Source organism: Antechinus flavipes, chromosome 2 (genome assembly GCF_016432865.1).
Source record: "Antechinus flavipes isolate AdamAnt ecotype Samford, QLD, Australia chromosome 2, AdamAnt_v2, whole genome shotgun sequence".
In the NCBI taxonomy this organism is placed as follows: Eukaryota; Metazoa; Chordata; class Mammalia; order Dasyuromorphia; family Dasyuridae; genus Antechinus; species Antechinus flavipes.
Genome location: NC_067399.1, coordinates 389,255,273 through 389,510,016, shown reverse-complemented (window position 1 = coordinate 389,510,016; position 254,744 = coordinate 389,255,273). Strand labels below are relative to the sequence as shown.

General features: G+C 36.5%; 4 protein-coding genes and 1 long non-coding RNA gene across 9 annotated transcripts in view; 3 read left to right on the top strand and 2 right to left on the bottom strand.

The window, feature by feature from the left end:
- Positions 1–3,552, bottom strand: part of SLC4A9 (solute carrier family 4 member 9) — a 17,644-nt gene extending 14,092 nt beyond the window's left edge. Inside the window, exons 1-6 of the mRNA XM_051978545.1 lie at positions 3,334–3,552; positions 2,881–3,041; positions 2,298–2,435; positions 1,411–1,466; positions 975–1,132; positions 465–552 (exon numbers count right to left, since the gene is read on the bottom strand). Coding sequence (XP_051834505.1) covers positions 465–552; positions 975–1,132; positions 1,411–1,466; positions 2,298–2,435; positions 2,881–3,041; positions 3,334–3,536 — 804 coding nt within the window. The 5' untranslated portion in view covers positions 3,537–3,552. The remainder of the gene's footprint in view (positions 1–464; positions 553–974; positions 1,133–1,410; positions 1,467–2,297; positions 2,436–2,880; positions 3,042–3,333) is intronic.
- Positions 3,553–21,575: 18,023 nt separating this feature from the next.
- On the top strand, positions 21,576–37,117 carry HBEGF (heparin binding EGF like growth factor). Its single transcript, XM_051978544.1, has 6 exons — positions 21,576–21,950; positions 22,591–22,773; positions 26,070–26,247; positions 32,390–32,545; positions 34,200–34,293; positions 35,652–37,117. The coding sequence occupies exons 1-5, from the start codon at positions 21,908–21,910 to the stop codon at positions 34,270–34,272; spliced, it is 633 nt and encodes a 210-aa protein (XP_051834504.1). The 5' UTR covers positions 21,576–21,907; the 3' UTR covers positions 34,273–34,293; positions 35,652–37,117.
- A 43,927-nt stretch (positions 37,118–81,044) lies between these two features.
- PFDN1 (prefoldin subunit 1) lies at positions 81,045–145,452 on the top strand. Its single transcript, XM_051978543.1, has 4 exons — positions 81,045–81,148; positions 84,180–84,346; positions 102,642–102,726; positions 145,032–145,452. Exons 1-4 carry the CDS (start codon positions 81,116–81,118, stop codon positions 145,113–145,115), a joined length of 369 nt encoding a protein of 122 aa, XP_051834503.1. The 5' UTR covers positions 81,045–81,115; the 3' UTR covers positions 145,116–145,452.
- A 1,621-nt stretch (positions 145,453–147,073) lies between these two features.
- Positions 147,074–254,478, bottom strand: CYSTM1 (cysteine rich transmembrane module containing 1). 5 transcript variants are annotated; one of them, XM_051978540.1, is made up of 3 exons: positions 254,349–254,478; positions 186,953–187,194; positions 147,074–147,586 (listed from the first exon to the last, which is right to left on the bottom strand). In XM_051978540.1, the coding sequence occupies exons 2-3, from the start codon at positions 187,173–187,175 to the stop codon at positions 147,480–147,482; spliced, it is 330 nt and encodes a 109-aa protein (XP_051834500.1). In that variant the 5' UTR covers positions 187,176–187,194; positions 254,349–254,478; the 3' UTR covers positions 147,074–147,479. The 5 variants fall into 5 exon arrangements, with proteins under 5 accessions (XP_051834500.1, XP_051834501.1, XP_051834498.1 ...); XM_051978541.1 differs by lacking the exon at positions 254,349–254,478 and adding an exon at positions 249,758–249,778; XM_051978538.1 differs by lacking the exon at positions 254,349–254,478 and adding an exon at positions 245,132–245,265.
- LOC127549992 (uncharacterized) lies at positions 216,757–226,269 on the top strand. Its single transcript, XR_007950762.1, has 2 exons — positions 216,757–221,542; positions 222,394–226,269. It is a non-coding gene; the product is annotated as an uncharacterized LOC127549992 (long non-coding RNA).
- Positions 254,479–254,744: the final 266 nt, after the last annotated feature.

The window sequence follows — 254,744 nt, the reverse complement described above, 5'->3', positions numbered from 1 at the left end:
GATGCAAAGGCAGAGTTTAAAAAGAGGTAGCCACAAATACATTCTTATTATTGATTTGTTTAAATTTATCTGTTATTCTTTTTCTATATAAAAAAAAAAGCGCACATGCATTGATTGGAAATTCAGGATCCTTAAAAATATCCTTCTGTAAATTAAGATAGCATTGATTTAGTCCTATATTGCTACCATGAACCCTTATATTTAGCTTATATTTAATACCTAGTTCTTATTAATTTCTTAATTTAAAGTTCAAAATCTCTATTTTATGGTACATTTATACTTATCAATGTCAAATGACGTTTTTATGCCATTTTGCACATATTTACAAAATAAAGAAGCCATTTATATGGAAAGATATATATCTTTCAATGGTGTGATAAAGCTTTATATTATTCATGCATTAAAAAAAGCCCAAACTTTTGGGGGGGGTTTGTTGGTTTGTGGTTTGTTGACCTATAGCTCACCGGATCACTCAAGAGTACAGCTGCAGCTCTTCCCATCTCATGATAACCTTTACCCAGGACTGGGGGACCAAGGATAATGCAGATAAATCTAGGACAGAACAAAGGAACATAGTGTGAGGAGTCAAAAACCCAGTTTTCCTTACTACACAAATCTGACTTCTCTTCCCAAGTACATGTATCAGTTTATCAATTCTGAGTTTAGTCACCTGGGAATCTGAATTGGGCAGCAATAACCACAACGGCCAGTGCTACAGACCTTTAAGATTCGTAAAACACTTTCCTCCCAACAACCCCATGAGGACACAATTACAAATATTATGATTCCTCATTTAACAGTTTGAGAAACTGAGGCTCAGAGAGATCAAGTGACTTATCCATAGTCATACAGCTAGGATATATCCAAACCAGGATTTGATATATATTTTCCTGGTTCTTGATTGCCATCCCTCTGACTCATTCCTTATGATTCCACCAAAGATCTACTTCCCAGCCCTAATGTCCAACCTATACCTGATGGGTAGGGGCACTTCTGTTAAAGTCCCCAGTACCACCGGCTCCAAAAAATGCACAAAGACTCCCAGTCTCTGGGTCAGGAAGTCCAGCTCTCCAACCAGCACAGCCGCAGCCTCAGTCCCAGGGGGCAGCTTCTGCCACAGAGGGCTCTGTAGCTAGTGAATTGGGTGGAGCACAAAGGGTGAGGGGCTGTCTGGAAGGGAGACTCATGGGAGGCATTAAGTTGGGGATGGAAGAATGAAGAGAATCATTGCTGGTGAGAATCATGTGGTCTTAGTGGAGGACTATGAGATCTTCCCTTTCTCACAGAAAGAACTCTTTCTTCCTACTCACTTATGCTCAGGCCTTGTTTGCACATATGGGGAGAGAGGTAAATGGGCATCCCTATAACCATCCCCTCAAGTACTGCCTAAAGGTAGGAAGTTACACAAACCTGGTCCTTTAGGTGTGGCTCCACAGCAGAAGAAAGAGTCTCAGTAGGATGTCCACCTATAAGGGATGGTATAAAAAGAGTTCCTTTATGGGATGGGAGGTTGGGTTTGATGACCTTTATGGTTCCTTCCAATTTTAAGTTTCTGTGATTCTCTAATTGATGACTGCAAATGCAGGAACAGATTTCAGTTGTATGTAAGAAAAAACTTGGGAGGAATTGGAACTGTCCAGCAATAGAATACATTGTTACATAAAATAATGGACTTCTTATCACCAGATATATAAAAGCAAAGGACAAACAAATGAACACTTGCCATAGGTGTCATAGAACTGAGATTCTTAGTCTGCTTTGTTTGTAAACTACTTTTTTTAAATTGATAATTGTATTTTGGTATAATTAATTTCCTTTGTACGCACTAAATTCATTAAATTTTTATTTTGTGCTTTAAAAAACATTTTCTGAGGAGTATATAGGTTTTATCAGACTGACAACAAGTCTAAAAATAGGGTAGTATTCGTAGGGGGTATTTCTGTTTTAAAGCAATGGGGCTAAATGACTTGTCCAGAGTCAAAAGCTCATAAGTGTCTAAGATCAAATTTGAATTCAGGTCCTCTTGACTCCACAATCAGTACACCATCCACTCAGATACCTAGCTATCCCAGGAGTATTTCTTTATTGGGTGAGAGGTTAAATTAAATATTTTTAAGGTCTCTTCCAATCAAATAATTCTAAGACCTCCTGAATTTGTAGAGGGAAAGGGCAAAAGAAACTCATTATACATACTCCCTACCCTTAAAACATAGTATTATTTTTGTTATCAGGAATATTTTTTCTAGGAATTCACTTGAAGGAATTGCCCTCTAAGATTTTGGGGAGAGGTCTCTTACCCCTGCAGAGTCTTGTACCAAGTCTCCCGACAGCTGACCAACACATGGGCTGGATGTGATGCTGAGGTCTCTGGAGCAGGACTGATTTCAGCCTCTCTCTCCCTTCTGGGTTCAATGATTCCAGCCTGCTTACCTGTTCTGGGGACAAGAGACACAAAACTGCTCCCTCCTCTAATTATTTCTCCTCCAGCTAAATTTATCATGGAATCATATTCTAATTCTGGGAAAAATTGAGAAGGGGCTAATAATGGTGGTCATCTCTCTATTCTCTTAAATTCTGGGACTACCCAGCCCTTTCCTCCAATCAGTGACCTCCCTATGTCTGAGTCTTAGGGAAAGTTGAACCCATATAGAAGATTAAAGTGACTATAAGAAAGATGGCAAAATCTAGCCGTAGCTGTGCTGAAGGGGTAAGAAAGTGGTGATGGGGGAAGTTCCATGTTGTGACACTCCCAGTATTTATGGGTCTCAAAGAAATACTCTAAATCTAGAGAAGTTAGGGGACCCCTCTGGAGTGGGAAGCTATAGGGTTTGTAGCTACATCCCTGCTTAGGGGCCATCACTTCTTATCTTCCCTGGATACCTGTAAGCTCAGAGAGACTTTGAACAGAACAGTCTAAGAGCACTAGCCCTGTGGTCAACAGGGCTCGAAGCTCCCAGATGCTTGACAGGGACAAGGTGGGTACATGGGGGCTGCTCCAGTGCTTGGCCTCTAGGTCGAGCTTTTCTTCAAACAATATCCATCTGGATGTGTGCAGAAGAGAATAGTGTCAGGCTGCATGGAGCCAAATACCCAACCCCTCTTCCTCTCCTCCTCCCCATTACTTCTCACTGCCCTGAAGCAAAAGAACCCCCCCCCGCAATTTCCTATTAAAGATCTGGTGAGGATAAGAGGGGAGAGAATGGAGGATGGGGGAAGTATCAGTGGCAGTATTTCCTCCACAAAAAAGGGAACACACCTTTTTTGACTTTTAGGGTTGTATCTCATCTTTCAAAATAGAATAGGAGTTTTAAAAAAAGTCTTTAAACCACTCACCTGCCTGTTTCCCTCCATTCCTGGTTTTCAGGGCTTCCCAGGAGCTCATTCATTTGAATGAAGAGGTAGGGACTCCCCACCCCTCTTTGCTTCCTCCATTCTTCTGAGGGGCCTGGATAGGTAGGGTTACAGCTGCCTGAGTTCCTCAGTGGGGCAGTCTCAGGATCCCCAAGGTTTTCAAGCTCCTGTTCTGGTGGCCTCATCTATCCAACAGGTCAGAAAGACACAAAACTATTAAGTCTTAAGTGTCTATCTCATCTAGAGTCCCTAAGCTCGGACTGACTTGGGAGAGCCAAACAGCTTACCTTAAAAAGAGGGCCCCTCCAAGGTCCCAGCTGAATGGGTCACCACCCCTTCACACCACCTACATCCCATCCTACACATACCCATAATACATGTGTATTATACACAATACACATACACAAACAAAAACACATCAGTCTTGTGGACTCTGGATCAGTCCAGCTCAAACTATTCCATTATCCACATTGCTAATCACTCTTTCCTCACCCTAACAGTGAGTGTTTGTGTGTGACCATCACTGGTATTCCTGCCTTAGGGAATACACTTGTCTAAGAGACTTTTCAGAGGTTCAGCTTTTCTCCCTTCCCCCAGGAGGAGATAGGGGAGGAATGGGAATAGGGGCTTTTGGGCAGGTTGTTTGTATATAGACAATAGGAGGTAGCTGGCTTGGAAAAGCCAACAAATAATATCTTCCTTCCCCTCTGGGCACATTGCATTATTTTGTGTCAAGAGCAAACAATAAATATCCAAGACTGTTTTCAGTGTCATCAACTCAGTGGGGGTGGGAAATAGTCACATTTAGGGAGGGAACCAACATGAGAGTTCATTGGGTAACCGAGCTCATAAATAGTAAGGCCAAGGTTTCTGGAGCAGGAATTAGGAAAGATAGAAGACTCAAAGGAGTTGGGAGCAATCACTGAATTTTTTTTCATTTTTTTTCCTCAATAATATTTTATTTTTCCAATACATGTAAAGATGGTTCTCAACATTCTTTTTTTTTTAACCTGAGACAATTGGGTTTAAGTGACTTGCCCAGGGTCACACAGCTAGGATGTGTTAAGTGTCTGAGGTCAGATTTAAACTCAGGTCCTCTGACTTCAGGGCTAGTACTCTATCCACTGCTCCACCTAGCTGTCCCCTCAACATTCATTTTTGCAAGATTTTGTATGCCAAATGATCCTTACTCTTTTCTTTTTTTTTCATTTTCTTTTTTTCTATCTTATTCCTTCCCCATTAGAGAAAAAAATGAAGACCTTGTACCAGATATGCAGAGTAAGGCAAAACAAATTCCTATTTTGACTGTGTCCCAAAAATGTCCATTATTTCTCTGTCAAAAGATGGGTAAATATGTTTCATTATTAATACTCTAGAATCACAATTGGCCATTACATTGATCAGAGTTCCTAATTCTTTCAAAATTGTTTTTCTTTATAATGTTATATAAATTACTCTTTGTTATTTTATACATGTCTTTCCAAGTTTCTCTGAACCCTTCCATTTCCTCATTTCCTGTGATGTAATAATATCTCATAATGTTTAACCATTCTCCAGTAGTTCGGCACTCTTTTAGTTTCAAATTCTTTGTTATTAAAAAAAAAACCTGGGCTTTAATAATTTCATACATATGAACTTTTTTCCTTTTCCTTTGATATTGGGACACAGTAGTATCACTAATAAAAGGTATGCACAGTTTAATGGTTTTTGGAGCACAGTTCTAGATGAGCAATCATTGTTAATAAGTAGGCTATAGTCAGTGCTGGAGAGATTTCAGGAAAACAGATCTACAAATACACTATTGGTAAAGCTGTGGATTAGTACAACTATTCTAAAAAGGAATTTGGAATTATACCAAGAAAATGACTAAAATTTCCCTTCTGCTTGATATATCATGACTAGGCATATACCCCTACTAGGCCAAAGACAGAAATAAAAGCCTCATATAAATCTAAATATTCTTAATAGCATTGAAATGAAAACAAAATAGATGTGTGTTGCTTGGGAAAAGGTTCAACAAATCATGGTACATGAATGTAATGGAATATTAGTCTGCTGTAAGAAAGGATGACTATTAAGATTACAGAGATGTATAGAAGACATACATTTAAAAAAACAAGTATAACTGGGAAAACAATATAACTTTAACTCCAACAATGTAACTAGAAAGAAAAGCTCCCCAAATGAACACTATATAATCAAACTTGGCCCCAGAGATGAAAGGAGAAAATGTGCTACCCTCCCTTCTTTGCAGAGATGAATAACCATAAATGTGGACAACTAGATAACTATTAAATTGAGTTGATATGTTGGTGAGTTTTAGTGAATTGCTTTTTCTCCTTTCTCTTTTTAAAAATTTTCTATTAAGGGTTCATAGCTTTCTCTATAAGAGAGTTAAGATGATATGAAAGCAAAATTAGCAATGAAAATGTGAATTTTTTTATTTTTATAATGAACTCAGCAATGAAAATTAAAAATTGACTCAGGTTCAACCCAATTCACCCTATTCCAGTATATCATCACCAACTCCCCTTCCCACCACTGTTCCTTTCATCCTCATGTGTGTTTATATATGATGAGTGTTGGAATTCCTCCTTCAAAGAACTCACTTGTCTAGATCTGAGACATATTGTAATCCTCTTAACACTGACCAAGAAGAACTACTTTTCTTCAGCCAAAAAATCCATCATCTTGTGACCACTTTGGTGATAAGACTTTTCTCCTCCTCCTCCTCCTCCTCTTCCTCCTTATGCTTCTTTTCCTCCTCCTCCTCCTGCTCTCCCTCCTCTTTCTCCTTCTCCTCCTCCACCTTCTCCTCCTTTCTTGTCCTCCTCCTTCTCCTTTTCCTCCCCCTCCCTCCTCCTCCTTCTCCTCCTCTTGCTCTTTTTCCTCCTTCTATTCCTCTTCCTCTTCCTCCTTCTCCTTCTTTTCTTCCTCTTCCTCCTCCTCCTCTTTCTCTTTTTCCTTCCTTTCTTCTTCACAAATGTTTATAAGTTTCTCTTAAAAATGCAGGTTAGGGAGACTAAAGGTCACTTAAATTGGTAACACATTTGCACTGTTTGTGAGACAAGGAGCAAAATCCCTGGATGCCAAACAGATATTACCCTTTCCACAGTAAACCCTCCTCTTAAAAGATAGGAGCAGTTAGATGGTACAGTAGATAGAGCACTGGCCTTGAAGTCAGGAGGACTGAGTTCAAATCTGGCCTTAGATACTTAACACTTCCTAGCTATGTGACACTGGGCAGTCATTTAACTCCAATTGCCTCACCAAAAAAAAAAAAAAAAAGAAAAGAAAAGAAAAGAAAAGAAAAGAAAAGAAAGAAAGAAAGAAAGTAAAAATATGAATATAAATTGATCCCATTTCAACAAATGTTCCAATGCCTCAAAGAGGTAAAACTGCTTCTAGAGAAATAAACCTTTTATGACAAAATTAAGAGAATTATTAGTTATTCTTCCTTAACTTTGAAAAACGAAGAGAGATGTCAGAAAGTAATTTAATTTACAAGGTTTTGCTCTTTATTTTAACTACAGTAGAGATTTGGAAGATTTTTCCCCCAATCAAGTTTGTTTAGCTTGACAATGTGAAGAGACATATTGGTACTAGCTATATAGGAGAATCACCAGACCAGAACAGTAAGAAGAATTGATTTTGAGGCTTTATCACTGGTCCTGTCTCAATTATCATTCCAGTTTCCTTCCCATAAACCCATTGAAACCAAAGATTCTTTTGATCTTGGTCAAGATCTGGTTATTAGGAATGGTCTATCCGTATTCATCATCTGTAATAACGAGGCTTTTCATTGGTTTTTATGATCAGATCCTCCTGGGTCAGTCCCTTGTTCTGTTGGTTCTGTTGGATCACTTTATCCATTTCTAGGGCAACTCTTGTCATGGTAAAGTTCTTCAGTTTCTCAGACCAGCTTGGCTGCATTCTTCATGATAAATTCCTGTTTGTTCTGGCCAGCAGTCCATTTCTTGGAAGTTTTCACATATTTTCTTCTTCTCTTAACTGCTTAGGTGGCCTTCTTAATCTTACCCTGAGTCACTGTGGAGCTTCTTTTGAGCAATATTATCATTGTGTTTCTCTTGGTCATGGCTAGGGCATTTGGTGATGAGATTACTTGAACTTCTCTATACCGGTTTTTAGTTGAAAAGTATATGAAATGTCACAAGCTCATATTGGAAACTCTTCAAAATGCATGAGGCCTAATGGAGTTTCCAGGTACTTATCCCGGTTTGTCTCCATGACTTGATGAAGCATCAGTGGAGAATTTCATCAGAAGTTAGCAGGTTAATTAAAGGAAACTTAGGAAAAGTCAGCTCCTGGCAACCAGATCTCATGATTTCCTTATCGGCAGTTCTCTATGTCATTTTTCATTCATTTATTTATTTTCCTCTCCTATTTTAAAAATAGCATTTTATTTTTTTAAATACACGCAAGGATAATTTTCGGCATTCTCATTCACCTTTGTAAAACCTTGTATTCCAATTTTTTCTCTCTCCTCCCTTACTTCCCTCCCCCCAAGACATCAAGCAATTTGATATAGGTTAAAGGTGTGCAATTCTTCTAAAACTATTTCCATATTCATCAGGCTGTGCAAAAATATCAGATCAAAAGGGAAAAATCATGAGGAAAAAAAACCCAAGCACACAAATACAACAAAAAGTTGAGAATACTATGTTTTGATCTATATTCAGTTTCCATAGTTCTCTCTCTGTAGACAACTGGTACCTTCCCATTCCAAGTTTATTGGAATTGCCTTGAATCACTTCATTGTTGAAAAGAGCTAAGTCCATCACAGCTGATCATCACATAATCTTGTTGTTACTGTGTACAATGTTCTCTTGATTCTGCTCATTTTGCTTAGCATCAATTCATGTAAGTTTTTCTTGTATGCTATTAAAAAAAGATTGTTTGCACTATCCTTAAATTGGATCAGATTGCCATAAGAACTGGAAGGAAAGTATTTGTGTGTGTGGTGGAGGGCTTGTTTTCTTTGTCGAATGAAGGAATCAAACAAGATGGCCTCTAAGGTCATTTTCTGCTTTAAATCTGTGATTTGGTGATAAAGTAAATGCTTTTTTGAAGTCCCATCTACTTGCCTACAGAAGCTGAAGTGCATCATATGTGTTTTTCTTGATGGCCACCGGAGGGCACTTTCTCCCTACAGCCACTCTTGCTTTAGTTTCACGACTAAGCAGGCAAGTCCCCACCCACATCCTAACTCAAGGTCCCTCTTTCCCCAGCAAGCAGTCCCATGCCAGTGAGAGGACAGAGAAATCTGTTGAATGGTGAGATGGAGGTAGAGACAGCAGAATCGGACTGTTTATTTCTGAGAGGGCAAGTTAGAACAGAAGAGAGAATGACGAAAGGAAGAAGGATTAGGATGTGAATAAACAACTGTGGGATACAGATCTCTTTTCTCCCAGGGCTCTTCCCATCCTTTAAAATCTGCAATTATCTTTCCTGATTCTGAGATCAGTTCTCAATCTGTGGATAAATAATTAGAGCCAAGGGCAGTCAGGTGGTACAGTGGATAGAGCACCAGTCCTGAAGTCAGGAGGACCTGAATTCAAATATGGTCTAAGACACTTAACACTTCCTGGCTCTGTGATCCTGGGCAAGTCACTTAACCCCAATTGTCTCAGAAAAAAAAAAAAAAACCAAACAGATAAATAAAATTTTAAAAATAAATAATTAGAGCCAGGATCACAGGATTATGGAGAATTGAGTTGAATGGGACCTTAAGAAATCAACTCATCTGACCTTCTTATTTTACAGATAAAAGAAAAGTGAGCCCCAAAAAGCTTCTATTTTTCCAAGAACACATGGGTAGTAAAAAATGTGGGTTAGCATCCTAACCCTTTAGCTGGAAAGTCATCTTTTCAAAAGAACCAAGCTATAAGATTGAACCCCTTTTGCCTCCACTCACCAATTGCTGAGAACTTCAACCCCAAAGTGTGGAAGAGGCCCCTAGGGATTAGGGTCAGAGTGAGTCACCAGACCACCAAATAGTTGGGGAAGGGAGAGCTGAGAGCATGGATAGTGGCTAATTCACTGGTTTCAGTCTGGAAGAGGGATAGGAAATGAAGGCACAAGCCTCTGACCAGTGTCCTTAAGAATGTGCCCAAACATCTCAAGGACTATAGTCACTCAAGTCAGCAACAGATTTAACAAAGCCCAGACTTGCCTGAAGGTCTGAGGTAGGGGTGGGGGTGAGGGAAAGAATGAACTTTTACCTCCCAGGGACTAGGGCTAAACTAGTCTCTGATGCTTCCTCCTCTGACTGCTGCACACTCATTCTCTTCACACCCTTTTCTTAGGAAGACAGGAGAGGGAGGTCAAGTAATATGGGGGAGAAGAAGACAGATGTTTGGGACAGAGCCTGAAGAAAGTGAAACAGAAAAACTTCTCTCTGTTTTTCCCTGACCTTATACATTGGTACAGTGCTTGCCAGTACATGGTTACACTTCCTAAGACATCAACCTCTGAAGCAAACTACAAGAGCAGCAATAAGAAGTATCAGTTAAAAAAAAAAAAAGTGAACCAAAAAGAAATGACGAAAACTTAACTCAGTCAGACAGACAGGAATCTCAACTCGGAGAAAATCAGCTGCTTAGCATGATAAATGTGGAAATATGTTTAGAAATATGTTCACGTTTAATTTATATTGGATTACTTGCTGTCTAGGGGAGAGGGAAAAGGGAGGGAGAAAAATTTGGAACACGTGGTTTTGTAAGGGTGAATGTTGAAAGCATGTATTTTGAAAATTAATAAAACAGAAAAGAAAATCAGCTACCTATGTTCTCTTCATCCTGATTTTATGCTCTAGGATCTCAACAGAGTTCTAAATATCCTCCCCAACTCCTCCTTCACCTCCTTCTGTTTGCCATAAGCTCCTTTCTTGTCTTTCTCTCCTCCCATGCCCTCTCTTTCCCCACCACCCCCAGCAATCACTTTGGAAATGCCTGTATCCTGCCAATATATGACCTGAGTTGGGAAAGACTAAGTATTCATAGCCAGACCATAGGCAATGGAAAGTTGTTTTACTTGGACCCATCTGCTCAGGCCTCCATTATATCTCTTACAGTGTGAGCCACAGAAAGCCAACTAGAAGCATGGTCTAGTGGCTAGAGAGCTGAATTTTGAGTCAGGAGACTTGGATTCAAATTCTGCCTCAGAAGCTTACTAGTTTTGTAACTTACGGCAAATCACTTAACTTTTTTGAACCTCAGTTTTCTGCTCTATATATTGAAGATGATGATAATCTACCTCACAGGGCTTGCTCTAAAGATCAATTGAGATAATGTATGTAAAGGATTTAGCAAACCTTAAAGGTATAAAAAGTAACCTTTTACTCTAATCAATACAATGATCCAAATAATTCCAAAGGACCCATAAAAAAATACTATCCTTCAGAGAGAAATCTGTTGAATTCTGAGTGTAAATCAAAGCACACTTTTTTCATTTTTTTAGTTTTCTTACTTTAAAAAATTGCAATATAACTAATATAGAAATGTTTTACATAATATCATATGTATGTTCAGTCATTTCAGTACTGGGAATGCTTTGCCCTTTCTTTCTTCAGTTTATTTTACAGATGAGGAAACTGAGGCAAATAGGGTTAAGTGACTTGCTCAGGGTCACATAGCTAGGAAGTATTGGAGGCTGTTTTGAAGTCAGGAAGATGAAGCTTATCTATTGCACTACTTAGCTGCCCTATAGGGATCCTAAAAAACAGAAGGGAACTTCTGGATCATGGGGATCAAAAATAAAATAAAATAGCTTTTCATTATGATTATGATTGTCAGAGCCTCAATTGCCATCACCATCTGACTTTTAGTCCTGGATTCTATTCATGAGCTGTGATCTAGAACCCCATTCACTTCTAGAGAAAAAAACTGATGGAATCTGGAGATCAAATAATACTTTTTTTTCTTTCTTTTTCTTGGAGCTTTTTTTGTGAGGGGCATGAGTTAATATGAACATATTTTGTTGGACTGCACATGTATTGTCTATATCAAAGTGTTTGCTTTGTCAAGAAGGGAAAAGGGGAATTTGGAGCTTAAAAAATATTTTTAAAAATGAATGTTAAAAAATTTTCATGTAACTGAAGAAAAAATAAACATTCTTTAAGCATTTTGAAAATATGTGTGAAGAAAAAATAATTCTATTGAGAAAGATTATGCAGGAAAGAGATCTACCTGGATTAATAAGACCCTTAATTAATAATTAATAAGATTAGTAAGTCCATCTTTGAGTATCAGTTTAGGGTTCATAAAGACCCCAGGCTCCCCTGGCCTCAGCCTCAGCCTCAGCCTTGCATTATCCTGTGTACAATTTAGATGAGACTTTGGGCTCAAACAATTAGCAATTCAGTCCTTCTAAGGACCACCACTTTGCTTCTGTTCCATTCAGTGAAGGGAAGTAGGACTTTGCCCTGCTCTATCAGAGCCCACTTCCAGTACCTAAAGGCCTCATACTTTTAAAAGTCAGGCTCTAGACAGTTTTTCCAGAAAGAAAAAAGTGGAGCAGAGAGGGAGAGGATCAGTGCCAAAGTTATGAAAGGATATTTTTCCCTCTTGATAGGTATTTAAGAAAGGAAATAGAGATGATAAAAATAACTAATATTTATATGTATAAGAGCATAGATTTAGGATTAGGCAAAAGGGAGCTGGTGATGTTTGTGGAGTAGGGTAATGACATGATTGGACCTGTGCCAATTTTAGCGATTGAATGAATGGAGAATGGATTAGATTGGGGAGAAACCAGAGAAAGGCAGATTCACTAGCAGCCTATTGCAATAGTCCAAGTATGAGGTAGAGAGGGTCTGTACTGGAGTTCATCAAGAGAGAAGATGGCATCTTGGAGAAATGTTTCAAAAATGAAATCCACAGATTTTGGCAACAGCTTGACTGTGAGGGAAGAGAAATGTGAGGAATCCAAGATAACTTAATAAACACTTATTAAATTGAAAAATTTTACCTACTGTAGGAAACCTTTTCCAACCTCTCTTAATTCTAGTGCCTTCTCTCTTCTAATGATTGCATAGTTATCTATAGATAGCTTGTTTGTACATATTTTTACTTGTTTGTTGTCCTTGGTTTTCAAATACGTCAGAGAGATGATGCTATGACTTACAAGTGAATGAGACTTAAGTAAGAAAGGGCTGAGCAAAGTTATCAGTCTCTCTTTCTCGTTTAGAGCCATCTAAGTCCATCCTTAAGACAGATCAGGATGAGTGGAGGTAGCTCTCGATGAAATGGGAATCCTTGACTTTTTTAAGCTAAAGTTTTTTCCAGGTCTTAGTTTAACTGAGGAAACACCCTATCTGTGATTGAAGCTAATTAAGAATTGAGACTGAGCATGATTTCTTTTATCTAGAGGAAAAGAAAAAAGAAAAAATCAATCCAGGAATGGAAGTCCTTCAGGGTTTTTGGTTAAAACAGAAACAATCCCTATGTATGGTCACTCTGAGCAAATTATTAGATCTCGAACTGCTTGAAGTCAGGGACTGTCTCAAACGACAGCCTTCTTTTTGTTCCCCAATGCTTAGCGTAGTGCCCAGCACAGAATAAACAATTAATAATTAATGTTTACTATTTGACTGACAGATTGAACTGAATTGACCAAGACTTTAGTGCAAAGAATAGGACTTGGGGAAAAAGATTCCTAGTGTCCAAGTTATGTTAATTACATTATAAAGGCTTCCTAAAATAGGTGAAGATGAATTTCTCTCTCTGTCTCTGTCTCTCTCTTTTTCTGCAATTGGAGTAAATGACTTGCCAAGGGTCACACAGCTAGTAAGTATTAAGTCTGAGACTGGATTTGAACTCAGATCCTCCAGACTCCAGATTTCTCTGTTTATTTAAGTCTTCCTGCCCATGCTCATCACAATCATTCTCATTTTGTACCTGTTCTCCATCTTTCCATCCCCTGACACCCCCCCACACACACCCACACACCCACACCCTCACTCACCCCCCCTTCCCTCCCCACACCCTCCAACATACTTGTGGTATCTCCTCCTGGGTCTGTTCTCCCCTGGGATGGGGGTGGTTGAGTGTGTGCAACAACATCTCTTACCCTGATTTCAGCAAAGACTCACCCATCTCAGTATTCAATCATCAACTGGACCCAGTCATCCTGTGGCCTGACCCACCACATTATAATGTCTTAGCCTGGCAGTTTTAGCAAGTGTTTCTAGAAGCAGATTCTCAGCCTGTTACCTTCATATCTCCAATCTAAGGCACTGGGGAACCTTTATCACCTCTTTTAATAACCCTGAACACTCCTTCCTCCATTTACATGCTCAGTTATAGCTCCCTTTATCACAGTTATCTCACCTATCTCACCCATGCCTGCTTCTTGTCCCATGGGTTCTCCATTCCAAGCAAATTAGACATCACTTACTCTTTTCTCCAAGCACATCCTGTACTCTATCTCCTCTATGTTCTTGTCATTCACTGAGAATACCCTCTTTCCTTTCTTTACTGCCCTAATCATTCAGTTTAAACATGTTCTTTTTTAATTAATAGCTTTTTATTTACAACATATATGCATGGATAATTTTACAGCATTGACAATTGCCAAACCTTTTGTTCCAATTTTTCCCCTCCTTTCCCCCCTCCCCTCCCCCAGATGGCAGATTGACCAATGCATGTTAAATATGTTAAAGTATAAATTAAATTCAAAATAAGTATACATGTCCAAACTGTTATTTTGCTGTACAAAAAGAATCAGACTCTGAAATAGTGTACAATTAGCCTGTGAAGGAAATAAAAAATGCAGGCAGGCAAAAATATAGGGATTGGGAATTCTATGTAGTGATTCATAGTCATCTCCCAGAGTTCTTTCGCTAGGTGTAGCTGGTTCTGTTCATTACTGCTCCATTGGAACTGATTTGGTTCATCTCATTGCTGAAGAGGGCCAGATCCATCAGAATTGATCATCATATAGTATTGTTATTGAAGTATATAATGATCTCCTGGTCCTGCTCACTTCACTCAGCATCAGTTCATGTAAGTCTCTCCAGGGCTTTCTGAAATCATCCTGCTGGTCATTTCTTACAGAACAATAATATTCCATAATATCCATAAACCACAATTTATTCAGCCATTCTCCAATTGATAGGCATCTACTCAGTTTCCACTTTCTGGACACTACTAAGAGGGCTGCTACACAGTTTAAACACTTTCAAATATCACTTTCCCTATAAAGCTTTTCCTGATCTCATGCCCACCACAATAAAAATGACTTCCCACTCAAACTTCACATTAAATATAAAAGAATCAGCTAAATTACATCAAACTAAGATAAGACCAAAGTAAAAAACAGTAATACTCTGCATTTAGAGAACATTTAACTTTATATAATTTCATCTGAGTCATACAGAAATCTGTGAGGTAATTATTATTCCCATTTTATAGATGAGAAAACAGACTGAAATCTGTTGAGTGATTTGTGCATGGTAACATATTGTTTTATATGTCAGAAGGGAGAGTGGAGCTGAGATCGGTGTTCCTTGGGCCTTATTGGCATTCTATAGAAACTTGTTGAATTTATTTGATAATCTCTAAGCTCCCTACCATAGTCAGCAGACAACAATCAGTAGTTTCTAGCTCTATGCTAAGAAAAGTAAGAAGTAGACATAGTTTTTTTCTTATTAGTTCAGCTCTTATGATGAGGGTGCTGTTATTTAAATGTGATTTTGTAGATTTTGCCCAGGTATTATCTTTTTTGAGAGGACAGGCCTCCACCCAAGATCTTAGAGGAGACAAGACCGGATCTTGGGATCATAGACTCATAGTCCCACAATTTCCTCAGGTGCATATTCTATTGGGCTTATTAGGTGTTTTTAGAGCAAAATGCAGCCTTAAAGGATCCCATGCCTAGGCCAGGTTTGCACAAAATTTTTGGTTGGCTGCAGCCACAGCATTAATTTTATTTAAGGATCAATATCAAGAGAGTCATAAACCATCAAACATAGCAACCAATTTATGTCTCCATTCTGTGCGAAATTAAATGGAAAAAAGATTCCTTATGGATGGTAAGATCTTGAAGTTGCTGTTGTTTGGGGATGAAATAGACTTGACTACATCAACTCACAGAGTTCTATAGTGCCTCCTAAATGATTTCACTCAAAAAAGTGTCTCACAACTAATATAGGAATCAAATGGATAGATTGCCTGTTGTCCAAACTATCTCATGGAGCTAAATAGGAAGTTCGTCCAGTTGTTTTATGAACTTGATTATCTTGATGCTTTGAGAAAAGAAATAGAAACCACCAGGTATACACATTCCTGGTCTCAGTTCTTCCTCTTCCCTTCCACTTACATCTGAGCTCCATGTCTTCCCAAAACAGGAGTCCTATTTCAGTTCATTTCAAAGGAGAGATTCAGACAAAATATTCCAGAAAATTTTGAGGAAAGATCATTTTTCATCTGAGGGGTAAAGGGGTAAAATGAGAGAAGACTTCACAGAGGAAGTAGCACCAGAGCATTGAAGGAAAAAAAAGTCCCTTAACAGGTAATGCTGAGGAGGGAATGCATTCCAAGCAATGGGGGATAGCGTGAGTGAGTGCATAGAGTTAGTTATTAAAACCTGCCAGGTACTTTGTGAGTCATAGATTCTCAGAGATGGTGAGGTGGTGACCTTTCCCAAGAGACCTTGGGAACCAAACCCAAGGCTGGGAATCTGGTCCCTACAGTTTCTGTCCGGGATCTACCTCTTCTGACTCATTGTGTAACCTAGGGCAAGTCAATTATTCAAGACCTAACTAACCTAATCTGTCAAATAGACTAACTGAAAGCTATAACTTCCAGGCTGGAGTTTTGACTCTTGGTGGTCTGAGGAGTCAATAAGGCCTAGTGTGGCTATCGATAAGGAAGCTGTCCAGATTGCAGGTTGGGGGAAGGAAGAGAGAGGAAGGAAAAGACTCAGAGATGCAGGTTGCTCTGGGGTGGGGCAGGGTAGGAATGATGAAAGTCTGGAGTTGCCGAATCCTGCCAGCCCTGATGTGTGACTGAGAAGCGGAAGGGGCCTGAGGCTGGGAAGGGAGTGGCAAGCTGAGGTAAGAAGCCCGGGGTGTGAACCGGAATCCAGGTGAGGTGACTTGGCAATTGGTCAGAAGTGCTTCCTCTCATCCTCTCTTGTAGGGGAGAATCCCAACCTCCAGGTGGCTCTGTGGCTTTGGGATGTCGGACTCAATCAGAGGTGGGGCCTGGAAGAAGGAAGGAAAGGGCCCACCCCTGGCCTGGCAACATCAAAAGGCTAGAGATATTAATGGCCAGCAGGCTGCTGTTCCAACTGGAATTGGGCCAAAGAAATGACAGGTAAGATTCCTCTCCAGAATCACGGTGGTAGCTCATGAGGAACTCACACAACAAGGGAGAGCTTGAAAGAATGGGGAAGAGAAGGAAAAGGGAATACTAACTCAAAACGGGGTTCAAGTCTGAGCCTAGGGGAATGGGGCAGGCAGCCAAAGAGAAACTCAGTAATACATGTGATAACCCAGAAATTTAGACGTCAAGGCCTATGGGATGGGGAGGATTCAAGAGTAAGAAAGGCTAAAAAAAATTCTTTTTATTTTTGTTTTTACCAATTCAGCAAGCATTTATTGAAGGAAAAATAGAATAGAAAAAGGAAAACTGAACTAGGCATCTGGAATTAGTGATATGTTGGTTGTTGTTTGTTATGACAGAGGACATGATATCAGAGGAATGAAGCCATGACATGCAAGTGACTTTGATTTGAGTGAGAGCTGTGCAAGGTCACCTACCTCACTTTCCCTCCAAAGCCATCTGGGTCCAGTGACCAGATATAGATCCGGATTCCTGGATGCAATGGGAGATCTGGCCTTTTTAAGCTAAGGTCTTCAATAGGACTTAGTTTGACTGAGGATGCACCAATTCACTGATTAAGGGTAGGTAGCAATTGAGACAAAAGTCCTAATTCTATACTTCCATTTCTTTGACACTTAAAGACATGGAACAATGGGGGAAGGAAGAGAGGAGAATATGGAGAACAGGGATAAGGCATAAAGACCAGGAAGTAGAAGGCTGCTTCAGCATGGAGCTAATGCTGTTTTTCATTTTAGATGAGGGTCTGAGAATTTTATATGGTGAATGAGCATTCAGCTGGTGTAAGCTTGTTAAACCCTCTTATCATCCATAATCTTAAATGTGTTGATAAATTTTTAACAACCAGCTCTCCAGAAAACATATTTTTAAGTTTTATCTGCATTATTAACATTTTCTCTATCGTGGCTTATGTATAGACAATCAACTAAACAATAAATCAAGCCCTGCTTTGTAGCATTTGTTGATTTCCCAAGTGAAAATACTCACTTTAAATTGAAAATTTAACAATCAGCTGTTTGGAGCTAGTCTAAATCAGCTCCACCACATCCCTAGGAAGGGTCCTGTATTTTATTTCTAGCCTCACTAATAAATGACTGTGTGACCTGAGACAAAAAACAAAAGTTCACATTTATATAGGCTTTCAAAAGCACTTTGCATATATTAATAATAATAGAGTTCATTTATATAGTACTATATGCCAGATCTTGTGCTAAGCACCTTAAAATTATTATCATATTTATTACTATTTTCCCAGTTACATGAAAACAATTTTTAACATTTATTCTTAAAACTTGGAGTTTGGATTCTCTCTCTTCCTCCCTCTCTCCCCCACTCTCCACTGAGAAAGCACATGTGTAATTATGCAAAACATTTGCATAAAAGTCAAGTTTTTGAAAGAAAACGTAGATCTTACCCCCCACAAAAAATAGAAAGTAGAAAAAAATTGGAATATGAAGTTTTGTAAGAATGAGTGTTAAAAACTATCCTTGCATATATTTTGAAAAGTAAAAATCTATTATTATAAAAAATAAAAATTTTAAAAAATAACCAAAAAAAAATCATGTTGTAAAAGAAAGCATAGATCTCCCCTCCAAAAAAAAATCCTCAAGAAAAATACAATCTAAAAAAATTGTGCTTCAATCTGTATTCAGATACAATCAGTTCTTTCTTTGGGTATGGATAGCATTTTTCATCATAAGTTCTTCAGAGTCCTTGTGGATCATTGTATTGCTGAGAATAGCAAAGACATTCACAGCTGATCATCCCACAACATTGCTATTACTTTGTACACAATACAATTCATTTCATCCATCTAGCTAACTCATTTTGTCTTTGAATTTATGGAAAAGCATCCTAAATTTTGAATTGGAGAACCTGAGTTCAAATTGTTGTTCTTAAAAGGACATAGTGTACAGTACCAAGATTATGTGGACTTAGTTCTTTTTCAACAATGTGATCCAAGACAATTCCAATTGACTTGGGATGGAAAGAGCCATACATACCTCCAGAAAGAGAACTATGGAGACTGAATGTGGATCAAAGCATAGTATTTTCACTTTGTTGTTTTTGCTTGTTTGTTGTTGTTTTTCTCTCATGTTTTTTTCCCTTTTGCTCTAATTTTTCTTGTTTAGCATGATGAATATGAAAATAAGTTTACAAGAATTGCACATGTTTAATTTATGTTGGATTGCTTGCTATCGAAGGGAGGGGAGGGAGAAAAATTTGGAACACAAGTTTTTGCAAAAGTGAATGTTGTGAACTGATGCTGAGTGAAATGAGCAGAACCAGTAGATCATTATATACTTCAACAACAATACTATATGATGATCAATTTTGATGGACTTGGTCACCTTCAGCAATGAGATGAACTAAATCAGTTCCAATGGAGCAAGAATGAATTGAACCAGCATCACCCATGGAAAGAACTCTGGGAGATGACTAAGAACCACTACATAGAATTCCCAATCCCTCTACTTTTGTCCACCTGCATTTTTTCTTTCGTTCACAGGCTAATTGTACACTATTTCAGAGTCCAATTCTTTTTGTACAGCAAAATAACTGTTTGGACATGTATACTTTTTTGTATTTAATTTATACTTTAACATATTTAATATGTATTGGTCAATCTGCCATCTGGGGGAGGGGTAGGGGAAAGAAGGGGAAAAATTGGAACAAAAGGTTTGGCAATTGTTAATGCTATAAAATTACCCATGCATATAACTTCTAAATAAAAAGCTATTTTTTAAAAAGTGAATGTTGAAAACTATTTGCATGTATTTGGGAAAAAAACCTATCAAAAAAAATCCTTGTTCTGACATTCACTACCTGTGTGACCTTGGGCAGATAACATAAATTCTCTGGGTCTGTTTCCTCATTGGTAAAACAAAAGGATTGAACTAGATGACCTCCAATGTGTCTTCCATCTCTAAGTATATATTCTTTGATGCTCATAATAACTGTGCAAGACAGATGCCTATATTACAAAAGAGAAAACAAAGGCAGAGTGGTCCACCAACTTACCCAGGATTACACAAGGGCAAAGTCTCTGAAAGACTCTCCCCCAAACTTCTCTTTGAGCATACGTCACCTGGAATTGAAATTCCCAACATAGGAGGCATAGCTTGCCCCTGCAAATATGCAGTTTTACTACCTGGGTGGGGTGACACATTAGCTCATTGATATGGGATGGATGAGTTTCTCACCTGAACCTTTAAAGTAGCTGGTCTAGAGGCATCTAGAATTCATCTTCCTTATAACTACCAAATAGATATTACTAAAGCAAGTCTGGCCATATCAGTCCCCTGTTCAAAAAGTTGTAATAACTTCTAACTACCATGAAGACAAATCAGTCAACAAGCATTTATTAAGCACCTATTATACAAACCCCTATTTGATATTTAATGCACTTCACAAATTGACTTCAACCTATCTTTCCAGATCGATTTCACTTTATTCCCCTCCTGACATAGCAGAACTGGTCGGTGCTATGCAAAAATATATGTCATTCCATCTCCTGTCTCTGCTCCTTAGCACAAGCTGTCCCCCCAAGCCTAGAATATCCTCCCTCCTTATCTCTAACTCCCTAATTTAATACTCCCCTTAAGTACCTACCCTACATGAGACCTTATTTGATTGTTCCCTTCTTCATGGTGTATTTATTTGTTAATAAATTGTTGTATGTTATTTGTTCCACTCCTCTTCTTCCTCCTTCCTCCTCCCCAACTCTCCTACTCTTCATTTTAATTTTGTATTCCCATCATCTGGTATTGTGATTCACAAATTATTGGTTGTGGTGATCCCATTTGGGGTACTTCTTGGCGGAGTAACTGCAGTGATTTGCTCTATCATTTTACAGATGAGGAAACTGAGGCAACCAGGGTTAAATGAGTTGCCGAGGTCACACAGCTAATAAGTAAGTCTTCCTGACTGTAAGGCCCAGTACACTAAGCACTGAATTACCTAACTGCCACTAGTTCATAAATAGTAGGGAATTAATAAATGCTTGTGAAATTAAATTATATTTGTCAAATATTAAAGCAAGGGGTCAGTCTGGGGAAGGGGAAGCACTTTCCAGAACTGGCAACCCTGGAGAAAAGATTCAGAATAGAATAATCTGGGCTGCCAGAGCAACAAGAAGAAAAAAAGCTGGAGGGTGGGGCATGAAAAAAAATCGTGCGTTTACTACTTTGCATTTACAGCTTTACCAGCGCTAGCCTTATTGAATTTTTTGATTTTCCTTGGCGGAATTAAGGCTAGAAAACTGACGTTGGGGGGAAAAGCGGGGAGGAGATGCGGAGAGGGGAGGATTGGGAAGACGCGGCGCTAACTGGCGTGGTCTACAAGATCTTGAGCAAGTCACTTGCCAAACATGGATCTGTTTCCAGCGCTCAGCACAATGCATCCGCATGGTAAACACTTTCATAAATGGTAGTTGATTGACTGATGACTGTGTCCTTATCTGTAAAATGAGACCGGCTCGAGGACCAGACGCTCGCTAAGGTCCCTTTCCAAGCTCCTCCATTCTAAGTCTCTGTCTACAATTCTAAGTCTAGAGCTGGAAAAGGGAGATGGGGAAGGAAGGAGGCCGGATTCTGCCGCCTGCTGGTCAGCGTCCTTGGCCACTCCGGCGACCTCTTCCTTGGCGTGGACCCCAAAACGATTCCCCCAGCATTTCTGCGGAGGGGTGGGGGTCGGCGCCAGATGATTCCGACTCTCGCACACTCCCCGGCCGCCAGGCTCCCTCCTCCCGTGTATTGAGTTACTCCGGGCAGGGGGCGGGGTAGGCGGGGACGGGAGGGGCGGGGTGGCGGAGACTTAGTTCAGGCTCCGACTCCAGGCAGCTCAGACTGCTGGAAGGAACCGAGCCTGCTTGACGTTGCTGCTTCTGCTGCTGTGCTGCTACTGTTGCTTCTTCTTTTGCTGCTCCCGATAGAGGCAGGCAGGCTTTGGGACTGAGAGAGACAGAATCCTCGGAAAGAGGGATTGACAGACTGACAAATAGAGTGATTGACGGAGGAGGAATTGGAGTGAAAGAGGACCCAGAGCTGCCACCGCCGCTGCCAACAGCAGACGCTCCGACCCTGGCCCAGTGAGCGGGCGCCCCTTACTCTGCTCTTCCGCCGGATCCCCGCACCCTCGCGGGGCGATCGTCAGTGGATTATTGGCCCCCGGTGTTCTCAGTTCTCGGAAACATGAAGCTGCCATCACTTGTTCTTAAGCTGCTTCTGGCTGCAGGTGAGGAAGCTGGGAAGCAGCTTGCGTTGTCCAGGTTATTTAGGATGCAGACCCAGGATTAGGGGAGGTAATGGGGGTGGGGAGTAGAGGAGGCAAAAGACAAGGTGCGGCCAGAGGACACGATTAGGGGCAAGGACGCGGGAAGGGGCTCGGTATGAGCATCAGAGATTTAGAGACGGAAGGAACCCCAGAAGTCATCTAGCACAACCCCCTCATTTTTGCTTATGAAAAATCTAAGGCCCAGAGAGATGAAGATTTGTTCAAAGTTACGCAGGTAAATGTCAAAGGCACGACTAAAGCCTGGATTCTGAGACTCGAGAGCTCTTCCAACGAAAGACACGGTGGTGGGGCCAGAGGTGCACAAGGAATAGATAGGGTAAGATAGAGCAGTCCTAGTGGGTAGAGAAACTGAGTCTGAAGTGATCTCTGAGCACAGGGTACCATGTCTTGTCCTTTCATTCATTCTTTCCCTGGGACACATGGTCCCGTCATATCCTTTCCCACGATCTCAGGGCACACCTTCTGGTAGGGATTGGGTACATGTGTAAGGAGGTTGTGCTTGTCCGAGATGGGTTGGATTCCATGGGGCAGATGAATGACTGCTCTCTCTTTCCCCTGCCTTTCCTTCCCTGGCTTATAGTGCTCTCTGCATTGGTGAGTGGAGAAAGCCTAGAGAGAGTTCAGAGCCGGCTATCAGAAAACCAGAGGACAGAGAAAGAGAATCCTGACTCATCCACTGGATCGTCAAGCCAGCTGCTTCATTCACGGGTTAGCAGAACAGAAGTCCTCGACCTACAGGCCGATGAACGTGACCTTGTTAGAGGTAAGTGTGTCAGCCCCAAGCATCAGACCAAGGCAGCCGACAAAAAGTTTAAGTGCATCTCAATGGGCATTTTTCATTGAATCTGCTCCGGGCTAAAGTCCAGCCTGGTCCTTACTGATTCCCTATCCAATGGCTGGGTAGAGAGAGCAAGAGAACTGGAGATGTTCACCAGCCTTGGGATAGTAGAATGGTACTTCCTGGGAGATTGCTAGGAGCTGCTTTGTACAATCTATAGTAAGGAGAGAATAGGTTGGAGCTTCCTAGACCTGTCTCTTTCTTTTTCTTATGTTTGAATCAGTCCAATTACAACCTCCTTTTGCAACTGAGGATAGCTGAATTAGTCAGTCTACTCGAAGAATGGACAGATCAATGGAGTTTTCCTTTCTGATCAGTCTTTGTGGTTGGGTTAGTCATTTATTTGAGGTTCTCCTCGAGTTGTTTTTCTAACTTTTGGGCATGATGAAGAGTTCTAGGCAGAATATTTGAGCACCATATGGGGAAGTCAGGACCCTAGACAAGATGGAAGATGAGCATCAATTTTTTCTGTAAGCTTCCTGAGGGCCAGAACATTATCATTTTTCATTTTTGTTCAGTGTCTACCATGATCCCTTTCCCATAGCAGTCCTTATTAAATGTTTGTTGAATTGAATATCCCCAGGAGGCAATGGTGAAGACAGCTTAAAAATAGCCATTGTATGTCTAGGAATCTTTCTTGTGGTTGTTGTGGTCACTGGACACCTTGGGGCTCCATAAAATATGCCAGTATGCTCATCCTGACCACATGTCCCAAGGGGTCAAATTAAAATCGACTGTCCAGGCCAGGATTGATGTTCAGACATCCCTGCTCTACTCTCCCAGAGTATCCACAAACTGAGACCCTGCTTTCTGTATTAGGGGTTAGATCTAGTGGGGTCTAGTTTCCTTTAGATAAGAAGAGTTCTTAACCTTTGGTCTGTGAACTTGTTTTTTAAAATGCTTTGACAGTGTTATTTTTACATAATTGATCTCCATTCAAATGTTATATTCTATTTTATGCATTTTTAAAACATGGGTTTTACTAGATTGCCAGAGGACCTCATGACACAAAAAAAGATTCAGAACCCCTGCCCTAGATGCCGATCATTACTAGCTAGTACCTGGTGCAGAGTCCAGAAGCCAGGGCATTATACTGCTCCCTCCTTTACAAATATAATTCCGTAGGTGGAGCAAGACTGGATTCCTGGGGAGGAGGGGGGAAAAGGGAAAGAGAGGGGGAGGGGGCTGGGGTTGGGCGTGGTTTGTCGTAATCACTTCATAATCTGGTTAGGAAAATAGTAACCTGGAGTATAGCAGCAGCCAGAAGGCCTGGCAGACCCACAGTCTACAGCTTTCTCCCTTCTTCCCTCTCCCCTGTGATGCTGCCTTGCATTTGTTTTCTCTATCTCTTGGATAAACCAAGTCTGGCTGCAGTATCCAGGCCTGTGCTCCCACCCTTCCTCTAGAATTTTGCTTTCCACACCCCCCCTTACACACAGGGGGAGGTGGGGCTCTCCTGGTGTACCCCCACTAGGGTAGGGCTTGGACTGTGACTCACTCTCTCCACCCACACAAGCTGCTCCTCATACCTTCATAGGCTTGAGTCACCGTTTCTCTCTTCCCTGGGGCAGGGACTCTGTCACCTTGTCACTTTCTCCCTCCATGCTTGGGTTTTCCTTACCCTGTCTTTCCACACACTAAAAGCCATTTTTATTCCCTTTGCAGGAATCACCAGTCTCTCTGACTGGGCTCTAGATCAGGAGTTCTTAACCTGGGATTCAAGAACTTTCTTTAAAAACATATTTTGATAAATGAATATCAAAGTAGCTGGTTTCCTTTGTAATCTTATATATTTTATGCACTTAAAAGCATTCTGAGAACGGGTCCATAGACTTCATTGGAGTGCCCAACAAATATATGCCACAAAAAAAGGTTAAGAATTCTTGCTCTAGAGGGAAGCAGAGAATAGGGGACAGAGGAAATATAAGAGGTGGAGCTTGGTGCTAGCTGTGGTTACTTCTCTCTGCTACCTCCACTCATCCCCATTTCTCAGCTCTTAATTTGGTTTTTGTGCTGAGACTCCTCATTTCTGGGAACTTTTTGACCTTTGGCTTCCCCATCTTAAGCCTTTCTATCACTAGGCTTAGCGAAACTGACTCTTCCACTTAACATTTGTGTGTGTGTGAGATGGGAGATCCATGTGGCAGGCCACTCTTTCCAGAGCTGGGAGTGGATGAAGGATGTAGGTCAGACTCCTGAACTAATAATCAAAGGGGAGTGCCTTGCCAGCCCCAGCTGGAAGCATGGAGCAAGGCTGATTTTCCTCATTGCTTCTTTTGCTGCTGTTTCAACCTTAAAAACACCCCCAGCCTCTTTTGGTCATTTCCTCCACTTTCCATCTCTCTGCCTCTGATATATATATTTTTTCCTCACAGGCCTGAGAGAGCTATAAATAGGAGCATTTAAGAAGGAATGAGAATGACTCTTTGAGCCTTGCTAATAAACAAGAGAGGAGAAGGAAGGGAAGGGCTGGAGAAGAGCAAATACAGGGTATCCCAAAAGTGCATTTTTAAGCCATTAAAAGCTTAAAACTGCACTAAGACCTTTGAGACATCCTTTTATCTTATTGTCTGATCTGGACAGCTCATGTACTGACTTTGACCACAGTGCCGAAGTCCCTGCTTTGCTTTTTAGAACCAACATAAGCTGTGGAAACAAGTCTACTCATGGTACTAAAGAGCTGATTGTCATCTGAGGCTGAGCAGTTTAAAGACAGTAGCCATTATTTTTTTTTTAAACTCCCCATTCTCTTCCTCAAGTACCCTCCCAGGAAAAAGCAGCTTCCTTCTCTGACGCTGTTCCCCTGGAAGTAGGTCATCACGTTTGCTTCGGGAAATGAGGCTAATATAGGACAAAATAGAATCAATTGCAATTCTGAGTTCCCCAGAGATGAGGGGGGAGGGGGAGGGAAACAAGGTTGGCAGAATTGCCCAATCTGTTGGATGGAATCGCTGGATGGAAGCCTATATGCTTGAAGTGTGATCCCCGAAGGGGTTTGTGAAATACATTGGTTCTATCTTCCCGTCTCTATTTCCCTTTTAGTTTTTTTGTCCCCAAAATTAGGATCATTTTTTCTGACATCCCTGGAGAGTAACTTATGAACTAAAGGTCTGGGAGCCCAGCTAGGAGAAGTAATTTTTTTCAACTGTTTCCAATATTCCTTGTTCTGGAAAATCAGCTACTCCTTCAGGGTCAGCATTCTCTTTCTTTTGTCCTTCTAGTTGCATTCTCTTCCAAACCACAAGCTTTGGTCACTCCAAGCAAAGAAGAAAATGGAAAGAAGAGAAGAAAAGGCAAGGGAATGGGGAGGAAGAGAGACCCCTGTTTGCGGAAGTATAAGGACTATTGCATCCATGGAGCATGCAAATATGTGAAAGAACTTCGGATGCCGTCATGCATGTAAGTGTTAACCCGTGACTCCTGGGAAACTTTTCAGCTATATTTCTTCTCTGTTCTGTTCCTCGAATTCACAATTTTTCATAGAACGGAAATAAGGAGGAGGGGAGTATTTTTAGTTAACGGAAGGGCCCCCTATTTGGATACAATTTCCTGGACTGTTGGTTTTTGTGACATTCTTGCATTCTTTTGGATGCTTCATACTTACCCAGAAATGAGCCTTCTGGCTTACAGAGCTAACACTTTGAAACCTGGCTGTCCTTTCCAGGACAACCCTTTTCTCCCTTTATCCTTTCATAATAGAAGAAGGCTATGTGACAATGAAAGTTCTGCCCCAGCTCGCTTCTTGGTTCTCATATGTATCTTTGTGAATATATATATGTATGTATTATTTATACATATGATTCTAAGTGTATTGGGGTAAAGAAACGAAAGTTTTATAAACAGAGGAGCAGGATTCCAAACTGTATGATTTTGGGCAAATTGTTTCACTTCTCTGGGCTTCAATTTCCTCCACCTATAAGAAGGAATTGGACTGGATAACTATGAAAGTCCTTTCCAGATCTAAATCAACAATCCTAGGTAACTGGACATTCTGCAGGGATAGATGGAATACTCTCCTTCAGACTGAGACTGGGAGTTAAAGGAGAAGAGGGGAACTTGGGGCCACTGGGAAGACAAGGGCCCATTTGTCTTTGGGACTAAGTGGGGTGGGAAAGTTCCTGTGTGCAGGATTAAAAGAAAATATAAACTAATTCTAAAGGTACCTCATCCTAAATCATCAAAGCATTTGGATTCTTCCTTTTGTCATCCTGAAGGGGTAATCTGAGATTTGGACTCGGAAACAAAATGTGGGGCTGAGGGAGATCCAGTACACAGATGGATCACACTCTATTCCCTGAGAATAATGTCTATAGTGTCCTAGATGAAAACACAGTCAGGGGAAGACTTTTCTTTTTCATTTCATGAAAGACTTTGAAACAAAGCCAGGAGAATGCTATGGGGAATGCTAATCCCACAGTGGATATTCAACTGATTTGATAGAATTAATACAATTCTATTTGCTTTTTAAAACTACCACATTTCCTTTGCCTTGCAGCGAGCAAGAGGGACCCTAGATCTCTGCTTTTCTTTTGCAGTTTTGTAGCTGTGAATATTAGATAGGTGCCTTTTAGGTCTCTACTAACAGTGTAGTGTGTATGGGGCTCAGGAATAGCCAGGAAAATATTTGTTTTCTCACTTAATTTAAACCTGGAAACTGCAGAGAGGTTTAGAATCTTTAGAGAATACAAAACAAAATTTGGCACTACCCACTCAGGGTGAAGGCAGTGCACAGAACTGGTCTCTGTCCAGGAATTTGACCATGCCTTTCCCCAAGCTAAACTGGTCCCTTACTCTCATTTCCACCCCAATTCCCAGGCTGTGATTGCAAGTAACCTGCCTTAGGTCAGAAGTAGTTGGCAATTTCAGGTTTCCCACAATCCTCTCATCTGACTTCATTGTCTCACCCTGCATTTCTTTCTCTCCTGCCTCTTCAAGGAGGTCACTTTGAAGGAGAGAGGAAGCAAGCGTTGGTGGATCCCCAGAAAATCTGGACACAGCCCAAGGGATTATTGGTTTTTCCCTCTGATTAATTCTGATTTACTGGGCACATGATGTGGGCACAGAGGGTCTGAGGCTGGTGGGAGATCAGTGTCCAGGACCAATATGGCTGACTGCCCTTTGGGCCCTCAGAAGCCTTTTGTCCCCTGGCCAGTGTGGCTGCCGGGAAGAGTATGTCTAGACTGATGTGGGGAGCATGTGGATAGCTGACATCCTAAGCCAGATCCACAGCCGCCAGTGACAGGAAATGCTGACTACGTCGGAGTCCTGATTCTGCCTTCAAGGGGGCAAGAGTGGAGCAGTTCCCAAGAACCCACAGACATTACTAGATACAGGAATTAGTAGTAAAGGCCTTTTCATCCCCATCATCAAAGAGAGTCTGTGACCCCAGATAGGATAATGAGGATTTCTAACAGTCTTGGTAGAGTTGGGTCCTGAATTTTTCTACAGCTCAGTCTAACTTTTGTTTGTGATCCTTTAACACAATTATTGTGTAGGTACTGGTATCATGAGAGGTGTCTGACTGATTATCAGGCTTTACCTGAACTCACTCTGACTTGACCTGGCTTTGATGATCTTTTTGCCACTTCCCCAGGAGGTCTGGATTTTGACTCACAGAGGGTGGAAGATGCAGCTCTCAGACCCCGAGTGGCTCTTGCCTTTACTGTAAGATGAGCTCTGAAATGGGACATAGCACAGGAGGAATGTGCAGAGTTTGAGTGGCTGGCTCGGGGCAGGATACTTGATCCCGCCCCCAGATGCTTAGAATGGACCCACATGTTTGGAGATATGCTCATCCCCTCCAATGTGTGAGCCAAGAGTCAGGAGGGGAGGTGTCTGTAAAGGAGGGGGAGTGGGTATATTAGGGTGTTTACATTATTATCCTTTTGACTCAGGATGGGGGCAGAGAAGGATTATGTAACAGAATCTCATGGCTCTGATGCAGATTTTTATTTCTATCATCTGAGTAAGTTACCTGAGAGGGTTAGGTAAAGCACTGGGAAGTCCAGAGAGCTCATTTTCCTCCCCTAGGAAGAGGGGAGGAATAATAGGGCAGTAGTGGAAAGCCAGCAGAGAGCAAGATCAGACTGCCCACATGACATAAGGAGTCATTCGCCAGGGACCAGGGAGCAATTTGCATTGCTCATACTTTTTCTGGGAGAATAAATCCCTGGACCACTGCCCAGTGTCTCCCATGATGGGAGACAGCACCAGTCTGTTTTGCGAAGGTTGGCAGGAGGGCACCCGAAGGGGAATAGGACAGAAATTTATGCTATGCTTATCCCATCATCTCGCTGACCTTCACTCCATAAATACATGCAGGCTGGATGTATGCATAGTTATCTGCCCTGTTGTCCCTTTTCCCAGGAAGAGCCCAGCCTGAAAACCCTGTAGCTGTATATTTTCTGCTACTTGGGGGCCTCTATCCATCAGGTATCCAAGAGTTCTCATACAGGAGATGGAGAGGACCTTGCCTGTGTGATACCAAGCTGTGTCTCTAGCTGACAGAGCTAGGAGGCAGAAATCAAGTTCCCTCACCACAGCCTCAGAAGAGATAGGTTCTAAGTTGTCTCCTTTGTGCCTTTTCCTCACGCCACCCTGAAGAAATCCCTGAGTAGGGAGGAATCCCTATCTCCGGCAGCCTGAGTGGGAAATGGCCTTCTTCCCAGAGAGCAGTTGTCAGCAAGTGTGGTAGGAACTCTAGCTAGAGCTAGAAAATCAGCCAGCCTAGGAAAGGGAGCTTGTCACAATCCATGTGCCTACTAGGGTTGTCTTAACAGCCTAAGCTCTGCCTGCTGTTTTCCTCTCCCTCCCGAGTTCTAACCTGATACATTCATGTGATGGGGAAAGAGAATGAATGGAAGGGAATATGCATTTATGTAGTGCCTACTATATACTTTACAATATTATCTCATTTGATTGGAGTTAGGGTTAACGCTTCAAGAAAGAAGGGAAGAAGCCCCAGCATGAGTTTTGTGCCTCTTACTTCATTTTCACTGGTCCAGGTGAACTAGGCGGTATCGCAATCATTTCTGTGTGAACAGGCTAGGGAAGGAAAATGTTGCCTTGGTCTGTTTTGTTCAGTGGGACTCCTTGGCTACCAGAGCTGATCAGATGCATGAAACCAGACAGAGTGCTCCGTTTCTTTATGTACCAAGGCTGAAGGCCAAGTCTTCATCTAGGTCTGAAACACTCTGGCTCAGGTCTCTACCAAGGGGAAACCGGGAGAACTCCAACAAAACTGCTTCTGGCAAAGTAATAAACCTAATAATAGTCTGGGGAGTGGTGGAGGAGGAGCAAGGGGAGGGGTTGGAAGTTGAAAGTATAATGAGCTGAGAAGAGGGTTGAGTTTATTTCTGGGTGAGGGTACGGAGAGGCCTGATTCGGGGTAGACAGGTGGGGTTCAGATAAATCAGGCAAGGTTAATTACTCCCTACCAGAGGGACATGATAACTGTCTTCTGTATTTAAAGGGCTGTTGTATAAAAGAAGGAATGGACTAGCTTTCTTCTGAGAGCCCAAGCCAACCAAACCAGAAGTAATGAACAGAAGTTGCAGAGGGAGCAGACTTGGGGAATTTCCTAAAGCTCAGAGCAATTTGGGTAGGAATGAACTGTCTCAGAGGATAGTGAATTCCTCAGACCAGGAGGTCTTCTCCAAGAAGGTGGATGACTATGAGTCAGGGTCTTTGTTGAAGTGACTTCCTATGCAGGCATAGAAAACCTTTTGTAACTGAGATTCCCATCGTCATGGAATGTAAGCTCTCATCTCAGAATTCATCATAGAGAACAGGCAAAAAACCACCTCAGGGCATGAAGTCAGACCCCACTGGTTACTGGTGCTATCTTGGAGGAAAAGAACTTATTCAAGCCAGGTGGAGTCATAAAGTCACTCCTAAACACCTGTCACAACACCCCCTTCTCGATTATTTACATGATGTTTGTAGTTAAGAGGATCACAAACAGAAGTCACATTGAGCCAGAGAAAAACCCAGAACCTATTTCTCCTGGGACTGCTTAATCACCCAGCTAGGAATCCTTATAATCCTGGCTGGGTCACAGGCAGAATTCCTCTGGCCACAAGGATGCAGGAGCCTTTGCTCCTAATTCCTGTGTCTGCAGCCAGGACTGCGGCTGTGGGTTCTTGGGAGCTGCTTCCCCCACCCTCCATTGCCCCTTGAAGGCAGAAGTCTTAGGGCCAACCTCAGGATTCTGACGTAGTCGGCATTTCCTGTCACTGGCATCTCTGAGGAGCTGGCTTAGGACGTCAGTTATCCACATGCTCTCCACATCAGCCTAGACACACCCACTCAGCAGCCACATTGACCAGGGTCCAGAGGCCTTCTAAAGGCCCAAGGAGAAGTCAGCCATGTGTTCTTGGACCTTAATCTATCACAAACCTAGGGATCTCTGCTTTCACATTGCCCAATAAATTAAAACCCAGGTGCTAGAAGGAAAAACCAATAGCCTCTGGGACAACATACAAAGCTTTTCATCTCAGTGGCTTTTCTTCTCTAAATCTTATCTGGCAAAAGAGGGGAAAATAAGGGATAAGCCCTGATAAGGACAAGAGATTAAGGACAGGTGACAAATCTACAAATGGAGGCCATGAAACACCAAATATCCAGGAGCAGAAATCTTGTCTACAGAACCACAGAATTTAGAACTTGAAGGGCCGTTTGTCATAGCCTAACTTCTTCATTTTACAGATGAAGTACAATGCCTTTTAAGGTCACAAAAATAGTAAGTAGCAGTTACACTAGGATTCAAACTGAGGTCTCTGAATATAAATCTTGAAATGCGAACAATGCTGGTTCCAGTCTGAACACCTTGGTTCAAATCCTGTCTCTGACACTTAACACCTTAAAGAAGACACTCTTCATCTATAAAATGTGGGAGTTGGGAAGACCAGAGTTCCAATGTGACCTAGTTGGGTGACCCTGCACAAGCTACTTACTATCTGCCTCAATTTCCTCAATTGTTAAATGGGAATAATAATAGCACCAACTTTTTTAATATTTTATTTTATTTTATTATTATTTATTTGTTTTTTAAATAACTTTTTATTGACAGAACCCATGCCAGGGTAATTTTTTTACATTATCCTTTGCACTCATTTCTGTTATGATTTTTCCCCTTCCTCCACTCCCTCTCCTAGATGGCAAGCAGTCCTATATATGTTAAATGTCACAGTATAGCCTAGGTACAATATATGTGTGCAGAATCAAACAGATTTCCTGTTTAATAGCACCAACTTTGCAGGATTGTTGTGAGACTTAACCTGGGGCTGTCACATACTAGGTACTATATAAATGCTGATTCCCTATTAATTTCCTATTAATGGTCCTAATGCATGAATACATGCATTACAGTACAATAACATTATTCTTCAATGATTCCCTGAGTCCTTAAGGAAAATTCTGAAGTTTGGGGACATTTAGCCCTTAGTCTCCAGAGTCCAGCCCTTCCTTCTGGGAGAGAACTAACTCAAGCAATTGGACTAAGTAACTAATCACGCCAAACTTTTGTTTTCTTCTTCCATAGCTGCCAAACAGGATATCATGGAGAACGGTGCCACGGACTGAGTCTCCCCGTGGAGAACCCCTTATATGGTTATGACCACACGACAATTTTGGCGGTGGTGGCAGTAGTGCTCTCTTCGGTCTGTCTCCTCATCATTGCTGGGCTGCTCATGTTCAGGTAAGAAGTCTTGGTGGTATTTTAGAGTTTAAAGGTGTCCATAAGCCATCTAGGGGAAGTAACCAACCCAAATAATCCCCTCACATTCCCAGTAAGTGGTCATCCAGCCTTTCTTCAGCTAGGTGGTATTGTGGGTTTGGCTCTAGTTCAAATCTGGTTGTGTGACCCTGGGCAAATCATTTAACCTCTATTTGCTTCAGTTTCCTCATCTGTAAAATAGGGATAACAATAGCACCTGCCTCCCAGGGCTGTTGTGAAGAACAAATGAACTAACTTTTTTTTTTTTAAATAATAGCTTTTTATTTACAAGTTATATGCATGGGTAATTTTACAGCATTGACAATTGCCAAACCTTTTGTTCCAATTTTTCCTCTCCTTCCCCCCACCCCCTCCCCTAGATGGCAGAATGACCAGTAGATGTTAAATATATTTAAGTATAAATTAGATACACAATAAGTATACATGATCAAACTGTTATTTTGCTGTACAAAAAGAATTGGACTCTGAAATATTGTACAATTAGCCTGTGAAGGAAATCCAAAATGTGGGCAGGCAAAAATATAGGGATTGGGAATTCAATGTAATGGTTCTTATGAACTAACATTTGTAAAAAGCACTTAGTGAAATATCTGGCCCATGATAGATGCTATATAAATCTTACTCTCTCCCTCCCTCCCTTGTTTGAAGACTTCCAGTAAGGTGGAGCTCCTTGCTATCAGATGCAGATCGTTCTAACTTTAGAAAGCTTAAATTTGCCTTTAAAACTTCCATTCCTTGCTCTTGGCTCTGTCCTTTGGGGTCAAACAAAACAAAACTAGGTCTTTTCCCACACTTGAAGATGGCTATCATATTCCCTTTGTGTCCTCTTTTCCCAGTTAAACATCCTTTACAGTCTCTCTAAGGATGGGAAAGCATGGAAAATCATTGGCAGATTGTAGGAAGTGGGTCATTTGCCTCCTACCATGAATATCTGCAAGTGCTGAAGGGGTGAGAGTGAATAAAAATCCTATCTGATTTGAGCCACCCTGTTCCCTACCCACAGACTTTAGCTTATTGTTTTATTGTCTTTATAAGTTAAATCAGAACTTTTCCCCCCCTAGGGTGAGATGAATTTATTGGAACACAAGCTAAACCAAATGGCTTAGAACCTACCCCTCTCTCTCCTCCAGGGGATTTTCCTCTATTCTTATGTGCTTTTTCAATCCATTTTCCTATCCTTGTAAATTCTACCCCTATTTCTCCTTGTCTCCTTTTCCTCCCAAGTTTTGACCCTAGTAAGCAGTCAAGGTATCAGTTAGAGAAATTTAGCCTGATTCCAAAAATTCTCTTCTAGTCAATGCTAGCTTCTTTTCAAAGGCAAGTGAAATCTCGAGTTCCTTTGGATAATCTGTGAATATTTGTACTTTTCTGGGAGACAAAGAGTAATAGCAGATTCTGCTTAATAGTTTAGTATCTTGAAGATGTACCCAATACACCTTCTAGGCCAAGTTATTTCTATTCCCTGAGTGCCAGTGTCCCTCTTGCCATGAGAATAAAAACATTAGGAAGAAATTGAATGAAATAAGAAGGTCCTAGGTTTTTTTCTCCTCCTAGATATTGATGATTGCTTTGCCCCAGGGGGGTATTGCTCATGAAGTTTGTTTTTCTTCCTTAGGTACCATAAGAGAGGAGTTTATGATGTAGAAAGTGAAGAGAAAGTTAAGCTGGGAACTCCTATAGCCCACTGATGGAAATCCTGAGTGTTTAAGGTAATAATCTTAGCATCTGTCTTGGGGACAGAGTTAGATTCCTTTTTGTGCCTTTTAAGACAATGCCTGGCTCACAGATTCTCTGGGTTGCTCTAGGACTAAGGTTCTTAACTTTTTTTAATGTCGTGGACTCCTTTAGTAATCTGGTAAAGTTTGTGGACCCAATCTCTAAGTCATGTTCTGCTTAAAAATTTCATACTTGAAGGAAATGCTTAGTAGAAATAAAGATGCATTTGATTTCCCCTCCAAGTTCATAGGCCCCTTGATATCTCTCCATAAATTCCTGGGGACTCCAGATGAGGAATTCTTGATCTAGGAGCCTTTGCGTGTCTGTCTCATCTATTTACTAGTTGTCAGAAATGTTGTTTCTTTTCTGACTTTAGTTGCTTCATGTTTCATTTACCCCTTGGAAAATGCTCTCATCCTCAAATAAGCTTTCTCCAGTTCTTGTCATTTGGCTCCTGTTCCTTTTCATTTTTCTGATATCCTTATTTCCCTTCCCCACTGTAACCTGTTTCAACTCTACCTGAAATTTTCCTTTTGGGGGAAAAATTGTAGAGCAGCAGAGCTGCTGTGTTGAAAGGAAGGGATCTTAACAGACATCTAAACCAAGCCCCTCATTTTATGCATAAAGAAACTGAGGCAGAGAGCCAGATTATGTGACTTGTCCAAGATTACACAAATAGATATGACATGGGAGATAAGCCATTTATTTAGAATTTACTTTGTACCAAATGGCAGAGTTAAAATTCAAACCCAGGTCCTCTGAATTCAAAAAGAGTTCTTTCCACTGAAACATAGTTCTCTTCTCTTTTCATATTTGAATGGGAAATTGTAGTTCCAAGGGGCTTTTACAAATATTATATCTCATTTTACCTGCTCAATAATTTTATGAGACAGATAGGACAAGCATTATTCCCATTTTATAGATTAGGAAACTGAAGCTTATAGAGATTTACCTAAGGTCATGTAGCTAATAAGTGGCCAAGTGGTGATTTGAGCACTAATCAGGGTTTTCTTTCTACCAAATGGGATTACTTCCCAGAATAGAACTGATCTATTAGTACAGAAGAATAGATGCTTTGGAGTTGTTTCAGGTGAAATTTGATAGACATGCAACAATAGGAATGCTGTAACCTATGGGCCTCAGTTTTTTTTAAAATATATTTTTCTTTCTTTTTTTTTTTTTCTTTTTACATTTTGACATCTAAAATCCTATTTCTTCTTTTTGTCACTCTCACCAAGAGAATTTTTAGTGGAACTGTTCTGTCACCCCCGACAAAAATAAAACAATAGCCAAAACCAATAGATTATTATACCAAACTCAAGAAAATTAATTCTTTTTTGTTGGGCTGCAGGTATCAGCTGGGATGTGCTACCTCCTGAGAAGACACAAAAGCACAGCTGCAAACTCTGCCAACTGGAGGCATTTCCCCAATGTTCATGAAGATGAAGATTCCTTTGTTCCAAGCTGATGTATCAATTGGGCCTCTACAACTACTTCATCAAAATGCCAGAGCCTCCAAGTGCCAAGCAGATTTATGTCAAAGGGAATCTGGAAAGGAAAAAGGCTCAAGAAAGAGACAATGATGTCTCTTCTTCCCTCCTTCCCCCCCCCCAAGTTTATTTATACATTTATCTTTTGGATTTAAAATGCCAGTAAAATTCCATATGCTCTAAAAGTCTTTGACTGAAGAAGGAGAGATTTGTGGGCTTTAGAATGAAGGAAAATGAAAGGAAAAAAAAAAAAAAGACTGATAAGCCAAGTACTCCAGTAGTCACTGAGAAATCTGCTTTTTGGACTCTCCAGCTGTATGTTTGATGAGCTAACTGTGAAAGACTGCAAGCCCCAGAACAATGAACTTTGGGACTTTACCTACATAGAAAAATAATTTAACAGATATTTTTGTTTGTAAAAAAAATGCTTTTTAAATTATGTATTTATTTTATTCTATATATGTTAATTTATTTAGTTTTTAACAATCTAACAATAATATTTCAAGTGCCTAGACTGTTACTTCAGCAGCATTTTCATACCCCACCATCTGGGTGAAAGAAAAACCTCCTGTATCTGAGCTTGTTCTTAGACAGCCGTATTACTTGTCTGTGATTATAATGTATTATTGTCTGTGAACATTTCTGATGATATTGCATGGGCAGGATGCCGCAGAGGGGACAGAATTCTGCACTGTCAGGGTCTATATTTCGGGGCTCTAAAAATGCTCGATCCACTCTATGAGTTGGACGGCGGTTTTGCCTAATGCTTTTTATATTGCTGTTTGTTTCAAATACTGGATGTGCTGATGTTGCAATGTAACAGACTTCAGCCTTGCTCTTGTTTTCTCCCTCTGAAATCTCATGAAAGGCACAGGCTCACGGGCTGGCCTGGTTAGCACAACTCGGTGTTTGCCCGGTGAGATGAAGAGAGTGGGAAATCACTTTTGTGTCAATACATTTCTACTATTCCAACACTTCACCTGGTGCTACTCCACATATCCAGAGGTGCGGCCCTGAAAACTAGGTGCTGGATGGGTTAACAAAATGAAGGGGCAAAGAGAGAATTGGGATGGAAGACAAACAGAAAAATCTGAATCTATAGGTCTCTGTTGTTTAAAACAGATGCTTTGTCTGTGAGAAGGAAGGGTGGATTACTTTCTAAGCATATCCCACCCATCAAAATTCCAAAACAAGAACAAAACATTTCTGCCATTGTTAATTAACTCCAAGTTTCTAGCAACTTTACTGAACTGTTACATTCTATACTTCCAAATCTGGTTCATATTTACACTCTACAACCCAAATAAAAATAACCTTTACTCGATAACACCGTGTTTTGTGTAAGTGGGCTTTGGGGCTACAGTTAAGGGAGGTTCTCTCTCCTTTGATAACAGGGAAGGAGTATATACACAGCTATGCACAGTGGTGGAACAGGTCCTGCCCTAAAACTAATTGTCATTTAGTCTGGGGGAAAAAAAGAAAAACGGGACAAAATTAGAGAACAATAGTAATGGACAGAACAATGTCCCTGGCATCAGGAGACCTGGGTTTAAATCTCAGCTTTGTTACTGAGCAACAAAGTTCATTGTAGGGTGGGATAGGAGAAGTCAGGTGGATCATTTAGGTGGTGGTGGTGATAGGAAGCTGATGACTGAAGGGGAAGCACCTTGGACAAAAGCATGAGGGAAGACTTGGCTCTTCAGGTGTGGGACACAATAGCAGCCTGATTGAAGAGGAGGCTTTGTGTTGGGGAGTGGCTAAAGATGAAGCTGATTGGGGCTGAAGTGTGGAAAACCTTAAATGCTCTGGTAAAGATTTTGAGATTAAATGGATAAGCAAAAGGAAGACATGCTTTCCAAATCATGCAGTAACATAATCAAAAGCAATGTTATAGAAAGATTAATCTGGCAGTGGTACAAAGGATGAATTAACTAGAGGAGGGACAGAGTGGATTTATGGAGACCAGTTGGGAAATTAATGCAGTAATTCAGGCCTGAGGGGTGGAGGCCCTGTTATTAGGGTGGTTAAGGGTGGGGGTGCAATGAAAGGGATGAATCCAAGAGACACTGTAAACCAGTGGGACCAATAGGATATGATTACTGATGGGCTATAAGGAGTAATGATTCTAGCTGTAGACTGGGAAAATGTTGTTACAGGAATGGAGAAATTGAGGAGAAACAGTCTGGTGGAAAAAAACGATGAGTGTAGAGTTAGACATGTTGACTTAGAAGTAATGGCAGGACATTCAAATGAAAATGTCTAGCAGGTAGCTAGAAATACAGACTCGGGTCCTAGCTGACACATAATATGGCTTGGGAATACAGATTTGTTTTATGTTCCTTATAGAAATCACTTGACAGTTGAAGCCAAAAGAATAGATGAATTCTCTGAGGAAATTAGATGGGGAGGAAAGCAGAGGGCAAGGATTGAGACTTTGAAAATGAGAAGGATAGAAAAGAGAAGAGTTGGTATGGTGCAAGGAAAAAAGTGTTACTGACAAAAGAGAGACCTAGACCAAATGTTTTAAGACTATTTGAGGGGGGAGTGATCATTTTCAGTGAAAAGGGATGCATCACCATGTCAAAGAAGTGAAAGTCTTTCAAGTAACTTATGTGATTTTAAATTGTCATTTTAAAATTTTAAACTGTTATTTCAGTGAATTCCATCAAGGGACTTTTTTCCATGAGAAGGATGATATATTTTGGGCTATAATTTCACCAGATGAATAAGCTCTGGAAATGTTTCTGCTGTTCCAGGCCAATGATTTCATTGGTGTGGAGAACTCCCAGTGAGGAGATTTCCTCTTCCCTTATAGATGGACATTTCTTCTATAACTTACTGTTTTATGGAGTTGCCTGTGGGATACTGAGCACCTAACTGATTTTCCCATGACCACTTAGCTAATAAGTTGGAATCCAAGGCTACTTGACTCTGAGGCTGGTGTTCCAGCTCCTACTCCATTGCTGCCTTTGGTTCTATGACATAACCCCAGAAACTCAGGCACATCTTTGTTTTTTTGAAAGTACAGTTTACATGTTTTGGGATTATACTTTAAAATGTAATGATTCTCTAAAAGTCATGCTTGGCCTGGCTGTGTAGTTGTACAACTCAGATCATTTAATCAGAATTTGCTGGACCCAGGCTTACGTCTGTGGTATACAAACTGGTAGTGAGAGTGAGAAGAACCATACTCCTTGTGTGGTATGGTCCAACAGGTGGTCTGATGGGACATATCCTCCCTGTGGGGGAAAGTTGTACCCTTATGAAATCATGGATTTATGTCCAAAGAGTCCTGGCCTTTACTTTCTTAATTCACAGGACTGGAGTGGAGGGGAATTTCAAACAGGACATGGGTCATCCCTCTGCTGGTTTCCCAGATGCGTGGCTAATGTAGGTGGAAGGCTCCCCAGCTCATCTGTTGTTCATATTGTGCTTTTCTTCTCCTGTTCCACTCAGTTTCCTTACACTGCTATTTCCTGCTTGTATTGTGCTTCCTCCACTGCAAGCTGTTCTTTTCTCATAACCTTAGTAGTTCTCCACAATGTCTCAGTAATTATATGTGGCCCCTGGGGGATCGATGACCCTTGAGTTACTTCATGAGGCTAGGCCCAAATAAGAAATGTTGTCATCCTGGATTTCATTTCTCGAAGAGAGGCCTGCCAGAAGTGATATGTTATTTCTGCAGGGGGTAGCTGTCTCTTTTCAGATATCTTTGAGTCATCTGCTTTTGCTATTTTCTCCCCTAAAGAAGTCTTTTATTGTAGCTTTCTTTCTTTCTCCTCCTATACTGCCTGGAATCCCAGTTGAGTCAAACTGATTCAATTCGATACCATATGCTCAGCATGCTGAACGTTGGAAAGTGACAGTCTTCATTCTCAAGAATGAAGCTTATAGTCTAATGGAGGTGGTAGTAGTGGACATGAGACATTCATAAATAGTATGATGTAAGGGAAAAAGTGCTATTGGCAAAAGAGAGCAGTTGGGTGGTCTAATGGATAGGGTTCCAGGCTTGTAGTCAGGAAGCTCTGAGTTAAAATCTGAACTCAGACACTAGTAATGTGACCTTGAGCAAGTCATTTGACTCTGCTTCCATTTCCTCATCTGTTAAATGAGCTGGAGAAGGAAATGGCAAACCCCTCCAGTGTCTTTGCCAAGAGAATCCAAAATTGAGGTCACAAAGAATCAGACATAACTGAAAAACAAGTAATTCCAAATAGGGAAAGGGGATTGGTGGTGGTGGTGGAGAGGATGAGAAGATGGATCTGTGGCAAGAAAAGCATGCTTGGGAATGGATAAAAATAATAGAATGTTTGAAGCATTCATCAGTCAGGAGAGAAGCACTAGAAGGAATTCCCCAAAAGGCTATGGCACCATTAGCAGGCCAGTCTTGTTTTGCAAAGGTCCATGCTTGCTTCTTCCTTCACTCTCCATCAACCCTATCAAGATTTCCCATTACCATTTGGGAAGAGATCTGATTAAACTAATTCACTTGAAAGATAAGCGCTGAGTATGTTAACCCTCTCAGGAGTAATTGTGCCTTTTAAAATAGGATACTTGTTAACCCCAAGGAAAGAAACTAATTTTTTTTTTTTTTGAAAGACACTATTGATAGTGTCTCAGGTATATCCATTTAACAAAATGAAGAGGTGAGATGGTGTGATCAGCTAGTCAGCTAGCATTTATTCAGAGGCTACTGAGGGTCAGGTACCGTGCTAAGCTCTTGGGGATACCAAGAAAGGCAAAAAACCAAGGCTTGTAATCAAGGAGTTACTAAAAATATATTTTAGGACTTGGGGAGCCTTTCTTGGACATTTTATATGCAAAGTTGCCTATTTAACTGTCTCAGCTATGGATCCTCCCTGACTTTCTGTATTAAAAGTTTCAAGGTCAAATAATTATCACTACCTTGAGACTTTTTTTTTTAAATAGAATTTTATTTTTCCAAATACATGCAGACAGTTTTCAACATTCATTTCTGCAAAACCTGGTGTTCCAAATTTTTCTCCCTTTCTCCTTTATTTCCCCTATCTTGGAGACAGCAAGCAATGTGATATAAGTTAAATATGTACAGTCCCTTTAAACATGTTTCCATATTTATTATGTTGTGTGAGAAAAATCAGACCAAAAGGAAAAAAAAAGCCCATGAGTAAAAAAAAGCAAGCAAACAAAAAGGTGAAAATACTGTTTCAATCCACACTCAGTCTCCATAGTTCTCTCCTTGAATGTGAGTGATATTTTCCATCCCAAGTCTATTGGAATTGCCTGTAATTACTGCATTGCTGAGAAAATCCAAGTCCATTACAATTGATCACATAATCTTGTTATTACTGTGTACAATGTTCTCCTTTTTCTGCTCATTTCACTTAGCATCAGTTCATGTAAGTCTTTCCAGGCTTTTCTGAAATCAGCTTGCTCATCATTTCTTATAGAATTCCATATATTATAATTTATTCAACCATTTCCCAACTGATTCCCTTGAGTCTTTAGAGTCACTTCTTCATTTCTCAGCTAATGCTGTCTATTATTGCTTCTGAAAGAGGATATCAGTCAACTTCCCTACTATTCCACTCAGTATTCCTGTGACTTCCATAAGTAAAATATACCTCCTTGGTCACCACTTTCCTAACTGTGTTGTCCAGAGTTGTCCAGTTTAAACTATTGTTAAATTTTCAGTGTGAGCATTTCTACTTTGGAAATCAGCAAATGCTACAAATTGGTTTGATTTATTGTTTTGTAATATCTAAACTTAAGAAAATAATGAAAAAAAGTTAATGAAAATTAAATAAAAAAGTGTGTCATACTTACATTTTTTTCCTTTCTTTCCTTTTAGAGCTAGTTTTTTAAAACCAGTTCATCTGTGGTTCTTTCCCTTCATTAGAACATCTTGCTTTTGTATTTGTATCCTCAGCACTTAGCATAACATGTGGAACAAAGCAAGAGTTAGATAAATGCTTTTGTCATTTATTCATTCACAGAAGACTCTGGTCAGCAATAGTCTAGAGTGAAGTCATTGGGTGCCTGGGAGACAGATTTAGAGGAGATGCCAGGAGGTGGGAGAGTGTGGCAAAAAAATACGCAAGGATAAGCTTCAATGACTTCACATTTTTCCTTCATCCCATTCCTGGCTGGGTGACTCCCAAAACTGTAACTAGATCAGGGCAGCTGGGGCTTTGTCTCATGTGCCAACATGGAGGGGTTTCCTTCCTCCCTGGGGCAGTTTGCCACGGCCAGTGTCCACTTGGCTGGGGGTGGGGGAGAGAGGCAGTAGTTCGGGAAGGAGTGAAGAGTTAGGAGGGAGCATATACAGACTGTTTCTTCTAAAGCTTTCTTACACTTCTTCTCCCTGTCTCCCCCATTAAATTTGCCCCAGATCCTGGAATTCCTTGTTATAATTCTGGTGATTCCAGCATGAGTTAGTGCCCTCACTTCAAGTCCTGTAGGACAACTTTCTTGCTAATCCAAAGATTCACTTCCACCTGCTATTGTCTAAAGAAAGGCTATGAAGTCAAGACCTGGAGTCTCTTTTGGCAAAAACAGACTCTGTGGTCATAGCAGAGGCACCCAGTCAGTAGGCAGGAGGAGGAAGTTTGAATTTAAATTCCAATTTATAAAGCAAGTACAACCTTAATGTAATTAATAAGAGTGTGCTTTAAATATAATTGGCTGGTTTTCTCTTGACTTCTCCTTTTAGGGAGATTATGTTGATTGGAGAGCGAAGACCCTTTAGTCCTGCTGAAAATCGAAACCTTGGTGCTGTTCTGGATAGCTAACTCCTTTTTTGTGCTTACTGCAGTAACAGGGTAGTCTGAAGAAGGGGGATCATTTCAGAGTCTATTTACTAGTTCATATCCTTGTGGGTGTGTGGGAGGTTTCCTTAAGACAGATGGTATGGGTGTAGGACTCAGACAGACTGGAGAAATTAAGTCACTCTTCTAAGTTTTCTCCAAACCCAAATTTCTTTGCTTGATGCAAAAGTCACTGTTTTGTTTTCTCTAAGGCAAGACACTGATTTGATTGCTGCTGTCCACTAGCATCTAATTAAAAACAGCAAAAGGGTTTCAAAAGCAAATAAAAAACAGGAAAGAAGAGAAAGGCAGGGAGAGTAAGGAAAAAGAAAGGAAAAAATCAAGCAATTCAATTTCCTACTATATGCCAGGTACTGTTTGAAATAAATTCTAGAGGCTTAAAGACAAACTTGCTGCATAGAGTTTATATTCTACTGGGGGTAGAGGCAAGGGGAGGGAGATGGGGAAAGAACATGTATACAAACAAGTGAATAAGAAATATTCACAAAAGAAATGCAAAATAATTTTGGAGAAGGGGAGAAGAAAGAACTAACCCTGGGAGGATCAGGAAGAGGTAGCCCTAGAACTAAGAATTCCAAGAGATGGAGGGAAAAAAGAGCATTTCAGACTTTGGGGATAACTTGTACAAAGGAATGGAGGGGGGAGATGGAATGTTACATATGGGGAACAAGTAGGTTAGTTGACCTGGAATATTGTATATTAGTAATAATCAGCCAACCTGGAAAGATAAATTAGACACAGATTACAAGAAAGCAAGCAAGAAAAGAAACAGCATCAGAGAAAATAATTTTTTTTCTCCTTTGTCAGCAAAGATGGCTGGATGACTAAAGTAGAAGTGTATAAATAGGATCCTTGCAAGGTAGTAAAGACCTGTGATGTAACCTTCATTGACCAGTCTCATCCTCACTATGTTGTTGTTCAGTTGTTTTTTGGTTGTATCCGACTCTTTTGTGGCCCCGTTTGGGGTTTTCCTGGCAAAGATACTTGGGGGGTGGAGGGGTTACCATTTCCTTCTCCAGTTCATTTTACAGATGAGGAAACTGAAGCTTATAATCAACTTGCAAAACATCACCCATGGAGAACAAAAGTGACAGAGCTGGGATTTGAATCCAAGTCCTCTAACTTCAAAACCCACATCTCTGCTGTACCTCTTTGTGAATGGCTGATCTGCATCAGAGAAAGGATGGTATTCCATTATTTCCAAAAGGGCATTCCAATATTGACCCCTATGTATGAAATTATGGCTTTGGTCCCCTCAAATCTGCTAACCCATCTCGTCCTGCCTCCTTTGTGTTTCTGATATCTTGTGGACAATAGGGGCAGTTCCAGACTGTTCAGAGTACAGAGTGTGTGCTCTCTTATGACCCTGGACTGCTGACTAGAAGATGGGTTCTTTGGAAGTGGTGATGACGAAGAACCTCCTTGATGAGAATGGAACAGCAGTGGCAATGGGACTTGCTGGGGAAGGGCAAGCTTGGGGCAGCTCGCTCGTTAGAGGCCTCCTCTGGTGGACCTTTGTCCCCATGAAAATGAGAACAGTGTTGCATTTAAGGTGCCCAGATGACAGCCCCACCAGCTATGTGACCTTTTTCCTGGGCAGTCTGGTTTCCATGGTGAGTGGGCCCCATGATCTTTCCCAGGCCACGCTTGGCGGCTCTCAACCCCCACACTGGAATGTGATGGCACGAGTGCCAACTGTGGGATACTGAGACTACACGGAAGGGTCTCAGCTCTCCAGGCCCCTCAACGTTGTGAGCCAGATCCCTGCTCTCGGCAGCCTGAGAGTTAGAAGGGACCTTAGGGATCACCTTTAATTTCACAGCTTTGTCCCAGCCTGGTTAAGTGACTTGGCCAAAGTCCACAGCCAGCAAACAGATTTGAACGCAGGTTTTTGGAATCACCAGCTATTCTTCTCTCCCCTCTTTTAAGCTGTTCTCCCATTCCCTCCTGACTCCCGTCTGCCTCTTCAATATTGCTGAAAATAAACAAAGCTACTCAAACCGGCCTTTCCTCGGAGCTGCAGGGAAGGGAGGGAGCAGGATTTCCCTGAACGTTTTCACTTGAGAGGTGCGGATCCTTTCCCCTTCATCCAAATAGCTTGGGGTTACGAAAAGGAGCACTCTCTCCTCTGCTTTCCCAGCTCTTGTGTTCTGGTCTGGCCTCTGTGACACAAGCTTCGCTCTAGCATTACCAGAACAGGAGATGAATTCAGAGGCTGCCTTGCCAAAGCTTGCTAAGAGCTTACTTCTTAAGGGCTATACAAACGGAGGCCCCTGTGGAATGCACCCGCTAACCTCCCCATTGCCGCAGCCACCGCCGCCTCCTCCCGGGGGCCGCACTCCCTCCCTCCAGCTGGAGTCACATCAGAAGAATGCAAGGGAAGAAAGAAATCCCCCATGTGTCATGACATTTCCTCATGGAAATAAGAAACAAGTGAAGTGGGAGGAGCAGGAGAAAGAGGAGGAGGAGGAGGAGGAGGAGGGGGCTGATGCAGTCACCACTAGAGTACTGAACATTGATTGATTTGCTTTCTTGGGGCAAATCACCTATAACTTTATGCCTCAGTTTCTTTATAATCTTGGGGAAATAATCCTGACTCATCTCACAAAAGGGTTTTGGGGATGAAATATTTGATACTTTTTTTTTTGATACTTATTTTGCTATTTTGATACTTTGAAAGTCCTTTGAGAATCATAAGTAGCTTAAAAGAAATGTCACAAATTGGCCATTGCTGAATCAGTTTTTTCCCTTATGTTAAAATTCTCATCTAAGACCCTTGAAACAATTTCTCCCCACTTAAGCAAAGAAAACTTAAATTTGTTTCTCTTCTACAAGGTCAGAGCATATCTTCAATGTGGAATTACTTTGGCTGGTTTATAATAATCTTATTTCTTAAATTAGGGTGGCGGTTATGCTTTTCTTCCCCAATGCCATGAATTCTCCCTTTTTTTTTCAGAGAATGGCTATTATGTCATAAGAATAACAAAAAACCCCTTACATTTCTATTAAATTTGCCCCTTGATATTATAAAACACTTTCTTCACAATAACCCTGTGAGCTACTTTGTTTTTGGAGTTCAGACATTTTCCCCTCATTTTTGATTCTTCATGACCCCAGTTTGGATTTTCTTGGCAGAGATATTGGAGTGAATTGTCGTTTCCCTCTCCACCTCATTTTACAAATGAGGAAAAGGAGGCAAACAGTTAGTTAAGTGACTTGTCCAGGGTCACACAGCTTGCACGTGTCTGAGGTCAGATTTGAATTCTGATCCAGCTGCCTAACTTACTTCATATATTTTAAACATTTTTGCTTTTATGATTCTGGTTGTTTTCACCTATAGAATGCCTCTGGAAGGCAGGGACTGCTTCATTTTTGTCTTTATAACATCACAGTGCTGGCCATAGAGAAGGTACTTAAAAATCTATGTTGCTCAATTGAGGTAGGTGGCATATATATTATTTCTACTTTACAAAGGAGGAAACTGAGGTTTGGAGTAATTAAATGACCATCTACAATCATATAACTGGTAAAGTCAGAGCCAGGATTGAAAGAGCCAGGTCAAGCTCGGGATATTGCACTAAAACCATGGACAGGAAATCTGGAATGTATTACAGCTATCTGTATATGTGTCTTATCGTGATGCAGGAGCATAAGTTTTATGAAGGCTGAGACCCTGTATTTGCTGCTAATTTTACCTCTCCTCTTAGCATGAAGCACAATGCTTCATACACAAAAAGGGATTAATAAACATTGGCTGAATTGAATCGAATCATAGGAATATCATTACTTGGAAAACCCTGAGTGAATGTATAACTAACATCAGGTAGAAATATAACAGAGGTATAAGTTATGACCTTATTGATGCTTCTCTCCCCATCCTCCCCGCCCCCAGCCAATTTTCCAGCTTTTCTTCAACCTATGAATCATTTAATAGAGATTAAGAATAATTTATCTCAGTTGGGACTAAAGCATCCACCAGAATCAAGGTGTCTTTCCTCCTTGACCCACCTAATCAGCACTTAGATCTTTTTTCCTCACTGTAACTGGGCTGGCATTAGGTTTTTCACATTGCTGAAAACAGTAGGAATTTCTAGGAAGGCTCAATCCACATACTCATTGTGAATTCCAGGAAAACACTAGTTCTCACAGCTCTTCTTTTTTATTTTTATTTTTTAAAATGACTTCCCCCTCCCTGACATGGAATGAGTTTTTTTTTTTAAATGATATTTTATTTTTTCCAATTACATGTTAAGGCAATTTTAAACATTGGTTTTTTATAATATTTTGAGTTCCAAATTTTTCTCCCACCCTCTCTCCTTCTTAAATCTCATAGTTCTTTTTCTCTTTTAGTTTAGGAAGGAGCAGGTTTTTATTCAACATATAATATCCAATGGAATGATCAATCTTCAGCACCAATATTTAGCTCCCTTCCCCTTTTAGAACATTTCTTTTTATCTCAATTCTGTTATCCCTCCCACTTTTAAATTAATTAATTTAATATTTTTCCCCAGTTGCATTCAAAACAATTTTTCTTACATTTGTTTTTTAAGATTTTTGAGTTCTAGATTCTCTCCCTTATCCCCACCCACAATTAAGAAACCACATGTGAAATTATATAAAACATTTTTTAAAAAATCAAGTTGTGAAAAAAAAAACCATAGATCTCCCACCCTGATGAAAATAAAAACTCAAGAAAAATTAATTTGAGAGAGAGAGAGAAAGAGACAGAGACAGAGAGAGGGGGCGGGGAAGAGAGAGAAATAGAAAATGTTTTGATCTGTATTCAGATACAATCAATTTCTTCTCAGGATATGGACAGGATTTTTCATAGGAAGTCCTTTAGAGTAGCTGTGGATGGTTATACTACTGAGAATAACAACAGCTGGCCATCCCAGAACATTGCTATTGCTTTGAATACAATATATTTCACTTTGTTCATGGAAGACTTTCCAGGTTGTTGTTTTTTTTTCCCTGAGAGCATCGTGCTCATCATTTCTCAGAGAATAATAATATTCCATCAAAGAAAGTTGCTTCAAAATTTTCTTTTGCAATTACTGTTAATTGTATTCGGCCTCCCCCCCCCATTCTCTCTATCCTTTTTTTTTTTTTTTTTTTTGCTACTAAGCACTCCCTCCCTCCCCCAATATGCCCTCTTTTTTTATCACCCTTCCCCTTCTTATATCCCATTCCACTCCTATTTTCCTACAGGGTAAGATAAATTTTTATACCCATATTGAGTATGTATGCTATTTCCTATTTGAGCCAATTCTGATGAGAGAAAGTTCACTCATTCACCCTTTCTTCCTCTCTTCCCCTCCACTGTAAAGTTTTTTCTTGCCTCTTTTTAAAAATCTCATAATTCTCAATAGAAAAAGGTATTAATTCAGTTTTCATGCTATATCTTTATCTGAACATTATATCAAGGACCAAAAAATGGTGTGAGGTCCATTATAAGCATCACAGGGAGATCTGGTATAAAAGTTCCTTTTTTCCCCCTTCCAGATTTCCTGTCCATAGTTTTAGTTATATTTTTCAGACCAAATATGGGAGGGAATGGAGGATCCTGCATTTGTCAAAAACAAAACAAAACAAAAGAAAAATAAAGTGGTAATTACTTATTTTACTGTAGGATTCTTACTTTACTGTAAACTTTCTATATTTGAATCTCTCTGGTACATTGGTGTGTTAATAAATATTTAACACTAAAAAAAAGTTCCCATGACATTTTTTGAGTTTAATCTCCATTATTAGCATTTTTTTCATCACTTTCTTAAGTCTTAACAATCAACTAAACAATGAGTGCTGATTTGTAACATTTACAGTGAAAATGCTTATACTGGAAATTTAACAACCTACAGAGCCAGAACATTTTTGTTTTGAAATATGATTACATTTATAAAAAACTTGATTTATACACAAGTTTTCTGGGAACCCATTTTACATGGAAAGGTGTATGGGTTTGTTGTTGAATCATTTCTACTGTGTCTAATTCTTTGTGATCCCATTTGGGGTTTTCTTGGTCCAAATACTGGAATGGTTTGCCATTTTCTTTTCCAGTTCATAAAGCAGATGAGGAAAGCTCCTGCAAATACAACTCAGGGTCACATAGCTAGTTAATATCTGAGGTTGCATTTGAACTCACAAAGGAGAATTTCCTGATTTGAAGGCCAGTGCTCTACCTACTATGCTATCTAGCTAATTTAATGTTAATCAATGCCCCAAGAATATTATTAATGTGCTGGATCAACACCCTGTGATATCAAGTGTTAAAAATAAGATTCCTTTTCTATTCTGAAAACAATCTGCACGTGTGGTAGTATGTTTTGTTACTTTCATCATGTAAAAATTAGCAATATTCCACAAAATGCTTTTGGGCTAATGCCCTATGAAACTTGAAGACTTCTTCATGTCACCAGATAACATGCATGTTTCTGGATGCAGAAGCTAGTTTATGCTTCCAAAGTCCCACCTCTTTAGGAGTTACTCAATTCTGGAAATTTACAAAGCTTTCCACATCATCCCAGTCACCCTCACACCTTTTCCACTTTCTTCTGAATCAACTGAAACATCTTTAGAGCTTCAGAAGTATGTGGGAACAAAACTGCAAGGCATCCCAATAGACAGGTCAGGTCAGATGAATGAACAAGGATTTATTGAGGACTTAATATATAGCAAGCAACAGTCCAGTGAGTGAAAAGAATATAGCATTCAAAGTCTCAGACCCCGAGTTCAAATATCTGCTTTGCTACTTACTACCAATGAGATGGTGGACAAGTCCCTCACTGTCCTCATCTGTAAAATGGGAGCATTGACTAAGTGATCCACAGTGCTGTGCCTAGAGGCGGGAAGATCTAAGTTCAAATGTACACTTGGCATGTGTCACTTGGGCAAGTCACTTTATCTTTGAGCTTCTGTGATGGTAAAACAGGAATAATAACAATAGTAGCCTCTGTCTACCAGGATTGTTGTGAGGATCAAATAAAATTATATTTGTAAAATGCTAAGCCTAATACCTGGTATATAGGTATTTAATAAAATGTTTATTTTCTTCTTTCCAAATCTAATTTAAGATCTTCTTTAGGTTTCAGTTTCCTCAAATGGAAAATGAGGGGGCTATAAGGTTCCTCCTAGTTATAAATCTATGTTCCTATGGTCTCTATGTTTAACACTGTGTTAGACTGTTGAAGAAAATGAAATACAGTATATACAAGGCTTGGTTCTTAAGAGATAACATTGCTGTTCAGTTGTTTCAGGTCTGACTCTTTGTATTCCCATTTGATATTTGCTTGGCAAAGACACTGGAATCATTTGCCATTTTCTCCTCCAGTTCATTTTACAGATGAGGAAATTGAGGTTAAGGGTTAAGTGACTTGCCCAGGGTCACAGAGCTAAATGAATGTTTTGAATTCATATATGAATTCAGGTCTTCCTGATTCCAGGCCTGGCACTCTATTCTTTTTTTTTTTTTTTAATTTTTATTTTTAAATAACTTTTTATTGACAAAACCCATGCCAGGGTTTTGTTTTTTTTTAAACAACATTATTCCTTGCACTCACTTCTGTTCCGATTTTTCCCCTTCCTCCCTCCACCCCCTCCCCCAGATGGCAAGTAGTCCTTTACATGTTAAACAGGTTACAGTATAACCTAGATAAAATATATGTGTGCAGAACCGAACAGTTTTCTTGTTGCACAGGGAGAATTGAATTCAGAAGGTATAAATAATCCGGGAAGAAAAACAAAAATGCAAGCAGTTTATATTCATTTCCCAGTGTTCTTTCTTTGGGTGTAGCTGCTTCTGTCCATCCTTGATCAATTGAAACTGAATTAGATCTCTTTGTCAAAAAGATCTACTTCCATCAGAATACATCCTCATACAGTATCATTGTTGAGGTATATAATGATCTCCTGGTTCTGCTCATTTCACTTAGCATCAGTTCATATAAGTCTCCTGGCATTCTATTCACTATGCCACCTAGCTTTACCTAAGAGGTAACATGGGGTACTGGAAAGAGCATTGGACCAGAAGTCAGAAGTCCTGGATCTTTCCCTTGGCTCAAGTCTTAGATCTTCCTCTTACTATTTGTGTCACCATAAGTTTTATCTTTAAAATGGGATAATAATATTTGCCCTATGAAAGCACTCTGTAAAGTGTAAATCATTATAAAAATGTATCCTATTATTGTTAACTTGGATAGACATTCCTCTTGCCTTTTCAGTAGTATCTCCCTAAGAGCCAAGCTTCTTCCAAGTATGTTTTCAGTGGGGTCTAAAATTTTTATGGCTGGGAAAGAAAAATAAGTTTCAAAATCCCATCAGACTTCTTAAGTCTACTTGTGAAATTAATTCATCAACAACACTGTTACAGCCTTTTTCAGGTACTAGTGTTATGCCACAGTTCTCTTTTATTGTCCTGACTCAGTTTCCCTAATTATTCTGACTCAGTCCTGATTCAATTTCTCTTGTTCCAGATCTCAGCATCCAGACTCCGCCACTGCCTCAATCTACTCCCTGAGTCTAAGCCATGTGTATATAGGTCATTGAAAACTAAGATTGTTTGCTGGATTCTTGGAGACGATAGTCTCATTCAGCCCTGGGATCCATTTGGTCCCAGTAAATCTCTCCCTTTAAATAAATTATTAAATACTCTAATCTCTATCTTGCCTCAGTTTCTCCAGCATTACATTAGAAAACCATAAAGAAGTAATTATGTAGCCTAAACATGGATTTTTCAAACATACACTAGATTCAAAATCCATAAAATGTGTAGTCATTAAGTACACAAGAACAATGTTTTGGCTCAACAAGTTGTCTAAAGGACTAGCTTACTTAGGACATAAAATGTGTATCAAATGCAAAAAAAAAAAAAAAAAAGCAATTAGGATCCTCTAAATTTTAGTGCTTTCTAAATATTTGTTTTAACTTTCTTTACTTTCTAGGAATCTTTACACATTTTTTCCCCCTTGTGCTTCATAGGGCAATGTGGTTTCATTCTTGGAAAGAGTCTTGGATTTGTCAACCTTGAAGCAATATGTAAACATAATTATTATTAATGATTTGTATCTTCTTACACAACTGACCTGTTTTTCAGTTTCTCAAGCTGAAAAATAGGATTGTTAGAAATAGTCAGCTGGTTTTCTTCACTCCCTCAGATAACATCCCTGTATATCTTTTGACTCCATAGGATTGGAATTACTGAGTAAGCCTTGGGGAATGGAGCCTTTCACCTCTTGCCTCATCTTCTCTTTGTATTCTAGTATTCAGACCTTTTACAAGCCCCAGAGGCTTAAATTTAGTCGTAGGATTGTGGCTACAGAGTCCATTTTTATCACTTTTTGAGCCTGAGTCTAGAATTCCCAGCCTCAATATCCAAAGGCATCCCCCAATCACAACATTCCATATCTATCTCTTCGCTTTTCCACAGGCTGCTCTGCAAATGTGAAATACACTTCTGCCTTACCTCTACTTTTTAAAATTCCTGCCGTACTTTAGAACTCAGTTTATATGCCATCTCCTACTCAAAGCCTATTTCATCCCCCCATTCTATGTAACTTCCCTCTCAACCGACTCCAGTAGCTTCTTTCCTGTATGAAAAGTATAAATTTCTCTGTCCTCTTTTTAGCATTTAAAGTCTCATTTTACACTACTTCTGTACTTTGTGATCTTGCCAAAATGGGCTTTTTTTCTGTTCCTCCTGTATAATGCTCTATTGCCAATTTCAGGGTCTTTGTACAGACCACCTCCTATGTTTAAACTGCATGCAGTCTCTCTTTATCATTATCTCTTCAAATTCTTTTCTTACTCTTTTTTTCCTTTAGGGTGCATCTGATATATCTTCTTCTTCTTCTTTAAAGAAAGAAGGAAACAAGCATTAATCAAGTCCCTATGATGTATGTGACAGACTTTTTTTTTAAATAATAGCTTTTTATTTTCAAAATATATGCAAAGATAATTTTTAACATTCACCCTTGCAAAACCTTGTGTTCCAAAATTTTCTCTCTCCCTTCCCCTATCTCTTCCCCTAGACAGCAAGCAATCCAATATATGGTAAACATGCACAATTCTTCTATATATATTTCCACATTTATCATGCTTCACAAGAAAAAGCAGATCAAAAAGAGAAAAAAAGAGAGACAGAAAAAAACAAACAACAACAACAAAAAATGAAAATACTATGTTGTGATCCACATTTAGTCCCCAAGGTCTTTTCTCTGGATGCAGATGGCTCTCTCCATCACAAATCTATTGCAATTGGCCCAAATCACCTCATTATTGAAAAGAGCCAAGTCCATCGTAGTCCAACATAATCTTGCAGTTGCTGTGTACAATGTTCTCTTGGTTTTACTCATTTTACTTAACATCAGTTCATGTAAGTCTCTCAGGCCTCTCTGAAATCAATCTACTGATCATTTCTTATAGAACAATAATATTCCATAACATTCATATACTGTAACTTATTCAGCCATTCTCCAATTGATGGGCATCCACTCAGTTCCCAGCTTTGTGCCACTACAAAAAAGGGTTGTAACAAATATTTTTGCACATATGGGTCTTTTTCCTTTTTCATGATCTCTTTAGGATAATGACTCAGTTACATTGCTGGATCAAAGTATATGCAGAGTTGTGTAGCCCTTTGGGCATAATTCCAAATTGCTCTCCAGAATGGTTGGATCAGTTCACAATTCCACCAACAATGTATTAGTGTCCCAGTTTTCCCACATCCCCTCTAACATTCATCATTATCTTTTCCTGTCATTTTATCCAATCTGAAAGATGTATTATAGTACCTCAGAGTTGTCTTAATTTGCATTTCTCTGATCAATAGTGATTTAGAGCATTTTTTATATGACTTGAAATGGTTTTACTTTTTTCATCTGAAAATTGTCTATTCATATCCTTTGATTATTTCACAATTGGAGAATGGCTTGTATTCTTATAAATTTGAGTCAGTTCTCTATATATTTTATTTTTATTTTATTTTTTATTATAGCTTTTTATTTACAAGATATATGCATGGGTAATTTTTCAGCATTGACAATTGCAAAACCTTTTGTTCCAACTTTTCCTCTTCTTCCAACCACCCCTTCCCCAAGATGACAGACTGACCAATACATGTTAAATATGTTAAAGTATAAGTTAAATACAATATATGTATATATCTCCAAACAGTTATTTTGCTGTACAAAAAGAATCAGACTTTGAAATAGTGTACAATTAGCCTGGGAAGGAAATAAAAAATGCAGGTGGACAAAAATTTCTCTATATATTTTAGAAATGAGGCCTTTATGAGAAGCTTTGAATGTAAAATTTTTCCCCTAGTTTTCTGCTTCCTTTCTAATCTTGTCTGCATTGGTTTTGTTTGTACAAAAATCTTTAAATTTAATATAATCGAAATTATCCATTTTGCATTTCATAATGTTTTCTAGTTCTTTGGCCATAAATTCCTTCCTTCTTCACAGATCTGAGAGGTAGACTATTCCTTGTTCTCCTAATTTGCTTATAATGTTACCCTTTATATCTAAATCATGAACCCATTTTGATTTTATCTTGGTGTAGGGTGTTAGATGCTGGTCACTGTTTAGTTCCTGCCATATTATTTCCTAATTTTCCCTGCAATTTTTGTCAAATAGTGAGTTCTTATCTCAGATGCTGAAGTCTTTGGATTTATCAAACACTAGATTACTATAGTCATTGATTATTGTGTCTTGTGAGCTTAACCTTTTTCTTTTTGTTTGTTTTTAATAGGCATAGTGACAAGCCTTTTACAAATATATCTCTTTTGATCCTCAAAACAATCCTGGAAAGGAGGAGCTATTATTATCCATGTGTTATAATTGAGGATACTGAAATAGAGATTAAGTGATTTTGCTTAGTGACACAGTTAATATTTGAGTCTACATTTGAACTCAGGTCTTTCTGCTTCCACGTTCAGCTCTCTATCCACTTGGCTGGCCTCTACATGAGACTTTTTCTGTTTTCTCCAGTTGCCATAAAGTAATTTTATATTTCTATTTATACTTTATGGATTTTCTATGTAATTCTTGTCTTCCTAATTAGAAATTAAATTCACTACAGGTAGAAATTGTTTCATTCTTTGCACTAGTATCTCAGGTATCTAGCTTAATAGATGCTTAATAAAGACATATAATTGATTGTTACTTGGTACATATTTTGAATTCAGTTTGGATATATGTTGTTTTCTCCTCCAAAAACTACCACTTTCCTTCTCCCCACTGTCTCATCCCCATCCACTAGAATCTAAGTTTCTCAAAAATTGAAACTGTTTTCTTTTTGTCTTTGTATCCCCAGCACCTAATACAGTGCCTGGCACTTAGTGGACACTTAATAAATGACTGTTGAATGAATGAACAAGTCAAATGCAGCATGCTACCTACAATATTCTGCCCCCACATTCTTTCTGTATTGAGGTACTGGCATAATGCCAGAATCCAGTCAAAAGAGACAGTGTTCTAGAGTGGGGAGAAAAAAAAACAATCACTGGGCTAGACATCAGGAAACCTGGATTCTAGGACTGTTGTAACCACAGCAATAGGGCCTTAGGAAGATTACTTCTCCTTGGGCCTCTGTTTTATTATCTGTAAGTGAAAGAGATGAATTATTATTGAATTTTTTCATATTCTCTGTGACACCATTTGGGGTTTTCTTGTCAAAGATATTGGAGTGGTTTGCCATTTCCTTCTCCAGTTTATTTTAGAGATGAGGAAACTAAGGCAAAATAGGTTAAGTGACTTGCTCAGGGTCACCCATTTAGTGTCTGAGATCATATTTCAACTCAGGAAGATAAATCTTCCTGATTCCAAACTTGGTATTCTATCCTTCACCACCTAAGTGACAAACATGGCTTAAATGATCTCTAAAATACCATCCAATGGAAACTTTCAATGCAAGAGGAATAGACAGCAACTGTAATTTGATTATTAGAGGCTCTATTGGGTATCTACCCTACTGCACATGACCTCCTTCCCACCAACCACTTCCCTACTATTGGAGCTAGTAGGATGCAATCTTGTAACTGAGACACAGGTTAGAAAGGAGAAAGATCTATGAGGTCACTGAGGTTACCTGTTTCCAAATTGCAAAGAAAGTCCTCTAAATCCATATCCAAATTCAGCTAAAGGGACTAAGGGAAAGGGTGACTATTTCCCTACAATTATTTGTTGTCTCAATTTGGCTCTCTCCCCACCACATACAATTATTAAACTTTAGGATCAAATGCAAAATCTTATATTTGACACTCAAACCTTTATATCTTAGCCTCCCCTCCCAGGACCTTTTCCAGTCTTATCACATCTTTTACCCTCCCTACCATATACCCTCTCTACCACATACCTCCCCTATACTCTTTTGTTCAGTAACACAGGCCTCTTGTTCTGTTACCCAGACACTCCATCTCTCAGCTCTGAGCAATTTCTCTTGCTGTCTTCCATATTTGGAGTGTTCTCCCTGCTCATCTCTGCTTATTATTGGCTTCCTTCAAGTCCCAATTAAAATTTTACCTTTTACAGGAAGCCTTTCTTAATTCCTCTTAATGCTAGTTGTCATTGTTAAGTATTTTCTATTTATTGTGTAAATCTTGATTGTACATATTTATTTGCTTGTTGTTTCCTGAATTAGGTTGTGAGTTTCCTCTTTTTGTATCCTCAGCACTTAGCACAGCTCCTGGCACATAGTAAGTACTTAATAAATATTGACTATTTTTAGCATTTCTTCTACAGTGGGAGCCAAGTGAAAAATTCCAGGATTTTTGAAAAATCCCCTTCATTCCAATAAAAACTTAAGTGTCTTCTATGTGCAAGATACTGTTGCATATATGCACGGTGGCAACCAAAATAATGTTGACAGATTTTTTTTTTTTTTTTGTGCTTAAGGAGTTTACCTTCTGGAGGGAAGGGAGAGATGGAAATAGGGAGTGGATTAGGTAGAGGCTTAGAAAGATAGTGGGATAAAGAGAAACTGAAAGGTACATATAGAAAGAGAGGGGACAGAGAGACAAGTGAGAGAAAGGCAAAGGAGAAAAAGAGGATGAAAGAGAGAGGAAGAGAAGAGAAAGAAAAAGATGAATTTAAGGGGAAAATGGAAGAAAAGGCAAGAGGGAGAGAAAATAGTTATATTTACAGAGTATAAAGTAGAGAGTGATGGGGACAACAGAAATATTCAAAATGATTTAATAACATTTTAGCAAAGAGAAAACACTTTCAGCTAAGAGAATCTGAGAAGGGTACATAAAGAGGGTGATATTCAAGCTGTGCTCTTAAATGATTTTGATAGGTAGCTCTTATTATTATTATTATTAAGCTGCAAAAGAAGCTGAAAAAGTCTAGTGAAAGAATAAACAGGACAATGAGGCAAGCCTAGCCTTGGAAATAAGGGAAGGAGAGGATGCTCTACAGGGTCTGAAGTTATAGAAAGGCCATAGAATACAACAATTAAGAAATTATTGACAATCTTTGAAAGAGCCCTTTCAGTAAAATGGTGGAATCTGAAGCCAGGCTTCAAGAAGATGAGTGAACAAATAGAGAAAGAAGTTATAGATGATTTTTTTAAAGAGCTAAACAGTAAAAGGGACTAATCACAATGTAAAGTTGAATAACACAAAATAAGCACAATTTTACCCATATTTCAGACACTGTTGACTGCATCTAATTAAAACAAGAAGATAGAATTTAAAAAAACTTTGTATTCTATTCATATTCGCCAGATCTTAAGTGCACTAGTAAAATGAATCAAAACAATGATTTTTTTTAAAGATAGGGAAGAGGGACATAAGATGATAGCTTAAAGGAATGGTCAATGATTTTTTTTTTAACAACATAGGAGACTGAATATATTTTTTGTAGGGGATTAGAGAACTGAACCAATCTTGAAAAACCTATCAATATCATTGCCTCTTCTTCCTCTTCCCTGCTGAACTACTTCACTTTTAATGTATCCTCAGAGCCTGGTATATAGTGATCACTTAATAAATCCTCATTCATTAACTGATTTATTAGCATAAGAGTTAGAAAGACAGAAGATAAGAAAGAGTGAAGAAAGGAAGGAAATAGGCATTTATCAAACACTTATTATGTGCCAGACATGATGCTATGTGCTAGGGATACAAATATAAATAACAAAAAGACAGTTTTTACCTCAAGGAGTTTACATTCTGACAAAACTTAATATAATTGTTAATATAATAATAGAAAATTGTTAATACCAATTGTAACATAGACTGCTTAAATCTTAGTCATCATGACAATATCAGGATTCCAATAATGTTCTTATATTCCTACTACTTGATTAGGTTGAACCACACCCTCAACTCCCCTACCTAGGGATATTGCCTTTTGGGGGTACTCAGCTCTAGTGGGACATCCCAGCTGTTAGCATCTTTGTCTCCTTTCATTAGGATTCAGGACATGAAGGGCAAAACAGCCAGAATGAAGTAGCTTTCCTTGCCTGGATTGCCAAGGGCTATTGAGGTCTGATGATCAAGTCTTGCTATCTCATGCTATCTCTTTACCCTCTCATTCTAAAACAGAGAAAACTTTCATGAGTCTCTTTGATTGAGAAATCCACTGGACAATCCCTAGGGGTGGCAGGTTTGCTATCCTGTTATCTCAATTAAAGGTAATTTTTCCCCCTCAATTCATGGCAGTAATTTATTTCAGGATTTGACAATTCTAATTGGGCAAGATGACACAAAAAGAAACTTAAAAAGGGAGAGAAGGGAAAGGAGCTAAAAGTATATAGTCCAAAACAATAAACTTCCATATTAACCATGTCCAAAAAATATGCCTCTTTCTGAATTTTAAGTTTATCACCTCTCTGTCAAGAAGTTAGTAATACACAGTAACAGCAAGATTATGTGATGATCATCTGTGATGGACTTGGGCCTTTTCAACAGTGCAGTGATTCAGGGTTTGGGATGGAAAATGCCAATCACATCCAGAGTAAGAACTATGGAGACTGCATTGTGGATCAAAGCATAACATTTTCCCTTTTTTGTTTTGTTTTTCTTTTCTCATGGTTTTTTTTTCCTTTTGATATGATTTTCCTTGCACAATATGACAAACATGGAAATATCTTTAAAAGGATTGCACATATTTAATCTATATCAGATTTCTTGCTGTCTTGGGAAGGGGGAAGTAAGGAAGGAAGGTAGAAAAATTTAGAGTGCAAAGTTTTACAAAAGTGTATGTTGAAAATTATCTTTCCATGTATTTGGAAAAAATACTATTGAAGAAAAAAAGAAGTAATATGCTTTATCCTCATTCTTTTGGGCTTGTGGTTTATCATTGCATTGACTAGAGCTCTGAAGTCTCTTAAAGTTGTTTTTCTCTATAATGTTATCATCATATAAATTGTTTTCCTACTTCTGCTTACTTCATTCTACATCAGTTCATAAAGGTCTTCCCAGTTTCCTCTGACATTATCCTTTTCATCAATTTTTATCACACAATAATATTTGATTACATTCACAATTTTGTTTAATCATGTTCAGTAGGTGTACACTCTTAACTCTTGTCTTTTTAGAACATTGCCTTTTCTATTTTTGAAGTGATTGAGCTAATGACACAAAAAGCAGTCTCATTTTTTTAAATTCAATTTTATTTTGTTTAAAGTTCTGAATCCGTAGGAACTTTCTTTTCCACATCTTGCAAGAAGGCAAGAAAAACAAAAATCCATTAAAATATCTATAGCCAAGAAATTCATTTACCAAGTCAAGGAAAAAAAGGAAAGAAAAGAAAAAGGAAGTTAAGGAAAAGAAAGAAAGAAATAGAAGAAAATATGCTTTCATATTCATTCTGACTCTGTTAGCTCTCTATATGGAGATGGATAGCATGTTTCATCATAAGACCTCTAAAATTGTGATTGCTTATTATGTTGATCAGTTATTAAGTCTTTCATAGCTGATTATCTTTTTTACAGTGTTACTGTTATTGTACAGATTGTTCTCTTGATTCTATCACTTCACTTTGCATCAGTTCATACAAATCTTTCCAGGTTTTTCTGAAGCCATCCTCTCCATCACTTCTTACAGAAAAAGAGCATTTCATCTTATCCACATACCACAATTTGTGTATTTATCTCCAAGCTGATGGGCATCCCTTTGGTTTCCAGTTCTTTGCCTGATATCAGTATCTTTGTACATATAATTCCTTTTTCTTTTTCTTTAATATCTTTGGGGTATAGACCTAGTAATAGCATTTCTGGATCAAAGCATATTAACAGTTTAATAGCTTTAGGGGCATAGTTCTAAATTGTTTTCCAGAATGGTTTAAGTAGATTACAGCTAATAGTGCATTATATATATGTTTTCCCATAGTCCCTCCAACATTTGCCATTTTTTTTTTTTGTTATCTTAGCCAATCTGATGGGCTTGAGGTATCACTTCAGAGTTGTTTTAATTTAAAGCTTCCTAATTATCATTGATTTAGAGCATTTTCTTCATATGGTTAATTATAATAACTTATATTTCTTTTTCTGGAAACTATTCATATGCTTTGACCACTCAGCATTGGGAAATGACTCTTGTGCTTGCAAATTTGACTCAGTTGTCTATATATTTGAGAAATGGAACTTTTACTGGAAAAATTCCTGCAAAGATTTTCCTCAGGTTTTCTGCAATTCCATTCTACTTTGGACATCATTCAAACACAAGAGAATCATACAGAGGATCTCTTTCTTTTTTTTTTTTACATGTACAAATCACAGATATATTATACATATATATCACATATGTTATGTGTAAAAATTATATATAAATGTATATATCCATCTATATAACTTTAAAACCTTAAAGTACTCTATAACTGCTAGCTATTATTATTACTTTCTTTTTTTAAAATAACTTTTTATTGACAGAATCCATGCCAGGGTAATTTTTTTACAGCATTGTCCTTTGCACTCACTTCTGTTCTGATTTTTCCCCTCCCTCCTTCTACCCCCTCCCCCAGATGGCAAGCAGTCCTTTACATACTGAATAGGTTACAGTATATCCTAGATACAATATATGTGTGCAGAACCGAACAGTTTTCTTGTTGCACAGGGAGAATTGGATTCAGAAGGTATAAATAACCTGGGAAGAAAAACAAACATGCAAGCAGTTTATATTCATTTCCCAGTGTTCTTTCTTTAGGTGTAGCTGCTTCTGTCTATCCTTGATCAATTGAAACTGAATTAGCTCTCTTTATCGAAGAGATCCACTTTCATCAGAATACATAGAGGATCTTTTTCTAATTAAACTCCCTCTATGATCCTGAAGATGACAAAATTCTGAAGGGGTGTGTATGTATGTGTGTGGGGGGGGCAGGGAAAGAGGGAAGAAGGCAGGAAGGGAGGGAGAGATGTATGTAAGAAAGAGACTAGGTTAACCTTATTTAGTCCCTTATGATTTTTTCTCATTTTTACTTTTTTATGTTTGACGCCTATGTTTGCATATCTTAGCTCTAGTCTTTTCATCAGGGATATTGGAAAGTATTCTATTTCATTAAAAATCCATTTGTTGGATTATACTTTGTTTTGCTGAATAGTTTATTCTTCTTTGTAAACTGATCAATGGAACAGATTACATACATAAGATCTGTTCTTCAGGTAAGTGGGTCCAATCAGAGGGGTAGAGGTATATATATATATATATATATATATATATATATATATATATATATATACACACACATAAGGGATGAGTTTCTTGGAGAAGGAAAGCATGATGGAGCTGTTTGAAGAAGTTCAAAAGCAGTGGTGCTGGTAGGAAATGAGAGAAGACTGTGTCAAGTCCTGTTTTAAAATAGAGATCCTGGAGCCTGACTGGTTTCAGGCAGTTTTCAAAAGAAAAAAAGGTAGGCTTTCAACAACCATATGAAAAAAAAATGCTCTAATTATGCACTAATTATGAGAGAAATGCAAATTTGAAATCTGCTAGGTTCCACTTTACACCCACCAGGTTGTTAAAGATGATAAAAAAGAATAATGACAATTGTTGAAGGGGCTGTAGGAGGAGAGGTACACTAATATACTGTTGGCACAGGTATAAATTGAACCAGTGATGCTGGAAAGCAATTTGAAACTATACTCAAGAAGGCACTACACTGTGCATATTGATCCAACAGTACCAATTTAGGCTTTTACTCCAAAGAGGTTAAAGAAAGGATGGACTTATAAAGATAACTTTTTGTTGTTGCAAAGATCTATAAACAGAATGTGTGCCCTTTAATTGGGGAATGGCTGAATCAACATTTTCAATGTAATGGAATATTAGTGTGTTGTAAGAAATGATAAAAGGGACAGATTCAGAGAAATCTGGGAAGCATATATGAATTGATATAGAGTGAAATGAGTAAAACCTTGAAAACATAGCTACAATATTATAAAGGAAAATGCCTGTAAATAGCTTGAGAACTGTGACTGATGAAATAACCAAAAACAAACAAATACAGAATAATAATGATGAATTTGCTTCTCAATTCTTGGTTAAGAAATGATAGACTAGAGGTACAGAAAGCAATACACAATTTCAGACATAGCGTATGTGTGAATCTGCTTTGTTTGACCTTTTTCACCTATTAAAAGAGAAATCTTTTCTGGGGAGGGTTGGGAGGTGGGTAAGAATTATGGAGAAGGCTAACTTTTTAGGGTGCTAAATCCCTTTTAGGGTTAGCTCACTAATCAATGCAGGGGTCCTCAAACTATGGCCGGCAGGCCAGATGCAGCAGCTGAGAATGATTATCCCCTTCACCCAGAGCTATGAAGTTTCTTTATTTAAAGGCCCACAAAACAAAGTTTTTGTTTTTACTATAGTCTGGCCTTCCAACAGTCTGAGGGACAGTGAACTGGCCTCCTATTTAAAAAGTTTGAGGACCCATATGCAGGTATCTTCTTCCTAATTACTGCTAGGGAACTTATCTTCCCCCTTGCTAATTACTAAAATCTCTTTCTTTACTAAAACCCTTAAACATTTAGCTCATTATTAGCAGCGTAATCTTAATCTGGAGGATGTCTAAGCCTACACATTCTTTTGAGATGATTTGGGATACTAACCCATAATGCCAATATACTTTTGGGGTCTCATCCCATACTCCATCATTTTGGTGACCTGATACAGGAAGAGTCTAACTGTCCCCTCTAACCTCAACATTTTGGGGGCCCTATATGAGGAACCTCAAAATTTTGGTGACCCTCTCTGGGGATAGTATGATTTCACTGCCTCTATATCAAGGTAAACCCCTTTTTCTTTTTCTCTTGTAGCTGGTTCACCCTGAAGTTACTAGCTCTGTTGTTCTATCCTCTACCTTCTAATTGGAGATACCTGGTCTTGGGAACACTTGTGGGTTTTGGCATACTTTCTTTTGGAAACATTTGTCACTTTTCATCTTTCCAGAATATTTCCAGGGAAGAAGAATTTCTATAGTAATAGAAACTTTCAACTTTTTTATGGCTTGTGGCAAAAGTAAACACAATGGGTTTTTTGAGAAATGGGATTGGAAAGATGAAGGACAGGACAGAGAGTATCTATTACCTCCATAAAATAGAAAATCAAGTCATCTTCTTAAGGCATGGGGTCAGGTTACTAGTGAGGGTTTGAGAAGAGAAAATTTGGAATAACTATTGGTAAGCATGTGAGAGAAAACCAGGCAGAGATAAATAAAAGAATTTTTGTCCAGGCCAATCTGAGTTAGAAAATATGAATATGTAGTATACTAATTCCAGTAATTTTTCACCAGTAGCATCATAGAAATTAGGTTAAGAGTGGAAGAGGTCAACACAAATGACCTAGAATTTATGATTACTAGGGTGTATGAATTTCAGAAGGAGAAGAAAGCAAAGGATTCCAGCGAATTTTTGATTTGATTAACTATGTCAGAAGTCTATGATGAAAGGAAAATTAGGCCAGTGTGTAGATGATTGGGAGAATAAGAAGAGATTAAGAGAATGGTAGGAAGATAGGTAATTGTGATCAGAGATAGGAACTTCAGGGTTTTAGATTATGGAAAGAACTAAGTAACTGGGTATCATTAAGGCCTGGAAGGGAAGTAGATGATTGTTATAGAACAGAGATTGAGCTTGTGAGAGTAGAACAGTCCAGGGTATTCAAATAGATGATTAATACAAATAACAAAATGACCAAAGAGAGAAGAGAATAGTTTGAAGAGAATGAATATGAACCAAGTATTATAATTCTTTGAGAAGAACTTATGACAGGGTGGGCAAAGCCAGATCCCCAAAAAGCAAAATCTTCAGAAATAGAGCAGTATTGGGGGCCAGATATATATGTAGGGGTATGCTTCTTTCTCTCAAGGTCCTTACATGCAGTAGGACAACATATTTCTTCACAGTGACAGTCCTACTTTAATCCCTTTTTCATCTAATCTCTATTTCTGTCACCATTCTTTCAATATTGGCCCTTTGGAGCAAAATTCCAGTGATTCCATGTTAGTTACAACTTTGTCATGGATACTAGTAAGCAAAGGAATTGTCCTTTGTTCCAAAAGTACAGATTATTAAAGCACAGTATTCTAAGCAAACCTGTTTTCCTGAAGTTACATGTATCCAATCACTGATCTTTATGATCTGGGAACAAGAATTGATTACCATGAATTAATTACACGTAATAATTAATAATACAGTTTAGTGTATTATTTAGGGAGGAAAGATCAATAATGCATTTCTTATTGGTAAAGTTTATTTGTATTGCCTAGTATTTCTCTTAAATTCTGCTGATCTAAATTACTATGAAATTCTGCTTTTGAAGGTGAGTTGGGAGCACTGATTTATTAAGTAAGCACATGCTTCACTTTTTTTTTTTTTTTTTTTTTTTACTTACTAGATAATTCTTTTAGCCTTTGCTATTTTAGGTTTCCTCTCATTTCCTTTTTAACCTGTTTTAGTGTGGATTCTTCTGACCTTAGCCACCACTTCCTGCTGGCTCTGTGCCTTTGCTCTCCCTGGTGAGCAATGGGACAAATAACTCAACCTCTTTCTGGCCATACTCCATGTCTTACATGGTTTTAAATCATCAAGATCAATAGAGAATAGTCATTCTCCTTTGCCTTTTTGTAAACAGATTGAATCAGTTGTGGCTGTTTGCCTAGGAAAAGCTACCATCAGTTCCTGCTGGGGACGACTCATTTCCTTTCTTGGCATATTTTCCTATTAATATTTCATCTGGTGGTCACTTCTAAGGGCCCCTTTCTCTCAAAGGAAAGTTCAAATGCAAAACTTCATTTTCCTTAGATGTTTTTCTATTTGTCATCTTAAAAAACTGTTTTACCCAGATTCTTGATCAAATTATCACCTAAAAATTGATCCTCCTTAAGATCCCAAGATTCATCCTTGTACATACAAGTAGAAATTTCTAATGAATTTTAGTTTTAAAAAGAAAGAGGTAAAAATAGCTTAGACCTTTCTCTCCCCTACATATGTACTACCCTGCTAAACATAAAGTAATTTCTTTTTAACTAATTTTTACACACTTGCAATGGATTGTTTTACATTGTAATGTAGTGAATAAGGGGCTGGACTCAGCATTAGGAAGATATGAGTTCAAATTGATCCTCAGACATTTACTAGCTGCGTGATCCTGGATCACTTAACCTCTTTTTATCTTAGTTTCCTAATCTATAAAATGAGGATAGTAAAAGTATTTATCTTTCAAGGTTTTGGTGAAGATAAAATGAAAATTTTTGTAAAACACTGCAAAGCTACTTGTCCTTTTTCAGGCTCTTCCCAAATCATTTTCTGTGCTTTGTGTCTATGTGTGAGTGCAATTTAAGACTCTGTCTTGGGTTCTTTTTACTTATGTTGCTTAATATCTTTCTCTCTGTCTGTCTACTTCTCTCCTCCCTCCCACCCCCCAATCACTTAAGTCAATTTGCTTCAGTTTGATCATTTTACTCATTTACCAAGAACAATAAGATTCCTCTTTTAGGATAAAATACCACCTCCTCTGGCACTTAAGGTCCATCACAAACTGGATCACATCTACCTCTCCAGATTTATTATACATTACTTCCTTTCATGTACATTGGACTGTATAGTCCAAAATACTGACCACCTTTTTTTTTTTACCAAACATTTCCCTCTCCCATATCTATGCCTTTAAACAGGCCATCTTCCCTAGATGAAATGCTTTCTTACCTTCCCTCTCCTACTAATAATCTCTAGGAATCCCTCTTTCAAAATTTAGCTCAAATGATGAAAGGAAATAATATAAAGCTCTTCCATCTCATTCTGTAATGGGCCTTATTATAGACTCAACATTGTAAGAACATGTCCGATGTATGACCCTCTTGTTATGAGAAAATAATATCTGTATCCTCATAGGTGAACAATACGATTCTGGTAGATGGCTCACTTCCAGTGAACAAAATACTATGAATAATCAGGATATGTTTGTCAGGTGATCACACACTTAATTTGAGGGAAAAAAAGATCTCTTTTTAAACTGTATAAAAAGCGTAGCCTTCCCCTTTACTCTCTGGAGTCTCACCAGTAGAATGGATGCATTGCCTGGGACTTTCCCAATCAGTACTCTGGAAGCTTAACTGAGACTCCTCAGCCTTGTGTGATCCAGAAGTAGGTGTTCCATCTAATCTGGTTGAATATCTTTCTATCTTTCATTCTTTCTTTCTTTTATTACAACAAACCTTGTTTCTTAATTAGTGTAGGAGTATTTTTATTCAGTGTGATCCGAATTGAAACAACTCCTTGCTGTAGTACATTGCAATTTAGCAATACAAATGCCACCTTCAACCTGAAGCTTTTTTTGATTCCCCCAAATGCTAGTATCCACCCCCCTCCCCCATACACTCTTTACCTTAAATTTATTTTGCATACAGGTAAGAAAAGTAATGGTACCCTTAATCAATTGATTTCTCCCAAACTAGTAGATGAAATCATGGAAGGGGTGGAAACAGACAAAGAGGTGTTAATGTATAAAACAAAGTATAAAGTGTTTTTCCTGATGGAATTGGAGGACAGCTTGCCAATGGGTATATGAAGCTTGGTCTTACCCCAAAAGGGAAGACAGGGATTTTAAGATATAGAGGGATGAGGAAGTAAATTGCAAGCATGGAGTATAGAAAGGTCGTGTAAAGCAGCTTCAAGGAATGTGACTTCTGGCAATCTAGAGAAAAGACAACTATGGAAGAAAAGTCTTTTGATTTTGAATGGGGATCACTTTTGCTTTTTGCCTTGAGTCCCTATGATATGAGAGAGTAGAGTGGAGATTTCTCTCTTCCTGCCAACACTGGCCATGAGTTCTTTTTTTTTTTTTTTAATTTTTATTTAATAATTACTTTATATTGACAGAATCCATGCCAGGGTAATTTTTTTTTTTTTACAACATTATCCCTTGCACTCGTTTCTGTTCCGATTTTTCCCCTCCCTCCCTTCACCCCCTCCCCTAGATGGCAAGCAGTCCTATATATGTTAGATATGTTGCAGTATATTGTAGATACAATATATGTTTGCAGAACCGAGCAGTTCTCTTGTTGCACAGGGAGAATTGGATTCAGAAGGTAAAAATAACCCGGGAAGAAAAACAAAAATGCAGATAGTTCACATTCGTTTCCCAGTGTTCTTTCTTTGGGTGTAGCTGCTTCTGTCCTTCATTTATCAACTGAAACTCAGTTAGGTCTCTTTGTCAAAGAAATCCACTTCCATCAAAATATGTCCTCATACAATATCGTTGTTGAAGTGTATAATGATCTCCTGGTTCTGCTCATTTCACTTAGCATCAGTTCATGTAAGTCTCGACTGGCCATGAGTTCTTGCAGTAGAAGTATCATATAAGAAGGAACAAAGTGAATCAGTGGAGATAGCTGTCAGAAGTGTGATTTTGGGAAGTAGAAAAGAGTGACAGAATTAGGTCATCAAAACAATCTAGTACTGGATAAGAAATAGAGTGGTTGAGCAATGGAATAGACTAGTCTCTCAATATAAACTAATAAATGTCCAAAGTAATTTACTGTTGATAAATCAAAAAATCCCAGATATTGGGGCAAGAACTCACTATTTGGCAGAAATTGCCCCAAACTGGAAAATAGTCTAGCAGAAGTTAGGCATAGACCGACATCTTATAGTGTATACAAAGATTAGTTCAAAATGTATCTATGATCTAAACATTAAAATGAGTTATCATAAGCAAGTTAGGGGAATATGGGGGGAAATTACCTGTCAAATCTATGACTAAGGGAAGAATTCATGATCAAACAAAAAATAGAGGCTCTCAGAAGGTAAAATGGATAATTTTAATTACTTTAAATTAAAAATTAGAAAAAAATGAAAAATTAAAAAGGTTTTGCACAAAAAAATCAATGTAGTCAAAATTGGGAGGAAAATAAGGAAACTGGGGGGGGGAGTGGATTTTACAGCAAATTTCTCTGATAGAGGCTTCATTTATGAAATATATAGGAAACTGAACCACATTTATAAAAATAAGAGCTATTCCCCATCTTACAGTCAAAGGATATGAACAGCTAGTTTCAGAAAAAGAAATCAGAGCTTTCAATAATCACATGAAAAAAGGCTCTAAATCACTAGTAATTAAAGAAATGCAAATTAAGACAACTCTGAGTTACTACTTCAAACCCATCAGTTTGGTTAACATGACAGAAAAGAAAAATTTCAGAGGGGATGTGGAAAAATAGATGTACTAATGCATTGTTGGTGGAATTGTAAACTGGTCCAGTCACCTGGAGAATAATTTGGAACTATGCTTAAAGGATGGCAGCTAAATGGCACAGTGGTTAGTGTGATAGTCCTCAGTCAAGAAGACTCATTTTCCTGAGTTCAAATTTGGCCTCAGACTCTTCCTGTTTGTGTGACCTTAGGCATATCACTTAATCCAGTTTGTCTTAGTTTCCTTATTTGTAAAAAGAGATAGAGAAAGAAATGACAAGCCTCTCCAGTGTCTTTGCCAAGAAAATCTTAAATAGGGTCATGAGGAATTGAGTTGGACATGTCTAAAACAACTGAATAACAACAATGCCCAGAAATACAATGATCCAAGACAATTCCAAAGGACTCATGATGAAAAAAGGATGTCTAGCTCCAGAGAGCTGATGGACCCTGAGTACAGATTGAAGCATATTTTTTCCTGTGTTTATTTTTCTTCCTTTTTTTTTCTTTTCACAATTTAGCTATTGTGGAAATTTTTTTGCATATTATTATGTATAATGGATATTGTAGTTCTGGCCTTTTCACTGGATGGAGAAAGGTAAAGAGAGGAAGAGAATTTAGAAATAAAAATAATTAGAATAAAATAAACAAGCAGCATACACATACACACACACACAGAGAATTGGGCCTACCAATTGGCAGTTGGATATCATATGGTGAAAGAAGGAACAAGTCCATTGGGCCAAACCAAATCACTTTTACAGCAAAGGTCATGTGCCCAGGTGGCATAGATGGTCTTTGCACTTCATTTAGTATATTAACAGGTGGTTGTCTCTGTTACTTGAGGAGGAAATTAGTAGATCAAGGGTTTTCTGAACAATTCACTGACACGCCCAAATATATTTTGCCCTAAGAATTGCTTTGGCTGCATTCCAAAAGTTTTGGTATATTGTCTTATTTTTGTCATTCTCTTGGATGAAATTATTGATTCAGTGATTTGTTGTTTGAGTCATTTATTATTTAGCATTAGATTACCTAATTTCCAATTGGTTTTTAGTCTATCTTTCCCTGGCCTTTTATTGAATGTAATTTTTATTGTATTATGGTCTTAAAAGAAAGAATTTACTATTTCTGGCTTTCTGCATTTGATTTGTGAGGTTTTTATGCCCTAATATATGGTTAATTTTTGTGTAGGTGCCATGTACTGCTAAGAGAAAGATGTATTCTTTTCTGTCCCTATTCAATTTTCTCCAGAGATCTTTCATATCTAAGTTTTCTAGGATTCTATTAACCTCCCTAGTTTTTTTCTTGTTTAGTTTATGGTTAGATGTGTCTAATTCTGAGAGAGAAATTCCCCTATTAATATAGTTTTGCTGTCTATTTCTTCCTGTAATTGGCTTAATATCTTATCTTTTATTTGGATGTTCTATCATTTGGTTCATATACATTCAATATCGATACTTCTTCATTGTTTATTATATCCTTTAACAAGATGTAGTTTCCTTCCTTTTCTCTTTTAATTAGATCTATTTTTACTTTTGTTTTATCTGAGACTAGAATTACCAACCCTGCATTTTTTGCTTCAGGTGAAGGATAATAAATTCTGTTCCAGCCTTCTACCCTTACTCTGTATGTATCTCTCTGTTTCAAATGTGTTTCTTGTAAACAACATGTTGTAGGATTGTGTATTTTTTTTTTTTTTTGGCTGAGGCAATTGGGGTTAAGTCACTTGCCCAGGATCATACAGCTAGGAAGTGTTAAGCATCTGAGGGCAAATTTGAACTCAGGTCCTCCTGACTTCAAGGCTGGTGCTCTATCCATTGTGTCACCTAGCTGCCCCAGGATTTTAATCCACTTGGCTATTTGTCTCTGTTTTATGGGAGATCTAATCCCATTCACATTCACATTCACACTTATGATTATCAACTCTGTGTTTCCCACCATCCTATTTTCTCCTCTGTATTTGCTTTTGTTCTCTTTCCACCTTCTACCTCCTTAGTAGTGTTGTGTTTCTAACTTATCCTGCCCTCTACATGTCCTACCTTCTATCACCCCTCCTCCCTTCTCTTACCCTTTTCTTCTAATGTTTTTGCTCTCCTTTCTATCCATCCCCTCCCTTTGCTTTCCCCTTTCTCCTTCTATTTCTTTATAGAGTAAGATAAATTTCTATACCCAACTGAGTGACTAAATTTATTTCTTCTTTGAGCTAAAACTGGTGAGATCTTCAATGTTCACCCTCCTCTCTTCTTTCCCTCTATTGTAAGGTATTTTGTGCCTCTTCATGTAATCTAATTTTTCTAACTATACCTCCCTTTTCTTCTTCTTTCAGTAGAATCCTTTTTCTACTCCTTAATGTCTTTTTTGATATTGTCACATCAGAATCCATTCACAACCACATACTCTGTCCATATATATCTTCTCTAACTGCCCCAATAACAGATACTGTTCTCAAGAATTACAAATATCATTTTCCCATCTAGGGATGTAAACAGTTTAATCTTTAAATTATATATATTTCCTCATTTACCTTTCTATGTTTCTCTTGAGATCTGTGTTTGAAGATCAGATTTTCTATTTAGTTCTGTATTTTTCAATAGAAATGATTGAAAGTCTCTTATTTCATTGAAGATTCATCTCCTCCCCTGAAATATTATGCTCAGTCTTACTGGGTAATTAATTCTTGGTTGTAATCCCAACCTTTGCTTTCTAAAATATGGTATTTCAGGCCCTCTAATCCTTAATTGTAGACCTTGCCAGATCGTGTGTAATTTTGACTGTTGCTCCTTGACACTTGAATTGTTTTTGTCTGGCAAATTGACATATTTTTGTTTTGAGATTATAGTTCTAGAGGTTTGTAACAATGTTTCTTAAAGTTTTCCTTTTAGGATCACTTTCTGGAGGGCTGAATGGATTTTTTCAAGGACTGTTTCATCCTCTGTTTCTAGTATATCAGGGCAATTTTCCTTGATGATCTCGTGAAGAATGCTATCCCGACTCTTTTTTTGGTCATGACCTTCAAGTAGACAATTTTTAAATTGTCTCTCCTGGGTCTCTTTCCCAGGTCAGCTGTTTTTCCAATGAGGTATTTTATATTTTCTTCCATTTTTTCATCCTTTTTAGTTTGTTTGATTGATTCTTGATGTCTTATAAAGTTATTAGTTTCCATTTGCCCATTTCTAATTTTTAATATGTGATTTTCTTCTATTAGCTTTTGTATCTCTTTTTCCATTTGAATAATTCTAATTTTCAAGGTGCTGTTTCCTTCAGTGATTTTTTTTTTTTTTGCATTTAGTCAATTGTATTTTTTAAGGAATTGTTTTCTTCAGTCAATTTCCCCCCTCCTTTTTCAAGATGTTTACTCTCTTTTGTGTCCAATTATTTCTCTCATTTCTTCTCCATTTCTTATTTGTCTTTTAAAATCTTTTATGAGCACTTCCAAGAAGCCTTTTGAACTTGAGATTTCTTCTGTGGAAATTTTGCCCTGATCTGAGTTGGTGTTTTGGTCTTCCCTATCACCATACTAGCTTTTTATGGTAAGGTTCTTTTCTGTTTCCTGATCATTTTCTTTTTCTCTTTTTGTATTTTCTCTTTTGTAACTTTTATGGTCAATCTCTACTCCTGAGGTAAAGGGGGTGCTGTTCTAAGCTTCCTGTGCAGCTCTGAGCCTCAACTTTGATAATAGGAGCCCCTTATGTTTGATATCTTCCTCACAACAGGGAGTAACCTTACCTGTTCTTTCCAGGAAACAACCTGATTTCTCAGAATTTGCCTTCTGAACTGGGACTGGAGGCTGCTCCACTGGTTTCTTCCACTACTGAGCCAGGACTCAAGGGTCTCAGTTGCTGATCTACTGTGATTAAGATCCTCTCACTGACTTTCCCAGACTCTCTCCGAGCTGAACTGAACTCTTCTTTCATCCCAGTGAGGCTGACCTTTCTTGAAATCCTTCCAATCTATCTTGATCTGGAGAATGATTTCATTTGGTCAGACTCTGTTCAGAGGCTTGGTTTCATGTGGTTTTTGAGGGAAAATGGAACAGCTCGAGCAGCTTCTTGACTTTACTCTGCCATCTTGGCTCCACTCTGCAACTCCTCCAAATGTAGTTTGAATGCACTTATATTTATAATTTTCTCCCCTGAAACAACAACTCCTGAGGACAGATATTGTTTTATTTTTGTATTTTTATTCCTGGCACTTAGAAATGTCTGATATGTAATAAATATTCAATATATATTTAGACACTTCCTAGATGAAAAAGGAAAAAAAAATGAGAAAAATGCAAACAACAACAAAAAGACTGAAAATGCTATGTTGTGATCCATACTCAGTTCCCACAGTCCCCTCTCTGGATGTAGATGGCTCTCTTCATCACAAGATCATTGGAACTGGCCTGAATTATCTCATTGTTGAAAAGAGCATGTCCATCAGAATTGATCATCATATAATCTTGTTGTTACCATATACAATGATTTCTTGGTTCTGCTCATTTCACTTAGCATCAGTTCATGTAAATTTCTCTAGGCTTTTTTGAAATCATCCTGCTAAATCAAATAGTTTTAAAAGCACTTTATCACTTCTTCAATATAAAAGTTGTACTATTCATTGGAGAGTAAGGGAGGGTAATAGTCAAGGTAAGATGATCATCTCCTGTTACCTGATCTAGCTTACAAAATGAATGGGGAAATTAATATTTATATTTATAGTAACATATTTTTGTAGCAGCAAAAAAATTTGAAGTAGATGTTCATTAACAGAGGAATGGTCAAGTATGTTGTTGTAAATGAATGTAACAGAATATTACTGAATCATGATACCAGCCACTTGATAAAATGAGAACTTTACTGAAGAACATGAAAAATTCAGAGAAGCATAAGAATATTTGTAGTCAATTGTCAAACATTTATTTAGTATCTGCTATCTGCCGCATTCTGGGGACATAAATATAAAAAAGTCCCTACCCTCAAGGAATTTACAATCTAATAATTTGAGGCAGAATAAAGTAAGCATGATCACATATAACTATGATAATTAAAAGAATGAACAAAAAGACAAATTAAATTTTGTATGATTATAATGAATTAAAGGATTAGTTCTGGAAAAAAATTGAGAAAGTATAACATATTTCATTCTTTTTTTCCCTTTTATTCTTTGTAGTGGTGGGGAGACATGAAAAAACTGCATATGTTATTAGAGTTGGTTGATATACTGCTCGGTTTCACTTTTTCTTTTTTATTTTTAAAAATTCATTGTTACATGTTATAAATTCATATGTTACACTCATATGTTTCAATAGTATAATATGCATAAAAAAGACATTTTTAAAAAGTGAAGAGAAAAAGAAGAATGAGGACCAATTGATTGAAATTTGATCTCCATACAACTTTTGTTTTTATAGCCATTCCAAGTCTTGAACAACTTTGATTAGGCAAATGTCTGTAACACCATAAAAAACTACTAGTGAAAAAAAATGTCTATTTGCTATAGTAGTTGTTGTTTTAAATTAAATATTAGGAAATATTTATGCAACATGACCCAGTTAAAAGAGGGCTAGCTTTGAAATTGGGCAGACCAGAATTGAAGTCCTGCCTCTAGCACATATTGACTGTAGATAGGTCAGTTAACTTTGAAGGAGCATTCCATGTAACTTTTTAAGACTTTAAGTGACAGAAGAATTGCTGGCGAAATGACTGATGGAGTGGATTTCCATTTCTGGAGTTCTCAATAATGATGAAATCATACGTATGGCCCCCATCCTCCTCTCAGCCTCACCAAAAAAAAAAAAAAAAAAAAGTCATTCCACAAACCAAAGTGTAAACTTTGTCTTACAAACACTTATATTCAAGAGGCCTTGTTGGATGACCATAAAGAAGAACCTGCCGGCTCATACTCTGAAAATTAGTGCTATGAGACAGATGTGAAATTGATATGGGAGAAAGTCTACAGGCTAAGATCTGTGGTTTTGAACACATTAAATAGATCCATTTTGTCAATATTTAAAAGGAGTGCCATAGGTGGGACTAGAAGGGCAACTAGGTGGTAGAATAGAAAGAGTGCTGGGCCTAGAATCAGGAAACCCTGAATTCAAATCCAGTTTCAGACACTAGCAGTGTGATCCAGGGCAAGTCACTTACCCCTATTTGCCACAATTTCTTCATGTAAAATGACCTGGAGAAGGAAATGACAAATCATTCCAGTACCAAGGCCCAGAAAACCCCAATGGGGTCATGAAGAATTAGGCATGACTGAACAACAACAAAAATCATGGATAGGGTTGTAAAGGTAGAGCAAAAGTCGATACTAGAATGTGGAGTAGCATCCTTAGTGTTCTACGTCTCTTTGGGACTGGTTCCCAAATGTTCTTCAAAGCTGTTCCTTGCCAGAGCTTCCCTAAATGGGAAATAGAGATTTCAAATCAGTTCCAGTTCTGAAAGAGAATATATGACTCAGAAGAGGGCGGGATGACTGAATACTGACAGGCAGCCCTGAACATGAACACAGACTGTGTCAATTAGGAGGAATGCTGACTGGCCGAAGGTGAGTAAGGTTGGGACATGAAAAAAGATTCCTTGCTTCCCTTAGATGCCACAAATCGGAAGCTAGTTAAACCTCAGAAGGAATCATATCCTTGAGTCAGGGCTGGCTGCCAATTAGGTTTCAGTTTGAGTCTCCAGCAGCCGGTTTCCCTGAGAGAACAATAGCAATAAGCACAGAGCACCCGATTCATTGGGCACGCTGCCCATGAGCTGCAAACTCTTCTGTTATCAGGGAGCAGTCTCTTCCTGTCACCCTGCAAGATTCAGAGAGGCTTATTTGTTTAAAGGCCCAAGAAAACATGAGTACAGCATTAGGAATAAATCTAGAATTGAAGAGACTTTAGATATCATATTTTCCTATCCCTTTCATTTTATAGATGAGAAAAAATGAATTCCAGAGAGGGGGAAGATGCTAGGATTGCCCACGTGGGGTCTTTACTTAGGGATTAGATGATCAATTGTTGGGTATTTAAGAACGGGGATTTCTTTTATATATAGATTGGATCTGATGAGGTTAGTTCCAACTCTCAAATCCTGTGATTTTGTGTCAAATTAGAGACCTGAACTCAGGATCTATGACCTTCCCATTCAGTGCTCTTTACATCATACTACATACACTGCCTCAGAATCTGAGTTTTGTGAGAGTCACAAGGCATAGACATAAGTAGCATGGGGCAGCAAGAATTTGCTCTAGAATTTTAGATAGAAAAACCCTCTACAACTTACTTTGTGAAGATCTAGAGACAAATGACACAACTACTCCTCTTTGCTAGCCTCAAGGTGTCAACATTGTGAAACCTCCCTCAGGACTCTATTTTCCCAGCATTCCTTAAGGACATTCTGAGCTACATCCATAGCTGGGATGTCCTTCTGCATTGTCATGATCCATCCACCTCTATACTCTTCTTTTCAGTTACACATTTGGTTATTCTCCTCCTGCCACATCCCCTCTCTCCTCCTCAAAGAATTTGTCCTAAGCAGAGTTATGAATTAGCATGGCAATCAGAAAGTTACTCCAAACTGTTTGCTTCAGACTGCACCTCTAGTATTATAGGTAATCAATTTCTCTGCCATGGACCAAGTATTTTGAGTATTGGTCTCATGGTCTTTCTGCTTGGGGGCTTAAAAATATGGAGTTAGTTATAGCTAACATGAATATAGTCAGTTAGTTAATAAATATTTAAAGTGCCTACTATGTGCCAGTCACTGTGCTAAGCATTGGGAGAAAAATCCTTCCAAAATAAGATATCCAAACCATACCCTGTTCTCAAAGAACTCAGTCTACTGGCAGAGACAACATGCAGACAACTATGTACAATCGGGCTGCATACAGGATAAATTGGAGATAATTAATAGAGAGAAGGTACTAAAATGAACGGAAACCAGGAAAGGCTTCTTGTGAAAGGTAGGATTTTACCTTGGATTTGCAGGAGTCATGAGGCAGGGATGAGGAGAGAAAAACTTCTAGGCATGAAGGACAGACAAGGAAAAGGCTCAAGAACATGCAATGTCTTGTTTGAAAAAAGCTAAGAAGACCAGCAGGGTAGCTATGTCGTGAAGTGGATAGAATCAGAAAAACCTCACATACCCATTAGCTGTGTGACCCTGGACAAGTCACTTAATCCTATTTGCATCAGTTTCCTCATCTGTCAAATAAATTGGAGAAGGAAATGGCAAAGCACTCCAGTATCTCTGCCAAGAAACCCTCAAATGGGGTCACAAAGAGTTGGACACAACTGAAGAAGAAGAAGGTCAATATCATTGAATGGCAGGGTACCTGGGGGTGGGTAAAGCGTAAGAAGACTAAAAAGATAGGAAAGGCCCAGGTTATGAATAACTTTGAATATCAAATAAAGGATTTTATAGTTGCTTTTGGACATGACAGGAAGTCACTGGAATTTATCAAGGAGTGGTATCACATGGTCAGACCCACTTTTTAGGAAGACCACCTTGCGAGCTTGTTGGAGAATGATCTAGAGTTGGATGAGACTTGAGGTAGGGAGAACTAATGAGAAGATTTTTGCAATAATTCAGGCATGAGAGGATGAGGATCTGGGGTTTGTTTGTTTGTTCTTCGTTCTTTTGGAGGCAATCAAAGTTAAATGATTTGCCCAGTATCACACAACTAGTAAGTGGTCTGAGACTGAATTTGAATTTAATTCTTCCTGACTCCAGGGCCAGTACTCTAGCCACTTCATCACCTAGTTGCCCCCTGGGATTTGTGTCAATGTTGTGACAGTGTTAGAGGAGAGAAAGAGGTGAATATAAGACATGTTCTAAAGTTACATTAGCAGGACTTGGTAATTGAATATGGTGGGGAGATGTAAAGGAGTTTCTATCTAAAATGCAGTGGAGCAACAGTGAAAAGTTGACAACATTGATATTGTGAACCTGGTTAATGGGGAGGATGATGGCACTCTCAATAGTAACAGAGACGTTAAAAAGAGGGGAGAATTTGCTGGGGGAAGGATAATGAATTCAATTTTGGACACATTTTGCTGAAGATGTGGGACAACTGGCTGAAATATCTAATAACTGATTGGAAATGAAATACTAGAGGTAAGTATAGAGGTTAGGGTTAGATAAATTGATCTGAGAATCATCAGCATAGAAATGATTAATGAATCTATAGGAACCAATAAGATCATCAAGTGAAGTAGGCTTAAACTTTTTCTGCTTGTGACCCCTTTTGCCCAAGAAATTTTTACATGATCCAGGTATATAAAATGGGTATACAAACCAAATATTTACTTAAAATAACAATAATTTTGCAACCCTTACATTCAGTTACCAGACCTAACAGTTTAAGAAGCTGGAGTAAAAAGAAAGAAAAGGACAGAGTCCTGTGGGACATCCATGTTTATTGGATACTGAGGATGAGTCAAAGAGGTAGTAGGGCAATCAGGAGAGAATAGTATCATGAAGACCTACAGGGAAGAGAATATTAAGGAGAAGAGACTGATCCATAGTGCCAAAGTCTAGAGAAAGGTCTAGAAAGATGAGGATTGAGAAGAGATCATTATATTTGTCAATGAAGAGATTACTGGTAATTTTGCCAAAAGCCGTTTCAGTTGAATAATAAGAGTAAGGCCAGATTGTAGAAAATAAAGAAGGGAACGAGAGGCAGGGAAGCGGATATCAACTGTAGATGGTCTTCTGAAGAAGTTCATCCAAAAAAAAGGAAGGAGTGATGTAGGGTGATAGCTGCCAGGGATGGATGAGTCAAATGAGGGTTTTTTTGTTTGTTTTTTAGGATGGAAGAGATATAATCATGTTTCTTGGTAATAGAAAAGTAATCAGTGGATACAGAAGATTGAAGATAAATGAATGGGGATGATAGTGGGGGCAATCTGCTCAAGAAGACAGGATGGAATGAGATCACTCATATAGGAGAAGGGATCTTTCCTGTGATACAGGAGTGAAGGCAGAGATAGTGGAAGAAAGAATCTAAAAGATCTAAAATGAGAAAAAGCAGAGAGGAGGGAGCTTTTGGTAAATGGCCTTAATATTTTCAGGGAACTATGAGATAAGATTCTCACCTGAGAGAGTGGGGAGAGGAAAAGTTATGGAAAATTTGAGAAGGGATGAAAAAGTTTGGAAAAGCTGCTGTGATAAGTTGTATAGTGAGTTAATTAGGGAGGTGTAAAAAGATTGCTTTGCTGTAGCAATGGACTATTGCTGTAGCAATAGTTGAGTTTATGCAATATAACTTAATTAATGGACCCAATCAGCACAGTCATCTGGTAGCACATGATAAGGAGCAATACATGGTAGGAATAATCCAAAACTGAAACCTAACAAGGTAAGACTGGTCATAGAATAAGAGAATAAGGGATATAGTGCTTTGGTGTTATAAACTGCTTTGTATGTTATCATGTTTGATTAACATGAGGTCCCAGGGGATTTGAAAAACTCTTATTCTGTCTAATATTTCTCAGATCAGTTAAAGTTTCCTTAGTTAGATATTTAATTTTCACTTGATAGTATTTCATTTTTTCCAATTACATGTAAAGTTAGTTTTTAACATTCACTTTTATAAGAATTTGAGTTTCAATTTTTTTTCCTTCCCTCTCTTTATCTCTCCCTAACAGCAAGCAATCAGATATAGGTTATATACATATAATCATGTTAAACATATTTCCACATTAGTCATGTTGTAAAAGAATAATCAGAACAAAAACCACAACAATGGGAAAAAAAAAGGTGAAAATAGTATGCTTCGATCTTTGGACTCTATAATTCTTTCTCTGGATGTAGAGATAGCACTTTCTACCATAAGTCTTTTGAAATTATCTTGGATCATTGTATCATATAGAAGAACTAAATAACTCATAGTTGACACTGTTCACAATGTTGCTGTTACTGTGCACAATCTTTTCCTAGTTCTTCTTACTTCACTCAGTATCAGTTCATGGAAGTCTTTCCAGTTTTTTCCCCTGAAATTTGCCTTATAGAACAATAGTATTCCATTATATTCATATATTATAAATTGTTGAGCCATGCCCTAATTGATTGGCATCCCCTCAATTTCCAATTCTTTGCCACCACAAAAAGAGTTGCTAAAATATATATGTGTGAGTCCTTTTCGCTTTATTGCATCTGTTGGAAAATGGAGTTTTGCACTGAGAGAATGCAGTTCTCAGTGGACAGAAGGTCCAGGCAGCTAATGGAGCTAGCAAGGTGCATTTGCAGAGACCTTAGTTGATGGAAGCTATTATATTGGGTCTCTTGGAGGGAACTGGGACAGCCTGAGCAGGTTAGATCAGGTGGGGGGAGGGAGGTGGGACAGCCCAGGTTCCCTGGCTTAGATTCTTATCAACCTGGATCTCCTCTTGAAACTAACAACACTTCAAAATGGATCATTTTTGACCAGGATTTCTAATTGCATCAAAGACTTTGTCATCCTAGAAAGATAACTTATCTAAGGGGATATGCATCCTCCAGGAGGAACTAAAAATCTGAAAGGGATCACAGATCAAAAGGAAATATTGTTTCTCAAAGGAACCACAACCTGTTTCAATACCAATTTGCATCTAAGATATAATGACTTGTTGAAGTTGGGTATGTGTGGGGTTTGCTCAGATTCTAATGGATTGCATTTAGACATAATAGGACTAAATGTGTCTTCAGAACCTGAAGACACTTGCCTCTTAGGTATCTGAGATTTCTTATTTTTTTTTTTTTTTTTTGATCTCATAGCACTTTTCACCCTTCTATTTACATTGTACTTATTTTTCTGGTGCTGGTACTATCTGTGGACAGTGAAAATGTTTCATGTCTTCACATTTTATGCAATTCTTGTTGGCAAGGCAAATCTACGACAAAGGAGAATAGAAGGTCAGGATTCTAATTATTTGATATTTTATTATTATTTATTATCTCCTTTCTTCAGGCTACATGAATGACCAGGCCACCTCTTTCTCAAGTTATACAAATCTTTGATCATGTATTTTATGGTTTTCACATAAAAGTAATTGTTAGTTATATGATGTAATAACTTACTTTATGATACAGATTTTTATGTTGCCTTTTTGTGTTATCTACGATTTTGATATTTATGAAATTATGGTGTTCAATGATTTATAGCCACACAGTGGCAACTTTTATTTGTACATAATGTGTTTTTTTTTTTTTTTCTTTTAAATGGTAATGAGCTTTAAAGCATTTGGCATAATTACATTTGGGTCTTGCAACAGCCTTATGAGATTATTATTTAACAGACGAGAAAAATGAGATTCAGGAAAATGAAGTGACTAGTCTTTCCTAAATGTTTGAAGGATGTCAAACTCAGCTTTTTCCTGATTCCAAGTCCAGGGAGGTTTCTATACCACACTTCCAAGATGGCATTTAACAGTACGGAACAATTTGAAATAATTAAGGTTTCCATATATAATAGAATTATAGTACTGGAATGTATCTCATAGACCATCAAGTCCAGCTCTTTGTCTGACAAATTCGGAAACTGAGGTCCAGAATCGGCAGATGAACCAGTTGGTATGGTTGGAAATTGTTGTCATGCTCCCAGACTAAGTGCTTTAAAATATTGTGGGGTTCCAAATATTATTTGTGAACTTGCTTTATCTCTCCTACTAGACTCTTAAGTTCCTTGGGGGAAAAGGCATGTTTATTTTTCCAGTTATTACAGAGCATAAAAGAGGTGTTTTAAAAGAAGAATGTGGAACAACGGTACAAATGGATGAAGCACGTCCCTAAAACGAGAACCTAAAGAGAAGTAACGTCCAAAAAAAACGCAATTCTTCTCCGCGCAGGCGCAGAAGGTAAGCGAGTTCTTCCGTTCCATTTGTTCTTTTGGTGTCGTACCTTGCTTCCGGCTGCTTAGTGCGCAGGCGCAGAGTTCGAATCAAGATGGCTGCCCCCGTGGATCTGGAGTTGAAGAAGGTAAAGGAGGGTCTTGAGTGGGAAGAGTGGTCTCAAAGAAGTCCGAGGAACCCATAAGCGAGAAATCCGAGAGAGATAGCTGGTATGAGGAGGGAAAGGGGGCTCCTGGGAGCCCATGCAAGGGTCAGACCTCCTCTTTGGAGCTGTGGGCCTCTTAAGTTCAGGCCGGGTCCATCGGGCTTCCCTTTCTCGGCCTATGGGCCGAGTGTTCGGGCTCCAGTACGCTTGTAGAGCCGCTGTGGCTTGGGGGTGGGTGGGGGAAGGAACTCAATTTTCCGGAATAGAAAGAGGTAGGAAACTGTTTTCAATCAAAAGTTGGGGAGATTCCAAGACTGTTCGTGTTTGAACCACGCCCCCTCCCCCCATTTTCCCCCAATCGCCAGTGCCTCTCCAAAAGACTTGTAGAGTCAGCATTATCCGTGTTTTCAAATATCTGGCCTTTCATTTAAAAAAAAAAAAAAAACGAATTATAAGTGAAAGGATGCTTAGAATTTATAGAGTTATTTAAAACACTGGAATTAGAGTCAGGATAGATTCGAGGATAAACGCTGTTTTGCCACATTATGTGATGCTGGGCTCCTGTTTCTTACGCTACAAAACGAGGGAGTTGTGATACAGAGAGGAGTGAGAGATAGGGGAGGACCGGGAGTTGGTTATCTTTCTTTTGGCACAAGGAGGAAGAATGTTGAATTCATTTGTCAGTTGAGGTTACTAGCCGTTGTTTTTACTTAACTTTTTTTTTTGGGGGGGCCATCAAGGAGGTTATACAAAGAGAATGTACTGTTAAAATAAAGGCATTTATAAAACTTAGTAAAAAAGAAGTTTAATAAAATTAGGGGGTTAGACTAAGTAAAGATTACTTTCGGCTCGGAGAGGTAGTACTGTATAATTATAAGAATTCTGGGCTTAGAGTTAGAATGCCTGGATTTGTATCCTGGGTTCTGAGTTCCTTGGAATTCTGACTATTACTAGCAGAGTAACTATGGTCCAATCAGTTCATTTTTCTGTTCCTTAGCTTTGTTATTTGTAAAAAGGTGATAATATTTATTCAGTCCAACTCACAAAGTTGTTCTGAAAAGAGCACTTTGTAAATCTCAAAGCATTATGTAAATAAGGAGTTATTAAATCCTACAAGTATTCTTGTTTTATCAATGGTACTCTTTCCCCAAACTGATTTTTTTTTTCTCCTCTAATTTTAGTAGGAAGTCTTGAACCACTTGATGTTCTTTCCATTTCATGCTTTCAAGGATTTTGTTTTTATTTGTTTTTAAAGACCACTTCTTGGTGTTGCTTACTTGGGGGAAAAATCTAAAAAAAATTTTCCCTATGAAGTAAAATGAGAAGATTAAGAATTTCTGTCTGAATCTTGGCTTCTATGTATGCACATTTTCCAAAATAATTTTAGGTTTTTAGAATACTTCAGAAGGACTATGATAGAAAGCTTGAAGGGATCTTAAAAGATCAGAGTCCAACCCTCTCTCTCTTATTTTTTTTTTTTTAAGGGTAGAAAGATACTATAAATCATCTGATGGGCCTTTATTTCTTAGAAGAAAAAACTTAGGCCCACTGAGTTTAAGTGATTTGGCCAGGGTTTCATAACTAGTAAGTAGGAAAGCCAAGATTGGGACCTAGTTTCCTAATAATTCTAGTGCTGATACACTATACTTAGAGAATATATTTAGCCTTGCTGTTTGCAAGGCCACATGGTCATACATTTCTTCTCTTAGAAAAAAAAAAATTGCTAAAATAAGTGTGTGCTTTTAAATTTAGTATGAGGTTATGCTTTAAGGGAAAGAGAAGACAGAGGTTACAATGAACAATATACCTCTTTCAATTTCTGGAATATTGAATTTTTTGATATTGTTGTTAAATAGGAAAAATTGCAATAGAAAATTTTAATCCTGAATGAAAATTAAAATTGGCTCACAGTTATTTTAACTAGGAGCTTAACAACAGTTAGATTTTAGTGAAAGGCAGTTAAGTGTTTTGGTTTTAAAGTAGGCTAAAGCTTTTATTTTTAAACTTTTCTCTCAGTCATTTTTTAGTTGGAGACAAATATGGAAAATTTCACGAATTAAATAATCTGAAACAGTCATGAGTGAGGGAAAACAGGGTGAGAGTGAAAGATGAGCTATGGTTTCACTATGCCTTAGTAATCACAAATGCTATTATTAAGGTATAAATTTGAGAGCCTGTGAAAATCATTCCAGGCACTTCAGCTAGAGTATATTCATGGACAGTGTTTATCCCTAGAATTGGGTATGTATAAACAGTAGTAGAATTTTGCTTGGTGTGGGAGAATTAGGATATGATTCCATAACTTTTCTTAGTTTTGTTGTTGTTGTTGTTGTTGTTGTTCTGTTATAGTAGTAATATTCTGAACCATTATTTTATACATATGGTTCACATTTTTGCATTTTCTCTCAATTTCTTCCTTGAGCTCCTGTATTTTGTCTAACCCATTTATGTGAAATTTATATACTTTGTTTTATTATCTTTTTAATGTGTTCTGTCTCAACTAGATTATAACTTCTTTGAAATCAAGGATTGTCTCTAAAACTCTTCCCCCTTAGATTTTTATGTAGTACTTTATACCTTTCTAATTTACTTGTCATTTATAGTATATATTATTACTTTTTGAGTGCCTCCTTTTAGGCACTTCATGAGGTTAAGGTTTATCCAAACTATACTTATGTAGACACCATGGTTTACATCAACTTTATTGTTGTTTCTTTCCCAGTGCTTCATTCACCATAGATACTTTGTGAATGTTTGTTGAATTTGTATTTCCAGTATTGAGAAGAGTTCTTTGCATATGATAAGTTCTCAATAAATATTGGTTGATAACTTATTCTACATTTATTGTCTTGATTTGTTAAATTGCTACAGTAATTCCTTGACTGTGTTGACAATTTGAAGTTAAACTGTTTTGAATTGTATTTTAGATTTGATTTATTAACTTGTTCTCAAATGTCTTATTTACTAAATCAGTGACTTGTGTTTCGTTTCTGTATTTTTTTTTTTTGGTCAGGCTTTCACAGAACTACAAGCCAAAGTTATTGATACTCAGCAGAAGGTGAAGCTTGCAGATATACAGATCGAACAACTAAATAGAACAAAAAAGCATGCACATCTTACAGATACAGAAATTATGACTTTGGTAGATGAGACTCACATGTATGAAGGTGTAGGGAGAATGTAAGTAAAATGCCTTTATTGGGACGGTTTGTGGCTGAATTAATTCTGTTAAAATTGTTTTATTGATGCTTGAAGTTTGTTTTTCATAAAGTTTCAATGTCATTTCTAGCATTTACTCCTTTTTCTCAACTCCAATAGAACTTCCCCTTGTGATAAAAAACAGTTGAGCAAAACAAACCGATGTTGACCATGTCAAACAATTTATTCTTGCTTCCGAACTCAGTGGGCCTCCTTTCTTCCTTGAAGTTATGGACCAAAAAGATTCAGCAGCAACAAAAGTCAAGTGAACATACAACTAACAAATTCCTTCCTAAGCTGTGGGACAAAAAGATTCAGCAGTAACAAAAGTCAAATGACCACACAACTAACATGAAAATCTAGTAGTTGCCAGTCTCAAGCATTATTCAAACATCAAGGATATCACTTTATCCAGGGAAATCATATAGGAAATCAATTCATCTTGTGCTGCTTTATTTTATAATCAATCATATAAATTGATTTCCATTTGTGTTATAGACCAAGTGCATTTTATCTTCTCTTAGTAGGAAAGAAGGTATAAAAACATGATTGCAAAATTCAAAATCCATTATAATTCAATTGGCATATGTCTTTTTATTATTATTTATCCTTGTATTAAAATTTTGCCTATTATTTCTATGAAGGGATCATTGCATGAGGCATAGCAATACTTTATACAGAAATTTTTATTTCTTAGATTTGGACCTCTCTCACTATATCTTGTTTGTTATTGATTTGTAATTAAGCTTAACATATGTGTCATAAAGACAGCTTGTAAGATGGCATTATGAAAACATATCTAGGTTCATGAATTCCTCTATTCTCCTTGAAAACAACATAAAATGAGAGTTAATCAGATTGTTAGTTTATCAGAATGTGTTATGTCACATATTAATTTGCAGCTGTCTAAAGTCTAACATTTTCTAGTTAAGTGTTTTGAGAGGAAGTAAATCCCTATTTGAGTTAGTTGTTGAGACATAGTAGAACCAGCAGAATTAAAACCCTTACTATGTGACTGGGCAGCACCAACTGCATACTTGGTATTCACTACATGATAATTTTATCTGTAGGTCTTGGAAGTCTTTATAATTTCTTTAAGACCAATGCCTGTTGATGTGATGCATTTGAGTTTCACATCCTTGTCCTTTGTTTGCAGCATCTGAGGAATTTCCAAAATTTCTTAATCACTTCTTTAACTTCTGGAGAGTTCTTTTTTTTTTACTTGAGTATTTTAATTTAATTTCTAATATATAGTAGCTAGGAACATGTTAGATAACTTCCATTAAAAGTAATTTGACTTATTTAACTTAAAAATAGAGATAGATAATTAGTTCACGATAGACCAGTGTTCCACCCAGAATATTTTAAGTAAATACTGTTTCTCTTTTAGAAAACCTAACATTTTATCTTCAGTGGTTTAAATCTTAACTTTTAATTTGGCCATAGTGTTTCCTATATCACACTGGCAGTGTGAGTTTAACCCTGCATTGTAGGGGGATGTAAGGTGAATGGAGTTTGTTTAGCTAGAATGAGAATGCATAAAGATTTGTGATTATCAGTCTAGTCACAAGGACATTCTCTTTCTTGATGTTAAGCCTGAATTATCTATTTATGAATTAATATTCTTGGTGCAGTATCTTTTTTTTTTAAATTTCTAGTTATCCTACTTAAGTTTGTCTCTCTTTGGGGGGATAAAAGATATATTAATACCCCTTTTTTGTGTGGTATTTAGGTTTCTGAGTTCAAGGATGATGGGTTTGAGTACTTCCTTGTTTTAATTCCCATTTTATTTGCACTTTAAAAAATCCTTTGGAAAAAAAGAACAGTAACTTAGGGTAGAATATTCATGCATTTTAATATATTGCTAGTGACCCAATCCAGAAGGAAAAAAAATCTGATATGAAGTATTAGAAAAATAAAAATTAGTAAGAAAATCACTTCATCAAAGGAATTTGTAAAACTGCTGTTAGATTATCTGCCCTTCAATTCTTATGTAGGAAAAATTTGATTATAATACTTAAGACTTATACAATGGTTTATTTTGGGGTTAGTACAACTAAAATCAAGCTTCATGTTAAAAGATGCTGGATTACTATATACTGTAAGTTGTGAGTATTCATTACTCAAAACTATATTCCTGCCCTGTGGCATGTTGCCAACACATTTTCATTCTCTTACTTCATATTCTTTGGAGAAGCTTGTTATGTAGCCTGATACTACTACCACCAATTTCTAGTTTTGCTACTTAAGCTGTTTGTGAACTGACCTCATTGTGCTACTTTGAGAATCATGATGAAAGTTACAACTATGGAATGATCTGTCTGAATATTTGGAGGCATTTGCCTTTGTATCCAGCCTACAAGTAGGCAGTGTAGCCCTTGCATTGTTTGTGATTGAAAAGAAAGAAAATTATAATGGTGTTTGTAATTTAGTGAGAGAAGTATTTTTTCTATTTTTGTAAGAATTGTATTCAAAAGTGCATATAAGAAATGCATCTTAAAAGTGATAAGGATTTGAAAATACCATGGTTAGGAAAAATAGAGCTGTGGATATTTTTCTAAGTAAAGATATGACTCTGTTTTGATGCCTTATGTATTTTTCTGATACTGTTTCTCAGTGGTTATTTTGGTTAAGCACTACATGAATAATTTTCATCCTTTCCAAAGAGAAATTAGATGTTTTTATGGGTGGAACTTGAGTAGATTAGCCTTTAAGAAGAATGGTTACTGCCCTTTTAAAGTTGAACAGAACTGTAAATAACTGGACTATTTTAAACCTAATTTAGAGGTGTGCCACATTTCTTTTTCTTTTTTTTAAATTTGTTTTTGTTTTTGTTTTTACATTTAAGGAACTAAGAATGAACAATGGTATAAATCTATCAGCTAGTTAAGTGTCTAGCAATGCAGAAATTGCTCTTTGGGAACTGTGCTTCTATTTCTATTTGGTTAAGTAATTTAATAGTCTGTAACTATTATCCAGAAGAGTAAAACTTAATTTGTACACAATACAGGTATATTTTTGACACAATTCAGATTTTTTGGGGAAAATTTTAAGTTTTTCCATTTTTACAGTTGTATAGGGATAGATTTAGAAATCTGGATTCATAGCATCTTAAATTTTTTATATAAAATAGTAACAATATTGGTTTTTGTCATAGATTGCTTGACTCTGAATAACATTATTATGAAAATCCAAGATAAAAATGTGATTTCCTGAATTTAAAACATAATAATAGTATCTTGCATTTTGCAACTATATTTTAGAATAAAATTGGTTCTCTTATTTTTTTTTTAAGATAAATTTAATCTTTACCTTAGTTTACTACTGAATGATTAGGAGCTAAAGATGGGAAAAAATTCGACATACGGGAATGCTGATTATTAATATTAACTTTTTGAATGATGTTAAGAGATTATGATGCAATCATATTACAGTGGTTGCAATATAATGTTATGAATTGCTTTGGTTTGCATGTACTTTTAATTTTTGAATCTTAGCTCCATTGATAAAATATAGTGTATGTGTATATATATTATATATGTATATCTATATATCTATATATATAATATAGAATCATAGGCAAAATTACTTCATAAGGTAGGAAAAACAGAGTGCTTGATTCTTGTCTTACTATAAGAATATTCTTGCCCTCTCCCTTGGTGGTTTTTTATAGAACATTTTAAAAGTCTTTGTTCTCATTCCTCAGGGTATTCTGTTTAAAGAAAAAAAATTTTCCTGTTATGCAGGGAACAATTGCTTCAGTTCTGTTGACACTAAATAACACACACAACCTCAAATGAATAGACTTCCAAAAGCTTTAGTCTTCTACAGATGTCATATTTATAGACATTGAGTCTTTTGAGTAATGTGTCCTTTCTTAAGTAACGTGTCTTTTGGTAGTAATTTTAAAAACTTGATGTTCATAATTGATACTCAGTTAAAAAACAAAGTTGCTTCCTAGAATGACATCACATCACTTTTTTCAAGACAGAGGATTTTAGGAAACACTTGTAGCAACTGCATAATTTTTTTCTCTGCAGAAGAATGTTTTCCATGATTCTTTCTCTTTTTCTCTAAATCCCTAAGACCACAGAGTTCACATTGGAAATCAGGAAATTGAGTTTTAAGATGTTGTTGATCATAAATTCATTATTTTGTAAAGTTTCCAGTTTGAATCCTTTTAAGTAAAAATGTGCAAAAGTCATGTTTTTTATGTAATGTATTTAGATGGTAGTTTTTGTTTACTTGAAGTTCAGGGTTCTTTAAAAAAAATGTGATATTGATGGTAGTTGCTTATGTTGATGATTTATCTTCTACATTTACCATATAGCAAGATAAATCCCTTTTTTTTTCAATAATATTTTATTTTTCCAAATACAAGATAAAGATAGTTTTTACCTTTTTTTAAAGCAAACAAAAGCAAGCAAACAAAAAAAAGGTGAAAATGTTATGCTTTGATCCACATTTAATCCCCATAGTCCTCTTTTTGAATGCAGATGACTCTATCACAAGTCTATTGAAATTGGCCTGCATCATCTCATTGTTGAAAAGAGCCAAGTAAGTCCATCACAATTGATCATTACATAATCTTGTGTACAGTGTTTTCTTGGTTCTGTTCAATCAGCATTAGTTCATGTAAGTCTTTCCAGGCTTTTCTGCTCAGTTATAGAATGACAATATTCCATTACATTCATATGCCATAAGTTATTTAGCTATTTCCCATCTGATGAACATCCACTCAATTTCCAGTTCTTTGCCTGTTACAAACATTTTTGCATATATGGATCCTTTTCCTTCTTCTAATTCATACCTTAAAGAATTAAATGATTTATGAAATTTCCTCAAAAGTAATTAAATAGAATAAAACCCAGAATAATTCAGTGAACCTCTGTGTGCATAAAAATGGAAAAAAAATGAAAAGCATTATTTTTTTGTAGCAGCTGGATGGTACTGTGGATAAAGCACTAGCCCTGGAATCAGGAGGATCTGTGTTCAAATTTGGCCTCTAGTAGTAGTTATGTGACCCTGAGCAAATTACTTAACCCTAATTGTCTCCTGCTCTAACTTTTCCCCCAAAGAAAAGTCTTACATTAATTATATTTGGGTAAATCAGCAAGTAGAAACTTTCCGAATTTTGTTACTTTGATAAGGAAGAATCGTGTTCCATGACAAGCTGAACTCTTAACAGGATTTCTGGTAGGAGAAAAACAAAGTAGCTATAGTCAAGAGTTTTCTGATTTTAGCTGTCACTTATCTCATAGTGGCAAATTTAGGAGCAGTGTGCTATTTAATCTGCTTGAGATGAGAAGACTCATGCTTCAGTTAGGGAACATAATCTGCTTAATGAAACATCCAAAAAAAAGTTGACAAGAAAATTGGTGACCTAAATGTTAATTAAGACTGTATAAATGAACAAAACTATAATAATGAATTACTAATACCCCTTTCTCAGTTTTTCTACTTATATTGGGACTTGGCTGTAAGGTTCATTCTGTTGTAGTAATTAGAAGTGTAGATTGTTGCATATATAATTAGTACTTGTGCTTTTGTAAAGAATGTATGCTCATGTTATTTTTAGAATTTAAGTTCAAATGGACTTGTCAGGAGGAATGTTTGCTTCATGATGGCCAAGAACTCTCATTGCCAGCTTCTTGTCTAAGGAAGATCACTTACTTTAGAAATTATATTGGCTTGTTTAGAAGACACTCTATTGGCATTAAAAAAAAACCCAAATGTTCCATCATCATACAGAGGAAAAGTTTGCAGAGCAATACAAATTCAGTATTAAAAAGCATAATTAGTTAAGTTTTTATTGATATCTTTTTTTTTTTACATCATCATAGTTTTCCTCAGTGACTATCCTTTCTCAGTCATTTTTCTTCTTCCCAGAGAGCCATCATATAACAAATCATATTTTTTAAAAGTATTTTTAAGTAAGAACATTACTGTGATAGGCCCTGTTCTTTATGTTGTTTGGCCTAGTGTAAAAAATTAGGACCAAAGTATATATCCTGTGTTAGTCTATGTTTAAACTGTATAGGATGGCTCCACAGGTTCTTTTTGGAAAGGCAAATAAAGGAATTAGAATTAATTTCATTGTGCCTCTAAGACAGCAAGAAACTTTATTTACTGGGACACCTGGTTATCTTGCATTGTAGTGTTCACATTGAGATAAATTACAATTATCATCATGTATTCTTTTTATTAATGCACCAACAACTTTTGAAGAGGTTCTCTGAACAACTTGCTTGATGTTGTCCTCCAAATCAAGTCAGTATTTTAACACTCATTGATTCTGGACTATAGTGAAAGTGGGTACAATGAAAATTACTTTGGAAAATTTAGTAGGGTTAAGAAATTGAAGAGGTCAAAGTATTGTAGACTACTCAAAGCCTCATGCCTGGATATAATGAATCTATTTAAGAAGAAAGTCAGAGGTCTTTGAACACAGCATCACAAAAAATTAAATAGAATATTATTTTCAAGTTATATACAGTCTATGTTGGAATGGTTATTGATAGAAAAGTCATTTGAGAATTAGCTGTCTTTACAGTCAGACCCACTAAGTCTTTTTTAAGTTGTGTATATTCTCTTGAATTTCTAAGTTCTGTTGTTCTTAAGAATAATTTTAATTTAATTGTTACTATTAGTACTAGAGTGTAGATATTGTCTTGTTACAGATATTTACAAAATTAAAAATGACAGAGATGGAGGTTTAAGAATGACTGCTTATTACTATGATTCTTTTTTGTGTGGATAAGTTAAGACTTTATTTTATTTTTTTCTTTTTGCTGAGGCAATTGGGGTTAAGTGACTTGCCCAGGGTCACACAGCTAGGAAGTGTTAAGTGTCTGAGGTCAGATTTGAACTCTGGTCTTCCTGACTTCAGGGCTGGTGTTCTATACACTGTGCCACCTAGTTGCCCCCTTTTGTTTTATTTATTTATTTTTTAACTATTCTTTATAAAATTCTTAGGAATAACTTTGGAAATATGAAGAAAAGTATTAGAATGCATTTTTTCTTTTCAACAGTTTAAAAAATATTTTCTTTTTTCCTAATTACATATAAAAACAATTTTAGCATTTTTTTTTTCAAATTTTGAGTTCCAATTGAGAGGATGTACATCAATTGGGAATGGCTTAATAAACTGTGGTATAATAAACTTAGTAATTATGTCCAAATTGTGATGAAATATTATTGTTCTATGGGAAATGAACAAGATGCTCTCAAGGAAAAAAACAAACAAGCCTGAAAAGTTCTCCATGAACTCAAGCAAAGTGAAATGTAGTGTATATAAAGTAATAGCAATGTTTTAGGATGACTATATAAAGTAATAGCAATGTTTTAGGATGACCAGCTGTAAATGACTTTGCTATTCTCAGTAGTACAATCATCTGTGATTACTCTGAGGGACATATGATGATTGTGTCTGAATACAAATTGAAAGCATTCTCTTTTTCTCTCTCTCTCTCTTTCTCTTTTTAACTTAATTTTTCTTGAGAATTTTTATTTTCATTAGGGTGGGATATTTGTGTTTTCTTTCACAACTGGACTTTTATGGAAATGTTTTACATACCTTTGCATGTGGTATCTTAATTGTGGATGGGGATAAGAGAGAAACCTAGAATTCAAAAAATTTAAAAACAAATGTTAAAAAATTGTTTTAAATATAATGAGGGAAATATTAAATAAATACAAAAATTTTTTTTATTTAAATTTTTGAGTTATAAATTCTTTTCCTCCATTCCCTCCCCTCGTTGATAAAGTAAGCAATTTGAGATGTTATACTGCATTGTCATGTAAAACACATTCCATGAATATATATTCCCCCCCCCCCAAAAAAAAACAAAAACAAAAACATATGCATAGATATTTTTCAACATTCAGCCTTGCAAAACCTTGGAACATGCATATTTCATTTATTTATTTATTTATTTTATTATAGGTTTTTATTTACAAGATATATGCATAGGTAATTTTTCAGCATTGACAGTTGCAACTCCTTTTGTTCCAACTTTTTCCCTCCTTCCCCCTACCCCTTCCTCCAGATGGCAGGTTGCCCAGTACATGTTAAATATGTTAAGGTATAAGTTAAATATAATATGTATATACATGTCCAAACAGTTATTTTGCTGTATAAAAAAAGTCAGACTTTGAAATAGTCTCCAATTAGCCTGTGAAGGAAATCAAAAATGCAGGTGGTCAAAAACAGAGGGATTGGGAATTCTATGTAGTGGTTCATAGTCATTTCCCAGAGTTCTTTCCCTGGGTGTAGCTGGTTCAGTTCATTACTGCTCTATTGGAACTGATTTCGTTCATCTCATTGTTGAAGAGGGCCACGTCCATCAGAATTGATCATCCTATAGTATTGTTGTTGAAGTATATAATGATCTAGTCCTGTTCATTTCACTCAGCATCAGTTCAGGAACATATATTTTCTAAGAAAGGTGTGTGTGTATGTGTGTGTGTGTGTGTGTGTGTGTGTGTGTGTGTGTATAAAAATAAATAACGTGACTGAAAGTTTATGTTGGATTCAAGAAGATAACTCAGAGCCTGAAGTAGGTCTCTTATTGCTGCGTAGAACTTTTGTTCTCTCATGGAAAATAGTTTTAAAACATTTTTTTCAGGTCAGAGATCAGAAGCATTTTGTAGATTGTGGGTTCTGCACTGTGCATTTTTAAGGTGTTTTTTATCTTTTCACATGGTTACATATATTACATATTAAGATTTAGGAAAAGTTAGGAAACATCTTTCAATGTCATCAATAAAACTGGGCTATGATAGTTTCTGGAGAGATTTGATTACTTCAGAAAGTTGACCAAAGGTCTAAAGCAAGATGACTTCATCAGTTTTCTTCACTGACCATTTGCTGTTGCCAATGGAATAAAGTATGATAAGCAAATTTTTATTCAATGTTTTTATATATCCATACATTACAGTGCAACATTGAGATCAAAATATTCTTTCAGACATCTACCAACTCTGCATTATCAAAAGTTAGGAGGATCTTTTCATTTGTAAAATTTGGAAATTTTGATAGTCATTTAGTAATTTCTATACACTATAAAAATAGGCAAAAAAAAAAAAAAGACATGCATTTGCTCATAGTGAAGAGCAGTACTTTGAACTAATGATGAGTTTTAAGAATGTTTTTAGGTGTCATTACACACCCAGTAGATCCAGTGTTTGGTTATGAATTTTTAGTAAATAGTATGGAACTGAAAACTGTTCTTTAATTATGCTATTTAGACAACACGATGTCCATAGAAGCGCTTCTATTAAAGGAATAATGAAAACAATCAAAAAAGTCTAGGACCAACATACATCAAAGTCAGGACCCAATTAAGTCTATAAACCAGTGGTTGTCTATAACTTCTTAAAGAATTAAGATACAGATACATGCATATATTGGATTTAATACATATTTTTACCATATTTAACATATATTGGATTACTTGCCAGCTAGGTAAGGGAATGGGAAAAGGGGAGAAAATTGGAACACAAGGTTTTTGTAAGGGTTAATATTGAAAAATTACCCATGCATATATTTTGAAAAGAAGAGTTAAGATACTTGAAATTAAGAATTGTGAGAGGAATGTACTGACAGGGAAAAGGAGAAGTGAAATGGTATAAATTATCTGCCTTTCAAAAGATGCAAGTAAAGCTTTTACAGTGGAGGGGAAGAAAGGGAGGGGAGAGTGAGAGAATAAACCTTACTTTCAACAGAATTGACCCAGAAAAGAAATAACATGTATACTCAATAGGGATATAGAAATTTATCTTACCCTGCAGGAAAATAGGAGGGGAATGGAATATGGGAAAGGGAGGAGGGTGACAAAAGAAAGGGCATGTTGGGAAAGGGAGTGGTCAGTACCAAAACACTTTTGAGGAGGGACAAGGTGAAAGGGGGAAAGAGAGTAAATGGGGGAAAATACAGTTACCAATAGTAATTGCAAAATGAATTTCTGAGCAAATTTCTCTGATAAGCCCTCATTTCTCAAACAGAGGGAACTGAGTCAGATTTATAAAAAATAAGAGCCATGCCCCAGTTGACAATGATTAAAAGATATGATCTGTGCCCAAGGGGCTATAAATTCATTCCTATCTTTTGACCTAACAACACTAGTGCTTGGCATGAATACCAAAAAAGATTTGGGGCAAAAAAAAGAAAAATGACCTATATATATATATATATACATATACATATATTAAAAAATATTCTTAGCAATTCTCAGAATTAAAAAAAGGAAATTAATGGGATGCTTTTCAATTGTGGAATGATTTAATAAACTATGGTATGTGTTTGTAATGGAATATTATTATTCTATGGGAAATAATAAGCAGGATGCTCTTTTAAAAAAAAACCCTGTAAAATTCTCTATGAACTCAAGCAAAGTGAAATGTACTGTGTACAAAGTAATAATACAATTTTGGGATGAGGGTTTTTATTTTAATTAGGTTGAGAGATCTTTTTTTTTTTTTTTAAACTACTTGACTCTTATGGAAATGTTTTGCATAACTTCACAAGTGATTGCTTAGTTGTGGGTGGGAATAAGGGAGAGAACCTAGAACTCAAAAATTTTAAAAACAAGTGTTTAAAAAATTTTTGTCTTGAATGTAATGGGAAAAATTAAATAAAATTTGAAAATTAAAATTAAAAAATTAAGATACTTGACTTTGGCACAGATGTTACATTTGGATTTTTAAGAAGTTTCATGAACACATTTTATAAGCTTATACTGGTCAATATTGATGTCCTTGTTTCCAGCCAGTCAGCCTGCCAGCAGTGAAGAGATGCTCATAATACAACATCTGTGGATATCTAGTGTAGAATACAGCAGGATACTCACATAGCTGTTAGGTGATGAACTGATGTGTAGTAATGAGCAGCAGAGATTTTTTTTTTTTAAGTGTTTTAGGGATTATGCATTGTGTTTAACTGTAGATGACTAAAACACTGTAGTAGAAGATAGGTAGATAGCTGTGAAAAGGAGAATTTCTCTTTTGAGTAAAGACTCTAGATCTGAAAGGTAGAATAGCAAACAGGCCTATGTTTACTAAGTGGAGGAAATAAAAATCAAATGACTATTGTGGTTTTTAAGGAGTCATACATAGGTTATAATCAGTTAGTAAATAGCATCATTTTAGAAAATGAAGTATATACTTTGCATTCACTAAATAAAGACATGAAAATGATATGGCATATTGTATAGAGAGCTGGCCCTAGGAACATGCAACTTCATGTTCTGCCTCTGACACATACTGCCTGTGTATGTGTCTTCTATACAAGTTACTTAACCTCAGCATTCCAGGCAAGTGTCCAAGACTATAAGTTGCTGAAAAGATACTGATTTGCATTGTTAGAGAAAGTTCTTTTACCAGTTATTTCTTGTACCAATGAAATCACAGGTCCTATCAAAGATAAAAATAAATGACCACTTTTTCCCCTCATGTTCTCAAAGTGGAAAGTGGATAAAATTTGGAAAAAAGATCTAAGGCATTTGTAAATGAATCTATTTTGAGACATAGAATGCTTTGTTATGTAAAGGTTGGGGACTTTTTGCCTTACAAAAAGGGATATGGTTTATATAAATTATTAGGTGCTATGTTTCATAGCACTATAATTCATAAAGTCTATCCATCTGCCCGTCAATTATGATATGTCTATAATACCAGAAGATGAGATATATTTTTAGCCTGATGATTTCTTAACTCATAGTGAATTTTAAGCTATAATAATCCAGCTGGGGCAATTTTCAGCATTTTTAGTGTCATCACTCAAAATTTCTTCCTGTAATGAATTTAGATTTAGTTTTCGTGAGTCTGAAATTACTCTGCCTAATTGCATGTTTATGGGTTAGTACTAATAATTATAGCACATAATTATTAGAAAAGAGGAATAAAGTTCTTATTTTCAAAAAAAAAACTTTTCAATATTACTTTTGCATTTATGGAGTGTTTTATGCTTTTTGTATTTATGATTATGTTTTTAAAGGAGGATATGTGTCCTGGGAGCTGTAATTTTAATTGACTTATAAGTTGTTCTTTGAGGAAGAATAACTAAACTAGATTAGGGGTACCTAGGGGATCTTTGTACTGAAGATGACATAATTTTGAGGACATTGAAGAATTTATTCTCATAAAAAGAAGGAAAGAGGGAAAGATACTGAATGTAATATAAAGATACTGAGTACAAAGTTTAATGTATGTAAAGATAGAAAAAAAAGACATATATGGTATTGCTACAAGAGGGAAAAAAAGCATTTGGGAAGATACCAGTAACTACTTACCTACAGAATTTCTCTGTATTATGAAAAAATATATGCATATCAAGGGCATCCTTACTGAAAACTTGAGACAGGACAGGATTGGTTTTGTAAATGACATTCTAAACCAGTTCACATCTCTGTAGTTAAATTTTTGACTAAAAGATACAACTAATACTTTTATTGTACTCTCCTTGCAGTTGCTGATTATAACAAACCTTTGATTTAATTGAAGACAGTGCAACCTTCAGGATTCTCCTCCAATATAGTGTTTTTCTTGTTAGAGGATTCCTTGTTAGATGAAAACTTTGAGAGAACTTTGTTTGATATTCTGATTTATATTAAGTTAAACAAAAAAATAGAAATACATGTTTATCAGGTATGTTTGCCACTATTATAGAAGATATAGTGCACTGTTTGAGTGGAAGAAAGATTGATTTCCTGTAGAGGACAATGTAACCATTGTATTGTTTTTCTCAAGCCCTGAAATATTTCATAGCCTCTTTTTTTTGGGGGGGGGGCTGGAGAGGGGAAGTGAATGGAGTTAAGCAAGTATTCAGAATGGCACAACTAGTAAGTGTGAGACTGAGACTGGACTTGAAATCAGATCTTCCTGAATCCAGGGACAGTGCTCTATCCATTGTGCCACCTTGCTATCCCACCTTCTAAAATCCATAATCACTCAAGTGTTCAGCCTGATTTTCCACAGAGGAAAAACGAAGAGGATGAATTAATATTGGCCAGGCTATGATACACATTTGGATGGAAAGCCCATTTGAGCTGGATTGTCAGTACATATGCTTTGGATAGACAAATTCTGCAGTTTACAACTAATTGGACCCAGAATTGACTAGGAGGAATAGAATAAGCATTAGGAAAACCACATAGCACTTTTGCTGGCCTCTTGCTTCTCTAAAATAAAATCTCATCTTTTTAATACTAGTTCTTCCTGTGATGGTTCTTATAGGGTTACAAATCATCATGGAATAATACTACATTCTGAAGAAACAAAATGGTCACCTCGTGAGTGACCTCATGAGTGATAGAAAGATGCATGGTGAACACAGATAGGCACCAGTAACATACTTCCAAAAAGTGGCAGAAGTAATAAAGTGATGTGTAATTGAAAGAGATTAGCAATTTTTATAGTGAGATGTCCTGGAATAGTATTATAGGATAACAAATAGACAGTTTATATGCTGCACTGGTACAAGAGATGCAGAAGAAAACCTCTAACATGTATTCCTATAGCGGAGTTATAGGAGAACATAGATAACTGTAGAGGAGTTATAGGAGAACATAGGTAAGAATGGCATAGGCCAAGAATGTATAATTGGATTGTGATCTCTGTTATTTGATAAAGTAGCTATACTAGTAAGATCGCAGATCCTGTGAAATAAATGTTCAAGTATATCTGGCATTACAGTGGTTTCTCACAGCATATAAACCTAAATTTCTTGCAGGCATCAGTTTTCTCTTTTTTTTTTTTAAATTTAAATTTTATTTTATTTAATAATAACTTTGTATTGACAAAATCCATGCCAGGGTAATTTTTTACAACATTATCCCTTGCACTCGCTTATGTTTCGTTTTTTCCCCTCCCTCCTCCACCCCCCCCCCCAAGATGGCAAGCAGTCCTATATATGTTAAATATGTTGCAGTATATCCTAGATACAATACATATTTGTAGAACCGAACAGTTTTCCTGTTGCACAGGGAGAATTGGATTCAGAAGGTAAAAATAACTCGGGAAGAAAATCAAAAATGCAAATAGTTCACATTCGTTTCCCAGTGTTCCTTCTTTGGGTGTAGCTGTTTCTGTCCATCATTTATCCATTGAAACTCAGTTAGGTCTCTTTGTCATAGAAATCCACTTCCATCAGAATACATCCTCATACAATATCGTTGTCGAAGTGTATAATGATCTCCTGGTTCTGCTCATCTCACTTAGCATCAGTCCATGTAAGTCTCTCCAAGCCTCTCTGTATTCATCCTGCTGGTCATTCCTTACAGAGCAATAATATTCCATAACATTCATATACCACAATTTACCCAGCCATTCTCCAATTGATGGGCATCCATTCATTTTCCAGTTTCTAGCCACTACAAACAGGGCTGCTACAAACATTTTGGCACATACAGGTCCCTTTCCCTTTTTTAGTATCTCTTTGGGGTATAAGCCCAATAGAAACACTGCTGGATCAAAGGGTATGCACATTTTGATAACTTTTTGGGCATAATTCCAGATTGCTCTCCAGAATGGTTGGATTCGTTCACAACTCCACCAACAATGCATCAGTGTCCCCGTTTTCCCGCATCCCCTCCAACATTCATCATTATTTTTTCCTGTCATCTTAGCCAATCTGACAGGTGTGTAGTGATATCTCAGAGTTGTCTTAATTTGCATTTCTCTAATCAATAGTGATTTGGAACACTCTTTCATGTGAGTGGTAATAGTTTCAATTTCATCATCTGAAAATTGTCTGTTCATATCCTTTGACCATTTATCAATTGGAGAATGGCTTGATTTTTTATAAATTTGAGTCAGTTCTCTATATATTTTGGAAATGAGGCCTTTATCAGAACCTTTAATTGTAAAGATGTTTTCCCAGTTTGTTGCTTCCCTACTAATCTTGTTTGCATTCGTTCTGTTTGTACAAAGGCTTTTTAATTTGATATAATCAAAATTTTCCATTTTGTGATCAGTAATGGTCTCTAGTTCATCTTTGGTCACAAATTTCTTTCTCCTCCACAAGTCTGAGAGATAAACTATCCTATGTTCCTCTAATTTATTTATAATCTCGTTCTTTAGGCATCAGTTCTCTTTGCTACTTTCAACTTGATAATTAAGCTTGACATCATCTAGCTATTGTGATAGATTTTTTTTTCTTTCCTTTTGTTTTGAGTCAGTATTCATTGAGACAAGCTTTTAGGAGTCTGTTAAATATATTTATTTCTAGCTTTGGTGAATTCTGTCTGACCTTTGAGGATGATACAGAAGAACACAGGCACTTGAAAGGCATGGAAATGTGGAAAGTATGTTTTGCTTGCTGAATGTGCTTGCTTTCTAGTAACTTTATTTTCTACTCAAGGAATTTAATATCTACTCAGATCCTTTCTTTTTAAAGGCTACATAAATAATGACTTGACCGCTAATCTTAGCTTTGAAAGTTTCCCAGACACTAATAAAGATGATGCATTGGTGACCTATTATTCAAATCTTCTTCATAGGCCAACAATCAAGGGCATTTTGAAAAATGAACATTTTACTGTGAAAGCATGTCTGGCTTAAGGGACTTTTGGATGTAATCTTGTTTTTGTCAGTCTAAGAATTTTGTGTCATGGATTTAATTGGCAGCTGTGTGACCTGTTGTTTTTCTGTATTTCACAAGGTGTCTGATCAAGTAGCATTCCAAACAGCTCTCTTTATCCTCTTAACAAACTGAAGTGTAGAACTTACTTATATTGTCAGTTTTAGCCTTAAAATCACAGAGCAAGTGTTCTTGGGATTAAATGAGAATTGTTAGATATGGTTATCAAGGCAAAATATCTCACGTAAAATTTTTATTCTGTATGAATATAAGAAGTCATTTAGGCCCATAGATGAGTAAGATTTTTTTAAAAAAGGATCAGAATTTTCATATAATTAAAAATAGCATCATCAATCATAATAACTGATTTCTTTACCTAAGGTACAAGCTTCAAACACTCAGGTTAAAAAGAAATTTATCAGGTCCCAGGATAGTACCATGGGATTGTCTTCTGGCAGTCTGTGTGTATGGTGAGTGGAGGGAGAAGGAGCTGGAAGAGAAGATACTGTATCCTGGGCATTTTCAAAAAATAATTGGCCCTTGATTTGTACTGATTTCACTTGATATATATATATATATATATATATATATATATATATATATATATATATATATATATATATATGTATGTATATAAAATCTTGTGTATGTAAAGTGTATGAATGGTTATTTTTAGGTTTTTCCACTTAAAAAATATGTATATTTCTATGAAATGAAAATACATAATCTTTTTGAGAGCATAAATTAAAATGGTGGTAACTCATTTTTCTTTGACACTTTTCATTTGCAAAGAAGCACTTTCCTTAGAGCAACCCTGCCAAGAAAAGTAATCTATATATTATTTAAAATTTTTATTTTATTGATATTTTTTGTCTTTATATCACATATTTTTCATTGTATCCTTTTCCTCTTTCCCCTTTTCCCTGAGAGTATCACTTGAAACAAAGAATAAAAAGGGGAAAAATTTTCAATTAAGTTTATCAAAGTATTAATGAAATGGTTGTATATGCAGTGTTCATACCTATGATTCCCTTTTTCAAAGAAGTTGGGGGGTGGAGTGCTTTCTCATAGCTCTTTTGGGCCAAGTTTGGTTATTATAATTTCCCAGTATTCAGTTTCTTTTGTTTTGTTTTTGTTCTTTCCTTTTATATTGTTATAAATTTTATGTATATTGTTTTCCTGGTTCTACTTCACTTTGATCAATTTACATTTCCTCTTGTGCTTCTCTATGTTCATTATAGTCCTCATATCTTAAAGTACAATAATTTCCATTTCATTTCTGTATCCATTCCCCAAACAGTGGGCATCCATTTTATTTAAAAATTTTTTACTCCATAAAGGTGACTGTTGTAGTAAATATTTTACCATTAATCCTTTCTTTCATCATAGCTGAGTCTCTAGTTTATAAATTGTTGGATTCAGTGTTCAAATCCAGTCTTAGACACATACTACTTTGTGAACCTGGGCAAGTCATTACCCTGTAAGCCTTAGTCGACGCATCTGTAAAAAGAATGGTTATGATCAGATAACATAATCCATGTAAAAGCACTTTGCAAATTTTAAAACTCTGTATACATGTTAGCTTAGTAATACTCTGTTACATTATAGCACAGTAATATTCTATTACATTCATATGCCCTGGTTTGCTTAGCTATTAAAAAATCAGGGCAGAAGTACTTTGTTTCCAACTCTTTGCTGCTACAAACTTGTTGCTAAAATTATATTTTATGTTGGTGCATATGGATTTTTTTTATTCTTGTGGTTTAAGCCTAGCAGTGAATTCTGTGGATCAAAGGGTGGTGTGTATATTTTACTCACTTCCTCAATATAATTCTAAATTTCTTTCCAGAAGGGTTGGAACAATTCATGATTTTACCAGCATTGCCTGTCTTTTCATAATCCTTCTATACATAGATTTTTTCCCATCTCTTGTTTTTTTGTAGTCCAGCTATTATTTTTTCCATTTTACAGATAAAAAAGCTTGAGGTTAAGAGAGATAATAAGGGGCCTGTACCTAGTAAGTTATATAACAAGAACTTTAATTCATATTTTCTTTCTTTTTTATCCTCCTATCCCCAGAATTGTTAAGTCAATGGTAGAATATAAAGAAAGTGAAACAGATAATTTGCATTTAAATTTTTTCCCATCTTTTTTTCTAACACTGAATCTGAATATAAAGAGGAAAAAAATGTATTTTCCTTGTTTGTATTTTTGGCCTTTTAAAAATAATAGAACTTATACACTGTCTTTTGTGTGAGGAATTCATATATACACTAAATGCATTGATCCTTACACAGTACTTGATTGTATGACTTTAAAAGGTCAAGGATTACTGTTGTTAGAAAAATGGGTGAGGGTGAACAGCAACTTATAGATATTGCTTTAAATATAGCTGGATAAAAGTAATTAGTGAGCTACAATAAAATACTAAATGTAGATTAAAGATGTCTAAACTATTACTTTTTGATAGCTTTTTTTGGGAGGTGGGTTGTTTTCCTCTTTCTTTAAACTTGTAACATAATTCTTTTTTCACCAAGAAGACTGAATTACTTTCCTCTGAGACATAATAGCACACAAACTATTTCCTTTGGTTTCACTAGTTAAACTTCCTTTCCTTTAATGAATTTTATTTGTGGATAATAGTTAATGATTTGTGGTGAACAAAACTTTCTTGCTTAATTTTCAACTTTTGTTTTCTAGGTTTATTCTTCAGTCCAAGGAGGTAATTCACAACCAGCTTTTAGAGAAACAGAAAATAGCAGAAGAAAAAATTAAGGAACTGGAAGTAAGTTTTAAGCAAATGATATCTGAAATAAAATTAAAAATGAGGGGCAAGGAGCAATCTGCATTTAACTTATATGGAAGTGAAAAGCAATAAAAGATCTTATGTCTGTATTCTTTCACCACTGAAATGTAAATTGGAAAAGGTTTGTGCTCTGTAAATGGATAGGATGGGGAATAAGGAGAACTTTATTTAAGAATTCAAAGAGCTTGCATAGATTTTGCCTACTGAATTAAATGAAAAAACCTCATTTCTTTGAGAGAGAGAGAGAGAGAGAGAGAGTGTGTGTGTGTGTGTGTGTGTGTGTGTGTGTGTGTGTGTGTGTGTGTGTGTGTTTTGGGAGGAAGTCAGACTTAAGACTTGCCCAGGGTTACACAAGCTAATGTCTGAAATCAGATTTGAACTCAGTTCCTCCTGACTTCAGGAACAATACTCTATGTATTGAATCACTCAGTTGCCCCTAAAAGTATAATAATGTCTTAAATGAGAACAAGTGGTAGTAGAGACCTTGGCATAGTCTGTTGTTAGTCAATCAAGTATTTATTAAACTCTTACTATGTGCCAGCTACTGTGCTGAGCACTAGGGATGCATATAAAGGCAAAACCTTTCTTCTCAAAATCAGTCTTTGGCTTTCAGATTGCTCCTAGGCAAATATGGGAGACAGCAAGCAAACTAATATGTTTAAACAAGGGTTTAAATCTGAGAGAGAAGGCACCAAAATTAAGGAGGACTGGAAAAGATTTCTTGTATAAGGTGGGACTTTAGTCAGCCAGGGAAGCTAGGAGATGGAGACAAGGAGAGAGAGAGATTTCCAGATATGAGGGACAGCCAATGAAAATATCTGAAGTAAGAGATGAAGTACCTTTTTCTAAAAACAGCAGGAAAGACAGAGAACATAGAGGGGAGAGTAAGGTACAAAAAGACGAGAAAGGTAAGAAGGGGCAAGATTATAAAGAACTTTAACATTCTTTAAAAAAAACTTTTAGTTCCATATTTTCTCTTCTCCTACTGTAAAGGTAAGAAATATCAGTTATACATTTGAAATTATGCAAAACATTTCTGTTTTAGCCTTTTTTTTAAAAACCAGAAAACAAAGTAAGGATATAAAGCACTTTAAAAGGCATATAGGTTTTTATATTTGATCCTGAAAGTAATAGAGATTCAAAATTGGACTTTTTTGAATGATGGGAGTATGTGACATGGTCAGACTTGCTCTTTAGATCAGTTTAACATGAATGAAAAACAGATCGGCGTGGGGAGAGAGTTGAGGCAGGAAGAATAGTTATAAGATTATTGTAGTCTTATTGTGAAGTGATGAGGACCTGCACTCAGGGTGCATGAGAAAAATGGTCATTCCTCTTATATTAGTAATTAATTATTGAATTAGAACCAGAATTTTTTTTTTTCAGAAGCCTGTAGATTGTTTATTCTCTGAAAGACAATGTTGATGGATGAGATTGCCCAAATCTCGGATACATTTCCTGGGTGGGAGACTCACTCAAATAGAAAAATTAAAAAAGACTTTAATCTAAAGTGAATTTGGGCTCATTGTGTTCTATTCAGTCAGGTTAGGATTGAGGCTGGGTTTGGTCTGGGAGCAAGAATAATATAAGGGAGCAACTAGATGGCACAGTGGTTAGAGCACTGGCTCTGAAGTCAGGAGGACCTAAGTTCAAATCCAGTCTCAGACACTTAAAACTTATCCATGTGGCCCTGGGCAAGTCACTTAACTCCAGTTGCCTTCATTTAAAAAAAAAAAAAAAAAAAAAAAAAAAGAGTCATCTCAGTCATGTCTTTCAGCCCCTCATTAATATGGGTCCCATCTCATAATAATATTCTTTCAATTGTTAAGGAATCAGTTTTCATTGTTATCCTTAGGAACACCTTCTCTTCAAAGAATATAGAACCATTAAATGGTTTCCATGAGGGATCTTGGGCATTCTAAAGTGCCACTGACCCTTTTTATTAATCATCTGCAAACATAATTAATAAAATGATTAAGTACTCAGAAACAATATCAGACTTGTTATATGTCACAGGAGAGAATGGAAAGTATATGAGAGATAATAAGTGGTAGAACTTGACATATGATTGGCTATTGGAGTGAGAGACAGAAAGAGAGTAGTTAAATATGTAAGGATGGGTGAGTGGGAATGTGATGATATCTTCAACATTAATAAGGAAAGGGAAAGATAATGTATTCAGTTTTAAACATATAGAGATGAAAATGTTTACACATCTAGCTTGAAGATATTCAGTAGACAGAAGCTGCAAGTTGGGAAAGAAGTTTGGACTGGACGAACAGAGAAGTATCTGCATAGAGATGATAATTTAGTTCATGTAGCTGATGAGACCACCAAGTAAAATAGTATTTAGGGAGAAGGGAAGAGGATCCAAGACAAAGTCCTGTGGAAGATCTAACAAAGGAGACTGAGGAGTTGTTTGACAGGTGGGAGGAGAACCCGGAGAGAACAATATCATCAAAATCTAGAGCGAAGAGAATAACAAGGAGAACAGTGTGATCAGCATTGTCAGTGGCTACACAGAATTCAAGAAGGATGAGGATTTTTAAAAAGCCATTAGATTTGACAACTAAGATTTTGTAGGTAATTATTTTATACTAGCAAGAAATATTTTTAAGGAGTGAGGGATTATTTTTTGTTTGTTAAGACACTTAACCAGTCTTTGCTTCTTAGTTTCTTCTGTTAAATCAAAGGGTTGTGATTAGATGGGATGTAAATTCAAGGGATGTTAAATTTGTTAGAGATTTTTCTTTTCCGATTAATAAATATGGTAGGTTAGTAGACATTTCATTGTTGTGATAATTGAAAGTCTGATAATGATGTTCTTATTTTTAAGTAGAAAAATATAAGGCAGAGATTTTAATATGTGGTATTAACCTTCCTTGTTGTTTGGGGAAGTGTTCAGAATTCATAGCAAACAACTTATTTTTTATTATTTTTTTTCCCTTCCTTAGAAAACTAAATCAGATCAAACCCATGTAACAAATAAATATAGTCAAGCAAAATACTTTCCCATATTTGTTATGTCCAAAAATGTGTTTTGTTCTTCATATTTATTACTTCTGTCAGGAGGTTAGTGCAGACAAATAACTTCTTTAAAAAGGGAAAGTTGAGTGTTAGCGGCCTCACGAAAAATTTTTGTTATTAGAAAAATATCTACTTATATAAATATGTTTCTAAAGTTTTAAAATATATATATTTATTTTTAATAAAGGGAATATGAACTGGCACTTTGAGTGAGATAAGAAGTTATAGAATCTGACTTCTTGTATCTAATTTTGTAGCAATGGACAAATTCATTTTATCATGAAACTGCCTGCATGATTGGTACCTCCAGTAAGTGGTAAACCAGATTCAAATTTTAGCTTAGTCTGATACTTCTCCATCAAGCCCTATGGTTTTTGATTTTTTCCATTCTAGCTTATATTAGCAAGCCTGTTTGATTTTCCTTCCCATTCAGAAGTTTGTAGAGTCATAGAATTAGAGTTGAAAGGCAAGGTAAGTCAACAAGCATTTATTAAGTACTTTCTAATCGTTAAACACTATGCTAACCTCTGAAGAGATGAATAATTTCTGAGAAAATACAGGTATTATTTGTAAGAGCCATTATTCTACTGAAAATCCTCTGATTCCAAATCCAGCCTTTTTCAAATTTCACTCTGGAGCCTCATCCTGACACTAGTTCTGCCATGTCTAATTACATCTAATCACCATTTGACAAATATCAGTCATCCATGGTTAGTTATTACTACCCACCCCACTCTGGCTAAAAATTGATGTAAGGGAATAAGGAAATCCAGAAAATTTTGACCCATTTTTGTTATGCACCTAATTTTTGCAGCATACAGATTGAAAAATAACACTGATATATACTATTAAGACATAATAAGAAACAACTTCATTTTCTGCAAAAATATTAGTTTTGGATTGGCAATTTTAAAAATGGTTGCTAATGAGAACAGGAAGAATAGTGGTGAAAGGAACTGGGTGGGAGGAGCTCTGTAACACTTTGCAGTTGATTTACTTCTGATACTCAGATGAGAGAATGTTTTGGAGGAATTCCCATAATTGAGGAAATGTTGCCCCTCCTAGAGAGGGTCATTCTTTCCATAGTCCGGGTGGTGGCTGGTAGGGACTTAGATATGTGTCCAGTTTTGCCTTAACCACTTTATTTTTGAGCTGGTACACTTAGGGGCAGGCCTTCTTTAAGAGTGGTGTCATCTTAGAATCTTAAGATTATAGATTTGAATCTATAAGAGACTTTATGGACTATCTAGCCTAGTTTTTTTATAGATGAGAAAAAGTGAGGCATCAAATGAAAACTTATGGACAGTTTTTCATTGTATTTTTTTGTAAAGAAGTTGAGAGATTAGAGGTAGTGATAAAATATGGGGAGAATAAATGCCTTCCCATATTAGAAAAGAAAGTAGCATTCATTAGTTGATTATAACTAATTGGTTGAAAGGAGGTCTAACTAATCAGAAGGACGTCTAACTAATCAGAATTCCTCAATAAACTGACATGTTCTTTGTTGTGCAGTTGACTTTTTGTAGTCACTTGCTAAGGATAACTTTAAAAAAATTGATTTTATATTTGTTTATGTATGTATAACTTCTCTACCAGAGTAGAATATAAATTCCTTAAGAGAAGAGACGCTTTTGTTTTTTAGTTTGTACCTCCAGCACCCACTACATGGTTGGCATAGAGTAGGTATTTAGTAAATATGTGTTCGTTGATTGATTATAAAGATCCCACTAGAGTTTGAATCATGGATTATAGTGGCAAAAACTCCTGTGCATTGCAAAAGCTTATTTGCCACTTTGTCCTACTGTAAAAATTCAAATAGCATTTTTTGATTTGGTGGTCTCTTCTATTTAATTTGATAAACTTGAGTTCAGAATTAAACTTTTTCTTTATCATCACAACAATCATAAGACGCCAAAAAGGGGCTTGTTGGGTGAAGTGACTTTTCTTACAGTTCCATAAATTATTTCAGCCATGTGCTATGTGTTGTTCTTGTACAGTGTTTGCATTTTTGATATCCACAAAAATGGGTGTTTGTTTCAAAATAGTTGTTAGTACTTAAGTCTAAAAGAGACTGGCATTTGGAAATCCCAGCATTCACACTGACTTGTCAATATCTTGAATCTATAGATATGTGGTTGTATTGTGTCAGGGACAGATTTAGAATCCTATTCTGTATACTTAGTGCTGCCTCTTCAGAAGGCTGGTTACATACCAGTCCATATTTGCTGGTCATTTGCAGTGAGGATTTTTTAGTGATTGAAAAGAATCATTTTATATCCCAAGTACTTAATAATTTGTGGTCCAAATGACAGCATTTTCCCATATTGGAAATCTTTTCCTTTTTCAAGGAATGGCATTAACACCTCAGATTTGGTGAGGATTTTAAGGTTAATTCATGTTTGGAAAAGTCAAAGTTAGTTCTAAAAATAATTTTGTTAAAGAACAATGAAATCAATAAAAATTAAAAGTAATTTGTTATAAGCTTGGATTTAATTTTTTCTGTAATTAGGTACTTAATCACAAACTCTTCTTTGTATAATAAATTGTAGATGGATAGCCAGTCAGTTGTCTTATAGTGTTAAAATATTTAAATCCTTGATTTAATCTTTTTTTTTTTTTTTGTAAATTTTAATTTCATGTTTAATATGTGAGGAAAAGAACCTTAGCTCAGATTGTAGCTCTTTACGTTGCTATTTTCCTTCTTGCATTCTACTCCAATCACACCTTATATCATTTTTTGGTCATGTTTGTTCTGTTAGGAACTTGGATTTCTGTAGGCTTCTGGAAGCTTTATATTTTACATGATCTTGCTTTCTAGATAAATGAATTACTTTCTTTTTACCTCCATTGAGTTTCTTGAATTGTCTGTAGACAGTCTAGAGAATCATTTCTTTTGATTTCTTAGTTTTGTTGAGTACTATCTTTTACTTGACTGGATAGAAGGCAGAATTTAAGTGGACTTCTCAACCTAGATTCTTATCACCTTCTGCTTTCATTTCATAGATTTGCCCAACTGAAGCAAAACTAGCCTAAAAGATATATCATAGAAAAGGGTATATAGGTAGAAGTAAATATTAACAATTAGAACTTTAAATGGTAGGTGCTTTTAGTTAGTCACTTCAAAAGAATGTTTAATAATTAAAATGCAGACATTTTGGATTAATGTAGTAGACATTTCTCAAAATATATAAGAATTTTATACACATAGGACCATCTAAATTTAAAAAATCTAGTCTTGATCTGTCTCTAAATGACCCTCTGAGAATTAAAGTTCCATCTTTATTCAGTAATAGTAATAATAAGGAAATAATTTGAGTATCTAGTTCACCAATATAATTTCAGAGTTAAATTAAGACCTGTTTTTGAAAATGAGAGTGAACCAGTGTTGTTTATATTGACTACTATACTTTCTTAGGGTTTAGTAAGTCTAGCTTATTAGCTGTATATAATGTAAGGTATATATAATCTAAAGCTTTTTTGATAGTTTTTTTACAGAAATTATTTAGGTGTGCAATATTTTGTGACAACATTTTGTAATTAATAGGAGTTTGTGCAGGGGTATAGTCTGATCAGTTCATATTAAATATAATTTATCTTTAGAGGCATATCCCTTTGAATTAAAATATTATCAGTTCCACATACAAAGTGTCAAATTACTTAATGCACATTTATTATTTCGTCTGGCTGTACTGATTGCTTTATTACAGTTCTGTTTTATAAGGGACATAATATCCAGAACAGTATCTTGGGACCTCTTGACTCTTACGCTATATCTATGGATAATGATGAATTTTCTTGAGTGTTTGTAATTATTTACATTAAAGAGATTTTTATGAATTTTATTGATATTTCAGAACTTTGATAGCTATGTAATTATAATGATGAGAATACTCGCTCCATTGAAGAAAATTACACAACTTCTCTATGTTAATATGCTGTTGTCATTTTAGTCCAGTCTGTAGAACCTCTGTAAATGTTTTACTCTATTCTAGAGTCCTTCCGTCTAGCTCTCTTTTAATGGATTTAGATACCATTACAATACTTAAGCTCTTCAGTATGTTCTCCTAAGTGTATGTCCTAACATTATTTCTTGTGATTGCTATAATAGTTTACTACTTTTTTCAGTTATAGGTATCTTTAATTATCTATTTTCTGCCACTTCTTGTGCAGAAATTGTTTTCTGGTAAATACATTACAACTTATTTGTAGCCACCATCTGTCTCTGCATGGATCTTTTTAAATCTTTCACAGTTTTGATTCTTTGATGATTGTGGTATGTATCCTAATTTGAAACAATATAGCATCATTAGAAGAATGTTATGTTGAAAAGATTGGGCTTTTGTTTTAGGGAGTCATTTGTAATTGAAAACAGTATGTGTTTGCAATCTTACTGGTTTCCTATGTCCTTTTTAAATATAGACCCAGATCGTTGTCTGAGTGCCTATTCAACATGTGTATTTATGACTAACACAGTTGACTGTCAGTCCAGTTGTGTGTCATAATTAAGGTAATATGCTTTCTTTATCCATTTTATTTTTTCTACAAAGGATTATTAAGTTGATCTCTTTTCAGGGGCTGTGGATCTCATTGAGGAAACCAGTAGTACAAGGTATTTTTGGAGAGGAGGCCAGTGCTGTCATTTGTTTTGCTTGACTATATATGTTTAATACAATAGTTTTGTATTTCTTTTTGAGTGCAGGGGTGAGAGAGAGAGAAGGAAAATTTTTGTTGATTAAAAAAAGATAAAATTTTTAAAAATTTAAATATCCTCAATATGTTTATAGGTCATTATAATAAAGATTTCATAGAGATGAAAATGTGAGTATATAGGTTGGTGGTTGCAAATGGCTTTTGGGATTGCTATTTAGAGGAATAAAGCTGTTTGTGATCTGTTCTTTTATAATCATTTCCTTTTTTTGAGATGTGGGAGAGATTGTGCAATGGGAAAAGCTCATATTCAAACTTGGAGTACTGTACTTGTTACAGGACTTGAGTCTAAAGCTTAACTCTTTAAATATTGGTTTGAGTCTTGAGCTCTCTGAATTTTACTTTCCTTCTCTGTAAAATAAGGGATTTAAACCAGAGGTCTTCGAATTGCTTTCCAGTTCTAAATCTGTGATCTTTTATGGAGAGGTTTGAGTGCTTTTAAAATAGTATCACTTTCAAGCATTAATTTATTTTTGATTATGAGAGCAAATTGTAGAAATGCTGGCATATCTGTTCCTTTGATATCTGTTATCTTTCCATCTTTATCTATTAATGCTTAAGATAAATTAACTTGATTTATTAGAATAAGATTTTTGCCAATTTGTTTTTTGTCCATGCTACCTTCCTTGGAAAGGTGATAAAAGTGTTTTCTTTCTCATGCATTTCTGAACTCATTCACTTTATTGTGCCATTGATTTTAACATTTGTTAATCATCTCTTAGAAGTAATGATAATCGTGACAATCATCAGATTGCCAAGTTTGACCGAAGAAGAAATGACAAATGGAGATGCCAGTTGAAGTGAAAGGTGTTTGGACTTCTAATTTCATTGTTGTAGGAAACTTCCTTTACCAGTGCATATCTGTCTTTATAAGCTTTTGTTTTATTTTATTTCTTCATAATGTGCCAATTTTTTGGGGAGAGAGCTTTTTTGTTAATAACATCCATGCTCCACTTTTTTTTTCCTTTATGAATCATGTTGGGAGATAAAAATCTGAGCAAAAGGGAAAAATCATGGCAGAGATAAAGAAAACAAACAAACAAAAAAAGCAGAGAAAAGAAGTGAATATAGCATGTTTTGATTTACATTCTCTCTCCTTAGTTCTTTTTCTGGATGCAGATGACATTTTCTGATTGCTTTGGATCACTGAACCATTGAGGAGAAACAAGTCATTCATAGTTGATCATCGTACATTCTTGCTGTTATTGTGTACAGTGCATTCTGGTTCTGCTTGTTTCACTCAGCATCAGTTCATGTAAATCTTTCCAGGCCTTTCTAAAATCAGTTTGTTTATCATTTTTTATATAACAATAATATTCCATTATCTTCATATACCACAATTTGTTCAGCCATTCCCCAATTGATGAGCATCTACTCATTTTCCAATTCTTTGCTATCACAAAAAGAGGTACTACAAAAATTTTTGATGTGCCATATTTTATTTTATTTTATTAAAGTTTTTTATTTTCCAGATATTTGCATGGATAATTTTTCAACATTGACCCTTGCAAAACCTTTTGTTCCAAATTTGACCCACCTCCCTCCACCCACTCCCCTACATGGCAAGCAATCCAGTTTATGTTAAACATGTTAAAAATATATGTTAAATCCAATATGTGTATACATATTTATACAATTATCTTGCTGCACATGACAAATTTGATCAAAAAGGAAAAAAAAAACAAGAAAGAAAATAAAATACAAGCAAACAACAGCAAAAAAGCTATGTTGTGATCCTTATTCAATTCCTACAGTCCTCTCTCTGGGTGTAGATGGCTCTTTTCATCACAAGATCATTGGAAGTGGCCTCAATCATTTCTTTGTTGAAAAGAGCCATGTCCATCAGAATTGATCTTCATATAATGTTATTGTTGTCATGTATTGTTATACAATGATCTCCTAGTTCTGCTTATGTCATGCAGTATCAGTTCATATAAGTCTCTCCAGGTCTCTTTGAAATCATCCTGATGATTGTTTCTTATAAAACAATAATCCATAACATTCATATATTATAACTTATTCAGCCATTCTCCAGCTATTGGGCAGCCATGCAGTTTCCAGTTTCTTGCCACTACAAAAGGGCTGCCACAAATATTTTTGCACATGTGGGTCCTTTTTCCTCCTTTATGATCTTTTTGAGATATAAGCCCAGTAGAAATATTGTTAGGTTAAAGTGTATCAAAGAGATCAAAGGGTAATTCCCTTGATATTCTTGACCTTTTGTTCTTCCAGAATGTGCCATATTTAAAAATATATATATATTTCTAATTCATGTGGCTAGACTTCAAGGCATATTCTTTCTTGGGTTGGAGAGTCTTTTTAAGTTCCTCATGGAAGTAGTCTACTTCTTCCTTGTCTCCAACAGATGTTGGTGCATATACTGAAGTTAGTTATCTTCATGATGATTTCTTTGCTTATGCTCATCATGAGTACTTGAAAAGGTGGTATGACCAAATATAATATGAAATGCTGTTGGTTGTTGCTTTTGAATACAAGATGAAATTATTCCATCATTTCTTTTATTTACTTCTCTGAATGAAGCTTGTGAGCCATTTTTTAATTTCCCAGAAACTTTTTTCCATCTTCTGATTCCATATATAAAAATAGTTTCAGCGTGGATGCAGTGTACTTCTTCAGTAGTCTCTTGTTTCAGTCACTGTACAGAGATTTCACATTTGGGGTAAAAGAAATAAATTAGTATTTATAAATAATATTAAAACCATGTGATTCTTAGAATACTCTGTAATAGAAAAGATTACTTTGCTACCATTAAAACTACAGCAGACATTTAGGGCCGTTTCATGTTTTCATATAATGCATTTCCATGGTCAAACAACTCATCTTCTAGTTGCCATTGTACCTATGATGGCCCATTCCATACTAAACAAGGCTGGAGAAGCAATTTTTACTTTGTTTTGTTTTGTTTTGTTTTTTGTTAACACTACACTTGAAAAATTGCTTAGTGTACTCTTTAATGAAAAAAGAAAAATTAGAGATAGCTTGGTATAATTCAAAGAACAATAGAGCTTCCCTTCTGTAAAGTAGGATATAAAATAAATTTATGAAAACCATCTGTCTTTCTGTGTATTTTTAACTAAATCTAGCAGAAAGTGATTAAAATAAGAAATGTAGTTAAAATAGCTAACAGTATCTAGCCAAGTTATCAAAACATCCTTAGGACTTACATAACAACAAACTAAAACATTTTATGGAAATAAAGGAAGACAAATAGTTCAAAGGATAATTAATTTTGGTTGGGCCATCAAAATATAATAATAAACACAGTGATACCATTTAAGTTAATTTAAATTAATTAGTCCTAACTAGTAGTCCTAGAGCAAATATTATCAATGAGTTACTTTATGGAACTTGATGAAATAATAATAGCATCAGAAATCTAAAGGGAAATAATCAAAAAAGAGGGGAGGGCATAGAAAGCTCTAGCTTTATCTTTTTTTGGGGGGGAAGATGATTAAGTGTGGTAATTATACTATATAGCATTCAGTTTTGAGATTTACCGTTTACATTGTTTTAATCATTGCATATATTATTTGTTTTTGTTTATTTCACTTAGGATCAGTTTATATAAATCAGGAATTTTTAATCAAGGGATAGTGATGATAGTAGAAGATAAAATAGATAAATTACATAACATCAAAAGGCTTTTATGTGAAAAAATAAATTCAACTAGAATTAGAAGAAAAAATCTTTACTACAAGTATGTCTAATAAAAGGTCAGATATTTAAGGTATATGTGGAATTGAAACAAATATATAAGGTTATTTCCTAATGGTGAGAAGATATGAATGGACAATTTTAAAGATTTATTTATTTTTGGCCAAATGTATTTTAACATCTGAGTAAATGTTAAATTTTTAGGACACTGTCTTTGGCATTTGTATAGCTTTTTTTATATTAATTCATCAACCTGTTGCATCATGTCTTTCTCAGAAACAGTTATCATCCTTTTTTTTTTTTTTTTGGTAGTCTTTTTCTCCCAACCTTCAAATTTTTTATTATTTATATTAAGCATATGTTTCTTTTTAAATTTTGAGTTCCAAATTCTTTACTTTCCCCTATCCAGCAATATATCTAATACCTTTTTAAAAATTATTTTGAATGATAATAGCTTTTTAGTTTTCAAAATACATGCAGAAATAGTTTTCAACATTCACCCCTGCAAAACTATGTTCCAAATTTTTCTTCCTTTTTTCTCCTCCTATACATAGCAAGTAATTCAATACAGATTAAACATGTGCGATTCTTTTATACATATTTCCACATTTATCATGCTGCACAAGAAAAATCAGATCCAAAAGGGAAAAAAATGAAAAAGAAAACAAAAACCAAGCAAACAGTAAAAATGGTTAAAATACTGTATTGTGATTCACATTCAGTCTTCATAATCCTCTTTCTGGTTGCATGTGGCTCTCTCCATTACAAGTCTGTTGGAATTGGCCTGAATCACCTTATTGTTGAAAAAAGCGATGTCATCAGAATTGATCCTCACATAATCTTTTTGTTGCTGTGTACAATAATCTCTTGGTTCTACGCGCTTCACTTAGCATCAGTTCATGTAAGTCTCTTGAGGCCTTTCAGAAATCATTCTGCTGATTGTTTCATACAGAACAATAATACTCGATTATATCCATAAACTATAACTTATTCAGCTACTCCCCAGTTGACAGGTATCCCTTCAGTTTCCAGTTCCTTGCCACTACAAAAAGGGCTGCTATAAACATTTTTACACATGTGAGTCTTTTTTCCATTTTTATGATTCCTTTGGGATGCAGGCCTAGCAGAGACACTGTTGGATCAAAGGGTATGCACCATTTGATAACACTTTGGTCAGTTCTAAATTACTCTCCAGAATGGTTGGATCAGTTCACAACTCCACCAACGATGTATTAGTGCCCCAGTTTTCCCATATCTACTCTAACAATTGATATCCTTTAAAAATATATATTTTTTTTCTTTTGTATTAGGACATTTGAATTTGATATGTTTATAATTTCCTTCAAGAATTAATTTATCTTTGTTAGAATGTGGGAAAACTGGGATACTAATATATTATTGGTGGAGGTGTGAAATTATCTAAGAATTAATCTATCTTTTGGAACTTTAGAAATTATCATTTGGATTTATTGGTAGAAACTTAAACTATAGTATCAGTTAATCCCAAATAAATTTCATTTCTCTCTAACTAGAATGGTTGAAAAAATTTTTAAATGTGTCTGCATTACAAGAAAACTGTTCGGTTCTGCACACATATATTGTATCTAGGATATACTATAACATTTAACATGTGTAAGACTGCCTGCCATCTAGGGAAGGGGGTGGAGGGAGGGAAGGGAAAAATCGGAACAGAAGTGAGTGCACGGGATAATGTTATAAAAAATTACCCATGCATATGTACTGTCAATAAAAAGTTATAATAAAAATAAATAAATAAATGAATAAATGAAATTGGCAATTTCTAAATTTTTCTCATAAGTTTTCATATTCAACTAGGTCTTCTTACCAAATGGCTTCTTAGAAAATTGGAAAATTAATGAATTTGCTCGATAAATGCTTGTTGAGCACCTGTTTTAAATGAAATTTTGTAATGTGCTTTGTGTAGTTATTGACCCAGTAACCTTTAAAACAAACACCACCTTAACATTTTTGTTTTTACTAGTTTCTTTTTTTTCTTTTTTTAATTAAAGCTTTTTATTTAAAAAACATGCATAGGTAATTTTTTTCAACATTGACCCTTGCAAAAATCTTTTTTTCTAAATTTTCCCCTTCTTTCCCTCACTCCCTTCCCTAGTCCAATACATGTTAAATATGTTAAAATACATGTTAAATCCAATATATGTATACATATTTATACAGTTATCTTGCTGTACAAGAATAATCAGATCAAGAAGGAAGAAAAAGAAAAACAGGAAGAAAACAAAATGCAAGCAAACAACAGAGAGAGTGAAAATGCTATGTTGTGGTTCACACTCAGTTCCCACAGTTCTCCCTCTAGGTGTAGATAGCTCTTTTCATCACTGGATAAGTGGAACTGGTTTGAAGCATCTCATTATTGAAGAGAGCCATGTCCATCAGAATTGGTCGTCATCATAGTCTTTTGGTTGCCATGTATAAAGATCTCCTGGTTCTGCTCATTTCACTTATCATCAGTTTATGTAGGTCTTTCCAATCCTCTCTGAAATCATCCTGATGATCATTTCTTACAGAACAATGATATTCCATAAAATTCATATATCATAATCATTTATCAATTAGAGAATTGATCATCATATACTATTGTTGTTGAAGTATATAATGATCTTTGGTCCTGCTCATTTCATTCAGCATCAGTTCATGTAAGTCTCTCCAGGCTTTTCTGAAATCCTTCTACTGGTCATTTCTTATCGAACAATAATATTCCATATCATTTATATACCACAATTTATTCAGCCATTCTCCAATTGATGGGCATCCTCTTAGTTTCCAGTTTCTTGCCACTACAAAAAGGGCTGCCACAAACATTTTTGCAAATGTGGATCCTTTTCCCTCCTTTAAGATTTCATTGGGATATAATCCCAGTAGAAATACTGCTGAATCTCAGAGAATGAACAGTTTGATAACTTTTTGATCATAGTTCATAATTGCTCTCCAGAATGATTAGACCCAATCACAACTCTACCAACAAGGTATTAGTGTCCTAGTTTTCCCATATACCCTCCAACATTGGTCATTATCGTTTCCTGTCATCTTAGCCAATCTGAGAGATGTGTAGTGGTATCTCAGAGTTGTCTTAATTTGCATTTCTCTGATCAGTAGTGATTTGGAGCACCTTTTCATATAACTGCAAATAGTTTCAATTTCTTCATCTGAAAATTGTCTGTTCATGTCCTTTGACCATTTCTCAATTGGAGAATGTCTTGAACTATTATAAATTTGAGTCAATTCTCTATATGAAATGGAAGCCTTTATCAGAACCTTTGAATATAAAAATGTTTTCCCAGTTTATTGCTTCCCTTCTAATCTTGTCTACATTAGTTTTGTTTGTACAAAAACTTTTTAACTTAATGTAATCAAAATTATCTATTTTGTGATCAATAATGACTTCTAGTTCTTCTTTGGTCACAAATTCCTTTCTCTTTCACAGATTTGAGAGCTAAACTATTCTATGTTCCTCTAATTTGTTTGTAATATCATTCTTTATGTCTAGATTATGAACCTATTTCTACCTTTTCTTGGTATATGGTGTTAGGTATGTGGGTCAATGCCTAATTTCTGCCATACTAGTTTCCAATTTTCCCAGTAGTTTTTGCCAGATAGTGAATTCTTATCCCAAAAGCAGGGATCTTTGGGTTTATCAAATACTAGATTGCTATAGTCATTCACTATTTTGTTCTGTGAACCTAACCTGTTCCACTGATCAACTTCTCTATTTCTTAAGTTGTACCAAATGGTTTTGATGACCGCTGCTTTATAATATAGTTTTAGATCTGGTACAGTTAGGCCACTTTCATTTGCTTTTTTCTTCATTAATTCCCTTGAATGTTTTAATTAGTTTAAAAAAAAAAAAAAAGGAATCATCCCTTGGTAGTTCCATGCAAACTTTTCAAATATTATTCACAAAGTTTTTGATTTCAAATAAATGAGCCATTCTTTTTAACAGCATTGATGGGTAAATGAGCATGCACAGACATCATCAAAAACCTAGTTTAACACCTTGTGTTTGGAAATCATTTTCAATTTCCCTATTATCTGTCACACTGGAGCTTTTTTCCCTCTCTCCAAAGAGACTGATCGCAACATTAATAAAGTTGATAAGGTTGAAATTGCATAGAATTGATAAGATTGAATTGAATAGAATTCCCCTTCTGCTCTTCATAATTGTTCAGCCTTTTAGAAAGACATTTACATTTTTTGAGGTGTTATTGATTTGGTTGTGGAAAATGATTTTCATTCTCATTGTGGATAGCCCAGTGAGAATTGGAAATATAATTTTAAAAAGAATTAATAAGCTGTCACTAGCTACATGAAAGAATTCTCCAAATTGATAATGCTAAAAGAACTTTTTAAAGCCACTTTCCCTTCCAGTTTCTACTTTACAAAAATATTAAAAGTTGCAAATAATAAATATTGGAGAACCTTTGGAAAGTTGGGCACATATTAATGCAATATTGTATGAATTGGTCCAGCCATTCTGGAAAAAAAATCTAATTTGAAATTATAGCAAAAAAAGTCATTAAATTGTGCATATCCTTAAATCTAGCAATACTGCTTTCAGGAAGGTACTCTAAAATGGCAGTAGAGCGAATTCCCCCACATCCAAAAATTTTTTATAGCAGTATTTTTATATTAGCAAAGAAAAGGAAAGAGAGGGCCCATTAATTGGGGAGCACTGAACAAACTAATATGTAATGTACTATTGTGCAGGAAGAAATTATGTATATGAAGAGTTCAGTGAATTTTAGGAAGACTTATTTGAAATGATACAAAGCAAAGCAAGAAAAACCAGAAGAACAATTTGCACAGATTAATGATAAAAGTAAACAAAACAACAGACTTTTGATCAATTCAGTGACCTCTAATGGATTGGAGGATTGATGCATTAATGGTGAAAAGCTTTCTGCCTCTTCAGTAGAGAGGTGATGGACTTAGGATGTGTAATGAAGAATGCATTTTTAGATATTGCTGTGTTGATTTGTTTTTCTTGATTCTATTTGTTGAGGGGAAGGTTTCTCCTGGGGTTTGTGCAGTTATTGGGTAGTGAACTTGATATAAAAACTATGATCAGTAAAATTTTTCATTTTTCTTTTTTTTAATGTTAATATTTTAAACTATTCATTTTTATTGAAGCTTTTTGTTTTCAAAACATATGCAAGGATAATTTTTCATTGACTCTTGCAAAACCTTGTATTCCAATTTCTCCCCCTTCCTCCCACCTCCTCTCCTAGGTGACAAGTAATTCAATATATGCTAAACATGGTAAAACTATATGTAAATCCAATATAGGCATATGTATTTATACAATTATCTTGCTGAACAAGAAGAATTAGGTCAAAAGGGGGAAAAATGAGAAAGAAAATAAAATTTAAGCAAATGAAAACAAAAGTGAAAATACTATGTTGTGGTCCATACTTAGTTTCCACATTCCTTTTTCTGAGTGTAGATGTAGATGGCTCTCATCATCACAAGATCATTGGAAGTGGCCTGAATTGTCTCATTGTTGAGAAGAGCCACGTCCATCAAAATTGATGATTGTATAATCTTGCCATTGCCATGTACAATGAAATCCTGGTTCTGTTCATTTCATTTAGTATCAGTTCATGTAACTCTCTCCAGGCCTCTCTAAAATATTCCAGCTGATCGTTTCTTATAGAACAATAATATTCTTTAACATTCATATATCATAATTTATTCGTCATTTTCCAAATGATGGGCATCCATTCAGTTTGCAATTTCTTGTCACTATAAAAAGGGCTGCCACAAAGATTTTTGCACATGTGAATCCCTTTCCCTCCTTTAAGATCTCTTTGGGCTATACACCCAATAGAAACACTGCTGGATCAAAGGGTATGCACAGTTTGATAATTTTTTGAGCATAGTTCCAAATTGCTCTCCAGAATGGCTGAATCTGTTCACAACTCCACCAACAATGTATTAGTGTCCTCCTTTTGCCACATCCCCTCCAACATTCATCATTATCTTTTCTTGTCATCTTAGCCAATCTGAGAGGTGTGTAGTGGTATCTCAGAGTTTTCTTAATTTGCATCTCTCTGATCAGTAGTGATTTAGAGCACCTTTTCATATGACTAGAAATGATTTCAATTTTTTCATCTGAAATTTGTTTACATCCTTTGACCATTTATCAATTGGGGAATAGCTTGAATTCTTATAAATTTGAGTCAGTTTTCTATATATTTTAGAAATGAAGCATTTATCAGAATGTTTAAATGTAAAAATGTTTTCCCAATTTATTGCTTCCCTTCTGATCTTATCTGTATTAATTTTGTTTATACAGAAACTTTTTAACTTAATATAATAAAAATTATCTATTTTGTGTTTGGTAATGAGTTCCAATTAGAAATTTTTCTTTAAAAAAAAAAGGAAAAGCATTAAAGTTAGAGTCAGGAGAATCTTGTGTTTTTTTTGTTATTGTTGTCGTTGTTGTTTTTCTATTTAAATTATTCTTATTCTTTCCCAAAATTTCTAGATTTTTCCCTCTCTCTAGTCCTCTCCCACTCACTATATAGGTAATATATACAATACTTAGGAGAGACTTGTCTTCACATCTTCTTTTTCTCCACAGTTTCTTAGCTGTGTGTGACACTAGGCAAGACACTTGACTTCTTTCAAGTTCAGTTTCTTCATTTGTGTATTTGTTCTACCTATCTGTTAACTTTGAGTAAAGCATTTTGTAACTCTTAAAAAGTTCCATATAAAGGTGAACTGCTCTTATCATCTTCTCAATGATAATGATTAACATTGAAAATTGCCACATCTTTACTTTGTCCTAAACTTGGACAAATTTATTCCTCAGCATGAATGGGCAAAAGCATACCTATTCTTCTCACTTTGTGAAGCCATTCTTTTTGAACATCTTCATTTTTTGAGAGAAGTATTTCAAAACTGACACAAAAGTGCATTATAATTCTCTAGCTTTTGTTTAGCAAAGTTCAAATGTGAGTTCATTTTTTCTGTTTTTTTGTTTTAAAGGAAATGTCATGTATGAGTGGTGGAACAATACTCTCGGTCAGGAAATGTTATCAGTTTCCACTGTATTTTATATTTATATATATTCTGTTTTTATATAAGACTTTACAAGGCCCAAATAATATGTGATGTTGTAAAGACATGGAAAATGAATCCTTCTTAGGGTTTGGAGGAAGTGATGACGACTGTTTTTTCACTGGTAGTATCTGATAATCCCCCTCCCATCAGCTATTCTAGGCATGTTTAGTTGTCAGGCGTTGTCGGACTAAATTGCTAAAAATAACAAATAAGGGGGAGGCTGTTCTGGGGCCAGCTCTTGCCACTGTCTGTAATCTGTTTAATTTAGTTCCTTCAGAGAAAGGGCAAAAGGATCATGGTGCCATTCTTTTTGAATGGATTTTTTTGTTTAAAATGCTGACAAGAACGTTGTTTCAATGCTCCCATTTCCTGAGCAGCGCTAGTTCATGCATGCCCATGAACACTTACAGAGTGGAACTTTAGCCTCAGGCTCTGAAAGTGCATGCTATGATCCTGTGGTTTTACTGGAGACTTAAGCAAGCAGTTGTGCCCTTTAGATGAGCCTTTGTATAATGGAAATGTGCATTCACTTTTGGAAGCACTCAGGGCTAGGTTAGAATTGGAGTTATTTCTATAGAATCAGAAATCCTGAGCTTTTGTTTTGTTTTTACACTTATTGTGTCCAAATGTACTAACCAGAGAGTCAAGTTGTTTAATCAGATTATATAAACAAAAAAATTTTAAAACCTCCCAAAAAATGTACCTAGGTTCAGTTTGAACCCACATTGATAGCATAAAGTTGTACTTTTTTCTTTTTCATTTGGTGTTTGCCATAATTAATTTCTAATTAATTTTAGAAATTTTTTTCCCTAAAAGCATACATACTTAACCTATATCTATTTGAAAATCTTGAAGATTTAATCGGTGTCTCTCCTGCATTGTGATATGCATTTACCAGTGGTGAAATGTCCGAGATTGAAAAACAAATTCACTTATATTTCTGGTATATCATATATCTTCAAGTTGTAAATTTACTTAGTAACAAATACTGGATAAATTCCAAGATATTTTTAAGAGGACATAGCAACAAACAGAAATGTATAATTACTATATTATTAATGTTATAGATTGAAAAATATAAATGATAAATAATGGAAGTTCATTGTTTCATGTGTTATCATTTGTATTCCTTTGTCTTTTTCTTTTGTTTTTACTAGTGGTTTTTTTTTGGGGGGGGCAAGGCAGTTGGGGTTAAATGACTTACTTAGGAGGTCACATAGCTAGTAAGTGTCAAGTGTCTGATGCTGAATTTCTTACTGGTTAATTTGATTATCTGTATTGTTTCAAATATAATTAAAATATTTTAAAAAGTTGTAACTTGTACAGAAATGGAAATTTAAAATATTCCCATTAAATCTCTTTTGTATGAAATTATTCAGTGGTACTACATCTGAAGTGTGAAATTTAATTGTTTTTATCAGAAAATGAAAAAGTGAATTGTTTTTATCAGATTTTCTTAGGGAATGTATTTTGGGATATAGGTATTAAGAAACCTTAACTCTAAGATACTTTAGTGTCTGTAGCAAGTTGGTGTTTATCTTTAATTTTTGAAGAAGACTAGTGGAGTGTATCTGCTTTCATTTCCCCTGACTCCCAGTGTTAATTAAATAGAGATGTGTTATTTTAATTTACCTGATGAAACAGACTAATATAAAATTAGGACATCATTTCCCAAAATCCATGTTGCAGAATTTGCTACATTGCTGTAGTACATATGCTGTCACATATGCTGTAGTGCATATTTTTCAGCTGTGTACAATTTTTATGGGGAAAAAAATATATATATATATATATATATATATATTTACCTAGATATTTTTGATGGAGGGCAGTAAGAACAGGCAGATTTCAAGTGAAATTCTGCAATAGACCACATATTTGTACACAATTGACTGAAAAATAGAGACTATAAGGTCTGTGCTGATTGTTGATTATGAAAATAGACATAATTTTATAGAGTTTTGTAAGCTCTTCTGGTGTCTCATGTCAGCATTATACAAGATTTCTTCAAAAATATTATTATAGAGTTAACTTTGCTTAACAACACTGATCACATATCAACTGAGACATAAAAGTGGGAAGGTGGATATTTGCCAGAGAGTTAGACTAAATTCCACGTTGAGAGGTTACTTATAGATCACATATTCTTCACCATTTTATCATGGACTCCTTTGTAAAGCTGACCTGTGAATCATTTCTCAGAATAATATTTTTAAATACATAGACTTTTAAAATACATAGTTTTACAAAGGAACCAGTTATATTTAAATAGTTTTTTTTTTTTTTTAAAGTTCGGAGACCTGAATATGAATACTTACTATATAAAGTATAAGATCTTCCAGATGCACCTGTTTGCAAATGACTTTGTGCCATTTATGTCAAGCCCTGAGACATTGCAGAGGTTCTTAAATGAAGTACATTTGATCTAAAGGCAATGTCAGGAAGACTTGTGTTCAGATGATACCTCAGAATAATAGCTGTGTGACCCTGGCAATGTCACTTAAGCTCTCTGAGCTTCAGTTTCCTCTTGAATAAAATTGAGATAGTAATAATCCCTATTTCACAAAGATGTTATGAGGGTGATAAGAGAATGTAGAAAGCACTTTACAAATTTCAACACATTGTGTAAATGCTGGCTTTTATGATTCACATAAGAAAAGCTGCTTGTGTCAAAAATGACTTTTCAAGAATTAGTAGGCATCCTATAGCGTTTGTTCTATTAAGTTGTCAGGAGTATATGGGGTGTTCAAGAAGGACTAAGTACCTATGGTGTGAGAACTTGCCCAACCATTTTCTGGGCTCTGATCTGTGGCTCTCAGACGTTGTTGCATGTAGTGATCATACCCTGATAAAACCATTCTGGCAGACTTGATAAACCAGGTTGAGGATAACCAATAGGCCTCAATCCTAGTAGTGAGTTAGGGAATGACTACCCTAAGCATATGAAGACTTCTGGTGGAATGGGTGAATTATAAAACAATTTATTGCAATAGCCATGAAATTGACTGAAGCAGGTGCTGTGGGACACTTTGGGCTTTGGCATTTACTGCTTCTTAGGCTATCACCTATCAAGAGGACTCTCTTGACTCTTGTTTTGCTACTTTGATGACTCTAGAAGAGAGAATGAGGTTGATAATTGTGCAGTTCTGCCTCATGTTAAGTCCAATTCACACATGAATCAATGATATTACTTATTCTTTTTTGAAAATGAAGGAAAACAACAGTTTAGTCATTTAGTTGGCATTTATTAAGAGCCTACTATGTGTTAGTAGTAGGGTCAGCTAAGTGGTATTGGTCCTAATTTATTTTCATGAGTTCAAAGCTGATCCCAGACACTTCCTGGCTGTGAGATCCTGGACAAACTTACCCCGGTTTGCCTCAATTTCCTTGTGTGTAAATTGAGCTGGAGAAGGAAATGATAAACCACTACGATGTCTTTGCCAAGAAAACTGCAGGAGTCACAGAATCAGATGTGATTGAAAAACTTAATAATTAACAAATGTACCAGACATTTATTTGCCAGGGATACAAAATACTACAAATAGAAAGAATAAAACAACCTCCACTCTTAAGGAACTTACATTCTCTGATAGGAAACAATATCTACATATACATATATATAAAGAGTAAGTATACATAAAATAATAAAATAAATACACAATAAGGAAGGTAGTTTTAAAGATTTTGAGAGGTTCATTCTGTAGAAAGGAATGGATTCCTAAATACTTGAAGAAAATCTCACAGGTTATTACCACTTCCCTACCTCACCCCCAACAAAACAACAAAAACTAATAAAAATATACTACCCCATAAGGTCACTTTCTAGGCTACAAAATGTGTGTGAGAATAATCTGCTGAAGGGTCTTTGAGATTATTAAGAGAGAAGAACTTGTTGGTCAGCTAATAAAAACTTTTATAGGACCTCAAACCAATAATTATACAGTTGGCTAAAATGCAGAGAATACAGGATCCCATTTTGCTGATTATTTGTGTATTATAGAAGGAATCATTTGATTCAGTAAGCAAAATGCCTTAAAGGCTTTCCTCCTTTATGGATGGTGATGGTATGGAGATGAAGGTATTTATTTCATTTCTGTCAACTGTTTGTTTTGTTTGGGAGATGTTTGTTTTAGTCAAAGCAAAATGTATCAAAATGTATCAACTAACTTTTTAACTTTTTTAAAAAAGAAAAATCTCTGTCCCTGATTTTGAAAGCAGAAGCAGCATAGTAATGAGGGAGATAGACAAGTAAAGCTTTCTCAAGAAGTCCAAGAGATTAGGCCTAAATCATGTGATTCCTATTTCCAGAGATCTGCAGAGCAGGAAGATCAAGTCTTGGGCCCAGGTTGCAGGAAGTCATATGATCTCTAGGTCTAGAGGTCTCTAAAGGCCAAGACCCTAGGTCAGTGACAGGAATTGATGTCATCCATAGGAAGCAGACAACATTGGTAACCATTGGTCAGTGATGCTTACTTCCTTTTAGTCTATCCAATTAAAAGACTTGGATCTTTTGCTATTTAATCAATTTTATTATTTCTGGCTTATCAGGTCGAGCACATATTGGGAACTGAGATGCTTCCCAGGTGTGCTTGGGCCTCTCCCTGCAGGGATTAAATAAATGCTTTCTCCTTGTACCTGAAGATGTCTTTGATTAGTTAATTTAGGAAAGGGAGTTCTAGAATCCGTCCTGCACATGAGGAAAGAACACTGATTCATATCACAGGACTTGAGTTCAAAACCTGCCTGACCTTACTATCTGTGAGAACAGGGGAAATCAATTTACAACATCAGAAACACTGGCACAGGACCGCCCAACATGGCATGCCCTCATCAGAGAAGGTTCTGTGCGTTAGCTCAGAAGAAAGCAAGATGCACAGAGTTATCTGTTCATGGGGACTGTTTATGTCCAACCTATGGCAGAGCAGTGGTCAGCCACAGTCAGACATACTAACTAAACTAGTCAGAGATAGACTAATTAGGCTCTAATGTAGTGATGTCATTTTGGTCCTCTTTGAGAACAGATAACCAACCAACTATAAAATGAAATATTGGACAGTATGACTTTGCAGGTCCTATCAGGTTCTTAGATCCAGTTCTAGATATTAAAAATTTGAGCAAAAAATTTTGCAGCTCCTAGATCTGGTCCAATTAAAGGTACTTTTTAAACTATAAGACCATGATCCCCAGAGCAAACTATTGAGGTTGGGAAGGAGAACCCAAAAGTTTGGGATCATGGACTGGTGTTACTAGGTGTCTCAAAAGAATTTGCAGACTTGAATCCATTTCCTGGTCAAGGGACAAAGTTTTTTTGTAATTATAATGCTATTACAAGTGGACTAAATTCCAAGAGAATATAGCAGAGTGCTGAAAGAGAGAAGACACCTTTATCCAGTTTTCTATCATTAGTATGCTAATTCTATGGCTCAAGGGTATGACTAGGGACTAGTCTGTGGAATTTGGTTCTCACTGATCATCAGATTATCACTTGTCTCTGGAGTTTGGTCCAGGGGACTATATGGAGGCAAGAAGCTATCTGACAATCAGCAGTGAATTGAGGAGTGGTCTATTCAGAATCAGACAGATTGTTGTTCTTAGGTTGGGAGTGTGGGAGTTCCTGAGGCAGACTCCAAAACCAGAAGATTTAGGATTACTGATTTATTTTTGGAACAGAAGCCTATATTACATCAAAACCACCTTTCCCTAATTCTTCATTGAAACTGTATTAAAAACAGGAAGCTTTTGAATTTGGAAATCCAAAATGATGAGGTCAGTGGTAGTTGTGATGAAGTGGGAGAATTGGGGTGGTAGATCCCCTCTGCTCAGAGGCACAAGTCCTATGCTAATTCTTGCAAACCCAAAATCTGTGTGGCAAAAGGGATTTATTAGCACTGAGAAGAGAATATCTTCACTGGTGGACTCAAAGGCCTGGCAGGATAGCTTGCTAAAACAGCTTCCTTGGCAAGCATAATCCCGTTTAGGACTTCTGCAAAAATTGGGGGTTCAGAATTGTCTTTTACTAGGCATCTGAGACTTCAATTCAGTTCAAAATTGAATGAGATTACTTAACTGGGAGTTTGAGTAAATGTTGACAATGCTCCTGGCCTAGATCTCCAATTGAAAAGAGATTACTTATCTTGGGAGTTTGAGCTACTGGGAGTGGTTTCAGACTAATTTCAACTCAATAGTAGGTTCTACTGAGTCCCTGTCCAAGATCTCTAACTGAATGAGACCTCTTTCAAAAGAGAGTTTGGACAGTTTCAGGGTTCACCTCCATTAAAAAGATATCTGCACTCTAGAGTAGAAAGCCAGGCCAAAGTCAAAATTCTTACAGTTGATTAAACTCAAGCAGAATCTATTACTTTTTATATTGGTTATGATATAGTAGGGTTAATTATTATTATTATTTTTTTCATAGTTATTTCTTTATTTTTGTGGCATTTTAATACATTTTATGAAACTATCATGTCCATTCCATTTAATTCAGTCAAATACACATTTTTCCATTTATTGACTATAATGTGCCAAATACCTAGCCAACTATTGTTGGTGCAGAGATGAATTAATAATTATAAATTAAGCTCCTAAAGATTTTAAAATAATCCAAAATTGGATGTATATGTATGAATAAAGTGTGTGTGTATTGCCCAGGTAGGTTATCTATATATCTATATCTATATCTATATCTATATCTATATCTATATCTATTTGCGTCTGTCTAAACATGGCTAACAGGAGAGCATAGTAAATATCTCCAGAGTCTCATCTGCCCTTTGGCCCATTCTTTTCCTTTTTTTTTTTTTTTTTTTTTTTTTTTAATTTAATAATAACTTTATATTGACAGAATCCATGCTAGGGTAATTTTTTTTTACAACATTATCCCTTGCACTCGCTTCTGTTCTGATTTTTCCCCTCCCTCCCTCCACCCTCTCCCCTAGATGGCAAGCAGTCCTATATATGTTAGATATGTTACAGTATATCCTAGATACAATATATGTTTGCAGAACCAAACAGTTCTCTTGTTGAACAAGGAGAGTTGGATTCAGAAGGTAAAAAAACCCGGGAAGAAAAACAAAAATGCAAATAGTTCACATTCGTTTCCCAGTGTTCTTTCTTTGGGTGTAGCTGCTTCTGTACATCATTTATCAATTGAAACTCAGTTAGATCTCTTTGTCAAAGAAATCCACTTCCATCAGAATACATCCTCATACAATATCGTTGTCGAAGTGTATAATGATCTTCTGGTTCTGCTCATTTCACTTAGCATCAGTTCATATAAGTCTCGCCAGTCCTCTCTGTATTCATCCTGCTGGTCATTTCTTACAGAACAATAATATTCCATAACATTCATATACCACAATTTACTCAGCCATTCTCCAATTGATGGGCATCCATTCAATTTCCAGTTTCTAGCCACTACAAACAGGGCTGCCACAAACATTTTGGCACATACAGGTCCCTTTCCCTTTTTTAGTATCTCTTTGGGGTATAAGCCCAATAGTAGTACTACTGGATCAAAGGGCATGCACAGTTTGATAACTTTTTGGGCATAATTCCAGATTGCTCTCCAGAATGGTTGCATTCATTCACAACTCCACCAACAATGCATCAGTGTCCCAGTTTTCCCGCATCCCCTCCAACATTCATCATTATTTTTTCCTGTCATCTTAGCCAATCTGACAGGTGTGTAGTGGTATCTCAGAGTTGTCTTAATTTGCATTTCTGTGATCAATAATGATTTGGAACACTCTTTCATATGAGTGGTAATAGTTTCAATTTCATCATCTGAAAATTGTCTTTCATATCCTTTGACCATTTATCAATTGGACAATGGCTTGATTTCTTATAAATTAGAGTCAGTTCTCTATATATTTTGGAAATGAGGCCTTTATCAGAACCTTTAACTGTAAAGATGTTTTCCTAGTTTATTGCTTCCCTTCTAATCTTGTTTGCATTAGTTTTGTTTGTACAAAGGCTTTTTAATTTGATATAATCAAAATTTTCTATTTTGTGATCAGTAATGGTCTCTAGTTCATCTTTGGTCACAAATTTCTTTCTCTTCCACAAGTCTGAGAGATAAACTATCCTATGTTCCTCTAATTTATTTGTAATCTCGTTCTTTATGCCTAGGTCATGGACCCATTTTGATCTGATCTTGGTATATGGTGTTAAGTGTGGGTCCATGCCTACTTTCTGCCATACTAATTTCCAGTTATCCTAGCAGTTTTTATCAAATAATGAATTCTTATCCCAAAAGTTAGGATCTTTGGGTTTGTCAAACACTAGATTGCTGTAGTTGACTATTCTGTCTTGTGAACCTAACCTTTTCCACTGATCAACTAATCTATTTTGTAGCCAATACCAAGTGGTTTTGGTGACTGCTTCTTTATAATGTAATTTTAGATCAGGTACAGCTAGGCCACCTTCATTTGATTTTTTTTTTCCATTAATTCTCTTGAGATTCTCGATTTTTTATTGTTCCATATGAATTTTGTTGTTATTTTTTTCTAGATCATTAAAATATTTTCTTGGAAGTCTGATTGGTATAGCACTAAATAAATAGATTAGTTTAGGGAGTATTGTCATCTTTATTATGTTCGCTTGGCCGATCCAAGAGCACTTAATATTTTTCCAATTATTTAAGTCTGACTTTATTTGTGTGGAAACTTTTTTGTAATTTTGTTCATATAATTCCTGACTTTCCTTTGGTAGATAGATTCCCAAATATTTTATGCTATCAATAGTTATTTTGAATGGAATTTCTCTTTGTATCTCTTGCTGTTGGATTTTGTTGGTGATGTATAAAAATGCTGAGGATTTGTGGGGATTTATTTTGTATCCTGAGTAGGGTTAGATTATTGACAGTTATGTAGTTTAAGTACTCTGATCTGTAATTTCATTGATTTAGGTTTCCTCTCCAATAACACAAAATACACAACACACCCATAGATAACCATCCTGTCTAACTCTTGTCCATATCTTTTAAATCTGGCATAAAGGAAGTCCACCCTAAGTACTGGGAGAATTTACTCTAATTTTCTTAAAAATCATCGTGAAATATGTGAACTCTTTACTGGTTAATTCTCATTCTTCCCACATGACCAGTCCATCTTTTTGGTTACTCTTCATATGACATCCTTTATATCATTTCTCTTTAATTCTTCTTTTGCATTGCGTTGCCTTTGTGTGGGATGGTATCAACCACAAAAAGAATCACAGACTCCTGGTGTAAGAAAAAATAAAAAGGGGTTTATTATGATTTCACCAGAAAGAGCATCTCCTATCTGACAAGGTGTTTTGTCAGTAAAATAAGAGTGCAAAGCATAACAGCAAAACACCATATTAAATAGAATAGAAGCCTCCCTCATCATTAGCTTTTGTCCCATTGTTTGTGGGAATCCAGGCTTACACCCTAAATCTGGACATCTATCTCAGAAACAAAAGAATACAAAGCAACTCTTAATTTAATTTAAATTTCGCTAGAGAATTACTATACAAGCAAATATCTTCCTCTAATAAGAGAATTCAAAGCCATCATCACCTTTAAAAGAAGTACTTAAATGCTAATTAAGAGCTGAAAAACTGGAGAGTTTCTATAGCTCTTTTTGTTATTAAACAGCTCAAGTCACTCTTTAAGGTTTAGTTTAAGGCTATATTCCCTAGAGAGGGTCTTCACTCATTTAATTCCACTTACTTTTGTGCCTACTATTTACTTCTCTATTGTTCTTTGAGTGATCCTCAACCTCAGTACTTCAGAAACTGTATTGTTATTTAGGATAACAAAACAATGAAAGAATTCTAGTATTAAAAAATGGAGTTTTATGTCAAGAAATTTGAGTGTCATTAAAGAATTCCAGTTTTTCAAAGGTGACCCAGCTCTTCTCCTTCCTTTGTTCCTATCCTGAACCCAATTTACCATTTGTTTGCAGTGCCTACACTTCCTACTCAGGGGTCCTCAAACTACAGCCCGGGCCAGATGCGGCAGTCCCTCACCCAGGTTATGAAGTTTCTTTATTTAAAGACCCACAAAACAAAGTTTTTATTTTTACTATAGTCTGGCCCTCCATCAGTCTTGAGGGACAGTGAACTGGCCCCCTATTTAAAAAGTTTGAGGACCCCTATAATTGGAAAGTGGGCACACAGGTTAGTAGTTGTTGATTTGGGTGGGGGGGAGGAAAAGAGAGAATATATAAATTGTGACCTTTTCAAGTGTCTGGAAATCCATCTTTTGGATTTTTAGAGAATGAATCTCTCAAGATCCTCAAAAATGCCTTACCCCCAGCATAGATCATATCAGTTGTTACTTAATAAACAACTTTATATAGTATTGCACCATTTTTAGGGTGCTTTACAAATTTGATCTAATTTGATGCATTTGATTCTTACAACACCCCTGTGAAGTAGATGCTATTAATATCCCCATTTGACAGATGAGGAAATTGAAGCATAAAGCAGTTAAATGACTTGTCCATCCAGGGTCACCCAGATAATATGTAGGTTCTGTAGGTTGTGAATTAAGATCTTCCTGACTCCCAGGTTCCACCCTGAATCCCATGTGCCGCTTAGTTGTCTTTTGTCTAGTCCAGCATTTGTTTTAGTGTCTTATGCATTGGGGATATCTTTTTGTTTGACATGTTGAACTTCTCTGAACATTATTTTTTTGTTCAGTTGTTTTCAGTTGTTTGGCTTTTTGTCCCTACATTTGGAGTTTTTTGGGCAGAGAGTTGTATGGCTCAGAATGGTGAGTGGTCACCATTTAATAAAAATCTGGGGATATCTCTAGGAGCAAAACGAAAGTCTATTATACTTCTCAGAAAAGTGGCCATCCCTCCAGTTGGACAAGCAATTGAAAGGAGGAGGCACCTTCTGGGACAGGTTTTAAACTTTAAATAGTCCCTAATGCAAATACCCCTTCCATCACTGACCATCATCCTCATTGGCTGAGGGTCTTACATTCTAAACGTGGGAACTACCCAAGAAATTGAACTTTGGCCAATAAGTACATAGTTGCCCATATTTGATGGTGGTAGGAAGAAAATGATGTCATAGGAGGATAGCAGGAAGGGGAAGTAGATATGCCCCTGAGTCAATGCCCAAGGATCTTTAGGCCTACTCCAACTCTGGGGTAGATGAAGCCTTACTCAATTTTCACAACTGTTTTGAGAGATCTCACTCTATCTCATTCAGAGTGGTTTGCCATTTCCCTCTCCAGATCCATTTATAAATGATGAACTTGAGGTGCTCCAAGGCTGGAACTCTATCCATTACAACACCTAGCTGCCCGTTATAGAGCTTATCCTAAATGATAAACTTTGGAGCTTAATTATCCACCTAGGAAAAACCAATTGGATAGAAAAGGTTTCCTACCTCAACTGTTAATACTGAAATGAAGTTAGATGTACAGCTCATAAAGGTGATCCATCAGCTCATATATCTTAGGCAGAGTTAACACCTGGTTAGTGAACTGAACTATAATTTAATAAATGGAGGTAAATGGATTGGATTGTTTTTGAGGAACTGTAGTACTTTTTGATAGCCCTGAACTTCTTCCTGGGGAAAAGTTTGTCTTTTTAACAGCTGTATCCTTTTGGTGGTACTGTGTGACCCAGTAATAGAATACTGAAGTTACTGAAGAATTGAAGAGTTTCGGTCACCCAAAGTGTACTGGAGGGGGAGTCTTGTTACCAATTTGACAAGAGGGATAGATATTTCAGGATGTGAAGATCTCAGGTATGAAGAGGTATAGTAATATTTCATTACATTTATATATTACAATTTGTTTAGCCATTCCCCAGGTGATAGACAAAAAGTACCACTTAAATTACAACCTGAGAATATATCTGCCAAAAGGATTGATAGATTGGGGAATATGGACATTAAAGTGAGAAAAACTTATAGAACAATTTATATGGAAAGAGTTGAGAACTCTGGTCAGTCCAAAAGTCTGGTAATGAAATATACTATTTATTCTATACTATTCTGTATACAGAGTATAGTATACAGTACACTATATTCTGTATACAGAATATACTATTCTGACAGAGGTGATGAAGTCAAGATATACAGTGAGATCTATATTTTTGGACATAATTAAATGTGAAAATTTGTTTTGCTTGGCTGCATATATAATATAAGAATTTTATTTTTCTTTCAGTTTGTGGAGGATTTGGGGTAGGGAGAGGAAAGTTAGTGATATTTTCCAGTATGAGGGGGAAAAAAGGAAAAAGAAGAGGGTCATTGACTCATTTAAATATACATAAAATAGATGAGTAGAAAACATGATAAGAACAGATTTTAAAATAACGTTGAATTTTATTATTTACTCAGAATTCTGTAGCATTCAGCTTTTCTTTTAGTCCACCTCTCATACCACATTGCTTTTGGAAAAACTACTGCTTTAACAACATAGTCCTTTGTCAGTATGTGTCTGCTTTTTACTATGCTATCCAAATTTGCCATAGCCTTCCTTCCAAGGAGCAATTTAATTTCATGACTGTAGTTGCCATCTGCAGTGATCTTTGAGCTTAAAAAAATAAAATTTGACGTTGTTTTCCATCTTTTTCCCTTTGTTTGCCAAGAAGTAATAAGTAGTTGACAAGATCTTAGTTTTTTGATATTAAGCTTTGTGGTGAGCTTTTTCTTCTCAAAACGCAGCCAGGTGATAAAAGTTCAGATCTTTTATTATCTCCAATATAGCCCGGTTAGCTTAGAGGTCTATCTCTCTGCTTGGTTCCAAGAGCTCCCTCCGAATGTCACCAAATCCAAAGGTTTTGTCCTGTAGCCTCTGCCTCTGCTCTCTTCAGCCTCCAACCAGCACAGAGATGGAATGAATCTTTTGTTTCCTTCACTTGGGGCTCGGCTAGCTTTCTGGTGAGTCTTTCAGACCAGCTTGATCTCAGTGGGGGAAGTGCAGGAGCCCAGCCACCAACTACAGTGGTGTGAGATGAAGATGAATCTGGTTGTCCACTGAACTCTCAACTCGTAGCTTTTTCCTCAGAAAACTCTTCTTCTGCCACCAGCCAGCCAAGTGGAAAATATTCTGCCTTGCCTCGGAGAGAGGGCTTCTGGCGTAATTCCACTGAAATCTCGACTTGTAGCTTCTTCACTCTGAAAAACTTCTTTGACTGGCCCATTGAAGCTCCTTCAAGAGAGGGATTGTGGGTTTTCTCCCATAGTGCTCTCTGACCCAAAGAGCTTCAAGGGAGGTGTGAACTCATAAAGTTACAAAGTTTACTTTGTGAAACTCCCATACTTGTGAACTCCAATGAGTAAAGATGTGAACACAAGCCTTGTATTAATTAGTTCTACTTAGTACCTTGTTTCAGGTTCTGCCCAAAACATCTTCTTGTAAGATTAGATCAACTCTAATTAGTTAGCAGTTTGTAAGGATTCCAACAAAGCTTCAAGCCAGCTGTTATACTCACCTCTTTCACCCTCATCAAGAGACTTCTTAATAAGTTCTTCATTGTCTGCTATCAGAGTGGAATCATCTACATATCTGAAATTCTTGCTGTTTCTCCCTGCCACCTTAATTCCAATTTTTGATTCATCCAGCCTGGCATTTCCCGTGATGTATTCTGCATATAGGTTAAATAAGGTGATGGTAGAAAGCCTTGTTGTACTTGTTTTCCAATCTTAAACCATTCAGTTGTTCCATGTTTAGTTCTATTGCTTCTTGACCCACATAGAGATTCCTCAGGAGATACATAACATGATCTCCTACTCCCATCTCTTTGAGAACTTGCCACAGTTTGTTGTGATCTACATAACTAAAGACTTTAGTGTAGTCAATGAAGCACAAGTAGATGTTTTTTCCTTGAACTCCTTTGCTTTCTCTGTAAGCCAGTTAATAATTGACAATTTGGTCTCTAGTTTCTGCCTCTTCTAAAACCAACCTGCTCTTAAAATTCTCAGTTCACATATTACTAAAGCCTCATTTAAGGTTTCCTTGGCAAAGATACAAAAAGGTTTGCCTTGTTTTCCTCTCTCATTTTACAAATGGGGAACTGAGGCAAACAGGTTTCAGTGACTTACCCAACTGGTGAATATTTGTGAGCACGAAGATAGGTTTTACTGATTTCAGACCTGATGCTATCCACTCCACCATGCTGTGTAAAGTCCTTTACAGATGAAGTATAAACATAACCAATTTTTGTAGGATTCTTCCAGGCTTGAGGGTTGTATTATTCCTTTATTTACTATGAGTCAACAGGTTGATAAATTTTTGCTTGTTTCCTAATATTCACAAGTTCTGGTTCTAAAGTGGGAAGGCAACACTTGGAAATTGAAAGGGGATGAGGTAGGGAAGATGCCCTCTTGGGGAGCATGGGGAGCATGGGGATAAAATCTTGTGTGAAGCCATCTTGATTTTTGCAGTTTGGTTCTGCCTGTGTTATATAGAGATTGGAGTTTTTAATATACTTAGGAATGCCGAAGACAAGATGGGAAAAGAGTGGTAGAAATTACACAATAATTTTATCTGAAAGCATTTGAAATAAAGAGAAGAAATAGTTATTCTTTGTGTGTGGACAGTTCTAGTAACTCATTTCTTTTGATGTGTCTTTGTATATTTTTAAAATGACAGATTTTCTTCTCCCTTCCCCCCCTACTCCAACTCTCCATGGCAACACAGTACCCAAGGAGATTGTGAATTATTTCTCCTTTTGTAAATACAAAAAGAAAGACCTGAAAATTAAAGAAAAGAGAAAATGAAAACCACATTTCTACATCATATTTGCAAAGAGAAATATGACTTGGGTGTTTTTTTTTTTTATTACTTCAATGTCATTATAACTTTAATTAGTGTTATGTCAGCTACTTAGATCAGAGTTAATAAGTATATTAACCTCCTTTCTGTTTGCTCTGTATCTATGGTAACTTGGTGGGTGTGGAGTTGGGGACAAGTAGCATCTGTTAGATTATGGTCCATGTACTGGTGAATGATTTCATCACAGTCCAAACCATGCATCCCCCCCCCCAAAAAAAAAAAAAAAAATTGAAGCAGTAGTTGTGTCATCCTCTAGGGAGTTTTGTCAGTTAAAGCAAGATATTTATTCTGCCTCTTACATGCCCCTCCATTATGTTCAAAACATATGAGAAAATTTTCAAGTAATTTTCTAATCTAAGGTTTTAGCTTTGGCTTTTTGGGAAGTATTATTTTACATAAATCTGACATTTTGCATATCTTCATATTTACCAATTTTTAAAGAAAATCAAAAGTTTGATTTGGAATAGGTCTTAATACTTAGCTTTAGGGAAAGGTTTTAAAATAATAAACAATTAGTTTAGTTGTTATTAGTGTATACTTGAGTTTTGGTTTGCCCTCTGATGACCCTGGGTAGTTCATAAAGTGCGGATGAATCATACTTCTGTGGTTTCAATGGCTTTGAGGTCTTCGTTTGTTTAATATTTTCACTGTCTCCAGGTGCTTTTATGGTTTTCTGCTAGCCATATATTTATCACCTTAGTTGTAGAAACACTTAATTTGATTGGAAAATAGTAATGTGATCTACACAAAGATTCTTTTCCCATATTTATTTCATTGTCTTTCAACTTCATTTTTACTCATTTTCTCAATGCTATTTAATTTACCTGCTGTTACTTTTCAGGTCATTTTAAGAAATTGATTGAAAGAGATTGCACCCTGTTTAGGTTTATATCACTGCCACTTTGAATATTTATGATGTCTTTTTCTTTATACACTATAGCCTTAATAATTTTAAAATGAGTAACATAGTGGGGGCTTAACTTTCTAGCTCTTTTCTCTATTGTGCAGCATTGTTAGGGATTGGATCTTTTTTACCCCTTTGTGCTAATAGAATCTGATAGTCTAATTTTTGGAAAGAATGCTATTCTTAGAAGGTCTGGGTTTAATCTTTGGTTTTGTCATCAGTCACTTGTATAACCAAAGTGATGAGCAAGTCACAATCCAAGATTTTGAGAATTAAGAGAACTAAGGGGCCATCTTGTCCAACTCATACATAGTACTGATCAAGGGGTTATTTAGACTCTGCTTAACCATCAAGGAGGGGGAACCCGTTGCCTTTTTTTTTTTTTTTTTTGCTAAGATAATTGGGGTTAAATGACTTGCCAAGGGTCACATAGCTAGGAAGTATTAAAGTGTCTGAAACCAGATTTGAACTCAGATCCTCCTGATTTCAGAGCTGGTGCTCTATCCACTGTGCTACCTACCTGCTCCCTCTTTTTTTAATAAAAGTTTTTTATTTTTCAAAATACAAAGCACACTTCTGATACTAGCTTTGAGATCAGGAGCAAGTCATTTAATCTCTATACTTACAGCAGCTCTCTAGACTTTAATATCAAAGTTGATGGAGAGTTGACTCACACCCAGGCTTACCTCTGCTAAAAAAATCAGTTCTTACAATATTTGGTACACATGTCCCCCAGAAAGTCAGACTATGTGTCAGGTTTATAAAGAGTGTTATCACCAGTATTAATATAAGGTATATTGTATCATATCATGTCACATCATGTTAGCTATATTTTAATGTGGACTTGGAGTCAAGAAACCTGGGATCAAGTCCTGGCTTTTGTCATTTTAACAAATCACTTAATCACTTAACTTTTGTATCCTGATCTGTAAAATGGGAATAACATTCTTATTTCTACCTCACAGAGTTGTTAGGAAAGCACTTTGTAAACTGTAAAGAACTATATAAATGTGCACTAGAATTACTTTTATTGTTGAATCATTACTTCTTTCCTATTAAAAGTAAGGACTACAATTTTAGAAGAATTTCTATATAGTCTGTCTTCCATGAAAACAATACATTTGAAGTATAAAATGAAGGTATTCAGTAAGAGCAAATCTTGTGTAAGAAGTTTTTTATTTGTTTTCTTTTCAGATATCCATAGCTAAGAAAAATCTATTCTAATAGATTATAACCATAATCAAATTAGAACAAAATTTTTATACTTCAGATGGTCTAAAACCAATTTGTTGTGTGTGTGTGTGTGTGTGTGTGAGGAGTGGGAATCCAGGGAGAGGAGCAAGACATTCAAACTAGCACTGTTATAGAAAAAGAGAACAGGGTCTATCTTATGAAGAGAGGAAATGAAGGCAACATCTTACATTCCTGACTCGAAGGTAAAAAGCCAGACAGATGTGCAAGTAATGCTTGCTTGATAACTGAATGTAGTCATAAAATGATAGAACCCAAATAATATAAAGCTAGACAGGATCTTAAAGATCATCTAGCTCAATCCCTATTTTACACATCGGGAAGACATAGCCCCACTACTTCATAAATGAGGGGACTGAGGAACATTGACTTTCCTAAGAGCATATATATAATGTTAAAGATTGGGATTTGAACTCGATCTTCTTATTGCAGAAACAGATTTTTATTATTGGAAAAAGTGGCGTAGTGCTTCCTTGCTGGTGTTTATATAATTATCTCCCTGCTTTTTTTGAGCTATAGAAGTTGGTTATAAATGATGAATTCTCTAGGTTAACCACAATCTCAAGAAGCTTGATATATCATGTGGAGTGAACTTATTAGACCACAGTTTGTTTGGATTTGAAATGAATTCCTAGTTTCATTTTCATTTTCTTGCCAGATTCTGCTCTTTTGAGTTCTACTTGGTCTGTACTGTACTAACCTGCCCATGACTGTTCCCATTTCCTGTCTTTTTAGACCTCATTTCCCCATTTGTTTTTTAAACCACATGTATCTTCTCATTGAAAAACAACCTCTCACTATTCATTCTTTTCCTTCCTTCCTTCCTTCCCTTCTTTTCTGCCCAGTAAAGTGTACCTTCTGAACTTTTAGGGAAGTCTTGGTCTATTGCTTAAGTGATTAAATTGATGCATCCATGTAGACCACCGATATCATCTTTTAATGAATTAACTACTGTGCCATACATACCACAAAAATGGGGAAGCATAAAGACAAGTAGGAGAAACCCAAAGATTAATTTTTGATGAGAGCAGGGTGGGATCTGGCTTTCCTAGAGTCACTCAGGTGAAGGATATGAAACATTGAATAGTAAAAAGAGGGGCTTAATATGAACATCCCTGCACTCCCCACTCCATCTCGTTCTGACTCATGTCTCCCCTGATTAGCCTTTAAGGAACAAAATGGGAGAAGTATTAAGTTTAGAAAGAGAAAGCTCCTAGAAAAAGAAATCCAATGAGAAGATATCACAAGATAAGTTACATCAGTATTCTATTTGAGAGATTGTGTCATAGTAGAATAGTTCTAGAGACTTGAGCCTCTTCCTTCATGAGAACATTCTAGTTGTGAGAATGAAATACCAACCTCCTACAGGCTGACTCTTACGAACCACGGGGTTATGATGAGCTGTGACTTCAAGAATGTTCATTTCCCCTTGATCACATTGAGCCCCCACAGGAAATCTCAGTATTTTGTGTCAGGACATAAGGTACTGTAAGGACATTAGTATACACAGAAGTTTGTGGGTTTTGGTTGGTTGTGTCAGCCAAAGAACTTGCTGAAAAAATTGGCTTAAAAGTCTGTGGGAATTATGCTTAATATGTCAGCCATGTGCCATAACAAAGAGAGCAAATGATTTCCAACACTGCGGAGGATAATTCTGATCTAGAGTGCCTTCTGAGGTTTGTATAGCACTCCCTTGTTTCTCTTACTTTTTTGTAGCCTTTGTTGCTAACTTCAGGTAGAATCGTTCTTCCAATGTTCCTTAGATCAAGAAACACATAGAATTTATATTTTATGATGAAATGCTAATAACCTCCAGGGTTCTCTTTTTCTTCTTTGGAAAAGGCTTTGATTTTGCCAAGAATTTCTATAATTTTGAAATATTCAGTTTTCAGCAAATATTAAATTTGTGCTTTGGCAGCTTGGTGGTGCAGTAGAATCAGGAAGGCTCATCTTCCTGCGTTCAAATGTGGCCTCAGACAATTACTAGCTTTGTGACCTTGAGTAAGTCACTTAACTGTACTTCCTAGGTTTCTTTATCCGTAAAATGAACTGGAGAAGAAAATAACAAACCACTCCAGTTTCTTTGCCAAGAAAACTCTAAATGCTCTCATGAAGAATTGTCATACAATTGAAACATCTAAACAACAAGAGTGTACTGAGAAGTGTGTATTATGGGGCATTTGAAACACTGAAAATCATTTCTTGAAAAAGAGGAGTGTAAAAGAGAGGATAAGAACCTACCCACATGTGCAGAAATGTTTGTAGCAGCCCTTTTTTGTAGTAGCAAAGAACTGGAAACTGAATGTATGTCTGTGATGAATTAGTTATGGTATATGAATATTATGAAATATTATTGTTCCATAAGAAACAATTAGCAGGATGATTTCAGAAAGGCTTAAGAGAGACTTACATGAACTGATGCTAATTGAAGTGAATAGAACCAAGAAAATATTGTACACAGCAGCAAGATTATGCAATGATCAATTCTAGTGGCATGGCTTTTTTCAAGCATGAGGTGATTCAGGCCAATAGACAAGTCCAATAGACTTGTGATGGAGGAAGCCATCTGCATCCAGAAAGGAATTGTGGAAACTGACTGTGGATCAGAACATAGTATTTTTTTTTTTTTGGCCATTTTTGTTGTTTGCTTGCTTTTTGTTTTCTCATATTTTTTTCCCTTTTTGATCTGATTTTTTTCATGCAGCATGATAAATGTGGAAGTATGTTTAGAAGAATTACACGTTTAGCAACCAAAAAAAAAAGAGAGGGAGAGGTGAAGGGCAGTATCAGGGAGATCCATTTATCTCTTCAACACATACATGCATTTATTTAGCAATTGCTAAACCAGTGGAGCAGTTTTTCTAATAATTAAATGAATCTGGAGCATGCATTTAAAATTGAGTGCTTTATAGTGGAGTAAAATTAGTAGATTTTGCTGGATGGAATTGTGAAAAATTGATATTGGGTAGTAGAAGAAGTAGATTATGGAGTTGTTTGTTCCTTTCCCTGAGTATGCAGAATCTTATTAGGATAAAGGGAGACTTGTTGCATTTAATTTCAAAGTAATAAGGTTTGGGAACAAGTACGTGTTCATTTATATACTTTTACTTTGAAACCACTTGGTGGTTTAGTTAGGGACCATAAGGAAAATTGTGCAGAGCAGAACTTTTCTCTATTAATTGTGCAGAGTTTTAAGAGCAAATGAATGGTGGAAATTACCCCAAGGAATGTAATGTTTACATATGTTTTGCAGATAACACCTGAAAGACAGACTTCTATTTAGTAAGGTGCTAAGACATTAGTTGGAGGATTTACTTTTTCTGCCCCTGATATTTCTGCTTTAGCCAGTTACAGACTAATCTCTAAATAGAACCTCTGACTCAAATGGTAGAATTAGCCCAGTTGTTCTCATGTGTATTCAGCTGTGTTTAGTGCTTTTTCTTCTCATCTTAAGTAGTGGTCAGATAAAGGGTCAGGATACAGCTGTGTTAGTCCTTATTTGGGAGTGCCCAGTAATGATGTGGTAAAAGGAACATACTATGGATACAAGTATTAGAACTTTGAAGTTAAAGGAGGCCATTTCTAGCAATATTCATTCCCAGAAAAGAGTTGAGAAAATTTGCTGGAATCTTTCTCATATTGCCATCTGTGGGATTGAGTAATCCCTGGTTAGCCATATATGGTTTGTCTAATCTGCTGTCCCAATCTTTGTGAATTGGGTATATTAAAGGACTCATTGCATGATTGGGACAGCAAATAGATCCCTATGACCATCACATATCTCTTTGCTTTTTAAAGAGACATCTCGATAGTAATCTTTTTTAGTTTAGAAGATGATTTAATATGGCAGTAATGAGGGAACCATTCATGCAACCATTGATCCCTTGTTTGCTGTTGTTTTAAATCCATTGGAAACTTTATTTTTAATAAAAATTTTTTTTTAAGTTTACCAAAACCTATCCTTTTTCCTTAATCTACTCCTTCCCATCCTCTCTCCCTCATCCTTATAACAAGTGCATACAGTTTAGTAAATTTTACTGCTTTTATTCTTGGGACTTCTGATTTCCATTATGCAGACTTTGGTTGGATACTTATATGGGCTGTAAGAAGCATGATTATGGTGTGCAATAGTGTTGATTCCCTCAGTCTCTAGGAAGAAGTTTTGACAGATCTGTTATGAAAAGACTATTGAAATATAGTGTAGAAAACTTCATTGGGCATAAGAACAGTGTTTAAGAGGCTCAACAGTCTCCTGATTACACCTAGCTTAGTTTCTGACTCACTGACCCCTGCACTGCTGAGACCCATACCATGCCCAGATGGCACATGGCAATGTCTCTGTGCTGCAACTCCCATTCTCTGCAACACATTCTTTAGTGATGCGTCAGGAGTTATTTATATTAAACTCCTTTTTTACTCATCAAAAGCAAAGTCTAAGGGTTGTTTATCTTTCCTTAGCTAACAGAGGAAGTTTAAATTCCCACTGTGATATGGCACTGATATGTCTGTACCATGTTTAGTCATGTAAGTAAATGAAAATTCTTAGTGACAGTAATACATTTGCCTCTACATGATCATCATGATCACTGAAAAATATTTATTAAGCCCTTTGTTAAGGGTCTTGTTGGGGTACAGAAAGGAGATGAATTAAAGAGAAAGGAATTTGAGATCTGAAGTGGATAGACAAGACATTGGAACACAGGATAAAAGGTACAGAATTTACACCAAGTACGTACATACATTATAATACTCAACACTGTGAATAAATGCTTAAATTATTGGTTAAATCGTAGGATAAGTGTTGGGGAAGGATATATAGTAGAGAGGATATGTGGGGAGAAGTAAAGTAGAGTATTTGATTAAGGTAAAAATGGCAAAGTACTCCTGAAAAGATTTTTTAGGAATTATTTCTCTGCCCCAGTTAGTGCCTGTGCTTCATTCATGCCTAATACTTAATTAACATAAGATTCAATTTTGCATTCCTGAATTCCCAGGAATTTAAAGAATGCACCATTAATTTAATGGATGTGTTGTGGAGAGAAATTTATGTATCCTCCTCTACTTGGAGACACCATGATCGGTTCATGCCGGACACAGTAGGTACTTAATATTTATTGTCTGCCAGAGTTACAGGAAATCTTGGTTCTACATCACTGATTACCTGTTTTCATGAGCTAGTTCTCAGTCTCTAAGGGGAAAAAAAAAATTAGCTACGTAGTACTTTTGTGTCCTGGCCAGTGAGTATTTTGAAGATAGTTATTAATTAAATTCTGCACATATTTATAAAGAAATACAAAGGGACAATTCCATTTTGCTTACCAAAAAATCTCTCTTGATTCAAGCCATTTCACTTATAGTTTTAGGTTTGAGAACAAAGACAAAATTCCATAGTCAGGATTTAAGAAGAGTAGAGTATTTATAATACAGTAACAATTGTAATTTTCAGTATACCATGAAGAATCATTTCCTTCAAATTATTTAGTCTAGTCTAGGATGGGAAAGGGGATACTGCTCTTCCAGTTTACTCCTTACTCTGATGAGTTTCTGGGAGGATTCTATATGGCTGATCAGGCCTTTCTTTAAACTAGTAAGGCCTAGTAAGAATGAAGCAAAAGAATTTTGCTGTGGGCATTGTCTCCTTGAACTTTAGGGCTGGTAAGGTATTCTAATCAAGTCAAAACAAAGACTTTTGCCAAAGACAATAAGAAAATATTGTGAAGAGGGAATGGTTGGAGAAGGAGGCTTCTGGTGTTGCTTTTTTCTCATTAGTATAGTATGGATTCTTTCATCACAGGATTCATGTGGGGGGACTATTTTTACCATATCTTGAGATCTGGATCTCTGCAGGATTGGAAGCATAATTGGGACTGGATTCTAAAAAAAAGTTCGAATTCTGGGAAGGGTGAGAGTTTTAAGTAATTTTTGTTTCTGCTGATATCCAGGATCCCTAAGAGGCAAACCTCCTTAGTTTTTTTTTTTTTTTTTTTTTAAATATGGCTTCTGAAGGAAAAGGCTGGGAGAAAGACCTCTAGCCAGGGGATCCAAAGAGAAGTAAATTTCTGAAGGTTCCTTCAAATTCACAATTGTCGATCTTTGTCTAGATTTCTGGCATGGAATAATTTAATGAAAATAGTAGATTTCAGGCTTGAATGATGTGGTTGCGTGGTATCATTCTAGTGCTCTGAGACCAGCTGGTCTCCCTGGGCACAGCTTTTAGTGTTGTTGATGCTATTGCATTCATCAGGCGCCTGGCCCAAGCCATGGAAAACCTTGAGAGGAGACTGTCTGCTGTGGGGCAGGAGCTTTGTCCTGGAATTTCCTGGCCTTTGTGTGCTACAGCCTCAGTGTTATGAGATTTGTTTTTAGTGTTAACTTCCTTTTGGGGGAAGAGTTGTGTTGCCAGTCTTCCAACCTGCACATTCTGTTTCCTGTGCCAAGTAACCCTTCACTCTTGGGCAAGCAGGCTTCTACCTACCTCTCCCCAGCTCTCTTTTGCTGTTAGGCACTTAAAATTGTCTTCTTAAGCTCCTTCCAAGTCTTCCTCCTCATATTGGATAAACTGGCTTTTAAGAAAAGCAATTCCCATTATCTCAGGTCCCCCTGAGTTAGTGCCTTCAGGCATGGCATGTTGGACTATTGAGAAGGTTCTGGGAAATTGAGGCAGCTGGCCCCCACCAATGCTCCTGTGCTTTACTGGAGGCAACCATATCTACCAAGCCTGCTATGGCTTGAAGAAGCTGTAAGTTCTTTAGGAAGTGGCTGGACGTCTTTGAAGGGCCAACGGACGAATGTGACATCATCAACGCTTTCCAGCACCCTGATTCTAATTATATTTTTTCCCTCACTTTACAGCAGAGAAAATCATACCTTGAGCGCAGTGTGAAGGATGCAGAGGACAACATTCGGGAAATGCTGATGGCCAGAAGGGCACAGTAAAAAGTACCATGAGAAAACCTATATATAACCCCCTTCCTCTGCTCCTGTTGGGTATGGCAGAGCAGCAGACTGTTGGCTTTTACCTGGAGGACGTTTTGGAAACTCTGCTTTTATTTGGACCACAGTTAGGCCTCAGCCTTTATGTGGTAGCCATCCTGTACCTCTGGCTGAGCCAATTGCATATCCTTGGCCTGGGGCTTGATCATGACCTACTGAGGGTGAAAGAAAGAGGAGAATGAGGAGGAGGAAGAAAGCCCCGGGCAAAGGAAGTACCCCCTGCCCAATGACTACAATGTTACCATTTTTATTACACAAATAAAAGTTATCCATCCCCTTCTTCCAAGTCTGCTTTTCCTGTGAGATTTGCTGCTTAGGGAATGGGAGGGAAAGGTACTTCTACTATTTTATAATCAAGATTTCTTGACACTCCAGTTATTGCTTCTTCAGCTTTTTTCCTAAGGCTTCCTTTTCTTATTTTTAGCTCTTTTATTTTATTTTTCTAGTCCACATATGTAAAATGAGATTGACCTGGTTTCCTTCAGTTTTAACATTCTAATCTGTTCCTCCCTAAGAAAATGAGATCTGTCTTGTGTTCCTCCTTTATTACCTAATTTTTTGCCCCCTGTAGCCTTGAGAAAAATCTTCATTCCTGAGAAACTTCCCTACTCTGCTTCAGAATATGGAAAGAGATGATGAGAGATGGATGAGAGAGATGAAAGGGAAGATATTTAGGGGTCCATTTATCCTGATTAATGAGCAAGAAAGTGACTTCATTTTTGTGTGGCAATATCTTTAGATCTTGAACCTTTGTGGCTATGGAGGATAATTACATTGTGACAGATTTTTCCAATGGAGTTGGAGCCTACAAGCATCAAATCCAAAAGGATTTTGCTATGCAAACTTGGTGTTCTAGATAGCAAGACGTGAGGTTAGGGTTCCAGTAAAATGAGAGAGGTATCACCCTAAGAAAGGCTAGGGTCCATAGTGATCTCCTTTACAAAGCAAGGCTCGTGATAGATGTCAAGGTGCTAGTCAATGTTGCAAAATCCTAAGTATTTAGAATTTGTTGGGAAGCTGTGAAGATGTGATTTCCCCCCCTCTCCCCCTTCTGAATAAGGAAAAGGTCTCACTTGCAAAACAGTATTTGTAGTTTCAGATTGACTAAACTTGAGTTGGTTCTTTGCCGCTTTTGCTTCATGATTGGTGGTTTAGTGCCACTTAGTGGCTGGAGCTGGAATAAGTACTATAATTTGGTAATATGGGATTAGATTACCACTTGGAGGGCAGGCATTTTGCTTAATAGTGTTATAGCAGGGAATTTGTTTTCTCTCTGGGTATCTGGAGGCTTTCTATTCCTGAGAATGAAGAGCAAATTCCACCTAGCAACATATGTAGTTACTTAAGGTATTTTGAGGGCCACTCACTTCTGAAGCAGTGTGCCAGACAAGGAGCACCAGGGGCTCAGGAAGGATACAGCCCAATCAGGGCAGCAAAGGCCTCTGAGCAGGCCTTACAAAGAAATAGTATATGGAGGTATAAAGATTGGAATACACATAATGAGTGGGTCTGATTGATACAGTGTCTTCTATGCTAACAGACACCATATCTTTTACTGGCAATCTGCAAAGCAGTTTCCATTCCCTACCTACTAATTGGATTGTCTGTTAGGTAGTAGTCTTAGGCACTGATGTAGTTTCAGGGATTCTTTCATTGGCTTCATCCTAGTCTACCACCCAGCTTGGTTTCAGTGAGATATCCAACACAGAAATGTGAGGTATCTTTCCGAGCTTCTAGATGGTAGCCCCAAATTTTTAAAGTTTTGTCCTGGTTTTTAAATGATAAAGCAAATGGACAGAAATGCTTTTGGAATCAAAGCACTACAAAGGTCTGCCTCACTGTGCCCACAATATTATCCACAAATGTCATATTAACAAAAGGTTTTGATTTCTGGTCTGGTCTTTGAATTTTGAAAATTTTTATTGACAAGGGAATATCGAAACATAATTAAGGAGTTAGGAAAGAAATCATTCCGTGGCTTGTATTGTTGCATATTTTGCCACCGCCATAAACAGTACAATTTAATATGATAAATATAAATTTCATATTCAAGCCTCTGGCGAAAAAAATCACTTATCACATTTGTTAAAGTTTAACAACAACAAAAAAATAGAAAATTAACATTAAAAAGATCATGTTACTAACTTAAATGGCAAAAATCACTACAATCTAGGATTCCATTAGGCTGTAATTGAGATGTTTGTGCAGAACCTGTCATCATTCATTATAGCAAGAGAAAGAGATCAGGACTCAGAACTCCATCATCTGAGGATTCAAAGCCTTCTGGTAAGAAGAGGTTGAGAGTGGTCAAGTGAGCATGTCCCAAAGGCAACAGCAACAGAGAGCAGTCCAGCAAGCTGTGAGGCAGGAAACTTGGCCTGTGTCATTCCTTCTTTGGTCTTCCACTACATATACTGGGGAAGAAAGAGAAAGGATAAGGGAAAAAAAAAATTGCAATCAAAGTCTTAATTAATGTGTATTAGAGCACAGTTTCTTAAACTTTTTCCACTTGTGACCCCTTTTTGCCCGAGAAATTTGTGTGAGAATGACCCTGGCTATAGAGGTATATAAAGTAGGTAGCAGATATTGAAAATGCTACCTTTCAAACATTTACTGATAATAAATTTTGCAAATTTTGCATTAATATATGAGACTCCATATAGGGTTGCAAACTACAATTTAAGAAGGTTGGGTCTTGGAAGACTTAGTGCAAACAACATAGCCCTAGACTTGCCTGCTTACTAGTTTTTAAACTGGTGATTGTTAACAGATGTAAGTTTTCACATACATACAAAATAGTAAATGCACCATCATTTGTTGGTGAGACAAATTGTAATGTATGGTTACTATAACCAGTAAATGAATTTTAAACTGAATGTTATATTACCTTTTAAGAGTTGAGTTAAACAGAAAAGAACTGAAAATTTTTTTTAAAAAAAAAATTGAGCCTCTTACAATCTTTCAACCCTCTTTGCTGATAATGCTCTAGGGTAATAATTCTCAAATTCAGGGACCACTCCTTGGGACCTCTTCTGGGATGGGGGGAAGGGAGCAAGGTGGATAGTATTTTTGAAGTCAAAATTATTTTTATATAATACTAAGGTATTTTAATTTCTGCTAATGTAAGTATTGGCTCTAGAAAAGCTCTTAGAAAGGGGTGTCCAATAATTTTTAGGAACATAAAGGGATCCTGAGGTCAGAAAATTTGAGGAGTACTGCTTGTAAGACCAGGGATTCAGAACAGAATTAAAGACTACAGAATCATTCTTCTGGAAGCTAAATCCTGAATAGAAGGAGAGAATGCAAGGGAGGACTTCAGAGCATTTTCTTAGGATTCAAATTTCCTTACTTCTAATTCAGTGAAAGAATCACTTCTCCATAATATGTGTTTAAATAATGTAGTCATTCTAATGCTGAATTCCAACAAACTTCTTTAATCTTCCTGGAGTGTGATATCAAGACCTTTCATCTTGCACAATTTATCAAAATAAAATACAAATGAGACTTTTCAAACCACCTGTGTATGCTGCTCCCTTTCAATAAACACTAAACAACTGATTATTCCTTTCTTGTGTTATGACTGCTTCCCTGAACTTAAAGCAGAACCTTTCCCTCCCTCTTCACTCCCAGAAATAGAAAGCTAGACTTATCAGCAACTTTTTACCTATGATTCTGGCTGGAGGCTGGGTCATCTTTGTAATGATCTCTATGTGGTCGCACCCCTTTGCCCTGATTCTTCTATGGTGGATGACTCCACATTTCATCCTAGGGCTTCTGGTAGCCTCAGAAAAAGGATCATCCCAATTGCTGTATCAGGCTGGACTGAAAGTTTCCACCCTTAACCGAACTACTACCATTTGACATGAGGGAAGCAGTCCTGTTTTTTGTCTTAAGACATCTGCCCTCTGTCCTCTCCCTCCTCAATTGAGCTGCTTTATCAGGGAACTATTGTAACAAAAATCACAATAGTAAATGCAGGCTGACGCCTGTCTGTTTCATGTATTTTTTTTTTCCTCTCTAGTCTTCCTCAGTTTAGCCCCCTGATTATCTTCTGTGTTTTGTGGATTTACATAATTTATACACACACATAATATAAAGTATATGTCATGTAACATATAACACACTCAAACATTTAATATATATTTATTTAATGAACAGTTTAGCCAATGTCTACAAATGGAAAGGCAGGCTTAAGTGCTACACCCATCCTACCAGAGGCAAGTAGGAAGGTAGAAAATTTAATCTGCCTTGTACTCATAGATACTTTAGTCAAACATTTTACAAGCTTCAAGGTACCCAAATCCTTATTACAATCTTTAGCTTCAAGGTAGTCAGATACCTCCCATGAAAACTAAGGATGGATGGAGGATAGTGAGCCAGACCACAAGTGAGGGCTAAGCTACCAGCAACCGAGAATATGAAAGAGAAACACTAGGTCTGTGGGCCAAGGGCATCTCATCACTGTTCAGTTAGACTCCCTAGCAACCAAATTCCAATTATTTTTTTCTTAGCTTTCCAGCAGCCAATTGTAATTAAAATAGAGCATGATGGGACATCAGGGGAAATTTGGTTGATGTTGATGGCTTGGAAGATCAGAGCAGAAAAGCACTCTGGGAGGCAAAGTATGTTTTAGAAATTTATCCTTAGGCTCTAATATATGTTTCAGATAGGCAAATCACAAGTTTATACTTATTTTGCCCCCAGTGTTCTATCTAGAGAACTACCTACAAAGAAAGAAGGAGGAGTGCTATAGGTTAAGAACGAAACCCAAGATAAGGAAGTGAATTTCTGCTTGAGAATTCCAATGTTACCACTTTCTTCCGACCAAAGAGACATGTAACTTATGCCAAACCATAGGTCTGTGAAGGGTGCTTTCACTGGCTATCATGTGGGCATCTCCCAGGCACTGGTAATATTAAGTACCATTGTTATCTATGGTACCTGGGAAAGAGAAAGCTCGTTTGTGGCAGAAGTTTGATCCTGACTTCTAAGTAAAGACTGAATCTGGGGCAGCAGAGGAGACACGCTGAGGCTCCTCAGAGCCGATGATGGGCAGGTGCCCCGAGTATTTTGGGAGGAAGTTCGATTTTTGCACACAAGCAGTAGTTTTCCTAATGCCTTGAGATGGTTCAGTCTTTAAGCACTCGAATAGTATCCAGAAGGAAAGAGGGATCACCAGTTTTTGCATGGAATTAAAACTGGGGGAGGAAGGGGATCCTAGGTTTACTTTAACTAATGATAGATGCCATCCCTAAAGTCAATCGCAGCTAATTCTGTACCCTTTCTCTTCCCCCGTGGCTGTAAAGGCCCTGGGCTCACAGGGCCCTGCTTCACTATTGCTGCAGGTTACTATTTAATTACTAAGAGTAGTTTCCTGTTCCTGTAGAGTGGTCTTGAAAAGCAAGGACTCAGCTCCCTGACTGTGGTTATGTTGGGGCCAGACTTAGGGCTGTTACCTGCTCTGCTTCCAAATTCACTTTATTCTCTCATGTACTCTATCCCCAGGGCCCTGGCATTAGCTTATGTAACAACACCTGCACTGGGGGAGTGGAGCAAATGAAAGACAATAATGTATATACAGCAGAACAACAGGTTCAGGGGTACAGCTTGGCACTTCCCAAGGCCTGAAGCTTGGAATCACCATTCCTAGCAAAAGATTTGACCAGACCAGGTAGGATCACGTGTCTATTAGGAAAGCAGGTCTTTCTCTGCTGATACCCCGAAGATGCCAGTGTAACCATAACAAGGAAGGAATCCAGCACTCAACCTGATTTGGGGCCTCAAGTACATGGAGATGAGAAAGAAAAGGTATACATGGGCAGGCCAAAGCAGTTCCTGATGTACATCTATGCCTGTGTTGGGCTATCTGGCAGAGGGATGATCAGAGAGCACATCAAATAGGGGTAATCACCTGTCTCATTTATATCCCTTTTGGTACCTTAGAATCTGATAACCATGAGCCCCAAAGGAAGGGATTCTTCTATCCCAACCCATGTGCCTAACTCTCGACCTTCCTTCATTTTAACCCCATCACATTGTCATAATTCCTGTCAAAAATATCCTCAAACAGGAGACTGTCCTCCTCCCATGTTGTAACTGTCCCCAGCTCTCTTCCCTTGATTTAATTTAAAAGCAGTCCATTGTCCATCTTAATAACTTATCCTAGAAGAGTGATAAGTAGTGAAATAACTCAAATGGAAAGGGGGACAGTCTCTTTTCTGGTTTCTATTTGGCAGCTATCAGCTCTGATTCACTAGGCAGGGAGAAGTTTTAAAGTTTTAAAGGTTTTATCTTGATACTAAATTATTAACTAAGTCATTCAAATTGATAAAGAATCCAAAGGGGGCTTGCTTTCCCCCAGCTTATTCTGTTCCTCTTCTGAAAATGCTTCTTCGGTTATCTAGTAGAAAATGCTCATGAAAAGATACTGGGGGTGGGGGAAGAGGGAGCAGATTGATAGGGCAGTGGATAGAGCACCAGCCCTGAAGTCAGAAAGACCCGAGTTCAAATCTGGCCTCAGACACTTAACACTTCTAGCTGTGTGACCCTGGGCAAGTCATTAACCCCAATTCCCTCAGCAAAACAAACAAAAAACCTCAAGACATAAAAAACACCAGGACAGAGATGGGGGGTGAGGGGAAGGAGAGGAATGATGGTACAAATACAGAGGGAAACCTCACTTTAAGCACTGGGAAAGGGCAGTGCCCACCCTCCAGGACTCCCTAAAGGGCTTTCTTATCCCTAAAGGAGTTTAGCTTCTATCTGTACTGTATTGTGTACTATATACACAATAAATACAAAGCAGTTTGGAGGTGGGGACTGTAGTAGCTGAGAGAGGGGAAAAGGAGAGGTAATATGCGAGCTCAGCTTGGAAGGGGCAAGGGATTCATAAGAGAGAATTAATTTCAGATAGATGGTCTAGCACCAGGGGTCCTCAAACTATGGCCCGCAGGCCAGATGTGGCAGCTGAGGCTGTTTATCCCCCTAACTCAGGCTATGAAGTTTATTTAAAGGCCCACAAAACAGTTTTTGTTTTTACTATAGTCTGGCCCTCTAACAGTCTGAGGGATAGGAAAGTGGCCCCCTATTTAAAAAGTTTGAGGACCCCTGGACTCTAGCCTGTTACAAAGGCTAGAGAGAAAGGGGAACAAAACATTGTGTTCACAGAACAGCAAGCAGGCCGATTGGATTGGAAATGGTATGTAATAACCCTGAGAAGGCTGAGGACTTTGTCTTTTATCTTGGGGGCAATATAGGAGCCATAGATGATTTCTAAACAGAGGAATAATGTATAAAACCTGTGCTTTACTAAAAGGTAATGGGTTGCACTAGGGTGATAACCAATGGTACCAGAGAGGAGATGAATATCTGAGACATAGCTGAAGAAAATGGACAAGACTGAATGGAAAAGGTGAATCAGAGGAAAGAGATAAAGACAACTCTTAAGTGTTTCTTAATAGTGTTGGAATTTAGTGAATATAGCTGGGGCAAAAACACATGGGGCAGCCTGTACACGTAGGGTACATCTGTGCTCAACAAAGGTAGGGAAGTTTGGAGATTAAGTATGTTTTAGTGAAAAGTTAGTGAATTCTGTTTTTGTTAATGGAGTTGGAAAGTTGCAGATAAACAAATTATTTGCATAAGAAACTGAACCCAGAGATGTGAAGATTTCTGAGAAAGACCCAGGACTGAGCCCTGGAGTGAGTGGGTGGGAAAAGGATGATGTAGCAAAGGAAACTGAGAAGAGTTCAGAAAAGTAGTGAGAGATCCAGTGTCCTGAAAGCCAAGAACTGAGAAAAACCAAAAGGAAGGGGATAGTCAGCATTAAGAAAAACTTCCTAAAAGTTAAAAAATGATGAAGACTGAGTAAAGCCATATGATTTAGAAATTAAGTCTCCAATAACCTTGAAGAGAACAATTTTAATCCAATGCTGGGGTAGAAAGCTGGATTGCTAAGAAACGAGAAAGCTCAAGAAGCAGTTATAATGATTTTTTTCTAGGAGATTGTATATCTCCTATTACATAGGATTATAAAGATTACACATAAAGTACAATGACTTGATGGGATGTTAAAATAAAGGGGAAGTTTTTTTTTTTTTTACGGATGAGATAAACCAGGATATGTTTGTAGTCAGTTAAGATGAACCTGAGGGGAAAAATGATGAGTTTAAACTCCTGAAGAGAATTAAGGAGGAAGGAGAAAAAGGATGGAATCAAAGGTGAATGGGACTGATTGGATGAAGTTTTCTCAGTTTGAGACTAAATCATATGACCCCTGTTTCCCAGAGCTCGAAGATGAGGTCTTGAACCCTGGGATGCAAGAAGTTACTGAAGTTACAGGAAGTGATGTGACCCACAGGAAGCAGACACTATCCAATGAAAAGGCTTCCAATTTAACCGGTTATTCTACTTCCTGCTGGTCAGGTCAAGCACATGGTAGGAGCTGGGATCCCTTCTGGGTGTGCTGGGCCTCTCCCTCCAGGGACTAAATAAATGCTTTCTCTTGTATACCTGAAGATATCTCTGATTAGTTAATTTGGGAAAGGGGGTCTAGCATCCACTCCACACAAAGGTATTGTGTGGAAAGGTGAAGAACTTACAGATTAAGCACATATTGATCAGAGACTTAACTATAGGCCCCAGTCACATGATTTTAGATGAGACCTGGACTGCATTCCATTGTCCAAAGAAGGAATTTAAGTAGCCGAAGCTGGATATCACCTTTTTCACTGCATTCCACTGACCAAATAGGGGGATAAAGGTTTATGTAACGGATTTCGGGGATTTTTTGTCTGAAATGTATAAAAGTTGTAAGCAGTTTCAAGTGAATGACTCTCCTGTGGGTATCCTTGCTGTCCTTTCAGCAGGACAGTCTGCTTTTCAAGATTCTAATAAATTCTTTCTGTACAATATTTGGAGCAACTCCTGAGTAGTCTGTTTGGGTAGGTGCAATTGCCCCAAACAGTATAAAACATAGGGACTGACTGTCCTTTCTCCAAATTTTGGAAATAAAGGAGCAGCAAATTTTAGAGAGACAGACTGAAAGAGAATCCTAGAAACAGAATGATACGATTCCAGAGATGGAAGAAACCTTGGAAGTTAACCAATCCAAACTCTTAGTGGTGTGCAAAATATAAACTTTTGATAATACATATTATTTTAATATGTATTCATTTAAAAAGAAATCAAACATTACATGTATTATGTCATTAAATTAAACAACAAAACCCAACTGATCAAGAATTTAAATAGTACTTAGATAATCTGTACAATATAGATAATTTATTTAAGCAATAAAAAAAGGTTCAGGATTAAAGAACATAAATATGCACTAATGCAAAAAAACAAAAACAAAACCAGAAAACAAAAAAAGCTGTAATTTATTCTAATGTCTTTGGTGACATCATGTGGAAAATGAGATAAAATGTGAAATGAGAAAAAGAATGACAAAGAAAAAAAGGAAGAACTTATTAAAGAAGAAAATAAATTCAAATTCACCAATTACCATGATATTGCTTACCTTTACTTCTCGCCTAGATTTCTAAAAGTCCTTAGAATCCTACTTTCCCCTATAAAAGTTTAGGGAGAGAAGCTGCTTTGAGGGACCTAGCAGAAATGATACGGCCATTCACTTCCATAAGTCTGTTTAATGACAAAGCCTTAATTTCTCCTTACCTTCTAAGGGACAAGAAACTAAAGTAGATGAATTTTCATACTAGCCATAGTAGCCAAGGTGCTGCCAAATCAGCTGAGACAACTTGGAATTATAAAATACTGGAACAGAGGGTATCTTGGAGATCACATAATTCAAGTTCTTTTTTTATAGCTTGCGGAAACAGGCTCAGAGAGAAGTTAATTGCTCAAAGTAAGGGAGCTTATTAGACACAAAACCCTACTTTCACCATGTCCCTGTTTATAGCTTCCTCCCGTGCAACCCTGTCCAGACAAACCAAGTCAGTGAAGTCTGAGCTGAAAGAAATTGGACTAAAGATGCTGTGAATTTGCCACCAAATTCATTCTCCTTCGGGGCATTACAGTGAGAATAAACAGGAATGTGGTATGGGAACCACAAACTTTCCCTCCTCTCTCCTCCCCCCCAAAAAGCAACCATCTTTTCCGGATTTCTCTTAAGTGAACTGCAATCAAATAGCTCAAAGTAAGAAGAATCAGATTCCCTACATTGAAAAATGGGCAGAGGGAAAATCATTCAAGCATTTGGCTTTTTACAAATATCATCTCATTTTATCTTCACAACAATTCCAAGGCAGGTGCTGTTATTATCTCCATTTTACAGATGAAGAAGTCAAGGCAGAGTGGGATTAAGTGATTATCAGGATCACACAGCTAGTTAGGGTCTGAGTCTGAATTTGAAATTTCTGATTCCAGGTCCAACACACTATCCACCAAAAAATTTTGCTGTTATAACTCCAACTTTTATTCCCAGAATATAAATCAAATCAACACTACTCTTGCTTATGCAAAGGCTTTAACAACTGATTGCCTAAAGCCTTCTCATTATACCAGAGGCTCCTCAGACTCAAATTGCCTTTTCCAGCCACCACTCTCCTTTTTGGGTTGTCTTCTCTTATGAGAATATATGTTCAATCCTTTTTTAAAATCTGTAAGCTCCAGTATCTAGCATACTTCCTGTCACATGACAGGCACTTAATGCTTTTTAAAATTTGTTTATTTATTATTTGGCATATGAGACTTCAAACATTTCATAATATATTTATTTTATAGAAAGAAACAATATGAAAGTAAGCAAGAACCATTCACACTAGAAGAATTCTGCATGTTTTAGTAGTATGAAGCTTTAGAGTGTAAAAGTTGATCAGAATGGATACAGGCGTCACAATGAATAAAAGCTAGCCAGAAATTTGTGGCACAGGTAAATTAATTGAATTTCTTTCTGAAAAGGAATAATCTGGCATCAGAAATTGTATCCTGAGAAAGGGGCTGGTATATGGTAAAGGACTTACACAGGATAGGTACTTACTAAATACTGAATTGGATCCATATTGTAAGATACTCAAAACAGTGAAGGTCCAGGCTAAAAGGGCTGAATGTTTAGTGTTTTTTTTTTTTTTTTTTTTTTTTTGGAGTACTTATTATAAACGGATAAGGCTATAGAAACAAAGAAACCAGCTAGAAGGAGTGCTTGGTTAGCCTGGAATCTATGAACCTGATTTTCAAAATATTTTGATCACATATTTCGAGATAATTATTTCCTTTGCAATTTTATCATTTTATGCAATAAAAAACATTATTCTTATAAGTCACTTAGGCTACCAAAGATATCCAAAGGTATCCACACACAAAAATGCAAAACATCTGTACTGAAAGAAATGCAAGATGGGAATTTTTTTTTTTTTAGGAGAACATATTAACTATTTATAAAAGGCAGCTTAAATTGGATGATCAAGAATCCCTTTGCCGGGTACAGACATCTATATAAAATATTTAAGTTCAAGGAGTCAGTGACTAAAATCACAGAATCATATTCACTTAGTAACCACCTAGTCCAACCTGTACACGAAATGCAAGAAATCTCTAGTAGAATTTAGTTGATAAATGGGTTGTCAGCTGCTGTTTAAAGACTTCCCACTGCACTTCTGGATGGGCTTTGGATAGGAGGAAGTTTTTCATGACTTTAAGTCTAAACTGACCCTTTTGTAACTTCCACGCCCCTGTTCTGAGTGCTGAACTCTGGTTTGGCCCCTCCCTCTACATGGCACACCTTGAAATTCCTGATCATGAGCTTCGCAAGTCTTCTCTTCTGCCTAAACATCCTGGGTCCTTGGATGCAATCTGAGATGAGATGGACTCCAGGCTCTCCCCACTCTGGTTCTCTTCTGGAGCCTAAAGCTCAGAATACAATGTCGTCCTTATTCTGGGATGCACCATCTCCAGAGGAGTGCTATATATGGAAGAGGACAGAAGCCGTGGGCGTTCCCACTCCTGGAAGCTAGGCCTTGCTTAATGCAGTCCAAGATTCCTTTAGTTTGTTCTTTTGGCTTCCACATCACACCTCTGATGTACATTGAGCTTGCAATCCACTAACCTTCCCCCTCCTACCACCCCTGCCTCCCAGTCCTCTTCAGAACTGCTATCTAAACATGTTTCCTCCATCTTACAGTTGTTCAATTTGTTTTCTGGGATTAAAATTCAGAGTCTGCAGGTTGGGAGATTTAAAAGGAGATTAAAGTGGAAGATCCTAAAGACTAGACAGTTTTCTTAATAGTTATGAGGTAGGTGGTGCAGTAGATAAAAATGCTGAACCTCAAGTCAGAAAGACCAGATACTTATTAGCTATCTGAACCTGGGAAAGTCACTTAGCCCTAGTTTTTTATTTGCAAAAGGGGATAAAACTACCTCCTAGGGTTGTTTTTGAGGATAAAATAAGATTATATATGAAAAACATTTTGCAATCTTAAAGTGCTAAATCAATGCTAGTTATTATCATTACTATTATTATAGAGAAATATAATATTTTGGGATCTATGATGTATAAACATGAGGACTTCCATAAAGTCATCGAAAGAGTATTTCCAAACATATACTAAAGGAATGTGGCCCAGCTTGAAAATGTATGGTTCTTTTAGCAAGCTAGATGTTAGGATCTTGCCACTGAAGTTAATTAGCAGGAAAGCACTCAAGGCAGTACACCTTTATTAGACAATATGAATTTGGCTTCTACTTGATAAAGAATCTGTCTGTGAAATCTGTCATAAGAAAATCCCAAGAGGTGACTATAAAAGCTGAAAACATGTCAAGAATTTATTAAGTACTCAACTTTATATACAGATAGACATGCCAAAAAATTTTAAAAAAAATTAAAATGATGGAATGAAATTAACACCTCACTCTCCCACTTCATCGGTGTCCTTGTTCCAGAGTAGACTAAATCATAATACCTGACTTGGCGCTGCATATTATGTTCTGACTAAAGATGCAGTGCATGAGTACTTGATAGATGAGCCAGTGAGGGGTTCCGTTAAAGAGCATGATCAATGACTTAGATGCACACCAAATTTATCACTCCCTATTAAAATACCTTGTCTCAAATTAGCTTATGGAATTTTCTGGACAGAACTGACAAAACAGTGCCAATATGCAATTGGATGTTAAAAATTAAGACATATAGAACCTTAGAGGTACTTAGCATGTTTTGTTCATGACAGGCTTAATATGTATATTATTTTAATGAGTATATACTATTTTCACATTATAATATGTAGATGGTGTGCTTCTGCAAGGAGAGTTCTGATAGTGATATTTAGCAAATCACTTTTTAATTCTGAGGTACGATCTTCATTGGACTCTTTTCTGGAATACAAGTAGATGCCACAGTGCTTTTATGCTGGGATCCAGGTGCCCTTGACAGTTGGAGCAAGCAGTGATAATCACTGCCTTTCAGCAGACTGGTTAACACTGGTGTTAGCCCTTAATACTTGTCACATGTGAGACTCACCTGAACATAAAAACTCTTAGCAATAGTGGGCCTATAATGTGAAACACACCAGAAAGATCTTATTATAAAATGAAAAAAAAAGTTACACTTCTGGTCCCATTGTGATGCAGTAAGGTGACTGTGCTGTGTTCGTGATTTAGTACAGCAACCAAATGGTAAGGACTAATGGGCATGCTGTTAGGGAAAATTGTAGAACCCCTGGTTGGCACAAGGAGATCTTGGCTGGTTAATCAAGCATGTCCATAAGGTGGCAGCAACATAAAACAGTCCAGCAAGCTGCAAGTGCTTCCCAGCAACCTTTCTTCTCATTGCGCTGTTCAATGAACACTAAGGGAGGAGAAGGAAGGAGAGAAAGGATCAGAAAAGAAAATAAGCTGCAAGCCTACTCTCCTTAGAGAGGCAGAAATAGTTAATAGACCCTCTCATCCTGCCACTTGCTTTATTCCTTTCTCAACAGATCTGAGCCTGAATATTTGGTCTATTTCTCCTCTACCTTTCCACTTCTTCCTACAAGATTCTGAAGACAATCTCTACTTTTTTCTATCCATCCATCTATCTACTTTTCAGCTCATGAAGAGTTCTCATTCATACCGTCTCTGCTCAGAAGCTACTGTTCTTAAGACTGCTTTTGTCAAAATTCAGCCTCTGCTTTACTTTTTTTAATCAAATGAAGGTGGCCTAGCTGTGCCAGATCTAAAATTATGTTATAAAGCAGCTGTGACCAAAACCATTTGCTATTGGCTAAGAAATAGACTAGTTGATCAGTGAAATAGATTAGGTTCAAAGGACAAAACAGCCAATAACTTTAATAATCTAGTGTTTGACAAACCCAAAGACCCCAATTTTTGGGATAAGAACTCACTATTTGACAAAAATTGCTGGGAAAATTGGAAATTAGTATGGCAGAAACTAGGCATTGACGCACACTTAACACCGTACACCAAGATAAGGTCAAAATGGATTCATGACCTAAGCATAAAGAATGAGATTATAAATAAATTGGAAGAGCATAGGATAGTTTACCTCTCAGACTTGTGGAAGAGGAAGGAATTTATGACCAAAGAAGAACTAAAGATCATTAATGATCATAAAATAGAAAATTTCGATTATATCAAATTGAAAAGTTTTTATACAAACAAAACTAATGCAGACAAGATTAGAAGAGAAGCAACAAACTGGGAAAACATTTTTACAGTCAAAGGTTCTGAATAAAGGCCTCATTTCCAAAATACATAGAGAATTGATTCTAATTTATAAGAAATCAAGCCATTCTCTGATAAATGGTCAAAGGATATGAACAGACAATTCTCAGATGAAGAAATTGAAACTATTTTTAGCCATATGAAAAGATGCTCCACGTTAGTATTAATCATAGAAATGCAAATTAAGACAACTCTGAGATACCACTACACCATTGTCAGATTGGCTAGAATGACAGGGAAAGATAATGCGGAATGTTGGCGGGGATGTGGGAAAACACTGATACATTGTTGGTGGAGTTGTGAATACATCCAGCCATTCTGGAGAGCAATTTGGAACTATGCTCAAAAAGTTATCAAACTGTGCATACCCTTTGATCCAGCAGTGTTGCTACTGGGCTTATATACCAAAGAGATCTTAAAGAAGGCAAAGGGACCTGTATGTGCACAAATGTTTGTGGCAGCCCTGTTTGTAGTGGCCAGAAACTGGAAACTGAGTGGATGCCCATCAATTGGAGAATGGCTGAATAAATTGTGGTATATGAATGTTATGGAATATTATTGTTCGATAAAAAATGACCAGCAGAAGGATTTCAGAAAAGCCTGGAGAGACTTACATGAACTGATGCTGAATGAAATGAGCAGAACCAGAAGATCATTATATACTTCAATAACAATAGTATATGATGATCAATTCTGATGGACGTGGCCCTTTTCAACAATGAGATGAACCAAATCAGTTCCAATAGAGCAGTAATGAAGTGAACAAACTACACCTAGCGAAAGAACTCTGGGAGACGACTATGAACCATTACATAGAATTCCCAATCCCTCTATTTTTGTCTGCCTGCATTTTTGATTTCCTTCACAGGCTAATAGTACACTATTTCAGAGTCCGATTCTTTTTGTACAACAAAATAACTTAGTACATGTATGTTTATAGTGTATTTAATTTATATTTTAACATACTTAACATGTATTGGTCAACCTGCCATCAGGGGGAGGGGATGGGGGAAGGAGGGGAAAAATTGGAACAAAAAGAAGCTTCCAGTCTTAGGCTATTCCAATAAGTCCCCTGAGGTTGCTTCAGGAACAAAGGGATGAATGGAAAGACTCATTTATCCCTGTTCAAAGTACTTGATTTCGTGGCCAAGAAATAATAAGTGAGAATGTAGTAAGGATAGTTATGTGAAGGGCCTAACTCGCAGGTTTCTTCTAAATTTACTCTCTCTCTTAGCTGCTGTCTAATTTGTCAAAGCTAGCTGGGGCAAGGGATCTAGAAGAAAGTAGGAGAGCCTCAATGTTGGAATTAGAACATTTAAGGCCCCTACATTAGCATCTTGCTTTTAGTTTTTTGGTGGGTATGAATTAGACAGGAAAGAACACTTCCTATTTCCATTTTCCCAAACATCTTGAAGGATAGAAGCAGCCATCAGAAATTTCTACAATTTGCTACTCGCAGAACTATGACTGAGATTCTCTGATTCCAAATAGGTCAGATCGCAGATTCCTTTTTAGTTGTCACAGAACTTAGTGAATTCATTCAGGCTTTCCCCCAATTCCATCTGTAAATGTTCCTATTTCTAGCAGTGACAAATCACTCTCTAATCAATTGGATTCCAACTAACTACTGGGGCAGATGGTTAAATTAAAATAAAAGTTATACTTTTAGAATAGTCACATTTACAAATTGGTTATTGACACTTAAATCTAACTAGAAAATTACAATATTATCCCATATACATTTTCATCATACGGTGTTGATGAGCTTAGTTGCAACCCAATAAAATACTTAAACTATTTGTTTACTTTGTCTTCTTAATATTTTCATCAAACATTTATTGAATTCATATGATTTTATAGGAGCCTGCTATAACCATTTCCAGATTTTGGCATGACATGGAAGATTTTGTTTTTTCTTCCCCAGCTCAAGGGTGATCTTTAATGATTAAAGTTTGATTTTATCTCATAAAATAAATAAAAGAACCAGTTTCATATCATAAGAGCAAACATCACATCTGATCCTCAAAATAAAGCCAAAAGGTTTCTTTCTACTCTCTCAAGATACTCAAGGAGCAGAGTGGACTTCCCACTAAGCCCACAAATGTGTATACTTTGAACAAGAGCAACTAAAGCTGCTTTCATTTGCCAAATAGATTAGAACAAAGCTTTAGAGCAGTTTTCTAAGGTGCATCACTCAGTTCTGTTATGAAGCACTGAGTAGGTTCACTAAAAATGCAGAGTTTCATTTGCTATTTCTTTTGACAAATATAAATGATAGTTTCTCAACAATAAGTGGGGTGAGGAGTCACAGAAACATAGAATCAGAATTATAGAGATTTGGTGCTAGAATAAATGGTAGAGATTTTTCTAGTCCAACTTTTTCATTTTACAGATGAAAACGCTGAGGCTGAGAGTGATTTGCCTGAACTCACAAGTGATGCTAAATGGGAAAGGCAAGGCTAGACTAAAGATCTTTTAATTCCTAATTCACTGTGTCTCCTACACCATAATGCCCTTCTTACAAAACAGAAGTGACTGAAATTCAAGGACCTTGGCTAAGAGAAGCCAGGGACACCAACTCACTGATTGGAATAGTGTTAAGAAAATTGTTCATATCCTTTGATTCAGAGATTTCACTAATGAAGAATGTCTCCATGTGAAGGAGACTATTTTCAATAAGACCCACAAGCATAAAAATACTTATACCTGATTTGGATGAAACCTTAGAAACAAATTTGTACTCAACTGCTGAGGACTAGATGAACAAATTATATGACATATGTAACTGATTATATATACTATTACACTGCAATAAGATGACCAAATCTTTGATCTTCTTTTCGGCTATAAGAGTTCCCCTCCCTTTGCATGTTAATGAACTCTGAAATTCCTTTACCTAATCAATCTTTTCTCATCCCATCCCTCTCTTATAGCCTTAAAAACCTTATCTTTGATTTTTGTTCTTAATATGATCTCCAATCCCTATCATCCTTCAGTTATTTCTTGGGCCATTACTCCTGGACCCTGGTGAACCAGTTCTTTACCTACTGCATTCAAATCTCTTGCTTTCTCTATCCTATCAATAATCAGGTCTTGCCAAGACTCAGTCTTAGTTTATTCTTCCCTCTCACATCATGCCGTCATAAGACTAAAACCTTGGATGACACCCACCATCTGCTGAACAAAATTATAGAAAATTATGAAAGTGTGCTGACTTGGTCCATTATAAATTTACGTTATTTAATTTCACTGCAGCAAGAAAAATATCCTGCCAAAACTGATTTACTATTGCACTTACCAACTTCCCTACTCCCTCAAACTTCCTATGGCTCCTTTTCTCTGACCTGTATCTGAGAGTTTTGCCTATACTACAAGTGAGGTCATTCACTCAGAGCTCCCTCTTTTCCCTTCCTCATCTCACATCATTCAGCTTTCTTTCCTCAGTATCTTCTCCTTCACCACAATCTCATGTGAAGAAGTGGCGCTTCTTTCCAAGGCTAACTTCCCTTCTGCACTTTTGATCTCATTCTATCTCATCTTCCTAGTAGATGGAATCTGCTATGACCCCTACTCTAGTAATTGCTTCTTTGCTGCCTACAAACATGCTGTCTCTCTCATCTTAAAAAAGCACCCCAGGCCCCCTTGTGATCTATCCATTACAATAGCTATCACCCTATATCTTCTCTCATTCTTCATTGGATTTCTTGATAAAGTTGTCTACATTCAATGCCCTCATTTCCTGTACTTTCACTCCAGAACTTTCTAATCTGCAGGCCACCTTCCAATTTCACCATGCACCAGAAACTGCTCTCTAAAGTTACCAATGATCTTTTAAGTGCCAAATCTAATGGCCTTTTCTTAATTCTCATCCTTTTTGCAGTCTTGAGTCTATTGGATCATTTTCTTGATATTGTCTTCTAAGTTTTTGTGTTACTGTGGTCGACCTAATTCTCTTTATTATAATATTTTACTTGGTAATTAATATCACCAGCTCTCTTGGACTCAGTCACCTCTCTCTATGCTAATGGTTCTCAGCTCTATCCAATACTTGCCTCTCTCCTGATTTGCAGTCTCACTTCTCCAACTGCCTAGTAGATAGCTTGAAATGGATGACCTGTGTACATTCTAAACCCAATGTGTTCAAAACTGAATTCATCTTTTGCCCCCAATTTCTAATTTATTGCCAAGTCTTTTTCTTTCTTTTTTTTTGGAATTAACTTTTGGAATTAACTGATTTGCTCAGATTCACACAGCTGCTAAGTGTCTAAGGGCTGTGTCATCTAGCTATCCCTAACCCTACTTCCTCAACATCTATTGGAAAGGTCTTCTCTCTTCTGACACTGCCACTACCCTGATGTAGATATTCATTACTTTTTGCCTGTACTACTGCAAGTCTCCTGATTGGTCACCCTGTCTCAAGTCTCTCAAGAAAAAGACTCAAGTCCCTCCTTCAATCTACCTATGTCACTCCCTACCTCCAATAAATTCCAGTGGCTCCCCATGACTTCCATTATCAAATATAAATAAAAACTTTGTTTGCCATTTAAAGACCTTCAAAACTTGGTTCCCTCCGCCCCTGTAATCATTTTATACCTTCCTTCCTTTCCATCTGTTCTATAATACAGCAACCACTAGCCTTTCTGCTCTTCCTTACACAGGATATTCATTTCCTTACTCTGTGCATTTCCACTGACCAGGAATGTTCAGTCTCCTCACTTTACCTTCTGGTTTTCTTCAAGTCCCAGCTAAAGTCTCACATTACACAAGAAGCCTTTCCTGGTTCCCCTCAATGCTAATGATTCTCTCTAAGATGACCTCCACTTTCTTCTTTATGTTTCTTTTATGTGGCGGCTCATACCCTAACAACCGAGAAGTACTCACAAGACTAGCTGTTTCTCAAGCTTTTTTTGCTCCATGACTCTTTATACTCTTAAGAATTAATAAGGACTTCCCAAGAGCTTTTATTTATGTGGGTGTTAATCATTTTTATTTTTCTTATTAGATATTAAAACACCTTAGAAAATTAAGAAAATGATTTTGATTTCATGGACCCCTGAAAAGGTCTCAAGGGCATGCAAATATCTGAGAACCTCTGGATCAGACTAATAATATATGGCATTTTAAAATCATTCCAATTCTGCCATACTCTTACCTGGCTAAATTACATCAGGGAATGCAGTTTTGTCCTGAGAACCTCAAGCATTAAGGGTCTATTTAAGCAGTGAAACTTATCGTAAGAACTAACTCTTTATGTAGGCACAGTGACTTAAAAGTCAATTTCTGAGTAAGTCTTATGGGTCTATTTAAGCAGTAAAACTTATCGTAAGAACTAACTCTTTATGTAGGCACAGTGACTTAAAAGTCAGTTTCTGAGTAAGTCTTATGATTGTTCTACACTCTTCCTGAATAGGTAGAATGCTCCCTCTCCCTTCTACTACATAAACAGACATATCTAACACCCTTCTTCTTGGCCTACTCAAGAGACACAGGATAAGCCACTATTTGGTAATTTCAGGGAAAAGATTGGGGGGAGGGGAGAAAGACAGCATTAGGGGGAGAACTATTAAAAATTGAGAAAATCCAGTCCCATAGTTTAGAGAAGATTTAAGGATAAGGGACTCGTCTTCTTGGCTGACTGAACTTTGGATAAGGGGGAACATAAGCAAAAGCCAGAAAAGGAGGATGGTGCATCTGCTCCAAACCCAGAAAGGGGCAATGGAGAAGCCAGGGAACAGAGCCAGGTTTTATATTGACTAGTCCAATGATCCAATAACTAATAAAAGTACAATTAATAGTATGTAGTAAAGTCCTCATTGTGTACAGACAATCTGTTGCAATAATGCATGGGAGACTTTTGACTATCCTGCAGAAAGAGTTAGATAGTTCTTGCTATGAGCGCTAAACTTTCTACCTGGAACAACTTGCCTGGACTTCAGACAGAAGTTTCCCTTTTTGTCTTTAATTCCCTCTCCCTGATAATTCCAGAAATAAGACTGTCTGATTCATGAATAGGCTCTTTGCCACTGCTCAGGGCAGAAGCCCAACTTGAGGTCCGCTGTGTAATGAGATCAGGTTCCCACATGGCCTTAACCCCAAAATCCTGGCTCCTACTTGTTTTTACCAGACTTTGAAAAGGAACACCTCAAATGCTTTATGGCAGAACTCAACTAAAAGCTATCCTTCTCCTCTCCACTCCCCCCCTCCCCATTTTTTCAACATAGAAGGACCATCTAGAATCTGGGGTTGTTGTTTGTCCTGTCTTAAGACAGGGCCTCCTGTCCTCACCTTTTGTCATAGGTGGTGGCTGTGTGGTAATGAAAAGACAGTTGCTTTTTGAAGAATCCATCTATAAACACAGGCCACAGTAGTAAACACATTCTGTTTTCCACCATTTCATTTTTTTACTTCTCTTTGTTCTCCCTCAGGTCAGCCCAGGCTGACACACTTTCTTATGTCTCAAATCCAGACTTCCCTTGAGTAGAAGCAAGCACCTAACCAAAAATTGTAAAGGGAAGCAGATGAGAAAGAGCCCCGATTTTCCTCTCTCTGCTCTGTTTAGCCAAATCCTAGCTGTTCACTGTCAGTGTTCAACTTGACCCTGCCTTTTTTTTGGCCCTGAAAGTCATCTTTGAATGACTAAAACCTACAGTGATATATATATATTTTTAACTTAACTCTGAATCCCTTAATGATACTGAAATGGCTCTGTAGTTTGGAAGGTATTGGTATTCCTTCCAATGATGAAGCTTACAACCCCTATCTTTTCTTTCTAAATGACTCTCTCATCCATGTCCTTCCAGATTTTATAAAGGACTAGGAGTAAGGAGTCAGGGAGAATTTCTTCTAGATCTCGACTTCAACTGGAAATCAATGGAGTATGCAGACTATTTATTAGCTATCCTTCACTCTTGCAATCTAATCAGACAACTTTGTTTCCATATAAGACTGTTTGAACAAATTAGAATCATTTTAAGATTATTTTCTTGTTTTATGCATGTAAATTGAGTGTTTGCAACAAAAAAGTATACTCATCAAGAACAGAATTAACATGTTTTCTACTTTTTTATATTTTCCAAATGACTAAAACAGATGACAAGCAGGGGTAGGCACATAGTAGGTACTCAATAAATAAATGAGTCATGCTGCTTATTGCCAGAATATTTTATTGTTCCTGCCAAAAACAGTGAATGAGGCAATAGTTAATCTATTTTATACATGAATATCTTAGAAATCTGAGTATTTTATAGGACTCAAAGTCTCCCTATGGCTTTTAACTTTATTACATGAACTTAGAAGTGAACAGACATCTTTGAGAATGCCAAGAACTCAAAGTTCATTTGCTGAATTGCTGGCAAAGAGAATAGGAACATGGCAAAACTGCTCAGGACCAAGTAAATCACAGAAGTTTAACAAGGAAAAGAAACAAATAACACATAAATAGATGGAAACTGAAGCTGTGTAACCCTCTTTTTGGGATTATGAAGCTTTGCTAGGAAATGGTTCCTTAAAGTAGGATTATTTATGTGAGTTTTTTCCCCTCAATGTTTATTAAAATTCAAACAAATAAAAAAACAGACTTTTTAAGAATCTGGATTTAAGCAACACTAAGTAAAAAAAAAATGTTCATGTTAAATTGTTTTGGGGGAAGCAATAGTGGCTCAAGTTAAATAAATGATTTTGTCATTTCCTTGCTCAACCTCAGATACAAAGTTGAAATAATACTAATTCAATGACTAAATGTTTTCAGACAGGAAGATACAGAAAATTTAAAAGCAATTTTGCAAAGAAGTTCACTAGCTAGGCTTTTAGAACTCCCAAAACTGAAGAGAAAGGCTAAGAGGTAAATGTTTGGTTTTCCCGATTGTTGTTTCAGGGCAGGGAGGGACTGGTACATGTTTTGCATTATCTTTTGAGTTACTTTGACTCATAGGGAAGTACCAGACCAAAAGGTCTCCTTCAAATACTACTCAATGCAAGAACAAATACTGCCCTATCTATGTATGGAACACGAAGTATTCTTATCTTAGGTATACACAAGTGGTTTCTACAGATATCAGATTCTCTTGTTACCTATTAACTCCAATATGTAAATTTGTACAAAACATTTCAGGCTTTTTCTTTACTGAGAAGCTGAGTGCTAAGACTAAAAACTACTGAATGTGAACTGAAATTTATTTCAATTTAAAAAATCCTTTTCGAGATTCTAAATAAATGTTTCAATTTGTTTTTTTTTGACAAGTTTAACCAAAATTTGTCAATGGATAATGACATTTGTATAAACTATTATTTTAGTGAAAATAAAAATTCAGCCTTTATGAATTTGAATTTATGAACCTAAGTAGGTTCAAAGTGCAGATGACTTCTTTGCTGTAGGGTCTAGTTACCTAATTGCATTTGGGCTTTGATTTCCTTATTTGCATAAATAAATATACTGGCTCAAATCAAGAAGACTTGAATTCAAATCTGGCCACAAGAAATTCACTAACTATAATCTTAGTAATATTACTTAACTCTGTCTATTTATTATTCTGTTATTTCCCAGAATTGTTGTGAGATTAACACTGGGTAATAATTATAAAGCATTTTGCAGGCTTTAGGGAGTTACAGAAATGCTAACTAGTCTTATTTTCTTTCAGAGCTCAAGATTTCTACTTTTAAAAAATAATGCTTTATTTTTTCATCCACCTCATGAATTCTATAGATAGCTCACATAAAATAAACCTAAAATGATTCTTGAACACCAATGTTCATTTCTGAGTATATAAAATACTTGAAAAACTGAGACTCTTCCCACTGGGATAAAAGGTAATGTTACCCATAAATCTATTTTGTTCCGTGTTCTTGAAAAACAGGAAGACAGAAAGAATGGAGATGGCCTTCAGGAATAGGGCAGCAAGTCAAACAATAACACAATTCAGGATAACTTTTATTATATTGTCAAGCTTTTATAAGGAGGGTATTCCCTTCAATTCCTTCCCACTTGCTCTAGCCAGTAGTTGCTGAAATTTGAGGGATAAAGGAACTAATAAAATGAATGGTGCCTTAAAGAAACAACAGGTTTATCCTTGCTACAAAGGATGTAATAAGATTGATTAACAATAGTTTGTAAGCACTATTGTATACCTAGGGTAAGTAATAATTGCTCAAGGAGAATGCAGTATGTTCAGTATATCACTGTGTAGCTGGAGACAGGGTTGGGGGTATGGAAGCAATTTATTTTGGGCACCTACTTTTTTGGACTTTATTTGCACCTGATTCAGATAGCAAGTGCCATGATAGATACATCCTTTTTACTTTGTAAATATATCATCTAACAACACCTAGCTAGGATTGGGTTATTTTGTGGCTGGTCTGTCCCTGTCAAGACAGCAAAGTCCATCTCAGAATAGGAATTTGTAAAGACACTATTTTCAAGGTCAGAGTTCATTACTAGTATCTTATCCCCATAGCAGACACACGAGGGGAAGGTTGGAACCTTTCCTCGTAAGCCCTCATAGAGGGCTGGAACTATGCACTGAGGTCAGGACTGCCTAGCACTTGAAACTAACTACTGATTGGACAATACTCTATGGGCATGTGCTTGGAAAATGGTCCTTTCCACTAGCCGTACTGGCTCAATGATTGGTATATAGAGGATTGTAGGAGGGACTAGGCTGTGGAGTAAAGCTAGCCAGAGACACTCTAGGTGGTAGATGAGGGAAGGTGGTCGTGGAGATTCTGCTTCCATCCTGCTCAATCCTGAGTCTGGGGACCAAGAATAAAGATTGAGGACTTTTGCTTATCCTGACTCCGGTTCTGGGGTGTCCTGGGTGAGAGCCCAGTCGTTACAAGTAAGACCTCACAGATGATCACAATACACATACTTGAGAGTTTAAAAAACTGTCCAGAAACCCTTTTTAAAGGTGAATTGAGATCAGGGCCTGGGCACAAAAGTATTAGACCAGCCACCCGGGCTTCCTGTTTAGCTCTCTAGCTTCCAATCCCTCTCTCCAAAACAGTACTGAAATAAAACTTCCAAAGTTACAGTGCTATAGTACTTCTCCCTTGGGAGAGGGCAGGGCCAGAAAAGCAAAACCCCCAGCGCTTGTTCAGTCCAAGGAGAAGAAATATATCATATTCTCAAGTGCCTCTCTAGTGCCTGCCTATCCATTTCAGAAACCTTCAACTCCAGAATAGAAGAGAGAGCTGAGGAGAAGTAGGCCTGAAGGCTAGGTGGTATACCTTCACACATAAGTCAGGTACTTCCAAATAATTCATTGTCACAATACAAGAATCGCCAACTTCAAGAAAAACCTCCACTTAAACATAACAAACATAGTAAGCATACATTGTTAAATCCCAAACTGGAAATGTCTCCAGTAGTCAAGGGTTTTCAGAAAGAAGCTCAGGGTTCTTGAGGGTAAACTGAAAGGCTTGAAGGAATGAAAATGGTAAACTACACAGAGATTATTCCTAAGAAAAAAAAAGTAAAACAAAATCTCAGGCTGGTCCATATCTAACAGCCAATATAGTACCCTGTACACAGCAGATGCGCCCCAAATACTTAAGTTCAATTGTCTGGGACATCTCTTTTAAAACTTGATGGTTTTAAACTTGACCTGGCCTCGGAGAAAATGTCAGTCACTGCAATCTTCTCTAAAACCTAGCCTGCTACAAGGAACACAACTTTTCTCTGTCTACTGGCTTATTCCTTCCACCCCATCTCTTTCCCAAGGAATCTCCTTCCTCTTTTTATTTTTTATTTTTCTATTTTAAGGCAATTGGGTTAAGTGACTTGAACTCAGTTCCTTCTTCAGAGCAGGTGCTCTATCCATTGCACCTTCGAGCTGTCCATCTCCAAGGAATCTTGATAGTCATGCTGTTTAGAGTACAAGCTCTGATGGTAAGCATGTAAAGTTAGCTCCAGGGGCCCACCTGATACTTTGCCAACAAGCAAAGACTGGTGACACGAGCAACACTTATCCAAGAAATTACTGTTCACAATCAGACCATTTCTCAGAGGTGCTGTCTTGCTCTGTTTTCAATAGCTTCAGAATATAAGGCCAGAAGGAGATTATTTGGTCTGAATCTAAAGCTTAAAGAGACTTAGATAAAGGCTGTTTAACCATGAGACAAAAGATTTTAAATAGTCCTAACACTATATGAATCATGTTTTTTCTCCTCAAATAGTAAAATTGTATAAAAAGAAGGCTAAGATAGTATTTTTCAATTTAAAAAAGTCAAATTGAGGTTTTTTTGCCCTTCCCTCCTTTAAAGCTTTTTTTTTTTTTTAATGTATATGTGTAACCAGAGTCTATAAAGCTAGAAATAGACCTTATTTACACTACGCCTGAAGGAGGCTTTCTGAGCATTCAGGGGAGTATATGAACCATGCTAACTAAAATTCACCAGATGCTTCATTTATACGTGAAGGTCTACTACAAAATCTTCAGGTCTGGCAGCACAGGTGAGCACTCTTCTATGCTGGACTTGCAGGTTTCTGAAATGGACAGAGTATATGTGAGGCAGACTGAAGGAGAAAAAAAAAACTGGGAATGATAAGGAAAAAGACTGAGGAGAAGCTGTACTTTTATCACTCTGAGTCATAATAGTTTTCTTATTTAATCAATAGTTCTTCCAAGTATTCTGAGCACAGGGCAGCTAGTTAAAGTTGGGGCTGCAACTTGACAAGATTTTATATATAGGAGCTCAAATGAAAACCAATAGCCACAGGAGGAGGGACTAAATACTGTAACAGATTAAAATCCTTTTAAAGAGGACAGACTGTTCAAGAATCCACTTGAATTACTATTCTGCTAGACTGCAAAATCAAAGTGAAGAAGAGAGCGACCATAATCTTTCCAAAACCAGTAAAAACTGAGCAGCAGTGGTATGTCTCCTTTTCTGCCTTCTATGTTTCAGTTTCCTCAACTGGTTCTGGGATGAGTGGATAGCGATATCCTAGTTGGGATAGGCCTTTGAGCTTTCAAGTCAAATCATTTAATAAACATTTCTTAAATGCCCACAATGTGCCCGGCACTAAGCACCAGAAGAGCTCACAGTCTCATGAGGAGAGATAACATGAAAACAACTGTTTGCAAACCAACTACAGAAAGAAGACATGGGTTATGGGTGCCTCAAAAGGGGAGGAGAATCTTGAGTCTGAGGTGGGAGAGAAACGCACAGGAAGAAAAGAAGAAAACTCAATATTCCAAAAGACAAATGATAAAAACATACAAATTAAGAATAAGTCACCCAGCAAAACTAAGAAAAAATCCTATGAGGAAAAGAAATGAACCTTTAATGAAATACAGAATTTCCAAGTGTTCCTCATAAAAAGCCAGTACTGAAGAGATATTCCAAAATGTACAAAAAGAAATACAGAAAATTACAGCTATTTATTTAATTGGAAATACTATGTGGAGATAAACTATTTACATGGGAGATAAGAAACAGGTATCTTCTCAAAATATTAATATTTCTAAGGGTCCCAGAGAAAGGTATTCTGGTTTAAAGAAAGTTTAAGGAAAAGACAAAAATAAGAAGGATTAGGGACTTTCTTTGGGAAAAAAGGAAAGGACAAGACATCATTATGATATAACAGAGGCACATAAAATGAATATTTGCTTATGGAGGAAAGACTAAAGGGAACAGTATCTCACATGCCTCACTTTCACATAAAAAAAGCCAAACACAATTATAGGTCATTTGAAACTCTAGACTTATGGTAGATTCATAGTCACATGCAGCCAATGTCTGTAGAAAGAGAACCACCGACAAAAATCATTATCAATACTTTATATGTACAACAAATATGTATATCTTACCAAAAGATAATTATTGAAAAAAAAATTTGAACTCAATCCTCCCTCATTCTGAAAATTAAAGAAGAGGCTAATAAAACAAAGCAAAAGATGAAACTGATTAAATGAGGAGCCAACTTTTTGAGGGAAAAATGGATAAACAGTTGCTAGTTTGATTAAGAGAAGAAAAGCAAAGTGTATCCAAAATGAAAAAGGTGATTAACTACAACAAGGAGGAAATAAGCACTGCACTAAGTGTTAGAGATATAAAGAAAGGCAAAAACCACTGACTGTGAGATAACTCAGTTTAATAGAGAGCACAATATTGGTGTAAACAACTATGCATATCCAAGATAGTGAAAATGCAACAAGTTAGGGAAATAGAAATGTCTCACATAAGGGAAAAATAAGGAGATTAATGTCATTGAACTATAGGAAATCTAGAGAGGTAAAAGGAAGCCAATAATATAAATAATAAAAACTACATGATCCTATCAATAGATGTTAAAAAGGCTTTGGGGCAAAAATCCAACATTTAAAGGGCTTTAAACAGCAAAGCATTTTATTTTTTAATCCAGAGGAGTCCCTGGAGTTTAATGAATAGTAAAGAGGGTTTTGAGGCACCCATAACCCATGTCTTCTTTCTGTAGTTGTTTTCATGTTATCTCTCCTCATGAGACTGTGAGCTCTTCTGGTCAAACTTGTTCTTCAGGAAGAGCAATTTTACAGCTGAATATAGAACAAGAATGGGTTGAGCAGATATTCATCAGGATACTACAAAGCTGAGTTGTAAAATAATAAGCATCTGCATCAGAGTAGTAAGTGTCATAGGAAAGAAAGAGATATATGTGAGGATGTACAGTAGGATCTATAGGATTTGGCAAGACATTAGATATTCAAGGTAAAGGGGGAATTTAGGAAGACATATAGGTTGTAAGTGTAGGTAACTGGGTAAATGATACTATCCTTTTGGAAAGTAATACACAGAAGGGTTTGGCGAGAATGATAATAGGGTTTGTTTTGGACATACCGAGTTAGAGAATTCTTCAGAAAATCCAGTTCAAGACGTGAGATGCAAGAATGGAGGTCAAGGGAGAAGTCAGGGCTTCATAAAAAGAACTAGGTATTATCTGCATAGAGATGATAACCGAATCCATGGGAGCATATAAGATCAAAAGAAACAGCACAGAGAAGGATGAGAGGAAGGAAGAGAGGTGAGAAGAAAACATTACCTCAGATAGAACTATGATTATTACGCACAATCTTGGAAGAAGATCCAGCAGAGTGACTGAAAGAAGCAGTCAGACAAATGGGAGGAGAATCAGGAGAGGGAAGTGCCACAGAAACCAGTATCAAAAAGACTGATAGTGCCAGAGGTTGCAGAAAGATCAAGAAAGATGAGAACCGAGAAAAGGTCATTTGATGTGGCAATTAAGAGATCATCGGTAACTTTAGAAAGAGTAGTTGAATGATGAGGCTGGAGCCAAAAGTCAGACTGCAGAATTAAAAAGAGGGTAAGAGGAAAAAAAAGGAACAAAACTGGTAACTTAGAGGGAACCCATGAACACTCACAGAGAGAAGAGACACTATTCCTATTCCCTATCTTTCCAGTCTTCTTATGCTTTACTTTCTCAATGTACTTTTAATTCAAGTGATACTGCCACCTTATTGTTCCCTGTACAAGATTATGTGCATTTTCTCTGGCTGTCCTCCATGGCTTAGAATGCTTTTCCTCATTTCTACTATCTAACCTCCCTGGTTTCCTTAAAGTCTCAGCTAAAATTTCACCTTCTCTGGGAAGTTTTTCCTAATTTTCCTTAATGGTAATGCCTATCCTCTGAAATGATCTCCAATTTACCAAGAGTGTTTATATGTGTGTATGGATATATGTAGAGATACACACACTCATTCATACACATATAGCTTTTTCAAACATAGTAGTTTGCATGTTACTTCTTTCATTAAGCTGAGCTCTTTGAAAATAGCTACTTGTTTGCCTTTTTTTGTAAATACTCCAGGATCTTTGTATTAAAAAATATTTCAGGATCAGATGGATTCATGACTAGTGAATTCTATTAGACATTCAAAGAACAATGAATTATCATATAAGTTATTTACAGTAACTGGCAAAGCATCCCTTCCAATCTTTCTATGAAAATATGGTCTTGATAGTTAAACCAGGGAAAGATAAAGCAGAAAAAGAAAACTACAAATATCTCTAATGAAATGGTTGTAAAATTTTTAAATAAAACATTTAGCAAATAGGCTACAATAATATATTAGAAAGATTAAAGTTTGTGCTCAGTTTATATTTATACCAGGAATGCAGGACAGGTTCAGCGAAAGAAAGCTATAAATGTTAATAATATAAATAATAAAAACTACATGATCATATCAATAGATGTTAAAAAGGCTTTGGGGCAAAAATCCAACAGCTTTTTCTTCAAAACATTAAAAAGCATACAAATAAAAAGACCTTTCCCTAATACAGTAAAAATATCTACCTAAAACCAAGATTAAACATTAATGTTCAATGGAGAAAAATGAAGAGGTCTTTCTAATAAGATCAGGTATAAAACAAGGATCTCTATTATCAATACTATTTGTTGTTTGTCTTTCATTCTCAAACAGGATCATGACATTTAGGAGGTGATGTCATGACTTGCAAGCAAATTGTATAGTGAGGCAGAGCTGGGCAAAGCCATCAGTTTCACTCTCTTGTTCAGAGTCATTTGCATCCAGTGGCAAAAGCAGGATGACTGGCAATGGTCCTGAATGCAGTGGCCTTTTAAAGTTAAATCTAGAAATGCTAGCTATAGCAATTAGACAAGAAGGAAAGTGAATGAATAAACATAGGCAAAAAGGAAAAAAAACACAGTTTTTTACAGATGAAATAACTACTATAGAAAACTGTAAAGAATCAACCAAAAATTAATAATAAACTCAGCAAGTTTCAAGATATAAAATAACACAAATAATCAGTATTTAAAACTATCAGGAAGAGAAAAAAATTCCAATCAAAATGACATCAAAAGTTTTTACTTATTATTCATTATACCAAGATCCGTTGAAGAACTATGTAAATTCAACCATAAAACACTCTGCAAAAATTAAGACAGACTAATTTAATTGGAGAAATATTTATATTCATGGGTTGGTCAAGCTTATATGATAAAAATGACAACACTATTCAAATTAATTTGCTTATTGAAACAACCCTGAGGTATCACCTTATACCTATTAATTGGCTAATCAGAAAAGAAAAATTTTAGAGAAGATGTGAGAAAATTGAAACATCAATGTACTGTTGGTGGAATTGTGAATTGATCCAAATATTCTGGGGAGTAATTTGGAACTATGCCCAAAGGGCACTTATACCCTCTGCTCTAGCAATACCATTATAAAAAAAAGAAAGAAACCACATATACCAAAAATATTTATAGCAGCTCTTTTTGTGGTGGCAGAGAATTAGAAATTGAGGGAATGCATACAATCAATTGGAGAATGGCTGAATAAATTATAATATATGAATGTAATGGAATGCTATTATGCTATAAGAAATACTAAGCAGGCAGATTTCAGACAAATCTGCAAAGACTTACATGAACTGATGCTGAATGAAGCAAGCAGAACCAGGAGAATATCACATATAGTAATTGTAACACTGTGTGATGATGATCTCACCAATGCAATGAACTAACACAATTCCAATGGAAGTCTAATAGAAAATTCTGACCACAGCCTAAGAAAGAAGTATAGGGTCTTAAGGCAAATTAAAACATACTATTTTCACTTTTTTTTTCTCCTTCAGGTTTTCCCTTTTTATTTAGAGTCTTCTTTTGTAACATGATTAATGAGAAAATAATGTTTGGCATGATTGAATATGTATAACCTATATAAATAACATTGCTTGCTATCTTGGAGATGGAGGGAAATGGAGGGAGAAAGAAAAATTTCAAGGTCAAAATCTTACAAAGATGAATGTTAAAACTATCTTTACCTATAATTGGAAAAAGATGTAATACTACTAAGCAAAAAATAAAATAAAGATTTGCAAGATGCCTTAAAAATTAATTTGCTTAATCAGTTTCCAAACTACAAAAAGATTATTTTTATAACACTGAAATTTTTGTAGATGAACAAAGAGTCAAGAATTAATAATGAAAAAAAGTGGAAAGAAGGTCTATTAGACCTCACAATATGTTAAATCTTTAAAACTATTTCATTTTGGTTTAAAAATTGAGAAGGTTGATCAGTAAGTTTTAGATAGATAATATACAGAAACAAATAAGAAGAGTATCAAAGTTTTTAGAAACTCAAAGACCCTACTAAGTAGAGTAAAAAATCATTAACTGACAAAAAATTGCTAGGAAAATTGTAAAGCACTCTGGCAGAATTTAGGTAATGGCCAACATCTCACACATTTAATGTAAAAGGTGTCCTCATAAGCAAATTACAGGAGTGGAGAAGAAATGTGACAATGTGTGACCATTTGTGACAATGGATTGGGGAAAGTCAACAAAAAAAGTGATGAGGATCACAAAAGATAAAATGTACAATTCTGATTATATGAAAATAAATGTTCGCAATTGGAAAGGAACCAGCTAACTAGAAAATATATGAAAAAGATCATATATCCAAGACATACAAGGAACATTCAACAGTTTTAAGACTGAGAGCCATTCCTAATAACTAGTCAAAGAATATGAATAATTTTCTAAGGAAAAAAAAAATCTAAGCTACTGAAAACCATTCTGTGGTAGTTTAGTCACTTTTTTTTCCCAGTCGTGTCTTCATGATTCCTTTGGGGTTTTCTTTGCAAAGACACTACCATGGTTTGCCATTATTTCTCCAGTTCATTTTAAAGATATGAAAACTAAGACAAACAAGGCTGGGTGTCTTGTCCAAGCTCACATCTCTAGTAATTGTCTAAGGCCGGGTATCCCTGACTCTAGGCCCTGCACTCTTCCACTGTGCCACCTAGCTCCATCAAAAACTGTATAAAGACATAAGGCAGTAAAGAGAATTAATTTAACAATCACAAATCACCCAGAAAAAAAAATAAAAAAATACACAAATATATTCCAGGAAATAAGAATACTGCTAGGAACTCTTTGAATACAAAAAACAAAGAAATATTTATTGATTTAATCTTCACAATGGAAGCAAAGGAGAGAAATCTTAAAACACAAAGCACATAGTGATTAAATTTCACAATTTCAAGATCAAAGAAAAAATTTTTCAATCACATAGGAGAAAAAGGTTTTTTACCATGAAGAAACGTCAATCTGAATAACTTAGGAAAAACTGCAGAACAGAACAGGATATCCAAAAAGTAAAAAATATTCATCTCACTGCAACCCCAATAAACATATCCTTCAAAACTTAGCCTAATCATCAGTGATAAGATGGGCCTTGGGGAGGAAAAAAAAGTATTAGAGGAATTCCTTAAACAACAATAAAAAAAAATAAAAACCTGAGTTGACTTGCAAACATTTCAAAAAATAGAAATACAAGAGACATTAATGGATATAATCATTAAGATTAAGCAATTAAATCGATTGCATTAAAAAAAATCTCCAAATTACTAATAATTAAAGAATGTAAATTACAGTAACATAAAGGTTCTATTTCATACTATCAGATTGGCAGAAAGGAAAATTACAAATGTAGGTGGAGATGGAGGCAAACAGGCACCTTTGTGCACTGTTGTTTGAATTGTGAACTGATCTAGCAATTTGAGAAAACAATTTGGAATTGTACTCATATCATTTGACTCTAAAGTAGGGGAGTTAAACAGTCAGAAGAACCAGAAGAAAATGTAATTGGGAAATATTTAATGAAAGAATTAAAAATAAAATAAAACAAAACAGAGATAATGTTAATATATATTTTTCTAAGTCAATATGTGACCCCCTAGAATCCTTATGTATAATTTGATGCCATACTTCCCCTTCTCCCTCCCACCACTTCAATTTGAGTAACTTAGGAAAAACTGCAGAATAGAACAGGATATCCCCAAAGTAAAAGATGTAAATCATGATGCAATCCCCAAAAGCATCCTATTCTAAAGAACTATTTCAGAGTGTTGATGGGTTTAAAGCAAAGTAAAATACATCTTTGTAGGCATGGTTAATGTGGGAACTTACTTTCTGAGGTATGAATATTTGTTATAGGGATTCCGTTTATTCGTTCATACATTCATTCATTATTGTTCTATTGGCATGGAAGCAGTGGGAGGGTAAGATAAATGTGAAATTTTTTTAAAAAGCAGCAACAAAAATTCATCGTATCCACGTTGAATTCTGTGGCTTTAATGTAGTAGGTGTACTTAAATATTTGTTGCAGACAATTGTCCACTGATTAAAGAATGGCACAACAGCTATATAAATATAAATGAATATCATTGCAAAAATGTTAATATAGTGAATTTTTTTTAATTTTTATTTAATAATTACTTTATATTGACACTCGTTTCTGTTCCAATTTTTTTTTTCCCTCCCTCCCTCCACCCCCTCCCCTAGATGGCAAGCAGTCCTTTATATGTTGGATATGTTGCAGTATATCCTAGATACAATATATGTTTGCAGAACCGAACAGTTCTCTTGTTGCATAGGGAGAATTGGATTCAGAAGGTATAAATAACCCGGGAAGAAAAACAAAAATGCAGATAGTTCACATTCGTTTCCCAGTGTTCCTTCTTTGGGTGTAGCTGCTTTTGTCCGTCATTTATCAATTGAAACTCAGATCTCTTTGTCAAAGAAATCCCCTTCCATCAAAATATGTCCTCATACAATATCGTTGTCGAAGTGTATAATGATCTCCTGGTTCTGCTCATTTCACTTAGCATCAGTTCATGTAAGTCTCGCCAGTCCTCTCTGTATTCATCCTGCTGGTCATTTCTTACAGAACAATAATATTCCATAACATTCATATACCATAATTTACCCAGCCATTCTCCAATTGATGGGCATCCATTCATTTTCCAGTTTCTAGCCACTACAAACAGGGCTGCTACAAACATTTTGGCACATACAGGTCCCTTTCCCTTCTTTAGTATTTCTTTGGGATATAAGCCCAATAGAAACACTGCTGGATCAAAGGGTATGCACAATTTGATAATTTTTTGGGCATAATTCCAGATTGCTCTCCAGAATGGTTGGATTCGTTCACAACTCCACCAACAATGCAATAGTGTCCCAGTTTTTCCGCATCCTCTCCAACATTCATCATTATTTTTTCCTGTCATCTTAGCCAATCTGACAGGTGTGTAGTGGTATCTCAGAGTTGTCTTAATTTGCATTTCTCTGATCAATAATGATTTGGAACACTCTTTCATATGAGTGGTAATAGTTTCAATTTCATCCTCTGAAAATTGTCTGTTCATATCCTTTGACCATTTATCAATTGGAGAATGGCTTGATTTCTTATAAATTTGAGTCAGTTCTCTATATATTTTGGAAATGAGGCCTTTATCAGGACCTTTAACTGTGAAAATGTTTTCCCAGTTTGTTGCTTCCCTTCTAATCTTGTTTGCATTAGTTTTATTTGTACAAAGGCTTTTTAATTTGATGTAATCGAAATTTTCTATTTTGTGATCAGTAATGGTCTCTAGTTCATCTTTGGTCACAAATTTCTTTCTCCTCCACAAGTCTGAGAGATAAACTATTCTATGTTCCTCTAATTTATTTATAATCTCGTTCTTTATGCCTAGGTCATAGACCCATTTTGATCTTATCTTGGTATATGGTGTTAAGTGTGGGTCCATGCCTAATTTCTGCCATACTAATTTCCAATTATCCCAGCAGTTTTTATCAAATAATGAGTTCTTTTCCCAGAAGTTAGGGGCTTTGGGTTTGTCAAACACTAGATTGCTATAATTGACTATTCTGTCTTGTGAACCTAGCCTTTTCCACTGATCCACTAATCTATTTCTTAGCCAATACCAAATGGTTTTGGTGACTGCTGCTTTATAATATAATTTTAGATCAGGTACAGCTAGGCCACCTTCATTTGATTTTTTTTTCATTAATTCCCTTGAGATTCTCGACTTTTTATTGTTCCATATGAATTTTGTTATTTTTTCTAGATCAATAAAATATTTTCTTGGAAGTCTGATTGGTATAGCACTAAATAAATAGATTAGTTTAGGGAGTATTGTCATCTTTATTATGTTCGCTCGGCCTATCCAAGAGCACTTAATGTTTTTCCAATTATTTAAGTCTGACTTTATTTGTGTGGAGACTTTTTTATAATTTTGCTCATATAATTCCTGACTTTCCTTTGGTAGATAGATTCCCAAATATTTTATGGTATCAACAGTTATTCTGAATGGAATTTCTCTTTGTATCTCTTGCTGTTGGGTTTTGTTGGTGATGTATAAGAATGCTGAGGATTTATGGGGATTTATTTTGTAGCCAGCTACTTTGCTAAAATTATGAATTATTTCCAATAGCTTTTTAGTAGAATCTCTGGGGTTCTCTAGGTATACCATCATATCATCTGCAAAGAGTGATAGTTTGGTTTCCTCATTGCCTACTCTAATTCCTTTAATTTCTTTCTCGACTCTTATTGCCGAGGCTAGTGTTTCTAATACGATATTAAATAATAATGGTGATAGTGGGCAACCTTGCTTCACTCCAGATCTTACTGGGAAAGGTTCCAGTTTTTCCCCATTGCATATGATGCTTACTGATGGTTTTAAATATATGCTCCTGACTATTTTAAGGAAAAGTCCATTTATTCCTATGCTCTCAAGTGTTTTTATTAGGAATGGATGTTGGATTTTATCAAATGCTTTTTCTGCATCTATCGAGATGATCATATGGTTTTTGTTTGTTTGGTTATTGATATAGTCAATTATGCTAATAGTTTTCCTAATATTGAACCAGCCCTGCATTCCTGGTATAAATCCTACTTGGTCATAGTGTATTATCCTGGTGATGATTTTCTGTAATCTTTTTGCTAATATTTTATTTAAGATTTTAGCATCAATATTCATTAGGGAGATTGGTCTATAATTTTCTTTCTCTGTTTTCAGCCTACCTGGTTTAGGTATGTGAATTTTTTAAAAACTCAGAAATACTGGTGCCCTGATGGAAAACAAAAAAAGCAGAAACAAGAAATCAACATATATAAAAACAAGAACAGGGATAGAGTTAAAAGATAGAACTTAGGAATTCAAAGCTACAGGGAAGTCTCAGGGGAAGAGGTACCCTCTACTGATATAAGTCCAGCACCTTCTCCTATCTTAGAAAGAGCGAGCAGAGGTATCTTAACAAGCATGTGTGGTTCATAATACTTCTGAGTGCAGCTCGAATCAGACTAAAATATAACTGGGAAATATTTAACAAAATAAATATAAATAAAATGAAACGTTCATTCATTCAGCCCTATCCAATTCTTCCATGACCTTGTGGACCACACTATTCATGGAGTTTTCTGGCAAAGATGTTGGAGTGGTTTGCCATTTCCTTCTCTGCTGGATTATAGCAAACAGGGTTAAATGACCGGCCCAGAGTCAAAGAGCTAATAAGGGTCTGAGGCTGAATTTGAGCTCTGGCCTTATGGCTTCCAGCCCACTGCTTTATCTACTGACCCAGACAATGAAACCTAGATAATGTCAATTTATGTTTTTTAAAGACACTCTGTAGCCTACAAGGATCTTTACTTATAGTTTAGTGGCCCTGTTTCTATTTGAGTTTTTCACTACTAGTCTAGTGTACTAAGAGATTTATAAATCACATAGCCAATATGTGTCAAAGATAACAATTAAAGCCTGACCTTTCTGGATTAGAGACCAGATTTCTGCCTAGGATGCCACATTGCCTCACACTAGAATGACCAGAACATTATAAAGAAAAACCAGATGAAAAAATAGCCAATGAAAGGGAAATATTTAGAGAGATCTGGGAAGATTTGTATAAAATAATGCAGAGTGGAAAAAGCAGACTTAGTGGTTATTTAGGAGTATACACATTTCTTCCCTCTTCATGTTCTCTTATCTCCATCCCTTCATTTAGTTTTAAGCTCATTATGTCCTCTAACAATTCATTCAACAAACTCCCCAACAAACAAAGAAATCCCCAAAAGGGAAAAACCAAGGAAAGTCAAAATCCAGAGCTCACATATATCAAAGAAAAAAATAAACATCCAAAAGGAAGTAGTTTGAGAATCAAAGAAGTACAGTCTGGATCACAACACAAGATATAGCAGTTTCTACTATTACTTCTACTAAAAATAAGAGATCTTAAAATACAATATTGCAAATGTCAAAAGATATAGGCTAATAACCAAGAGTAATTACCATGAGAATAAGTATAATCTTGGGGGTGGGGTGGAGAATGGTTTTTTAATGGAATATAGAACATTCAAGCATTTCTAATTTCTAATGAAAAGATCAGACTAAGCAAGAACTTTGAAAATATAAATAAAACAGTCAAGAAAGGTCTAGCAGGTAAAGCTGGAAAAGCTTTTGTCATGTTGTAGTGTTAACATTCTAATTAGGAAGAGAAGAAACAAGTGTCCCTTAATAACCTCAACTTAACAGGTACTAAGGAGGCTAAATGAGAAAAAAACCCATCAAGTTTGATTTGGAGAGGCTGAAGAAGGGAAAAAAAGGAAGGGTAAAAGAAATGTTTTAGTCTGTAAAAGAGTATTTTTCACCTTCCCCTCCTCCCTTTGATTCAAGTCTTTTGGTACAAAATGACTAATATGAAAATGTTTTACATTAATGGATATAAATAATTTATATCTGAATGCTTACCATCTCAGAAAGGGAAGGAGGAAAGGTAGAGATTGAATTTGGAACTCAAAACTTCAAATAAATGAACATCTTTAAAAAACAGAACCTGGAGCAGCTAGTTGGTATAGTGGATAGAGCACCAGCCCTGAAGTCAGGAGGACCTGAGTTCAAACCTGACCTCTTAACACTTCTTGGCTATGTGACCCTGGGCAAGTCACTTAACCCAATGTTAAGAGGGGTGGGAGGGAGTGGAGAACAGAAATGAGTAAAATTAAGCTACATGGAAAAGTGCTACATATTAACCCATATAACCTTAAGCATGCCATTGTATCTCTCTAGGTCTCAATTTCCTCATATGTAAAATGAGAGTCAGACATTATGACTTCTAATTTCCATTCCAGAATTAAATCTTGCATTATTTTTGGACACCTCTAATTTGAGTATTTTTAAAAAATCTGACAAATTTCTCCTTTTTTTAAATTTGTCCCACCTAGTCCAATAACTACTCCTTTGGCAAACTCAGGAGACCAGCACACCCAGAAAGATTTTCTGCTCTCTTCCTAAATATTTTGTTAAATTGTAACTTCATTACATACCAACCCTGATTAAACTACTCCTACATAAACAATCTCCCCATAATAGGTTAAGGATTCCAAACTTAGTAGAAAATATCACAATCCAAGGAGGTGAAAGTTTAGGAAGCCCCATCCTATTAAAGATCAGCAAGTCCTAAATCAAAACTGGCATACTTGCCTTCCAAGGAAGCATGCTACTTGCTCCTATCTCAATCACTATCCTAATACTACTTTTACCAAAAACAAAAGCTTGAATATATATATATATATATATATATATATTTAAAAAACCAAAATCCTGGCAAGATTTTACATTCAGTTTTCTTATTAAGATCAGACCAATCTCATTTAAGAAATATAGAAAAAAAAAAGACTTCATTATATTATTTCCAGAAGGCATGAAAAGAAAAAAATTTTTCTTTCAAAAAACAGTGGTATATGAGTGTTAAGAAATATTATTGTGCACTAAAAAATGAAAAACATAGTAACAATAATGGAAAGAAACAGTAAAAGGAAATAATAGTATCTGCAAGGACTTATCTTAGTCCAAGAAGACGAGGAAACAAATCCACCATGATCTTGGCAAGAGGCAGAGGCACCATTGATACAGAATGTGACATACACTGTTGGAAGTAATTACTACAACTGCTGGTTTTGCTAAACTGTGTTTTTGTTTTGTTGTTGTTGTTTTGTTACCAGAGAAGAGTTCAATACGAGGGTAAATAGTAAGAGCATAGCTAGAAAAAACTGATGTAAAAACAAAAGGCACCCATAAAATTTTTATCAAATAAACATGAACATCTTAGAAGTTTTTGGCCAGAATGCAAATAATATGGCCAATAGTAGAAAAGCCAAATCTATAGTCATCTTCTAAAAACAACTGGCTGAATAACAGAACACTCCCTCCTTTTCTTTTTTTCAGCAGAAGTAGGAGACACTATGTCAAGCAAGGTCTCTCTATTTGTTTTTCTTTGTCAATTGGGTTCAATCACTAGATTGAGGATGGGTGTGAAAAATGACCAACATAAAAACAAAAGGTATAAATAAAACATTTTCAAAAAATGAAGCAAGCTTCTCCTCAGCAGTTCAGCAATCCAACACAATCCCAATAAAACTTTGGATGGAAAATGTCATTTAAATACAGAGAGAACACTATGGAAACAATGTAAATCAACACATGCTAGGTTCACTTTTTTCCCCTTTTTCTTCTGTTTTTTTTTCCTTGTTGTTTTTCCCTTTTGTTATGACTTTTTTCCCTTCAAACATTATTCTTAAGGAAATATGTTAAAAAAAAAAAAAAAAGAAAAGAAAAAAAAGAATGTACATGTAGAATGGGGAAAAATAAAAAATTTTAAAATTAAAATATAATCTACTAAAAAAAACTTCCTCAAAATGAAACAAACTTCAAAAACCACTAACTTTCAAAATTAATGGCTAAAAGAAGTGCTAGATATTTTGAATAAAGAATACCTACAAATTTGCAAAGCATCAAGCAAGAGAACTCAGCCAACTTTGTATGTAAATTAAAGCATTACTAGATAAAAATTAACATAACCATCATGAGCATCAGGAACAAATGATCTGATGAACATGTTGAGAAACATGAATCCATGTGGATTGAGTTTGTCTAAATCTCTTAAGTACCCAAATACTAGGATAGCCTTGTGTTAAACAGAAGACTTGTCAGTTTATGAGACTTAATTTAGAAATTCTTCCTTCAGTGCCAAAGACCTGAATTCTGTGTTTGTTACTCCTCAGGCAGCACTTGGTGACACATTTCCTGCACTATTCTGTGTACTCGTAATATAAACTGTTACAAGAGAAAGCCAAGAAAAAAAGAACCTAGTACTTGTCAAGATTTTTCTTCAAAATATATTTAATGTCTATATTTTACTTTGTTCAGGAAATTCCTCATTTATAATATTAATAAGTTGTCTTTTCTAACTGTAGTATTTTCCTATGATTATAGACCTGAATCTAAGTAGGGAAAGGGATTTTGGTATGTGACACTTACCTTGAATGAATCCCTAAATCCTGAAATGTCAGGGTTTAAAGTAACTTCCAGAATACAAATAAACCTTCAGTTCTATTTCTAAGGTCAGTGAGGGGTTAAAACATAGGTAAAGTGGCTTAGCATGGCATAATGACTGACACATGGACATTTTAAAAATATTTATTGACTTGACTTCTATCAGGGACAGACTTCATTTCTAAGTCAATATGAATCTAATCATTATGAGAAACCAAAAAGGGTGTCTGCAAAGAGAACTTGGACAACATAAGATTTAAAAACCCAGCAAGTTCTTATTGAGTCTGAGACAGATAAGATAAAAGTACTTTCCAGCTCAAAAAATTTTATTATTTTATCAAACACTTGGCACAGAAAAAAGACAAGTATTAAAGAATCAGATTTTTTATTATCGTCTCCATTTTTTTTAAGGCTGGATGAACCATATAGCAGCAAATGCACAGAAAATTAAGGACCCAGAATGTGGGGCCCTCAGCCCTAATTGGCTTATTGAAAATGCAGGTAAAAATCTTAAGTATAGCTTAGAAAATAATTAAAGCTAATTTAAAATGTCTGCTACTGCTTTTGAAAAGGCTGACATGAAGACGAGTTGGAACTTACAGATAAATTGGCTACAACAATCTAATCCTGAAAAACAAAACTTTGTATTACTGCAACAATAAATAACAGAAGCCTGAGACCTTCTAGTGACTCAGAAAACATGCCAGAAAAGATTTCTGTCCCAAAGGAAAATATACCACAAAAAACAGAGACTCAGAATATCAATAAGATATCTACCATTTTACTAGAGATGAAAAATTCTCCATAAGGCAGGAAAAATAATCACTAAAGCTTAAAAATGAACCCTGTTATAAAGACCAGATGACCTGCCCTTTTTTTTTTTTTTGGGGGGGGGGGGGAGAAAGGAGGGACAGCAAGAGAACCATACAAATATTTCTCAGTATGACATAGTTTGCATATAATGCTTACAGTACCTGTGGTTTTGGGAGCTTCTGGAGGTGGTCCACCCTGCCAGCCATACTGTGGATAGCCTTGATATGGATACCCTGTATTAGGGGGTGGATAAGGCCCTGGAGGCCCAGCAGGGTAAGGCCCAGCAGGAGGATATGCTTGAGAACTACCTGGTTGCTGCATATATGGTGGATATGGGGCAGTTGGGCCTGGGTCCGAGTACGGTGGAGGATTTCCATAATTCATGATGGAATGAAAACCTTGCCTAAAAGACAAACAAAAAATACAATTAATTTTGTTTCACTTTAAATCATTCAAAAAACCTCCAAACAAATTAGAAATTGCTAATAATTAATAAACATTAATTAAATACCTACCATGTGCCAGGCAGGCACTATATTAAGGACAATGAATCATAAGAAGTAATCTTATTTAAAAAAAAAAATCCTCTGATAATTCTGTGTATGTGATGAGACAACTAAAATAACAATTATAGTATGACTAAACAGAATTAACCAGAGGGCAAGAATATCTAATTTATATCTAACCTGTTAACACTGCAAGCAAATCTCAAAAAACTAAACCAGTGGTTCTCAAACTTTTGTTTTCAGTATCTTTATCCTATTAAAAATTATTGAGGATCTCTCCAAAGCGTTTTTGTTTATCTGGATTATATTTATAGACATTTACCATATTGGAAATAAAAACTATTTTTGAATTTGTAGACCTTCTAAAAGAGTTTCAGAGATTCCCAGGATTCTCTAGACCATACTTTGAGAACCATTGAACTAAAGTATATCACCATAATTCTGAAATTTTCAGAGTCAATCAGGTTAAATGAGAATATTGGACAGAGCCAGTTATTCCAGCCACAGGGATTAAGAACCAAGAAAATTGACTGACCCATCTTCACTTTGGTGATTCTGCTAACTTTCTGTAGGCCCATAATCACTGCACTATTTTAACCACTTCTTGTCACAAAACTATTTACATTTGCTGCAAAGCACTTCCTTGGAAAAAGATGCCTACAGGGAATCTCTAGGTATGACTCTAGGGCTCTCATCTTATTTACAACTTGCTCTTCATTTTTTTAGCTTTCATTAGCACAGGCCTTATTTCCCTACCCACTCTAAACCCCAAGTGATCTTTCTCATTTTCTGAATCCATACCACTAATTGGCACTTAGCTCACATATTTTGTAAAATTCCCCTATTGCTGTCTTTATTGTTATTCATTTGTCTATGTAAATGTACAAGGTGGTATGCAGTTCCTGGTAGGCTCTGTGCATTTATTCCCCAAGTGTCTAGCAGAATACCAAGGACAGACACATGAAACATTTAAAAATATGCTATGAATAAAGTTGGGAACAGAAAGAATAACCAGAAAACACCTTGATCTATCTTCATATTCAAATGAAAATAAAGCTCAAACTACTGAATATTCTCAATGACTCTTACACATTTATTAAGGATGGGACTAAAACGTTTTGAAGTTTTTTCTCTCTTTTGATACAGCTGTTCTTTTATTTCAGAATTCTTTTACCAGGGATATAAGTGACAAGACTGATTTAGCTTACTTGGGAAAGAAGCGAGTCCATACTTTTCTCCTGTTTCTGTCACCAAGGAGTTTTAGTGGAAAAGATATTTTCCCTTTCCATGCTCCCAGCTATAAAGTATGTGTATCAGGGAATAGCAAAATAGGGAGAAAACTCTGTTAACCAAAACCTTCAAAAGAACTCAAGAATGTATCAGAGGTTAGATCTCAATGTAGCTAAAACTTTTCTTTCTCTTAACTTCTAAGTGAAACAAGTTCAGGGAAGTTAAGTAACTGATGACCTGCACAAAGCCACCTGTTTAGAAAGTGCAATTAGGCAAGACCAAGAATGTAATTCTGATTTTCTGTGACAAGTAGCATAGTCTAGAAGTGTGTGCACTGGATCGTTCAAATTCTAGCTCTACTTCTTGATAACTGTATGATCTTGGGGAAGTCACTTAATTGCATCCGAAGAGATCTACCATTGAACAAGATTTTCCTCAAAAAATGCCCAAAAAGCAATCTTGTCTCTTCAATGAGGAAACAAAGCACTCAATGCCAGCCACCTCAATCAATCAATCAACAAACTGTGATTAAGCACCCTCTACTATTCTGCTAAGTGCTGGGGACACATAGATAAAAGTGAAACAGTACCTGTCCTCAAGGAGTTTACCTTCTATGTAAGGCGTTTTCCTCAGAGAAGCGACATAACTTGTTCAATTTATTTTTCTGAGAGTTTTTGAGATAAATTGTCGATTTCTTTTTCTGTTAATCTGGATATTTTATGAGTTTACAAGTACTCATCCATGTCATTTGAATTAGCTTTATTTGACATATATTTGGGCAAAATGGTTTACAATAACTTTATTTCTTCTTTGCTTGTGAATTCTTTTTCATTTTGGCAATTTGATTTTTTAAAAATCAAATTAGTTGTCTATTTTGTTTTTGCTAACGTAATCTTGATTTTCAATTCAATTTTGTTTCCCTTTTCCTTAACTTCCAGAACGTCTACTTTTGAATTTACTTGTTCAGGGAGGGGAAGGATGGAAAGGTTTAAAATTTGTCTGGATTTTAAAAATCACACACCAAATTCATTGAGCTTTTCTCTCTTACTGCTGAAAAGCATTTAAAGGCATAAATTTTCCCTTGGCAACATCCCAAAAGTTTTCATATGTTCTCTCATCATTTTCTCTAATGAATTTGCATATTATTTCTAGAATTTGTTTTCATCCATATATTCTTTAAGATAGCATTGGTCTCCATTTAAGTTTGAAGTCTTTCTTTATATGCCCTTTACTTATTAAAATTGTTATTGTGGTATAGTATAAAAGATGAGTTTATTATTTATGCTTTTCAGCATTTATGAGGTTTTTGTGCTCTAGTAATTTTTCTAATGATGTCATGCACAGTTAATGTATATATAGTTGCATGTCTAATTCCTTCCTCTCCTCTTTCATTTTATTTTTATAGCTATTTAGAAATATAAAATTTCCCCTAAGAACTGCTTTGGTTGCATCCCATAGGTTTTGGTATATTGTCTCATTATTGTTATTTTCTTAGAAGAAATTATGGATTGTTTCTGTGATTAGTTAGTGTGTGTATGTATGTATGTGTGTGTGTGTGTGTGTGTGTGTGTATATATATATATGTTCCTATTCACTAATGCTAGAGACCTATCATAACCTAACTGTTCTAAAATTTTATCCAATGACAAACTTCTTTCTTGTTTTATTTTTGTCTTAGACTTTTCTATATCTGAGAGGGGCATATTAAAGCCCCCAACTACTATAGTTTTTTCTATTTCTTCCTGATATTTGATGCACAAATTATTGAAATAATAATTCATTATCTATGGTGCCTTTAGGCATAATGTAGTTTCCTTATTTGTCTCTCTTAACTATGCGTATATTTATTGATGCTTTGTCTAAGATGGATTGCTACCTCTCCTTTTTTAAATTCACCTGAAATAATAAATTCTGCTCTAATCCTCCATTTTAAATATGTGGGAATCTTATTTTAAGGGTGGTTTTTGTAAGCAACATATTGTTTGAATCTGCTATTCTCTTCTGCTTTATGTTTGAATTCATTGTATTCATATTAATTTCTATTACTGTCATACTCTTGATCATACCTTTGTTTTCCCCTTTGTCTCCAACAATTACTTTCACTTTTTTTTGCATAAATTTCATTTTTCCTTTTATACATCAAGAAAAATTTTAGCATTCATTGTTATAAGATTTTGAGTTCCAAATTTTTCTTCCTTCCCCACTTTCAAAGATGGTAGGCAATTTCATAGTTTTTATATATGTGTCATGTAAAATATATTTCTGTATTAGTTACAGTTGTAGAAAGAAGAAACAGATCAAAAGGGAGGGAAAAAACATGAGAAAGATTAAATGAAAAAAATATGCTTCAATCTACATTGATTCATCTGCCAACCATTTCTTTAAAATACTTTTTGTTGTTTGCTTGCCTTTTGTTTTCTTTCTCATTCTTTTCCTTTTTGATCTAATTTTTCTGGATTATTGCTGTCTGGCGAAGGAGTGTGAGGAAGGGAAGGAAAAAAAATTTGGAACACAAGGTTTTGCAAGGGTGAATGTGGTAAATTACTTATGCATATATTTAAACAATAAAAAGCTTTAATAAAAAATTTTTTTAAAGAAAAATTAATTTTTTATAAAAAGTGGTAGGTAAAGGACAAGAAATAAGATTAATATTAGTCCTCCATAACTGATGTGGTCTGACCCTCTTTTTACCTGGTCCAGATGCTGACACTGGTTCTTCCACTTTTTCTTCTCTTTGAAAACCCTTTCTGATCCAATCTTTAATAGTAAATTTGTTTTGCTTATAATCATTCCCTTTTCAGACTATTTTACTCTCTTCCCTCTTTCTCCCCCCAATTCCTCCTCTCCTGTCCCTGGTCTATTTCTCTGTGGAATTTTATGCTATTTCTACACCAACTTATGTGTTTGCGCTCTCTGGAACTCTCTGGAAATTATGTTCTAATGAGGGAAATAGCTTGAGCACACACACACACATATATAAAACAGGAAACAAATTCAAGGTATTTTGAGCTTGAGTTTAAGCATCTAGAAGAAGATTGGATCAAAACAGTTTATTAATAGAAGGTTAACGGAAATCAAAAATTCCAAAAGGTAAAGTGAGAAAGAAATGAATTATAGGAATTAAAGGGTAGCAGGTCCTGGGGCATTTAGATGAGAGACTGAACACTGGTGTGGAATCCTCTCATTTTTTTGATTTAAGACAGTAGGTACTTTGATGCAGTTGAAATGACAGATGTAGTCAGAGAACTGATTCCCAACCTGGTCTCTGCTATTTATTACCTGTGTCCTCAGGTAAGTCATTTACTTCTCCAGATCTGTTTGTTCATTTGTAAAATGAGGCTTGAATCTCTAAGGCCTCTAAATCCTAAACTCCCTAAAACATTCTAACCAAATTCTAACCACCAGGGAAGAGAATGTGACTTACTTTTCAAGCATCCATCCCCTCTTTCATTCAAAAGGCTAGGCACAGGAGCTTAAAACTATTACTCAATTTCAAATGTTATTTTTTGACCAAATATCCTCTCTACCTCCACCACATTTTGTGCTTCTGATCCTGAGTCTCACCACATTCATAGTTATCACTTAAGCCTTGACTATTATAGAAAGCTGCTAATTGGTTTCCCTCCCTCAAGTCTCTGTTCCCAGATACTCTCTCCTCTTCCAGGTTCCCTCCAGTCAAAGCTTCTTTACTCTGAAAACTCACTCTTCCCTTAGGTAGCATTCTTCTATTCAAAACTTCTATTTTAAGGGAAATACCCAAGCCAGCCATGGCTTTTTTCTTCTCTATTACTCTCCATTCTTCAAACTTTTTCAGCTTTACTTCCATATAGGACCTATTTATGCCATCTGCCCTTCAGCTTCTAATTATGTATTGTGGTCTCCCTTAGAGAGGGGACTGGCTTTCTTCCTGCTAGAATTTGTATTTTTGAGCCCTCCTTCACTTAAATTCAATTCACTTGCAGATCATGGCGCCATGTATCTGAAGTCAAGATCCTCTCAAAAAAGGAAGAACCAACAATATTCATAATCCAGTGCTCAAAGTACTACCTGGCATAAAATAAGTGTGTGATAAATGCTTGTTGATTTGTTTCCTCTCTAAGTTTTTGTGACACTGTTTCTCGGTTAGTTCCCTTTCTACTTGTTTAGTTAGCTAATTCCTTCTCATCATCCATGTCCTGATCCTTTGTTGATGTACATCAAGACTTTCTCAGAAGATCTTTTCTTCTATCTCCAAAAAAGGTTGTTTTTGGTTTTTGTACACATCCCCCCCTCCCCAATTACATGTAAAGATAGTTTTCAGTGTTCATTTTTTATAAAATGTTGAGTTCTGAATTTTTCGCTCTTTCTCTCTCCCCAAGATGACAAATAATCTGATATAAGTTATACATGTGTAATCATGGAAACAGATGCCACATTAATCATGTTGTGAAAGAAGAGAACAAAAGAAAACCAAAAAAGTGAAAATGTTTGATCAGTATTCATACTCCATAGTTCTTTCTCTAGATGTGGATAGCATTTTCCATCCTGAGTCTTTTGGAATTGTCTCATTGTATTGCTGGGAAGAGCTAAGTTAATCATAGTTGATCATAGTACAATGTTTCTGTTATTGTGTACAATGTTCTCCTGGTTCTGCTCATTTTCAGCATCAGTTCATATAAGTCCAGGCTTTTCTGAAATCTGCCTGCTCATCATTTCTTACGGCACAGTAGTATTCCATTACATTCATAAACCACAGCTTGTTCAGTCATTGTCCAACTGATGGGTATTCCCTCAATTCAATTCTTTATCACCCCAAAGAGTTGTTAGAAAGATTTTTGTATATGTGGGCCCTTTCCCCTTTTTTATGATCTTTTTGGGATATAAGTCCAATAGAAACATTGCTGGATCAAAAGGTATGCACAGTTTGATTGCCTGATGGGCATAATTCCAAATTGTTCTTCCAGAATGGTTGGATCAATTCATAACTGCATCAACAATGTATTAGCGTCCCAATTTTCCATATATCATTTTCCTTTTCTGTCATATTAGCTAATCTGATAGGTATGAAATGATTTCTTAGCATAGCTTTAATTTGCATTTCCCTAATCAATAATAATTTAGAGCATTTTTTCATACTTACCTAAAGATGACTTTAATTTCTTCATCTGAAAAAGACATGTTCATATCCTCAAGACTATTTTTACATTAGGGAATGACTTATATTCTTGAAAATTTGACTCAATTCTCCATACCTGAGAATGAGGCCTTTATCAGAAACACGTGCTATAAAAATTAGTTTCCCATATTTTTGCATTAATTCAAATCTTCACTGCATTTTGTTTGTGTAAAATCTTTTTATTTTAATGTAATCAAAATCCATTTTGCATTTCATAATGCTTGCTATCTCTTGTTTGGTCATAAATTCTATCCTCCTCCATATATAAACTATTCTTTACTTTCCTAATTTGCTTATGGTATCACCCTTTGTGTCTTAGTCATGTATCTATTTTGACCGTATCTTGGCTTCAGATCTTGGTCTGTCTAGTTTCTACCCTTACGGTTTTCCCAGCAATTTTTGTCAGATAGTGAGTCCTTATCCCAAAGCTGAAATCTCTTTTAAGAATTTGGATGCTAATTTGGAACTATGCCCAAAGAGCTATCAAATTGTTTTTACCTTTTGTTCCAGCAGTGCTACTACTGGGTCTGTATCCCAAAGAGATCATATAAAAAGGAAAAGGACCCACATATGCAAAAATGTTTGTGTCAGCCCTTTTTAAGTAGTTGCAAGGAACTGGAAACTGAGTGGATGCCCATCAGTTGGAGAATGGCTGAATAAATTAATAACTTATGAATGTAATAAAGTATTATTGTTCTATAAGAAATGATGAGCAGGTTGGTTTCAGAAAAGCCCAGAGAGACTTACATGAACAGGTAAGTAAAACTAGTAGAACCAAGAGAATTTTGTACACAGCAACAAGATTATGAGATGATCAACTCTTGGTGAACATGTCTCTTTTCATATCAGATGCTTTAGGCTAATTCTAATGGTCTTATGAGGGAGGGAGCCATCTGCATCCAGAGAGAGGACTAGGGGGAACTGAATATGGATCACAACATAGTATTTTCACCTTTTTTGTTGTTGTTTGCTTGCTTGTTTTTTCTTTCTCTTCCCCCCCCCCCTTTTTTTGATGACTCTTCTTGTGCAACATGATAAATGTGGAAATACATTTAGAAAAACTGCACCTGTTTAACCTATATTTGATTGCTTGCTGTCTGGGGGAGAAGGGAGATAGAAAGGGAGAGAAAAATTTGGATCTTAAGATTTTGCAGGGATGAACATTGAAAACTATCTTTATGTATTTTGAAAAATAAAAAGCTATTTTTTTTTTAAATTTGGATGCTATACCACTTAGTACACATATGTTTAGTATTAATATTACTTCATTGAATTTGGTATCTTTTAGTAATATATAAATTCCTTCCTTGTCTCTTTTAATTAGAGCTATTTCTGCTTTTGCTTTATCTGAGATCAGGATTGCTACCCCAGATTTTTTTTTTTTTTGAACTTCAGCTGACGTATAATATATTCTGCTCCAGCCTTTTACCTTGTGTCTTTCTCTGCTACAAATGTGTTTCCTGTAAATAATATATTATAGAATTCTAGTTTTTAATCCACTCTGCTATCCACTTCCATTTTATGGAAGAATTCATCTCACTGACATTCATAATTATGATTACTGTGCATTTCTCTCCATCCTATATTTCCCTTACTTATGCTTTTTTCTCTGCTTTCACTCTGCCCCCCCCACAAGTACTTTGCTTCTTTCAATTAACTATTTTATCCTTTGGTTCTAGGATATTAGCATTTCCTCACATATCATCTTTCCCCCAACCCAAAACATGAAATAGGTCCAGGGCTCTCTTTCTCCCCTCCTTTAACTGGAATTAATCTTTCCCTAAAAAGAGAGGAAGCTGTCCCTAGGACCTGATTAGCCTAAGATACCTAATCACCAAAAGGCATAAAAAGTCACCCAAGAAGGGAAGTTGGGGTTCTACCAACTTGGAATTTTGAACAACATGAGGGTCACTACATATTTCACTATATCCTGCCTAGACGCCCAGATCAATTTTATCAATTCTATTTCTATATGAAGCTAAGAATCTCTTCATTTTGATGCATATCTTTGTTCTCTCTGGGCAAACCTAACTTCCTTTCATTAACTGTTCAATGACTGGTGAATGCCTTCATTTCATCCTAACAGCAAGACTGAATCAACAAAATTAACAGTGTTAGAGCCAACTCCGATTCTAATCATATTGAAATAAAGTATACTTTCCCTATTCAAATTCATAGACCCCCCTGAACATAAACCCCAGATATAGAACTCTAGCTCTATATCTTCTTTTGGAACGGTATCATTAGTCCTCCTATTATGACCTTTAGGTTGATAATTTCCAGATCTAACATCCAGCCCTAATCTCTTTTCCAGCCCAGCATTGCCAACTCAAATGATGATCCAACCATCCACACTATCATTCTATATCTTCCCTACCATTTTTGGCTAAATTTGAAATAACTATTTATACTTTGTTCACATGCTTCAAAACTCTCTGATATGGTTTCTGACCTCAAAGAAGCCAAACTGTTCTCTAAATGAATATTGTTTATTCTTTTGACCTCTTTTGTTGCATTTAATACTGCTGACCAATCTTTTCTCCTGGGTACTCACTTAAATTACAGTGACCATGTTCTTTCCTGTTTTTAACTTTCTAACCATTCCTTCTTAGTCTCCTTTGCTAGCTCTTCACTCAGGTCATGTATATTTCCCACGGATATCCTTTAAAGGGTATCCAGAAATTCTTCTCCCTTTATTTTATCTCACTTGATGAACTCACAAATTTATGGATTCCATCATAATACCTATGCATATTATTCTCAGATCAATTTCTCCAACTAGCTTCTCTCCTCAGCTGCTCTAGCTCTTGTCCCAAAGGCATTTCAAATATATCATGATTAAAACTGAATTCATTCTCTTTTCCCTCAACTCCTCTTCTTAAACCATCTTTTTATTGTTGAGGATGCCACCATGTTCCCAATAATCAAGGCTCACAACCTTAGTTTAATCTTATACTTCTTATGCTCTAATTCTATATAGTTAATCTGTATCAGGTCTTGTTTCTATCTTCATGCTATCTTTGGTATATATCTCATTATCTCTACTCATACAGTGAGCGCCACCTCCCCCCCACCCAGTCCTTTATCACCTCATGCCTGCATTGTTGTAGTTGCCCTCCAAGTTTAGTCTCTAATTCCAAGTTGTGCCAACCTGAGCCCCATCTCCCACGCCCCTTCCAGTCCATTATTCACTAAAATGCTATGATAATTTTCTTGTGTGTAGTTTGATTAAGTTACCTCCCAAAGATTTTCCTTTCACTATCTAGAAATGTTTCCTTTTTTAATGTCAATATTCAAAATGAAAAATTTCCAATTTCACTAAATTTTTGTATTAAAAAGCGGCAATATTTTAACATTGCACTTTCCTAATGCATAGCTCAAAAATTATACAGATTATGTATTACCTCATTTATTCTCATAATGCTCTGCTAAAGCCATTAATCAAAATAGTATCAAATTTCATTTTAAATGTTCTGTACTTGGTGTATAACAAAGATATTTGGGTGTTTCTTTTTGTATTTTATATTGAGAAAGCCTTACTCATCTCTTCCTCGATTCTTCTAGCCACAAGCAACAATATCTTGGCTGGGAGGCAGGTTCTTCAGTTTCTAGAAAAACAATCCTAAGTGTATTCTTATATAACTATTAATAAGCATAATCTTCATATATGATATTCAGAACTTTAGCATCAATTTATTACTAATGGGCAACTATTAGCTATAAAATATTATGGAGCTCTAAAGTTTCATTTTTTGTCTTGTACACACTCACATCCCAAAGTTCTTGCTAAAAGCAAATTACCCAAAATACAGCAAATGGTTATCAAACTTAATAAAAAGGAAAAAAATGTAACTTTTCCCCATTCTCCCAATATATAACAGGAACACGTTCACAACATCACAACAGGTTGATCTTATTAGCAGAAAGTAATTGAGGCCTTTTGTGAAGCTTCTTATCACTCCAAACTCCACATTTCCTGAAGTGCTGATTATGCCTCAAATCCCAACACAGCAGTGATTTATTTCCTGTTTAATATTGCTACTCACTGGAAGGATTCTTTTAAAATTAAAAAAACTCTAGTGAAAGGATGATAAATGAAGTCAACACCTTAGACTGAATTAGTAGTTTTACCACTAAATAAATTCACTAGGTGCTTACTAGGCCTAAGCGAATTCATTCGTTCTTTCACTTTCCCTCTTCTCTCCATATAGACACAAACATATAGTGGGGTGTTCTGAAAATGTTAAAATTTACTAGGACTCTCTAATTATAAAAATAAAGCAAGGATGGTTAACTCTGCCTACCAATCACTTTCTAGAAATGCAATAATTCTCCTTCATGAGACTAGCATATTTTGCAATTATACTAGCAGTATACATGATATTGTATGTGAATTCTTAATTCTTCAAAGATAGTAATTTCCTCTTTTCTACCTAGTAATTTTCACATACAAAGAGCAGCACATTTAAAATAAGGATTGATGCTAAATAACCTAAGAACTTTAATAGGGTACTATGAGATTAAAAAAAAAAAAACAAAACTTTGAACTGTTCATCAAATAGCATAGGAAAATGAGAAATGATTGAGCCACAGAAATGGTTCATTTCTTAGGTAAGAGATCAATATATTCAAAGCTAACCAGTAAAAATATCAGAATTAAAATGGAGAAGTGCAATGAGCCTTCTATGACAACAGACAGTGCTCTCAAAAACGATATAAAAAGAGATAAAGCCACATACAGATTTAGGAACAAATGAAAACAAACGTTTTTGAATTCAGCTAGAACTGTTGAGAAAGTCAGGAAAAATGGATATAATTATCCAACCTCACTCACCAAGACAAAATCAACTATATCATCCATTAAGGAATGTGCTACTTTAATGTTTACAACACTTTCTAGGCCTTAGTTTTATATTTCAGACAAAATTTGGCACAATTCCCTGTAGGATCTATTGGTTCATCACATCAAAATCGATGAAGTCCTCTTTTTAAACATCACCACATAAGAAGGGACCTTAGGAGACTTTCTTGAGAGCCAGACCAGGCAACAGAGGGAATATTTATCAGAGATATACTGAGTAAACCTTCTTCCCACCCCCACCCCACCCCACCCAACAAAAAAAAGAATTTTTAGGAATGTCAGATAGGGTTAGTGAATGATTGGTTTTCTCTATTGTTTTTTAGTGGAATGTGTCCGGTGTTTAAAAAGTTTCAAGACTCAGTTTCTGGGTAATTTAATAACTTTATAAATAAATTCGGCAGATTATTAATCAAAAGATGGTAATTTGGTCATTTCAGGGTCACAATTTATATGCCCTTCAAAAGAGGAGGTGTTCCTAAGTGATACCTCATCACCTCTGAATCATTAATACAATGGGAGATGGGCTCTCTTAGGACTATGACTTTAGTTACTCAAATCTTGGTCAAAGAAACAACAATTTCCCTATCATGTCTTGATAATACAGAGAATTAATACTTCCCAAACCTGTCTGAGCAAACACAAGTGCGCAGGAATATGCCCATTAGCCTCTAAATTTAGAATTTCTTTTACTGGATGATTGGATCATGGCCTGGTTAGATTCTGGATGAGGAAATAGAAAAGAGGAAAAAACTCTAACCCTAATACAATTAGTTATTAAATATAAAAGAAATATTAATTTCTCACAAGGGGGGATATCTAGAAATGACAGTTATAAATACGAAAAAAAAAAACCCCACCAACAGAAGTTATTAGAAAAAATAATAAAATCATTAGCAATCCCAGAAAACAAAGCAGAAAATGAACACACTTTCTGGTAGATTTTTCTCTTGGTTGGTGTCAGTGATCCAAAAGGAAGTTAAGTCTAAGACTGATAATCAGTATCAGGAACCATGAGCAGAGTGTAGATCTCTTTGTCATGAGGTAAATATGTTTTATCTTCATTTATTGGACTTGTATGTGCTTTATCATTATACTAATCAGAATTCTAAAGTTTTTCAAAGTTATTTTTCTCTATAAGATTATTATCACTGTATAATTTGTTTTCCAAATGTGGCTCACTTCACTTTTTTGGGGGTGGGTGGGAGGCAATACAGGTTAAGTGACTGGCTTATAGGGTTATACAGTTAGTATATATCTAAGGCCAGATTTGGACTCCAGATCCAGTGCTCTATTCATTGTGCCACTTAGTTCCCTCATTCCATATCAGATCCTCCGAAATTGTTCATTTCATCATTTTTTATGGCACAATAATATCCATCGCAGTCATATATCACAATTGGTTTAGCCTTCTCTTAAGAGAACAATCTCTTTGTTCCCAATTTTTGGCTCTCATTAAAAAAAAGAAAAAAGAAAAAAAGAGCTGTTATAAATATTTTTCTACACACACATCCTTTTCCTCTTTCTTTAGAGAATAGGCCCTGTTGCAGGATAGCTAGGCCAAAGGATATGCAAAGTTAGGTAACTTTCTGCTTTTCAGAATGGATCAATTTATTGCTTCACCAACAGTATAATAATATATCTATTCATTTTCTTCTTTTGTCATGTTTGCCAACTTAATTTCTTTGTATTTGTTTTTTATACATTTATATGTGTTCTTGTCTCTCCCAAGAATGTAAGCAAACTTAGTCACCTATTTAAAAAAAAATAAAGCTTCTGTCAGCAGTCTCCAGCTACTGATTTTCTAGGCCCACAAACAGGCATGGCAAAATACTAAGAAGTAATGCTGATATACCACTTTGCAGTCTGCAAAGTGTCACATATTTTTCTCACTTGATCTTGGTTGCAGTGGTTGCCAGGAATGCTAATGAAAATAAGATGACAAAATCTTGCTGCCATCAAAGATTACAAGGCAAAGAAAATGCTGCTGTGACCTGTAGAAAATGTACAAATATTTCTTCTACTGCCAAGTAATAAATGTGCCCAAAGTCCAGTTTGGACTTCCTCGAAGAGAAGGGGAAACATCATAAGAGCGAATAAAGCTCCTTTAGAGAATGGAAAGAGAGCCTCAAGAAAAGATCTTGAGACAGAGAGGAATACTTCCCTGAATCATGTGAGAGAGAAGGATGGGAAGGGCCCCTGAACACCCAGGACTAGGTTAACAGTTTGCAAAAGGCTCTTGGTGCAGTGGAGGAGGTTGGACACCTGAGGCAGAAGTAAATTCCTATTCTCCTAGGAAGGACAATGTAGCTCCAGAAGCATCACCAGAAGCAAAGCTGCTCAGTAACAGCTAGTGTAAAGAGAGAGGAATGAATGATGCGAGCTGGTGACGCCCTGTGGAGAGGTACAGAAGCATTCTCTGTTAAGAAGACAAAACAGAGAGGGGGCCTGTTTGCCTGCCTTTAATTTGTATCTAGGATATGATGAATGCCTCCAAAGACTTGTTAGTGTGATGATTTACATGGCAACAAATGATGCCATCAACAGTGACCTAGGAAGTATTTTTAGGGACTGTGAAGTTCTGGGCAATAACTGACTTCAGAGCACATAAGGTATAGAAAGCATGTATACTATACCCTAGTAGTATATACTAATGCTGATTAAAGGCAGTGGCTCTAGAAGAGGATTGAAAGTTTTTTTTTTTTTTTGTTTTCTTTTTTAATGATTAGGAATCTAAAAATAGCAGTTTTGTTCTTAGATCATGAACTTAAATAAAATAATAATAAACTCTTGCAAAGATGCAGTACACTTAACAAAGGATGATTAAAAGGACAGACAGTTGTCTGTATTCTTATAAACCTGATCCAGAAGATATGAAACTGAAAAGAAATGTGACAATTGTCCACAAATATCTATCAAGCCATATGAGGGAAAAGCAGTAAGACATGAATAGCAGAAAAAAGGGATCAGGAGACAACATCTAAAAGGGGAACCAGTAATAAAATCTATGGCCTCAAATATCTACATCTTGGTACATTTATATGTACCAAGTAGAGATAATGTTCATAGCTAGAATATGAGCATAGAAGGATATTCAAAAGGAAGAAAATAGATAAAAGGGGGAAAGAAGGTAAAGGCACACTATATATGGAAATGCAATTACAGGATTCAGATGGAAAAAGCACAGAAAGAGACACAGAAAGCAATGCTGTCTACTCCAGAATATCTGGACAGAAGGAAAAAGAGACAAGCATTTCAAGAAATAAACTGCAATCCTGGATTATTACAGCTCCCAGTTTGAAAAATTTGTCTCTCTGACCAAGAAATAAACAAAAAAAAGAACAGTCTTTATCATATGTAAATGAAAGGCCAGAGAGCTTTACTTCCTGGCAAAAAGATGAAAATTATTATTACTTACAAGTATTTAGAAAAAGGAAGAAATGAACACAAAGAGTCAGCATGGCTTTGCCAAGAACAGTTCCATGAGACTACATCACAATGGGTTACTAGATTGCTAAACCAGAAGAAAGCAGAAAGCATAATGCCTAGATTTCAGAAAAGCCTTAATATGCTTGTGAATAAGATGGAACTTGTAGGCTGAGATCACAGAGTTAGGTAAATTCAGAAGTGGTCTCTTCAGTAAAGTGCTAAATAGTTAGATAGCAGAGTAGATAGAGGGCCAGGCCTGCAATCAGGAAGACCTGGATTTAAATTGTGCCTCAGACACCTACTTGCTATGTGGCCTGGACAAGTCACTTACTTGTTTCAGTTTCCCCATCTGTAAAAATGAGCTGGAGAAAGAAATGGCAAGCCACTCTATTATCTTTGCCAAGAAAACCCCAAAAAGGATCACAGATAGTCACATATGACTGAAAAACAATAGTGAAAAATCCCTTGTTTTGTGTTAGCATCTTTATCAAAAATTTGTATGAAGGCATTATGCATATATAATCTGCCGATGTCATGAAGCTTGGCTTGGAATAAGCTACATGACAGTAAATACTATCCCAGACACACACAGAGAATAAAGAAAGTTTCATATGCTGGTCTGGTCATATCAAAACTGTGTTCAGTCTGGGGTACCACATTTTAGAAAAGTCACAAATTGAAGCAAGCATGCCCAAGCTAGAGAACATACATAAGAAATGTTTAAAGGAACTGGGGATGATTAGCCTGGAGATTTAGGATGGGATATGACAGACTACTGACATGTCAAAAAAGTGAATTCATCAAATACTATGGGTAAATAGTTCATCTGGGGAAAAAAAAAGTTGTGAAGGTTTAGTGAACAGAAAGCACAACCTAAGTCAACAATATGATAAAAGCAGACCAAAAAATAGCTAACGTGATCTGAGGCTATCATTATTAGAATGAGAACTAGTGTCCAAAAAGCATGAGAAGATAATGCCTTTGAAATCTTACCTGGTCAAAAATGTCAGAAGCAAAACATTTTGGGGGATGGATAGGGTGAAAGGACAGAAGATAATAGAAGGAAGAGGATGGAAAGACATAACTTATCATGAATGTGAAAAAACATTTTACAATGTTTCTCTGATAAAGACCTCATTTCTTAAACATATAGAAAACAGAGTCAAATGTATACAAATGAGGTCATTCCTCAATTGATAAGTGGTCAAAGGATATGAAGGCAATTTTCAAACAAAATAATTAAAGCTATCTATAGTCACATGAAAAAAATGCTCTGAATCACTATTGATTAGAGAAATGGAAATTAAAACAACTCTGAGCTACCACCACACAGCTATCAGATTGGTTGATATGCAGAAAAGGAAAATGACATGTCAGAAAGGATGTGAAAATGCCTTTGGTGAAGTTATATACTGATTCAACCATTCTGGAGCGCAATTTGAAACTCTGCCTAAAGGGTCATAAAACCATGCATAGCCATTGACCAAGCAATACTAATACTAAGTCTGTATCCCAAAGGGATAAAAAACAAAAATGTGTACAAAAATACTCATAACAGCTCTTTTAGCAGTGGCAAACAATTAGAAATTGAGGGGATGTCCATCACCTGGGGAATGGCTGAACAAGCTGTCAGATATGATTGTGATGGAATGCTAATGAGCTAGAAGAAATAACAAAATGCTCTCAGCAATACCTGTCCTTACATACTAAGTATAAGTGAAATGAGCAGAACCAGAAGAACATTGTATACAGTAATAGCAATGTTGTATGATGATCTACTGTAAATAACTTAGATATTCCCAGCAATACCACAATCCCTGACAGTTCTGAAGGATTTATGATGAAAGGGGCTATCCATCTCCAGAGAAAAACCTTCTAGAGTCTGAATGCAGATTGCAGGTAATTTTAATTTTCTTTATTTTGGATTTTTATTTTCTTTCACAGCATGAGTTACATGGAAATGTATTCTGCATGACTACACATGTATAACTTATAACAAATTACTTGCCTTTTCAAGGGGGGGAAATTTGGAACTCAGAATATAAAAAAAAAGAATGTTAAAATTGCAATTAGGGAAAAATAAAATATTGAATTAAAGGAAAAAACCCCACTACAATAGCCACCAAAAAGAAATCTTATCTATTCAGACTTCATCTAGAGTATGGTATTCAGTTTTGCTCATCACATTTTAAGGAGCATACTGATAAACTGTATACTATTTAGAGGAGGTCTGCTAGCATGGCAAAGGATCTTAAAATCACGGCCCAGGATAATCAGTTTTAAGTATTGGGAATGTTTAGCTCAGAGAATAGAAAAATTAGCTATCTTAAATTATTTTAAGGAATGTTTTATATTAAAAGAAATTAAAACTTGTTTTTCTGGGTCTCAGAGAATACAACTAGGAACAAAGGGTAGAAACAGAAGATAGGCAAATTTACGCTCAGAATAATTACAAACTTCTTCGCAATGAAAGACAGCAAAAATGTGGCAAGTTCTATCTCATTAAAGATTTTCACATAGAGGCTACATGAATGGTTGTCAGAATGGTCTGTAGGGAAAATACTTATTAAAATCAAGTCTATACTGGACAATCTCCAAAAGTCCCATCCAAACTCAGAGATTCTGCAATTCTATGACATAATAACTACCATCAGGTATCTGAAGGACTAGTTACTCTGCTTGGCCCGAGACCCCATAATAAGGAGCAACCAGGAGGAGAATCATGAAAAAGAGATCTGAGCTGGAATAAAGAGAAACTTCCTAATAATTATAAGAAATAATTTCAACTTGAGGTCTGAGAAGTTGTTTTAAATTTTTTAATGGCTCTATTTCCTTTCTAATACTATGTATTTTAAGTATTTAAAAATATTATTCTGAAAAGGGATCCAGAGGCTTTCCCAAATTGCCAAAGGAGTCAATAATACAAAAGAAGTTTTTGGGTTTTAAAAAAAATCTGACTAGGAGCTATACAAAAGAGAAATGAGACATTTCATTCTCACTGGAATCAAAGCAAGCTTGATAATCATTTCTGATCTCATCATTCAAACTGCTCTTTCCAAGATTACCAAAGAGTTTGTTTTTGTTATTTTGTTATTGTCAATTTTCATCTTTGTCAATTTATTTGCAGCATTTGATACTGTCCTTTCCTTTCATGATATATTCTCCTGGTTCTACCAATTCTTTTCACGTCTCCTATGATTAATCATCATACGTGTGTGTATATGATAGAGATCTATATTATAGATTAGGTTCTGCCAAGGTGTTATCAGTGGTGGTAACAATTCCCATGAATTCCTTTATTTTCTTTTTGACTTTTTCCTTTTTTTTGAGAGGAAGGGGAAGAACATACAAAAATCTCTCCCTTCCACCTCCTAGCAATTAAAAACAAAACACAAAACCCTTATAACAAATACCACCTCTTTGCTGATAACTCCCAGATCTCTACATTCACCCTTAGTCTTGCCTGAACTCAGAGTTGCATTATTTACATAGTCCCATGACTCTTGACAGGATTTCTAGACATAACATTCCCAAAATAAAATTCATTATCTTCTCCCTAAACCCACTCTTTCCTCCAAACTTCCCCATTTCTGGAGGAAACCAAAATGATGGAGACCAAGAGGAAGTACCAAAGATTAACTCTACCAATATTGCCTTCCAAACAACTTTAAATGTATGTCAAATTGAATTCTGGAGTGACACAGTCAACAAAAGCCTGGAGTAAGACAGATTTCCACCAAAAGCAACTTAAGAAATCAGAGGGAGTGGGGGCTGTGTAGGCAATACCATCTGTGGGTCTTGGGAGGAAGCAGTGACAGGATAAAGAGAGCAGCTTTGGGAGCACCTAGCCCAAGATGGTAATGGAATTAAATAACCAGTCAGAAAGAGAATACCCTGCGCTAGCACTAGGCACAGCTCTGGGCACTATTTGGCTACTCCACTGCCCATATCCACTTCTGAGTGCAAGCTCCAGAGTGGCAGCAATGGGGTCACAAGGAGCAGAACCCTGAGAAGCTATATAGTGCTGGTAGCTCCAATAGATGAAGGGACCTTCTTGGGTAAAGACCAGAGGGCAGATCATTCATTGTATTGCTGAGAATAGCTGAGCTATTCATAATTCTTTATTTAAAAATATTGCTATTACTATGTAAAATGTTCTCTTGGTTCTATTCATTTTCACTATGCCATCAGTTCATGTAAATCTTTCCAGATTTTTCTGAAATCATCCCACTTGTCATTTCTTATAACATAATAATATTCCATTACTTCCCCAATTTTATGGGTATCTGTTTGATTTCCAATTCTTAGCCACTACAAACAAACAAACAAACAAACAAACAAACAAACAAAAAAAAAAAGCTGCTGTAAATATTTTTCTACAAATAGGTCCTTTCCCCCTTTTTTGGATGTCTAGCACCTAGGAATAGTATTGCTAAATCAAAGGATATTCACAGTTTTAAAGCCATTTGGGCATACTTCCAAATTATTTTCCAGAATGCTTGAATCAGGTCACAATTCTACCAACAGTGCACTAGTGTTCCACTTTTCCCACATCTCTTCCAAGATCTATCATTTTCCTTTGTAGCTCAGAGTTGTTTTTAATATGCATTTCTTTGATCAATAGGGATTTGGAGCATTTTTTCCACATGATTATAAATACCTTTGATTTCTTTCTCTGAAGATTGATTATTCATATCCTTTGATCATTAGTGAGGAATGCCTCTTATTCCTATAAATTTAATTCATATTCTCTCTCACATATATATGTATGTATGTGTATATATATATATATATATATATATATATATATATATATATATATATATATATATATATTTAAGAAATGGGATGGATCTTTATCAAGAAAAACATTTTTCGGTTTGCTGCTTTCCTTATAATTTTGGTTGTATTAATTTCTTCGTGCAAAAACTTTAATTTTGATTACATAATTTTTTTTTTGGTACTTTTTTTTAATATTACATTTTGTAATGCTTTCTATTATCTTCTTTGGTCCTAAATTCTTCTCTTACCTATAAATCTAACATAAAAATATTTTATGCCCTCGTAATTTGCTTATGGTACCACTCTTTAGGTGTAAATAATGTATGCATTTTGGTACATATGCCCATATATATTATTATCTTGGTATATGGCATGATACATTAGTTTAAATCTAGTTTTCTCCCACACTGTTTTCTAGTTTGCTGCCATACAGCAGTTTTTGTTAAATAGTGAGTTTTTGTTCCAAAGCTTTGATCTTTTGATTTATCATAGACTAGTTTACTATAGCATTTATTATAATGTAATTTGTAACTAATCTATTCCAAATCTGTTTCTTCGCTAGCACAGATAGTTTCGATAATCACTGCTATATAATACATTTTGAGATCTGGCATGGCTACCTTCTTTTGTGTTTTTTTATTGATTGCCTCGACATCTTTGAACTTTTGTTCTTCCAGATGAATTTTATTATTTTTTCCAGTTTTATAATTTTTAATTGTTTGATTGGTATGATACTAAATAAATAAATTTAAGAAGAATTACCATTTTTATCATATTGTCTTGGCCTACCTATGAGCAAATGATATTTTCCCAGTTGTTTAGACCTGATCTTATTTGTGTGAAAAGTGTTTTATAATTATGTTCATATAGTTCTTGGGTTTCTATTGACAAGTAGATTCCCAAGTATTTTATATTGTCAACAATTATCTTAAATGGAATTTGTCTTTTTACCTCTTGCTGCTGGATTTTGTTGGTTATATATAGAAATGTTGATGATGTATATGAATTTATAGTGTATTCTGTAACTATTAATAATTTTAATTATTTGTTAATAATTTCAAGTAGTTTTTTAGTTGATTTTCTAAGCATAGCATCATATCATCTGTTGGAAAAATAAGCAAACAATACAAAAAGAGCTATGAACAGAACCTCAAAGAAAAATTCAAAGTGGACACAAGCCCAACAAGAATTCTTGGAAGCAATAAAGAAAGATTAAAAGATTAACAATAACAACAAAAAAGAAACATATAAATACAATTATATATAATATATAATTATAAAACTGATAAAAGACAAATTTGGGAAAGAAAATTAACAGCTTGATAAGAGACAAGAAAAAATACTGAAGAAAACCTTTAAAAACACAATTAGCTAAATGAATTAAAAAAAGATCCTTTAAGAATTATTAGACTAGCTGAAAGCCATAATCAAAAGAGCCTAGACATCATATTTCAAGAAATTATCAAGGAAAACTGCCCAAATCGTAGAACAAAAGGGCAAAATAAAAATTAAAAAAATACACCTGAAAGAGATCCCAAAAGAAATACTCCCAGGAATATTATGGCTAAATCCCAGTGTCTTAGGTCAAGGAGAATATAGAAGGCAGTCAAAAAGAAATGAATAAAAAACTGTGAACCAGGTAAGATCACAGAAGAGCTACAATAAAGGATCAAAAGCTTAAAATATAGTATGATATTATTCCAGAAGGCAAAGAAGTCAGGATTATAACAAAGAGTAATCTACTTAGCAAAACTGAGTATAATTCTTTCTGGAGGGGTGAGGTGGAGGGATAGATATTTAATGATATAAGAGGACTTTTGAGTATTCCTGATGAAAAAAACAGTTGAATATAAGCTCTGACATTTAAACACAAGACTCAAGAGAAGCATAACAAAGGTAAATATGAAAGAAAAATTATCCTAAGAACTTTATTATAATTATTATGGCAATTACAAGAAGTCTACACAGAGGGCAGATATGTATGATGGAATAATGTAAATTTAAAAATAGAGGAGTGAAGAAAAGGGATATACTGGGAGAAGGGAGAGGAGTGGGAAAAATAACTTCACATAAGAGAGGAATGCAAGGAAGAATTTGAGGGGGAAAATGGAAGAGGGGGGCAATACGAACCTCACTCTCATGTGAACTGGTTTAAAGAGAAATATATTTCTGTATCTGTATTTCTCTTTAATCTATAATATATGCATAGTATATATATATATATATATATATACATACACACACACACACACACACACACACACACAACCACACACATAATCATAGGATTCTGGTTTTAAAGCAGAAAATGCTCTTAGAGACCATCTAAATCTAACTCTTTCACTTTATAGATGAAGAGCTGAGGCCCAGAGACTTATGACTTGGCCAAAATTATACAAATAGTAAGTAGGAAAAAAAAATAGTAAGTAGGAGAGCGAATACCCAAAATCTAACCCCTTAAATTTCAAATCCAGCATTTTTCCCTATTGTGTTACCCTGCTTCCTTTTTCTCACTCTCCAATCCCATGACTACCCCCATAGCTCAAGCCCTCATCATCTCTTGCCTGGATTGTTTTGACATTTGGACTCCTAACTTCTAGCTTCTGTTCTTCAACTCACCATAGCTTCCACTATCATCTAACTCAGGCACAAGTTTTAAGAATTACCATTACTTCCTCTTATTATTATACCTCTATTAATATACTATTATTATTATTATACCTCTAGGATAAAACAGCCCTTTCTCATTTAAAGTTCTCCATACCATTCTGGAGAGCAATTTGGAACTATGCTCAAAAAGTTATCAAACTGCATACCCTTTGATCCAGCAGTGTTTCTACTGGGCTTATACCCCAAAGAGATACTAAAGAAGGGAAAAGGACCTGTATGTGTAAGAATGTTTGTGGTAAAAAGGAAACTGAGTGGATACCCATCAATTGGAGAATGGCTGAATAAGTTTTGGTATATGAATGTTATGGAACATTATTGTTTGGTAAGGAATGACCAACAGGATGATTTCAGAGAGGCCTGGAAAGACTTACATGAATTAATGCTGAGTGAAATGAGCAGGACCCGGAGATCATTATATACTTCAACAACAATACTATATGAGGATCAATTCTGATGGACATGGCCCTCTTCAGCAATGAGATGAATCAAATCAGTTCCAATAGAGCAGTAATGAATTGAACCCGCTACACCCAGTGAAAGAACACTGGGAGATGATTATGAACCACTACATAGAATTCCCAATCCCTCTATTTTTGTCCGCCTGCATTTTTGATTTCCTTCACAGGTTAATTGTACACTATTTCAAAGTCCAATTCTTTTTGTACAGCAAAATAACTGTTTGGACATGTATACTTATATTGTATTTAATTTATACTTTAACATATTTAACATGTATTGGTCATCCTGCATCTGGGGGAGGGGATGGGGAGAAGGAGGTGAAAAATTGGAACAAAATTTGTTTGGCAATTGTCAATGCTGTAAAATTACTCATGCATATAACTTGTAAATAAAAAGCTATAAAAGAAAAGAAAAAGAAAATTATCCATACAGATATTTTGAAAATAAAAAGCTTTAAAAAAAATAAATAAATAAAATAAAGTCCTCCATAATCTGGTTCCAACCAATCTTTCCAGGCTTACTGAACATGACTTCTCTTTACACAATCTATGTTCTAATTTAGGGCTCTCAACTCCACACTCTATCTCCTATCTTTGTACATATACAGAGGCTATCTTACATTTCTAGAATGCTCCCCTTCTACAACCCTGCTTCTCAATTCAATTCAATAAACACCAAGTACCTACTGTGTTCCAGACATTGTGCTAAGTACTAACAACACTAGAGGGGCAAAAGGCAGTCTCTCAAGGAACCTAAACTTAATGGAGGAGACAATATATAAATATCTACAAAGCAAGCTACATACAGGATAAATGGGAAATAATTAACAGAGGGAAGAGAGCAGAATTAAGAGGAGTAGAGAAGGCTTCCTACAGAAGGTGGGATTTTAGATTAGGACTCAAAGGAAGCTAGATAAACAAATAGGCAGGTTTGAGGAGGGAGATCAATCTATCCACAGGGTGGGTACAACCAAAGCAGAGGAGTGTTCTGTTAAGGGATCAACCACGAAACCAGTGTTGCTGGATCACAAATGGAGAACAGGGTATAAAAAATACTGGAAAGGCAGAAAGGGGTGAGGTAATAAAGGGCTTTAAATGCTAAACAGAGCATTTTGTATTTGTTCCTGGAGGCAATAGGAAGCCACTAGAGTTTACTGAAGGAGGGGTAAGGTGAGTGGGTGACAAGATTTTTAGGAAAAGCACTTTGGTGGCTGAGTGGAGACTGGACAGGATTGGGGAGAGAGGCTGGCAGACCCACCAGTAGGCTTTTCAATAATTAAGACATGAGGTAATAAACCTGCACTAGAATGTATCCGAGGGGAGAAAGGGGGAGAAGAGTGCATAAGCAGGTTAGGGACAGCGTCCATTTCAGGGGCATATTGAAGAAAAGAGGGTATTATGTTAAATTTACAGACCTACTGGTTCCTTTCCTGCCACTGACAAACATGCTCAGGTCTCCTCATTCTTAAAAAACACTCACCATACTCTACCATCAATCACTTCAAACTTTCATCCTCATTATCCTCCCTTTTCAATCACCTAGTAAAAGTTTCTAAGTGATTCTACTTTTCCTTCTCACCTTTTTTTCCCCACTCTCTTAAGCTTAATACAATCTGACTTTCATCTGATATTATCTTTCAAATGAAACTACTCATAATTTCTTTAACTGTCAAACTTGACATTGTCTTTTTTGACTACTCTGTAGGACACAACACTACTAATCACCTTTTCTTTCCCAAATACTCTCTGCTTCTGATACTACTCTCAGGTTTTTCTTTCAACTTGTTTAAGCACAGGTACCATATAAAGGGGAACAGGAAAAACATTAGACTGGAGATCAGTGGAGGAGATTTTATCAATAGCAAATACTATAGTCTATAAGAATATAAATGAGGCATTTGGGGAAAAGGTCACAACGCTGGCATAAAGGCAGGATATGGTAGTGATGGAGAACTCCAATTACACAGATATCATCTGATTCTCTATTTCTCTGCCAAAAGCAGAATGGCTAGTAACTTCTTGACTTACCTTGATAATTTTATACTTGAAAAGGTCGAGAACGCAACAAAGAAAACTTACTGTGGAACTGATTTGTACTTATATGGGAAAAACTAGGTGCTGGGGTGGAGAAGTGACCACTCCTTTCTAAATTTTGTGGTACAGGAGAGGAAATCTAGGTATAATGTAACAGTACCTAGATTTTGGATCCCATTGAAGAAAAAGCTACAGGGAAAAGTCAACCTAGAAAGGATGGACAATGTTCCAAAAACAACAACAACAACAACAACAAACTAGCAACAAAAGGAAAATTCAAATGAGGAGGGAAAATATGATTTGTCTGATGAGGTGGCTGTGGATGCACAAGGAAATTAGCATTCACTTTTTAAAAGAAATTTTTAGAAGATGAAAGCAAGGATAGGTAACAGAAGGGACATATAAGAATGTGTTACTACCAATCAATTAGCAAGCACCAATTAAGCACTTACAATGTGCTAAGGCACAGTCCTATTTTGAGACACAAGTCTCAAAGATGAGATTGAGCTTAACTTGGGAAGAGAGTAAAGCTAGTGCAATAAAAGGACACACTTTTTTCCTTCCTAAGTATACTGACTTCCTTAAGGTAGATGCCTACTCGTAAGATTTCTTGGTCAAGAGACATCCATGTAATAATATAATTCATTTGGAGGAACAAAAGGTCAAGAACCTAAAGGGTAATAATGGGGGAAAAAACTGTGAAGGAAAGACGGCTGTGTTAGAACCAGATTTCAAGTCATATTACAAAGCAGTAATCATCAAAACAATCTGGTACTGATTAAAGGTCAACCAGTGGAACAGATCAGCTATACGACATAGGGAACTAAGAGTAAACAAATCTAGCAGCCTAGTGTTCAATAAACTGAAAGACTACAGCTGCTAGAATAAGGACTCATTTATTTGTCAGACTTCTGGGAAAACTGGAAAACAATGTAACAGAAAAATTAGGTTTGGATCAACACTTGACATCACAAAAATTTCCAAATGGAAGAATGACTTAAGATATAAAAGGCTTCATCACAAATTAAAAGGAAGAAATTGTCTTTGCAATTATTAATAGAAGATTCTTAAGAGTATCAAACATTGCAATGTATTTGTCTGTCTCTGAATCTTGCTTATATAATGTTCTGTTGATGATGACAGCTGATATTTATGTAGTGCTTAAGGTTTGCTAAGTGTTTTAGATATATTAATTCACTGAGTCTCATAAAAATCCTCTATAGTAGTAGCTAGTACTTTCCTATTTTAAAGATGAAGAAACTGAGGGTTAGAGAATTCAAATTTTTTATCCAAGGTCACCCTATTATTTACTTTCCTAATTTTTAATCAATATGAAATAATTTTAATGGTTATAGATCTATAGTAGGGGTCCTCAAACTTTTTAAATAGGGGGCCAGTTCACTGTCCCTCATACTATTGGAAGGCCGGACTATAATAAAAACAAAAACTTAGTTTTGTGGGCCTTTAAATAAAGAAACTTCATAGCCTTGGGTGAGGGGGATAAACGTCCTCAGTTGCCGCATCTGGCCCGCAGGTCGTAGTTTGAGGACCCCTGAATAGTGTGTTTTGAAATCTAATGTTATGCTTCATTCCTGATCTCTTCCCACCTTCCCCCTTCAAAGTCTAGGTCTTTTGCTCTTCCAAAAGAATTCTGCTAAGAATTGTCTATTTCTAAAATAATTTACTGGCAGTTTGACTGGTATAGCAATACATTTCTCAACTCCCAAGTTTTCTATACCCCACCAATTCACACAGATGAAGGTAAAGGTGTTCTTAGTCTGAAATATTCATTTCTGTTTGATAACAGATTTAGACTTGAAACTTTACAGATCTTTTAAATCTTATCCTTTCATCTTATAGCTAAAAAAATTGACTCTCAAAGATGAAGTAATCTGACCAAAGTCATACAAACTGTAAACAATAGACTATAGTGCAATGAAAAGAATACTGAATTTGAAAGCAAAGGACTTATTTGAATTTGAATCCTGCCTGTTCTTTACTCTTAGTGTGGCCTTGGACAACCCTTCTGAGCCTGTTTCCTCATGTATAAAATGAATAAACTAAAGAACATCTCAAGTCCCTTCTGGCTCTCAATTTAATATTTTTTTCCTTTAAAAAAACTATTATTAAAGCTTTTTATTTTAAAAACATATGCACGAGGGGTAGCTAAGTGGTACAGTGGATAGAGCACCAGACCTAAAGTCAGGAGGAAATCTGGCCTTAGACATTTAACACTTCCTAGCTGTGTGACCTCAATTGCCTCAGGGGGGAAAAAAAACAACACATATGCGAGAATAATTTTTCAGCACTGATCCTTGCCTAGCTTTGTGTTCCAAATTTTCCCCTCCTTTCCTCTATCCCCTCCCCTACATGGCAAGTAATCCAATTTGTTATACATGTTAAAATATATGTTAAATACAACATCTTTAAATATATTTGTACAATTATCTTACTATACAAGAAAGATCAGATCAAAAAGGAAAGAAAATGAATAAGAAAAAATACAAATGAACAGCAAAAAAAGGTGAGAATGTTATGTTATGATCCAAACTCAGTTCCCACAGTTCTCTCCCTGGGTGCAGATGGCTCTCTTCATCACAAGATCATTGGAACTGGCCTCAATGATCTCATTGTTGAAGAGAGCCAGCTATCAAAATTGATCATTGTATAGTCTTATTGTTGTGTATAATGATCTCCTGGTTTTGCTCATTTCACTTAGCATCAGTTCATGTAGGTCTCTCCAGGCCTCTCTGTATTCATCCTGCTGGTCATTTCTTACAGAACAATAATATTCCATAGCATTCATGTTGAGGTCTAGCTTTGGGGTACCTAAATGAAATTAGGGTTAAGGTCTAGTGGCAGGTTTGGGGTACAGATTCGGCGCAAGAGTATGGCAGTAAATGGGATCTAGTAGCGGCGCGAGTTCCCAATAAAAGCATTTATTGGCCCAGAGAGCTAGATTGATAAAAGAGGTTTATTATTAGATAAGCAAAGTTAAAGTACAGGCGAAGGGAGAGATAAAGAGGGCACTGGACAGAGGGTCCTCACATGGTAGCCATGTTTGGAATCTCTGCAAAGAGGGGTTCCCAGTGTGGCCTTTTTATAATAGGAGACTTAGCTCTAGGGGCTTTCGGGTGTAGCCCCAAAGTTGGCTCAGATCCGGGTGGGGCTGAGAACAGGTCAGATCTTCTATTGAAATTCAAAGGGACCAGGATTTGTGAATTAAAGGGTAATTTACATTATTAACTAGGAGAGGGTGGGAATTTAGAAAGGAATCTTGCCCACATCATTCATACACCATAATTTATTCAGCCATTCTCCAAATGATGGGCATCCACTCAATTCCAGTTTCTGGCCACTACAAAGAGGGCTGCCACAAACATGTTTGCACATGTGGGTCCCTTTCCCTCCTTTAAGATCTCTTTGGAATATAAGCCCAGTAGAGACACTGCTGGGTTAAAGGGTATGCAGTTTGATAACCTTTTGAGCACAGTTCCAAAACTGCTCTCCAGAATGGTTTAATTGGTTCCCAACTCCACCAGCAATGTATTGGTGTCCCAGTTTTCTCTCATCCCCTCCAACATTGGTCATTATCATTTTCTGTCATCTTAGCCAATCTGAGAGGTATGTAGTGGAATCTCAGAGTTGTCTTAATTTGTATTTCTCTGATCAACAGTGACTTAGAGCACTTTTTCATATGACTAGAAATGGCTTTAATTTCTTCATCTGAAAATTGTTCATATCCTCTGACCTGACCATTTATCAATTGAAGAATGGCTTGAATCATTTAAATTTGAATAATTTAAGAAATGAAGCCTTTATCAGAACTCTTAAATGTAAAAGTTTTCCCAATTATAATGCAATATTTAGAGCCCAGACTAATTCAGGTTCAGGTCTACATCATCTCTATTTCATTCATTCCTTAATTTATTTATTGAATTACACATGCTTGATTTGAAATTGGGTCTCTCTCAAGAGGATATAAGATAACTCTGACCAATGCAATGACTAAAGGATTAATAAAGGAATAATAAAGAAACCTGACACCTTCTTCTAGAGAGTTGATGAACTCAGGGTCTAGAATGAAATAGATGTTTTTTGGACATGGCCAATGTCTTGTATGACTAGGCACACTGGTTACAAGGGATTGTTGCTGTTGGACTAGGAGAGATGGGATGGACTATAGTAAAAACAAAATTTTAATTAAAAATACAATTTAAAATGTTTTAAATGACGTGGAGATTTGAGGAAGAAATCATAACAGCTTAATACAGTGGGAGAGATTAGAGAAAGTTTTTAAAAAGTTACCATATAATGGCAGACTTGGGGAAGTGGCAGACAGAAGGAAACACCATCAAGAACCAAAAGGGCAAAAGGAGATAAAAGGACAAACACTAGTAACTATGAATATGAATGGAATGAACTCTCCCATAAAAAGAAAGCAGAGAGTAGAGGGAATCAAAAACAAGAATCCTACAATATGTTGTTTACAAGAAATACACTTGAAGCAGAGAGACACAAGAGTAAAGATATAAGGCTGGATCTGAATCTACTATTCTTCAGCTGAAATTAAAAAAAAAAAAAAAGCAAAGGTAGCAACGATAAATTTCAAAGCAAAAATAATAACAAATAGACCTAATTAAAAGAGATAAGAAACTACAGCTTGCTAAAAGGTACAATATGCAACAAAATAATAATACTAAATATACATATGAACCAAGTGGTATAGAATCCAAATTCTTAAAAGAAATTAAACGAGTTACAGGTTCATGACCAAACTAGAGATAGTCATGAACCTGTAACTCGTTTAATTTGTTATGTTATGTTAATTCATTATGTTAATTCGTTAATTGTAATGTAAACATTACAAAATGTAAAATGGATAATTTTAATTATATTAAATTAAAAAACTTTTGCACAAACAAAACCAAAGAACCAAAATTAAAAGAAAAACAAAATTAGGAATCAATCTTAACAGCAAGTGTCTCTGATAAAGGCTTCATTTCTCAAATGTATAGAGAACTGAGCAAAATTCATAAGTATACAAGTCACTGGGAAGCTAGGTGGCACAGTAGACAGAACTAGAGCCCTGAAGTCAGAAAGACCTGACTTCAAATCTGGCCTTAGACACTTAACACTTCCTAGCTGTATGACTCTAGGCAAGTCACTTAACCCCAATTGCCTAAGGGGAAACAAAACAAAACAAGTCATTCCCCAATTGATAAATTGTCAAAGATATGAAGAGGCAGTTTTCAAATGAAGAAACCAAAAACATATAAAGTGCTCTAAATCAAAGCTTCTTAAACTATGGGTCATGACCCCACATGGGATGTTGTATCTGAATGTGGGCATCACAAAAAAATCAGCAACAGTAAAAGGTATCAAATATTTCAATATATATTTCTTTATATAAAAAAACAAACACATCCATCTCATTAGTATGCAAATTCAGTTTCATCTTTAATAAATTATGTATATACTCCCCTTCTCCCCCGCAAAAAAAGAAGTTAATATCTGAACTGGACCTTGAAAAATGGGCAAACTTTAACAAAGTCAGAGATAGTGGTGGGAGTAGAAAAGAGGCCATTCCACAAATCAGGATGACATGAGAAATTCTTTCTCTTTGTATCTGCTTGTCTCTGATTAGTTAATTGGATTGGGAAAGGGGTCTTGCACCCAATCCATCCCACATAGTTTATGGGGGCTCGTCTATCTGGCTTCCCAGAGACAGCTGGTGGGACCCCAATTTAAGGTAGGTGCCAGATTGGTTTCTCCAACCGACCTTGAGATCAGACTCTCAGCCTCCCTCTCTCTGTGAAGAATGGGCCTAGGGAGAAAAGACACTCAGATACAAACAGAAGGCACACAAGTCTTCGAAGACAAAGCCGGGTGAGAGTGTGTCAGTTAACTTATGCATGTGTGATCCCAGAGGCACTATCTGTTAATGTGTCTATCCTTGTGGGCCCCAGGATCATCAAGTCTAGGGTAATCCAGATTAAGGGATTCTGTTAACAGCACAGGATGGGGGCATTCTATGGTTGGCTACGAAGGTAGGCAACTCCTTCTGAGCCTGGTCTGCCAAGCCACCCTGGGGAGGTTGGCCGTCCATTTTGCTGGAGACCATTGGAGTGGATGCTCTGAGAGAGGGCAGTGCAACTCAAATCTTTGGAGCAAAAAGGAAAAAAAGAAAAGTGCACTTGGGTATTTTTCTTGTATGTGGGAAACTGGGGAAGAGATGGTCTCTTCCATGTGATTTTTGTCTGTGTGTGTCTTTGTGCAGAATGTTTTCGTCATGTTTGCTCTGTGAACTAGAATTTGTTAGGAAAAAAAGAGAAAGGCTTTCATATAGGCTCTAACTCTGGCCAAAGTTGGAGCTTTAGGAAAGTCCATCAGGAATAATGGTTAGGGAACTTGGCAATTGGTCATTTCAAAATTCCAAAGAAATTCAATTAAAATGGGGAGGATTCTGAAGAAAGAGTGAAGATGGTAGTTTCTTTCTTTTCCTTCCCTTGTTTCCTGACTGCAGCAGGGGCCACTTGGGGCCAGAAGGAGAGAAAGAAATTATGTTGTTTAGTGAAATTCATTATTTGAAATATGATAGCAAAAACAGTTTTATATTATTGGGAATTTAAAACTGTATTTGAATGGATTTTAAGTTAAAATATAGGTTATTAAAACAAAATGCTGGTAGCTTACCTTAGGGGAGGTCGTGGTTGTATCTCCCTACTTAGATGGTATGTTGCTTTTGGTGTATTTGAGAGAGAATTTGTATAAAGAATAATTTGTAAACTATGAGTTATGCCTTAAAAATTTGTCAACTCTGTTAGGTATATTTATAAGTTTTATGAAATTTGGTTCAAAGTTACTTGCGAATCTTGAAGTTTAAAGTTAAAAAAAATTGATTTAAAGACAAGGGACAAGAGAGATTGATTTGCAAAAGCAATTAATAGTTTAAATGGAGCATCTAGTCAGAAGGGTTATTGGTTTGAAGTGTTTAAAGTATGTTGGAGAAGGTTTGAGCAAGTAAACATTGGGAGAAGATAGAGATGGGGCAGGAAGAGATGGTGTGAGAGAAGGAGAGAGAGGAAAATAGCTTTCCAGAAATGGGGAACAAAAAGGCACAAATTCCTAGTGAATTTGCAATTTGCCATGGGAAAGGAGATACCCCATGAGATTGGGGCCTGTCTTTAGCTAGCAGATTGGGTCCTGAGGGAAATGGCACCCAAAAAAGGTCAGCTGTGAGAAGTTAGGGTGGGGAAGCATGGAGGAGTAGGGGAGGGGCGACCCTGTAGAAAGGGACCTTGTCAGGTGCTCTAATTCCCCCTCCTCCCCATTAAGTATGGTAGCTTTTTTTTTTTTTTTTAAAACAAACTGCAGCTCATTGCTGGTTGAAACATTAATTGCTTATACTGTTTAAAGGAACAAAGAACAGCCTACATTTTACATGGTGTTAATAACTGAATGTTTTATTTTTATTTTTCAAGTCTAGCTGCTCTAAGAAGTTTGTTGGAACTTAAGTTTTCTGAAAGCAATTTAGTTCTACTAATATATCCCATCTGTTTTCAGCAAATTATTTAATGTTTAAGTGCATAATAATAATAATAATAAAAAAACTAGAGCAGAATTTTAATCTGATCTGATAATTTGATAGGATTATTTCCAAAAGTTTAATTCTTTTTTTTAGAATGAAGAGAGTATCAATGTTAAATCAGAAAGTTTCTTTTATGTGGAAACGAGATGGACAATATGCAATTTAGATTTTTTCTCTGTATTGGGTATTTTTAAAGCAAAATTATCTGTGTAAAGGTGAACTTAGAACCATCTACTTAGATATGAAAAATAAACTGTATAAGCTGTGAACTTTCTAGGATTAATCTTTTACTGTGATCCTTGAAAGTTACATTCATCTGAAGCTTTGATTAATGATAATTGCTGCAGGAGATAAAATTTTTTGGGACTGCAGCAGATATTTGGAGTTTTGAATTCAGGTCTGACTGTCTGCATGTATCATCAAATTCCACCATCTGAAATGAATATGCCACAAGCTATGCAGAGGAGGCTATTACAGGTGGAAGGTGTCATTTGGGAATGAATTGGGAGGACTATCTGGTCTCAACTGAGATAGAATCCTTCTGACTCAATTTCCTAGTGGTCTTCTTTTGAATGAGAACCCACTTGATTATTCCCGATTCTGCTTTAAGGTGGGATGGTTAAAAAAAAAAAAATTAGGACAGTTAACTGAAATAAAACTGCCTTTAATAAATTATGTCCCTGATTTTTCCTCCTAACAGCAAATGTCAGTAATCAGAGCCAAGTGATCAGTGAGCTACAAAATACAAGTACGTAGATATTTTAATTTGCAGTCCAGCCTCGGAGGACTTTTTGGTTGCTGCTATTATATCTTTTAACCCTTTTGCTTTCTGGGGCTAAAGTTTCTTTATCTAAAGGCTTACTTCACCCAAGTACTTGGGGCCACTCCCACTTTGCCTTTTGTTCTTTGGGAGAAATCTGGGAATCTCATCATGCCCAGATTAGGCTAAGTTTTTTTTAAAGGACCCTAAAAGTTAAACTAATCTGCCTAAAGTCTTTTACACTGTGTGTTGATGGAAAGTGGGGCTAGGTCCTTGGGGTCTCTGGAACCCCAATCCTAGATTCCTGACTTATTTATCAAAGATCCATACTATCTTCAAATGCGTTTTTCATGTTTTGCATGATCGTGGGGAGCTATATTGAAAGAGAACTTTTGACACCCAAACAATTCCCCATTAAATATGTAGAGAAAATGATTCCTGATAGCTATCCATGGACCCAGAGAGATTTCTGTTGTTTCTTAAGTGAAGGGGAATTCACTCCAGGTAAAGGAAAACAGGCTCATAGATCAGCTGCCCATGTTGCTGATCATTTGCCCCTGACTATGGCAACTTTAATTCCCTGACTCCTGCATTCCCTCATATAGCTCCCAAGCAAGTAAATTCTGAAAAGGCCTTGCACATGTGCCCCTTGCAGGGACTTCAAGGGGCTTTGTTTTGTTAACACCTATTAAAAAAAAAAAAAAAACAAAAACCTTGGGTAAAAACCTTCCCTTATAAGGTTCTACCGTTTTTGTGGGAGAGATCATACTCACTGAAGGGCACATGTTCTATCTATTGCATCTACTCCTTTGAGGGAGGCAAGATTTTGGGGAAAACATTTTTTGGTATCTATCCTAGGAAAGCTGTTAGGATGAGAGGCATTTCTGATAGCCTCATTCTCTCTGCCAACCTTCTTCTGGGTGGGGTTCCTAGTTACTGTCCTTAGTAACGTCTTTATTAACTCTACCTTTGTTTATTCTTTCTCTTTTACTCATATTTAGTCCTTGAATTTTAGTATACTTGTGAGAGTTGCTTCTTTCAGACTCTGAGCCATGAAATTCCAATTACTTGGTCATCCTGAAAATCACTGAGACTCGATTCTGACATTCAGGACCAGACATTGATGCAGCAAATGCCCCCGACTACAACTCACTTCTCTTCCCTTTTCAGTCAGGATCCCGCTGGGTAGAGTCAGCTCTACGCCCCTGGTCAGCCTAAAGCAGCTCCAGAAGATGAGACCTTCGTCCTTTTGTCCCAAATGAGGCTGGACTATTTGAGGTGGGATGTATATATTGGGGATAGAAATCTTCAAACCAATGAAAAAGAGGGGGGATTGAATGGGACTAATTGGATTAAGTATTTCTCAGTACATGACCTGTGGGAGGCAGCCAGCATTGGTGGCCACTGGTCAAGGATGGTTATGTCCTTTTATTCTATCCAATGAGAAGGCTTGAGTTCTTTGCTTTTAAACCCTGGACAATCCGGAAGCAGATCAAATTCCAGGAGCACAGGGCAGGGGTTGGGATGGCTCCCAGGTGTGTCTGGGCCTCTCCCTACAGGGATTAAATAAATGATTTCTCTTTGTACCTCATAAGGTTGCTGATTAATTAATTGGGTCTTGCACCCGACCTGTCCCACACATAATGAACAAGAATTGTTTTAACATAGCATAAGTCCAGGAGGACCAGTGAAGGTACCTAGAAGATTATAGGAAAAACTTGGCACCAGGTTTTGCCCTGCCCCGCTCCCCTCCTTCCTTTCCTGCCTATGTGCAGTCTTCCTGCCAATTCCCTTTTCCCTCTTGGTAGACGATGAACTTCTATACCTGTCAGAAACAGAATATTCTCTTCACACTATTAGAACCACTCCCCTTTCCCCAAAAGTGATGGGCTGTTCTACTGGAACAGAACCTCTTATTTATGCTAAGAACTTAATCTTGCCACTGACCCTCTAATGTACCCATTGGGCCTTTCCTTATGTCCCATAAGCAAATGCTAAGTGATGTTTTTCCCCAATTACAGTATAAATGCCTTGAGAACAAAGATTACCTTCTTTTTCTGTTTGTATTCATTCCTAGAACTTAGCACAATAAGTAATGAAATGTTTTTTTATTCATTTCATTTACATAGGAAAATTATTCAGAAGGATGAAGCTAGAAAGATGCAGCAAGACCACCACTGAATGAAATCCAGCCTAAGAAGTTAGGCAATAAAAGCCACTGGATGTTTTTGAAAAGGAGAATGACATAAAAATACAGATTAATAGCTGGAAGAAAATTTATGTGATCATCAACTACAAAGCCCTCAGTTTAAAGACAAGGAAACTTGACTGACAAATGATTTGTGGAAAAGGTAGAATTTCAAACCTAGGCTCTCTTCAAACCAGTGCTCTTGCTCACAGCTTTCCATTAAAAAATTAATCTAGTAAAGGCCTCATTTCTAAAATATATAGAAAATTGACTCAAATTAAAACCATTTCTAGTCATATAAAAAAATGTTCTAAATCATTATTGATTAGAGAAATGCAAATCTAAACTGAGGTACCACTTCCCATCTGTTGATTAGCTAAGATGATAAATACTGGAGGGGATGGGGGAAAACTGGAACACTTGTTGATGGAATTGTGAACTTATCCAACCATTTTGGAGAGTGATTTGGAACTATGCCCAAAGGGCTATAAAACTATGCATATCTTTGATTCAGCAGCATGTCTACTGGTCTATATGCTAAAAAAATCATAAAAAAGGGGAAAAGGACCCACATGTGCGAAAATGTTTGTAACAGCTCTTTTTGTAGGGACAAGGAACTGGAAACTGACTGAATGCCCATCAGTTGGAGAATGACTGAATAAGTCATGGTATATGAATGTTATGGAATGTTATCATTCTATAAGAAATGATCAGGATTAAAGGTCTCATTTCCAAAATATATAGAGAACTGACTCAAATTTATAAAAAATCAAGCCATTCTCCAACTGATAAATGGTCAAAGGATATGAACAGACAATTTTCAGATGATGAAATTGAAACTATTACCACTCACATGAAAGAGTGTTCCAAATCACTATTGATCAGAGAAATGCAAATTAAGACAACTCTGAGATATCACTACACACCTGTCAGATTGGCTAAGATGACAGGAAAAAATAATGATGAATGTTGGAGGGGATGTGGGAAAACGGGGACACTGATGCATTGTTGGTGGAGTTGTGAACGAATCCAACCATTCTGGAGAGCAATCTGGAATTATGCCCAAAAAGTTATCAAAACTGTGCATATCCTTTGATCCAGCAGTGTTTCTATTGGGCTTATATCCCAAAGAAATACTAAAGAAGGGAAAGGGACCTGTATGTGCCAAAATGTTTGTAGCAACCTTGTTTGTAGTGGCTAGAAACTGGAAAATGAATGGATGCCCATCAATTGGAGAATGGCTGGGTAAATTGTGGTATATGAATGTTATGGAATATTATTGCTCTGTAAGGAATGACCAGCAGGATGAATACAGAGAGGCTTGGAGAGACTTACATGAACTGATGCTAAGTGAAATGAGCAGAACCAGGAGATCATTATACACTTCGACAACGATATTGTATGAGGATGTATTCTGATGGAAGTGGATTTCTATGACAAAGAGACCTAACTGAGTTTCAATGGATAAATGATGGACAGAAACAGCTACAGCTACACCCAAAGAAGGAACACTGGGAAACGAATGTGAACTATTTGCATTTTTGATTTTCTTCCCGAGTTATTTTTACCTTCTGAATCCAATTCTCCCTGTGCAACAGGAGAACTGTTCGGTTCTGCAAATATGTATTGTATCTAGGATATACTGCAACATATTTAACATATATAGGACTGCTTGTCATCTTGGGGGGGGAGGGTAGAGGGAGGAAGGAGAAAAAACGAAACATAAGCGAGTGCAAGGGATAATGTTGTAAAAAATTACCCTGGCATGGATTCTGTCAATACAAAGTTATTATTAAATAAAATAAAATTTAAATTAAAAAAAAATGATCAGGATTGTTATGGGCCAGAACTTTGAAGTTGAAACAAGGATGCTTACAAGGTACTAAGTGGAATTGATGAGACAATGGTTATTTAGTTTAGCATGGTTCAGTATGATTGATTTAATCTTACAACAAATGATGGTTTCCTATTGATAGAACGATTGGTCTATACTCAGTGTAGAGCATATAAGCTGAGACTCAGAAAGCCCTCAGATTCAGAGGCAGAGAAGACAAGAGAACTGGAGGTAGGAATTTAAGATCTCAGAGGTTCGGAGAGAGAGCTAGAGAAGACAAGTGTACTTGGCTCTCGGAGCCAAGGAGAAAGAAATTCATTTCATCTTCAGTCGGCTCCTGGTGGCTGGCCTGGCCTCCTTGCACTTCCCCCACTGAGACCAAGGTGCATCTGAAAGGCTCTCCAGAAAGCTGCCCAGCCCCTGGATGGAGATAATAAAGGATCTGGACTTTAACCCCTGGCTACTCTTGTGGTGATTACTCAGATTGAAATGAAAGCTGCCTCCAGAGACCCCAAGAAAACTAAACCAGAGAACATTACAGAGGATGATTTTAGAGACGCCTGGAGAGACTTACATGAATTGATGCTAAGTGAAATGAGCAGAACCAGGAGATCACTGTACATGGCAAAAATAAGATTATATAATGATCAATACTGATGGCCATGGTTTTTTCCAACAATAAGATGATTCAGGCCAATTCCAATAGACTTGTGATGAAGAGAGCTATGTCTATCTGCATCTACAAAGAGAACTATAGGGACTGAATGGGAATAACAGCATACTTTCACCTTTTTTGTTTGCTTGCTTTTTATTTTCTTTCTCTTTTTTTTCCTTTGATTTGATTCTTCCTATGCAGCATGATGATTGTACACATGTTTAAGATATTGGATTTCAACCATTCTGGAGAGCATTTTGGAACTATGCTCAAAAAGCTATCAAACTTGTGCACACCCTTTGATCCAGCAGTGTTTCTACTGGGCTTATATGCCAAAGAGATATTAAAGAAGGAAAGGGATGCACAGGTGCAAAACGTTTGTGTCAGCCCTTTTTGTAATGGCTAGAACTGGAAATTCAATGGATGGCCATCTGTTGGGGAATGGTTGAATAAGTAATGATATATGAATGTTATGGAATATTATTGTTCTATAAGAAATGACCAACAGGATGATTTCAGAGAGGCCTGAAGAGACTTACATGAAGTGATGCTGAGTGAAATGAGCAGAACCAGGAGCTCATTATACACCACAACAAGAACACTATACAACAATCAATTCTGATGGATGTGGCTCTCTTCAACAATGAGTTGATTCAAACCAGTTCCAATTGTTCAGTAATGAAGAGAGCCTTCTACACCCAGAAAGAGAACTGTGGGAACTGAGTGTAGACCACAACGTAGCATTTCCACTCTTTCTGTTATTGTTTGCTTGCATTTTTCTTTTCCTTCTCAGGGTTTTTTTTTCTTTCTAGATTCAAATTTTCTTGTGCAGAAAGATAACTGTATAAATATGTATACATATACTGGATTTAACATATAATTTAACATATTTAGCATGTATTAGACTACCTGCCATCTAGGAGAGGGGGTGGGAGTAAGGAGGGGAAAATTTGGAACAGAAGGTTTTATAAGAGTCAATGTTGAAAAAAATTACCCATGCATATGTTTTGTACATAAAAAGATTTTGTACATTAAAAAAATATATATATCAGATTATCTGCTGTCTAAGGGAGGGGTTGGGGGGAAGAGAGGGAGAAAAAATTTGGAACACAAGGTTCTGCAAAGGGTGAATGTTGAAAACTATTTTTGCATATATCTTGAAAATAAAAAGCTATTCAAAAAAATATGGGTGAAGGGTGCTAAAACAAGGCACAGGTATTAGCTGATGGGTTTTCTTTTTGTTATTCTAATCTTGATAAACGTCAACCAAAAAAAGCATTTCCATTTACACAGAAAATAAAAATGAGGTTTATACCTGAAACTACAAATCTCTATTGTATATAGCTTTCATTTTTAAAAAGAAAAAAGTCATTATGTCATTTTCAAAATTTATTTTTCTTCTCTGTCTCAGCTGATGAGTTTAGAGGTCTGATTTGAAGGTTTGACATTTTGCATTCTAAATAGAAGGATCTGGGGAAGAAAAGAAGCTGAACTAGTAACATTATTTGAATTCATTCATGCATTTATTATGTACCTACTATGTATGTGCCAGGAAGGCTTTGAGGAGACAAAGCAAAACTACAAGATTCTTGGAATTCAGAGTTTATATTCCATTAGGAGAAAACAAAAGTATCTATAGAAATTTAATTACAAAATACATAGAAAGTAATTTTCCAGAGGGAAGGGCACTAACAACTAGGAAGCTTCTCCTTTAAAAGGAGATACTTGATCTTACTGAGATTGAAGTAGAAGGAGTACATTCCAGGTATGAGGGGACAGAAAGCTTGAGCAAAGGGCACAAAGCCAGGAAATAGAACAGCTTGTTCAAGGAAAAGTAGGCAAGCCTGTTTGGCTAGAACACTGCACGAAGGAAAGTAACATGAAATCAAGTTTTAAAAGGTAGTCTAGAGTTAAGGTAGAAAAGATTTGTATTTTACCTTAAGCAACAAGCAACAGGATACCACTGAAGCCTCCAGAGCAGTGAAAATCAAAGAGTCAGATATATACTGTTTACGAATATCAATTTGGCAGCTACATAAAGGATGGTGTGGAGAAGGTGGAGAGATGAGAAATTGAGAACCTTTGGGATGGCTATGAAACTCAGTAACAGGTGAGAGGTGATGAGGACACAAACAAGGGACATGACTGTGAATAGGGAGAAGTGGATTGACATTAAGATAAATTATGGTGGCAGAATCTACCAAATTTGGCAAAGATTGGATGAGGTTTAAGAGTAAAAGTAGAGGATGACAGCACAAAAAGACTGGAGAGGGGTAAAAAAAAAATCAAGGAATTAAGAAAAAGATTGGGTAATTTACCCCAATCAGGTTTTTCCCTAGAGATCTGGCAAAACTCAGTCTAGGACACTAAAAATATCAAAATTTCAACAGGAGTTTAAAAAAAAAAAAAAAAAGGGAAAAATCTTGTCCCTTAATTTTATGAAAGATGCAATTTTTAAAATGGATCTTGTAAACCTTGGGGGATTTGATGTTATTTTTCTCTAGAAAAATCTACTAAAAAGCTATTAGAAATAATTCACAACTTTAGCAAAGTTGTAAGATACAAAATAAATCCACATAAATCATCAGCATTTTTGTACATCACTAACAAAATCCAACAGCAAGAGATACAAAGAGCAATTCCATTTAAAATAACTGTCAATAGTATAAAATATTTGGGAATCTATCTGCCAAGGGAAAGTCAGGAACTATATGAGCAAAACTACAAAACACTTTCCACATATATAAAGTCAGATCCAAGCAAACGGAAAATATCAAGTGCTTTTGGATAGGGTGAGCGAATACAATAAAGATGACAACACTACCTAAAGTAATCTATTTATCTAGCCCTATACCAATCAAACTCCCAAGAAACTATAATTACTGACCTAGAAAAAATAACAACAAAATTTATCTGGAAGAACAAAAGATCAAGACTTTCAAGGGAACTAATGAAAAAAAAAATCAAATGAAGGTGGCCTAAATGTATCAGATCTAAAACTATATTATAAAGCAGCGGTCAGCAAAACCATTTGGTATTGGTTAAGAAACAGACTAGTTGGATCAGTGGAATAGGTTAGGTTCACAGGACAAAATAGTCAATAACTATAATAATCTAGTATTTGACAAACCGAAAGATCCCAGCTTTTGGGAAAAGAATTCACTGTTTGACAAAAGTTGTTGGGAAAATTGTAAATTAGAATGAACTGAATCAGCTACAACTAGCGAAACTACTCTGGGAGATGACTATGAACCACTACATAGAATTCCCAATCCCTATATTTTTGTCCACCTGCACTTTTGATTTACTTCACAGGCTAATTGTGCACTATTTCAAAGTCCGATTCTTTTTGTACAGCAAAATAACTGTTGGACATGTATACATACATTGTATTTAACTTATACTTCAACATATTTAACATGTATTGGTCAATGTGCCATCTAGGGGAAGGGATGGGGGGGAGGGGAAAAGTTGGAACAAAAGGTCTTGCAATTGTCAATGATAAAAAATTACCCATGTATATATCTTGTAAATAAAAAAAGCTATATTAAAAAAAAAAAAGACAAGATAATTGTAAATTAGTATGGCAGAAACTAGGCATTGACTGACCCACACTTAACACCGTATACCAAGATAAGGTCGAAATGGATTCATGATCTAGGCATAAAGAATGAGATTATAAATAAATTAGAAGAACATAGGATAGTTTACCTCTCAGATTTGTGGAGGAGGAAAGAATCTGTGACCATTACTGATCACAAAATAGAAAATTTTGATTATATCAAATTTAAAGGTTTTCATATAAACAAAACTAATGCAAATAAGATTAGAAGGGAAGCAATAAACTGGGAAAACATTTTTAAAGTCAAAAGGTCTGATAAAGGCCTCAAATTCAAAATATATAGAGAACTGACTCTAATTTATAAGAAATCAAGCCATTCTCCAATTGACATATGGTCAAAGGATATGAACAGACAATTTTTGGATGAAGAAATGCAAACTTTCTAGCCATATGAAAAGATGCTCCAAATCATTATTAATCAGAGAAATGCAAATTAGGACAATTCTGAGATATCACTCCACACCTCTCAGATTGGCTAGAATAACAGGAAAAAATAATGGTGAATGTTGGAGGGGATGTTGGAAAGAAAACTGGGACATTGATATACTGTTGGTGGAACTGTGATTTTTTTTTTTTTTTTAGTTCCCTTGAAATTAAAAAAAAAAAAAAAATCTTATGAAGGTGGTCTAGCTGTACCAGATCTAAAACTATATTATAAAGCAGCAGTTACCAAAACCATTTGGTATGGGCTTGAGCAAATTGGTGATCAGTTGATCAGTGGAATAGATTAGGCATACAAGACAAAATAGTCAATAACTATAACAATCTAGTGTTTGACAAACCCAAACCCCAATTTTTGGGATAAGATTCATTATTTGATGAAAACTTCTGGGAAAATTGGAAACTAGGATGGCAGAAATTAGGCATTGACCCACATACTTAACATCATATACCAAGATAAGATCGAAGGGTTCATGATCTAGACATAAAAAATGAGATTATAAATAAATTAGAAGAACATAGGATAGTTTACCTCTCAAACCTGTGGAGGAGTGTAATGGGTTTGAAATTCTTCGAGTCGATGCACTGAGGTCAGGACAGCTCAACACTTGAGGCTAACTACCATTTGGACAATACTCTATGGGCATATGCTTGGGGGATGGCCCTTCCCACTATCCTGTGCTGGCTCAATGACTGGTGTATACAGAGGATTGTAGGAGGGACTAGGGAGTGGAGTAAGACTAGCCAGAGTTTGGCAGTGGACAAGGAAGAAGGAAAACGCGAAGATACTGCTTCCATCCAATTCAATCCTACCTCTAAAGACCAAGAATAAAGACCAAGGACTTTTGCTTATTCTGACTCCAGCTGATTCTAAAGTATCCAGGGTGCTAACGCGGTCATCACATTTAGCGCCTGAGCGAGGGGGCCCGAGGACCCTAACTTCACGGAAGAAGTCTCTGGTAACCAGGAAATAAGGTATTTTAATAAACAAACAGGGAACTTACTTTGTTAAGGGCTAAACTAGTAACCTTTTCTAGCTGAAATGGGGCAGATATGGGGAAAAGATTCTCCCCCAGCCCTACCCCACGCCCACCCCCACCCCAAGAGGGCGCTATAGAAAGGATGCTTAAATTGATCAAGGGACAAGGCTTAATTGTAACTTGGTTGCAGATCGCTAGACTCTTGGGTAAATTAGAATGCACATCCCCTTGGTTCTTAAAGGAAGAGGAGATAGGGCTAGATAATTGGAAGCTGGTAGGAAAGCAACTCTGTGAATACTACAATGATAAAGGTCCTCATTCAATTTCCAAAGAAACATTCTATATATACAACATAATACAATTGGCCTTAAAGAATCCTGCAAGTTATAGAAAAAAGAAAAATTCTAAGAACAGCCAGATGAGAAGTGTGAGGAAAATGATGAGGACAAAGGAAGGATTAAAAGTGTTATCACTGGAGGGCATGGGGAGTTAAGTGAGGATGAAGGACGTAGTGATTCAACCCCACCTAAACTGGAACTGTTTCTTGACATGCCCCTATCAACTTCACTTTCCGGGATGGAGGGGGGAGGAGTACTGGGAGGGGCAGTGACACCACCAGCACTCCCCCTTCCGGCAAATCACATCCTCCTATGACTAGATTGCAAAAGGCAATACTTAAAGCCACAGAAGAAGGGCAGAATTTAGAAGGGCAATCTGAAAATAGATAATGTATCCTGTGATTCAACAGTTTAACTCTTCAGATCAAGAAAGAAGATATCCTCCTTTTGATATAGAAATCCTCAAAGACCTGAAAAAGGCTTGCATTCTTTATGGGGCTACATCAGCTTATGTTAAGATGTTATTACAGAATTTGGCTTATGAAATTTTAACCCTTAGAGACTGGAAATCTATAGCAAGGACATGCTTAAAACCTGGACAAAACTTGTTGTAGCTTTCTGAATATAGTGAGCTCTGTAGGATACAAGCCCAACTAGTCATAGTGGAGTTAATACTCCAATCACCTGTGACCAACTAACAGGTGTTGGTTCTTATGCAGAGATTTCATTTCAGATTAATTACCCCTTAGCAGCATATGAGCAAATGGCTGCTGCTGCTATAAAAACATGGGCTTTTCTCCCCAGTAAAAACAACAAGGGTGAAGCCTTCACAAAAATAACACAAGGAACAAATGAACCCTTTGCTGATTTTGTGGGATGTTTGCAGACAATTGTCATATGAACTAATGGTGAAAATGCAGTAACAGACATTATGATAAGGCAACTTGCTAAAGAAAGTGCTAATGAGGTTTGCAGAAGAATTATACTAGAACTACGCAAGGATGCTCCTTTAGAGGAGATCATAAGACATTGTGCAACAATGGGCACAAATACCTTTATAGCCAGGCTATGATGCAGACTTCCCAAGATCCCAACATGGGAAGACAGAGTCCCTTTTGGCAAGGGATTTCCAGAGAAACTCGTCAATGCTTTCAATGTGGTAAAGTAGGGCATCTGAAAGCTCAATGTTGGCATGGAGACATAGTGAGAAAACAGGGTGGGAGAAAAAGACCCCATACCCCATATCCAAAATGCAGGACTTCCATTGGGCATCAGAATGTAGACCGTTTCAGGGAAACGGGATGAGGGACCCAGCTCCAGGGTCCCAGGCAAAAAACACTTGGGACATGATGGAAGCCTATGGTGCACCCAGAGAGTGCCTAGAAGTCCGACGCCATCTGATGGGAGAAAGGGATTACCATTGGGGAGAATAGAGTTGTATGCAGCTGGGACAACTGGGATGTCTCCTGAAGAGGTGAAATCTGTTCCTCTCTAGCTTTGCTTCGAGGCATAGTAGGCTTGACCATTTCACCTCCTGAGAGTATGTACAAAACAGTGTTCATTCATATACTGATGTGGGAAACTGGGTAATGTGTAGATAATATCCCAGTCAATAATACAGGTAGACGATATGTGACATCACCCAGGAGAAGTAATAGCATCAAGTTTACTGATACAGACTCCTAATAAGCAATCTGGTGATAGTTACCCAGATTCTGACTCCAAGCAACAAAATCCAGGAATATACTGGACAGCAGCTGTGACAACTAACTGATCTATGCTCACTATCTATATAAATGACATACCATTAGGAGGATTGGTAGACACAGCTGAAGATTATATAGTCATTAGAGGTGCCAACTGGCCCAGTCACTGGCCAAAGATTAAGGCAGATACCTACATGTCTGGCATAGGAGGATCAATAGCAGCTGAAGTTAGTGCTACCCCTTTGAGATGGACAGTTGAAGGCAAAAGGAGTGAGTTTTTACTCCTTTTGTAGTTGAAAAGATCCCCATCAATCTGTGGGGAAGAGACATCTTACAACAATTAGGATTACAAATGAGAACTTTGGTTTTTTTAGGCAGAGCTGCTGTTGAAGGCCTGCCAACACTTTCACCTGTTCCTATTCAATGGAAAACTGATACATCACTGTGGTAGAACAGTGGCCCTTAGCTAGTGAAAAAAAAATTCTGGCCTTATTTGATGTAGTACAGGAGTGACTTGACCAAGGACACTTACAACTTTAAGTCCTTGGAATCCCCTTGTATTTGTTGAAAGAAAGAAAGAAAGAAAAGAAAAGAAAGGAAAGAAAGAAAGAAAGGAAGGAAGGAAGGAAGGAAGGAAGGAAGGAAGGAAGGAAGGAAGGAAGGAAGGAAGGAAGAAAGAAAGAAAAAGGAAGGAAGGAAGGAAGGAAGGAAATAAATCTGGAAAATGGAGAATTGTTGATTGATTTAAGAAAGGTAAATGAACAGATGGAAACTATGGGAACTCTTCAGCCTGGGCTTCCCTCTCCTACTCAATTGCCTAGAGAATGTCCTCTTTGGGTTATAGACTTTAAGGATTCTATTATTCTAGATAAGGAGGATATGAAAAGATTTGCCTTTTCAGTGCCTAGCGTTAACTTAGCTGAGCCTTATAAAAGATATGGACAGTTTTGCCACAGGGAATAAAAAGCAGCCCTACTATGTGTCAAATGTACATTGCTGCTGCTCTTACTCCAGTAAGAAAAGCATTTCCAATAGTTATGTTATTACATTATATGGATGATATATTGCAATGTGAAACTGAGGAGCAAATGTTAGAAGCATGTCTACAAAAGGCTACAGAAACACTAAGGAACTACAAATTGCACATAGCTCCAGAAAAAAATTCAAAGACATGCTCCTCTTCAATATTTAGGATATGAAGTATATCCTAAGGTGCTCACAATACAAAAATTTTCCTTAAGAACAGAGAAGCTAAACACCTTAAATGATTTTCAGAAATTGATAGACGATCTCCAATGGATATGTCCAGTGTTAGGTTTGATTATCTATCAGTTACAACCATTTTATGACACATTTTAAGAGGAGACAGTGCTTTAAACTCACCATGCCAGCTAACAAAAGAAGCTCAAGAGGCTTTGAGAGAAGTTGAACTCGCTTTATCCAATTTGGTTGAAAGAGACACTTAAAAAACCCTTGGAAATCTCAGTTTTTGCTACACAAGAGGGACCCACAGCAGTCCTTCATCAAGCAGACAGTGTGATAGAGTGATAGAGAGCACAACCAGAACAAAGCCTTACTCCTTATCCAATGCTTGTGGCTAGAATTTTATTAAAGGCCATTAAGCGAGCAGTACAATTATCTGGGATAAGACCAGACAAGATATACACCTTTTATACTACTGCACAAATTAATGTATGCTGTGAAACCATCCCAGAGTGGCAAATTTTATTAGTCATGGTTCCAAATTTTATACACAGGTCTCCATTAAAGATAACCAGACTATTACATAATTGGCGACGGATTGTCGAAGGTTTCTAAAGTTCCTCTTAAAGGACCAACTCTCTTTACAGATGCATCCAAACATAATATTTGCACTGTATACTCTCGTGACTTAACTATAAAGAGAGAACTCCTTTTCAGTCCACTCAACAGAATGAATTGTATGCAATCATTTTAGCTCTTACTTATTATCCAGGAGATATAACTATAATATCTGATTTGGCCTATTCAGTAGGTGTGGCACAAAGAATTGCCACAGTCCAAATAAAATTTGTAGCCTCTAATATATATCAGCTCTTTAAGGAACTTCAAGAGCAAGTGAGAAAGCATCCAGGTAAGAGTTATATCTTGCATGTCCACTCTCATAGTGGACTTCCAGGTCCTATCTTTGATGGTAATTCAAAGGCAGATAGCCTTCTAACCATGTTGGCCAATACTCCTTTATTTCAGGAAGCCCAAGAATCTCATTTTAAATACCATCAGGCTGCTCGAGCTTTACATTTACAATTTGGAATAACAAGAGAGGAAGCTAGGAGCACAGTAAAAGCCTGTACAGTTTGCATTCCTTTCCATGATCCTACACTGCCTCCAGGGAAGAACCCTCATGGTGTGAGACACAATGAAATTTGGCAAATGGAGGTGACCCATTATAAATCTTTTAGTAGTCTATCTTTTATCCATGTTGTGGTAGATACTTTTTCAGGATTCACTTTTGCAGTACCAGCAGCAAAAGAGATAGCCTGAGTGGTCACTGAATTCCTTTTACAAGCATTTGCAGTTATGGGTGTGCCACAAGCAATAAAAACAGATAATGGACCTGCATATACTTCTAAACATTTTGAACACGTTTGTGCACAGTATAAGATTTTACACATCACTGGCATACTTTTTAGTCCTCAAGGACAGGCAATAGTAGAGAGGAGAAACAGAGACATTAAGAAGCTCCTCCAAAAACAAAAGAAAGGGGGAGCCACAAGTAACCCTAGAGAACTTCAAAATCTCGCTCTTTATACTATTAACTTCTTAATTTTTGACAAAGATACACTGGCTCTGGCAGACAGATTTTATAAACCACTGGAAGGGAGTGTCCAGTGTGAGCAGCTTCACTATCTTTAGATAACCACCAGGTGATGTGAAGGAGATCCAGAAAGTGGTGAATGGAAGGGACCAGATAGGTTAACTGCTTGGGGGAGAGGTTTGCTTGTGTCTCCACAGATGGAGAAGGAATCAGATGGGTGCCAACGAGCTGTATTCGCCTTGTCCATCAGAGAGAGATGGAGCAGACCCTTGAAACGAAGGAGAAGACCCAAGAAACATTGGATGGTTCTATTGCTGACTGTGCCTACGACTGAAAGAGCCTGGCAGTTACGGAGTTTGATTCATGAACATCAAAAATTGCTGGACTTGAAAACCGTCAGGAATCACTGGATTCTCTGAGACACAATAAGATTGTTGTAGGACCTCAAAACCCTCAGGTATCATAGGATTCTCTGATTCTCTGAGACATGTTAAGATTGTAGTAGGACCTCAAAACCCTCAGGAATCATTGGATTCTCTGAGACATGTTAAGATTGTAGTAGGACCTCAAAACCCTCAGGAATCATTGGATTCTCTGAGACATGATAAGACTGTTGTAGGACTTGAAAACCCTCAGGAATCATTGGATTCTCCAAGACATGATAAGACTGTTGCAGGACTTCAAAAACTTGCAGGGATCACTGGATTCCCTGACACGTGAAGCAATGGACAATAGATTGGTTTTGGACTATCTCTTGGCTGATGAAGAAAGCTTATGTGTGACTGTTGTTTACATACCCTCCTTCTAGGACTTCTGAAAATCTTTTATAATACTATGTTGATTCATATTGTTTGCTATACCACTACGTGCATTTACAATTCATGTTTGTTACACCACATTGAGCCTGCACTGGCACCACATTGAGCCTGCACTGGCTTGTGAGGAGAGTCACCACTAATAGCCTCTGTGTTATTGCTATGTGATTGTGTAATACCTTCCATGCTGATGGGTTTGTGCATACCTGTTTTTAATAAGACCCTTCAACCCAGAAACCCGCTAGCAATCCCCACTTCCCTTTGGTGCTTTTCATCTCCCTTCCTGAGATGACAGGGAGAGTGTGATCATCTCCTTTTTTTTAGTGCTTTCACCTCCCTTCCTGAGAAGTTGGGGGGGGGGAGGGGGAGAGAGGGCGTGATCCACCTCCTTTTTGGGGTTCTCACCTCCCTGAGAAGTCAGGGATGACATGACCACCTGTGTTCTAAAATAAAAGAAAGCAGGAAATGTGATGGGCTTCAAACTCTTGAGTTGATGCACTGAGGTCAGGATAGCCAAGCACTTGAATTTAACTACTGATTGGACAATACTTTATGGGCATATGCTTGGAAAATGGCCCTTCCCACTATCCTGTGCTGGCTCAATGATTGGTGTATATAGAGGATTGTAGGAGGGACTAGGGGGGGTGGAGTAAGACTAGCCAGAGTCACTTTGGCAGTAGATGAGAGAGAAGGAAGGTCACAGAGATTCTGCTTACATCCAATTCAATCCTACCTCTAAAGACCAAGAATAAAGACTAAGGACTTTTGCTTATCCTGACTCAGGCTGATTCTAAGATATCCAGGGTGCTAAAGCGGTCATTACAGAGGAGGAAGGAATTGGTGACCAAAGAAGAATCAGAGATCATTATTGATCAAAAAATAGATAATTTTGATTATATTAAGTTAAAAAGTTTTTGTACAAACAAAACTAATGCAGACAAGATTAGAAGGGAAACAATAAACTGGGAAAACATTTTTACATCCAAAGGATCTGATAAAGGCCTCATTTCCAAAATACATAGAGAATTGGCTCAAATTTATAATACTTCAAGCCATTCTCCAACTGATAAATGGTAAAAGGATATGAACAGACAATTTTCAGATGAAGAAATCTTAACTATTTCTAGTCATATAAAAAGGTGTCTTAAATCACTACTGATCAGAGAAATGCAAATTAAGACATCTCTGAGATACCACTATACACCTGTCAGATCGGCTAAGATGACAGGAAAAGATAATGAATATTGGAGGGGATGTGGGAAAACTGGGACACATATATTGTTAGTGGAATTGTGAACAAATCCAACTGTTCTGGAGAGCAATTTCCAACTATCCTCAAAGTGATTAAACTGTGCATACCCTTTGATCCAGCACTGTTACTACTGGGCTTATATCCCAAAGAGATCTTAAAGGAGGGAAAGGGACCTACATGTGCAAAAATGTTTGTGGAAGCCCTTTTTATAGTGGCTAGAAACTAGAAACTGAGTGGATGCCCATCATTTGGAGAATGGCTGAATAAGTTATGGCATATGAATGTAATGGAATATTATTGTTCTGTACGAAATGACCAGCAGGATGAGTTCAGAGAGGCTGTAGAAACTTACATGAATTGATGCTAAGTGAAATGAGCAGAACCTGGAGATCATTATACACCACAACAAGAAGACTATACAATGATCAATTGTGATGGATGTGGCTCCCTTCAATAATGAGATGATTCAAACCAGTTCCAATTGTTCAGTAAAGAAGAGAGAGAACTATGGGAAATGAATGCTTGCATTTTTATTTTCCTTCTCAGGTTTTTTTCTTTCTTCCTAGATCGATTTTTCTTTTGCAGCAAAATTAACTGTATAAACATAAATACATATATTGGATTTAACATATACTTTAACATACTTAACATGTATTGGACTACCTGCCATCCAGGGGAGGGAGTGGGGGAAAGGGGGGGGGAAAGTTGGAACAGAAGGTTTTGCAAGGGTCAATGTTGAAAAAATGCCCATGCATTAGCTATAATAATAAAATAAGAAAAGAAAAGAAAAATATCCGGAGGGAGGAAGGAGAAAATAGGGGAGGTGAGCAGAATTACAGAAAATCTATATCACTTCAAATACAAGCTCTTTTTAAAGTATCTAAATAAAGACCTTCTTGTTAGATAGCTTCTTTATCATGTCAAAAGATTCTGGGAATCTTATTTTACTTGGCAAAAAGGCCAGAGTTAACAAGAATGACAATTTAAAATAGGTTTTTGGTATCCTGGAAAGCAATTTGTAACTAACTATATACCAAAGATCATTAACCTGTGATCTTTACCCCTTTAACCTAGCAAATTGTTATTAGGGAGAGAAAGTGAGAAAGTGTCCATGTTACAAAAATATCTATAGCAGTATTTTTTACTGTAGCAAAGTAGTGGAAATAAAGGAAATTGGAGAACTACTATTGATATGTAGATGCTAAATGTAATACCATCATACCATAAAAAATGATGAAAAGGATATAGCCAGAAAAAACTGGCAAGACTTGTGTGAAGTGAGGAGAACCAAGGATATAGTTACAACATTGTAAAGAAAAAAACTTTGAAAGATTTAAAAACTCTGATCAATGTAAAGATTAACCATTACTTCAGAGGACTAAAAACAAGCACACTTAGTGTAGTAGTGCAGAAAGACATGCCTTTTCAGATATGGTCAATATGTGAACCTGTATTTTGCATAACTGGATTAACATGACTAAAGGATTACAAGGAACTTTTTGCTGTGTTTTGTTTTGTTTTTTTTACTTTAGGGAAAGTGAGTAGTAGCAGAAAGCTAGTTATAGTGATATAAGAAAAATTAAAAAAGTAATAGCAGTGACCAACAGAAGGAAGAAGTATATAATCAATGACTGTCAAATGTATAGTTTTGATTGAATCTAGGCATTGGAAGGCAAAATGCAAAGAATTGGGCAGGGGATAGCTGAGAATGGAAATTTGGCTTAGATAAGTCATTTGGGAGTAATGCTATAAAGAAAAGCAATGTAAAAGGTTTTTTAAAGGGGAGAAGTGATGCAGCACCCTGCCACCTAGCCAAGTCCAACCTGTCTTTAAGACCCAGTTCAAGTTCTATTCCCTCTGGGTAGTGACTGAACTAGATGAGAGTAGGTAGCACATGAGTGAAATGCTGGACTCAACAGTCAAAAAGACATTCAAATTCAGTCTCAGACACTTATTACCATCTTGCTTCCCCAGTTTCCTCATCTGTGAAATAGCATCTATTTCCTAGGGCTATTGTGAAGATAAAATGAGATGTTTATTAAGTACTTTGCAAACCTTTAAGTACTATAAAAATATCAGTAACTGCTGTTATCTCTGAGGATCTTTCCAACTCTATGATTCTGTGATCTCTGGCGATTCCAGCATGAAATACTTGCTTTACCTTAGGGGGATTAAGACTAAACATCTAAATATTAAAAACACTAAACACTCTCTGTATTCAAACTCACTGAGGGTAGAAAAGCTCGAAACTCTCTGGGTAGTGACTAAAAATAAAGTGAATCACTGAACTTCACCACAAAACTTGAGTACAACAAGTCAGTCAGATCAGCAAGCATTTACTGAATACCTTCTGTCAGACACTGCAACGGGAACATAAACAAAGGCAAAAAACCATCCTGTTATCAAGGATCTCACAGTCTAATGGTAGAGAGAACATGCAAACACAACCAAGTATAGACAAAATAGAGAAAGGTGGAAGATAATCTAAGAGGGAAAGCCCTAGCATTAAGGAGGACAGGCAAAGTTTTCTCGTATAAAGTGGGGTTTCAATTGTAACTTGAAGGGAAGGCAGGAGGCAGAAATAAGGAGAATTGCAGGCAAACATCACAGAATAATAGGGTTGTTGTATGTTTGTTTCTATCATTACTCCTCTTTACTAAAATGAATTTTATGTACTAAATGGAATATGCAAAATGTTTTGGTATATTAAATAGATAAGATTATTTTAAACTATTTTGACTGTGAACTAATATGGCCTCCACTCTCAAATGAACCTACAAGACAAAAATCCATTTCACCCACACCTGGGAGCTTTACATGGGGTCTAAAGAACCCTTTCCATGGTACAAAGGAGCTATGCTTGACATATTTTCTTCTTGCTTTTGGTTAGAAAATACATTAAACATAAAATAAAACATGCCCTACAAAAATTAGTGTTTTCCATTTTCTATGAGCCTATCATTTGATTGTTGGAAATGCCTTCTTTACTGAGTAGAAAAGCCATGTTCCATGCTGGCAAAAAGCTGCCATATACGGAAGGCTGATGAACATAGTTAACTACATGCCAGTTAGTTTATTAGCTGATAAAAGCTCCTTTAAACACAGCATTAAATTCACTAAAATCCATTTTCAGAGCACCAATCCATTAAGGAAACTGTGGTAAATGACTCCCTTGAAAACAACAGAAACATAACCTGGAGCTAAGGATCTCTCCCAAATAGCTACAGCCTTCTTCATTTAAAACAAGAGTGCTCAACTTCTCAAAACCTTACCTGTGAAGATTTTCAATACAGTTTTTATGGCCCCAACATTCTAATTTTATATAGAACTTGCCAAAATTAGTATCCCTTCACATGCTCTAAAGCAGTGGTCCTCAAATTTTCTAACTGAGAGTATTAGTAAAATAAAAAATTAATTTGAACCACACCACAAGTTATATGTTCATATTCTATTTTATTATAAAGCTTATACAAAAAAGATTAATTTTGAAAGAATAAATATAAATGAAATACTTTTTGATCCTAACACCAATAGGAAGCCACAGGAATTTTCTGAGTAGGGAAATGACATGGATCAACCTGACCTTTAGAAAACTCACTTTGGCAGCTCTGTGGAGCCTGGACTGAATCAGGCTGGGAGAAATTTGAAACAGGAAGAACAATTTGGTGACTACTTCAATAGTCCAGGCAAAAAGTGATGAAGACTGGAAATAAGGTAGAAAAGTGGCTATTATAAGAGAATTTTTGTGAAGGTGGAAACAATATCTGACAATTGGATGTGTAAAATGGGGACAATAATAGCTTCTACCTCACTGGGTTGTTATGAGGGTGAAATGAGATGTTTGTAAATCACTATACAAATGTTAGCTATCATTATTGTTATTTAGTATAAATGATAGTGAGTTGAGGAAGACTCCAAAATTAAACCTACCTGGTTAGAAGATGATACTATAAAAGGATTGTTTTCCATCCCAGAACACAGAGTCAGCAGGCATCTGCAGCCACAAGGTGGTCTGGCATGGAGTCTAAGTAGTAACAGTAATGAAAAGGAGGAGAGACTGGAAATTCACAAAAACAACAGTTAAAGGAAGTAGACAGGCTGTAAATAGTAGATAAAAGGGGTGTTGCTAGAGCCAAGTTCCAGAACCAGCAATGGCAGGGAACTCCTGCTCTCACCTTCCCATTAGTTGATTATGAAGTCCTTGAGACCAGAGAGGTCCCAATCAGCCAATAAATATTTACTAAGTGTCTACAAAGCTAGGCATGGTGTTAACACTAAGCATACAAAGAAAGTTTTGTAAAAGTCTCTTTCTCAGGATCTCAGATTCTGGATAATATGCAAACAAGCAATATACAGGACAAAATGGAAAAAAACCCACAGAGGGAAGGCACCAGAATTAAGAAGAAAAGGGAAAAGTTTTTCCTAAAAGGTAGAATCTTATACGAAACCTGAAAGAAGCCAGACACACCAAAAGGCAGAAATGAGGAAGGAGTTTTTCAGGCACTGGGGATAACCAGTAAAAATGCCCAAAGTCACAAGTAAAGTGTTCTAGGGATGGCAAGGAGGCCAAAGTCACTGAAACAAAGATAATGCTGGGAAAGTGGAGGTTATGAAGGGCTCTGAAGGACAAACAGAATTTTATATTTGACTATAGAGATAATGGGAGCATGTGGTATTTACTGAGCACCGGTGGTAGGGGAGAGCTGAGTTGAGGATGGCTTGGATTGGAGAGAAAGAAGGGGCAGGAAGAAGCACCAGAGGGCTATTGCAGTAGTCTGGGTGTGAAGCGATGAAGGCCCCCACCAGATGGGTGGCCATGTCAGAAGAAGAAAGGAAACATGGCAGAGATGTTACGTAGGTAAAATCAACAGGACATGGCAATGGCTTGGATGTGAGGCATAAGAGGAAGGGTCTAAGAGTTTCAAGTTGGGATGACCAGAAGGATGGTGGCACACCTGGAGTTCAGGAAGGGGAGGGGGGGAGGGGGTTGGAGGAAACATGATGAGTTTTAACATGTCTATAGAACATTGAATTCAAGATGCCCAGTAGGCGGTTGGTGATGGGACCCTGGAGGTTAGTGGAGATGCTGGTGTGGAAAGGTGATAATTTAGTCCAAATGAAACCATGTAGAGGGAGAAGAGAAGAGGTCTCAGCACCCAGTCCTATGGGAGGTACATCTAGAAATGACAGGGTTAGCAGATGTGATTTGGATGAAGATCCAGCGAAGGTGACTGAGATGGAGGGGTCGGATAGGAGAACAGGAGAGATCAATGTCTCTTTGAAGACTACTGTTCAAGAAAATCAAAAACTTTACTGTAAGTCACCACCAAACAGCCCTTTTTTCTAGCTCCATCCCTACCTCAATATTTTGAAGACTTGGAGAAATCAAAAATACCTTTCTTCACAAAAAATTTAACTATAGGGATACAAAGATAGGAACTATAACTGTTATACTTCAACTATTTATTCTTCAAAGGAAGAACTGAAAGAAAAGCAGTGTTAGCAAAGGAGATATAGTAGAAAAGGGGTATAGTAGTGACTAGAAAGAAAAGTAGGAAGAAGTCAATGAAATGGAGAGGTTAGGGGCTAGGGAGAGAAGAGCTTCCCTTTTTTTCCTCTACTATTCCCAGTTAAGAAGATAGACTAAAAAGAGAGATATCTCTCCCAGTATACACCTGATATAGTCACTTTTCAGGGCACAATTTCCCAACAGGGCCGCCCTTCAAAGGATCCTGGCTACTCACTTCTCTTTCATGGCTTCATATTAGGGTTTGTATGAAAACAAGAAATCTTTATAATTTCAGAAGGGTACCCACAGCTCAATGCACAAATAACTATAATTCAGGGATTCCTAGTTACCAATGCAAAGAAATCCACTGCATCAACATTAAAGGGTACTCTACTAACTCTTTAAGGAAGCAAGGCATTCAAAGTATAATATGCACTGTCAGGTCAGCTCATTTAAAGGCTAATGAAGAAATCATAGCTGAAAGCAGTCAATTGAGTCATTTCTCTGTATCCATATTCCTTCCACAAATTTCTCTTTCCTTCTCTTTTCAGCCAATGACTTCTAAAAGCTGAGGCCTTTCAGAGCTAAAAGGTTACCAAGGACAAATGTTAGCATGACATTTCAGATGTCTGTAATTAGAAACACTGTCACCAACTTAGTTCTCTTTGTGCAGGAGACAGGAGTTTAAAGTAGTTTGTGATATTGATGACTAAAAGATTACTATTCTTTATACCCCACAAGACCTTGAATAAACTTTTCATATATGAATAGAGGGAATAGTAACAGTGTCAATAGAGCTAAACTCCACTGTATCGTTTCAGGAGTTTAAGATAGTATATTTCAATATAACAGACAATATCTTCTTTTATGAAAGGTCACAACAAAACAGCGCTGGTTTCAAACTACTTTCTTTTGATATAATAAAAACAATAATAATGAATCACCCTAATAAAGGGTTTTAAGGTTTGTCAAGCACTCCTATCCAAATAACCTGGGGAACTGGAGAACCTCAAATGCAAAGAGCAATCCTCCTTTCCACTTCAGGTTTCCTTTCTGCTGCTGTACCTGTCCTTTGAAGGTGAGGCGTGAAACCCTCTACTCATATTCTCACATGTGGCCTTCTCTTTCACATTTCAGTGACTGAATTCTCATAGGTCATCAACCAAATCCTACTCTACACACCCTTTATCACTCAATTCTTCATCCCCATTTCCCTCAACCATCTTAACTGGATCCCACCCTTCCACTGTGTCTTCTAAATAATAATTTTGTAAGTAAATTATATCTCTATTCCTCTCCCACTCTTTCCATCTACTAGTACACTAAAACTTGGCTGCCCCTGATGATGTGGCCTCCCTGGCCATCATTTGCAAGACTGCATCCACTTCAATTATACTTGGCTCATTGGTCAAGGAGGGGCAGGGAACTAGAATGCTCCTTGTACCCCATTGCTACTTTCAGGTTCTCCTCCTTACTCCATCACTTAAGTGTTTAGTATCCTCTTTTCATTTGAAGTTCGTGCTATTCATATCTCACCCAGTGAAAATTCTGGTAGCTATTATACACAGATCCCCAGGTCACTCCCCTTCTTACCTCAGTGAATTCAATACCTGGTCTATACTTTTTCTCTACTCCCCAACTCCTGATTCTTCTTCAAAAACTCTAACCACTCAGTTCAACCTATTTACCTCCCTTGAGCTACTCCTTCTACCTCAGTCACACACACAAATGGTGAGTCTTGGTCTCGTCAACACTCAAAAATGTTATTACCTTGTTCAAGAATTCTGAAATTCCCCTTATCTGCTCTTTTCACTTCTTCCTCTTCCTTCCCTTGAATAATACTATTCTTCATTTTCACTGTGGCTGCCAATTGCGTTATTCCTCAATTCTCTTCTAGACTCTCCCCTGAACTTTTCCTTTTCCTCCCATCTTGACTTTTTGGTGAACTAATTCAACTTTACACTGTCCTTCACTGAGTCCCTAGACTCTCTATTATCTTCAATTATTCCCAGCCTTGGGCAAAGCCTTGGATCATTCTCACCATTCATCACCTTCACATCCACACATGTTGCTGAATGGAAGTAAAAAAAATCACACAATCATTCTGACTGGATCTACTACAAATTATGTTATATAATTATATAATTATGTTACATAACCCCAACTAGGCCTTCATTGTTGCTAGGCAATCCTACTATACCTCTGTTATAAATGTATGTTCTCACTTTCCACAGCAGTTCTTCCAATCCCTTTTCTCTCTCCTCAAACCTCTCATAGCTTCCCCTGCTCCACATGATGAAATAGCTACTAAAGCTAATCCTTCTACTTGTTCAAGTGATCCTATTTGATCCTGCCCCCTTCTAAAGAGATTGCTCTCCTCTGTCATCCCCTTATTTATTTTCAACCTCTCACTACTAGCTCATTTTCTACTGCCTACAAACATGCCCACATCTCCCCTATCCTGAAAAAACCCTCACATAAATCTTTTATCCAGACTAACTATTGGCCTTTATCTCACTTTGTAGTTAAATTTCTCTTGGAAGGCCGTCTACATTAGGTGCCTTTATGTTCTCCCTTCTCACTCTCATGTTACAATCTAGTTCCTGACCTTACAATAGCACTACATTGCTTTCTCTAAAGTCACAAATGATCTTATCATCCTCTTCTTCTTGATATACTCCCTTCTCTCTAGGTTTTTGAGCCATCACTCTCTCCTGGTTTTTCTCCTACCTTTCTGATTGCTCCTTCTCCGAATTCTTCTCCAGATCACATACTCTAACCTGTAGAACTTCAGGGCTCTGTCCTGGATACTTTTCTCCTCCTATATTGATGATATCATTAGCTCCCATGGACTTAAATTTTTATTATTATACTTTTTATTGACAAAACATATGCATGGGTAATTTTTCAACATTGACCCTTGCAAAAACTTCTGTTCTAACTTTTCCCCTCCTTCCCCCCACCCCCTCCTCTAGATGATAGGTAGTCCATGGACTTAATTTTTATGCTTTTCAAATCTACCTATTCTGCCCCAATTTTCTCTGATGACCTCCAATCTTTTATCTCCACAAAAGATGCCTTTCAGACATCTCACACAGGATTTCAGGAAATATCTTAAACTCAAAGTCCAAAGCAGAACTCATTATCTTTGCACTTAAACCTTCCTTTCCTCCCTTCTTTCTTACTATGGAAGACCACCCTATCCCCTCTTCTCAGTCTGTCAGGCTTGCAGTCTAGGACTCACCTGGATTCTTCCTGTTTCTTATCTTCCCTAACTAAGCCTGACAATTTCACGTTTGCAAGCTCTGTCAGACACACCCCCTTCTCTCCTCTGACATAGCCACTACCCTGGTGCAGAGCCTTACCAGCTCCTACCTTGCCTATTGCAATAGCCTATTAATGGGCAGCCTGCCTTAAATCTCTCATCAGTCAAATCCACTCTTAATTCAACCATTAAAGTGATTTTTAAATTGTAGGTCTGAACGTGTCTCTCATTCACACACACTTACACATGCACACTCAAAATCTAGTGGCTTCCTATTGCCTCTAGGAGCAAATATAAAATGCTATTTGGCATTCAAAGCCCTTTATAATCCTACCTCCTCCTCCTTCACTCTCTAGCTCCATTCCAACCCCCCATAACTTTCTAGTCTTTTTACATCTTAATCCTTGACATGTATCCTTTGATCCAGTGATATTGGCCTCCTGGCTGTTTCATGAACTAGACACTCCATCTCTCTTAGGATTTTCTATTTTGAAACCAGAACCCTCTTCCTCCTTTGCTCCAATGAATGACCTCCCCAGCTTCCTTTAAATCCTAATTAAAGTCCCACCTTCCACAGGAAGCATTCCAGAAGCACTCTATTTCAGGGTCTTCCCTCTGTTAATTATTTGCTGTTTATCCTGTCTTTTCTCATTAGATTGTAGACTCATTAGACTATTAAGGGCAGAGACTGTCTTTTGCTTCTTTTTTTTTTTGGGGGGGGGGTATTCCCCAGCATTTAGCACAGTGCCTAGAATATAGCAAGTACATATATATAACTGAACTGAATAAGTGAATTAATGAGTAAATAGAAGCAGAGCTATTCCTAAGAGATGTTGTAGAGGTAGAATAAACAAGATTTTGATATATAAAGTGAGGAAAACTAGACTCGAGGGCGACTCTGAAATTGTAAACTTGGGTGACTAGAAATATGATGATGCCCTCGAGAAATGAGGAAGTTAGGAAGAGAGATGTGTTGGGATGAGAAAGAAAATAAACTCTATTTTGGACATTTTAGGTTTCAGATGATAGTTTAAAATGTACAACAGACAGTTGGTGATATGAGAACTCAGTGCACTAACAGAAGTCTAACACACAACAGGTCTTAATAAATGGTCATTGATTACTTGGGAGTAGAACTCAGAAAAGTGACTATAACTAGAAAAAGAGATCTAGGGAGTCATCTGCATAAAGTTGACAACTGAATCCACAGGTGCTTACAAGGTAACCAAGAAAATCCAGAAAGAAGAGAGAAAAGAACTTAGGATGGTATCCTGGAGTTCATTACAGGAGTAGTATGTAGATCAACTAGTAAAGGGCACAATAGTCCTACAGGTAGAAAATGAACAAAGAGAGGAAAAAGCCAGAGAAGATAAAATAGTTAACAGTGTCAATTAATTCAAAGAAGCCAGAAATGCAAATGGGGGAGAGGAGGAGAGGAGGAGAGAAGGGAAATAACTGGATTGGGCAGTTTCAAAAACCACTAGTCTCACTGGAAAAAGCAATTTCAATTGAATAGTGACAGCAGAACTCTCAAATGAGAAATGAACAAAGAAATGAAGGTAATGAGTATGGACAGAATTTCCCTAGGCATTTGACAAAGAGCAAACAGAGGTTAAATTGAGGGAGTGTCAGTATACAGTGAAGTTTTACAAAGAAGGGGGGAATAATTGCTGGGTATAAGAAAATGGATAGGATCAAAAATATAAATAGTGGGCTTAGTCTTAACAAAAGAAGGGCCATCTTTTCAAAGACTAAAGGAGAAGAAAATATAGGGAAAAAAAAACCTCATCTTATCTCTGGCAACTAGATGACACAGTGGATAGAGCACTTGGCTGCAATGAGGAAGACCTCTTGAATTCAAACCTGTGTAACCCCCGCCAGTTACTTAACACTGTCTGCCTCAGTTTCCTCATCTGTAAAATGAGCTGAAGAAGGAAATGGCAAACTACTTCATTATCTCTGCCAAGAAAACCCAGTCAGGAAGAGTCAGACATGACAAACAATTCAACAATAACAAATCTTGTCTTCTTGAATCCCTTGTCTTCAGGGGTTTTTCAACTTAAAGCCCAAGATGTGAGATGAAAAAAAGTCTGAGTTTGGAGTGTGAGGACCTGGATTTAAATCTGGCTCTACTCCTATGCTGGTGACTACAGATAAGTCATTTAACTTCTCTAAGGACCTCACTGTTCTCAGCTGGAGGAAAAACCCCACTTTTAACTGCCTGGATTCCAAAAAAGGGCTGTTTAAGAAGATTGGAAGATTCTAATGATTGGAGGATTTCTCGAAAAGTTTAGTTAACTCCCTAAACACTTATCAAGACAGTTAGATTTGTGATTCAGAGATTAGAAATCAAGTTAACCTAAGAGTACCTATCTCTGATTCTGTGACTGGTAAATTAGTTAACAGCCTAAATAAATAAATCAGGGAGGGGAAGACCCTCAGGGTTTCTAGCCAAAGCAGAAATGACTGCTATTTAGGCCAGCATCTCCGAAACCATTCAGGGCCATCTCTAGTTATTCTGATCTGTATCTGGTCCGGGACCCAGATAGCTCTGGGAAAAGTAAGGCAGATGACTTTGCACAGTCCACTCTTATTTAAATCCAAATCACTAGCAATCTAAGGTCTTAGCTATCTAAGGTGCAGCTGACTCTTAATCTATTCTTCTGATTTTACAAACAGGGCCATAAATTTAATAACATCTCAGTAGCTTTCTTTCTTCAAACCCTTTATGTGCAGGATGTTCCTTTTACATTCGGAATAATGTGAATGCTGGGTGGGAACTTATTCATCTAATTCCACAACTTATTTATGCTTTTAGGTAGGAAATTTTTTCTAGGTTAGTCCTTCCAAGGCCTTTGTTAATGATTAATTTTTTGTTCCCAAATTCCTTTTTAAAGAGCTGGGAATAAGTATATTTAAAGAAATAATTTTTAAAAGGAGAATTTCCTCCTTCCATTTCAAAGAACAATTTCTCTGGATCATTTCCTTAATTTAACCTTTAAAATAGAAGTGTTGAGAAAAGTAAAAACTATTCTAGTTATTCTTGGGTGTTAACTATTGAGAAACACATGCGAAATATTCTGTTCTCTCTTGTTTCAAGCTCCTGGTCCAGCCACGTTTCCTTTCATTAGTCTTCATAAAGAAGCTGTATCTATGGCACATACATTTTTAAAAGCTCCCACCTCTACCAAAGAATCAGTGGGTGAAGTACTTATTCATTGGGTGAAAATTATTTAGCTACTCTAGTACTTTTTAGAGGAACTCTAAAGAGATAAATTTCTTTTGAAATTCAGAATTAAACAGGAGTCTAATTCCCAATAATATTGTATGTGATTTTAAAGTATGTCTTACTTCTATCCCAGTACACAAATACCCAGAAAAAAAAAAATTTACATTTGGGATTTGGGAGACCTAGTTACCTCTTTGCTTTCTAATAGTTGCCCTGCATTTTATTTATGTAATAATTGGCACCCTTGATCTGGAACTCAGAGTCAAAAGCTAGGCAAATGAAAATCAAAATTCTTAATCATTGCTCCCATGGATTAAAGGACTCACATATTCTCTTTGTGACTCAATTTTCTTCATCTGTAAACTGGAAACAACTATATTTTGTTATAATTTTTTTGTCCTTAGTCACATCATCAAATAAGAAATATGACTGCCTACTAATGTAAAAAATTTTAAGAAAGGACTACCTTATTCATTATGTTAACTTAGAATTAGCATTATTTTAGTTTGGACTCTCCTACTCTAAGGAATGAGGATACTTCCTTGGATGCTATTTAAAATACTTATTTGAACCAAAGTAGAAGTCTATGTGGCAATCACTGATAATAATATAAAACTCAGAGCAGTCTAATTAATGCTTTTACCTACTGATAAAAAGACTGAGGGATGGAATAATTTCATAGATCCAGAAGAAGCTGGACTCATGTACATTTGAGCCAATTTATATAATACAAAGATCAAGACTAGAAATGAAATACTTAAAATATTTTCTAGGTTTTAGGATTAGGTTAATCAATAGCAATGCCAACCTTATGTTTAGATAATCAGTTTTGCAACTTTTTTTTTTTAATTTCAACACTTACCACCCTTAGATTGAAAATATTTTGTTTGAGTAATGCTTGTTCAAGTATCTTGTGTTTCATTAATTCTTTACAGCATTCCTGTAATAAAGTAATTAAGTGACTATAATCCCTGTATTTATAAATTGGAGAAAATCTTGTGCAACAAGTGAGATTTTCAATGTATTGAAGGCTAGAAACATAATTCAAAATGTTTCTTTTCTTCATTGTTCTTTTGTCATTTCTGTCCTCTTCAACACTAAAGTCTTGTACTGATTGACCAGGTCAGATTCTTTAAGGAAGCATATTTCGTTCTCCTTTTTAGCCCCTATGTGAAATACTTCCTGCTTAGAAAACTTTAGGACACAAAATCGCACAAATATTTTCCCTACTCAATTCAGCTTTAGGCCAACAGGAAAGGTAGGAGCAGAGGAGGGGAAAGGTGAGCCGATGGAAATTTTCCACAAAATGTTGGCCTATTTCACTGCCTCTGCCAATTCTTTTTTGCCACAAGACTTTAAAAAATAAAAAGCTATCTTTGGAAAATATTGGCTAGTGGACAAACTATTCGTATGTTATCAAATTAGCTATTTGTTTTGGAAATTGTCTAGGAATAACACATGCCAGTTTAATGTGATTTGGGTATACAATTTCTAATCATTCAAGTTATATCCCTTGGAATTCCTGCAAAAAGTCCCAAGTATACCCAACAGAGGAGGGCACTCAATGATAAGGACTTCCCTAATCTGTTTCTCCAGTGGAGTCTTTAAAGCAGGTACACAAAGAGTTAAAGTCACTTTGGTAAACTTTTTTTTTTTAATGATACTTTATGAAATTTATATTTCTTCTCTGAAGTCTACTGTCAAACATTAAACAGCATACTGTGTCATAGCTTTATGAATCTAGATTCCCACATCACTCTCGTGTCACATGTTTGTCATTCACACATAATGATATAGAAAGTTAATGCAAGAAAGGACCTAAAGACTGTCCAGTCCATTTTAGTCTCCTCATTTGAGGAGCTGAGGAAGGTATCCACATCATAGGAAAACTGAAAATCCTTGCCTTAAAATACAACCTGTCATCATCTCCATTTAAGTCAAGAAGTATTTATTTACTGTGCTAGGCACTAGGCTAACCATCAGGAATACAAAACAAAGTAGGGTAAAGAGCGTCAGCCCTCAAAATAATTATAAGGCATTAAATTACCTTTCTCAAGGTCACCAGCCTTCTGGCTCCCTTTTTCAGAGTTTAGCTTGATCACAAGCAAGAAAGTAAACTAGTGGTAATATCTGGAAAAATAATTTCCTGTCAGGAAAAAGAGAAGTTACTACACCTATATATAAAGCCAGGTAGCTATCTCCTGACACACAATTTTAGAGAAAGAACCTTAGGAGGTAACAGTCTATATACAAAGCAATTCTGTGATCTGTGATCTAAGAAGTTCAAATATTTTTATCTCACTTCTTGGTTTCCTTTGCTGGATTCATCTAGTCAGACCTGCTAATTATGGATTGGTATCTCACAACTCTGTTATCGGTCCGCTTTTGTTCTTCCTCTACACCATTATACTTGGTGATCTCAGGACCCAACGGTTCAATAATCATCTCTATATTCGATTCTCAAATTAAAAATGATCATTTCCTAAATTATTTCCTTAACCCCTTTGCTGACCTCCAGTCTTATATTTCCATCTGTCTATTGGTCATCTTGAAATAGATGTCCTATAGACATCTTAAACTCATTATATTCAAAACTGAACTAAAATCTTTCCCTCAAATCTTCTCTTTCTAACTTCCTTTACAGTTAAGTGATCCTTCTAGTCATCTGGATTTCAAACCTAGGTTTCAGACCTACATCCTGACTCTCTCACCTCTTTCCCCCAAATCATACCAAATGCCAAGTCCAGTTGATTTTACCTTCACATTTCTCCCATATGCACCCTTCCTTCATACTGCCACCATCCAGGTGCAGAGGCCCTTATCACCTCAAACCTGGACACCCTCAATAGTCTTTTAATTGGTCTCCCTATCTTAAATGTCCAATCCAGTCTATCTTCCATTCTGCTGCCAGTGATTTTGTTTAGATGCAGCCTGACCAAGTTACACACACTCCTCTCACCTCATACTCAATACTGATTCCCTATTCCCTCCACATCAAATATGGAATAGTTATTCAAAGCCTAACATAACCTGTCCTCTACTTCCCCATCTTTCCACTCTTTTTACAGCTTCCCCTCCCCCAACATACTTTTTGCTATCTCTAAAACACTACAATCCATTTCCGGAGTCTGGGCATTTTCACTGGCTGTCCCCCATTTCTGAAATCCTTTCCTTCTTCATCTTGGCTTTCCTGGCTTCTTTCAAGTCCTATCTAAAATTTTAGCCTTTCCTATTCTCTTCCAATTTCTCCAATGCATAAGCTTATTTGTACATAATTATTTGTATGTTAGTAAGAATGTGAGCTTCTTGAGAGCAGAAACATTCTTTTACTCTTCTTTCTTTCCCCAGAGCTTAGAACAATGCCTAACATAAGAGGCATTTAATGTTTACTGACTGACTGAAAAATGAGAAAACCAATTCAGAAAGGTTAAATGATCTTGGACAGTCAGAAAGTTACAGGCAAAATGAATTCCTAGTTCCCAAGTCTCGTTTCTTTTTACTCTTCCACAGCACCTCTAAAGATCATTTAGTACAAACTTATTATTTTGTAGTGATAATTTTTGAGTAGAAAAACATACTGGCTCTACTTATAATGCACAAATAATGCTTTTTAAGTAGCTCTTACACAGTAAGAATGGAATGATGGGGGAGGATAAGTGGGAGGATGGTACACAAATGCTAGGTGCTCCTCCCAGCTGGATCTGATCTTTTTACATTTTAAAGGATATGTTAACCTTTCCGGAAATGTTCACTGGAAAACACCTCCCTCCCTTAATTTTGTGTTGGGCCCAAATTCTTTTCCAAAAAATATGCTCAGACCATTAAATCTGTTTCATCTCTGGTAACAGTTGGGAAAACATTATTGAATCCTTTCTCTGTGCTAAGAACAAGTTATTAAAATCAAACTAATTAAAATCAGAACAGTGGGGGGGCCATAGATCTCTTAAGCTTTGAGACATTACTTGCTAAACCTTATAAAAGAAGTTATTCAAAAACATAAGCTAAGTGTCCCTTTACTAATAAAGAATGGATTTTAGATTTTTGAAGTCCATGCCACGATAATAATATACTTTCTCAAATAACTTGTTTTTAACTTCTTTGTGAACAAGACGAGCCCTATTTTCCCTCCTTTTATTCCACCCATCCTTCTAGAATAAATTCCTTGAGCACCATTTTTCATTTTTGTATTGCACTGCCCATCTGAAACAATGCTTTAAATATAGGATTAATAAATATTCTAAAAACTAGACTGAATCTTGTCAATACTGGTTTATTATTTATATTTAAAAGGCAATCATCATGGAATCACATCTGGATAGTTCTCAGAGAGATACAGGGCACAGATATTCACTTTCATCTCATTAATATCCCTAGAGATAGGGTGCGGCAAGTCCTAGTTGAACATCTTTTATTTTTCAGAAAATTCTGTTAACAGATTAAAGTGTAGGACTATCCGGCCTATTACTTACAGAAAGACTTATCAAATTGCCCCCAAATTAAAAGGAAAGTAGAAACATAGTATAAAAAGTTTAAAAAGGCATTACTTTAAACATTATGAACAACTACTACAAAATTAATGCAAAAACAGTTATCATTCCATCGGCAAGGGCTGTGCAAAAGGCCCATTCTCTAACCTTTTCAAATGTCAACCCGAAGTGCACCTACTACCCCCAACATAATAGGTTCAGTTCCTAAGCATTTAAACTTGTCTTCTAATTCCTCAGTTTTCCAATTTTTTGGAATAGTCTGCCTTTTTGAAGCTCTGAAGGCTTAACACGCTGAGAAAGTGTATTCTGGGGTCAGCAGTTAGAAGCAACCACCAACCCCTCAAAGCTTAAGTGAGTGGAGCTTGGACGCCTAGAGTTACTGGAAAACTGATAGGATGTTTATTTCATTCTCAGTACTCATACCTTTTGGGAGGGGGGAAACCCAACATATCCCTCGAGTTCTTTCATCGCCAAACACCTAACTTTTAGCCTAAGAAACCTAATTTGGTTCTGCCTAAACCCAAAAGCTACCCCGAAATCTGCCCTATCCTCCCCATCCAGCAAAACTCTGCTTCTGGCCTGAGTCTTTGCCCAGGACAATTCTTCTCCAAACTCCTCCTCCCGGTCCCATCACGACAGATCCAACTTTGCCAGCCACTCCAGCCCCAGGGCCGACCTAAAGGAGCCCTCTACTCCCTGGTTCCCCGCTCCCTGAGTCCTCGGTCCGCGACCTCCTCCTGGCGGTCTCTCCTTATGCCCTCGTATCCCCGCCGCTCTGGCCGCCCCTCAGGCTCCGCCCTGCCCCCCTTCCCCAATTCCCTCAGCCCAGGCTTCCCGGACTAGCGACCCCGACCACATCTCCCAGCTTCCCGCGGGCTAGTGCCCCGGCTTCGCGCTCCCTTAGCCAGGGACTCCCATCCCGCCTTCGGGGAGAGAGAGGGATGGACGACGGCTGAAAGTATTCACCTCCAGCGGAGCCGCGGCCAGTTGGTAACACCCTCACTCCGATGCCGGACAAGAGAGAAGGAACGCGAGCGTCCGCAGCACCTGCCGCTTCGAATGCTGAAACCACCGGGTGCTGACGTCAGACGGGCGCTCTCCAGGGGGAGGGGGAAGGAAACTAGGGTCGAAGTCACGGGATCACCCTAGTTACGAGATGAGGCGTGGCCAAGGAGGTGGCGTCACAGCGCCCCTTCCAGCTTGGTTTACCGAACCCGCCCGAGGCTCTGAGATCCCGGGAGCGGGAAAGAGCAGGCAGGGCGGAGCCGGGCGGGGACTGGCACCAGGCTCTTTTGGTCCCCGGGCGCTGACGCGCGTGTGCGGGCTTTTGGCCAGACCTGGAACTGATTTTTCTCTAGGGGG

Bases quoted from the DNA above. Each gene is read 5' to 3' on its own strand.
- HBEGF (XM_051978544.1), top strand. From the start codon at position 21,908: ATGAAGCTGCCATCACTTGTTCTTAAGCTGCTTCTGGCTGCAG. The intron at 22,774-26,069 runs GTAAGTGTGTCA...TTGTCCTTCTAG, and splicing joins TGAACGTGACCTTGTTAGAG to TTGCATTCTCTTCCAAACCA. The intron at 26,248-32,389 runs GTAAGTGTTAAC...CTTCTTCCATAG, and splicing joins CTTCGGATGCCGTCATGCAT to CTGCCAAACAGGATATCATG.
- PFDN1 (XM_051978543.1), top strand. From the start codon at position 81,116: ATGGCTGCCCCCGTGGATCTGGAGTTGAAGAAG. The intron at 84,347-102,641 runs GTAAGTAAAATG...TTTGTTTTCTAG, and splicing joins TATGAAGGTGTAGGGAGAAT to GTTTATTCTTCAGTCCAAGG. The intron at 102,727-145,031 runs GTAAGTTTTAAG...CTCACTTTACAG, and splicing joins AAAAAATTAAGGAACTGGAA to CAGAGAAAATCATACCTTGA.
- CYSTM1 (XM_051978538.1), bottom strand. From the start codon at position 245,250: ATGGGAGCTAATGATATCATCAATATAGGAGGAGAAAAGTATCCAGGA. The intron at 187,195-245,131 runs GTAGGAGAAAAA...TTTGTCTTTTAG, and splicing joins GAGAAGGAGCAATCAGAAAG to GCAAGGTTTTCATTCCATCA. The intron at 147,587-186,952 runs GTACTGTAAGCA...TTTCTTCCCCAG, and splicing joins AGAAGCTCCCAAAACCACAG to TATATGTAGTGGAAGACCAA.